This window comes from Excalfactoria chinensis, chromosome 15 (genome assembly GCF_039878825.1).
Source record: "Excalfactoria chinensis isolate bCotChi1 chromosome 15, bCotChi1.hap2, whole genome shotgun sequence".
NCBI classification, from domain to species: Eukaryota; Metazoa; Chordata; class Aves; order Galliformes; family Phasianidae; genus Excalfactoria; species Excalfactoria chinensis.
In genome coordinates, this window is record NC_092839.1 from 4453712 (window position 1) to 4697504 (window position 243793).

Here is a 243793-nt window from a genome sequence, read left to right on the forward strand (position 1 = left end):
TGCAGCTCCCCACAAACAGCAAACCCAGTGGGCAAATGGCATTTAGTTTGTGAGCTTTGCATGAAAGTTACATTTCCTTTTTCCCCTCTGTAGTTCAAACCTCCAGCAAACTTCCCCCTGCAGCTCTGGAAAATATAAACAATCCCTTTGCTGTTAGAAACCAGCATGTTCAGGCTTTGATTTGTGATATTCTAGGGAAGAAAAGTATCATCCTTCAGTGAGAAGATCTGCATGTCGGAGTCACAGAAGTAGGTCAGTCTCAAACAGCATCTAATTAGGCAGATTTCTATTGTTTAGCCAAGCAGATGCATCCATCACCAAACATTAGATGCTGCACCAGCCAGTAACAACAGCTACCAACTCCTTAAAATGCAGACATAAGAAATCTCCTTTGCTTATTGGCTGGGGCTTTGACCCATTCAGTAACAATTCTTCCAAGGTATCAATAAGAAAATGAACCAGGTAGCCGTGCTTGTTACGTCAGTGGTTCCCCACCTTCAAGATAACAACTCTCAGCAACAGAAAGAAAGAAATCAAAATGTTTGATTCTTTTCCTGGGCAGGCTTTAATTTTCTCTCACCCAGTTTAAGGTCAGCTTGACTTTTTCTCAAGGAATTTTAAAAATAATCAGGCATAAAGTGCATCTGATGGAACAGGGAGGTCTCTTCCAGTGGTGCTGTTTGAGTGCCTGATTTGTCAGACCCTGCACACAGTCCTGGCTGAAGGTGCCAGCTACAGTAACTCCAGCAGCAAAGGAAGACAGTTATCTGCCTCTACACAGACTTTTCCTCAGGCTGTGCTGCAGCCAAATATGTCTGGTGCCCCATCAGACTCCTCACAGCATACACCAATATTTAGCACCATGTCTATCTGAGTTAATGGATAAATGACTCATTTCCATGGTCCCACTGGTAAAAATAATACTTTCTATTTCAATTTGTTATTATTTCCCATCATTTTGAATGATTGGCTTCAGTTTTCAAGTCTTGTGAGTCCTTCTGAAGGTTGGCTATTTTATACTCAGAAATCCACGCAGTTAAATTAAGGATGATCCCCCGTGACCTATCTGTTTGTTATTAATCTGATCAGGGCTTTTGCAGGATGCAGCAGCTTGGCTAAAGAACAAGACACCACAGTGTGCCATGGGAAAGGTACTCTGAACAGAGTGGAGAGTTTAAGCCATAGAAAACTATTTGCTAACACACAACAGCCCCTTTTCAAATCAAATATTTCTTTTTTTCTCCAACCCAAATGCTTTATAATATTATTTTTTGCTGAAAAGTCTGATTCTTCTGTTCTCATAAAAACTAAAAGGCAAAGCTTTGCTTTTCTAATCGGCTCTCCTTTAAGGGTTCAATGGGACTGACTGAGCAGAGCGCCTGCAGTCACTGTCCTTATCGAAAGCTATCAGCATCAGCCCAATAACCTGTCTGAGAATAACCTGAACTCAGAGTATAAAGGGATATACAGGTATATAGATATACAGAAAACAGAGCGCTATGCATTACTAAGTTTTTACAAGGTTATGAAGATGTTTTTATTGAGAAACGTTTGCAAGTTTCAGATGGCTGGCAGATGTGTTAAAGAACATATGATTCAAATAGAAAACCTTTCTTTTTATTGCCGAAACACTAATAAGAGTGCACTTTAATATGCCTTAATGTGTTACTCCTTAATTGACAGCAGATGTTTCCTGAAGAGCGTTTTTAAAAGCCGTGCCGCACTTCAAAACAAGAAGAAATAAAGCCTTACTGTACGTACAAGAGCTTCCAAAAACAACGCCTCCCCTTGCCAATAATTGTTTATAAAAACAGCGTTCCAGATTATTTGAAAATCAATATTAAGTCCCATGGAACATGTCAGAGTAAATTTGATGTTATTTCAACAGAACCTTCACACAGTCAGTGTTCAAGGGCTCCTTTTGCTTTCCCTCCCGCCTCCAAAATGGGAAACATCACGCAGCCCTCGGTGCTTGATCAGATGGGAATGGGAAAGAAAGGTCATCTAAAAGAGAAACCAAGTGCTCGTGTGCTTGGCCAGACAGAGGCAGCTTGCAGCAGAACAAGCTACACCTCTGAAATCTTACCTGGGGTGCAGCGGTGTGATCTTTAGTGTGTACATGGACAGTACTGCAAGCTTTAGAACCTCCTCATCCCCCTTGTGCTGGAATGAGCTCACTGGAAATGAGAGTGGGCATTCCATGTGCTGATTTGATTTGAAATGTAATTCCTGTAATGGCATCAAATAAAAAAAAAAATACTCAGTAGCAGGAGTTACATGTGCAAATTAAGAAGAAAAACATAGAATTTCATTATCTACAGTAAAGGAGAGAGATAAATATCATCAAATTATTGACGGGTAAAGATCAGAGGAAGGTTATCTTTTGTAAGCACAGAAGACCTGCTGATGTCCAGGGAAAATCAGAGGTAGAGAATGCAGCCCTCTGCTCCCCACACTCACCCAGGAGCAGCCCCAGAACTCCCCATCTCTGCACACCACGATGTGTGCAGGGCCCCAGTGCGCCCCTTTGATGTGTTTGTAATTGTAACACACTGAGCTCCCCAAAGCATGCTGTGAGCTGCGACTTGTAGTAACAAATGACAGAATCCTTAAATACAGCCAAGCTGTGTCCAGTGTTTATTTATTTTTATTATGTAAACAGCCCATGCTTTGGGTTATTAGAGTTTAGCATTAAAAGCACTTGATCATTTAAAATGACTTGATGTTATCAGGCCTTTTTTTAATCCTTGTTAAAATATTAAGTAATTGACGGTGCTTTTTGTTATCCGGGTTATAAAATACAAATCATTAGGGCAATAAATATTATTCATTTAGAACTGATGCAAACCAAATGTTTTCTTCCTTAAAATACCCATAAAAGTGAAGTTTTATCTTCCATCTGGCAATGCCTCTTATGCCAAAATGTTCTGAGTGGAATTGCATTAATAAGAAGACATCAAGAGAAATATGTTACTTGTATCCTTTAATATGCCTTTGTAAACTGAGATACACGTTGGCCTTCTATCAATAAGCATCTCTACCTGTGGGTTTTGAGAAGGATTAATAGAGAAGAACCATTACAGGATGAAAGGACCGAGCATGCTGGGAGAAAAATGAAAATCAAACATCCACCAGTGCAAACACTTCCTTCCAGGATAATATTTAGGTTTTATTTTATTTTCTTAATTTAAATATATATATATATATATAAAAATAAAACGTTTAAGCTCATTTTAGATAGCGCACATCTGCACCGCAATAAGGCCGTTTTCAAAAGTACAGTTCTCAGTGGGATATTTATTTAATTCTTATTGGTTTTGGACTTCAGCCTATAATGAGAAAAGATACGGGCACATGCTAGAGGTGGTGGCTGCGACTTGGACTTTTTTGAACATTAAAGCAGAAAAAGCCTTTGCTTGTGGGAAGGGTTTAGTGAAAATTCAATAACTTTTGCTTCAGACCGTGTGCTTCAGAGCACTAATAAAGACAAGAGAGAACCGACACAGACACTGAATTCATGACAGAGCTCCTGGTAAATGCCAACCAATTCTGGCAGGAATTTTCCAACATTTCTCTCCTCGGATGCTTTTCACTTTTCTGTTCGACTCTGATTTCAAACCCAGCTCACATTATTCACATCCAGCATGTTCCAGCACAGTCTACGCAGATGCGTCCAGCTCCCCACCTCCATTTCTACATTGGTCAATGACCTCCCCAAACTGATCTAAAAGTAGCCCATCACATGCACACTGCAGGCTCTGCAGCAAAATCATCCATTTCGAGAGAGTTTTAGCACAGAGGAGAAAGCAGAAGGCTTTTCCCATGTGGCTGGGGGGCCAGTGGGCAATGCTGGAAGCAGCGGAAAGTTGCTGCATCAGTCCTGCACTCATATGGGTCAAAACCAGAAGTGAAATGGGGAAACGTTCCCTGGTCATGGGCTGTACATCCTCTGGCACTGTTGTGAATCTTACCCATTTATCACCACCTTAGAGCCCAATTCAATGACTAAAATTGATTTTTTGGTACTTCGGTGGCTTTGCGTGGAAACCATTCTTTATCAAACACAACCTTTAGAGCACTAGCTCACATGTTCTCTTCAATACACTCTAATAAAGTAATACCAATATTTCCCAGCTCTCCGTAACTTCATTACTCTGTGTCTCTTTGGGACGCTAGAATCTCTTACCCCAACTCTTTGATGGACGGTGGATTTCACATCCAATGCTCATTTGAGGGCTTCAAACGTGTGCGTGTGTACAAGCTCACACGTGCACTTTTTTACATATGCCCAGCATCATCTGTCAGACCCTGCAGATAAAATAGCACCTCCATGTGCCTGTCAGAAAAATGTGTTTGACTTTCAGGCATTGTTTGCATTAAATCAGGATCAGGACCTGGCCACAGACTCCAAAGTGTGAATGGAAACAATTTCCCTGTGCAGGAATCTCAGCTGACGTGCAGCTGCTGAGAGCTGCGTTCCTCTCGGTTATGTCTTCCCTGAAACCATAAATAGTCCCCAAAGCCAATGCAAAGCTCATCCTGCAGCACTGCGTGGAGCTGTGTCCTGCTTCCCTGGCTAACTTTGCATGTCTCACCTGTGTGATGTGGGGCAGAGTCTGGCCCTTATATACTTGTGCAGTATTGACTATGGTTTTACTTCGGGTTGTTGGCCTTGTAGGTGCTCCTGCACTCGGGACATTCAGTAACCATGAAGAGCAATGGCGAGAGCACACTCTACATGTCACTCCATGGTATGTATCCATGGTATATCCAATGTACTTTTCTCTCTTTAGGGATTTTACTTTTCCATCATGCTCAGCCCTTACTTCCCCTCCTGGCACTACTGAAATAAACAGGAATTTTTTTGAAAACTAAAGCTGGGTTAATGACTAAGGGTTTTTTTTTAAGGATGGAGCAGCTGAAGCAGTGATTACTGGGGCAGGAGGAAATCTCCTGCAGGTATTAGTCTTACAGGACGGCATGCCAAAGGTTACTATGGTGCTCGCGATGTGGAACGATGATGAAATACTATGGGAAAAGCAAGTCCCCCAGCTACAATGTATGCATTTGGTGGTCATGGCTATGCACCAGTTGTGATCAATGGGTGTAAAGGCAGGGTCAGGGCTGCAGCAGCCGGAGATGCTGGTGCTTTGCAATCTAGCTGGGCCCCAACCAAGGGGCTGAGTTTCCACAATTCATTTATCATAAACCAGCAATTTGCAAATGTTAGCACTTTTCCCACACATCATGAGCCCTGATGGACTTTAATAAAAGAGAGAGAGAGAAAGAAAGAGAAAAAGAGAGAGAGAATACCTACATAATTAACTAAACTTCTCAGAATGGCTTTAATTGGGAAAATGTTACCTTTCTGGAAATAATTGCTATAGAGATTTCCATTTGTTTTCTAGGTTCTGGGTTGTTGTTTTTTTTTTTTTTTACATTGGTTTCACATCTGCTAATTAACCAGTTGTCTCTGTTAGAGAGTTTTTGCACCTCTCTTTTACCCTCAAAACTGCACATTTTTCCAGTTTGCTTGACTCTGATGGTCACAGAAATTAGAATACTTGCATTAACTTGGTTTTCACACTGTTTTTAAGCTCAAGGCCTCTAAAAGGGAGGGATAACAAAGAAAAATAAAGGGTAAACAAATCTTGAAAACAGATGAGAGTGAGAGCTTAGGGAAAAAAAAAAAACAAAAACAAAAAAAAAAAACCAAAAAAAAAGAATAAAAAAGAATAAAAAAGAGCAGAGATTCTTGTTGTAGTCATGGGCAGATGTCACTCGTCTCATTGAGACACCTCTGAGCTCTGAGAAGTCCTGCTGTGGGGCTGGACTTTGTCCAGTCTGCAGATAGTGAGATGTGGATGAAAGAATGAAGCCCACAGATGGAGGGAGGAACAAGAGTTGAAACTTATAGATAATATCAGTGATAGCATCACTTTAATATGATCTTCTTTGTCTAGATGAGTATCCTTCTTCCCGAAGTGGGCAATAACAGAGATTTCAATGACAGGGATAAAATATTCAGTGCTGAATATTTGTGATTATCAGATTTTCTCACAGTGTTGTAGGACAGAGTTGTTCCTCTCACAGAGAGCAGAAATCAGAGGGTTTAGATCTCTTTGAGTCATTTATTCCATCCCATGCAGTTTTACCACCTTGTCTACCTGTCTGAATTCCTACACTGTTGTTTAATGCTAATTAACCGATCAACATAAACCTGTTCTGAGATCTCTCTGGTGCTTTCTCTCTTTTTAGCCAATCTACAATACTTTAGCAACTTTCCATTCCACATATAATACGTGTTCCAAAGAACACATCTACTGCTGATAAAAACAGCTATCATGTTCTAACTCATGGATGCAATGACAGCATCATCTATCAGAAACAAGAGGAGGGACTGGGGGTAAAAAAAAATGCCTTAAAACATCAGATCCACCTATTCATCTAATAAATTTATTCTTCTAAAAACCCCAAAGAACCAGGTTGGCCTAGTGATGATATCATAGCCTAACTCTGTCTTTACGGTTTGAGACATCACCAAAACCCCTTGATGATGTTATATGCTTGTACATCGATGCTACCCATCACTTTCTCCTTACATTACACATCAAACTGCTCAGAAGAGCCCAGGTTTAACCCTCTAGCCATTTCACAGGTGACAGGCAGCAGAAAGCTGCAAGAAAATGAACTCTGAGATGTATGAAAACAGAGTCCAAAAGAGAACTTGTCTTTAGACTATTGACAAAGCACCCAACACAGAGCATCCAACTGTCTAGATTTCCTCTATTGTGTCCACTGATTTCTTCTCTGAATCACCCTCTGGAAAAGCCCCCATCAGCACACAATTGCACCCCTGGAGACTTCATGGCCAGATTATGCAGCAGTCCCACATAATGGCATGGCCTTGCAGCAGATCTGCAGTAGTTAAGCATGAAATGAAGCAGTGGATCACTCTTGCTGGCTACAGCACACACTACAGACCCTGCCAGGAAATGATGTGGTGTGAAGCTGACAACTGTCACCTTCTTAACCCGCAGTTTAGTTCTAGTGTTAGTGATCTCAGAAAATGTCTGTTCAAGGCACAGAATATTATGTGTCTTGATGACGCATTCCTTCCCACATGTACAAACCTGGGCTTTGTTTGTTTTATTGCTTGCTCTCATTTCCAAGCCTGCAACATATGTGTTTCCCTGCAGTGGGAAGGGCTTAGAGGAAGTCCACCTTGCAAAAAACCCACAGTCCCTAAGTAGTTGCTTGATTCTAGAATCCACAGTTAGAAAACGATCCAAAACATGGAGGCAGCAGATGACACCTCAAAAATTAGTAATGCTGATGCTTCCTACGGAATTCTCCAAGCTGCAAGTGTCTCACAGTCAAATCCCTCTGACAAACTGGCGCATGAGTGGGTAATATCAGCAGTGCGCTCAAGCATCTTTCCTACCTTCTTTCCAGCTCAGGCAATGGCCTGAGGTGGTGCTGGCTGTGAGATGAGCCCCCATCACATAGTAGCTGAGCGATGCATATCTCTTAGTGCATTTCGTTCTCTTTAATGCATTTCTTCTTCTTTTTTTTTTTTCATGACCTGATGCCAAAATCTCTTTGCTAAGGTTTCTGCCACCATCGGCGCCACACGAGAAAAGTGTCTTTGTTAACACATTTAGGACCTGCTTTTAATTTCTACAGTATTCCCTTTAATAACAATGTCTAATTAAAACATCTGTTAAAAAGTCTGTAACATTAACTTTACAGGGAGAATTTAATAGAATTATATTTGAATTGCAGCCATTTAACGGTTTTCCTAATTAGGCTGCTGAGTTTTTATTTTTTTTAACAGAAACATTACGCAAATTAAAATCAGGCCCAGTTTTTTTTTATTATTATTATTATTACAACATAGACTGTGGTCAAAAAAAGGCTGGCAGTATGTGACGGTGTGTAAAGGGTGGAAAAATAACCACAGTAGCAGCCTGTGACTGAAACACTAAAATGCATAAAATTAAACAAATAAGATATCTGAAAAGGGGAGAAGAGAAAAGAAATTTCTTTGGCCTGTTATTTACATGCTTTCTTTGATCACAAATCCTTCCAAGCATCTCCCAATTGCTCTGTCTCCAGCCCCTGCCACCATTCACTTCTCCCAGCTCTCACCTGTTTGGATCCTGTCTCAATCTGGAAGCAAAAGACGCCGTAAAGAAGCCTCAGCAACCTGGGGAAAAAACAAAAGGTAAAAAAGGATGAGGTATTTCTCAACTGAGATTATTAATTTTACAGAGAATTCTGGTGACTTTTCTCTGATCTAGTGTCATCTTTGTGCTGAGAATGAGCTGCAAGACAATGCTACAGTTTCGCTCTTCAGCATAAATATTTCACGTAGCTCTCAGCAGATGCTGAAGTTAGTGCCTGTACAAACATCTCAGATGAAATCCTGGCCTCCAAGTTGTCAGTGACTAAACCCCTATTGACATCAGTAAAGCCAAAACTTCATCTTCGGTCTTTAAATTGAACTTAAATTTGTAGCGACCACTGGCAAGGGGAAACCCACTTCAAAGGAAAGCTCTGACAGTTGGATATTTATCTCCCACTGATCTAAACTGTAGTAATCTCTTTTTGTTTCCCAAGCTAGCTTGGAAATCACATTGAGAGAAGTTCATCAAAATAGTTCTTTTGTTCTACTGTTTTCCAGCAAATCCAATGAAGTAACTTCCCTCAAGGAATTTTCTGTACCACACAGGCCAACCTCAATAACAAAGAGCAAGTCTAGTAGGAAAAAAATAACAACAAAATGTTTATGCATAGAGATTAAGAAATACATTAGCATCCTTCAGAGACCCAGGGCACTCGTGAGTCTTTGATCTCTTCTTAGCTCTGCCATACTGTGTTGCATTTGTGGCTTTTGGACTCACAACACAAATCATAATTTCTTTAGGGCTCATGGCCTGTGGAGACCATGGAGAAGGGAAATATCTGGACAGTCCTGGACCAAACATCTATTCTTCCGTAGCTATGAGGGGCTTATCTTCGTTACCAAATACTCTATCTCAGGCCTGTGTTTCTTCATACCACCATTCTGCACATTGTTTCTTGGTAAGAGAATAAACTGAACCGAATCCAATTGCAAATTCCAAAGCCAGAGTTCAAGTGATGGACTCTGTTTTCTCCAATGACATAAAAAATCCAACCAGCTCTTACTGTGTCTTATAAAGTTCCTTGGAGTGAATCCTCCAGAACTGCCTTTCTTCACCAGGGAGGATCAAAAGGTGCTCGATGATTTTGCCTGGTGAATGTTTGTGGTCGCCAGAACTCTACAAATACTCTGTCCAAAAATGAGCTCCAAGGAGCTCTGCAGGGGGGAGCCGTACACCAGAATTACTGGAGAAGCATGGTCAACGTACTTTTTGTGTACTTTAAGCATCAAGGAATAAAGTTGTTATAGGAACAAATCCTCAAGAATCTGCTCGGTTCTTGGTGAAGAGAGGACATTTTGGTAGTTTCAAATGGCATTACACATTTGTGGAATGGAAATTACAGTTCAATGTGTGGGCATACTTGATTGGACAATCTCTCAGTTGATGGGTTTTTCTGTTCAATTACTATTAAAATTCATCAAATGGAACAGAGCGGTTTTAATGCCTGTAATTGTTGTACAAAATGCTCTGTAATTGGTCTTACAAATGAAGCTGAAGAGCAAGATCAAACTCCATTGAAAATGAATCTGTCTTTCCACTGAAGAGTTCAAGAGTCACTTCTAAAATCCATTTTGCAGGAAGGTATTTAGCCAGTTTCAACTCCAGTTCATTTTGTGTGGCAGTTTTTATTTGCTTATTTTGGCCTCTGATATGTAAATGAAATCACCAGCTCCTGAACTTGGCTCCACATTCTCCCCTGCCTCATAAATCCAAAGCAAGGCCAGCATTGCAGGCAATCAACAGCAGACCAACTTCAAAGGTATCTCAGGTGCATTTGGGGTGATTTGGGAAGTCTGGCAGTGGGATGAAGTGAAGAGACTGCAGGTTAGTGCCATGCTGCCGCTGGTGGAGGAGCCAGGTCATGAAGTTTTGCCCCTTTGGCAAATCCTACCAACCTCTGCCTCTTGCTTTTTGTGGGTGAGGTGGGGAGTGGGGGGGGGTGAGGAGTTATTTTTAGCCTTTTCAGATGAAACAGGAGGCAATTTGAGAGCAGGGATCAAGCAAACAGTGAGAAACTAAGATACTTTTGCCACCAAAACGCTGTCATCTGGAACTCCACTGTTAGTGTAGAAAGTGGGAAAGCAAACAGGACACTTAGTTAATTTTCAGAGCACCAGACTAATTCCACTATGAGTTCAGTGTACTCTTGAATCAAAAGTATCCTAAATTTTCACTTAAACATCTTCCTGCACATCAAATGTCCCTCAAAAAACATGTGTGCAAGTCTACTAGACTGCCATTCGGTTCCTTGGTATCCCCAGCCACAGGACCCATCATCTCAGAAACCAGTATTCTCCATTTCTTTCTCTCACCTCTTAAAGACTTCATACAACAAACTCTGTTCAGCAGCTTTTTACAACACCTTTCTCTCTGCCCCTACCCCTCGCCCCCCGCTTAAAACTTCCTGTTTGTCACCATCCATTCTGGAAAACACAGCTTTTTGTTCATACTGCTTCTGTCAGGTCTTTTCTGCTTTGTCTACTTTGAAAGAATTAAAAAAGAGGGCTCAGAGGGGATCATTCTCTTTGTACAGTGAGTCGAGAGCTTTCCATGGCACCTCCTCTCATGAAATGAAGTGATGGCTGTGGAAGAAGAGCAAAACAGTTCTTAAACTGAAAAAAAGCTATGTTAACACCCCCAAAGCAGTTTAAAATCCCTCTCCATGTTCCTGATTTGTTACCAGAACACGCTATTCATGAACATGCAGACTGACTGCCATCGTTAGTCTCCATGTGTGAAAGAAGTTCTGTGAGGAAAAGAAACTGTGCAAAAGCACCATAATTACGTATTATCCCCAGGCATGCCTACAAGCAGATAGCTGCAGAAAAATGACTGGTTCTAATTAAACTCCAAATGTAAAGACCAGAATTTCAAATAGCACCTAACAAAATTAAGAAAAGGTCACAGATATGGTAGTATTTTTTAAAACCTACCAGCTCTGTTTATAAAAACAGACTACTTGTGATTGTGATTACTTGGTATGCATTCAGTACTAGTTGACTCAAAGTTTTGTCATGTATTTATGTACTTTGTAAAGTGTATGAGAGGCATTAGGAAAGACCCTAAATCTGCCCACAGAGCCACAGGTGGCCAAGTCTTTTCCACCACAGACTTCTGCAGGGGATGAGCAACATGAGAAGTGGCAGAAGGTGCTGGGTTTGTTGGGCCCAGAGCAGGGGAGGCTGAGGGGAGGCCTCATGGCGGCCTGCAGCTCCATCATGGCGGCCTGCAGCTCCATCATGGCGGCCTGCAGCTCCATCATGGCGGCCTGCAGCTCCCATCTCTGCTCTCTGGGGACAACAAGAGAGCCTGAGGGAACAGCACAGGGCTGTATGCAGAAGGCTCACAGGAGTAGTTAAAGGTTCTGCCCTAGAGGGTGGTTTGCTTGGCACAGGATGCCCAACAGGTGTGTCAGCAGGGGTGATGAGAAGCACCTGTGTGCAATGAGGGTCACACAACTTTGCTCCTTCAGTCTTTCTGTGGGATGAGGGGATTTCTGTTTGTTTTCTGGCCAAAGGAAGGCCATCAGGAGGCATTCATGGCCCTCTTTGGTTTATATCTTTTCACCAGAAATCAAAAGAATTTTCTTCAATTTCAGTTGAAAGCAATTCCATATTTTGGTGGGGAAAACCACTTGTCTGTAGTAAAGATGCCTTGCTGTGAAAGATGTGATTTAACTAAAGTTTAATTATGTGTTTCAACAGCCCTTCTGATTGCAATGTTTAGGCTGTATTACTAATTTTTTCTAGTTTATGAGAATTATGCCTCTTTGTAGTCACAAGAAGCTTTAAATTCTATTCACTCATTCATTAAAAATAAACCTGAATTTCTTCAGCAATTAATAGTTACCAAGAAAAAAAAATACACATATATCAATGTTTATAGTCACCTGTGAATCAGCACCCAGAGAGCTTGGAGCAGGCAGCACTGCTGCTGTTTGCTGTTCTGCCTGTAGCTAATCAGCAAGCTGAGAATTGTTTTAGCTGAGCTCTGGAGGATATTGCAGCTTCCCTCATGCAGGCTGGTAGACAGAATGCTGGTATTACAAATGCGAAGATGAATAGATATCTTTGGATCGAAATGGGGCTTCAAAGTCAAACAAAAATTACAGACCTGTTTGAGTCTATTGTAATGACAATAATAACAGGAGGAGGAAGATAAAGGCCTTGAGCAGGGAGTTTTGGGGAAGCCGGAGATTGCTAGAAACAGTTTCTGAGATCGATTGATTTGAATAATACTCTTGGGCACAGAAAACATTGAGAGGCAATGCCTGAAAAGAATAAATCAAATATCCCACGGCATTTTATGCGTTCATTCCTCTCCTAGGCTCTGCTTTTAGTTTTCAAAAATATGAACAATTCCAGGCAAGCAGAGAACACCCTGTCTATTTCCCACCCTGTGATGAATAGTTGCATGTTAGCCTGTTCATTTAATGACAGCTATATATAGTTCCCACAATAAATCAGACTCCAGGACACAAATGCCTTCTGTTTACCTTTGAAACATTTCTTTTTTTTCCCTGAGAACTGTGATTGTTGCAAAAGTCTAATGTATTCACCCACACACAGCAGCTTCCAAACAGCTCGTTACCTGCAGGTTTCAGTCCTGCAAGGTCCTTAGTCCTCCCAGTGCCTCATGATGCCACAACATACCAGCGTCTTGCAGGACCTAAGCCTGCACAGGCTGCAGAAAATGGACTTAGCCCAATTAGCAGCTAAGGGGAAAGTTCAGTCTGCACTTTGCATGAAAAGTCTTGTTTTAATCTGACTCTCGGTCAATTAGTTTGATCATTACGCTATAAACACTTGTCATCTTTTGTTACACATGCCTTTGAAAAGCAATGCTTGAACTTATCAGCCCCCAAAATAGCATATTTTTAACCTGAAGTTACACTATGACTTCTCTATACAATAATTAACCAAGATATTTCTATACATGCATATACTGAAATTCTCTTTGATTTTAAAAATTAGACACATTGAAAGACGCACACATTAAGTCGCTCTATACCATCTTAAGTTACAACTGTGATGTCTGGATAGCTGGCTTAACACTATTCATCATCTAATAAGAACATTTGACTCGTACCTGCAGGATGAGAAGCATGTGAGATGGCTTCTTGCACTGCTCCAGCCCTGAAGCATTATTCTCATGAGAAAAGAGGGCAATTTCTATCTGTTTTAATTTATTTTGGGAAAACTTTTCACGCAAATAAATGTAGTACAAAGTATTGAGAACTGCCAAAAGACATACAGATTATGTATATTTTTATAGCCACGAAGTCACTCAAATGACTTTGCTTCCATTTCATTGTTTGGCATAGATCACTTATTGTGCATATGTTTTCAGATGGAAATGCTGAATTAGACTATGGCAAAATGGATAATGCAGCCCTAATGCTAGCATGAGCTAATAAGAAACCAGCAATGAATCTAGTGCTGCAGATTGAAGTACATGCATTTCATATTATTACTCAAGGCTTGTCTCTCCGATTAGATGATTGCATAACCTTAATATTATAAATCTTGCATGATGTGAATTGTTCAGCTGTAACCATAATCAGTTTTTACTAAGGTGGCATTTCTGTCATCTTGTTAAACACAAACATTATATATGTGCTAGTCATAATTTTATAACAGTTGCTTTTAGCAAGAGACCGTTTTGTCGGTCGGGAGCCACAGTTTAGCGCAGAGATGCAATGAAAGTGCTTAAGTTGCTCATAATATCAGTGTTTGCTTCAGAAAACATCGCTTTGTAGATTCTTTCATTTTCTGAGTGCAAATTTCTCTTCAAAAGAAATGGGAAAACTTGCAAGCTCTTAGACAGAACTCTCTGAAAACCACTTTTCAGATCTTCTGAGACCCAGGTTTGTTTAATCAAGTGGAAGCTTGCATGCTCTGCAGAAGCTGCAGCACCCTGTGGACTTTCTCCAGTGCTGCAACTCAGCTCGGAGAGCCCCAGTTATTTCAACCCCATTTTCCACAGAGGGAACACGGTTGATCTCATCTGTAAATTACCACTTGGCAGGGCTTTATGGGGATGCCATTGCCACCAGCATTTAAGGGTTTAAGACCCCCCCTATAAACCTCAGCAAGGTTCTCCTCTCCTATCAATTCGCCAGGGATTTGTGCAGTTAAATCTCGCAGCGGGTAATAAATTTACTGGCACATCATGGGATGAAGGGGACCCGACTGGCACTGATACACTGATCTTGGTGGGTTGAGTCCAACTTATCTCCTTGACAAATTTATTGCCTTTAGCACATGCTCTCAAGAGAAAAAGCCAAATCCTTGCCTTGTAATGGACACTTAGATCTTGTGTTGAGATTGGCCGTAACAAAGAAGAACACACTGAAGAGATAAGAACAATTCAGGCAGTTTCATGCGCTGTAATGTGCAGAGAGCCCAGAGACTGCATAACCAGGGCCATGGGATCACAAAAGAAGAGTTACAAGCTCTCCTCAGCTCCCTGACTTTACAATAAATCTAACCAAGGGAGATTTCTTATTGGTCTTAATGGCAGTGAAAACAGTCCTATACTCAATAATTTCATACTCAAATCACATCTTAGGTCTAAGCTAGTAGAAAATATAAGGCCAAATATCTTTTATCAGATGATCTGTTGACATAATTTCCTTATAGGAGTTATAAAACTATCAGTGCAGTGGCATGTTTGGAATAAAAGAGTTCTTTCTGTTTCGAGCATTTTTAGCATCACTGGAACACTTAACAGTGCAGAAATTGGTGTCTTCGGAGACAAATACCAGGCGTGAGGCAGAAGTAAGGGGGGAACAGCAGAAGTACAAGTCTTGAATGAACAGTGCCCCTGCACATCAGAACTGAAGTGAGCTAAAGTTATCCTGGGACTCCTCAGCTGCTCACAGCCCAACCAAAGCTGTGCCAGTAGAAGTTCAGCTATATTCACCAGCCATTCCCAAGCCACTTATGCAAATCAGAGGTTCTTCCGGCAGCTGCTTGCTCTCAGCCTGTAGCTCCTGCTACATTAAGAACTGTGGAGACTTGCTGGACGATTATTAGCTGCATGGTCCAGACAGGGACACGCAACAGCCTCCTGCTCCCAAAGCCTTTAAACACTGGGCAAGTCCAGACTTACAACTTCAATTCCATACCCAGGTTTTACTGGAGCTTTATTTCACAAGTCCATTCGGGGGAGGGAGGGGTGGCTTGTGTGGCCACTTGTCCTGCAGCAAACCCCAGCCAGCAGTTAGTCCACAAAGTTTGTTGTGCTGAAACCCTGACTGACGCTGGGGTGGATTTCTAACGTGGTTGAGAGGAAAAGATAGTTTTTAATATCAGTTTAAAAACAAAAAAGAATGTATGGCTCCTATAAACTGTTAAAACTTCACTTTATTGATCATAAATCTGTGTTTTGCTCAATGCAAAAGTTTTTCATCTTACACGGAAAAATGCTGAAACAGCTACAAATGCCAAAAACACAAAGTTTTCTCTCTTGGACAATTTATAGGGAAGTTATTGGATTTTGTTGTTGTTGTTGTTTAAAAGCATTCTTACCACACTGCACTTGTCCACTGGGTTTGGAGAAATTGCCTTTCATTGCCAAGCTTTGTCCCTGACCTTCTCTGATAGGAAGAGATCTGAAAATAAAGCTAGCCTCTTTTACATACAGCTGGAATTGAAAGGGTTGAATAGGATAAGAAGTACAAGCAATGGGTTCAGTAAAATCAGGGAAGGACGTTTGCTTTTGTACTGCTGAAGTAGTGCACCGGCAGCAAAACTACTGTAGATCTCAGAGCTCACTGCAGGCAGACCTGTTGTGCCCAGCTTTATCCCACAGTCCACCTCCAAAATCACCCCAAAACACAATGGATGCTATCGGTGTGGGACCACCAGGCACCCCATGGGGACTGTTCTGGGAGTGCATGTGGCCCTGGGATACATACCTATGTTCAGTGGCTCTGGGCATAGAGCCATCTGTGTCCCTGTCTCTCCTTCTACAAGTGGGGTAATGCACCTTGGGACAAAGAGATTAACAACCCTGTCTTGGTATTAATGATCTGCAAAGGCTGGGGAGGTGCAGAACAGGGCAAAGAAATCTTGATTTATGAATAGTTAAACACAAAACTGGAAGGAAAAAATAGAGCATTCTAGACCAACCAAGGATGGTGTTGAGACAGGGGAGTTTTACCCTCTGAAGCAGGTATTTAACATGGATAATCATTACAGAATTGTCGAATATCCTGAGTTGGAAAGGACCCACAGGATCACCAAGCCCAACCCTCAGCTCTATATAGAACCACTCAAACCCATATCCTATATCTAGGAGCGGTGTCCCAATGCTCCCTAAGCTCTGGCAGCTCAGGGCTGTGCCCACCACCCTGGGCAGCCCGTGCCATGCCCACCACAGGGCAGAACCTTTTCCTCATATCCAACCTGACCCTCCCCTGCTGCAGCTCCGTGCCATTCCCTCATGTCCCGTGTCAGCAGATTGAATACGCTCCTGGGATTTTTATCCCTGAAAGCCCATTGAGGGGGAGGAGCAATAGGATAAAATGTTCTATTTTTTCTTTTTTCTTTTACATCCAATTATTGCAAATCATATGAATTGTGGGGGGTTTTGTTTGTTTGTTTTTCCAGTTGTAACCTGGAAGCTCCCTTTTTTTCTGCTTGTTCTCCATCATGTTGTACATCAGCTCTGTGCGCTTCCCGACAATGGTCAGCACCTCCGTCGAGATAATGGACTGGATCATCACCTGGACAGCATTTCTCTTCAGTCATAAATCATGATGGGAATACTGTAAACAAAAGCCATGAAATATGAACCCACATAAATAAAGGAAGGGAAGGAGTGAATTGCCTGGGGAAATCTGTGCAAAGAAAGGGGGGGGGAGGGAATGAGGGGGGTTGACTTGCACAGTCAGAGGAACCTCAACAAATGCATATCCTGATTTTAAAGTTTAACTGTTACTATAATTATTAAGATTGGCCTGCTCATGTGTCTCACAGGAAGAGGCTTTGTTCTCCTTTCTGCTAATTTCATGTGTTTTCTGTTCCTCTTGGGCTTTACTTTTATTCCTGTGCTTTTCCCACTTCTAGTATTTCTGTCTACAAATACCTTTGTTATTTCATCATCCTTCCCAGCACACACGGCCACCAGCTCTTGGACAGTTTCTTCTTCCTTTGCTTCTGTTCTGTTAAATTCACGTACTTCTCAGTGCCAAGCTGAGACCTCCAGACAGCTCCTAAAGCTGTGGGTCACACAAGTCTTGAGCTTTAGTTCTCATTCTTGTTCAAAAACGGGGATACAAGCACACTGGCATGCTTCATTAAACCCAGAATGTCAAACCATCCTTCACAACCATCAAGCCCTCACGAATATGAGCAGCTCTCTGGTTCTGGAGAGTTTTGTGATAAAGGACACAGCATTTAGCAGATGGCGCTATTAGGAGGAAGAGTGAAAAAAGGAGGAGGGGAGAAGAATGTGAAAAATTGTGAAACAATGAATAACCTTGAAGTCTTAGAGGGTGCCGGGATTCCTTGATGTTAAAATTGTTGCTAATCTTGTAGATGAGATTTCACTCTTTATGTTTATTGAAACAGAGGTGAAGGGGAAGAGAGTGCATCACTGCTTAACACATGAAGCAAATCTGCATGTCCAGTCCATTGAGGAGACAGCTCTGTTTTCCTCAGCATCGCTGTGGACATAGCAGAGTCTAGAACACTTTTTTGAGCAGTTATTTGATACATGTCATATCCAGTGGTTGACCTTGCTGTCCTCAGGCCACTTTCATATGACAGCTAAACTGCTGAGCGCTTATTTAGCTTAATACTGGCTGCCACTGCTAATTCCCTAGCTTGTGGGATCCAATACTATGTGTTTCACAGAGCTGAAAGACCCTATTTTAGACAACAGAGGTTGTATGGAAAACTGATGCCAGTGCATCACCACTCCAGAGAAGGACTTGACGAACTCTCACTTTTAGTGTTTTACTGAATGTTTGGCTCCATTTCCTTCTCATGAGTAAGCTTTACTTTCTAAAATAACAAACATCTGTCTGTCCGGTGATGTGTGTGTATCAGAAGACAGGGTAAAACAAACAGACTGTGGGGCTTTGATTTGCAGCACGGTTAAGCAGTGCAGGTAGAGCTGTGTTTCTTTTGGATCAGCTGCTTTGCTTCGCCTCTGCAGCGCACTTAATAAATGCTGCAGACGGGTTTTTCAGAGCTTATAAACTTAGCAGAAATAAAAAGAACTAAGAGGCCTGACAACTGAGAGAACTTTATAAGTGCCACTGAAAGCCAGTGGGTCCCCAGCTCCTGGGGAGTATATCAGAGCCCTTGCAGGGTTTATAAATTCTGCTTATTTACTGGCAGGTTTCCATCCTGGTCATAAAAGCCATAGGTCAAAAAGCTCTGTTAGATGGGGAACATGAAACCCAGCTTTCATTTAACTCTGGCTACTTGCACAAGGCTGTGTAGCTCATCAGTGCAACTGCAGTGTACAGCCCTAAATGTCACTGGGAGCCCATCTCGGGACAAGTGTCCACATCTCCTGGCTTTGTGTAGAGCAGATCCCTGAAGGAGTGAGCTCCTGTTCAGGCTCTATGTACATCAGTCTTTGCTCTTTACAATAGGGGAAGCCCTAAAGGTTTGCTTAGGTGGGGCTTTGTCCCTGTTTGTCTTAACCCACTTGGGGTGGGTGTCTTAAGCTCCTGGAGTGTGAATCAATCTGCTGTTACTTTCCCCTTCATGCACCCATCACCATCTCAGGAAATCTGGGCTCATGAACAGACCAATTTGTCCAAAGGAACCCAAGCAGCTCCTCCCCTGTTCCACATCCCTCAGCATTGCTGTGGGCAGGAGGAGGAGGAATCACCAGATCACACTGGGCTCCTTCTAAGTATCTCAGTCCTGGCTCAGCTCCACCCCAGCTGACAAGCTGCTTTAATGGATAGGCAGTGGCCTTCAGTGGAGGGGCTAAATTTAAAACTTTCCTCTGCTTCTCTTGTCAAAGTTAAAAGCTTTTCATGCCTGTGTTAATGTTTTTTTCTTTTTTTTTATTTTTTTTCTTCCTCCTGTCTGCTGGCACCAATGACAAATACTACATCTTGCATTGAGTAACAGTATATTGAATGGCTGGCAGAGGCAGAATACGGCACCTGTAATTTATCTCCGGGAGTTTGGGTTGGATGACAGTGCTGGGAACAGACGGGGGCTCTGAGCTGTCACCTGATTACTAATTCTAGGATTTCTCCTCCGAGAGTGAGAAGGAGTGAGCTGGGATGAAGGGTACAAAAAGCAAATCAATAAACAGGTTAGTGTTTGCATCATTATTAACACTCGGGCTGTCAACACACCCATTGAAACTATCGCTCAGGGCAGCTTCAGATTTAATGGTCAGTGTAACAGATTTACTGTAAATGTTAGCTAAGGCACAGCAAGGAGTGGGGGGGGGGGAGGGGTCTCATTGACAAATAACAGAGATTTCAGTGGGATGCATGAAGCTGTTTATGTGTGTGCATAAATAACGCAGCGATCGGCACACACAAGCGGGTGGCTTTCTGCAGTATTTCTTCCTGCAGGGCTGTGGCTCATCCCTGCTCACTGCCTCCCCTCTGGCAGCCCAACACAGCCACACATCAATTAAATCACAGGGAGCTTTGATCCCAGGAACCCATCACAAACCCCGTAATTGCCTGGAGGAGGGAGAGGAGGGAAGGGTGATGCTGCCATCTGCACACTGAGTCAGCTCATGGAGTTGGGTTTTGTTGCCTTTTGCTCCCGTCTTCCCTTCTCCACAGACAAAGTCATCTTTGCAGAGGTTCCTTAGGAGAGCTCCTGGCATTTCCTCTTCCCTGACAATGGGTTATACCTCTGCGGGTAATGGACTGTGGGTCTTCATGCTTTCCACAAGTAACAAACAACCAAGCAGCTCCGAGCACTATAAATGAACATGTGATCAAGTGTTTCTGTTTAAATTACCAATGAAATGCTAAATCTGTGACAGAGTAAATTGGCTGAAGATGAATCCTCCTGACTCCTGTCCGTGCTGCTGCTTTTTCAAATGAAAAACCTCATCAGGAAATTAAGCTGGTTGAAAGGAAAAGCACCGAACTTCACACAGCTTGCATGGTGGAAGGTGTCCTGGATTGCTCTGTCATCTGGATCAGACCCTTCCTCAGGAATACTTTGCTGCTTCTTTTGTTCATTTGTTTTTAAAAGGTTCCCACAGATACACTTCTGATGGTGCTTCCATCTCCATAATTGTTTCTGCCCAGTGTTGCTGCAAGGAGAAGAGACCCAGAGGCTGAGGGCAGTACAGATGTGCTCAGACTAAGGGCTGCTCACTGCCCTGTAGGTGACCTGAGGCTGATGGCAAAATGCTGCCCACTGCTTTCATCTTTGTAGACTGCATCTTCATCACCTGTCCTCCAGGCAGACATCTGACATAGCCTAAGTCTCCTGGCCTCCAGAATGAAAGGCTCCATGCTGGGATCGCCTAAACCAATTGGACTCTGCCACCAGAGAATCACAGAATCAGAGAATCACGATGGTTGAAAAAGACTACTGAGATCATCAAGTCCAACTGTCAACTCATCACCACAATGCCCACTAAACCATATCCCTAGAACGGACTCAAACAGTGTCAGATGCTTGAAAGTTCCTAGGTATGTCCTAAAAATAACCCAGCAAAGATCTTTCAGATGCTTCTTGTAGGAATCTTCTATTCAGAGCAGCTAAAGAGAGAGACAGCAGAAACTTGGGGCATCATTTGAGGCTGTTTGGGCTCTGGGATGGGCTGTGAAGCACATGCAAGGGTTTTCCACACTTCATGGTTTCCATCACTTGCTGGCACCCTAACCCCTGCCCAGACTTAAAATACTCCAGCACTTGCTCATCCTCCATTAACATGACTCTCTGTTCTCATTACTTTGTTCTATGGTGTTATGTTGGGTTTAAAACCCACGTCAGATACTATAATGCTGCCCCAGCTGCTAGAACCAGTGCAAGAACTCAAGAGCTACCACTTAAGAGTGGTCAGTCATTGGAATGGGCTGCCCAGGGAGTCACTGTCCCTGAAGGTGTTCAGGAAATGAGGAAATGTGGCACCGAGAGGTATGGCTAGTGAGCACAGTGGGTAGGTTGGGTTGGACTTGATTATCTTTGAGGTCTTTTCCAACATTAACGACTCATTCTATGATTCTATTAATATATGAACTCAAAGATTCCAGAAGTTCCTGTGGGACAACCTGAGGCTGTGCCACCCACATATACCCCATTGCCATTCCCAAGTTCCCATCCATAGCATGTTTGTTTGTGCCATGGAGATGTCAGCTCAGCCTCCAGGATTTTGTGAGACTTTCAACATTAGAAGCTGAAAAAAATAGGAAAGAAAAAAATCAACAAAAAAACACCCTGAAAAACGAAGAAAGTAGCTGCTGCAAAGCCAGCTTTAACATGTTTAGGTTTGATTTTGATTTTTAAAGGGCTACTGACAAAGGAAAGCTCTGGCTCTGGAGTCTCTCTGCAGAGTTGAGGTCTAATGCTTCTAGAAGAGGGCAGCCCCATGAATTCAGAGCTGCTTGCTTCCTTTAATCTGCATCCTATTGACTAGGGCAAGAACACCCCCCTGGAAGCATTAATTGGAGCAAGCAGTGTCTGACAATCTTTGTTTAAAGTGTAGAAGACTCCTCCCTGGTGAGATGTTCAGCAATCAAAAAGCAACAAAACCTGCACATGGGATGGCTGTGCTGCAGATAACCCAGCGGAGAGCAGCCCTGGAGCTGCAGGTGTATTTGGACAAGGTGACCTCGCACCGAGCACATTAGTTGTATTATCAGCCTATAAACTGTCTCGCTGCTTTACGTACCCGTATGGCCCACATGCTGAAGGAGAAGATTAGCTTGATTATCAATGGGGGAATGAGCCAAACAATTACTTTCATTATTGAATATCCAATTAATTATTCAAGAGGCCAATCAATTATTCATATCTCATTTAAACTGGGCGGAGGGAGAAGCGTTGCCACTTGGCAGAGATGTTCACAGCCACTTCAGATCCAGCAACAATTCTGTTGCAACAGGGAGGAATGGTGTTGGGAGCAAAAGCCAGGCCCCCAGGTGATTTTCCCAATGGATGTCCATCATTGTTGCTTTGCAGCATGGTCCAGAGCCCCTTCCAGCTTAGCACTGATGAGCATTAATAAGATCATTAAGGTTGGAAAAGACCTCTAAGATCCCCAAGTCCCGTCCCACCCCATCCCTATGCCACTGCCCACGTCCCTCAGTGCCACATCCCATAGTTCTTGATCAGCTCCAGGGATGGTGACCCCACCACCTCTCTGGGCAGCTACATCCCCATGTATTCAGAGAAGTTTTTCCTGAAGCCCAAGGGAGCAAAGCCCATGCTGTGTGAGCACTGATGCATTGAGGACATGGAGGTATTTGCTTTTATTTCAAAGAAGGAAAAATGCTCCAGTTGAGAAAGCGAGGGGGAACCTTCTGAAGAAATCAGACTCAACTGCTTTTCAGTATCTTACAGATTGATGCACAACTTTTATCAGCAAAATATTGGCATCCGGCTTGCTTCATTTAAATAATTAACAGTAACCTTCTGCTTGCATTTGCTATGCTTCATTTTGCATATTGTGCCTGTGCAGGAGCACAACCAGGGTGCAAATGGCATAGAAAAGCCAAGGTCTGGGAGCTTTGCCCTTCCATCAAACCACCCGCACAGGCGGCCACAGCTGGCTGCAACTGCTCCGAAGGCCGGGAACCAGCATGAATCTCACTGTGTGTGCAAGACAAATGGGTCCCTGGGACATTTCATGCCTGGGAATGCTCCTTCTCCCTGCTCTCTCACACAGTCACCCGTCCTCTCTGCAGCCAGGGCCCAGCTAATCTCAATTTTATTTTATTTTTATTTGTTACACCAGCAGATGTGAGTGATACCATATTGGAAACAAATTGTCAATTACCAAACAATCAAGCCCTCCATTTGTTTGTTAGATTGGCTCTCAAATAGTCCGATTAATTATAACAGCACTAATTATTAAGATACACTGGTAGTCATCTCCTATTTCAGAGAGAAGGAGAAAGTCCTTCCTTCTGCATTTGCTGTCACACAGTAGCAGCCTCATCCAATAGAGCGATTTATCTCTGTCAAGCCAGTAAAATGATAATGCCAATTAAATCACACAAGTAATTGCTGCCTGGGTCTCAGTGGATTTCCCCCAGCAGCCCAGTGAATACGAATGCTGCTGTGCAAGGAGCCCCACGCCCTCCCCACCGTCACACTGGGAACCCCAGGACAAAACCATCCTCTGCAGCACATATCACAGCCAGCAGTGGAGAAAGTCACTTGGTCTCAGGTAGAGCTGCCCCTGAGGACTCATGGCTCTTGGTCTGCTCGGTCCTGAGCTGTGTCCTTATCTACTCCAACCAGAAACTCAGCTGAGTTTCCAGCCAGGGTCAAGTGGATGGATAAACTGTAAAAAACACATCTGTGTAACACATACACATGCAGCCTGGTCCAGAGAAGCCTGGTTAATCACACCCACAGCTGGGAAAGGATGCGTATCCCCACCTCCCACTTTGTGCCTTCCACTAGCTGCAAGGAATTGACATCTCTGCATCTGGGCAAACCCCACCTAAAAAGATCCCCACCTAAAGTGTGATCTAACCCAATTCTGCTTCTCATTCAATTAAAACCCCGTGAAAGCAGGCACGTAACCTTGTTAATACCACATTTATTAGAGGGAAGGGGGACAGAAAATTAAGATATACTTCATGTTGTTGCTAATTAGAAAAATAGAGACTTTGCATCTGTGCAAGGCAGAGCAACATGTGGCATTAACAGATGTGAACTCATTACACAGCTGCATGGCAGGAAATTGTGCCACCACGGTGACAAAAGCTCAAAATCAGATTTCTCCCAGTTCTCAGCTCCCCGTGGCCTCTTTTTCTCTTCTTCTCCAAAAGTTTGTTCTATTTTATTCTGCTGTTGCTTTTTCCCTCCCTTTTTCTCTGCTCGATGTTAGAAAGCAGGGGCAGTATATGGAAAGATTGGCTGCTCACCTCCTGGGAAGCTCAGAGCAGAACAAGCCAGGCTGCAGTGTGCCAGCATGGGCGCTGGTTCCTGGTAATGCACAAGAGGTGCTGCATAATAAGTTCCTCCTGCCTCCCCCCAGTGCAGCGATTCCTGTAGGGGGAGAGCAGGGAGATCACAGGCTGCCCTTTCCCTGGGGTCTTAAACTCTACAAAGTGAAGGAAAGTGGGAGTAATACCTTAAACGAGGTGTCACAGATAGAGTGCTTAGATCCTCCCTCTGGGAGCTGCCTAACACCACCAGTCCACTTGTCATCGACAGCCAAGAGCAGACAAACAGCACGGCAATAGGTTGCTTTTGTATGGATTCCTCTGTGCTTTCTGCTCAGCTTTTTGTCTCCGGTGCTGAAGCCAGTCCCCAGCGGCTGTTAGGAAAGAAAGCAGAGGTCAGCCTTGGGACTCCTCTGCTACAGGCTTGCCTCAGGGGGCTCATTTGCTCTCTGGCACAGTTGAGAGTAGCCCAGCAAAGCAGCTGCATAAAAATGCAACAACTTCGCAAGGTACCATCTCTGCCTCACTCAGCAGGGTTATCTGACAAAGCTTTTCCTCATTTGCACAGGTGAAGAAGCAGCCAGCGTGGATTTTAGCCTAGCTGCTCTGAGCAGCCGCTGTAGCAATGTTCCTCTCTTGTTCCTCATTTTCTCGGGGCCCTTTATCCTTCCTTTGTCCCATGCAAACACACTGCTTGCAGCACAGAAACCCGTCACCCCACACACTGCGGAGGCCTTCAGTCCCTTTGTGCAGGCTGTTTCATTTCATAGACTCAAGGGTCACTTTTATTGTGGTCTCTGCTAAATGAAATCACAAAAGCAATTTAAAATCGCTTAAGCAAATCATGAAAGATGCAATATGAGGAAAGGGCTGTGAATAATGGTTAGCCTAAAGCATTGCAACAAAGGGAGTGACTGTGCTCCTGTCGGGTCCTTTCTCTTGGTCTGTATCCTTCATGCTGAATTCCTCATCTCCTGCCTCAGATTTTGGGCAGGAACTCATCAAAGGAGAAAGAGACTCTTATCAGATTTCTAACATTGCCTGCTATTCTTCATGGGAAATGATCTCCGGGATGAGTACAGCATTTCAGATATGCAGTAGCCAGAAAAAAAAATAAGAAGAAAAACACGGGATTCCAATTTTATCTTACAGTGATTTTTCTGGGAGAAAAGCAATGCCATCATACTCTGCGCGCTTCATCGTTATCTGACCATCTGACTTTGCACGGTACCTGCTGGTTGCCGCCAAGCTTTGTCCTGGAGCTCAATAGTCCAATGAAGGCTACGAGATCGATTTTCTGCTTCCCACCTCTATTCCGTCCCATCATCAGGGATATGCATCATAGGATATTTTTGTTGTCACTTGCATGGCACTGTTCCCCCTGCTGCCATAACCTCCAAGCTGAGCTACCACGTTAGCTCAGAATTTCCAAGGTGCTCGGTACAGCCCAGAGAAGAAGACCTTTCTATCTCTTCCCCCAAGAAATAATTCAGTAAATGCTTTCAGCATCCATGCCAAAATAAACACCCTCCTTATAAGCATATGCTTGATAATAACATTTCTCACTTCTTCAATTAGCTCAGATAATCTTGCTAAAAGCTATTAATAAACCACCTTTAGCTGAGGGCACATGTGCACCTGTGCTTGCAGGAAGACAAGCCATCTCTGGTAGAGTGAGAGCGTCAATGAAAAATGAACTGCCTGAAATTAACTTTAAGCATCCAAGTGATTAAACCATTGTGCAGTGATTGTGTACGATACTCCCTTCCTTTAGCAATTAGGGCTGTATTGATCAGATACCATAAGGAAAGGGACTGGCAGAGTCATACTCATTCAGGCTGCCATAATTAAGAGTGATCATCTATTGTTGTGGAGCACACGCAGCCCAGCCCTGCAGCCGCAATGGACACGTGGATGGAGCATCTGCTCAAAGGCAGAGCAGGAGCTGGCTGAAGTTGCTCTGTAGCATCAGGATGAAATCTGTGTCTTTCCCCACCAAGAAAAAAACACCTCCTAGAAGAGTTCTTCTTGCTTTCATAACGAATAGTGGTTTATAGTGCTTTTTATTTTTCCCCAGTGTATGTTCAAGCCCGTCTCCTGCTTAGAGATGCCACTTGAATCTGGGTCCTTGAGCCTTTCTTTCCTAGGGAACTTGTTTCTTGCACCTTCTAATGAAACCTGGCTAAGCAGCAGTGTGACCAAACTGCTTTACCCTGGTGCATGGCTCCAGCCTGTGACAACTGGCATGGAGCAGCAGCTGTCAGACTGTATAGAGTCACAGAGATTCAGAATCATTAAGGTAGGAAAAGACCTCTAAGATCAGCTAGTCCAACCCACCCCACCATGCCCACTGACCACATCCCTCAGTTCCACATCTCCACAGTTCTTAACACCTGCAGGGACAGTGGGCAGTCTGTGCCACTGCATCACCACTCTTTCAGAGAAGAAAATTCCCCTAATATCCAACCTGAACCTCCCCTGGCAGAACTTCAGGCCATTCCCTCTCCTATCACTGTTACCTGGGAGAAGAGGCCAGTCCCCACCTAACACTACCTATTTTCAGGTCACTGTAGAGAGCAATAAGGTCTCCCCTGAGCCTCCTCCAGACTGAACCATCCCAGTTCCTTCAGCTGCTCCCCATAAGAATCCATTGTGCTCCAGACCCTCATTATTCCTACGAGAGCAGTCCTTCAGCATTTAAACTCTTGTGGTAAGAGATATTTCCTTGCTTACTTATGCTAGTTTCCCATATCATTTCTCATTGTATTGATGTTACTTTGAGCCTCAGAAGTATGACATGTATCAACAAAGGTGTGTTAACTGTTGGTTTGGGAAAGGATAAGGGTCATTTCCTTGTGAAGACCACAGAACACAGCATGTGGAAGTGATGCAGTGGTTTATTATTCATCCACAAGACCTTGCAAAATTTGATGCTGGCATCTGAAAAAGGAAAGAGTCAGTCACTGATATGTTCTCTTGCTGCTGTGGATATCGAATCTGAGACATAAAGAGAAAGCATCTGGGTTTGTGGGAGATATTTTGTGCCACAGAAACAAATCAAAAAAGACAGCCCAGAATTCAACCTGGTGCTTTAATACCAGGAGTCTCTGGTTGTTGTGTATGGGTATAGCAATGTCGTTTTCCTATTTTCAGTATCTGTCCTGCTTGATCTGAAAGGATAGACTGGCAAGTAGGGATGGTGTGGGAGACTCTGGTCATTCAGTCCATGTTCACATAGCACCTTCCTTTGATAAAGAAATAAAGGAAGGATACAGTCCTGCACTCTCATTTAGACAGGATCCATTCATTTCCAACACATCCCACTGCTTCATTCACAGTTTATGTTCTAGCAGATGTGGTATGGCTTCACTGCTGCCGCCCAGTTCTCTCTGCCCTGGCCCTCCCTGCTCATCTCCACATCAGCTGCTGTTCTCCACTGAAAGTGGGTCTCCTTTCCCCCTCTCATTGAGGAGCACTTGCATTCCCTTCTGTTTGACAAAGCCCATGCCCCAGGTAACTGGTATGCCCAGGTGCTGCTGATCTGAACCTTGCACCATGGCATTGTTTTGCAGCAGTTCTGTTTCCCTGTATACTTTGCACTGTGTGAGCTGCTACAGGAAGAGATGGAGATCTCTGCTTGCTCCTCTGTGTCTCACAGCTCTGTGTTACTCAACAGCTCATGCTCAGGCAGAGCAAAGGGTTAAGCACGAAGAACTGGAAGAGACTGTGCTGTCCTGACACAGCGCTGCCCTTTTGCCTCTTCCTTGCACACACACACTGTTCACATAGCCTGCATTCCTCTCCAGTTAACACCATTAAGCTTTGACCTGAACGAGAGATAGAGCTAAATATGTGTGCACCTGTCCTCTTATAATGACCTGCTATTATCATTTTCCACCCCTCTTTTTTGATTGATGGATATTATATGCATAATGACCCTCGGGATTTTTTTTTTTTTCCCTTCTTTTTGTTAGGCTTTGCTAAAGCAACCTGCAAATTAATTTAATATCCTCTTTTGGTTGGGAGCTATGAAACGAGGGCTCGAGGCTGATGATGCGTAAACCATTTGTGGCATGTATTTAATCTCCGGACAATGGATAGAGATGTTAGTGCATGCTACACTAAGTTCTATTTACGCTGGCTATTAAGTGCAGTCAAGCTGAAGGCAATTGGAGCACATTACAGGGCCTAATGGGAGAGGATGCTACACAACAGTACATTAAAGACTGAAAATGAATTAAGAAGGAAGCATGGCAGAGAAAGCAGACAAGGAAAGGGTTCTGTATACAGATAACTCTTATTGACAGCACAAATATTCATGTACTCTGAGTTCCCAAATCCAATTTTGGTATTGGATACCACTCTAGAGGGAACGTTTTGAACTCCATTTTCATGCACATACACAATGACTTGCAGTCTGCTCCCTCCCACCTTGCCCTCAGCAGCTTGCATAACCTGATGCTGGGAAGTAACATCCCTGGTGCAGACTGAGCTGGTTTGTTCCTAATGAACCAAACCAGACGCCCATTTTATTCCCACTCCTGAAAATGCAGCATGGCCCAGGAGCACAGAACACACCTTACTGCACTCAAACTTCTGGTCATTTTCTCAGTACGTTTTCCTCTGGTTGCTGCACAGTGAGAAAATTCATTCCCCCTGAGAAAGACGGGTTAAAAACACACCCTGGGAGAAGCAGATGAGTTGTGAACTCTGTGCCTTGGCTTCTGTTTTTTTCCCCTAATATAGTGGTGAGAAAAATGTAGAGATGACAAAACATCGACCTACGGTCTTTTCAAAACCAAGATCCGAGAATCTAAGATTACATGACTTTATCCACTCCTCTCCATGCACATAGAATTCTAGGAGTTTGTTTCTATGCAGAAAAATCTCCATTGTAAGAAACCAACTTTCTGTGTCCCCTTAAGTAAAGTCGGTTTGGTTTCACTGTTGGAAGAAAAACCCAGTTTATATTTTAGAGGTTATGCATGAGAAAGAGAAGCAAAGAGAGCCTCCTGAAGCACGTGCTGGTCCCCACAGCCCTGCTCTTCCACCATCAGGCTGTGGTTATCACTGTTCCCATGGCAGGGATTCACACCAGATCATAGAGTGTCTTGAGTTGGAAGGGTCTTTGAAGGTAATCTAATTCCAGCTCCCTGACACAAGTGGAGTTGCCAACCCCTAGATCAAGTGCTAGATTAAGTTCCCCAGGGTCCATCTAAATTGGCCTTGAACATCTCCAGGGATGGGGCAACCACAACCTCTCTGGGCATCCTGTGTCAGCAACTTAGCACCTTCTCAGTGAAAAGCTTCCCCTCCCACCTTTAGTTCAAATAATACCTTAAAACTATTCTCCCTTGTCCTATCACTATCTACCCATGTTAAAAGCTGATTTCCCTCCTGTTTATAATCTCCCTTTAAATACTGGAAGAACATAACCTGGTCTCACCACCGCCTTCTCTTCTCCAGACTGAAGAAACCCAGTTCCTTCAGCCAGTCTCCATAAGAGAGGTGCTCCAGCCCTCTGATCATCTTCTTGACCTTCCTCTGGAGCCTCTCCAAAAGTTTTACATCCCTCCTGTACTGGGGGCCCCTGGTCGGGATGCAGTTCTGCAGATGGGGCCTCACAAGGGCAGACATCTACTCTTTCCTTGACACCTCCAAGGATGGAGAGCCCACCACCTGCCTGAGCAGCCTGTGCCACTGCATCATCACTCTTTCCAAGAAGGTCTTTCCTAATATCCAACCTGAACCTCCCCTGGCACAACTTGAGGCCATAAATAGATGCACACTCAGCAAGGAACCAATCCTGAACTCAGACAGGACAAGGGACTTTTCCTTCAGAACAGGAATATGTTAGTGAACAGTTTTTCTTTTTATGGGTTCCAGAATCTTACCACCTCCTCCTCTTCCCATTCCTGGGAGCACCAGTACAGAGTAAGAGCATTATGGAATTGCTTTTCACATAGACAATTTATTCTAAAAGTGTGTCTGGCAATAGGAGAAGAATTATTTAGTAACCATCATGTTGTGGCTGAAAGGGAGAGCTTTAGGTCTCTTAAAATGATAACAGTTAAATACATGTATATCAATTTGTTGCTAACATAAACAGAAATATACCAAAACCAATACCTGAGCATAAAATGCTGTGCACTCAGGAAGTTAAGCTAGTCAAGCAAGGCACTGACTAACCACATGTACTACTGCCTGTGATGATTTTAGCACCACCTCCTTCACTATTCCATGTGTCCAGAGCCCAGCACACACAGCTACAGATCCATCCAGCCTTGATCCATCCAGCACCCTGCCTTGCTCACTGGTAAACCAGGAACATTGCTCTGAGGCCACATGGATGGGCCCGTGAGTAGCGCAAGGCAGGCAGCACTTTGTACTTTGCCTTCTTGGCAAGTTTTATACAGCTTAACAAGTTCTCCACAGTTCAGTGAGTGCTTAAAGGGTTCAAAGTTTCTGGGTGTTTATAAGAATGTCTGTGGTTTATCACCAATGCAATAAAATTGCTGGGGGAAAAAAAAAATAATAATAACCATAACCTATGGATCCAACCCAACAGCAATGTCACAGCGCAGCCCAGCAGTCTCCACAGCCAAGACACAACAGTCATTTGCATGTGGTTAAACTCCATGCTAAAGCCAAGATGAGAGCTCCATATGCAGCACCATAATCCCCCGTTAGGAGTTAGAAGCATCTCTTGGCGACATGGCACTGTGAAAATAGCCCAGGGAATAGCTGTGTGCTGGGACCAGCCTCACCTGGAAGCTGTCACACTATCACCATGGCACATGCACAGCTCTGTGTATCCCACACACCCTCAGACAATGGTTGAACCACACCTTGGGACTGGCTCACGTGTGCTTCCACGAGGGAAGGGAGCAGAGCAGTGTCACTGCTGACAATGTACCACCATTGGTGTAAGTGGGCTGCTCTAGAAAAATAAACACGTTTTTCTTTTATAAAAGAATATCACTCTTAAAACACAATTACCAGGCACAGCCTCTGATCCTGGTATTTATACTCAGGGGATTCTGCCATTGCTCACACAAGCACTGGGAAGTGCCCCTTTTGGGCATGTAATGCATTTGTAGGGTGTGTATAGAAGGAGAGAGCAGAACCAGCAGACTCAAAGAGAAGGTAAAGCCTTCCAGTGAAGGTACAGGTGGAAGAAAGAAAGATGGAAAAGTAACAGATCCTCCAAGTAAAGTACATAGATGCTCTATAAGGGCACCTCAAAGCTCTGACAGTGCTGACAAGCCCAACTGATGTTCTCCTGGGCCCAAGAGGTGCAAAACAGAATTAGAGGAGTCATTACATAACATTAACTCAAGATCACGAGCAACTGACCACCCACACCCCTCCATTTTGTCCTCCAGCTCTCAGGCTGACATGCCTATCAACCCAGCATCAGTGATCTGCAGCACCTGGCAGAGGGGTGGAAAGTTCACATCTCCCATACAAGTGACAGAACGCTGCTGCTTTATAAGTCAGTCCGTATTTTCAGTGTGTCCTGATGACTTTGTGATAGCTCTCCGGAGCACAGAGGCTGGGTATGCCCCAGATAACCTTGGGGAGCTGGGTTCATAGGGGTACTGAGGGTAGGAAAGCATTGTATTGTCCTGATACAGGAGCTTGATAGAAGGGCAGGAGGGACAGCACTTAGAGCAAGGTTGGCAAAGGAGGTGAGGAGGAGAGCCTGACTTTTGTAGAGAAAACAAAACATTGTCTGAACAAAGCTGCTGGAGAGGTAAGGCATGGTGTTGCATAAGCATATCAAGGGTAAGAACTATGTGTTTTTTTACCTGACTTAAAGTCAATGTAAAAGTCCACACAAAGGCTTCTGGATTCTGAAATGTCATCAGCAGCTCGCACAAAAAAGTGCTTAGGCACTGGATTGCTCTATTAAACAGGAAATTGTTCAGCTTTCCACTGAAAATCTCTTCCCCTGCTTCATTTTCCACCTTCTTTTGTCCTCTTCATCATTCTGGAAAGTCAATTTTTAGGATTTTGCTAAGCGACCACAGCAGACAGGCTTGGCAAGCACAGCTTTAAGGAGAAAGGCAGACCAAGGCTCTGCAGCCCTCACGTTACCCTTTCCTGCCATGGGAAAGTGGGTATTTTTGCTCTTCTGATGTCCCCAATGAATTTCCCATAAGTAACAGCCTTTGCCCTGTAGCCTGCAGGTCAGGCAATTGGATTAGTCAGAACCATCTACCAAAATGCAGCCTTCCCTTTTTACATTTTTAATATATTCTTTAATCAGAAATAACTGAAATAATAATAGCTCAACATTTTGATTTCGGAGAAGTTTTGGGGAAAGCACCTGAAAAGAAGCTTTTATTCCATAGACTGCCATTGGAAAGGTATAAAATCTGACTGTCCATCTCAGCTCTCCTACAGCTATTAGCAGCCCATAATGACAGCAGCTTCTCCAAGGGTCATTTTTACATGTTCTTCATGTATTTAAGCAGGTTCACCACGGTACTCCTCATCTTCCATAGCTCTACCCTGGGTATTTTATAACGTCTCTGGTACTCCAAAAAATAGCCCTCTGCCTCTCTCTCCTTCCCTTAACGCTTCATTTTGTGACACAGCAGTGATCATTTGAGCTGCCACATTCAGAGAATCATTAACCAAAATCTTTTCCTTGCCTCTCTCCATGACATGCTGAGCCTCTGGCCACAGCACTGCCTGGTATAAAGATGTCAGGGGTGTTTCGAGGTCTGTTGTACCAAACTGAACTCATCTCAGCCCCACTTTATAGGACCACACACTCTCATCACCTACAAATCCCAAGCAGCCCCTGCAATTAATACTTAATTAACAAACAAAAGCAAAGACACCAGGTGGAACAGCACAAAGCCATTCACAGCTCACAAAAGGGAGCAATTATCTCCTGCTAGTTAAGGACAGTGAGAAAAACATTTTGTTATAGAATGAGGCGATGATGCCAAGATTGTGTTTAAAAGAGTAAAATAGGCTCCAGCACAACTGCAAGATGTAGGCTTTGGTCTGGGTGTTGGAGGGCTGTAAGAAAGAAGGGGAAGGGCTCTTTAGAAGGGGCTGTTGTGACAGGACAAGGGGAAACGGTTTCACATTGAAATAGGGGAGATTTAGATTGGATAAAAGGATAATGTTTTTTATGGTAAGGGTGGTAAGGCACTGGCACAGGTTGTCCAGAGATGAGGTGGGTGCCCCATCCCTGGAGACAACCAAGATCATGCTGGATGGGGCTTTGAGCACCTGATGGAGATGTGTGTGTCTCTGTGAGCTGCAGGGGAGATGGGCCACCTGGCCTTTAAGATTCCCTTCCAACTCAAACGATTCTATGATTGCTTATGGAAGGCATCACCTGGACCAGAGGTCATTCTGAGCCCCTTCTGGAAACGAGACCTGGAAACCCACTGCTCCTCCAACAGCTTTTAAAACAGATTATTCATGTCTTTCCATGTAAGCCATGAAATCACTCCCACAGGAGTGAGACCTGCAGTGCCCACTCATCTCCGTTTGGGTTTTTGGGCCCCATGATGCCATTTGCTGTGTGCTACATGCCAAAGCCATCAGCAACCCCATTGCATGCACAGCTCCCCATCCTGCAGGGGCCAGCCAGTAAATCAGGCCTGTAAAAGTATTTTTGGCCTCCTGCCCAGTATGTGTACCTCTTAATCCCTAATTCCAATTGTGTAAACAAGTCATGACATAATGGGTGTGCCATGGAAATATGCTCTATAAAGTTGATTACCACGCTTCGTCCTACTAAAATAGCAGTCTCTGGAAAACTATAGATAAGGCTAAAGCAATTTATTTGCGTTTCCAAAGGAGATGGGCACATTTTGGCTTTCATAGCTTGATCAAACTTGACAGGCAGACCCTAGAGCAGCTTCAGAGCTCTTACAACAGCTCATTTCAACTTGCACTGGGCAGGAATTTTAAAATCAGATCTCTCAAAAGGTCAGATTGGCCATGGCTTTTGCTCAAGTATGCAAAGAGGGATAGTGCAAAAAGCATTGGATTGCTGGAGTGACCTCTTCTGCTATCTGCAGTTCCAGCTCCAGCCCCCAGCTCTTGGTTCTCATGTGGTTGTAGGGCTGGGAAAGGAAGAGCCAACACCATTCCTGCTGCAGCAGATCCTTATGCAGACAAGCTGGCTGTGCTGGGGAGGATTTGTGCCATGGTGGTCTGGAATAGCTGTGATCCATTGGTCCATCTAGGAACCTCCAAAAGCCTCATCCTGCGCAGAGATCCTTGTCAGTGACAAGCTGAAGCAGCCATCCTGATCCCATCGGCCTCCTGCCAAAGGGGTAGGACCTGTATCAAGACTTTCTGCTTTCCTACAAGCCCATCAGGCTAAATTTTCAGCATCCTTCAACAGGGCACAGTGTTGCCCTAAAACTCTTCTGGGATATGGGCTCACAGTGAAATAGCACCCTCCAGATCTGAGCTAAACTGCACCGAGCTTCTCCCTGCAGGAAGCAGACCCTTGAACTGAGGACCGCACACAGCATGAGGGCATGGGATGGGCTTTTCCAAGCCTGCACAAGATCCCAAATCTGCCCCAAGTGTCCAGCAAGGAGAACAGCTCCAGGGTTTCAAGTTTCATTTACAAATCAGTTCTGAGGAAAACAGCCCCACAGTTGAATGTCGGATATTGGGAAATCGGATTGGATTATGGATATCAGTGTGGATACTAGGGAAATTTTCTTCACTGAAGAGTGGTGATGCAGTGGCACAGCTTCCCAGGGAGTGTGGGGGGGTCACAGTCCCTGGAGGTGTTCAAGAAGAGGGCAGATGTCACAAGGAGTGACATGGTTTAGAGAGGTCACAGATATGGGATGGGGTTGGACTAGATGATCTTAGTGGTCTTTCCAACCTCAGTGTCTCTACGATTCTACGAGGGCATTAAAAATTGATCTAAATCACACAAATGGAGGAGATATATATATCCACTCACGCACGAGTTCAGATCTCTTTTTAAAGGTAGAGGAGCCCAGAAATTTTCCCATTATCACAAAAAGAGTGAGATAAAGTCCTCTGCTCGTAGGATTAAGGCTGTAGCAGCTGGTGGGGTTACTGAAGCAGCAACAGCGAGCCCTGCTCTGCGTTATGAAGACATCACTTTCGCTGGAGAGGAAATGTTAACGTGTGTTCACAGACGCATTTCTCCAACCTGATTCTTCAGGCACCCCCCACCTCCCGCCCTCTCTCCCTCTGTCACCTTTTGAAAAGGTTTTTTTGTTTTTTTTTTCAGGCTGGAACTGCACTCAAATTCCATCTAATTGGAAGGAAACGTGAGACCCAACTCTCGGTTCTCATTGGCATGGAGACGCTTGCGTACAATCACGGTATGCAAAGCAGCAGAAGTCTGAATTCATAATTGGACGTTCCAAAATGTAATTATGAAAGATGAAATGCTCCTTTCAATGAGAAGGCCGTAAATAGAATAATTAATTTTGTGTTTGCTTGAACAATTCTGTATTATGGACCTTACACTGGAACTGAAATTAATTAAGTGCACCAGGATTTATGGAGGAGGTGAAGAGAGAGGGAAAAAAAAGAATTAATCTGAAGTAAAAGATAGATGACTTTGTGAGTGTAATGATGCGTTAGTCTGGGGTATTCTTTAACAAATTTAGCAGGCATGTTCTGGGTACAAACAGCACTCACTGACAGAATTATCTCAACTAATGCAGCTGCTGGACTCTGAGCAAATTGAGATTGCAGATGAGTACTCCAGATTTAGAGCTGTTAACCCTCCCTGTGCTGGGAACTGCGCTTCAGTTCACTCTGAGCACTTGTCTGTCCTGAATGAATGAAGGATTTCAGATTTACCAGCCTGGCAGGGACCCCCACAGCACAGGGCTGTAAGCACTTACAGCATCCAGAACAGTCACTCAGAGACACCTCCTCTCCCATAAACGTGATGTCTCACCGTATCATTTGGAATAAAGAGATGGCTCTGGCTATAGATCGGTGGCTGATCGATGGGCTCAGCAGCAGCACTGAGGATGTAGGGATTCAGGGTGGCTCAGTGTGTTGTGTCTCTGCAGTGTCAGCTTTCTGGAGGCTGGGATGCACCGAGCAGCTGTAACCCTTGGGAATTCTTGGAGATTCCAGGAAGTGGATGGTGAGAAAGTGCTGGTGCAGCTCCGAAATGGACAGATAACCCCCAGGGGTTGAAGAGAGGATCCCTTATCTTTGATTTATTGCTGGGTTTTCTTTGCTGGGAAATGAACTTTCCTCAGGTCTGAATTTATCCCACTGTGGGATGACAGTGGGACAGCGGGCCAGTTCCCTCCCTCCCTCCCTCCCATCAGCATCTGCACAAATGGTACCAAGTGATGAACCACACTCATTATGGCAAACTTCACCCAGGTCCTTGCAGAAAGCCCAGTGGCTTTCTCTTCACCAGCTCTGAAGTCACCAGGATGTGAAAGATGGGAGGCTCATAGGTCGGTAATTACCATCAAAACAGGCAGGCTCACATCACACAGCAGGTTGAAGCCCGTGACCTGTCCCTGTCCTTATCAGGTCCTCAGCATCACCTCCTGGCCTGAGAAGACTCCACAGCAACAGGGTAACTTTGTCTCAAAAACAGAAGCGCAGCAGCAAGAGCTTCTTTCCCCACTGAAACACTTCTGAGAGCCACCAGCTGCCTGGGTGACGGCTACCCAACAGCATACATACGGCCCTGGGCAGCAGAATGCATTGGGGTACTATGCCTGTTTCCTTCCTGCTATTTATTCTTGTTTTCCACAATAAAATGCTAAATATGAACTATAGATACTCCGCTTTAAATTGCAACAAGAGCTGCATTTTCCACTTGCTTGGTTATAGCTCTTTAAGTGATACATTATATTGTTTGCCAGAATACTTCTACAAAGTCTTTGCTTCATTTAACTTGTAGAACAATTCAGCCAGATTGGTCCATAAAAGGTGTACTTAAAATCAGGATTACCCTGGGACTCAAAAGTGCTGGGTGCTAAAATGCAGCCTCTCGTTTCCCATGGCCTTCTGAGCATTCGAACATATTTATACCTTCTGCATTGCAGCAAACTTAATCAGAAGGACAGGCTTGCTAACATCTGTGCATTCCATTCACTTCTGGAGTCATCTCAATCTCTTCTGAAACCTGATTCTGGCTGTCATAACCCATAGCTCTCCATGCTGGGCATTATTTGGACATTTAGACATCTGTCATCAAGAAGCGTGATAGATGGTTTTATTAACCCACAAAGGCAAAGGCTGTGACAGTGAAGGACTCTGATGCAGGGAGAAAGTATTTTGCAAACCTTACAAGTGTGCCTGATGCTTTTCCCAGCCTACAGCTGCAGTAGGGACTGAGCATTGGAAGTGAAAGCTGTGTTATGCATTAGCTGGAGCTGAACAAATCCAGTAGTGGAGGTGTTACATTATCCCCAACAGCAGCAAAAGAGACTTTTCTGAACCACTCTCCAGCAGCACAAACTGCTCCAGGTGGGAGTTTTTGCAGCAAACTGCAGCCCAAGAGGAAGGCTGTGCTTCCCAGGGGCATTTGAGGAAAATGGAGTTTTGTTTTAGTAAAAATCATCACAAAGATTTCATTTATATTGTTCAGGAAGTGTATACAAATTCACCAATTAGTCCCTGCAGCAGTTACTTTATTTTAGTCCCATCCATGTGCCTTCTCCTTTTGGTTTCCCACTGAGTGGTCACCCATGGGCAGGGCTCTACCCACAAATACCTGTGGCAAAATAGGAGCCAAAGTGGAATTAGGGGGTGCTGAGTGTGGGGGTTCCTCTCTCACCCACAGGCAGCTTTAGCCCAGTCAGGGGCAGTACCTGCTGCCTCACTACTTTCCAAAGTCAAATGCAGTCTATCCTTGCTGGTTTTCCATCCCCTGTGATTCCAAGGTTCCTGTACCGAGGCCCTCAGAGAAATAAGAGCAGCCGGAGACAGAGGAGCATCCCACTGCTCTTTCTTTCCCAAAGGGCCTGCAGCCACCAATGGCCTCCTTCCTGCAGGCACAGCCTTGGGAGATCTGCAGGACAGTGAAATTACATCCTCTGTGGATCTGAGGCAGAGGGACCTGAGCAACCTGAAAATCCCAGCAGCGTGCTGTGTTATTTCTCACAAATGAGATGAGGAGGGTGCTTGCGTTTGGAAAAATGCAGTATTTGGACAAATAGGTTTTTACAAACAGCTTTTTCATCAAATTTCCTTCGTGATCCAGAGAAAATCTTCTGCACTGAGTCCTGGGAAGGACCTGAGCACTCAGCTTGCAAGGGCACAGAGCTACAGGGCTGGTGTGTGAGGTCCGTGCAGCTCTGATTTCCCCTCTCCTTGCTGTGATCAGACTGCTGGGAATGAGCCCCGACAAACACAGCAGAGTGTTGCTGTCACATACGTGTGTGTGCATGCACATCACGCACAGCACTGGTACAGAGAAAGGTGAGGTGCTGGTGAGCCTTATCTGTCTAAGAAAGATAGTTAGGATAAAATCAGTTGCTTCTGGTGTTTGGTTTTTTTTTTTTTTACAATAATGTGTGCAGTCTTGTTGGGAAAAGCTGAATGCAGAGCTTTACATCTGTAGGTTTGGGCTCATTATATAATGAACTCTTCAGGGGAACCTGTGTTGTTGGTGTGGTTAACTCGCATGGCACTGGTGCAGACTGCAAGAGGTGGGCATGCAGTTCTTGCTTCGAAGCCCCGATCTCTGGAAATGAACGACTGCCCAGAAACCTCAGCTTTCATTATGAAGCTGGAGAGAAAGAGAGTGGTAACATTTCTCTGCATGAGGAATTTCAGGACGTGATTTAAACAGAAATAACCAGCAAAGCAGGCGGGATCAAAGAGTTTGTACCCAGCAAAGGGAAAAGCAAACTCAGAACCATCTTACACTGATTTTTGTGCACTCGCTTTGACAATGATGCCACATGCAGCGTGCAGAGAGTAACGTGTTTTGTCTCATGCAGAAATGCAAAGGCTTATTTTTGGAAACATCCTTTCAATAGAAGTGGAAAAAAAAAACACAAGAAAGCAAATCTCTCTGGTCACTGTAACAACATAATTCAAACTAATAACAGAACAATGTTTTGCAGTTTTAGATTATCAGAAGGAAAGAGAAAACCTCCCCAGTTCCCCCGACGCTGATTCATCAAATAAATTAACTCCGTTCATCAGTTAACTCTCACTGGTCAAATAGGGTTAAAATTCTTGGATCTAATTCACATTGCTAATTTCGCAGAGGGGAAGAAAAGCACAGAGGGATAGCAAGAGCCAAGTACGTTATCTTGCTGTAACTGACTGAACCTCAGGGGCTGGCGTTTTATTCTTGCAATATTTCTTTTAATAAAAAAGAGCCTGATTAAGATACCCTTTTAGAAAACATTAAATCAGGGTCTTAAAAAAAAAAAAAAAAGAAAAAAAAAGAAAAAAAAAGAAAAAAAATTCAAATGAAGTCAAATAGATTTTCTCTGGTACGTTAGCATTGCATTTAGGATAATGGATAGGGAGAAGGATGGATTCTGTAGGTATAAATCAATAGGCAAGAGGGGTTGATGAAATTGCAACCTGTGAGAGCGAAGCCCTGGCGGTTTGTGATATCATCAGGAGCCCAAGATTAATTTGTTTGACAGCCCAGTCTCCTGCATTCATTACTTTAACAGCACACACATAGGACCAGGATGCATGTGTTAACCCATCAGCTAACCAATGTTCACCCACAGCCTCTCCCAGCTCCTGGATCACGGTGAGTTCAAATGAGCCAGCCAGGTGCTGGAAACCACACATTGTCATACATACTCTCCATTTGCCATGCAGATATCTCCCTGCTCATTTTTCTTGCAGGCACACGAGGAAGTCCCGCTCACCCCATGCTTAATCTAAAGGACAACGAAGCCAATCAAAGCGCCATTGGTTTTAATAGCTGTTGGATCAGACCTTTGTTCTTGGGTATAGCCCCATTCATTTCATACAGCCTGTTTATGTGAGTGAGCTGGGACTGATCTGGCCCAAAGTCAGTGACTTTCCCAGCCCTGGGAACAGGCAGCGATCCCTGCCATGTTCTGCTGTATGGTCTGCTCTGTCCAGCTGGAGCTAAGTGCACCTCATTACTCAGGGAAATTTGGATCTGGACAATTCTTCGCTGATAAACAACATATTGCCATAATTAGCAAGCATGGACTGGGAATCCTGGAAATGGAGCCTGTCCAATCTGTCAATTTAGGACCATATTGTTTAATTTACACAGCGCAGCGCATTGTGCAACCTGAGAAGGCTCACCCGGCCTGCCCGGAGCAGGGCTCTCTGCTGCATCCAATTTATAGAAACAGTTCTTAGTTTCAGACTCTAATTTTGACACTCTCCTTTTTCCTCTTGGCCTCTGCGTCCCAGTTGAAAACGAACATGTACGGCTGAAAGAGGCCATGCACAGTTCCTGTGCAAGCACAGCCAAATTATTTCTCGCAGCTAAGCCCTGAGGTTCCCCATTTTCCAGCAAGAAACTCTCTCAGCATAGAATCATAGAATTATTAGGATTGAAAATGACTCTCAGATCCTCAAGTCCAACCCCAACCCACCCCACCCCCCCATGCCCACTGCCCACATCCCTCAGTGCCACATCCCCATAGATCTGGGACAACTCCAGGGATGGTGACCCCACCACCTCCCTGGGCAGCTGTGTCACTGCATCAGCACTCGTCTGGAGAATAATTCTTTCCTAATATCCAAACTGACCCTCCCCAGGCACAACTTAAGGTCATTACCTCTTGTCCTATCACTGTTGGCTGGGAAAAGAGGTTGCTCCCCACCTTGCTGCATGGAAGTCTTGGTGTAAGAAGCATTGTGAAGGGGAACAGTAGGACTCAAACAGTAACAGATTCAACATTCAAGACCCCACTGACAATCCTAACCTGCATCCACAAGAGTGGACAACCAGCATGGAGGACAGTATGGAGTCCAAAGTGAGCAGCCAAAATCTGCTCCATGTGTGCAGCATGGCTGTTATAATAGAAATATGAGTCAGATTCCCACCCTGCTTGACCAGCCTGCTGGGGCACCGTGCCTCTTCTTGTGCTCTCCAGGCCAGATTCTTCTTCCTCTACCAAGCTTCCTCTTCTTCATTCTGTCTGTCTTCTAATCAATGCAAACCACTCCAACTTCTAAACGAAACTAATTTTCATATTGTCTAAATATACATACAGTTAAGAAATTACAGTGACAGTGATAAAAAATGTTAATTTTTCTTTCCAGATGCTTGTAAAACAGCCTTAACATATGTCCGCTGTTTAATTAACAGAGCAGCAGCGTGGTGGAGAGGAGCCAAACTAATAATTTAAAGAAGCATTCTCCCTCCCTTGATTTGAATCCCAAAACACATCCATCATGTGCATTTCTGAACCTGCAAAAGATTTAATTTTCTGAACTTTCAGCAAACATCATAAAACAAGTCAGAGAGAAACCTGGAGTCAGGAGTGATCGCCTTTGAGAGAGCTCAGCTTCAGAACTAGTGCAAGAAATTCATTTTGTTAAGTGACTAAAAAAAAAAAACAAAACCCAGCACTTTTTTGTTTGTTTGTTTTTAAATTAGCTTTCATTGTCATCTCCTGCTGGGTGGCCAAGAGATGCCACTTTGCTGCTCAGGTTCCTGAGCTGCCTCCGCTCGGATTGATGAGGATGTAATTTGTCCCCACAAACAGAGTCAAGATCACACACTCCAGCTGCTTTTCCTATAGTATCTGAGCACTGCAAAATCCCTGGACTATCTGTCCTTACCATCTAAGCAGGCTACTGAGGGTGTGAGCATGAGACGGAGCCATGGTAGCAATGAGAATAGCAATAGTATGGTCTAGGATATCTATGACCATAGGTCATAGAGGCAAGGTGAACTTACAGCCTTAAAAACTTATAACTTGCAGAACTGGCATGGAGATCATGGCTCTGAAACCAAGGTGAGGCTTGAAGCAGGAGGTCTGCTCTGCCTCTGAGGTCCCATTGCTGCCATTGGGGTGGTTGGGATGACCCTGGGTTACCTTGAGGTGATAAAAGCTCTCCCAGCCACATGTGGTGATTGTCAGCAAGTGGCTCCTTGTGAGAAAAGGGGATCAAACAAGAGGTGACTGCCTTCAGTTGCACCTGGGGAGGTTCAGGTTGGATGTTAGAAAACATTTCTTCTCTGAAAGAGCAGAGATGCACCACTGGCACAGCTGCCCAGGGAGGTGGGGGGGGGTCACCATGGGGATGCAGCAATGATGGACGTGGTCAGTGGGCATGGTGGGCTGAGATGGGGTTGGACTTGGGGATCTTAGAGGTCTTTCCCAACCTTAATGATTCCGTGATTCTATGAACCCCACCTGGAGATTTCTCCCACCCTCTGTTGGTCTGAAGGACCAACACCACTGGGGAAAGGAGGCTGTGTTGTACTGGTTGATGGAGATTATACTTACAAAGAAAGCATAGTGCAAAAGATAAAGCAGTGTGTTGTCCGTTGGGGAAATATGCCCTTTTCTTTGTGAAGAAAAAGAGATTTGTCAAAGAGGTTGCTATATTTTATTCCTGTATTAAATAGAAGAGCACATAAAAAGATTTCTGTTAAATATTAACCACAAAGTAGAAAGGCAGTGAGAGTGCCCCTTCCTTCTATGCTTCTTGTAGGTACCACTGTCCACCAAGTAACTCAGATATTAATCTGCTGAGTGTTAATTGACCCTTTTATCTCTCAGTTGTTATTTTGGGCTGCAGGGAAGGCTGATAATGAACCCAAAATTGTTGAATGAAGAGAACAGCGGAGCCTACACCAAAGCCTGAAGTGGGTTTGTTGCTACCATGGCCCTGCATTACGCTGGAACCACCATCAGGCATCATTCCTCAAAGGTGGACATCTTGGATGAAGATTCTTCTTAAACTATAAGCTGGAGACAACCATGAGGGGAAAATATCCCAGGCAATGAGTCAGTTAACATAGCAGTGACTGTCTGCGGAAAGCTGGCCAGCTCTTTCCATTAAGGAGCCAGTCTTTGGCTAGCTCTCCAAAGGAGGCTCAGTGACTGTGTACATTAAAAATGCTATCACCATTATGGTCTGTTCACTAAAGGTACAAGAGCATGACAAATATATGTAATTTGCAAATTGGCCGGTCTTTTGCAATAATTTAGAGACACTAGTTAGAGGCAATAGAAATCTAACAATTACTGATGTTTAAGGTTTGCATTGTTGCTCTGTGAATATTTCATGCATAAATGAACTTCCCCTGGACCAACTGCTGTTTCTGATGAGGCGCTCTGAGGCTTTATTGCCAAATACACAGCAGGGCTCCCCCAATGAGCCACATAACAGATGATGCATCGTCTTCACGGCTTAAATAATGCAGAGTATCTGCATTTTGTAGAGTGGTGGTACCGTTTATTTACATATCAATGGAGTGGCCGGAGTGAATATGAAGAAATATGTGAAGGAAAGGACATAGCACTTTTAATATTCCATATTCACCCTGCAGGAAGAGCCTCAGCCGACTGGGTGTGAATCAGTGTCTGCTTTGTGTGTGCAATGTGTCTCCTTAACAAAATCTCTTGCACACCTGACGAAACGCTTTCTCACATGCCTGTGAACTTTTTTCAGAGCTAGCGAAAACAAAAGGGGTGTTCTGCCAATCAGAGGTTGGATCTCCAAGTGCTGTTTGTTAGGAAGAGAAACAAGCCCACCCTCAGGTCTCCTCCTGTTCCGTCTGGGGCTGATGGGAGATGTAGTCTCATTCCGCACTGCACCAAAGAGGATTTCTGCTGCAGCTGTCAGGGCTGCAACAAGGCCCAAAGCCCACGAGGAAAGCATCACCCGAAGCACAGAACTATTGCAACAGCTGGTGATGGCTCCTGCATACACCGGTTTGGGTTCATGAAAGGGAAAAATAATCAACAAAAGTGGGTCTTTTACATCACCATGTATGTAGGGCTGGGAGCTCTGGTGTGGGTTCTCTCTCTCTCTGGAGGTATGCACCATTCAGGCATGACCCACTCATGGAATGTCCCTTCCTGACATATGGATGCATGTCAGAGCTCTGCCCGGATGCACAGGGTGCTGCTCTGAGTGCTGGCTGCTATCACTGCTCCTCCAGAGCAAAGATTTCCAGCCTCCACATGTCAGCATTGAGATCAAGTGAGTAAATCAGCAACCTGCTCCCTCACTGGAGTTAGTCACTCCATGGAGAGATGGGCACGATGGGGTGCAGATGCTGGTGGTCCACCTGCAGGGCTGGGGGTGTGCTCCTGACAGCAGCCCCCCACCTCCTGCCCTGCCCAGCATCTCCCTGCATTAAGCCACATGTGAAGGAGAACTGATGTGTGCCAGCCCTTTCTTGTACGATCCCATTAAAATTCCAATGCAAATGACCGGATTCATAATCCGAGCTTCATTGAGAAACACAGTTTCCTGCCTTTCCCCTCTAATGAAATTATTGGCTGTGCAGATGCTCCATTTCTGAACTAATTCAATCTCCGACTGTTTCTTTTCGGAGCGTATGTGTGAGGGCAGGGCTGTGCAGAGCAGGGCCGGGTGTGCGCACACCCCACATCTGCACTGCACGCTCCCCGTGCACAGATAGCCAATTACAATTATAAATGCAGTGGGAATACGAGCGGTGTATTCGATAGGCATGATTGAAAGTAAACTGGGAAAGCTAAAAGCAGCTTAGTCGCCAGAATGTAATACACTACAGGGGCAAGTTGTGGAAATGCCTGATTATTCTCTTTTGCTCACTGCATCCCTGGGGGATCTCCCTGAACTGCTCCTTTAACTGCTCAACTTGCCTGTTCCACCGTGATAGTCAGCAGATGAAGCCCTTCACATTTAAGTGTAATAGTGCCAGAGAGACCAACTGCTCCTCAGAGTTACGACCTATAAATGTCGCTTCTGTGTCAGAATGAGGATGTGGCACTGAAGATGCTGAAGTCTGCAGAGGGTTTGCTTGGCAATTCATGCAGGCCATTAAGCTCACTCCTCCCCTCGTCCCCCCAGCATTGTGTTCACTGGGATTTCTTGCTTGCTTTCGCAGCTTGCTGACTGCTACTTCCAAAGCTGGCAATAACCAAGCAGTACATCTCCAGGACAGGTTGCTCTTCCGCTGTGGCAAATGGGAGCTCTGGGATGCCTATGTTCCCCTGCACCCCCCTGTGGGCGGGGAGAGGGGGTAGCACAGGATGTGGCATCTTGCCTAGGGGGGTGACTATGAGCCAGGTGCAGTGCTGCCAGATGTTTGTGGCCAAGAGAACAACCATGTTAGGGGCATCTCCCACTTCTCTGCCTTGGTCAGGACTTGATCACTGCTCAGCCCGCAGGGTACAGCAAGAAGAGTGATAACTGAGGGAGACGGTGTTGGTATTTCCTGGCTCCTCTTAGCTGGAAACCCAAATAATCACTGCCATAAGCAACTTCTCAGAAGAAATGCAGCATTTACACCACAGCAGCACCTAGCCCAGCGCCCAGCTTTGCTTAGGCACAGGATAGATCTCAGATATGTAGTTTTTCCATCTGTGGATGGCTTTGGGGCTCAGTACAGAAAACACCAATCCGCGAGGGATTGCAGCAGTCACCCCAGGCTGGCATCAGCCTCTCCAAACTCCATCACCCCATGTGTGGGGCTCTGCACGGCTCAGCAAGCAGCTGATCCTGCAGCCACCTGACTGCAGCCACTGGTTGGAGTGGGGCTGGGATGGGGGGGCAGAGCTGAGGATCCTTTTGAGGCCACCACCTGGGACTGGCAGCACTTCTACTAATGCACAGTGAGCAGCTAAATCATACATTATTGATTTGTCAGACGTATTTGCATATAAATAAGCATGATCATTCATACAAACCTTAATGTTGTTGTTCTCCCTTTAGTGTTGTGATCACAGATGAATGACTCTAGTTAGACACAATTCAGGAGCGCTTGTACCACCGCAGCAAAGTAAGCCGCTGATTTAAAACTACATTTATTGGAGCATGTAAGTGTGACAGTCTATTGGTGAATTTGGGGATAATTAGTCTAAAAGACAAGATAAATGAATCCTGAAAGTGGTATTGTGATGAAGAAATGATCCCTCCATGCTAGTAAAGCTTTGATGCCAGAAATATTGTAAATGATAATTAACTGGGAAACACAGAGGAATTATATTTCAATTGTGTTTTCAAAAAGACTTAGGGTTTTACAGACAAATTGACTGGGTTCTCCCCCTCCCCCAGCCCTGTGATTATGAAAGATCGTCTAATTTACAACTTGAACTATGAAGCGTATGACAAATCACTGTCTTGCTTTTATGCCTCTTGTTTGTAGATTCTCCCTCCTAGATATCTGCTCATTGTTTTGCAGCAAACCAAGACGTGTATTTTTCAATTAGTCTTTCCCTAGGCCTAATCTAGACAGATCTGCAGGCCGGCACAACACGCTGACCCATGACAATTATATCTGCTGTATTAATTCATTAAGCGTCGCAGGATCGAGCTGTAAGATCTCGCTCCCTGATAACACCAGCAGCATGAGCTGGGTTAGTCTGCATCCCTCCCCTGAAAAGAAAATATTATAGATTGTGCAATGCAGGGGAAACATTGCTTGCTAACACTTCATTTTAATTGTCCTAAATTAGAGCTGAAGACTTACAGAACTGTGCGTGACAACCAATGAATACCAAATGAATTCATTAGGATCAGCACTGTTACAATGAATAACTAACAAATCTATAACGGCGTCTGTACCCTTTGTGCCTCATTGCTGGCTGCAGGACCCATCCTGGCATGGCTCCCGCTGAGTGCAGGGCTCACTTGCATGCTTGGGGTCAGGGGATGGGTGCTGCTGCATGGCATGGTCACAGTGACACAGCCCGAACCACCCCGTGCCTCCTCCCAAGGGGTGGATCCATCTCACTAGTACCATTGGGACAACAAGAGCCCATCAGCCACTGGTGTGCCTGGAGCAGCCCGTGCCGTTCCAGAGGCTGTGAAGGTCCTGGGGGCTTTGGGGAGGTGACAGTAAAGGGGGATAAAAAGGAGAAACAGCTTTGTCTGAATGAATCTTTGCCATGTATTTCTTCTGTAGGAGCCACCATAACTTGCATATCTCCACTGGGTTGGGACAGCAAATGAAGAGGAAGAATGAAGATTTTAGGATTATGCGTAGTTTTGGGTTTCACCAAAGCTGAAGGCCTTTTTTGGGGGGGAGGGGAAAAGGGTAGGGGTGAGTATTGAATGCGGAAATAGAAAAGACAATGGCTGCAGCTGTGTGGGGTCAGGGAGCCTCATGGCAGGAGGACATCCCACACACCCTCCTGGAGCATCTCAGGGTGCACCAAAGCAGGACTGGGTTCCTCCTTCCCAGGATAAGGCCAGTGCTGCCATAAAGGGTATCTGCTGATGGGATGTTCAGAGAGCCGCACACAGAGCTGGGAGAAGACCTCGCTCAGCACCAACACTGTTAGCTCCTACATGATGCTGACTTCTACTTCCCCTGCTAAAGTCTCCCATGTTCCGAGCATGTAAAGGAGGAGGGGATATTTCTGATTTCCAAGAAACCCAGAAATGTGCATGAGCTCTCAAGCTGTGCCATCTGTTGCTTTCAGAAAGGGATGCCCCACTCTATGGGGAGCTCACCACCTCTTGGTGCTGCCATGTTGGTGGTAGATAGCGAAGCTTTGTCTATCTGCTCCAGCCCCAAACAGTGGTCACTGGCCTCAAAAGGAATCCATTCTGAATGCTAACTCCAGCCCTTAACTTCCACATATCTGCACCAGCACCACCAGTGGAGAAGTGCTTTGGAGTGGACTAGGATAGACAGCAAGGGACGACTGCTTCTCAGCTTCCTTGCAGCAAAGCATTGCAAGCCAAAGCATCTTGGTCAACATTTTCAAGACATGTCAAGCTTTATGAACAGGATGCTTGGGTTTAGCATAAAAAAACCAACCCAGTCCTTCTCTGTAGGAGTCTCTGGGAAGGCTGAGGAAGGAGTGCAAGCCTGGAGATGAAGATAGCCAGAAAAGTGAGTCCAGGTGGTAATTTGCTCTGGAATGCTTTCCTGGGCTGCAATGCAGGAGCAGAGCCCTGCCCTTGTTGATGTGCTTTTGGGAAATGTGGTTCGTCCTGGAAAAAAGAAAGTACAAGTGGGAGCCTCTCTGGTGTGCAGCCTCTGCCTCCATGCAGGCTGTTTGCAAACTCTCTCCATGCTTATCATCATGTAATTGAAATAATGCGTATTGACAGAGACTTGAAAACAACTGCTCAATTTTCCTCAAAATTCAATTAAACTTCGTTTATTCTGGGGATCGATCCAATTAAAAGGGGGGAAATTTCAGATGGTCCGAGCCTTACAATCCATCTTAACACACTGTGTCTATCACCGTGATGTAATAATTCCCCCAATCAATGCTTTAAAAGCATTTAGCAGTCTTGATAATTAACTTTTGTCAAAATAGCCTTACAAAGCAATAAATGAGAGCAGATTAATATGTAGTCATAAAGCTATGAATGGTTTAACGCTTTGAAAGGGTTGCTTCATAAATTTGACTTTTTTTATTTTTTATTTTTATTATTTATTTCTCTACCATAATCTCTCCCTTCAATCCTATTGCTCACAGTTTTGGTAGATGAGAATAACCTGGGCCACTGGTGTGAGTTCTGAATGGGGTGATATAGAATCATAGAGTCATAGAACCATGAAGGTTGGAAAAGACCTCTAAGATCACCAAGTCCCCCCCAACGTGCCCACTGACCACGTCCCTCAGTGCCACATCTCAATGGTTCTTGAATACCTTCAGGGATGGTGACTGCACCACCTCCATGGGCAGCTGTGCCACTGCATCACTGCTCATTCTGAGAAGAAATGTTTCCTAATATCCAACCTGAACCTCTCCTGCCACAGCTTAAAGCCATCACCTCTCTCAGAGCTGCAGCAATGTCACTTCCCCCCATGGAACTGACCCTGTTATGGAGCCTCAGGCCTACCAGAAATGTCCATAGGGCCTTTCACAACCACAGCGTTGGGAAACATGCTCTGTTCTGATTCCACAGCGGGGTTGTGCAATGGCTGCTAATTGGGGCACTTCTCTAGGAAGTGCCCAGTTTAAATGTTTGTGTTCCCCGTGACTGATTTGAGACATTAAATCTCCCAAATACCACTGTGGTTTCAAGCTGATCCCAGCAACTCCCACCCCGCTTTGTAACATCTGTGCATACCATACATTGCTATTCTTAGAATGAATAGATGGGCTGAATAGTGTTCTTCCTACATATAACTGTGATGCTGCGCATTGTAGCCTTCATGCCAGCCCTCAGCCCCTGTGCCCCACCAGTGCCTGCAGATTGGGTGAGTGCTGGTTACAGTCATTGGGACAGGACTTAACGTGTGCAAAGCATGCTGACACTGTGCAAGAAATGCAATCTGTGCAAAACCTGCCCACTAAGCAGAGAGGTTGGGCAGCAGCAGCGTTCCCTTTCTGCAGACTTTCAGTGGAATCATGTCATTTGCACATGCCGTTATTTGCAGGAGAAGCAAGCACACACCTTCCCATCCAGCCCCAGTGGTCAGTGGTGGCACTTCCTGCAGGGTCAAGGGATGCAGGTGAGGGGTGCAAGGCACAGCAGGCAGCAGAAGCGACCTGCTCCAATTGCTGCTTTCTGAAAAGATGAGATGCTCAGATAAGCTCCTGCTGACCTGGATGGGTTTGAAAACCCAAGCGGGCAGCGGTCGCTGCAGCTGCACTGGGCTTCCCTAGGGGGGAACTGGGCCCTTCCTGCTTCTCTTCTAAGGGTTTCCATTTCATGTTTTCATTTCCAGCAGCTCAGTATTTTCGGGGGTGGGTAAGGGAGGACGAGCGCATGTTACAGAAGTAATCTGTTCCTCAGCTTTTGGTCCCTTGTGACTGTTTTGCCGTTCCTTTGAAATAAAGGAATATTCAAGCAAACCAGAGGGAAAATAAATAAAAAAATAAATGATTAAAGGATCCCACCCAATGCCAGATAAATGTATGCTAACAAACACCCAGGTGGAGTCACACAGGTTAAAATTAAACGTCTTTCTTCTGAGCATCTCCAAAAAATAAATAAATAAATAAAAACCCAAACCAAACCAAATTAAAGCCCTTCTCCTCCCTCCCCCATAAAACGCATCAGTTTGATACTGAACGTATCGCAGCGGCTTTAAGGGACCCGCAGATCAAACATCATTTGGGAAATTTCAAAGGGCTGTTTCAACAGTATCACTTTCTGCCATTCCCCGCTCCCCATCTCCCCTTCTCTTTTTTTTTTATGCTTCGGTTCCTGATGAAGTTTCAGCTGCTCCTGAAGTCAGTCCTTGTGTTCTTGGCTATCAAAGCGCATTGCAACATCAACGTCAGAGCTAAACTAAAAAATATATATATAATAAAATAAAATAAAATAGGGAAAAAAAAATAAAAAAGCATCCCTTTTCCTTTGGAGATCAGAAAGTCAAATAAAAAGGATGCTGATTTGCGGAATAAAGGGTGGGATTCCCTGCTGAGACGATAGGAATCTTCTGACTTAACTGAGTTAAGATTTGAATACATTTGGCCCAGACAAGGGGAGGAAAAAATCCATTAGTTTTGAGAAAAGCCTCACACCGTTTCAAAAGGAAATATGTTAATATAAAAAAATATTTCATATATATATATATATATATATAAGAAAAGAGAAGAGAAAAAAAACTACCACCAGGATTTGTATGTGTGTTTCAGAGGCCGCGAGTCTAACGCTATCAGCCAGAAGCAAGGAGAGAATTAAATGACATGACTAGCACCAAGTCCTGTTGCCCACTGCCGCAGTAAGGATGGGGGCCATGTGAGCCCAAAATGTTGCCTGCTGTACAACAGCAGTGACCCCAACCCACTGCGGGGTTTCATCCCACCTGGCATGTGGAGGTGTGATGCCAGCCAGCCCGTCCTGCGTGATGATGGGTCAAGTGAGGAGCCCATGCTGCTGGCTGCTGGAGCAACATTGCTGGTGGCCCAAACGCTGCTGCCATTGCTGTGGGCAGTGGGACAGAAGACTCTCCCAGCTGCCAACCTTGCCCACATCCAATCCAAAATGCCATTTTTGTCCCCACAGCTGCTTCAGTGAGTAGACAGTGACTCAGACAGCGACTCAGACAGCATGTGGCTTTCTGCCACTTAATGCGTCCACTGCGCATCACCACTCTGTGGGGCACAGGGTGTCCCTCCTTTCCCATGGAGATCCCTGGGTGATGCTGAGGTTTGTGCAAGGACTCACCCCCAGATAACACTAATAGTGAGAACTCGCCTCTCCTATCGAGCCAGGGAAGGGCTGAGCCCAGCTGTGGCACGGCTGCAGGCTGTAATGCAGGGTTGTCAAAGGAGCAGCTTGGTGTTAAATCCTTTTGATGGTTCTCCTGCTGAGGGAAGAGATGATATCTCATCATTAATGGAGTTGAATTAATATAAATTAGCTGAACATCTCCTCGCTGCTTCCGTTCAGGCAGAGAAAAGGGGTTTATTGGGGAGGCAAAAGCAACGATGCCTTTCACCTCACATTCACTCCGCCATCCATAAAGATGCTGCTGACCTCGCAGTCTTCCTTCTCCTCCTCCCTCCTCCAGCAGGACCGAGGCAATGTAAAATAAAATGATTATGTGACATCCCAGGAACATTGAGACTGTCCACAGCAAGGACCTCGGGTGACCTTTACCCAAGTGACAGGTGACACCCCTAAATCAGCCCCATGGGATGGGACATTGCCAGCAAGGCTGGAGCCTCCACAGCATTGCCATCTCTGGAGTGCTGGGCTGGGTGCCCATTGGGCCGCAAGGGCTGCTCCATCTCTTTCCCTGCTGCTTGGCTTCCTTCTCCTTCTACCTGCATGCTGAGCTCCATTCCTCCAGGCAGCAACAACACCAAGAAATGCACATAGCCAGTCCTGAATTTACACTTTGTATGGCCAGTGTTAAGCCCCATAGAAACCACCTGCATGGGAACTGCCTGGCTCCTGGGAAACTAAGACAGGTACTTCTTTACCAAGCAGATGTTAATTCTCTAAGCACAAATCTAAACCTTAAAGTATATTTCAGCAGTATTTGAAGGCGGCTGAGTGTCTGTGCATGATGGTGAAATAGTCCTGTACCCCGGAGCACACACCTGAATCGTTATTTAAAGCTATTCTAGGCAGGCAGGACATGCACTGTATATTATATCCTGCACTTATAAAAAGCTCCATTAAAAGAACATCATTAAGGCTGTCGAGCCCAGCACTCAGCAGCTGTGCTGTGCCCAGGGCTGCCTGCCCAGGGCCATTTGAATCCCTCCTGCCTGTGAATCATGGCCCAGCCTGACAGAGTGCTTTGGGTACCTGCAGCATCTCCCCATGCTGGTTACAGAATGGGTGCTTTGTGCCCTCTTACCAAGCATTTTCTACCCTGTAATTGTCATCTTGCCATAGCTGTGGGCCACATGCATGTACCAGGGTACCACTGTGGGGTACATGCACTGGGGGTGTGCTGTACCTTGAAGGAGGCAAAGAGGGAGAAGAGAATTCAAACGAACCAATTTCTTGTTCTAAGACCTTTCCGCCCCTTTGCTGCTGCTTCTGATACAAAGGCAGAACCTTATCTCCCCGCTGCACGGAGCCAGCACTACAAACAACCACCTTGTTGTAATGCACTGAACGCAGTATTTGGCGCAGCCCACACAGCATGGGACACTTTCCCTCCCGATCACTGCCAGCCTTTTCCCCCTTCTCTCTCCCTGCTTAACAGGGGGATGGACAAGATGAACTCCAAAGGTCCTTTCCACCCCATACAGTTCTGTGGTTCTGTGTTTGCCTTCAGCACTCCTCTGCTCCAAGCCCCAGCACTGTGGTATGTGAGTGAAGGGGAAGGCCATCAGGCTATGATCTATTCCAAAAATCAGATGCTTAGCAACAACTCGGCTTGTATTCTGGAGTCCCCTGATAGCAGCTCAGATGCCCAAGCTGTGGTACTATAAAGGGTCTCCAAGGCTCATCCAATGTCAAGTTATGACAGCATAACATCACAATCCTTTACAACTTTTAATATAAAATCACAGAATGGTTGGGTTGGAAGGGATCTTACAGCTCCCCTGGCTCCACTCGCTGCTGTAGGATGGTTGGTTGCTGCCCACCAGATCAGGCTGCCCAGGGACCCACTCATGATAAAGAGTAGTAGGAAATAAAAGACCAGGCAAATGTAGGAAGATAATTTGCTGATGACTTGCAATCTGTGCAGATCCCTAAAAGAGAAATGCTGAGGGTCCTTGAGAACTTGTGTAGAGAGATGTGAGGAGGTTGGTTTTGTTATCCAGGCCAACAAATTTCTGAGAGGCAAAAAGCTCCATGGGGTCTATGTGCTCTGGTAGGAAGGGAAATAGTTAAATCATAAGGGAAAGCTGGCAAAGGATCGGTTGTGCATAAACTGGATGTTAATACATTCAGATGCAAAACAGAGAGATGAAACACCTTTGAGGATCCTTCAGAAACAGTGGACAAGAGAAAGCAAGCTGTCCTCATTAGAGACTTCCAGTATCTTGGAGAAGGGGCTGGATATAGGCAAGGATTGGAGATTGTTCATCAGCTGGAGCTTGTCCAGCTCTGCTCTGTCCCTCATGAGCACTTTTTCCACTTCGATTGAAGCTAAAATCCTCTAACTGTGATATTCAGACAAAACATCAGCCTCTATGGGACCAACAGAACTTCAAGCCACAGTATGGGCTAAAAAACCCAATGACCTGACAGCAGGTGCTCCAGGAACATGGTGGGACTCAAGTAGGAAGCACACATCAGAAGGTGGCCAAGGAGACCCCCATGATGACCCCACTGTCCCTGCCATGAGAAGTCTTTGTGGAATTAAACAGGAGATGGTCTGCACCACGTCACCCAGCTTAGAGAAGATGGGGGGAGTTGCTCAGATCCTCTGCAAGAAGGAGTTTTTTCTGGAGTTCATGTATTCTAGTTAATATGATAAAGTTCCAGTCTCCTTGCCAGAGTCATGCAGCTACCACAAATACCTTTCATGCCACACTAAATTCCTTCTGAATGCCCCAGATCCAGAGAGCGGGAGGAGACCAAGAGACAGAAGGAGGCAATCATTGCCCCAGCCCACTCCTCCACACTGCAGAAACAGGAATTTGCTCGCCAACTGGAATGTGGCCTGCTTAATAGGGCCACAGAAGCAAAGAGGCTGCATCTGTAATGTTTCTGTCAAAGCAAATGAGGTCATTAGCAGACGAGTTCAGTGATGGAATTGTCTCTCGTAGTATTTATTATATGGTCCTTTTCCTGACACCTCCCACTGAGAGAATATTAAATATTTAATGCACACCAAGGCTTTGCTCATTTTTCATTCCCACTTCAGCATTTCAAGTCGGCTCCAATCTGCTGCTAGCTACAAAGTCGACTGGACAATGGACCGTAATGAATTAACTCTTTGGAAGCTGCCGTAGCATTTACAGGACTGCCATCAGGCTGGGTGCTTCATCATCTCTGTGCTCCGGAATTCAATCCGCAATTCATTAAAACAAAGTAGGGGGGAGGAAGGGAAGGGAGGAGAATTTGGGAAATAGCTTTCAGGAAACATAAATAAATAAATAATGAAGGGGGAGATGGAAATGTTGACTTGCCAAGGTGACAGGGCTTCATTTACTTGGTGCATCAAGGGCTGCTATCCCCTAAAATGAAGGATGCTCCTGTGAAACATAACAGCCCTTCAAATCTCAAGCATCACATCCAGAAAGAATGGATGAAAATGGAGACTGCAGGGTCAGAGCTTTTCTGTACAGTCTGTTCACCACTGCTTTAAACACTGATCCTGGTGTAAAGTGGAAGCAAAACCTCAAAGAGCTCAGAGCCCTGGCCATGGCCAGTAAGAAACAGGTCACCAAGAACTGCAGAGCAGGATGTTGTTCATGGCTTGACGCTTGCTACCCATGGCCAATGTCAGTGGAACGTCTGAACTTCTGCCTTTGACAATCTCTGTCAAAATGTGTGGTTGGATGGTGCTTAAAGAGAAGGCTTATTCGGTAAGGGCATCGTAGCAGGAATGTTAAGTCATGTTTTGAAGCAGTGATGGAGCACCTGGTGGGAAGGCAGGGCCAATCCAGGGGAGCTCAGCTGCATGCAATGTACCTGAGTGACTAGAAGGACTGGAGCCATGATCCACCCCTTCCCAGACCTCATTTAAGGGCAGGCAGTGAAGATGAGGATATCTTGTTGGAGATTCTTGCATACCTGAGATGTTCTGAAGGTAAGCAGCTTCTTTGCTTTGTTTCTGGACCCCTGGCTGTTGCATTTGAATAAATCTGTACTTGCTGAAGCCTAGGGCCTTGCTACTGTGCTATCCTTGCTGTACTTTCCATCTTGCTACAAGCGTGTTGCTCTCTGAGGCTTTCACTAGATTGCTTTGATTGTTGCAGTACCCGGAGCTCCTTCTTGCCACCTTTTCACCTAGGAAGGGAGAGTCTTTGTAGATAACAGTAAGGCTGCAATGTCTCCTGGCTGCTGGAGTTGTGGTTATTGTGTGACAGGACCCATCAGAATAGCATCTGTCAGGACTTCAGTTGTCCAACATCCTCTGTACTCTGCTGGAGGAAGGCATCTTCAAGCAGTGTTTTCCAGTGCCAATTACTCCTTTCATTTTCTGTTCCTCTCCCATCCCCCCATGGCATCATGAGTTCTACAGAAACTACCACATATGTGATCCCCTGACCACAGTGGGTAGAGGAAAGCACAGAAGAATGGTCAGGTTGCTTTCATCCACTAGGCAGGAACTTCAAGGAAATCGAATCCTTACACACTTTTACTTGAAAAGAGATCCACTGGCAAATTACTTCTGCTTTTAACTAGACTTACAAGCTCCTATTTGCTTATCTGGTTAACGCTGTTTGTCACTTATACTGAGACACCAGGCAATCCAACACCCACTCACACTGTGAGAGCAGCCTGTAGGTGCTTGACCTTTATAATGTTCTGTAATTTGATTGGGTGGCTGTTCCATATTTCCTTGTCACTGGCCCTAGTAATATGAGAGGGAGAAGTGGAAAAGGCAGCCAGTGAAGATACAAGCAGGAATTAGCTGAGGCCACAGGATTCCAAAATTACTCCAAGTGTGGATCCTCATGGAGAGCATGGATGAAGCATGGCTTGGCTCTACATCCTGGAGATGGCTCTGTCAGGAGCTCTTTGCTCACAGGGTAGCTGTTTGGCCAAGACTCAGTGCAAAGGCCAATGCACTGATCATTATTAATCATTGATCATCATTGTATCCTGGGAAATTCCAGATCAAAGGATTCTTGGGAACTGTAGGAGATGGGCTCCAAGGCAGGCTAAGACTTTGCATGCTTCCAGTGTCTCATTGTTATTTTGTTTTCCTGAAGGTGATGCTTCTTATTTCTGTTCACATGTAGACATGCAGCTGAACACCTGAATCCCTTTGACAGTTATGGGATGTTGGACAGTTTCAAATCTCCCAGCTTTGGATAACGACTGACCTGCCTCTAAATTAGTGCTGCTAGTGGAGAGTGTGGAAGTGACCTGTTCTCACTGAAATCAGTACTGTGTAATTTTTTGGAGCTGTGGCTCCAGTCCAAACTTCAGCTGGTGTTACAGGGGTTGAAGATCTGCTCCTACTCCTGTTCTCTGGTTGCTCTGCATCTGGAAAACATTTCATGGAAAAGTAAAGCAAAGTTCAGGACTTATCATATACAACAGAGCATTATATAGTGATCTCTGGATGCTTAGGAGTCCTTCCATTGACTTCAGGGCTGTGGCTCAAACCTTTGATCAGCACAGTGGGACTAGTGTAAAGATGGGGAAGTTCTCCTATGCTCTCAGCCCCGTGGATCCCCTTTCACCTTGTTTGAGTCAAACCTCCACTTCCATGGCTGTAAAAGAGTGATAAGACTATTTACTGTGAGATGCCTGACTACAGAAAGTGCCAAGGATCATCCTGACTAATGGCTAGGTGATGTCACAGGTGAAGAAGTTGTATATAATAAAACTTTTCTCACATGGGTTCACTTGGGTTGCAAGCTACAAGCACGAGTTTGGGGGGTTTACCCTTTGTGTGATTTTTATCAGACAAAAGAGATCACTGTGTTCTATAGTACAGGTGCTTAGGTTATCACAGAGATAAAAGGAAGCTTCGCAGAGGGATGGACATGCCAGATTCTCTTGGGTTCCTTCTAGAGTCAGATGGAAAGAGAGCATCTCTTGGTGACAAAGCTGCTGGCAGACAGTTACTCACTTGGCTTGGTCCTGTGGGGTAGATGTGGGGAGTGAGGAGAACAGGATTGCATGCCAGTGGGCAGCCCCAACATCCAAGATAAGTTTTCCTTTCTGCTAAGCCCCGTCAGTAATTCTCATGACTGGTGGTAACTTGGGTTTCAGGAAATGGTGCCACAAAGTTACGGGCCCTCTTGTAATGATAATGCACTCATCAACGAGCTGTTGCAGAGCACAGTTCATCCAGATTGCTCTGGCTTTGCCTTCTCTGCTGGCAAGCTCTTCTCCTCCAGGATTGGCTGCGGTTGTTCCTGTTGATATCAGGCACCAGACAGCAGCACGCAGCCATCAGCGTTCTGAGAAATCTCCCAATCTCCAGAACAAAATAATGCACTAATCCAGGCTGCAGAAACCAGGACAACCACTGTGTTTACTGAGAACAGCACAACTCTCTCAGCACAGGTCCATTAACTTGCCCTAAAGGTCTCCAATTCATGTGCTGTCTGTTTATTTTTGTTTGCCTTTGTTTCTAATTGTGGTGTGGCTTTTGGTGGTTGGGTTTCAGTTTGGGGATGGCTCTTTTTTTTCTTTGTTCTTTCATAATAGTTTGTTTTAGCTGCTATTTCTATAGGAACAACATCTGGAAACTGATTGCCAGCAAAGGCTGGGGTCTGGTTTAGTCAAGAAAACACATCCAAGGGTATTTGATTTGTCCTTCAAATTACAATGTGGCTGTCTGCATGCAGGAGGGACCACATACCTCCCTCAGAGATATCTTCTCACCCACTGGTGATGAGAAGGACTCCACTTCCCCTCTCTGCTGACTCAGCTCATACTGTGTAGCCTTGATCCAGGATGGAGCTCTTGATCATTCCAATAAAATGCAGTAAATGTGCCATTTATTCACCATAGATTAAGCACATCAGTGCTGTTGACCTGGCCAAATGGCAATCCTCAGTAATTGTATTCTATTAAAAGGGAGTCCTGAAAGCAGACTTGGAGCTCTCTTTGCAACCCACCTTGAGCCATGACTTACTGTTTTTTTTTCCTGTCCATAAACCAGTGAATTCTACTGGACCTGCACTGAAGTGAAGAGTAGGAGTGAGAAGAGAGATTCTCCAGTGTTTATAGATCCCCTGGAAGGCAGTATTTTCAAGTGTAAGTTCTCTAGTTGTAAATTCTCTAGTTAATATCTTTCTGTAGTGCTTCCATGGTGTTTGATATGCTGTGGAGGCTACTGAAACTAACCAGTTATGAAAACAGTTGTAGTGTCTTCTACCCAGGGAGGTGGTGGGGTCACTATCCATGGAGGTGTTCAAGACCTATGGGGATGTGGCACTGAGGGTTATTATTAGTAGGTATGGTGGGGGTGGGTTGGGGTTGGACTTGGTGATCTTTGAGGTCTTTTCCAGCCTTCATAATTCTATGATTCTGTGAAGAATATAAGGACGGAGCAGGCAGCTTATCCTTCATGAACTGAATGTTGGTAGGTCCTCCATCTTTTGCTCACCATCCTGATGGTGAGGCTGATAAAGGAGATGTGAAGAAAAGACTGTTTTCTGAGAAATGTGGTATGGCCTCAGCCCTAGGGGGTTCCACCATTGCCAGCACTTCAAGTGAGATTTACAACTAGCTGTAAGGCCCAGCAAAACAACATGAGTCCTTACCAGCTGCTCTTAGCTCATGTTACTGTTCACAGTCTGAGTGCTGTGGTTTCATAGGAGTCTGCTGTGGCTGCTGATGCTTTATACAACACAACTTGTGCAGTTTGTGCCAGTAGATGCCCATTCTGGTGAGAGCTGTGGATCAGCAACATGCCCGGAGGAAACGGATAAGGAAAAAGTTTTGCTTTTGAAAGACTTTATTTCTTCTGGATTTTTGCTGACTGAGATCACATGCAAGGCTTTCCTGAAGCCATTCTGAGGACTTTTATCAATATTCCACATGCAGTTCATGTGAGCAGAGATTTTCCTCATTGCATCATTGCTCTCCCCAGCTACATCTGCCTTCCCAACGTGTGCCAAAGCTCTCTGGAAATCAACTATATCTTCTAAATACATTGGAGGGGAGGATATCTGATAGATGTTATTGGAGAAAGCCTGGAGGAGCACAACCACTGCTTTTGTGTGTGAAGCAGAAGATGTGTGGCTTCGGGCTATGAATCAAGCCCTCTTATTAGGGCAGGACAGGCTGCAGAGCACCTCATAGCCCAGGCTGTTCTCAGATACACCCTATGGTTTCCTTGTTTCCCTCTGGGAATCCTGGTAACTATGGGAACCATTTTGTTTTGCTGATGGAGAAAGGAATCAAATAGTTGAACCCTTAGTCAACATGTAAACACAACTGGCAGCTTTTGATGATTTGTTGCCTTGGAGCTGAGCCACGAGACCTGGGGATTGCAGTCCAAGTTCCTGGAGCTCTGACGCCTGACACACAGAGCAGAAGATCAAAGTCAGGAGGAGTGTGGGTCGTTATCACTTGGAGAGGCAGCCAGAGGGATGGTCAGGTTGGGTCTCCTAAAATGTCTCCTGCCTGCTTTGAATCTGGCAATTCTGGCTGAACCTGGGTCACCTACTTAATAAAAATTCCATGTTCAGTCCGTAGAAATGCTTCCAGCACAATTAGATCAATTTCCTCTAAGTAGCAATAAATGTGTTTTCCTTTAAAAGGGCAACACAAGCACATTATCACAGCCTATAATCCCCATTCTCTCTATTAGCTCAAAGTACATCCCAAAGGCCAAGGGTCACAGCTAAAGACTAATCAGTCTCATTATCCTGTCTAATTTATCTTAACTAGGGGGACACAGACACACTAAAACTGTTGGTGAGACTTTTTGATCAGGATATGGCAGTCATTCATCAGGGCCCTTGGCAAGCTGAGACAGTGAGCAGAGAAGCTCCCTGAGGATGCTCCCACTCCATGCAGCAGCACAGGATGGGGTGAGCCCTTGAGGGGCTGCTGCTGTCCCTTCAGAGCCATCCCAGCAGCCAAACCTCTCACTTACACAGCACTTATTTGCTGTCCTGGTGCTGGGCTTTGGCACTCCAAAGCAGTGAAGCTGGACCCAAGGCTCCAACAAACATTCCTGTCCTGAAGGCTTCTGAGAGGAATTTCAGAATGTGTGCTGCCAGTAAGGCTTTGTTGGATATTAAAAGGTAGGGAAATGTGCTGCTGAGAGAAGGAGGAATCCGATTATTTAAGGAGTAGCAGCAGGAGGAGGCTGGCCAAACTCTAAATCAAAGCCACCTCACCATATTTCACCTCCTGAGAGAAAGGAAAAGGTTATCCATGAGATCCCTATTTATATCCCAGAAATATGTGGCTCTAGAGTAACTCCATTTCTAGGGACAATCAAGCACAGGAAAGAGCTCAGGAGGCTGCCGAAGTACTTGTGCCCAGGATCCCACCTGGGAAGTGAAGCTTGAGGTGCACAGCATCTGATAATGATGCTTCAGGAGTGATTCTCTGGCAAGATCTATGAGATTTCACAGCAGTTTGTGTCGTTCTATTTTTTAGTCATCCACTTTGATTTTCTCACTTTCAGGATACTCAGATAGGAATATTTTAGTGGAAATCATTTGCTACCTTTGCTGTGCCTTTCCATGAAAGAGGTATTTCTGCATTCATGCCATGCTGCCCAACTTAGACCAATTCAGGCAGATGAGAATGGAGTGGAATGCGGTGCAGAGGAGGTGAAGAACCCCTGTGCAGCTCAGGCAGCAGAGCTGTCTCACTCTGTGGTCCTCCTGGTGAGCTGCTGTAGGTGGGACACAAACCAGAGGAGGCCCACATGGATCTTTTTTCATGGGCAATGCAACTGATTGCAAACATGGCTTCAGGGATTCCACGCTAAACAAGACTTGAAGGTTTCTGGGGGGGAGAAACTGTGGCAAATGTAATTCCTGTGCATGAAACTTATGGAGATAACAGCCTGCTCAGACGGTGAAACATCTGAAATCAAAGCTGCCTTTAATCTTCTAATGTGGACATTTTAAGAGGGCTTCAACAATCTATAGCACATCTTCTCCACTAGGGAAGAGCCATCTTGCTAATCTCAGATGCTTATATGGCTACACACAGCTCTGAAGTTGGTGAGAAACGTTCCTATCCATCCCAGTTCATCAGAGCAATCCAACACATGCTTACTTTCAGTCACAAGCTTACACCTGGCTGAAGCTAAGCACAAACAACTAGGTGTGAACAGCTACATAAATCCAGGTTTCACAGGTGCTGTGGGCATCATGTCTGCTTTTCCTTTTCTTCACTTCTTGCTCTCTGCAGTCTGTTACAGGAAGCAGCCCATGAGTTTGTGGCAGGTCATGGTTCAGGTAGACTCATGTGGCTGAGATGTGAGCAGGAGGGCAGCTCAGAACCACAGCTCGCCCTGGCTGGGTGCCTGACCCAGGCTGGGAGCCAGTTGCTGTCATCCAGGGAGATGGTGGGAGGCTCTGAGGGGCGATTCACCCTTCTGTCTGGGTGAGCGTGTCAGGGCAGATGAGTTGGTTTGTGAGGATGCTGCCTTTTTCCCAGGACGGTTGAGGAAGTCTAGACCGTGTGCTTGGGTTAGTCAGCAAACTTCTAGGCAGCCCTGGGAAGCAAACAGCATTGCACCCCAGACACTTGTCAGGTCACGGAGGCAGTTGAGGTGAAACCAAGTCTCACTCCCAAAACTGCAGGAGCCTTTCTGGGCGATGACTTATTGCTGAGCTATTTCCTGAGATCCAGGGTGGGAAGTGCCTGCTCCTGTTCCCCAGCTCTGCTCACAGCAGCCTCCCACATCATCACAGAGAGCACAGGTGTGGAGCTGGAGGAGAAGAGCGGAAGATCACAGCCGAGGCTTTGCCCCATGTGCAGAACACTGCAGGGCCAGGTTCCTGCTGAAGATCTTATTTATTTCAGCATTAATCAGAAGGCATTTGTAATGCGCTGGCAATGAGGAGGAAGTAAAGGCATGGAGGAGGTGAGGGGGGAGGGAAGGAAATTCATTTGTTGAGATGATGGAGTGACTCCTTCAAAGGAATAATTAATAATGATTAAAACGATGCCGGAGTCTGTCCGTTTGAATCTCAAAGGTGCATCATCCCCACCAGAGGGGTCTGGTGCTCAGCACCTCTTCCTGCTGATTAACATCAGGCTTCCCTTTTTCATATAACCTTGAAATGCAATCATGTCAATGTATGCAAGAGGATTCTCTTTTTCTAATGGGCAGAGGGATGTCAATGGATCTTTTCTCCCTCCTTGCTTTCATCCAGTACCTAGAATCTATGTAGAAGTCCCATCCTTCAGCATTTCCTTTTTAGAGGACAGATGGGAATCTCTGCACCCTCTCAGTACGGTCTGTGTGCAGAGGTGAAACTACTGAGCATGAGAAAGCAAGTAAGAGGTTTCCTTTCTTTTCCTGAGATACCTGACTCAGTATTTAGGAAGACATTTTACAGCACTCAATTCCCATGGCAGTATCTGATGACTTTATTCTGCCTCCTCCTCTTCTCTGCTCCTCCTGCAGCGCTTCCTTTGCTGGAAATCCCACTGACTGGTTGTATTTCAATGCAGATAAACCCTCTTTGTATCATTTCCAGGGGAGAGAAATGGAACTGAAGGCTCCTTTTGGAAATCTGCTCCTTCTCTTTTGCATGCTGCCTTCCCCTGGCAGAGCACTGTATGCAGCATCCTTCCACTCTGGCTCTTGTCCCCAACAAGCTTTTGCTGACTGCATAACCTTCACTAACCTGAAATTCTTGAGTAGTCCCCAGAGCTCAATGCATCTCGGAATAAAATTTTTGTAATGTCATTTAAGGGTATTCCTAATCCAGAATTATTGAGGAGGGTTGGGTCATGGGAATTGAGTTTGACACTTGACAAATTCTTGGCTTTGTGTAAATGGACAGGCCACAGGAATAACTGCCTTAGGATGTCACATGAGGAGAAATTAATTCCTTATTAACTTCCGCAATGATAATCTAATAAACTCATTTGGTCTACTAGTTTCAGCACTTAAGGCGCTCAGTCGATGGGATGCAAATAGATTCTTTTTTCCTCCCTGCTGGAAAGGAGCCTCTGTGGCATGCGAGGGGTGTTAGTGAGAAGCCAGGCTGGGCAGCTGGGATGGGGTGGGCGCACTCAGAGAGACAAACAGAACAGCAAGATTAAAGCAGGGGCTAGAAAAAATATATTTGGCTTTTTTCTTTTTCTTCTTCTTTTTAATTAAATATTTGTATTTTAATTTTTCTTTGAGTTCAGATTCCTTCTCTTCGGTTGGGTATTGCAAGATAATAATATGCAAGAAACCAACATGTTAGCTGTTTCCCTTTAGTATGATAGCACAAGGCAGCAGTCGCAGCCACGTTAGGGCTCTGTTGGGAGCCGTACACAGATGGAGTTCATCTCCCAAAACGTTTGTGGCAAATGCTAAGTTGAATAATGGGTTTTAATGGGATGATATGGACTAAGCGAGGCTCTGGCTACAGAAGCCAAGGCTGTCCAGCAGGAAAATAAAGTGCAGTGTGTGACCTGGGTGTCAAATCAAAACCAGCCTTTGCCACCGAGAGGTTGGATTTCAAATGTCAGACCCTGAGCTGCTGCAGGCTGTCCAGGAACCACATTCCAAGCAAACAAACAAACAAAACGGCTGCAGAGGGCAGAATGAAAGGCGAGCTCACCCTGCCCATGGCAGGGCATGGAGCTGTGTCCCCAGCTCTGCTGTGCCCTGTGAGAAGCAGCAAGGCATCACAGCCCGGCACACAGCCACAATGTTTCCCACAGCCACACTTTGCTCCTGGTTTCTCCTGCAGGGACACCCAGATTTCAGGACTGAAGCTGATGGCAGAAGCATCTCTTCAGCTGGGAATCCTCTACACAGCAGGTTGAAGGATACCAAAGCCGCGCTAGCAACAAGGTGTGTGTGTGGAATCCTACCCAAGGTGCTGGGGAGGAGCAGGCTGCAGCATCGCCGTGGATGCACCCTCCTGTGCAGTCAGAGCAATTAGGGACTGAAATCACTGCACGGTGCTTTCCGGTTCAAGAGGCTTCAGCCCAGCCTGCTGCCCCCCATTCCTGGGCTGTGGGACAAACCCGCTTTGTTCCCGGGATGCTTGTTTGCTCAAAGAGGAAGAGAATCAGAACGGCATTGAAATGAAGAGCAGAAATCTCCTGCGTTAGAAAAACAAGCTGCTTCCTCACAGCTCGGATAACGGCTTTCAGGGAGGGAAGACAGACATTCATTACTGAGCTTTGTTTGAAAAGAAATGTTGAGCAATTGTTGATAATAACAAGAAATGATAGTCCTGCACGGCTTTCCTATTGCATTAGTTCAGATCCACTGGCACCACCTGTTTCATTTCACCCTTCTCCCATTGATACCCCCTGTAGATCTCAGGACTGCCTCCCTGCATTTGTATTTGGGTATAATTTGAGGGTAACTTGATTGGTAATTAGGGCAGGATAGAAGGCTGAGTATTTAACTACCCATATATCTCTCTCTAATTTAAATAATTCCTAATATATCTAACTGGTTTGCCTCATACCGCACTGATGCGTATTGAACTGGGGATAATGAAATAAAGAATGTGAGGGGGAAAAATGTTATTTCAGAGTCGGAAGATCACCAATTAATGACATGAAAAGCCTGGTGGGAATATCTGTGCGCTTAATGCCCCTTCTGCTTCCAATGTAATGCGGTCAGAGTCTCTGGCACCGGAGCTCTCAGAACAGCCTTCAGAACAAGGCATGTTTCTGTGCAGCTTCTGAACGTGTTCCAATGTCCCACGGCTTTGGGACAGGGCTCATACAGAAGGTAGGAGGGAGGAATGTGGCCCTCGGTACCTTCAGCTCACTACAAGTAGGACATCAGGACACTGGAGTGTGTCCAGAGATGGGATACAGTGCTGCCTGTGGTCTGGGACACAATGGGATGTTATGGAGAGCAGCTGAAGGAACTGGGATGGTTCAGCCTGGAGAAGAGGAAGCTCAGGGGAGACCTTATTACTGTCTGCAACTCCCTGAAGGGGGTTGTGTGAGGTGGGGATCAGCCTCTACTCCCAGCTAACAGTGATAGGATGAAAGGCGATGGCCTCACATTGTGCCAGCAGAGGTTCAGGTTGGACATCAGGAAACATTTCTTTAAGCCAGAATATGTATGAAATGGTTAAAGTTAGGTGAGATCAGCTCTGTGGTGTGTGATCACCCATCCTTAATGACGTACCAGGGCTATATTCTGGTGGAACTGGCTCTCATCATGCTACGTGGGCAATGCTGTGCAGCTAACAGTGGTCATCATCCCACAGTGCTGAGCAGGGCAGGTGCTGGTGGGCATCAGCACATCACAGCCAGGGGCAGGACAGGGCTCAGATGTGACTAGGGCTGAGATTTCAACCATTCACTCTATCTTCCTTATGGAAGGGGTGTGAAATTGGCAGCCCTGGAGAGTTAGAAGGGTTAAAAACAAACAAACAAACAAACAAACAGTTCCATTTTGATAAAGGTTTCAAATTTAAGTATGACGTTGTTTTGTTGCTTTTACAGGGTGTAAAATTCAGTGGAATAAAGCGTAGCATGCAAGGTGTGAACTATTGGAAGCACGGTACCGTGAGGCCGGATGCCAGCCGGTTATGGGAAAAAGCAGCAACTATTGAAGTTTTTACCATCCCATTGAAATTTTCAAAGACCTCCATCGCGTGCAGCGGAATGCTTTGATTTAGACAGACCATTAATTTCAGTAGAAAATGATTTTTAGTTATTTATTTATTTTTTCCCCAGAATATTTTCAATCCATTTGAATGTAGCAGAGCAGCACAGAAACCTCGGGATCCCACCTCTGTGAGCTGCTGCAGAGCCAGCATGAACCCCCGGGGTGAAAGATAGCTCAGCTTAATGCAATCAGCGTGAGTGCTTTAGTCTGGGCAGCCAAAAGGGTGGCAGTATCCTCAGCATCCCAGGGCATCCTCAGCATCACAGCCTGCTCCCATCCCATCACCCAGCTCCCACCCATGCTCTTCCCCCCACTCCGTGTCAGGGCTGTGCTTGTGCAGAACAGATGGGCACAAGCTGTCTGGCAGCCCTCCCCCAGACCCCACGGAGCGATGCATCACCAGAGCAGGGAGATCCCCACCCTTGGAGAGGGGCAGGTAAAAGTTTAACCAGGCTGCCTTTCAGCGCTGGAGGCAGAGCCGCCTTTCATCGCCGTGATAAATTGCTCCTGTCAAAACTACATGAATGCTCATATTGAAAAGCTCTTCTTTCTTTCTTTTTAGCTTGCCCCCTCTCTGCAGTCTCACGGCGTCTCTCGGTTGTTAGCCAACATTTAATGCCCACTTAGTCAAAGGGCACTTCCACTCCTTCTCTGCTCTGTCCTGTCCCCTGGGGCTCTGGGGCTGCATAGCCACAGAAACACTGTCAGGGAATGAAATCCAAAGGTGGAGAGACCCTCTAATGGTTTCAAGGCTATTTATTACATTTTGGTCCTCCTACATGTAGCCCCTACCCAAAGTGGGGTATGCATGATGGGGAGGTGGACAGAAAGATGTCAGGAAATATTTCTTCTCCAAAAGAGTGGTGATGCGGTGGCACAGCTGCCCATGGAGGTGGGGGGGTCGCCATCCCTGGAAGTGTTCAGGAACTATGGGGATGTGACACTGAGGGACGTGATCAGTGGGCATGGTGGGATAGGTTGGGCTTGGGCTTGGTGATCTTAGAGTCTTTCCATCCTAATAATTCTGTGATTCTGTGAATGTCTATTTTCTAAAGAAGCCTCCAGTTCATTCCTAGCAAATAAATCAGTTATATTTTGCAATATTTTGCAAAGTTAGTAATGGATGTGTGACACAAAACAATGCAGCACTCCTCTCCAGCCTCCAGAACAGAGGACTGGGTAAGGGGATGGCCAGGGTGTCACCATGAAGATGCTGGGAACAACTTGTCCATTCTCAGGCTTGGGATTGGTGGGGAGAGTGTAGAGCTCCTGCTTGGGAAGCACAGACCCAGCTCAGGTGTCTCAGGGCCACATCTCCACACCAGGCAGCAAAGTCCAGAGGGAGCAGAGCTGGCTTTGCAACTTGGTGCTGTGCTGTGTTTGCAGCTGGGGTGGCTACCAGCCCCTCTACTAATGTGAAGTAAGGATGGGATGCAGGAGGCAGTGCAGCTGTGCCCAGCTGTGCTGCACGGTGCCCACAGGCCGTCACTCATCCTCTCCTAAGGGGGATGTTAGACCCATTCCCACTCTCCTCCAATTCCTTCCCTTATGTTTTCTGTCCGGGCTGACATCCAGCCATCTCCCAGCATTCCCAACCATTCTCTGAAAGATAAATACAAATGTTACTGCTGTGCTACTGAGATCGGATGCTCAGCTGTTCAAAGTGCATCCCTATTGACAAATACTTCTGCTGTGGTCCTCCAGGCTGGTTATCTTTATCACTATGGGCCTCCGTAGTGCACAGTGTTGCCCATTTCTATGAATGCAGTTGTACCCATACAGGCACAGTATGTGTGCACACAGCTCTCACCCTGCTCTCTCAAACATGATTGAAACACCTGGGGTTTTCACCCCCTGCTTTGCCTCCCTCCCTTTCCTTTCCCTTCTTTCTCTTCTCCTGCCTCCATCACCCTGGAGGTTTTTAGATACGCTTCTGCACCACTACAACAAATTACACAGTGGGATCTGAAAGTATTACCCTCTTAAATGCAGTAAGCTGTTCATAAAGCAATTTGCAGTGTCGGTTACCAACACAATGTGCCTCCCATCCCAACACCTCCATAGCGCAGAAGGGCTTTTGGCAGCCATGCTGCAATGCTCTTGCTTGCTGGAGCCAATGCCTGAAACTTAGGAGAAATCAATGCAATTATAGATATGAAGGTCCAGTTACTGCGAAACGTGATCAGCCTTTATCTCTGAGTCCCTCCAAGAAAAGCAGGGAGGCCTTTTCCCCTTTGCCTTGTGAAGGGAGCACCAACACCATGCAAAAGCATCCATCAGTGGCAGAAGGCAGCAGGGGGACGGCTGTCACTGTGCACCAGTCCTGGTGCTTCCCATCCTGATTTCCTCTCAGCACTGATGGTGAGATGATTCCTGCCTCACACCTCCGGGCATCCCTTGTGCCCTGACACCACTCAGAGCACCATGGCCACCTCTAGCCCATATCCACAGCACGGCTTTGTCCATTTGGGGTTTCCCTGAAAAGCTCTTGCTTTCACCATCTGAGCAATTCTATGATATTGGCAGGTGTAGGATGGTTTGATTTTTCCCCCAAAAACAGGGGAAAAAAGGAGGTGCCCTCACCACATAGCCAGTATGGGCAGGTTCTGCCCAGTGTGAGATCGAGCTGTTTGACCTTTGACTGCAGTCAGAAGAATGACTCACTTGGAGGCTGAGATGTAAATAAACGTATGCATTGCTAAATAAATCAAACACTAATACATGTAGCCGAGCCTGATAGATATCCTTATTAAAATCGCACTGAAATAAATGGGGCAGATTATGAGGCAGTGGGCTTAAAAGCAACGATTTCAAGGCATAATTCAACACAGCACGTGGTAATAACAAAATCATTTTAACCTTTGGTTTTGCTGTGCTAAATGCTGTGCTAAATTCCTTCCTGCTACAGTTGTTAACTGAACGCTATGTATTATCACAAAGACTGAAAAAAAGAAATACAGTTGATTGATTGATTGATTGATTAATAATTCCCTAATTACTGGGAAACACTCAGAACATGTTAAACTTTCTGGTTCAGCTCAGAGAAAAGGACGGATATCTTTACTTTAATTATATCTCTTTGCCACATTCCTTCACATCAAGAGAGAAAAGTTCATTCCCAGCACAGGTACATTCCCTGCTGGCACTGAATCACCGAGCACTCCCCCAATTACAGCCTCCAAAACCATTAGCAGTTAAGAGAAAATAATCCCTGCAATTTGTGAAGCAATAAGTGTTATGTACAACCAAGGGATACACAGGAGCAGTGGCTGCAGGGAGTCCAACCTGGCTCAGGACTGCCCCCTCCCTGCTCCCTTGCAGCAATCCTGTATACATGTGAATGTTATGCATAGAGATGTCCCCTTGTGCCTTGCATGCACTGAGTTGTCCCACTGATCCCCTCCAGAGATGAGGCACCCACAGTTTACTGGGATCTCGTTGAACAAGCAACAGGTTTCCAAAACCTGTGCCAAGTTACACACGGTACAAACCCGTGAAGTCCTCAGATGTTTGGTTGAAGCTTGTTGGGTTTTCCTGGATTTTATCCTCTCCTGATCCATGAACAAAGGAAGATTCCTGAGCAGAACAATTAAGATAGCATGAGAATGGATTTATTTCCACCAGCACAGTTAGATAGAAATATTTGCATTCCTTTTTGAGGTTACTGAGCTAAAATAAGGAGGTTGTGGAGAATTGGGGATTGGCCTCTGTTTCTAGGTGACAGAGACTGGATAAGAGGTGGTGGCCTCATATTGGGCCAGGAGAGGTTCAGGATGGAGATGAGGAAGAACTTCTCAGGAAGAGCAGCAATGCAGTGGCACAGCTGCCCAGGGGGAGTCACCATCCCTGGAGGTGTTCATGAACCATGGCTCTGTGGCACTGATGGACGTGGTCAGTGGGCAGTATTGGTGGTAGATGGACGATTGGTCTTGATGGTCGTAACGGTCTTTTCCAACCTCAATGATTGCATGCTCCTATGCTTCACTGATTCTGCTGCCCCCCATCCCAGCCAGACACCCAGGTTCCCCCCAGAGCTGAAAACAAAGTTTCCTCCCTCCTGCTCAGCCTCCACACTTGGATCACGCTCCCAGCAGATGTGAAATGTTTGCGGCGAGATGTGCCAGTGCCGTCAGCTCGCCGCAGCAGCTCCCAGTCACAATGTTTGCATGCACACTTCAGGGTATCATTTATCTTGAGGGATGTCAGCTCTAAAAATGTTAGCGCGTGTCACTGTCATGGCAAATGCCAGAAATTAGCTTTCTTTCATCTGAAAGAAGAATAATTAACTTTGCGACTGTTTCCAAAAGTGCTAATTAATGGGTTTCACCAAGTTGGTTTGTCAGGATACGTCTTGATTGGAACAACAGCTTGTTCTTCCCCCCGAGGATTAGGGCTCTTCTTCTGGACTCCTTTCTTCATCCACCAGTGTGTTGTGAGTTGCAGAAAATGGATGTCACTTAGAGCACCAAAATAAACAAGCAAAAAAAAAAGGAAAGCCCCAGAGACACATTAACATTTATTAATTATTTGTGTACGTTATTAGCAATAATGTAGAAACACAGCATTCCACATCAACAGACCAGTCTTTAAAGAGAATGGGATTTTTCTGGCTGTTCAGTTCTCTGATAACCAAGAGAAGATCTCATCCCAAATATCTGTGTGTGGGGAAGTCTCCTCCTGGACCAAACTCCGGGAACATTTTCCCTATTTAAATTCCTCCAGCATTTTGCACATCATATTTCCTTTACCCTTTTCCTTTGTCCACAGCAATAAAGTTCCTTGTCTTTCAATACTGAGCACCTTCCCTGCTACACCAAGCCATAATATGAGTGCCCTCCACTGCTGTTACATTGAGGTGAAAAGCAAAATGCCCACGTGTGGCAGTGACCTGAGGGCTTCAGCCATCTCCATCGCACAGCCTGCTGGCAGGGTTGGCTCCCATTAGCAGCACAGTCATAAAATCATTAAGGATGGAAAAGCTCACTCCATTCCAACCATGGTGCATCTGTGTGGCCCTTTGAAAACCTGAATGCATCTCATGATTGAAGAGATCGTGGCCTGGAGAAACAACGAGGGTCGTGTTCAGACTTTACATAAACCGCCTGACAAAGGGTAAGCTCAGACCTTGTATGTGTTCCTGGAAATATAATGTAAATCAGGAAATCAAGTGGAAAATCCAGGAGGTTATTATTAAAAACCCACAGCTCAATTATCGTTATAATAAACCTTACACCAGAGGTCATTTACATTCACGGTAATTAGGGAGGCAGGTTATGAATGGAGAACAACGGTATATCAGCTAAAGAAGAATTTTATTGCAGAAATCTTCTCCCAGACACAGCTATCTATGCACACTGACCCAGCTGGGCTGGGCTGAGCATGCCCACCTGTGTGCAAAGCTCCTGGGGCACCTGAGCCCTTCCTGCCCTCCCCAGGTGGAGGAAGGGTGGTGTATAAAGTGCCTAATGGAGGCCTCAGGGCTGGGCTGAGCTGGAGAGGAGCTAAAGGGAAGATGGATCTTTGGAGAGGTATGGGTTTCTGCTTTGGGTGAAGTCTCTTCCTTGTGGTTCTGTTTGTGGTGGCTGTTCTAAATGCTTATTGTGGGAGCGTAGGAATTGCAACTGGATTTCCTAAAGAATAGGGTCTCTTGGCCACAGGCTGGTGGCCTCTGTGCTTTGGTTCTTGCTGAGCTGTACCCTATGCTCAGACTGACTATGAAAGGTTAATTAATTTCTAGCTGTGGTTATAAGCAAGTTAGGACATAAGGGGTGGGTGGTTATCTGTGTTCAAAGGTACCTCTAGAAGTGAATGAGGTGGTAGTAAGCTGTGTGTTTGTATCTTAAGTTCCTGTTGTGTGATGGGTGAAGTTCCAGGCAACTTCACGTTTTTGAGCTGTTCAAGAATTCTTTTGCTGCATCTCTAACCTGAGCAAAGTTCTACATGTTCTTGTCACAGTGGTGATCCCCAGTCCTCATTCCTTAGAGGGAGGCTGGAAGGGGAGGATTACTTTAGCAAGAGAGAGCAAACAGCACAATGAGGTGATGCTCACACCCAGCTTCTGCCATTGGCCACAGAGCAGCTTACAGCAGTTATGCTTCACTTCCAGGGGTGCTAATGTTGTTTACTGGATGCTGCTATTTAATTTGTTGCTATATTTACTCTTCCAGTAGAAGCTAAAATCCTGTGTCACTGCATTTTTAAGTGGAGTCTGTTTTTATCTCTGGTGAAAGAGATGAGTTCTGACCCTTACTGGAAGCTATGGGGCCCTCATAGCTCTGGAAGAATAAATATCCAGGAGTAAATCTCTCACCTACCTACTGTCACTGCTTGAATTTCACCTGTAGTGTCCACTCAATCCTTCAGGTTAAACTTGGGCCGGTAAAAAAATGTTTAGGTCATAAATTTGTATTGATTTCTTACTTTAAGCTTCTCTTCAGTATAAACTGTTAACATGAGCATGCTTTGCTGGCTTGCTGTTCATGTGGGACTGCACACACAAGGGTCTCAACAAGAGATGGCCAAAACACAAGGAGGAAGATTCGTTTCTATAAAGGAGGAAGGAAAACCCTTTCGCAAGTCTCAGTATTGTCTCCAGATGCACACCAGTGCTCTTCTGGGTGCTGTGGGATGCCCAGGAATTGGCATAGAGTTGGGTTTAAGTGCTGGATGAGCCTCTCTTGAGGCCAAAGGAGTCCTTAATAATCCTGCTATTGAGTGGCATGGTTCATTGAGAATGGTGGTTTATGGGTTGATGGTTGGACTAAATGATCTTAAAGGTCTTTTTCAAACTTAAGGTTTCCAGAACTTTATCACTTCTTTATAAACATAAGAAAATCTTGTCAAGTCCACAAATTGTCTGTAAGGAGTAGCACAACAGCACAACGCAAGTCACACTTTGGTTGTGCACAGAGAGGTGGTACCTAAAATCTCCAGCACTGCCTCAAAGGATGTTGTTGAGGGCTTCTATCTTCCACTTCAGTAACTCAGTGGAAAGGAGACGCCATCAAGATTTGGATGGATGAGAAGGGAATCCCGCTGTAGTGCTTCAGTTCTGGATGCTTTTAGCCAGGGAGTTAACACCATTCATGCAAGCACAGTCCTGGGCCCTTGGCTGTAAGGTGAATGTGCCCCCTGGGCAGGGGGAGGAATCCCACGTCTGCTGTAAATGCTGTGTGCTGAGATTCCTTAGGCTCTGCTTTATTTCACTTTCAGCCTTCTTCCCCAAATGGTTACAGGACTGACTAGCAAGAAATTGATGCTGCTTGCATGCAGAGGGCTGGTCCCTTTACGCAGTGCCAGCTGGTGGAGCTCCCTGTGCTGCACTGTGTTCCCAGCTCTGCTGTCCCCACCAGCATCCTCCTCAGCTCCTGGAGCACAGGGACCTGGTCCTGCTGGTGCAGCTGCCAGCAAGCTGGGCAGTGAGCGTGGGCTTTGCAGAGGGCTGTTATGCAGATAACAGCTTTTGTCTCTGTTTACTGGAGTGCGTCTTGTAACCAGATTCCTCCCCGGTGCATCTCCCCCTTCTCACCGCCCCTCTGGATTGGGCTCCTCTACTAAAAATTGGTTGGGAATGAAGGCGGGGGGAGAAACTTTATTAGTGTTATACATTATTTTCCTCTTCTCTGTTCTTCCTTTTCTCCCCCCCCCCCCCCCTCCTCTCCCTTCTGCATGATGAATTGCCTGGTACTGAGCTGGTAGCTCCAGCCCAGGCACTTAGCAATCTCCTCCTGGTCCCTTGCACAGACAGATGGGACGGCCCATGTCTTGACCGTGATTGATTAGCTGGAGAAAGCCTGTTGAGTGGAGTTCCATGAAGATTGATGCTTTCTCCTTCTAACAGCATTTCCAAAAAGTTTCTATTACATTTTGATTATGTTTATAGAATCTCACTGGTCTCCAGGAAGATTCAATCTTCTCTTTCCCCCTCTCCCCTCTGTGCAGTGTGTGTAACTTCCCTCCTGTGCATATGCTGTTCATCTCACTGTTATTCCTTTAGGAATGCTCCCAGAGGTCTCTCAGGACAGCTCTCCCCTTGTGTCCCCTGTCTTTGCCAGGGGGACACATCTGTTTGCTGCTTCAGCCTCACCTATAGAGGCCATAGACAAAGCAAGAACTGCCAGCCCATAGGTGACCTCTAACAGCCAGATGGCAAGAGGAGGAATGCTGTCTGTGATCCTCTGGTGGAGACCTGAAGGATGGGACCACCAGCACTGTGGCACCCAGATGAAGGACCTATGTTTTCCAGTACAAGAGGCTGAAACATACTTTGCTCAGCCCAAATCTGCTGTACTTAGAGTCTTGGTTCAACTACTCACAACTGGGTTGGGATGAACAAGATCTTAAAAGCCATGGGATCTTTGAGAGCTTGTGTGTTTCCCATGGAGTGGGCTAGGAGGATGGGATTCCAGCATCCAAGCACTGTGTTGCAGCTGTGTGTGGTGGGGTGGTAGTGTCCTCATGCTGGCTGTGTTTTGGCATCACTGTAAGGAGAAGATTTTTTTTTCACCGTCAACTCAGCCATCTTGGAATCAGAAAAGGGAAGTGCACCAAGACAGGATAAGGGCTTCTGGTCACTCAGCGTGGACCTTTCTGCTTCAGAGCTCAGTGCAAACAATGCAAAATGCAGCAAAAAGGCTGCTGCAGATGGATGGTGTGTGTGCCAGCAGAAAGAGCTGCAAGAGAGGCTTGAGTCCTGCACAGTGGTCTGCCTGGGGTGGCCTGCTTAGGAAGACTAATATTCCAGTAGTTCTATTAAATGTGTAGGTAGGGGATTCACAAATAATGACTCTGGTGTAGGCAGGGTGTGGAGCCAGCATGGGGACTAGTGATGGGTGTGTGGGGTGGCCTGTTGTAGTACTTCTGTGTGTGTGTATTCCTGGGTACCCCATCACCAGCAGGGAGAGCACTGAGCACAAGTCTTGGTGAGGGCACACACATGCAGCCCATTTTCCTGCTGGTAGGAATTGCTGTTGTCTCACCATTCACACAAGCCATGCAAGGAGACTTCTGTTTTCCTTCTTGTGCTTCTGGCGTATAAATGCAGCTGGGCAGGAAGCCCACAGTTTGTGTGATGTGACAAACAGAGACGTGTTGGGCTCCCCCTCCCTGGGACCCCACGGTGCTGCCCTCCCAGCTCTATCCCTGAGTGCTCATCCTGCTCCTGCACCATCTCAGGCTATTTATTTATTTTTAAATATAGGCCCCGTTTTTTTTATTTTTTTTTATCCCTGCATTTATTACAAATGCAAATTACAGATGAAAGCATCAACTACACAAACCATTACTCAGAGGAGCATCTTTCCAACTGCTGGACTTGGACTGAACAGCTTGTGGTTAATTTGCTATATAATCACTGCCTGCAACAGGAAAGCAAGCGCTTCAACTGTGCTAATATTATGAAAGGGGAAGTTAACCATAGAGATAAATTCTGAGGAGCTGCAGCTGGGATGAAAGAGGGAAATAAATGTAGCTGGAGTCCTGGCTTCATGCTTGCAAAAGTGGCCGCTTGGATATTTAAAGGGATAAAAGATAAGGGTTCAGGTTAAACATGTGTTTTTGAAGTTGCTTTTTGCCTGAATCTATTTCCCCCAGAAGCAGAGGATCCCTGTAGCTCACACTGACCTGCTCTGGTCTTGCATGCAAACATGTAAATGTGATGAACTGCATGCTGCCCCAATTGCTGGGTGCCTCTGTGGGGCCCTGCGCTGCAAAGGAGATGCATGTGGCATTGAGCATTTTGCTGTGGGTTCTTCCCCATCATTCAGTTCTTGTGTAAAACACAGGAAAAGTGTCCCAGAACTGTCAGAATTGTGTCCTTGCTGCACAGTGCTGCAAGGAAAGGCCCGTGGTATCTCCAGAACCAACCACCAGTGCTCAACAAGTGTGTGTCAGCCCCAGCTTGGAGGAACTGTGAAGGAATGAGGACTGTGCTGCCCTGTAGCACTGCTCTGTGTCCCTTCAATGTGCATTGCCAGGGCTGGCTTAACCCTTGTGTGTGAGACTGGGGTCATGCTTGGGCCTTCCATTCCTGCACCCACAGAGGTAACAGCAGGGCAGTACTTGTGCTGTGTTGCGAAGTGCTATGGGGATTTAAGAAATGTTCCTGAAGATTATCTCTCAGGTCAAATCTGAAGTTCAGTCTAACTCTGCTGTCCGGAGGCCCATGAGAGGTGGTAACTGCCAGATGAGCAGAGATAGGAGATGTGTCTAGGAGGGTGAATCAGCTTGAGAAGGATGAGCTGGTTCCTATGAAGCAAGAGAGCTCTGGGAACTGCAGATTCATGTCCACCACAGACACCTTCTGACTGCAGTGTTTGTGTCAGGCTGCTTTTCTCCCTGGTTCCCAGGTGCAGAAAGCTGGAGTGGGGAGAGGCTGGGAAGCACCAGGGGAGGGTTTGTTCCTGGGAGCTCGGCTCTGAGCAGTGGATGAGGGTGTTGCCTTGCTCCAGGCTGATGGAAGCTGCAGGATAAAAGATTTTCCTTGTGTGAGTTAATCATTGATTGGGCAGGATGGGGATGCCTGGGGTGCATGTGGATAGAGCAGCAGCTGGGGGGGGGGAATGCACACAATGGGGGACGGCTGTGTTAGTGCTGGCCTTGCAGTTTGCCTCCCCAGTCAAAACAGATGAGCCATGGAGCTGTGTGTGCAGCCAGGTGGGGATACTGGGAAGGCAGATCTCATAGGGATCATCAGGGCTTGGGCTAGAAAAGGCTGTCAGCTCCACAACGTGGATACATCATGTAAAGGATGAGAGGGAATGACCTTCTGTTACACATGGGGGAGGTTCAGGTTGGATGTTAGGAAACAATTCTTCTTTGAAAGGGTGATGATGCAGTGACACAACTGCCCAGGAAGATGGGGGAGTCGCCATCCGTGGAGATGTGGGCATGGTGGGATGTGTTGGGGTTGGACTTGGGGACCTCAGTGGTCTTTTCCAACCTGAATGATTCTGTGATTCTATGTAATGTGGTTTTGTGTTGGCAACTTTTGTCTCAGCCCTTCAGAGATACCACTGGGCCCTTTGGGGAAAGCATTGCAGTGTTCACACATAATGTGAGCAAACCACTGCCTTCCAGAAGGAATGGATTGGGGTTAGGAGCAACTGTCTGTGTACATATAGCAATGTCTAAAGCATTCCAGATTTCCTGGTGGTTTATTTTTGGGTACAAGTTACCTTTGCTGGTATGAGCAAGAGGCAGAGTTTATTCAGGCTATTAGCTGCTGAAGCAAAAGTCATGGATACAAAGTGAGGAGCTGCTTTGGTGCCTCTGCCCAAAGGATAGTGCTTCAGAGAAAAATCCCAATTAGTGATTTAGAGAATAATCAACATTAAAATCAACTGGCAAGGGAAAGACTGCATCTGTAATGGGCTTTTCTAGATATTATTAAATACATCCTGAGCAAACTCCTGAGTGATGATTTGGCAGCTGTTTGCAAGAGGCAATAAATCCAGGTCCTGTCCTTCCTCTGCTCTCCTCTCCAGGAGGGAACTGGCACAACTGCAGGAGCTTCTGGAAACTGATGGATAGGGAGAACCCAAAGATGCTCTGATGCCAAGGGCACACCTTGCAGGTGAGGCCGGGCTGTGGAGTCATGCTGACCACGAGTAATGCTCCTTCCAGCACTGCTCTGCTCCTGGAAGGCAGTTCAGAAACTTCATTAGGACTGGACAGCATGTTCTACTTGTCCCCAGGCACTGTGTGTTGGGGGTGGTGTGGGAGATGCTGCCTTCTTACAAGGACAGTTCTGGGATTGCTGGAGCTCATCCAGCTCCTTAATCATGGTGGCAGGTTAGGAGCTTCTGCATGCATTCAGCTACATAGAGGGAAATTCCAGTGATGTGCATTGAAGTGATCCTTTCTGGCTCTGGGCTGCAGAAGTGGTCTGGAAGGACTGCTGATGTCATGGTGCTCTATGAGCAGCTCCTGCTTGCTGCTGTTGGAAATCAGGTGCTGATGACATGGTGATGGGTTTGGTCTGCTCTTTGCCCTCTTACAGAGTTAGTGTTTGGAACCAACAACCGAGATGTGAAAGGCTGTGTGAGTTACCATGCATGACATCCAGCTTTTCTGAGCCTACAAAACATTTTCATTCCATCTTTGGATGAAGTGCATTAACAGAGCTCATGTAGCTGAAACCCAGCTGATGAGCTCACTCAGCCTTCCTTGAGAGGGCTCTGCAATGAGCTCCCTTTCCAGCACCTCTGGGGAGGGGTCAGCTGTGCAGGTGCTGGCAGAGGGGAGATGGAAGCTGTGCTGTTCTGAAAGGAAGATAACGTAAGGAGGGGAAGTTACACATCACCTTTCCTCTATTTGCTTAACAGTGGAAAGTACATGACTCTAATTAGTGCTTCCTGATGGGGTCCAGACGCTGCTGTTCTACCAAGAAATTATTATATGTGGTTTTAAGATTAATGGTTCGAAATATCCACCAAATGACTTATGGTATCATCAGTATCTTACCTGAATAATTGGCTGCTATGCCACACAGTCCTGTTGTGGCTGACAGCTGATATAAAACACCCTGGGTATATGCAGGCAGCAGTGAAAGCCCCACAGCTGCCTCAGTCTTTGCACTTGAGGGTACCACAGATCTGTTGTGTAGAAACTGCTCTTGTGTCAAGGCTGCCCTGAGAGCTGCTTTGTATGTGGTCACCTCCAGTTCTCTGATATTTGATGGAAAAGATGGTTGTGCAGCAGCAGCAGCTGGTGAGGGAGCAGATGGTGCCACCTGCATCGTCAGATGCTTTATCACTTCTTTTTTTTTTTTCCTCCCACAAAGTGGCTGGAAAGCAGAGGAGAGCGTGGGAGCTGGTGCAGGTTGTGAAGGTGTGAAAAATCACAGGTAGCGATGCTGCTTCCCTGACAGGCTGCTGCAGGCTGGGCTCTGAGCTGTGCCCGCTGCTGCCTGGGGCTGCAGTGCTGCCTACAGGATGTATGAGACTGTGGTGTAGCGTGGTTGGAGGCTGCAGGATTCCCTGTGCGCCTCTGGGCAGGTCCAGCTCTGCTGCTTCAATTGCTTGGGCTGAAAGGCTCCTCAAAGATCATCTAGTTCCAACCCTGCTCACCATGGCATTGCTGCCAGTCACTAGATTAGACTGTCTAGGAACCCATCCAGCTTGGCCCTGAGCACCTCTAGGGATGGGGCATCCACCACCTTGGTGGGCAGCTGTGCCAGTGCCTCACCACCCTCTGAGCGAGGAAAATGATGAGATGGGCTTCCCACGGCAATTCCATCCATCAGCTTCACTTCTGTTTGTGCTCTTGATGTTGTTCATCTCGGCGATCCCATCCGTTCTGTTGTTGAAGCCATCACTGGGCAGTGTTCCCGTTGGGATGTTAAGTGAGAAGGCTCCAGGCAGAGCTTTATGGGCAGTCAGCAAAGCCATTCAGTGCCCGGGTTAATGTTTGAGCAGGAGGATGCTTGGAGGTTGGCAGTCATCAAGTGCTGAGCCCAACAGGAAGAGGAACGTGTAGGACTACAAAGGGGGAGGAAGCCCATTGTGTCCAGAACAAGATGGAAGATGCCACCCGAGGCAGACAGCTGACTGGTGATTAATTAGAGGCACACTTGGAATTCCACACGGAGTTTAACATTAACAGCATTTTGTGTCATGTGTTGTCTTCCTGCTTGGCTTCATTGTCTGGCTGATCTGGAGCTGGGAGTTTATGCACAGAACTAGTGGGACTGAGCAGATGTGTGGGAATCTCATCCCTTGTCCTGGGGTGAAAAATAAAGGAAGGAAGAAACAGAATGTGGGAAGTTACCTGAGAATCTTATGAGCAGGAGAGAAGTTTAAAATCAATCTCAGGGGGTGATTATTCTGTTTGTTTGGTTTTTATGCCTAAGGAGCCATCTCCTGATCCGACATACCATCTACTGATCTTACCTGCCCTGCTGGTTTGGTGCATCTGCCTGCACTCGGGCTACCCGTGCTGTGTCTACAACACAGCTGTATTCCAGGCATGTCTGCAGGCCTGTGGCTCCGTATTAGTGTTTATAGGAAGTCAATGAGATGGAACTCAATAGAGAGAAGGAAGACTTAAGAGTCACTGGAAGACAAATGTGAAGGCTTGGCACTCAATAACTTCACTGAATCATATCTTCTGTTGCTGTATGTTTCTAGGTAGCAGGAGTATGAGGAGCATGGGTCTGATTCAACGGGCTGTGCACCTTCAGGGAGAAGGGGGAATGTTTTATTCTACTTCTGTGAAGGGGCTGAGAAGATGGAGCTGCCTATGGCAGTAGATAGTGGATTTGGTGACCAAGGAGAGTTGAGAGCAGGTGAAACTAAAAGCAAATGCAAAGCAGAAATGGTCAGGGAAGGGTCCCCAGCCCAGTTGGGGGTCTGGAGGTGGCAGCAGAGTGTGGTCACTGCTTCATTGAGTTTTCAAGGAGTTTAACTGGAGTTTCCATCTCCAGGTTTGGCTTTGGGAGTGTATGGAAATGGGGAATGGCAATACAGGAGAAAAAATAAAAAGCTTTGTTAATTGATAAACATAATTAAGGAAGGGCGCCACATTAGTATTAACTTAGACAGCTGATTAACTGAAGTCATTAATATGTATATTAATGCATAGTCTTGCTGTAACCCCTGGTAGCTTCACTTCCAGAACAGTGCCTTTTTGTACTCAACTGTATTAACCAAACACTTGAGCAGAAAGTAAATGTAACCTTAAGACTGAGTAGGTGCAGGATAATTGATGAACAGAACTCTGGTCCAGCTGTGTTCCCTCTTTTCCACTGAGCCATTTAACATGGGGGTATCTCACCTCTGGCTGTGGTTCTGATAAAGTAGATCTGGATCAACTCCCTGGGTCAGATACTGAACTTGTGAGCTCATGTGAGTGTTCAGATTCAGAGATCTCATCCCTCAGCCTCTCAGGGTGTGCTGTTTCTGCCCTGCTTGCACCAATGTGACTGGAGCCCCAGGGTATGAGGGCTGATCCTATAAAAAGACAGGCCATATCTGTTGCTAGAGCCTGAAGACTGCTGTATGTTCCAGCAGCCCAAAGGGATGCTTTGCTTATCCACCAGGTGCTGAGCTGGCACTAATTACAATTTTGCTAATTGCTCTAAACTCTGCTGTCTTGCTGCCTTCCATAGGCAATGCTTGGCTGTGGCTTTTGCTGAAGTGGAGGACTTCTTGGAAGCTGGGTAGAATCTGCAGGGAGACACCTGCCAATCTTCATACATAACATCTTTATTTTAATTTATTGGCAGCATTTAGAAAAATTGGCTTCTATGCAGCATCAGTTGGACTTCATTAAAATAATAAGAGAGCTAAGTTAGTAAAAACAAACCTGGCCAGTTGGCAAACTCAGGCTTTTGTCAGGACTGATCTATGCCGAAAGATATAGATTTAGTCCATCTACAGTAATAAAGTCCCATGATCCTGTGGTTAAAATGTCTTTTTTCCCCTGCTAGCTGATGCAATTCATTAATTATATGACATTTCCACAATGATTTCTCCAGAAGAAGGCCCTGGATGCCAAGGTTTACATTACATTTTCAATTACAACGCTATCCATATGGTGACTCTGCAGTATGTACAACTGCTTAACGTGCGTCCAAGCCCTGCTGCAATGCTCGTGGTGAGCTGGGAAATCATTTTCTGGATATGGGGTTCCAGGGTGATTCCCACACTGGTGATCCCTGCAGGAAGGTGTGCTGGTTGTGTTATGTCATTTGGAACCATCTGAATCCATTCCTTGAGCTGTGAGGATGAGCTCTATGTAGCCTGTCAGGGATCTGAGAAACCAACAGTGTTGCAAGCAGGATTTTAGACCCAAAGATAAATGGGGTCATTCCAGGCATGGGTCTTGCTGAGAGGCAAAAGGAAGCTAGCAAAGAGTCAGGGCCCATCTCCCTGCATCGCCATATCTTGTAATTGAATCAGTAAGGCTGGAAAAGACCTCTAAGTAGGATCTTCAAGTCCATCCACCTACCACCAATACTGGCCATGTCCATCAGTAGCACATCCCCATGGTTCTTGAGCATCTTCAGGATTAGTGACTCCCTCCCTGGGCAGCTGTGCCACTGCATCACAAACAACCCAGCTTCTGCCTATTCTCAGTGCAGAGCCACCAAATGGCCTTGCTGGTGGAAGCCGTGTCCTGGTGCTGGACTTCCTGCAGCACCACTCCCATGCACTGATGCTGTTTGCACAGTTGCACTCCCATTAGCTCTGCAGCGCTGTAACCTTAAAGTAGTAAAGCAGTGGCATATATATAGTTGAACAATTATATGTATTGTGACTAAATTTCCCCCTGAAGATCTCATTCACGATGTTAGAGTGAAAGGATCATAAAATGAATTAATAGCTGATTCACTGTATAATTTCCTAGTTCAATATACTTTAGTGTACCGGCTAAATGAGCCATACACAGCATTCAGCTTGGCCAGTTAACAGCTTTATCATTGAGATCTCAGGCTTAGAAATAAAAGCAATTCTTCTGAAGTAATTGCGTCTAATTAAAAGAAACATTTAAAAAGTGTAACCAAAAGGAATTCATTTCAAATGGAAAATTAATGCTGAAAAATAGCCCTGAGCTCTCTTGTCTTTGCTAATAGCTAAGCATTCTCAGAATAATTAAACTGTTTGGAAATGTTGATACCTTCCCCTGTTCGAAATGGTCACCAGGGCTCAAGAAACCAGCAGGTCCTCAGCCCAACCCTGGGCTGCAGAGACGCACAGCCTCGCACTCAGGCAGCTTCCCATTGGGAAGCAAACACCAACGAGGTTACTCTATTCTTGGTGTTAAAAAGACAAAATCCAAATGCTCGTGACCCGCGTGACTCTTCTCGGGGTGATCAGGATGTGAGAGCTCTGAGAATTCAACTTTGGGTTTGTTCTCTGAAATCCTTGTGGGGTGGGAGTGCAGTTTTCTCGCGCTGCTGGAAGCATTTGGGGTTGTTGGTTACAATTGCCTGCTGAGTTTCTTGGGTTGTGTTATTGATAAACACAACAGAACTGAGTGGATGGCACCCAAGGTGCTGTAAGTTCTCGCCTTAAGACAGAATGGTGCCTGGTGTATTGTGGCGTGGCTTTCTACCTTAAATCCTGCTGAAAACATCCCGGTTTCTAAGTGAAATAGCTAAAGTCAAACCCTGACCTCGTAGTGAGCGCCCTGTCCTGCTCAGCTGCTTAAGATTCAGCCTCTATTTTTTTGGATGATCCAGAACTTTCTTTTTTTTTTTTTTTTGGTGTTTCTTTTATTATTATTATTATTCCTGAGTGTTTCTAATTGAGCTAACGTTATTAGGAGACTCAAAAAAAAACCCTTTCCCAAATTCCCTTTGTGTTTCAGTAGCTCTTTAATATGCAAGGCAGCGAGAGATGAACTGGGTCTAATTACGAGTCCCTGGAGTAGCCAGTCAGAAAATGAATTGATGCCTTTTTCCTTATGAACAATGCATGTACCACAAATTAGAGGCGCCATCACCAGAGATTTAATTACAAAATATCATTACTTTCACACATCATTTCAGATTTGGCCTGATCAAATCAAAGTTAGGGGGAGAGGGAAGGGGGGGGGGGGGGGGGGGGGGGGAGGCGGGCGAAGGGAGAAAACTGCACCACTAGCAGGGTCATTCGTTCAGGGGTACGTGAGTGCAGGAGGGAGCTGGTGCTGCTGAGGGTCCTCAAAAGGCAGCTCTGCAGGGAGGCAGTGGGTGGGAATATGTTCCCTTCCCCACTTTGGCTCTGGGGAGTCGTGGGGTGGGCGCAGCCAGGGCTAGGTAGGCTTTACCCTGCTGTGCTGCCCAAAGGCTGTGTGTCCCTGTGGTGAATACAGCGCAGAGGGGATTGTTGTTAGATAGGAGAAGCATGATAAAGTAGCCTCTTGGCTGCTATTTCTTGTGCGGGCTGGGCTTCCTCTCCCTCCAGCAGCAAAAGCTGCTTATGGGGAAAAATAAAGGATAAATTCGAGATGTATCAGAGTGGAGTTCAGTGTGTTTTCCTGCGTTGTTCTCAACAAACCCCTCCCTCCCCCCCAAAAAAAAAGGAGAAAAAAAAAAAGGAAGCTGAAGCTATTTGTGCCAAAGTACATGATGAATTTCGTTAGGGAGTGCTTGCCAAGGGAGGCCTGAAAAGTCATCTGCTGTGGCATTCAGCCTGCTGTCATGGTTGTGGTGTTACCTGAAAAAGGGTCTGGAGCGTGTTGGAAAGAGGGCTCTCCCAAAGAACACAGAGTGAGCAGCTTGTGGTCCTGTTCCTAGGCAGGCAGTGTGTAGCAGTGCATCCAGAGAGGGGCAGTGGGGCTGTGAGGGGTCTGGGACACAGTGGGACCTTATGGGGAGTGGCTGGGGGAAATGGGATGGTTCAGCCTGGAGAAGAGGAGGCTCAGGGGAGACCTTATTGCTGTCTGCAACCCCCTGAAGGAGGTTGTATGAAATGGGGGTCGGCCTCTGCTCCCAGCTAACAGTGGTGGGATGATAGGTGATGGCCTCGAGTTGCACCAGGGAATGTTCAGGTTGGATGTCAGGAAACATTTCTTCTCCATAAGGGTGGTGATGCTGTGGCACAGCTGTCCAGGAAGGTGAGGAATCACCATCCTTGGAGGTGTTTAAGGATTGTGGAGATGCGGCACTGAGGGATGTGGTCAGTGGGCGATATTGGGTGAGTTGGACGTGGGGATCTTAGTGGTCTTTTCCAACCTGAATGGCTCTATGCCAGAATGGAAAGTCTGTTTGAGTATTCAGAGGTTGAATGGTTTATGTGCTGAGCGCTCACCCTACAGCAGGAGTGGAAATATCCTGGTGAAATGAAGAGGTGCAGCCCCATAGCACTGAACACATCCCCGAGCCATTATTCTGCTGTAGCGAGCCAACAGTACAGCACCAGAAATCCTCCTTTCCCACCCCAGGGGAGACGTGAGGCTGTTCTCTCTGCAGAGTGGCACCTGTTCAGGGCTGATATACAGGGCCGGCTGCTGAGCAAGGTTGTGGATGTGAGCTGAGGCCATAAATGCAGCTGTGGGCAGGGAGGGCTAGGGGCTGCCCAGCTGATTTACAGCCCTGCACTACGCCTGGGCCGGGGGCTGCGTTATTTCTCAGCTGGACTCACAAGCCAATGGCTTCCAGAAGCTAAAATGCTCCTCAAAATTTATGAGGAAAATGACGGCTTGTTGAATACATGATGTAGCGAGATGTAGTTTTACATTAACTTAAGAGGCATTTATGGGGCAATATTCATCTTCTCTGTATTATGGCAAGTATAACATGAGAGGATGCTATGTCACGGGGATATGAGACCTGACAGCTACGGTGTACACAGGGAGACCGTGATGGAGCAGAGAAAGGCAGAAGGAGGTTGGGTGTGAATGGGGACATGGGCTGCCCCCTATCCCTCCACCTGCAGGCTGTGTGCAGAGAGTGCTCCCTGAGCACAATGAGCTCCCAGTGGTGATGTCAGCAGAAAGAAACTGCACTGATAGCGGAGGGGCCTGAAGCAAACAGAAGCCTTTGTAAGCACAGAGTGAAGGGCCGAAGCTGGATAGTTGCCTGCTGAGGTCTCTGCTGGAAGACAGGTTGCAGAAGCCATGCTGGATGAGAAGGATGACATATCAGCCCCATTAGATAGAAGAGAAATTAAAAGGATGGATTGATATCAATTATCAGGTGCAATTTGTTGCTGCACAATTGACATGTTAATCACCTCCTTGCTGCATTTCAGCATGGCGAGAATTATTTTTTTTTGACCAATTTGAAAGGTTTACAGCAACAATATGATGCTGATTTATCTCTCCTTAATAAAAAAGTGATCAACTGAAACCTGCATCCATCATTCTGTTTATCACTCATGGTGATTTATTAACTAATTATACTTACAGTGGGTCTTTTTCTATAAGTATGGATAACAGAGTGATGCAGTGTCAGTGCGAGTCATAAATAATGCCACAGTGCAGTGTGTTTAGTTTAGTCCTCGCTCCCAGGACCAGCCCATAACAAGATGCCTTGATTAAGGTGAGCAGATGGCTCCGTTTGTCTGATTTCAGGGCCAGTCGTGAAACTGCACGTGGAGGAAACAAATCCATTGCTCACATTTCCAGCACTGGCAAAGCTCTGGTTACAAAGCGCATCACTGCAGTGGTGGCACTGCCAGAGCCCTGCATTGCATGGACTGTGATTTGGGGTCCTTCCTAGGAGACTTTGCAGAGCCCGGTGGCATTTTGGCATCTGGGTTGCAGCACAGTGTGAGACGCAGGGTGCTGCTCAGCTTTAGTGGCAGTTTTCCCTTCCTAAAGTCAGTTCTGCAGCATTTTGGTCTTATCCAGAACCAGTCTCTAAATTTCTCACCTTGGTGTTTGCCCACAGATGCTCGTGTAGAGGACAAATCCCATTGTTTTAAAGGGTTTTTTCTTTCTCATCCACCACTGGATGAGGTCCATGATGGACACTCTGGATCTGAGCTCCCTTGGCTTTCAGTTTGGCATAAATATGGATCATAGATCATGTGACTCTTTGGCATTGATTGATCCCAGTAATTAAGAAGCTCATGTAAATGTGGCATCAGTTGGCCATTTCCCATCACCACCGGGCCCTGCTCCCAGCCCTGCCAGCAACAGGCTCTGCTCTTGTCCAAATCTCACTGCTTTCTACCCTGAAAGGTAGATGCAGCACATACATTCTTTGGGACAGAGCATCTTATTTTATTTGGACCACTGTGTGATCTCAAACTAAGCCTCTGCTGATGGCTTGCTCTATTATTTCCCTGTGCCTGCACTGTGAGCAGAGCCTCCTTACCTGAGGGAATGCAGCCAGGTCAAGCAGAGAGCAGCAGCAGCCTGCAGCACAGAGCAGTAGCACATCACAGTGCATTGCAAGGAGGCCAAATCCTCTGTCACTCCATCCTGGAACACAAATGTAGAGGGGAGAGCAAGTGGGTGGATGGAGGGTGATCAGTGCATCATCAGCAGCATCTCTGACCAGTTTGTTTGTTTGTTTGTTTTAAGAGAAAGAAAAAAGTTGATTCTAAGAACCTTTCAGAGCCTCGATCAGCTCGGGGCTGCGGACCCACCGCTCGAGGGCTGCTCCGTGCGCGGAGCCGCAGTGCCATCTCCTGGGCTGCCGCAGCGCCGCTCCGAGCGAAGGGCTCTACCGCCATCGGGCCCGCGGGATTCCCGCATCCCTGTCCCGAGGGATGACGATATCAGAGCAAACCCTGTGCTTAAATCAAAGGGAATGAGGAATCTCGAGCAGCAGCTCTGAGGCTGAGGTGTTGGGTTATTTTTCCACCAGCTCGTTACAGGTTTGTGCCATGGTGTTACTTATGTGTATAGAAAGGGAAGTGAGAAGCTCTGCCTGCACCAGCCCTATCTGCAGCAGCATGGAGGCGTTGGGTGCTGCAGAGCTGTCCTGAAAAACCTTTCTGCCTTTGCAGATATGTTTGAATGCAGCAGGATGATTCCTGCAGCTACAGGCAGAACAGGCGCTTCCCTGGTGCCCAGAGCACGAGTGGAAAGAGGAGATGTGTCTGGATGATGGATGGGGCCTCAAAAAACAGTGCAGCCCATATTGCAGCGTGAGGTCCGGACCACAGAGCAGCGTGCAGTCAGCACAGCAGCGTGCCATACCTACAGCAGGCACGGCGATGTGCAGCGTGGTTCGTGCAGCACTGTGCGGCCCTCGGGGAAGCAGAAAGTGCGTGCAGCAACGCACACGGTGTGGCCATGCACTCTGCGCAGCAATGCGCGCTCCGTGCAGCAGTGCCAGCTCCGTGCACGCAGCATCGCAGCCCGGTGCCCGCAGTCTCAGCGCACGCCGCGAGGTGGAGCTCGGCGCTGCAGCCGCTCTCCTCCCGCTCGGGATGTCTCCCATCCAACACTCGGTTGGAGCCGAGGACGTTGTGCCTCCTTTATCAATCACATTTAGAGACTAGGGTCATTTAATGACTCCGTGTCATCAGAAAATTCGCATTTTATTTTTATATAGCATCTTTAACACACGCTTAAGGAGAATGATGTTGGTGTCCAGAGCCTGTGGTGATGGGGAGAGTTGTCTTATTTTTACCCAGAAGGGGTTGAAGCTGATAAGTCAGGAGTGGGATGATGGTGGGGCCACCAGAGGTAGATTTATGGCGTGGGACATGGTACATGGCACAGGGATCTTGTGTGTGCAGGAAGCAGGCAATATTAGTGGTGGGTGAGCTGCTGGACTAAACGGTCTTAGAAGTCTTTTCCAACCATAATGTTTCTATGGGAAAGCCATGGCCTCTGGAGGTGTGTCAGGTCCACATGCAGATCAGGTCAGCCCCTTTCGTGGTGTCCCACCTCTCCCTGCCCTGCCAATCCCCCTGCTATGGGCAGGGAGAGCTATGGGGCTGCGTGTTCAGGTGTGAGGCTGCTCTGCTATGGGGCTGTCACCTCCTGTCTCCTTGCAGGGCACTGGTATTCCATTTGCCACCATCCATTGTCCAAATCTCCCTGTGGCTCTGTGGGCTCTGAGCCTGCTCAAACAGCGCTGGGATAGATGAGGGCAGTGCCATGTGCTGACCATCATTAGGAGCTGGTGGGCTGAGCAGGAGCCCTTCAGTCCTGCTGGAGCCAAGAACGGGACAGCAGATGGTGCGTGACCTGACACAGCCCCCACTGAGCTGCTGTTTGTTATCCTCACACAAGAGCATTGCCCTGGGAAAAATCCAAGGGTTGGATTCCAGGAGGGAGGTCCTTCTTGCGCAATAACCACTGCACCTACACCGGCCACACGCGTTGCTCACATGGCAGCTGCTTGTTACTGTCATGAGTGTTTTGGGTGCAGGGAAGGTCTCCAAGGAAATCAGGCTCTAAGCTCAGCTTTCAGGGCTGCTGTCCCATTCCGTGTTCATTCAATACCCAACAGGAGAGAACCGGAACAGTGTTACTCCAAACTTACTAGGAACAAGGATATTTTGCAATAGGAACTTCTGTTCCAAGCTACTTAGCACTGATCATCATGAAATCACTGCACTCAGGAGGAACTTGAAAAGCTGATTTTAGAGCCCAAGTGGACAAACGGATGTGTGCAGGTGGAGGATGCCCAGCTCTCTGCTGCACCAGTGAATCCATGGGGCAGAGGAATGTGGATAGCAGTCCCTGAGAAGTGGGTGGATCAGCTCCAGCACCCACACGTGTTGCAGCAGGAAAAGATCACCGTGCGTGCTTACATTAATAGCAGTAATGCTGTCATCCTCTGGGTGACATTTCAAATGCAAGGAATAAAAATCTCGGTTCCCACTACAGGTTTCAGCGACTCAGCCACGCATTCAAAGGTGTTTTGCTGTCTTTGCACACGTGCACATCGAAGTATGTAACCACTGCAGGCCTATTTTTAACCAAAATGCTAATATCACTCAGCCATTGCGTTTTGGTTAGAAGCTTTGTGAGCTCTGCGTGCGCCCTTGGAATGGAGTGGGAAGCAGAGATTTGGGCTCTATGGCTGGGGGTGCTGCCCCATCCTGTACACAGGGCAGGCTCCCTTCATGCAGCCCAGGAGCTGAGTGCAAATCCTCTACTCATACATTCAGTGGTTGCAGGAATTAGCCCATTCCATTTATCGTGTTTTGGCAGACAGGGCACACGGGCAGGATCTGTGGTCACAGCACAGGAGTGTAACACATCTTTGGGCCATGCTCCTCCATAGCTGTTAAACCAAGGCAGAGCTCTTCAGCTAGAGGAACATCTATTTTCTGCAACAAAAAAAACACACACATCTGAGAGTGAAACCGATTCAGAAAATAAAACCAAAGATAAGAAAAAGAAAAGAGGGAACTGAAACTGTGTGGGCTATTTTCATCCACCAAGATGAATGAAATGTAAAATAAAATAAATAAAGGCTGCAGGTTTTGGATTCTAAATAGGACTGGGCTGAAAGCAAGAAAATCCAAACAGGTGCTCTCAGCTCCAAGCAAGGGAGATTTCAGTGATGGGATGCCACAGATCTGCTCTGCGGGGTTCTTTAGTAAGCAGAAAGGACCTGCGATGCTGCTCTGTGCCTGCTCCTTAATCCTGGCACTCTGTACACTCAGTGCTGTGCCCTGCACACATCCTGGCTCCTATTAGTCCTGGTGCCTTGGCTGCACCCATGGCAAGAAGAAGCTACTGCAGCCACGGATGGGCACTTGGGGCTCCCATCCCAAACCTGAACTTGGAGAGAGCTGAGCTGGCTGCGAGCTGAGGTCCCTGCAGACAGAGAACTGCTGATAGCTCAGGTCCCAAAGGCTTAGAGTTGAGCTACAGCTGCTTACCCCTCTGCACCATGCTCCTGAGCACATCTGGCACTGCAATCCAGATGTTTGCTGCTCCTATCCATCGGGCAGCAGCACTGGGACCCAGAAAGCCCCTTTCGGCACAAAGCCAATGCTAATGGCAGTCTGGAGGCCCCAGAGGTCAGGGCACAAGGGCTGCAGGTTTCCAGCCGGCTGCACTTGTATTGGGGCATCTCCGGCTTTTGTTGGTGACTGTGATTGTCACAGAGTAGCTGCAAGGATGAGACAGCAGCCTTGAGATGTGGAGCATGGGACGTGGCTGCAGCATGGAGGACAGCATGGTTGGACCATCCTATGGCTTCCACATCACTGTCCACTTCAGCCTTCCAGAGCCACAACCTCTGTGGGAAGCAGGGTTTGTGTCACAGGGAAATGGTGCCAGCCAGAAATATCTCCATCCTCTGCACTGCCTGGAAATGGGCTCAGCTCAACAGGAACTGCCCAGGCTCAGGGACACCAGGAACACCAGACTCTGAAAGCACACCCACGGGACAAGAAGCCGCGTGATTCATTCTGGAGGGAGCATCCTGTCTAAAATAGGAGCATACCAAAAGAAAAAGGGTAAAAACACCTTTCTGCCCTGGTATGGATTCAGGAGCCAGCAAATATCCTCCGCTGGCTGAAGCAGAAAACATCTCTGGAAACAGACCTGCCCCTCTGCTCCCTTGCTAGTGGCAATTTGGGCTGCTGCTATTCAAGCACATTATATTTAAATTACTGGCCAAGCAATTGCACTGCACAGTCGTAAGCAACACGAGCACATCCTGACTGCCCCCAGGGTGCCTGTACAGGCTGCACGTACTGACAGCACGGCTGCTTCTTGCCCCGGTGACTGCACAAAGGCACCAACAGAGCGACTGGAGGCATTCTGAAGTTTATTAGCTTTTATAATGGTCATGAAAATAATTGGATCTCAGGCATGTGGCTGCCATTTGGTACAAAGGAGCACAGAAATGAGGCCAGATGAGTGCAAATGAGAAGTAACTCCAGAGCTGCTGGTGCAGTTGGAGCAGAGCAGGGGGAGCCCAAGTGCTGCAGGACCTGGGGACACGATTGGCTTCGGGCAGTGGATGCAGTTGTGCAGGAAGGAGGAATGGAATGATCCCAAAATGCCAGGGCTGGGTGCTCTCTGCAGCCTCCTCATCATTAATCAGCTTAGATTAAATTAACAAACAATTCAGACAGCTGCTTACCCAAGGCTCTGTGCTATCTCCATAGCATCAGAGCTCCATACAGCCATGATGACTTGTATGTGTGTTGTGCTTCTGTATAAATGTACTTATGGACACAGATGACACAGATCCGAGGTGAGATCTCATGGATGATCCCACTGCTGAGTTGGTCCATGCCCTTCTGTGATGCTCTCTCTCTGGCTGGCAGTGCCCTGGGTCCAGAAGTCAGCATTGAAGTTTTTCTGACCTAACAGAGTAATTCCCAGTGGTTTGAGCCTCCCCTGGCATGATGGTGTGCTCACATAAGGTCTAATCACTGATCTAATTACACTGATTTGCTACTGTGTTAAATCAGAGCAGCTATATCGAGCAGATTGCCTCTGTGTTTCTATTCTGCCTCATCATAAAAATCATAATAAAGAGCACCTTCAGGACACTGGGATTCAAAAAGAAAGTTATGTTTATTATTTTCAATCCAGTCTCTCTTTGTGGGATGTGGATTTCTGGTAGGGGCTGTGTGTCAGCAACAGTTACCTTGCATTTCTCTTATGCAAACCTTTGTAGGACGTGCAAATACGTCTTGCTGCTCCAGCAGGGCCCGAGATTTATTGAATCTAAAGCCCACCAAAGGTGACAACTCATTTTTAAAATAATTCAAATACCACCAAATATTGGTCTGATAAAAAGCTCGTTATGTTTAAAAACCAGTTCCACGGTTATTTTTGTTCACCATGTGAGGTTTGTTATTGTGTCCTTACAATTAACTTCTTCACCTCTTCCCTAACACAGTCACTCGGAGGCAGTTGTTTCCACTTGTGGCCATGGAGGATTTCCTGATCGCTTTGGGGTTTGGTGGCTGTGTGACGTTAGCAATGCAAGCTGATCTAGGAAATAACTGCCTTCCAGCTAAAATCGAGTTAAGTAAACTTTGAAAGAGTGATGTAGGCACTCAGAGCTATCTGTTTTGATAAAATGTGTGCATTGGGCCACAATCACTCCAACTGCAGTCCTTAAACTCTGATTTAGAGTCAGTCAAAAGCTGCAATAGCAGCATGCTGGATTGCACAGCAGTTGCAGCCTCAGCCTGACAGCAGGGCAGTGCAAGGCTGCCCCAGCTCCTTTCAGCCCCAGGTGACAGCCTGCAGCCCCCATGTCTCTCTGTAATGTCACATCAGCAATCCTCAGCTGGGCAGCAAACTGGTGCTATTAATCAGGCTAATAGTGTTAAATGCCCTGGCTCCTTTAAATCACTCTAGCTGGTGTCCCACACCTGCATTTCTCACCCGATCACCCACCTGTGCTGCTAGGGAGGAGCTGTGAGTAGCAGCTGTGGGGTGAGGAGTTGAAGCACAGCAGGGTTTGCAGCTCTTAAGGATAAGGGGCAAGTGCCCTGTTTGCTGTTGTGATATGGCAAAGCAGAAACCCTCAAAGCTGCCGTGATGAGCACAGAGTGCTGAGGCATTCAAGGACTGAGGGATTAGGGCAGTCCTGCCATCTCACCCACAGCCACCATGGAGAAGCAGCAATTTGGTGAGTAGTGAGGCTAATAAAGCAATTAACAGGGCTGTACAAGAGAGGGCATCCTTTGGGATTTGGGGATGCTGATTTCTTTAGGCTAAGCTACTGGCTGGACTTGTGCTGTCCCAAAGAACATCTTTGGCACAAGCTGTGGGTTAAAAAGTCCATAGCATATCAGTGGGTTGTAAATGGCAGTGCATCCTGGAGCAGGAGTATCATGGATGCAGGGCAGAATAGTGCAGAAAGGAAATGCATCTGGGTATGAAGAAGGTGTGTCTGCAGTCATATCCACCTCAGCCTCTGTTTCTGGGATCCTTCCAGCATGCTCTGTGAACTTGCAGCTCTAAGCTGGCTGGAGCAAAGCTTTCCAAGGCCACGTTTCAAATCGCTCCTGGTGCAGCAGGGTGGGCTCTGGGGCACAGCTATGAGTATCAGCACTCCCACTAATTTTTTGGATGGGTTTTGGCTGCTCAGACCTCCTGGAGCTCAGCCCAGTGTTCTCCATGTGGCGTGGCTCCAGAAATGGAAGCACTCCAAGTGAGCAGTTTCTTTCCCGAAATGGGGATTCTTCCATCCTTTGGATGGAAAACACTACAGCCAGGGGAAATATTATCTCACTGTACCATGTTGGAGAACCATTTATTAACTGTGGGTACCAAATTTAGCTGGGAGTAGTTTTAATAGCAGTTCTGATATGAATAGAAATGTTTGGACTCTTTCCTTGCAGTGTCAGGAATCCGCATCACAGCACTGTGTCACTGTGTGAGAAACAGCAACAAAAAATAGCTGAGGGAGAAAAAGAAGTGAAACTGGCTAGTCTGAATTCGTGAGAAATCCATTGCAGGGATGGAGATTATATGAAATGGTTCCTTATCTTGGTTATGCTTGCAACACAGCACTGAAAAAGAGCCAACCCATTGCACCCCCCCCCCAGCTTGCCACGTTATGCCCTGGTGGCTTTTGTGGTGTGCTCTGGGGCTCCCCACGCTGCCAAGAGGAGAATGATGAAGAATGCTGCATATCCAAGGCATTGTTTTGGGAACTAACACCAGGACAGGTTGACGCAAGGCACTGCTTGTGGGTTTCTGATAGCCTTTATTTGCTGGGAGCAGGAAGGCAAAGGTGGCCCAGAGGAGGAAAGCGCTGTAAGCTCCTGTTTACAGCAGTATCTGCTGGCTCTGCTTAGTTTGGCCCCTTCTTACATCTTGAACTGTGAATAACTGCTGTGGTTTATTACAGTACAAAACAGAGAGCTTTCAAAGCATCAAGACGATTTCATTTCAAAGCGCTCAACGATATGAGTAGGTATGGATGTTTGGAGCAGGCTATCCCAATAAAGAGTGAGCAGGAAGCCATACATCTGACTGTTCCTATTTCAGATAAGTGTCGCTTTGTTCTAGTGACAACGGGTTTACAGGATACACCGAGCTGGAATACTGCACAGCACTCAGGTCTCTGACTGTGAAAAGTGGTAGGCTGGCAATGTGAGCGTCCAAACCACAGCTGTTATACAAATGAGCTAAAATCCCCCCCCCAAAAAAACATAAAATAAAACACAACAGACTCTAAATATAGGATTGCAGGGTTTAAGCCTCTTTTGTAATTGGTCACTTGTTATTTCTCTGTTGGCGGAGTGAACTTGTTTAATATCCAAAGCCTTTATAAAAGACATTGTCCCTAAATTATGAGTGCTGGGAAACTTGCTGCTGCTGCCTCTAACAAAAGCTGAGATTCCTATGAGGTAGCATCATAGAAAACAGAATAAGCAAACTCTGGTATCTTGGATCTGCTGAAAAATTGAAAGAGTTGGCAATGTTGTGTGCCTCCTCCTGTACCCTAGGAGAGGGTCAGAGACCTGAGCTATTGCAAGCAAAACACTGACTAAGAGACATATTCCCTTATGAAGTTTGCTTTGTTGTAAAGCTGAGCATAAAAGAGAGAAACTGAGTGAATGCTCTGCATGATGCTGAAAGCAAGGTAGTGGTGTGGAAAGAGGGCTATGGGGGGGCAGGGACTTGCATGTACAGGGTTTGTGTCCTGCGTAGGTCCTATAGTCTCTCATTTGTTTTTACCGTCCACTTTTTTCAGCATGAAACTTGAGCTGTTAGGACCTGCTGGAGCATTCCCTTGGCACCCATTCTCCCAGATAAGACATCAACAAGTGAAGAAGGTGACAGGGCTCAGCCCCTGCTTCCTCCTGTTCTGGTTGGTGCATCACAATGCTACGCTACAGAGCCCTGAGAAGGCAGGCATCCTGCTCTTGCTGTACACACCAGAGGCAGTTCCTAATGGGAATCAGTCCCCGCTCCTCACTGCAAGCCACAGCCCTGTGCACCCTTTGGGGTGACGTTTGGCAAAAACAGAAGTACAGTGTAGTTGTAGTTGCAAGCTTGGTCTGCCAAGGGGATTTCCTGCACTTACAGATCCCATCCTAGCACAGGAGAAAGCTGTGGCATCCCATTCTGATACAGAACCACGCTGTCTGTAAAGCTGCTCACCTACCTCTGCCAAAATGAGAATCCTGAGCCTAAGCACTGCAAGAAGCTCCAAGAATACAGAATAAATCCAAGCTCAGAATTCACTGGAATTAAGAAGTGGAGAGCTTCCTATAGGTTTTATGTCTGGTATGATTATTTAATTTAAACACATAATTTCCAGAGGCTTCATTTTGCAAGCAATCACTGAGGCTACGTTAGCCTGATAGTGATGTACTGCTGTCCTGGGGTGCCCTAGGAGAGACAGAGTGAGAACAGCACTTAGAGGTGTGATCTTCCCGTTTATGGGGTGCACACAATGTTGCCAGGGAAGTGGGTCCAAACAACTTAACTGTGTTGCTGCCAGATGCTGCAGGTGGAAGGACTGGTGGTACAGCAGTATGACCTATATGTGCCACATCCTTTCTCCACTCAGAGCCTCCCAGCACCAAGAGGTGCAAGTAGTAAAGCAAGGATTCGTGGTTATGCCTGCTAAAGACTCCCAGAACATCAGAGAACAGGTTACAGCCAACCCTGCAGGAGAGCAGAGACCACAGCCTTTACTGGGACATGAACTAGAAACTGGGCAGCTCCCTTTGTGTCCGGAGTCCATCTGGCTGGCTGTCAGCAGAGTCTTGCAGAGCACAGTACTGAGCTTCTTGTGCCAGTTTGGAGGCTCCCTTTCGCACCCAGAAGTGTGCTTGCAAAAGCCCCTGAAATGGCAGATGCTACGAGGCAGAGTGATCCTTTCCTCTGATCACAGCCTGCTGCAGTATGGTGGGTATTGCAGCAGCTCCTTTTCATGCAAGGCCACCTGAGCAAGGTTTCTTGGGACCCTGGAGATATTCAAGCTTCCATGCAAAACTGTTGTTTCTTAGGGCTATTAGGAATTTCTAATGCCTAAAGCGAGATGTGTGACAGCCTGAGCACGGCCTCACACATCACAAGATACAGCCCCTACACCTCTGTGTGGCAGTGAGGATAGGCTCAAACCTTTGGCTGTTCTGAGAGCAAAGCCTGCTATCAACTCATTCCTGTGAGCTAAGGGCAAAACCTCTTCCAACAGGAGAGGTGTCTGAAAAACAGCCTTTCCATTGTGTTTATATTTAAAAACCTAACAGCGACTAAAGCAGTTTGCATAATAAACACATCTAAATCAAGAAATATTTGCCTGCTCTCGGTGAAAAAGGAAGTCCTCAGATCCTCTTCTGAAGACTGCAAGAAAGTGACAGAGCTTTCCCTTTACAGGATATAAATATGCAGTGCAAATAGGTGGCTGCTGTCTCTGCTTACATGTTGATGCGTCTCTTCAGATAGCCTGGCAGCGCTGGATTATTTTAGCATCAAATCAAAGCTCAGGATGTGTAAAGAAGCTGAGGAAAGGTACAGTCTGTGTTGCAGCACAGGATGGTAGCTGCAAGAAGATTGGAAGCAGTCCTGTGAGACACATACCAGCCACGCATACTAAACCTGCCATTTAGTACATCGAAAGGATCTCAGTTCAGCAGGGCTGCTGCAGAACAGAAGCAAATGCCTTCAGATTGAAGCTGGGGCAGGGGATTGTTCTTGTAGGAAGGAACGTGATTCATCCTCGTGTTAGCTGAAAGAAGATATGGCTTTTGTTTCCTTTTTACTCTTGGTTTCCTTGCGAGAGAAAAATGAAAGGCCTGTTTACACTAGAAGAAGAATCACGATGGCTGATCCCCCTTTTTAAAGCAGAAGGCTCTCATTTGCAATGCAGCATTGCTGTCCTTGACTTTAATGTCAGCCCAGATCCGTCTGATCTGCATCCCGCTCAGCATCAGCCGTATGTGGATGCAGGGCATGTGTACAGCACTTTGCACAATGTAATCTCCGCAGGGTTACTGCAGCCTCTGCATTCCAGCCCGACACAATCGCACAGACAAACAGCGGAAGGTCGGTCACACGCTCGGGCTCCCTGCAGAACAGATGTGCACAGCGAGCACGGCTCATTTCCTGCCAAAGGGAACCGGCAGCAGCAGCATCGTCTTGAAATACTTACAATCCAACTGCGCCTCGGAGCATTTGTCGAGGCTTTGTAGGAGCGCGGCTCAGCGCCGCTCCGAGCTCCTCCTGCAGAGCCCGTGTAAGGGAGCAGCCGGTCAGAGCCCAGCAGCTTGCCCTGAGGGGAGGTGAAGGGGATGGCCCAGCCTGGCTGTGCCGGCACAAACACGGTCAGAACCCCTTCCCAGCACCACAGGGGACCTGAGGAGGCCGACTCGACCCCCAGCACCTGCACTGCTCTTGGTGTGCCCCTGCTCCATAGTTCAACCACGCTTGATCAAGCTGGGAAAGACCTGCTAGGCCCCAGCGGCACCCAAGGTACAGCAGGAGCTTCCCGTGAAGCCCCGCAGCGTGTTTGCGACCGCGCTGTGCCAGTTGCAAAGCGCTCTGACCAGAGGACACCCCGCCGCCTGGGCGCCGCCATACTCCCCTGACAGGCCGGGGGCGTGGCCTAAGGGCGGGGAGGCGGGGCTCGCCATGCAAATGTAGCGGACCGCCGGCAGGGTGTGGTTAGGCGCATGCGCACTCTGCTCACAGTAGGGGACGGCTTCTTACACAATGCGCCGGGCCCCTTCCGAGGCGGGGGGGGGGGGGGGAGCGCCGGGGCGGAGTTAGGTATGCAAATAAGGAGCAAGGTCGTTTCTCGCGATTGGAGGACAGGGAGGAAGGGGCGGGGCTGCGTGTGTTTTACGAGCGCGCGGGTGGGAGCGGGCCAGTCGGCTGCGTTCGGAGGAGTGGACGGATGGGGCGTGGTCTGTATGCAAATGAGCGTGCCGCCTGGGCGGGGCTTATTATGCAAATACTCCAACTGCCGTTGCCCAGTCGCCCGTCCCAGCGTTCTGCCTAACAGCGCCTTGGCTCCGCCCCGCGGGTAAAAGGCGCCGCGTCTGCGCAGTGCGCCGAAACCAGGACTTAGTGTCTGTTACACAACCGCTGAGGAGCCAGGGGCTGCGCTCTGCGTCGAGTCCCCGCTCCGCGCGTCCCCGGCGGCTTCAGCTCAGTTCTGCTCCTCTCCGCTTCGCTCTCCTCCCGCTTCGCTCTGCTCGGCTTCTCCCGCACCCTCCGGCATGAGCGGGGACCAGCTGCACAACGACTCCCAGGTGAGTCCCGAGGGAGTCCGGCGCGGGGCCCTTCGTTCCCGTCGCGGTGGGCCCTGAGGAGGCGCTTCACCTCAGCTCCCGCCGTGGGGGGGCACGTACCGCGGTGCTGCCCCACACGGCTGGGGATCCCCGTCAGCCCGGAACGGCCGCCCGGACCCGCTGGGACTCGCTGTCCCGGTCGGTGCCGCTCGGATGGGGGCTGAGATTCCCTGAGGGGGGGGGGGTGGTGTTACCGGTTCTTTCTGCTTTCCCCCCCCTCACCCCCCCGCCCGGCTCTATGGTGCCCGTAACACCCCACTCCCACCATCCCCCCCCTCAATGGGGCCGCGTTCCGCATCGTGCCGCTGTCTCCTCGTTTGGTATTTAATTTTCGGGGGGGGGTTGTTTAAAGCGAAGGGGGGATCCGTGCCCGCCGCCCCTCCTCCCCAATTCGTCGCTAAACGCACGCGGCCCCCCCTTCTCTCTCCGGCGTTTCTCACGGCCTTTCCCTGTCTCCTCTCCCCGCAGATCGAGGCGGATTTCCGAGCCAACGGTGAGTGGGCCCCGGCGCGCCCCGCGCCGCGCAGACATGGCGTCCCAGAGACTAAGTCCCGGCTCCGCGCTCACCGGCCCCATTGTTCCCATCGAGCCGCCCCCCGCGCCCCCTTCCCGCCCTCCCCGCTCCCCCCCGACCGCCTCTTCGTTTAGAGGGGGCATCGGAGGCCCCCGATCCGATCCCATCGGTCCCTCCGGGGTTCCCTTTAGGCCCCGATTCCTCGCTGGAAAGTCGCCGTGTCGGCGGTCGGGACTTAGTCTCTGCGCCATTTTCTTTTTCTCCTCTCTGTGGCTTTCTCTCCTCCTCCTCCCCGAGCTGCCGCCGAGCAGCCTTCCGCGGGGGGGGGGGGGGGGAAGGCGGGCGGCGATCCCCGGCCCCAGTCCTCTATTAACCGAGGGGAAAGCGAAGTTTTTAGCTAAAATAAAACCCAGGGCCGTTTTTATCGCAGCCTGCCCCCCCCCCCCTCCTCCCTTCCTCCACGCTTCCCCGCTCTGTTCCTTTCAGGGAATCCCTCCCTTCCCCTAAAATGAAAGGTGATTGCAACATGTTGCTCTTTTTCAAAGGATCTGCCGCATCCATTTTAAGATCCTTCATAGTTCTCACCTTCCCGTTTAATTGATGGAAGTTCACCTTCTTGGGTGGGGCTTTTTAATTAAAATTAGAATCCCACGTTAGGGAAAAACAGAACGACCAATAGAAGACAACACAGGCCGTGTAGGTAATTCAAGAAAGGTAGGCAGCATTGCTTCCAAAAGTTTGCGGCTGTAACTGTGCATTTTGTTTAGAAACACTGTAGGAGTCCTGATTATTATATTTTTTCATGCACGTGTTCATATATATTAATATACAGCTGTTGTTTATGTGAATATGTAAAAATTCCTTAGTGAGCCTGATAACAACTGCTGTTTTGATGGTTGATTTGGTGTTTGTTTAGGATGTTAACCCCCTCTCTGTGCTGTGAGGTGACATATCAAAGGGTTTGAGCCAGGTGGGGGAAATTGGCCAGGTGTCACCTAGCTGTGTGTTACTGTCCCACTGTTGGGGGTGGTAGAGCAGCCCCCCATACTGGAGTGGCAGAGGACGAACAAAAGTCAATTGAAGATATCTTTGCTTTACTCGCTGCTTTCTTATAGTGATTTCTGGACAATTCCCACGTGCCCTGATAGCTCTGAAAGCTGCTATCTGTAAATATTTACAAGTCTACCTTTGTGTGCACCTTTCTTCCTGTCCATGCGTTGGATTGTGATTGTGTGTGTGCAGGATTTAAACAGTTTTTGACCTTTATTTAAGTGGTGATCCTAGAGCAGAGCTCTGTGAATGTTTGGTTTTTTTTTAGCAGAGGAAAAAAGGCAAAGTGGGTTTTTCAAGAGCTGCAGTAGAAACTCCTGAAGCAACTTCAACACCAGTTTGTATTTGAATACTTGTAGCGTTCTTGTGCTGGGAAATATTTGCCTAAGGATCGTGTCTATTTAGGGGAAAGAGCTCCCTGGGAAGCTCAGTTGTGTGCTGCTTTACACAGGGGAAGTGATGCACATCGACCCTTTCCAGTGAAACTCTTTGGGGGATTTTCTCCTCCATTATGACCATGTACCCTTTTATTCTCACAGTGATCTTTGTCATTTGGTGCTTAAAACTCCTCCTGTTTTGATTTCTACCGTGTGTTGGAAGAATCTGCTGTGCAAATTTAAGAACACCTTGATATAAGAACTGAGTTCTGGTAGCTCAGCCACATGCAGTGAATTCCTACCACTGCATCAGCACTCTTTTCCTCATGTTGGAATTGTTTTTATTGCTGTCATGAAACATCTTTGTGGCTGATTAGAAGCCCCTAAAGTCCCAAATCCCCTTCAGTGCTGGGAGGTGCATGTAACGCTGTTAGTGTTGGTAGGGGAATAACACTGACTAGACATCGTCCTGTCTCACCTTGTGACCCATCACCTCTGCTCTCTTAAGGCTCCTGCGTTGGGAATTGCCACGCAGTCTGAGAATAGCAGGTCTCATTTGGGCACAGTGCTGGGGCTCTAGCTTTTATGTTCTTGTTCTGATCCTATCTAGTGGCAAACAACAGAAGTGGGTGGTGGGAATCTCAAGTACATTTCCCAGATGTTTAGAATTGGTTTGTACTTGAGTTATTGTCAGACAGCTCTTAGCAGCAGAGGCAAAGTCTCGTTTTAGGCTGCCTTATGCCTCTTATGTTTAGGGAGAAGGGAGGTTTTTCTGAGGGCTGACTAATTCTGAATGTTGAATGTAAGCATCGATCTGAAAGCACTAAACATTTTCATTAACAAGGACTGTTTTGGGTGACTTCTGATTAGTGTATCAGTAAAGGGCAACTTAGGCACTTCAGAGCTTCCTGTTGTTACAAATGTCTCATATTTAGGTCAGTGCCCATGCTGCTGTGATGGCACAAATTGTTGCAGCTGAAGGAGGGCGGGTGGAGGTGATGTGCTGGCTGATTGCAGGTCTCAGTAGGGTGCTGGCTGCAGTGAAGGGCTTGGATTGTGTTGCATACCGGTTTCATTGACAGAAGGGTGGTATCAGGGATGAGAGAGGATGTTGCTTGTAAATATGTGTTCTTGGCTATTTCTTAGCACTGAATAGCCAGGTCGCTTTGGCTACTCCAAGCAAGAGTGTCCTGGGCAAGTTCCAACCTGGGTAATTGCATTCCATCCCAATATCCAGATTCTCCCTCCTGTTTAATTTGGCCACAGAGGGTATTTTTTTTCACCTTAACTGTATTTTCAGTGGTGGAACAATCTGCAAAGAATTTTCCGTGTTCAGTCTAAGGGCGGCTGTTTGCAAACCATTCTGAGAACAGTGCTGTGCTGAAGCAGTGAGCTTTTTTTGCAAGTAACATCCTACAGTCTGAAGCTTGATAGAAGGGATACAGTAGCCTAAAACTGTCATTTCCAAGTACAGCTTGGTCACTGAAAATGACCCCTTCTTCACAGAAGTGAACGTTGAGTCATAACTCTGTACTCGAGTACAAGAAAAAATGGTGGGTTTTGTTGTTGTTTTTTCCTCACTCCGCAAGTTGTGCATCACTTCAGATGCAAAACCTGCTTGGGCTCTGTTTAGTTTTGCCTTTAAGAGCTTTCCTACTGAGTTCAAGTATAACAGTCTCTTCTCAGGGCAGTGTTGAGACCAAAAGGAATTTATCTTGACTTTCAGCTGTCGTATTGTGTTTGTGGTCTGCAGTAGATAAAAATTGTTTGCAAAATGATCAAATTCACACCAAAGCTCCGGAATGGCACTAAGTGCTGCTGTTGCTGTGGCTGTTGGTTTGCAGGCTGATCTTCTGTAACATCCAGCACTGCTCCAGTAGGAAGTGAAGACATCACCCTCGGCAGTATTGTGGTTGGCTTTTTTTTCCCCTTTCCTGTTGATTTGGCTAATGTTAACATAGAATTTGTAGCCATTAGTGTGTATTGACAGGAGCGAAGTGTGAATTTCATTGACTGGCGTTATAGAGGTTGCTTCTGGAAGTCAGGTGTGCTCGAATGAGAAGCTTGCTTCAATAGCAGTTTGGGGAGGGTGGGGGGAAAAAAAGCCTTTTCTGCTCCGGCTTCTGCACCTTATCAGAAGCAGGCAGGTTTTACATTGAATTGAATGCTTGGATGGCATCTCTGGATATCAGAGTGAAGGGATGAAATGGAGGGAGTAAGCAAGAAGGAAACTTAATCTGAATAGCAAGGGTGCCAAACAACTGCCTTAACAAGCTGTGGAATTTGTGTGCACTTTGTTTCACATTAAATTCATGTTTCCTTTCTGATGATAGAGCTGGGCACTTAGAACGTGGGGATGGCTTAAATGCTAACAAACTGAACAGCAGCATAGCAGAGATCCTGGGGATTTTTTCAGAGGCTGTGAAATGCTGCTGGGGACTTGATTTGTTTTTCCTTCCTTGTGTTTCATTGGTGCCTTCTGGATGGTTGAGAGTCTTTTGTGAAGGAGGGCAGAGCTGCTTCTGGCAGAGAGCGTGGTGCCTTAGTGCTGCTGTTAGAGCTGCAGAGCAAAACAAACCTCACCAAGTTAGGGAGCTGTGAGATAAGCTCCTGTGCTCTGTCCCTGTTGTACTTCAGGGCAAAAGTGGCTTTTAAGTTCCCTGGGAGCATGATGTCATTGGTGCTTTTAAATGTCAGATGTTTGGCCGGGGTTCCAATGTGCAAAGGTAGTTAGTGGTATTTAGAAGCAGATTGATATCTCCACTGCAAATTTCCTTTCCTTTTTTTTTTTTGTGATACGTGGAAACGTGAATCTTAAGGAATGTTGCCTGTTCCTTCCAGCACAAGCTTTGAATCGCTCTCTGCCTTCCTTTCCAAAGCGGGATGTTGGTGAGCCTGTGCTATAAGGAGTGCTGCCCACAGCCCCTGCTCAGAACAATGCTTGGGGTGGTTCTTAGTATGAAACCACTCAGCTTTTGGATTTTAAATGTACTTAAATGTCAGCCCTTGCAAAATTTCTTTTGGTTTCCAGCATCTCTAGCAGGATTGTAGAACATAAGAGAGTCTCTTTGCTAAAGGAGTCTTCACGATGCGGGAGGTAAGGTCATGCTGCCGTCACTTGGTTATTTCTGACACGTCTCAGAAATGCAGACTGTAGGGAGACCTTGTGAAATGTAAATAAAAATATCATTGGTAAGCCCTTCTTGTATATCATGTGCTCAATGCGTTGTTTGCATTTATTTTCCCAGCAATAGCTTGGGAAGGGCTTTACCAAAGACCCAGAGGTCTGTTGTGTTAATTGTTCTGACACGTTCAGCGTTCAGGTTAAAACTTAATGGGTGTCTTGTGGGAGTGGGGAGCTGAATGCTTTCCTGTTAGCTGCGGCCAACTTCTGTTTTTGTTCAAACTCAGCAGAATTACCTCAATGTGCTGGAAGATGTGTGCTGGGGGTTAATGGCCTGTGTGCTTCCTACCCTCAGATTTTCTTAAGATGTTTTTCATTTTGCTGCAGCATTAAGCAATATCTGTTCTAATATCCTATCAGGGCTTCTTTGTTTGCTTTGTAAAACGTGACAAGTTTTTAACTATGGAACCAATGTAGAAGTGTGGCTTTTTACATGGCTTTCCATAAAGTAGGCAGACAGCACATAAAGAAGATCGAACACAAATTCAGATCTGATTTCATTTTATGGTTGTGATTTCAGATATTTGGTGGATAAATCATTGAATTCCTACCTCCTGGGCCGCGCTGTCAGCAGAAACAGCAATAATATGTAATTATAGCAAGTGCTTAACATCTCATTGACTCAGATTCCTCTGTTAATGATTTCACTGGATTCCTGTTAAAGTAATACCTGCAGAAATAGCACCGGTCTCTGCCCTGGTAGGGCGAGACTCTGTGTCAGATTCATACTGACAGCATAAGTTGCTATAGTTCTGCTAAAATCAGTGGTGTCCTGACATGATATCTGCTGTTTTTGTAGTCGGACTGGAGGGATGAGCTTTATGATGCAGGGAGTTCTTTATGGAAAGTGTAATTTAGCATTAGAAATCAGTGCAGACTTTTTTGAGTTGGGTTTTCAAGATGGAGCAGTTTCTCTTTCAAGACTGCTTGTGCTAATAAAATTCCTGCTATCCTTGTAAGAGACATCAGTCGTTCAGAAGTATTTACTGGCTTATTAAATGGAATTGCTTTTGTGGCAGCTAGTTTTATAGAAACTGCCCCAAGTTCCATGTGAAACATCGCACTGAAACTGGAGAACAAAATACTATCTAGCGCTGTGTGTTCTGCTCCTGCTTGCATCTTTAAAGGTCTGTGTCTTAGGTTTCCAAATCTGAGAGAGGATACTGCTTGTAGGAACCGGTGTTTATCACCTGGCTTTTCTGGGGCTGTGTTTGAGTGAGGCGGCGTCAGGTGACAGCTCAGCCCAGCCATGCCTTCTCCCTGCATGACTATCAGTTCTGAGCTCGCTAGCACCGTCACTGCTTAAATATGTATCATCATTAGACTTTGAAATGCTTTCTCCCTTTAAAAGAACAGGGAAGGGAATGGGCTTGTTGTTTCAGCAGTGCGTGAGTAGCTGCTGACCTGTGCTTCAGATGAACAGCTGGAAAATTGCAAACAAACTTTCAGCTACAGTGGGGTGAATCCTTCTAAACAGCATTCCCAGTGGCTGCTGCCCTCACTCTGGTAACTAGGGAGCTCCTGCTGTCACTGGTGTAACACTGGGATAAATGCAGGGTTGATGTGCTCTTCTGGGCAGAGTAGTTGAGCGAATTGTGGGGGCTTTCCAGCATGTACAGGACGGTAATGTTTTTTTAACACAGAATTTGTTCAAAATGTTTTGGTTCATGTAAATGCTAAACATTTCCATTAATCAGACTTAGAGTTAGGAGTGGTCTCATCTTCGATGCTTGCTTTTTAATTAACAGTCCTGAGGAGTGAACTGCAGTAACATCTTCTGGTATCACAGTGAAAACTAGGGGTGCTCAGAAGGGGATGTGAAGAAGAAGGGGTGACATTACTATTGTATGCCTGTGCCATACAAGGTGTAAAGCATAGCTGAAAGTTGCTGTTGGCTTTGGAATGCGAACCTACAAGCATTCTTTCCAGTTGGAATGTGGCTCAAAACGTAGCTTCTGCAGCTGATCAACAGTGAGAGTTCCAGTCCTGAGAACGAAGAAGAGTGCCTGAGCTGCCATCAGCCCTCCTGAAAGTTGTTCTTCTCATACCCCTGCTTAACACTGATGGTTTTCAAACCTCTTTGGGATAAAAGCAGTATTTTGTTAAACCTTAGTCTGTTTTGCAGTATCAGCAGCGATGGTGCTGGGAAATAGTTCTGTGCCAGTCCTCGCAGTAACCAAAACTCTGGGAGGTCCTCTTGATGCTCTTGGGGAAGTGGGAGATCTCAGCAATTAGTTCCTCATAACTGTTAGTGATAGAGAGGAGTCTGTAGTGAGGGAAGCTGAGTAGAGGGCAGACTGTGTTTTGACTAAGAGCTGCCTGAGAAATTTGCTAGAGTTTTAATGCAGAGTTGTGGGGATGTTTTCCATGGTCTCAGGACTTTTTGCCTGCTAGGATAGCATATTTCTGTGTGGAAAAAAGAAGGAAGGGCCAGATGGTTCCCGTGAATGCTGCATTTCATAGTGTTGTTTCACCCAGTGGAAGTTCCCTTTGTTCCAAGCTGTTAGCTAGATCCCAGTAGCTTCACTTGGAGATGGTAGCTGTAGTAGCTGAGCTCAGACAATTAACTTGCACTGACAACCACTGTGCAATTGTACACTGCCAGCTCCCAGCGCAAAGGAGTCACAAGGATGGGCAGCACTGAGCTTGTCTGAGCACTGAGCTCCTCTTGACCTTAGGAGCTTTGGGGGCAGGGGCTGGAGAGCTCTGAAGTGTGTATCTTGATGGGATGCGGGCAGTGCTGGCTTGCAGGTGGATGGTAGAGCAGAGTTGGTTGGGGTGCTTGTCATCCAACCTCAGCAAACCATGCAGCACCAAGCAGCACATCTTGTCTTCACCCACAGTATGTAGATCCTCTCATAAGTTTGAAGGCTGTGTAGCCTCTGGAGCTGGGGCGATTGCAAGGCAGAGGCAGCATCAGGTCATTAAGAAGTCTGTTATCAGGGTACTGTCAGTCTCTTAAAACCAACAATTGCTTCTCACAAAGATTCTGATCAGTAGATACTTTGAATTCTCTATCGGTATTTTTGACATCAATGTATTTGTTCATCCTCACAAGCTTACCATATGCTTTGTGCAGCTGTGAGCTGTGTGGGAGTGCATGTGTGTATTTTTATCTCCTACCTTCGTCAGGGAAAAGGGCTTCTTTAGGGAACCTTATAAAGATGGTAGCTTCCTTCTGAGTATTGCAGAGCACTCAGCTTCGTGGAGCTCACCAGAAAACAGAGACAGGCTGCTGCCTGGTTCTGCCTGGTTGCCTATTAAAGACAGATGGGCATCTGTGGGACTCTGCACTGGAGCAGAGCAGTTCTGCAGCTGGTTGCATCTTTCTGACTGAAGAGAGATGGATTTCTGCCTCAAGACAGCTTGGAGGGTTTTTGTAGCTTCACTGACATATTTTGATCAGACTGTACAGCTCACCTCTGGCTGGGACACATCTGTGTCCTTTAATGACATGCTCTGCAATAAGGATGCTGGCTGTGTGCGCTAGGTGATATAATGTAGAGTCTTAGGCAGCCATAAAATACTCTAGCATGTAGTGCAACACTGGGAGAAAAACGATTTCGCATCTTCAATGTAACAGTAGCTCTGATTCTTCAGAATCTCTTTTTCTCCTCTAATGCCATTTTTCAAAGATTTCCTAAAAATAAGACTTGGCCACTTGCTGCTTAGTTTGAAATTGCTGTCATTGATTTGCAACTTCATAAGAATCTTTGCAGCAAGCACCTGGGATTTCAGGAGTACAGGATTCTGCAGTATGAGGAATAAATGATGGGCAGAAATGAAATATGAGCTCTTGCATTCAAAGCCCACGTGCAGCTCGTGCTGTCTGACAGCCACTGGGCTAATGCGTGAGTGCCGTTATCTGCACTGCAAGGAGCTTTTCCAGCACGTTTGGTCTCTGCAGCACTGAGCTGCCTCCCCTGCTCAGTGTGTGCTGCATGGGGTTGGATGTTGTCTCCATCCAACTCTGTCATGTTGGTGCAGCCAGAAGATTTGTGTGGCAGCATCTAAGTGGAACAGCATTAACATCTTCTTAAGGAATTATTTGTTTAGACCGTGAGCAGAGGTGTGGTTTGTGGTTTAAAAAAAGAAAAAGCAAGAAAAGAAGAATGGAGCAATGCCCAAGCACAGATAGCTTTTTAATTTCATCTGGCATTTGTCACTTCCTCTGATCTATTGCCTAACATTGCTCCTATCATAGGAGAATACACATTGGTAGAGTGCTATTCGGGGCCTGCGTTCTTCCTTTATTTGCCACCTTTTTGATTTGATTGACAACGTGGTGGTTCCTGTCTTTGTATGCAGCCTGGCGTAGATGATCAGTGTGTTAGGGGCAGGGCAGTGTACTTTAGTTGAACTTCTTATTGATGGCAATGTATTACTGCTCAAGGCTTGTATTGCAATATTTGAACAGGGGCCAGACCTGTCAAAACAGCTGCTTGTCTTCCTCTGAGGCTGCAGTTTCTTGTTTTGGAGAAGTGGTTTGAAGTGGCCTAAGAAGACCTTTCTGGGGAGAGGATGAGGAAAAAGTAGATGGTAAACATCTGTTTTCCTTTGACGTACAGTAAGTGTCTGTTGTGGATTTTGGAGTAACCGGAGATAGAGTTGAGAATCTCCTAACTTTGGTCTTCTAACCAAAACACAGGGATTTCTGGAGTCAGAATAGCGTAACTAGGAGACAGGCTTCTATTTTTGTGGTCTGTAAGCAGACTTCTATGACGAGAAAAGAAGAAATGATGGCAGGGGCCAGGCTGTCACATGGATTGCGGAAGGAGATGGTGTGGACATGCCATAGCCGGGTAGGAGAGTTGTCCTCATCCTCCTCTGTCTTCTTGCAGTGGGTATGCAGGGTATTTGGTGGCTGAATGAGCTGACAGGTCTTATTCCAGCTTTGGGTTCTGTGTGGTGCTGCTTTGCCAGCAGTGCATGCTTTGTGTCCGACTGTGTGAATTTGAAGGGCTGAATGCAGAAAAAGACCCTTCTGAAGCCGGAGGCAGGAAGCTCTGGGGAGGGACATTCTGTTACATGTGGACCCCGTGTCTGGGATTAATGTCTTTTGTGTTCTATACATTGTTATGCTGTCCTAAGGCCATAGTGCTTAAATAGACAGCGCAGTGGGTGGGGGGAGGACTGTGCTGAGCTGGGAGGTGGAGGAGCATGAACGGAGCGGGAGTGTCCCTAGGAATAGATACCGAGCTGCCTGGCTGGGACTAAGGTTCATTTCCAACCTGGGCTTCTGTTTTTTATGTTGAATTGTCTCCAGCTGAGGACTGAGGTGGTTGGGAATGGGCAGTCCAAAGAAAAAAAGCCTGCAGCTTATGTTGCAATATTTTTTTGAGATGCAGAATGCATCTCAGCAACTAAAGCCTCTATATACAGTACACACATACACATGTATATGTACTGAATTATTTCACAGGTACTAAAATGTTGCATGTTGGTTTCTTTAGTGACAGTGCTGGGGTTCTAGCAGTGAGATGAGTGGCTGGTGTGTGTGCAGGGTGCCGGCACTGAGTGCTTCTCAGGTTCGTTTATGCACCATGCATGCCAGCTGGTGTGAGTGTCTGCTAACTCTGCCTTGAGCAATAGGAAGAGCATCAACAAAGCATATTATGTCTCTTGCCAGTTTGCGAATCCTAGCAAGTGTGTGAGTAAGATCAATTACTGGAGAGATAAAACAGCAAGGATGGGCAGGTTCTGGTTTGAACTTGCCTAAGCAGGTACACTTACGGGTTAGACAAGCGCTCTCTATTTGAATCTGGCAGTTTGGGAAGCTGGGAGCAGGAGTGCTATAGAGGGATCTGGGAGTGTGATTCATTGCAACAGAGGCAGCATGTACAAAATGGAGGGATGAAGCAGCACTAATGACGTAGTCTGAGGTTTGTACTCCAGAGTTAATGACCACCAGATGGGGAATAAAAGCTGCCTGCTCCTCTTTGGAGGGCTGAGAATGTCATGAAGCTATTAAAATGTGCTGTGTCTGTTGTAACACTTCCACGTGCACACTGAACCCCTTCATGTGTGGATCAGAGTAAGCCTTCCTTCCTGGCATTTCCTCCTCAGTGCTTGATTGTTTTAGTGTTGTTTATGATTTAATTGTTAACAGTACATGTTCGAGGTGCACAGCAGAGAGCCATGAGTTCTTCCCCATGGTAGGAAAGCAATGTGTGAGCTGTGTTCCAGCACACAGGCAGAAATTGCCAGATCCAGAGGCAACGACAGCTTTTGTGTGATGGGAAATACAGTGTGGGAAATGAACTCTTAGCAGAACTGACACTGATCCTGTGCTATTGCCCAGGCCTGATGCAAGTGTCTTGAGCTGTATTTTTAGCAAGGAAACAGCGGCACAAATCAGTTGGGATATCAGTGCTGTTAACTCTGATTCCTGCCAGCCATCATCCTGGAGCTGCTGAGACATTTGGGTCACTTCATCTTCTTCCAGCAGATTGAAACAGCCTTTCAGCTGCCCAGCGCGTCTTTGCTTATGAATGTGGGTAATGTATTATTTTTTTTGAGAGCCTTTTCCTCTTTAGTTTTCTTACATCCTCTTGTGTTCTTCCTACTCCAGAAGCAGGAACCCTCCCTGAGGAGCTAACATCTTGTCTGAGTCACAGTATTATGGCTGGATATGTGGATATGGATATAAAGTCACCTGTACTTTATTAGGGGAAGTGTAAGAACTGTCCTTGAAATACTTGTTTTTATGAGTGGATGCAGTCTTCTAATTTAAAATGTGCTTCTCTCTGGAGTTTGATGGCTGTCATAAACAATTAAGCTTTTCTTTTATCATCAAGTGGGCTTGTTCAGCATCGCTTATATCTAAAACAAGCTTCCTTTTGGGTTTTAGACAGCTTTAATTATATAGATAAGAAGAGAAAACATGGCTTAGAACTCAATGCTTTCTTTAGCCTTCAGTGTCTGGTTTTAAGGGAGTCCAGCAGTGTGGCTGTATTTGCCCTGACCCCTATAGCGTGTCTTGCAGTGCATGGAGCAAAGCAGTCAGCAGGCAGTAAGCTGGTTGTCCCTAGTTGTTGTGCTGTGTTTTATGCAGAAGACAAGTACTTGGATTGATAGGTCCACCAGTTTCTTGTTTCATAAATGAAGGCGTGAAGCTATTGCTCCTAAGCTTTTTGAGCAGTGCCTCCCATGTCGTGCCCCTTCCCTCCTGCCCAGGTCTGTTGCAGATGTGTTTGACCATGCTGTGTAATCTCCAGCTTATGGCATCCCTGTGCATAGCTGTCAAAGCATCAGCTTGAGTGTGCAGAGGAAAAGGGAATGTGCTGTTGAACCATGGCCCCATTTTAAAATGTTTTCCTGCACATACTAACACACCTTACAGTATTCATCCTATGCAACACTTATTTGTTTTTTTTTCAGGAGTCTGATAGAGTTTTGTTTGAAGCTGCTGCTGTTGTCTTTGCAAGCCAGCTGAAACTGTCTGCATGCAGTTTCGCAAACAGGTGACGTTGTGTCTGGCAGCAGGGATAGCTGGTGGTTCAGAAGGTGGGCTGGGTCTGCCAGGAGCTGATCTGTGCTTAGGCTTGGCTCATTGTGTGCTGGCTTAGGATGAGAAACAACAATAACCCGAGGTCACGTTCCTGAAGGATCGACAAGTTTACAGGGGCTTGATGTGCTGCACTCAGAGTGTGTTTTAAAATCAAGTCCTTTATAGAGAATGAAGCTGTGAGTGTTGTTTTGTGAAATGAATCCCCTGTAGCTGTGTTGCCAGCAAACAGGCAGGGTTCAAAACAGATGTGATCCTTGTTTGTTCGTGTCAGAATTAGGTTGTTTTCAAGTTCTTATGTTTTTCTGCCTTTTTGTAAACACCCCACCCGTCTGTCTGCCAGGCACAGCAGCCTTATGCTCAGTCTCTAACCCAGACTATGAGACCTTAAATCCTTGGGGGAGCTTGTTAGCATGCAGTTCAAAGAGTCTTCTTTTATCACACCAGCAAGTTTGTTCTGAGAGGGCAGTTGAGCTGGAGTTTCATTCAGTTTCATTTTCATAGAGAAGTCCCAAGGAAGAAGTCTGCTAACTGGCACATGGCAAATATTAACTTTTTTGAATGGAACGATAATAAAAATGCTCTTAGACTTCTTCTGAGCTGAGTTTTTTGCAGTGCCTTATGGTGTGTATTGACAGTTTAATCTCAGCAGAGTTCTGGAATTAGTCTTTGGCAATTAGTTCAGTAGGAGAACGCAGTCAAAGTGCTCACTTCAATTGCTCTTCCCCAGCATCACAAAAAGTAGGAATATTTTTGTGGTCCATGCTCTACAGACAACTGTAGTGGCATTTTCTTCTGGTTGTTTCGTAGCTGAAAAGGTAAGTGTTCTGCTAGTTTTCACTTTGTCCGGTCTGATATTCAGAAGGGCTTTGCTCTGAGCCTCCACGAGGGCTTTAGGAAGAATGCAGATCTGTGGCATCGGATGTGGCACCAAGAAGGTGTCTCATGGACCTGACCTTTGTGTTCTGAATTCATTGTCACGTAGTCAGCATTGTCAGTGGTGTTTGCTCAGTTCTTAATCCCATGTATAATTTCTTAACTCTGTTCCACCTCCTTCCCATCATTCCCAAGGAACCAAGCAGTGTACCTGTTAGTAGTGCTTTGCTAACTATTGGTACATGATCTAGCAAGTCCTGTGCTCTGAGTGTTTCTAAGTATATAGAGAATGAAGTTGAAATCACATTGCCAGTAGAGATTGATACTCTTACAAAAGACATCAGCATGGAAGTAGATTGTCAGGTTATCTTAGTCTACCAGGAGTCTTATAGTTCTTCCCTGTTGGTTACAGCAAATGTATTCCTGCACTTTGTTAAACCAGAGTAAGTCTTGTATGCAGATGTGCTTAGAGCTTATAAAGCACCTTCTAACACACTCCATGATCAAGCAAATGCTGATGTAACTGCGCACTTACCTGTGGCGAAGTTAGATTTTTGGGCATGCGATGATTGAGCAAATTGCTTCCTTGTTTTACTTGTGTGGATTCTTTCTGCATTCACAGATGCAGTTTTTCTAACTGAATAGCTGTCTTACTGTGAAGTGCTACTAAGGTTCTAGTATTCCTTGCCTCTGTGGTCACTGTATCTTGGTTTTTGTTTTAATCACCAGGAAACTGTTGCGTGCTTTAAAGTCCCGCATGAAAACCTTTGAACAATTTCTCTGTTCACAGATACACTTGTAGTATTTGAGCAGTGACTACTGAACTGCTTTGCCTTTTGGAGTGCAAACCAATGTCCTTAAGAAACCAGGTTTGACTTAGCACTATCCTCAGCTGGTGCAGGGTGCTCAGTACATCATTACTAAAAGTGAGATGTTGCTGTTAATCCTGCTAATTTAATTTTCTATTTGATTACAGCTTTATCTCCAGGGATGTTTTGATATTTCCATGTGGTTTCGGGGATGGAATGTGTAGTTAAATATCTCTTGCCATTGGTGGATGTTTTCAGCATAGGTTTTTCATATTCATTCTTAGCTTATTAGGAGTACTCATCATGTAATTTTCTCACAGGCTTTACTTAATGCTACTGCTATGCATTAATAAAGGCTTAAGGCTCTGGTGTTGCAGTACCAGTGCCTTTTTACATCTGATAGTATCAAGCAAAGCTGATCACGGGTCACAGTTGTGATCACAGGAAAAACAGGGAGTTTTCTTCTGATCTGCTGGAGCCTAGAACACAGGAAGTAACATCACTGTGAATTGTGAAAGATCCAAGGTCAAAACTAAACTCATGTACCATAAAACTTGGGAATGGCATTGCCGGAGCACTTGTCAGCTCAGGCACATTGAAGTGTGTTTCAGAGCTGCAGGTGCGGCAGGCCCTGGGGCTGCTGTGCTCCTCTGGGGACAGCAGGACCTGCTGTAGGAGCGTGAGCCATGCTGCAGTGCCGTGTCTATGGGTACACACAGGCCTGAAGGCTGAGGAGGGCAGGGAAGGGCAGGAGGACAAAACCAGCTTCTTCTGTGCCTGCCTGGGAGTGACCTGCTGCATTCCTGCAGCCAGCAATGGCACCAGTCCTTAATGAAGCTGTACCAGGTGTGTGGGTTGAGCTCTAATAAGATTCATTATAAACCTTAAAAAAAATAAATCTGTGCCAACAGAAATAAGGTTGGCAATCAAGAAACATTTTAAAAATCTTTCCCCATACCTTCTAATTGATTCATTCAGGAATAAATGATTAGCTTGTAAATATGCTTTGCTCTTGTCCTTGCTTCCTGTGCCTATTTCTGCCAACAGAGCAGCAGGTGCAAAAAACAAATCTATTTTATTTCTTTAGGAACACTGCTGCAAATCAGCTGCACCATTTTGTGTTCTCATTTCAGATCACATTAACCAGGAATAACAAACTATCGGGTGCTTTGGTAGCTTAGGATTCCTCAAGCATCTTTCCAAGCCTCACCAACCGACTTAAAGTACTTAACTATGTTAGCATTAGTGTTCAGAAAACCTGAAGAGTGTGGTCTTGTTGCAGTGGTTGTGAAGCAGAACCTCTGTGTGATGCACGTCGTTAGATAAGCACACACATTTAAGAGCGGTGATGAACCAGCTTGTGATGGTTGCACCTGCAGCATGTTTCCTTCAGTTTAAACAGCTCATTTAGCCACTGTGGTAGTGGAAGCTGTTCAAGAGCTGAGAAAAGTAAGCTCAGTTTCACACCTAGTTATCTCTGCATAGGAAAAGGGAGGAATCAAGGTGAGAAGAAGCAGTTGGTTCTCCAGGGTTCCTGGGGATTATGCTTCTCTCCTTTTAATAGGCTTCACATGCAAAACAAATTAAGTAAATGTTTTTTTTCCTGTTCCTAAGTCATTCAAGGCAGATGTGAGTTTTGTGTGTAATGTAATGTGAAAATGTTAGTTCTGAATTCAGTAAAATTTTGATTTCCAGCCAGAAATGAAAACCATTCAGAAAAAGGGGAGGGGAGGGGGGAGTGAGGAGCTGCTTTAATCGAAGCCAGGAGTTCATTATGCATATTGAACTGCAATAAGAGGTTACATTCTGCATTCAGTTATCTGCATCCGTGTGACTTCACAGCTGCCAGCAGTGAGACTTGACCTGGATTTAGCAGAATAAACAGATTTACAGATGCATAACAAGATTAAAATCAGTGACTTAAAGTAACGTTTCTTATCTATTGACTTCAATTGAAGACTTCTAGAGGAGCTGGTGTGCTGCCTGTAGGAGCTGTATGGAGTGCTCATCAGGTACAGCCTTGTGCATTGTCAAACTTGTGGGTCTGTGGGCAGACCCAGGATGGGGAAAAGTGACTGAATGGGTGAACCAACACTGAGCCCCATCCTGCTGCTGTGCTGGGATATATGTAGGCTCTGCTCTTGCCAAGGAAGCGTCAGGATTTCAGGGAATCATTAAAAACATCATCATAGGGAACTCGAAACTACCAGTTATTTACACAGCAAGCAAGAGAAAATATTTTTCCTAGTTGACATCGCTTGCAGTGTAATTATTCCTGACAACGCAGCTATTTTCCTGCTGCCTAATGCAGTTTTTAGGGCTGACATTTTTCTTCTTCTGCTCCAAAATGGGATGAATCTCCTTATTTTTCAATATAGCCGAAGTTTCCATTATCCTCCCTAAGGACTAGGAATTTGTTTTCTCCTTTCTTTCTCCTGATTCACCTGCTCTGGATGTTTGGCTGCATTCTGCAGCTGTTTGCCTTTGCATTCCAAATAGTGTTTGCACCTTTCTGTTGGTGGCATGAGGAGCAGTTGCAGGCACAGAAGCCTTCTGCTGGGGGGGCACTGGCTTAGTCTGTGAATGCAGCACAGTACATCAAGTTCCTGACTGCACTGTGGGTTTGTCACAGATTGTACCAAATGGTTTGCTTTGCTCTTGACCCGGTCTCCTGAAGGAACACTTAAAGCTGTTCCCTGTGCTGTTCTGTCTGAAAAGTCTCAAGAATATGATTGAACCCACCTGCCTGTGCCAGCGAGGAAGGAGTAAGTTCTGTTCTCGATTCTCACCTGACAGCAGAGCACAGGCTGGACAAGGTTCTCTGAGCTCTGGCAGAACCAGAAGGGTTTGAGCCCCAGGGATGCTCCACCTTTTTGCCAAGGAGGCTGTGGACATGCAGTGCAGACAGCAGGTGTGTGGTGTGGCTGAGCAGCAGTGTGTCCTGACTTTGCACATCCTCCTGGAGAGGGGACTGCTGGAGCCACATGTCATCCCCAAAATTCTGCAGCTTCAATTGCAAGATGAGCATTCCTGCTCAAGAAGAGGAAAGGGTTAGCTAGCAGGAAAACAAGGATTAAGTGAGCCATTTTGCTCTGAATTGTATTGGAGCACAGGATGGGCTGGTTATCTTGTGCAGTCAATGATTACTCCACAGTCTAAACAGGGCTGTGTGTTGCAATCCCTGGAACAGTGCTGGGTGGTGTGTGGGGCTGGCCAGGCTCCCAGCACCCACTGACCTGAGCCTCTGGTCTGTGTGGTGCCATGAGGCTGCCTTTGTCTCCCCATGTCTCTTCTTTGTCTCCCCATGGGGGTGGCTGTGTGTGACAGCACCCTGCAGCCTGTACTGATGCGCTGAAGATTTCTTGCTTTCAAACCCAGGCAATGGGATTAGGCTCCCTCACATTATCCATTTGTATGGGCTGGAGTTTTACCTTCTGTCATTATCTTAAGCTAGTTCTGTGCTCCTGCTTGCTAGGCTGACCTGCATGCAATTGTCCAGGCTTTCTCCATGGCTGCTCTTCCTGCTGTGCCAGCAATGTTAACCACATTTTACACAATGGGGAGGAAAATGGATGTGAGTTAGAAGAAATGTGAGATTAGATGGTCTAGTGAAAAATATCCAGTGTTAGGGGACCTCAAGGAAGTCCATTGGGAACCTGCCTGCAGTTCTGTTTCTGATGCAAATCTTTCTCCTGATGCTGGTTCTCATTCAAGTGTTCCTCAGCAGTATTTACCCACCCCCCTCCAGAGCCTGTCTGGTATAGATGTCCGTGAGCTGACTGGAACACAGATTGGCTTGTAATGACAGTGAGCCTTCTGAAACTAGAAAGGAAATGAAGCTTGGGCCTGTATCTGCCCTCTGTTGACTCTTAACTTTTGGGGGTGGTGCTGATGTTTAGGATCTGGTTGGGATACTCAAATGCATGCAGAGCTGACAGAAATGGGTCGTTGGCTGCTACAGTTGGCTGGCTTTCCCCATTTGATCCCCTTCACTGATCCTGAAAAGTAACTCTGGGCTGGTCTGAGGTGGGAGGAGGAAGAATTAATGCTTTTGCAAGGTAAACTGGTCATGATAAGGGCTAGGAGCAAAGCCGCTGTATACTGTGTAACTCGCACATGCTTCCAATGTGGCTTTATTCCTGGTATCCTGGAGTGCTTGTGAGTCCCATTGTGCTCACTGGGTGGTTTTTCTCCTGTTCTTACCTGGCTGTATCCTTCTGCTGTGCATAGATGTGATGAGTGATGGCTTTGGAAGCTTGAGGTGAAAGCACATGTTCTGTTTTGCTGCTGCTTTAAAGATGTATGTGCAGTTCATAGGTTTATGCATGTGGCTACAGATGCATAAACCAACAGGAAAAACATGCTGAAAACATTTCTACCCCAGCAGGGTAGGACTGTGTTAATTTGCAAGGTACTCAAATTCTGAGTGCAATAGGCTATAGAAAGTACTTCTTGTCATAAATCAGTAGAGTCTTAAAGAGTAAAGTTCATTAGTGTGCTTCATACCTTGTTTTCATAAGAGACCATGCTTGACATTCATCTGTTCCATGCCAGGGGCTTTTAAAGCTGTACACTGATGCCGACAGTTTCCCAAAATCTTAACTTGCCTCTCTTGTTTTATTCTGCTTTGTTAATGGAAACGTACTAATGGCTTTTGTTCTCTGATTTATGCAATTACAGGAGAATGTTTTACATCTTGGGAATCCCTGGAAACACACGTTTCTGTTTACATTGATTCTATTTATTTATTTATTTTCCCAATGCAAATAATGGATTGGAACTTCATTGTTGCCTCTCAGTCGGGAGCCCTTTGGCATGTGTAAGAGACAGCTATTAATTTAGCCTTTCTGTACTGATCAAACGTATATTTTAATGCTTTTTAAGGCTTTCCCAGTCTTGTTCTCTGTGTAGTGTCTTCTAGTGCAGTTGTTCTTGCAGTGATTTTATGTGCTTATTAGCCAGAGAGTAAGATGTACAGCAGGATGGGGCTCTGTGGATGTACATTCTCTTTCAGAAGGAGGCTGTGGGGAAGCACTGGCTGTTACTGGGTTTGCTGCTGTTGGTTTGTCTGCTAAATGTTTTCAGTATAGTAGCATAAGGTCATCACACCACGCAGCTATCTCAATTACTTCAGCATTAAATACTGATACACTGCTGTCATGTTGTTTACCCTTCTCCCCTGGATTGATGTTGCCCTGGGGTTTCGGTGAAGCAGAAGCCGTGCTCATCTTGTTTTGCAAACTTGGTATTTTAGAAATCCACGTGAGATCCTTGCTTTGTGTAATAAAGCTTTGTTGGAGAGAAAGTGGAACTTCTCAGTCATTTTGTAATGTGAAGGACAGAGGAAGGCTAGAGACTTTTCTTCAGTAATTTATCTATTATTGGATTACAAGATTAACCAAGAATGCAGCAATTTAGGGGTCTGTCTTATGGGTAAGCCAAGTATCCCAACACAGCCCTTTTAAGGAAAAAGCTATAATATCTCCTGCCTGTATGGTATCTTTTGCCTTAAGTAACTGTTGAAGTATGGAGAGGTCACTGCCTTTACTCTTTCCATCAGATTTCCAAAGTCTTTTTGCTTTGGGAGAGCAGAACTAGTGCTGTGTGGTGTGGTTCTGGCCCAGCCCTGTTTGCTCATTGGACTCCTTCATGGGTGTGAGAGTTGGTGCAGCAGCTCTTTGTCTGGGAAATAGGTTGTCTCCAATCTATTCAGTGTTGATATATTCCTGCATTTGAATCCTTGGAAAAGAAGGAATGCACTATGTTGAAATCTTGCTTTATTGCTGAAGTTCCTGCCTAAGGATAAACTCTTTGCTTATTCTGTTCTACTATTCCAGGCTCCCTTCTCGTGAAGCTTTCATGCTTTTCTTCCTCTATTTCTTCCATTGCATGATTGGAAAATGAATTATGAGGATCTGAAGCTTCCTAACCATGTGCTGCTTTGTCTGCTCTTGTGCTCAGTCAAAACTGATTTAGATGCTTGGCAGCAAAATAGAAGACTTGGGATTTGCTCTGTTTTGTGGGGTGGGAAGTGAGATGGCATGGACAGGTTTGTTTCTTCAGTGTTAGTGGCAGCCTGGCTGGGCTGCTGCACTGGGCCCAGGGCTGTGCCTGAAGCCATAGCACAGCAATTGTACTTCATCTGAATTTGGCTTCAGGAGGGGTTAAGGATTTAGAAATAGCTTTCTGATATCTGCTTACAATTGGAACAGGCTGTCTCTGTCAGTAGTTGAGGTTCAGGTACTTTTGTGTTTAAGGAAAAAAAAAACCACCATCACAACAAAAGATAATCTCAGCGAGCTGCAGTCTGTAGTAATGCTGATAGTGGAAATGTCTTTCAACACACACGGCAAAGGGTTGGATGTGAAATTGCTTTGAAAGTTGTGCCTGTCCTATTAAGTGTAGCTCTTCATGAAGCAGAGGGCCAGCAGTCTGCTTGGGTATCCCTGCAGTTTCATCTTGGCACCAAGTCCTGCTTCTTTACAGAATGTCATGCTTAGGAAACATTGCTTCCCCAAGCACTGTTTCTGTTAGAGTTATCCTAATGGTTACAGAGACTCCAATCCTGACCTCCCCATGTTAATCACTTTCATTTCAGGACTTTTGCAGTCAGCTATAAGAGGAATTAGGCAGCACAGCAAACAGACCTGCAATACCTTTCCAGGATAAACATTTTATGTGTATTCTGTAGTTGCGTAAATAGGACCATTAGGCCAGTAAGCGACTTGTCCAGTTTCACCTGGGTAGTCTGTTAGATTATGGCTTTTTCTTCCAGAATATCATCATAATACTATTGGCTGTCTGTACAGTGCCTTCTGGCTGTGTGTTTCTTGCTTCTGAGACTTCTAGGTGCACATAGATGTTGTCCCTGAAACCTGGGTGCAGTTTTGTTTTCTGCCCAATAGGTTTTCCTATCGGGTTTTCCTACAACAATGGCAATCCATTTAAACAAACTCCACAGACAGTGTAATCAGTTACTGGAACAGCACGATCATACTGTGACTTCCTGCAACTGCAGTGCAAGTACTGTGGAATTTAAACCTCTTTCTCACCAGTCAGGAACAATTCCTGCATGTGCCTTTTCAAGCTGTTAAAACATGTAAAGTCAGATCACTTGTCCAAAGCCATAGCCTATCCAACAGTGAGGATCTCAGTCCTCTGTGCCTCAAACCAGAGCCTGACAGAGCAACCTTTACACATGTGGACTCACTGCTGCTTGTTTAGGTCACCTGCCAACTGCACTGCTGTTCATGCTAAAGATCTTGGGTACTGACTGTTCCAATCTTTCTACTTGCTAATGGAATCTCTTTATGGTAGAAAGTACTCCAGTACTAAACTCTTTGATCGGATGTCTGAGGCAAAAGTGTGTTCTTTGCCAGGGATACGAAGCGTGTTTTGGATACCTTGAGCTGCATTCACGTGTTTGAAGATTCACAGCTCTTCTAGGCATCGTTTCAGCACTAGAACCTTAACAAATTTAACAGTTTTTATTCCCCATATATAGGAAATAAAATCCCTAATAAGATTTGTCAAAATAAATGGTAGAACGTGACTGGAAATACTTGAAAGTGAAGAGGTCTTCTTCCGATCTGCACTTCTATGGTGGCTGCTTTCAAGAAGAGCATGTGAGGGAGGAGAAAAACCTGTGAAATTGTTTCACTGGACTCATGCAGGGTCTTTGTGCTTTGCTTTCATGTCCCAAGAGGTGAGAAGGAAATCAGCTTAAACTGTAAAAGTACTGTAGTTGTGTGGTCCAGGAGCGAGGTGTTTGAGCTGCACAGCGAGTACCATTGCTCAGATGACAGGACAGCTCAGGAGAAGGTTTGAACTCAACCAGTTCTTGAACCCAATCCAGCGTTACTGACTTATCTCCCCCTCAGCTGCATAATTTAGCAGCGGAACTGGAGAAGCCTTTGAGACTTAATTCTGCTTTCTAGAGGAGAGGCTGAAAAGATGCATGCATGCAGTCACCCTACTGGTTACACAAAACGTCCTCTGTTGGGATGGGGAAGGATTTCTTGCTGTTACTCAGGTTCAGGGTGGGTGAATGCAGCAGTAAGAGGAAGCACACAGCACTCAAACAGAGCAGTGATTCTGAAAAACTCTTCAAAGCTTGTATGCTTCTCTTGTAAGCAGTAGCTAATATTGGGGCAGCGGGCTTAGCACAGAAATGGAACCCCTTAGCTAAAGCAAAAGTGTTGTGGGTGTAACAAGTGATTAGAAACAGTTTTTAGATGGTATTACAATAATTTTCTTATCCTGTGTCTTCTGATTTGGATGCAGATTTCAGACCCAAGAATCAAGTAAGTTTAAATTGCCGTTCTGAACATCAGCAAAGGGACACGTTGAGGTGATGCTTAGGACAGACAGAATACAGCAGCTGGGGTATTTCTAGGCTGTCTAATAAGAGAAACAATTGGGGTATTGTTGGAACCAGAAAGTAAATTGCACAGAATCCTTATCCCTAAGACTTAGCAATATGCAGCAAAAGGGCAAAGACTTCTGGCAGAAACCTGCCTGTATGCTCGTAAATCACTGTGTTCAAGTTGTGCCTACAAAAGCATACAAGAATGTGAACCCAACTGCAGCAAATACAGAAGGCGAATAGATTTATCTGGAATAGCTCCTGGTGGTCAGGAATTGGGGTTATCAGGTGTTAATTTGCCTGCTATTTCACTTGATTTAGGAGAAATTAGGCGGACTGGGCTGTTGCTCATCCTTTTCTCAGTGCTTAAAAAGATGATTCTAAAGCAAACTGAGGAAGACGGGACAGAATGGGAGACGGGTGGGAGTGGGATCCAATGGTGTCTGCACAGCCTTGTGCTGTGTGCCTGCAGTGCTCTCCCAGATCCTATTGCTGGCTGCAGGGTTTGATTAGAAAAGTTGCCGTGCAAACTGAAATATTAATGGAGGGAGCAGACCTGCTCCCCTTGATCTGTAAGTAATCTTTACTGGGGGAGAGGGGTGCTCAAAAGGATTTTGAAAGCAAATGAATTTTTCATACGAGTTGTGTGTAATTCCATATAGCTGGGTTCTGGGAGCAGGGCACTGGGGCAGGCTCTGCCCGAAGGAGGAGGCTCAGGGAGTGTTTACTGTCCTTGTACTCGTCACAGGAACTGCTGAGCTTTTTACAGCGCCCTGATCCTGGATAAAGAGTGAAACTGCATCGTTGGAGTAATGCTGTGCATACAAGTATTGCAAATAGGGTTATGACTCAGCCTTTCCCTGGAGACCTCTGTGGGGAGAACAGGGCCACAGACCAAAAGTGCTTAAAATTTCCCATCCTTAACTCGGCTGTCCTTGTAATTAAACAGAGTCCGAAGATGAATCAGCGTACAAAAATGCAGAGCTGCTCGTGGTTGCTGGAGGTGCAGAGAGGAAGGCAGGAATAGGACAAGACTCTGGTAAGCTGTTGGAGACACACCAGGCTGTGCTGACTGCCAGACACAGTGCCAGAGACATCAGGCTCTGCGAACAGAGGAGATGCCAAACTCTGTTTGGGTTAGCAGATACTGAAGGGAGAGCCTTGAGGAGATGGAGCCTTGCCTGGCAAGTGTAACCCCTGTCCCTGCTGTAACCTTGGTGCTGGCAACATGCTCAGTTCTGCCATCCTCTGAATGTCACACAGGCCCATTGGGGTTTGAACTTTGCTCGCAGTGGATAGTGAAGTCTCCTAATGCTCCTGGAGAAATAGCAGTGTTTATCTCCTTGTTTAGCACTGGGAGGAGAAGGCATAAAAGGCAGGAAACAAATGTATGTGTGAGTGTCTGACCTCAGCAGCTCAAATAAGGCTGGATCTAGTCAGCTGAGTCAGCTGAAAGCTGGGAGTGTTACTGGAGGCTGAGAGGTCCTTCTAGGAATTCATATGTAAATACATAGATCAGAGAAGATAGGCCATGGGCAGCAGTTACAAATACTTCTGTTCCTTGTGTGCTGATGAGGTTTGGTGTGAGATTCCCTATGGTGTCTTAAAGTCATTCCAAATTCACTTTTCTGTTGCCTTTGTGACCGTGCAGAGGATGTTGTCCCACGGGCTGGGGGGAAATGACCAAACTCGTTTTGTCAGCCACCAGATCACCATCAATTTGGTCTGCTAGACAACATCAGCCTGAACAAAAATCTCCTGAGACATGCCAAAAAAAAAGTGCTGTCCCTCTGTTTAGCAGTTCATCTCCTGAGCTACATGTGGCTCAACACTAAAAAAGAGAAAAGAAAAAAAAAGGTTTGAGAGCTTTAATGCCTTCTGGTGACGATCATATGTCAGCTCGAGATTATTTAATGAAAGCTTTTGAAGTTCAGTCTTAACCTACCTGATGGCATTACGTCAGAAAGCAACACTGCTGAGTGAGTACCGAGCAAATCTTGCAGAGTAATTTAATTCTTAGGAGATGTGTCTGGGTGGCAGTGTGTGGAGTTTTGAAGTGTTCACTCTGCTGAGAGGCCAAGTCTGTGCCCAGTGCTGACTGTGTACAGACCAAAGCTCTCCTGCCAGCTTTTCCCTTCTGCTTTCCAGGCTATACACACACCCCCTCCTATTCCCTAAGCACTCTCCCTGCCCTTTATCCCCAGCACCCCCACCAGGGGCCTTTCTGCGGGGTATCAGCAGTGAGTGGTGGAAAGCTGGGCAGAGAAATGTCATCAGGCACCACTGGTGTAACTGGTGTGGTCTTCACTTCTGTACTGGGCTTCTGTTGCCTGCAAGTAGTGAGCTGTTGTGAGCAGAACAGAGGACTGAGATGTTGGGCTCCGGTGTTTCCAGGGTATGGCCTAGAAGTACTTCTTGATAGCAAATAGAAATTTCAGCTGGAAAGCAGCAGTCAGTCAGAAGGGTGACTGGAGGTGAAGGTTAAAGGCTTCCATTCTGCAGTGTTTTGCAAAAAAACCAAAAACCTCAACAACCAATAATGTCTAAAGCAAACAATAGCATTGAACAATTGCACATATTTTCCATCAGTTGGTTGGTAAGAAAAAAAGAAAATGACTCTGTTGGTGTGTGCTTCCTTAACAAGTGAGTGTGTTAAAAAATGCCTGTGTCTTTATATAGCATCATGATGGGTTTTGCTAGCAGTTATTCATCAAGCATCAATAGATGGCTGTTTGCTTCGGCCACTGCTTTAGGAACGGGTGAGTACCGTGTGGAATTAAACCCAGGCAAACAGCCTGAGCTCCCAGCTACTGCTGAACTGCAGAGTCCAAAGTGTGAAATACGCTGCAAAAACACTTGTGCCAGCAAAATGTGTGTTGTCCTGGTGGGAAGGAGAAGGCGACCAAGGAATTGCTTCCTGACAGCTCAGAGTGGGTGTCCAGTCCTGTGGTTTGTTGGAGGTGGCTGCAAAACTCCAGCCTGCTGTAAGAGATTCCCCTGTCTGGGGACTTGGGAAGCTCTTGAGTAGTTTGTGCTGTAATGCTGTTATGTTCCACAGATCTTGTATATCAAAATATAGAAAACTCAACCTTGAGATTCAAGTGTATGTACGGTATAAACTAAAGCACTAAGAAGTGTTGCCAGGTTCAGGAGGATCAAGGGAAGTTGCAGGAGGCTTCACCATCAGCACTGGTGTGTTGGTTTGTGCTGCAGGGCTGTAGGTGTCTGACAGCAATACCTGAAGTTAGGGAAACAGCTGGTTATATTGTGTGGCAGTGTGAACAGGGTTCTGTCTGTGCTAAAACCAGCTGAATGTATTGCAGTTATAAGAGCTGGTGTTGGTTAAGGAGGAAAAAAATGAATTGGTGGCAAAAAACTGAGAGGCGGGGGATGCTGTTCCCTTGTGGTGGTGGAATTTGCACAACCTTTGTCTTGCAGTTTCCTTCTATTGGTGTGAGGATGCAGCCTTTTTAGGAGCACGTTAACACCTTTCCAATTAATTAGTCTTCAGTACCTTACATCTGAGATCTGTGGTGGAAATGCTGCCACTGTTATCTGAAGGCAGTTGTCAAAATCAGTGCAGCCTATTGGGGTGGGTTTGAGGTGCTTGATCAACCTCAGCTCCTTCCTGATCTGCTTATAAAGAGCCTTTATGGGCCTGAAAAACGCTCGTAAACATTGAAAAATGTTAAAGTTAAAATTCAAACTCTGTTACTGTTTTGCTTTGGTGGATCTTCACTTTTTTTTGGTGCTATAAAAGGACTTTGTTGTTTACTGTACAGTGCAGTTGTTGCTGAGGGTGGAAAGCATTGCTCAGAGTAAAACTGACACTGCTAAAATTGCAGTGTTCGTGTACACTTGAGTGCCATCCTCCCCCTTCTGACGTGTCACTTAAATTGGAGCAGTCCTAACCTGCGTAGGGGGTTCCAGCAGCACCTGCTCATTACAGCTCTTGCATTGAACTGTCTTGAGTCTGTTGCTGGAGGGAGGTAAGTGTCCCTGCTAGAGGGGAGAACAAAGAGAGCATTCTTGGTCTGTTGTTCTTTCTCCCTTCTTTTCCTCTTCCTTCATTTCTCCCCCTCTCCCGTGCTGTGTGTCTGTCATGCCACATGGGTCTAAGAATAAGATTTTAATGGGAGGGAGTAGGGGGAGGGCTGAGGTTTTAATGGGAGGGTGCTTGATCTAGACTAGGTACTTATGGAAATGGTCTATGTTTTGGGATCCAACAAGCCTACGTTTCAGTTCCATGCTCTGTTTCTGTATCCTTATGTTATATTTGGGGTGAAGTACTGACTGTCATGCAAGCTAGGATTCCCACCTTCCATGCTTAACTATGTAACAAACTAGGTTGCTTTTCCTCAGGGTCTGTAAAGCATTTAAAGATCACTGAACTAAAGATGGTATAAATGCAACCATTGCCAAGGTAAATTAACTTGTCCTGCAGGAACAATGAATCCATTTAGGACCTCTGAAAGTGAAAATTTTTGTTAGAAATTTGGAATCTGACAGAACAGTGGAAGGGGGTGGGGGAAAACACAGAGGTTTGTGAGGGAGGCACGGAGTTTTCTCCCACCTTCATTCCTTAATTGATATTTTTTTTTGCCTCTCTGCTTGCAGATTCTCACAAACACAAAGATAAACACAAAGACCGAGAACACCGGCACAAAGAGCACAAGAAGGACAAGGAAAAAGACCGGGAAAAGTCCAAGCACAGTAATAGGTGAGGAAAAAACTGACCGAGTCCTCCCAGGCTAAAACACAGTTGCTCGTGCAGCTTTAGAATCGTTGTGATGAGTATGGAACTGCTACATTTTGAATGTGGTTTATGAGTGTAGGTGATTAAAGCCTGACATTTCATTGCACGCCTTTCTGTATGGGTGGCTGAAGTTTGTGCATCTTGCAAATTTTAGCCAATGCTTGTGTATGAAAGATTATTGTAGCTTAGTGTGACTGATGGTGTTGAAAGTTAGTTTAACCCCATCTTCAAGAAGATTGATGAATACTGCTTGTAATCCTTTGTGTGTTTCCAATTGTTTGTCAGAAATTTGGAGCTTTAACGAGTGTTGGTTTAAATAAACCCCATTGTTTTAGCTTGTGGAATCTGATGTGACTGTTCAGCTTCCCAATAGCTAGCAGTAGCTGGAAAGATGGTCCCCAGAGCGATGACATATCCCTTGGCCTTGTCCTGCAGTGGCTGAAGATGTCAGCACTATGAGGTGATGTTGTGGGGCAGCCTGTATGTTTGTCAGGCATTCTGAGCACGTCCCATCTGGGTTAGATGGTAGGTGTGCAAGGATTGCCGGCTGATTTGTCTGCTCTGAATGGTAGCTCCACCCCCACTGCCTGGGGAACCTGTTGTGTGAAAGTCAACAGCAATACCACCCACACTGAGTATCAACGTTTGTCACAGTGGTACGGTCCTGGAGGTGGATGCAGCAGGCCGGTTGGTAACAGTGTGTAGGTGCTGAACTGCAAGAACCAGGGCATGCAGCTCTGTCCTCAGTGAGCTGCTGTGACACAGCACGGGGTGAGCGTCACACACACAGTGTTACTCAGGAAAGCTTTCCTACTTGTACCTCCTGACACTCAAGTGCCACGAAGTCTGCATTGCGTATTTGCAGGTCAGTCACTGGAGGGTAATTTTCTGCTGTAACACTTTAACTGGCAGACGGTGTTTGTGTTATGGCCAGGCAGATGTTATTAGCTAATGGCTGTGCAACTGTGATAACAGTAAACTAAAATAAAAGACTGGATTAACCATTTCTGTTAAGAAAGGTGGGAAAAATGAGTCCTTACTGAGCAGTGGGTTTCTTTCATTGGGGTCGCACTTTGCTTTCTGTGACCTTGTAGAAACATTACACAACTTTGCTGTTCCAAAAGCAGTTTCGTTTTTTCTTTTCTTTTTCTTTTTTCAAATAAATAGTTGATTTGGGGGGGAGGAAGAGTCTAAGCAAATAATTCTCAGCATTTACTGATTTTCATGGCAAAGACTGCATGCTTTGGATGTGTTGTTTGCACTCTGCTGACGTATCTGTATTGCCTTATTTCTCATTTTTCTGATTTCTCAAGCATGCACCCCAGTACCGACTTTGCCTCGCTGTTCCAAGGCTTTATTGCTTTACTTGGAAACCATTCTCTTACAATCCTAGCAAAATACATTCTTTTGTAAGGAGTAGTGTAAGCACAGACTTTAAATTTCCAGAACTCATTAATGATTTGGCTTTATTTGTGTGGGAGGTAGAAAGATATTTTTAACTAGAAGAAATATTTTTTACTGAGTGCATATGGTTTGTAATTCAAAGCTGCCCAGTGTTCATTGTGTAAATAAGTATCAAAGCAATGAAAAGGCTAATCTTTTGTGTAAGTTGTAGCTTTGCCATGAGATATGTAAACGTTCTTTATCTTGAAGTAATTCCTTCCTCCCTACAGTGTTGCCTTGAAATCCCTGTAAGAAAGGGAGCACTTTTTCTAGATACTGTACATAAAGCTTCCAGATATTTTCATTTATCTTTTAAGTATTGATTTGTTCTTTGCGCACAACATAATGTATTTTTTTCCTTACATAAAAGCATGAAGCTATGTAGATCGCATGGCTGCTGCACTTATGTGCAGAGTTGTGCTTCAGGGCATGTTCTGGGGAGAGGCTATGACATTGCTCTGCTCTTCAGCCACCCTACATGAGGTGGGACAGTTCCCCATGCTGAGCGCAGAGCTTCCAAATATTTACTGTAGCATTTTACTGTAGTATTTTCTGCCTTTTAAACCAACACCTCAAAGGTGACTGTATCATACTGCTGAATCATGAAATATGCAGCCCTGAAGATGTCATTCAGGGAAGATAATGTACACAGCCATGTGTGCAGTGCTCGCATTGGATCCCTCCTTCAGGAGTCCTCTACAGTCTGCACTGCCCCATTCGTGCTCAGTCATGCACGAGGTATGTGGCTGCTTGCTGTGTAAACCCAGCTGACTTCTAACAAACCTGTCAGAAATAACTGACTCATAATTAAAATGTAAGCACTTCTTCCCCAAATCTTTTGATTCAGCTGTCATTCATGTAATTCTATAAATACCAAGGTGTGCCTGTAAGGTATAAGATTTAGGTAGCAATTGTCTTGAGAAGGAGATAGCCCAGCAGCTCACTGCATACTGGTGGAGGAGGAGGCAGGTCTGTCGTGAGCTGGGAATTAATTACATGGAGCAGAGTGGTGGGAAGGTTCTGAATGCAGTGTGTTCCTGTGGTCTGGCAGCTGCTGGGTGTTCATATGCAGGGTGAGACCCCAGGGATGGCATGGCACACTGCTGAGTGACTTGGCACAGTGGGAAAGGACTGAGGTGTGCTGAATGTGCACCAGCATGTGAACAGAGTTCCTGCCTTTGATAAAAATGAGGAGTTTCAACCTGATAAAAACTCCTGTGGTTAAACAGAATGTGAATTTGGAAGAGGCAAAAACCAGTGTCAGCCATCCTGAAACTCCTCCTGGGCTTACTTGTGCTATGAACTGCAGTTATGGGGCTGTCACTGCAGTCACTGTAACAGACCACTTGCCTGGATGCAGCTAAGACACAGTGAGAAGTCTGGGTTTTAGGAAAGCCTCCATGACAATGTAACTGGTGTGAAATGGTTATGAATCACTTGAGTGGCTGCCAAGCATCCATGACTCTTACTGCTAAGCAAACAGGTTGCACTGGGCACCTTAAGTGGATTCTCAATCACTTTGCTGTTTTTATCACTTTTAATTTTACCAGCAGTTGGAGTGGGGGTTATTTCTTTGTGGGGAAAGCAGCACAGAAGAAGAGCAGGTGAGCACACAGTGGTTGTTTGGCTCTGAGGCTTTGCCCTGCTGGTAAGAATCCTAAAAAGCTGCTTTGTTAGTGCAAGAAGCATTCTGTATGTCTTCTGGTTCTTAAAGAGGTTGAACTGTGATTTAGCAGAAATCCAAGCCATTTTTCAGGAGAAACCTGGGTTGGTACCTCTGATATGTTATGCAGGGTGTGAAGAGACTCCTCGCTGCATTCTAAGGAGCACAGCATTGCTCTGCATGTTGTATAAACCTGGAGCATGGCCTGGGTGTGCCTGGAGCAGAACATTTTTTATCCGTCTATAATAATTTGACAATTTAATCTGCTGCCCTGTACTTAAAGCTTCTAAAGTAAAGCCTGCGTCAGGAAGGCAGAAAGACTGCTCTGCAGGAGAACGAATGTTTCCTGTATACAGACTTGGAAGGAAGGATCTAAACTGCCAAGATAAGTCTCAGAAATATCTAAAATAGATAATCTTGATTTCATGTGGCAGGAATGTGTGGACTGGTATGTGGAGCTTCTTTATTTTCCTTCTTGCTTTCCTCCTCTCCCACTCACAAGATGACAGTTCTGTGTTTTAACTACTCTTTTGCAGCTGTAGTAAATGGGGAGAGAACATTCCTATGGCACAGCTCTTCTTGGTCACCCCTCAAAGAAAGAAAATGTAAAGTCTGTTTAAGAAAAATCCTTATCAAAGTGTAAATCCACATCAAACAAATAGTTTCCTTTCATTCCTTCTCTCAGCCCTTTATTTCCTGATCTCCAAAGGAAGATCTTATACACACTTATCAAATACAAATGTCAGTAGTTAAAAATGAAATAAAACAAACTAAGTGTGATGTGGCAGTAAGTTTCTGATCTCTGGGAGACGAGCCTTTCCAACAAGGAGGCTGTAAAATAATGAAGTAATGGGCCCTTTGAAACCAAGGCTTGTTAGAGATTGGCTTAGAAACATTGGCAGTAACGAGTGTCTTTCTGCTCTGTGTCTTGGGCTTTGTGCACAGTGTGGGCTGCCAGTGGGCTGCACGGTGCAGAAATGGCTGTGACAGTGAATGGGAGTGCAGCGGCTGCTCCTGCAGCACTGATCCCTCTTGTCAGTGTGACGGGCATCTCTGCTGCAGGAAAACACCCTCCGTCAGATTGCATATTCTCTCTGCTTACTAAATCTCTTGTGATCACAGCTTGAGGTGAACAGAAGCATGGAGCAGAAGGGATTTATAGACCTGATCTTCACTGGCATCTCTGTGTTTTATGGTTTTGCTAGGAAAAACAGATCCCAAATGCTTGCTAGGTGGAGAATGATGGTAAATTTCAGTTCTGACATCTTGCACCTCCTGATTGATTTATTACATGATCCCTATCTGCTAAGATCTGTGTATTCGGGGCATGGAGAGGCAGAGATATCTGACCTGAAAAAGCCATTTTAGAGAGGATCTCAGTACCCTGCCCCCGGTGTGTGTCTTTGTGTTTCTTCCACGTTGAAGCACTCAGTTGACCTTGATCAATTTTCTAATGCGCCTGCTAGAAATAAAAATCTTTGCTTGGTTTGATGGTCTGATTCCAGTGCGTGCCTCAGTGTGCTCATAGCGTTCTGTTTCCCAGTGTTATCAGCTAGTCGTTAACCCAGCTTTTTATCTTGTTCCCCTCGCTGAAGGCTTGATCTGTTATCTGTGAGCTCTGGAGGAAAGACCCTGTTTAACTCTGGGAGGAGCAGTTTCAGGGTGGTTTGTTTTTTTTTTAATTATATTGCTGAAACCCCATCAGAACCACTGAGGCTCATGTGTTCGTACCCTGTAATACTGTATGATAACCCACTAACAGCGAGCGTGAAATTCTGCAAGCCAGCTGAAACCTTGTCCTTCAGTGGGGTGCCTTCTGGTTCTGAAATGCTCCCTGCACGGTCAGCCCTTCCTCGGTATGCGTTTGTGGATGATCACGTTTTTTCCATTAGTGCCGTACTACGTCAAGGCAGACATGGGCTGCGTAACCTACGCTTTGTCCCTATTGTGTTCTTAGATTTAGCTAAAATCACAGCTTCCTTTTTATTTTACGCTTCAGTTGCGTTGTAGCAGTTAGCGGGTAGGCAAGCAGAGCTCAGCTTGCAGCCGGCTCTGATGCTCGCTTGTAGCAGATTCCCAGGCACAAGCTAATTACAGCTGAGAAAATGAGAGAGGGGAAATAAGAGACACTTCAGATAAAGCGTCCTTCCCAGCTTGTGATTTTGAAGCTGGAATGGAAAGGGCCTGGGAAGGGATTATTAACACGCATAAATGGCACCTGAAGAATGCACTGTTAAATTATGGCAAAGCTGTGGCGGTTTGAAGAAGGAAGCTGTGATCTGCACATCTGCAGCTCTTTCCACTTGTTACTTTCCAGTGTGAGAGGAGCCTGAGCAGCTGCTGCCAGGTGCCTGCTTTCCCCCCTCCCCTCCCCACATTCCCTCTCCTGCAGGCCCCCTTGCTGGGAAATACAGCTATGCTTCCAGGGGAAATGGTTGCTTCTGTTGCATTGATTGCCTTTGTGCTTCAGCCTGAGCCCTCCCCAAAGCCTTCAGATGCCCTTGGTTCACACTAAAGCACTCAATGGAAGGCAGTAAGCATGCAAAAGGGCTGCAGGGCCCTAGGAGAAGCGTTACTGCTTATCTGGCCTTTGTTTGAACTGAGCCAGCACCGGGAGATTGCTCTGGATGATGTAGTTCTGCCTGTATTGGTATGGTATCCTACTCAGCTGTGTCTTGTAATAAAAACAAATAAATGGTTGTCAGCATTAAGTACTGTCAGAGCTGTGCGTCTCGGAGCACTGTGGTTCAGCTGTAAAGGTCTGAGTGCAAAGGAAGTTCTTGTTTTCTCAGTGGGCCTGAATGTTTCTAAAGCAGGTTGGGGGCAGCTTTGTTAGGATCCACGTGTTCCCACGTGTTCTCTAGTCAAGCTGACTTGCAGTGAAGTTTGCCTCCATCTAGCAGGGGCTTTGCTGTCCTACTTCAGTGACTTCAGGCTGGGTTTTCAGCAGAGGGGCATGTGCATCAATGACAGTGAAGGATTCACAGAGCTTTCAAAAGTGGATTTGGGATAAAAATACCTGGGCACACGTGGTCTATGAGCCCTTTCTGTTTCGTTGTTCTGCTTCTTAAAGAAAAGCCTATTTTTCCTCCAATTTTGAATTTGCAAAGAAGTCGGACTTCTGATCATTGAACTGTTCCCAATGCCTCCTAATAATAGCATTGGGAATGTCTGGAAATAGCTTCTGATGGATGGCTGAAACCTCTTCCTCAGGTCAGGGATGATGGCATCCCGTTGCCCTCTGCTTTTCAGAGTAGTGTGGTGGTTAAATTGTGTTCTCCCGGAGGCTCGCCTGGGTGTCTCAGCCAACTGAAACATCACAACTGTTCAGCTGCTGGCTGAAGTTAATACGTGAGAAACTCGCCTTGCTTTTGGAGAGAAATAAGTACATTTTCTCAGGATTGCTTGTTGAGGTCTTTATTATCAGTGTTTCTAAATCAGATGTTTATGTGGGGAATTTCATCATCGCGTACCGGGACCAACAAGCCAAGACCTCGGGACAAGTCACCAGTACCAGCTGTTTTGAAAATGAACTGCAGAGTGAAATGAGAGACTGACTTATCTTGGGTTATCTGAGCCCATGGTGCTTCAGTGAGAAATGCTACTGCTGGCTGCCAAGGGAAGAGGAAGGATGATCTTGTGATTTCTTTTTTAATGAATATAAAGCTGCCTCAGGAATCCAAACTCATTGATTCTGACCCCAGTGCTGGCCAATGGTAGCTGTTCCAATAAGGAATATCGTCTGGGTTTCTATATAAGCAAGAAGCTTTTAGCAATTTTTCCTTCCAGCATATGTGTAAGCATTCAGCACATACAAAAGCTGTTGCCTCTTCTCTAGGCCAATGGGCTTTTCTGCCTTTTTCAGACTTAGCTTTGCAGATGTAGATTAATAAATGACAATCTGTTTCAGTAACTTTGTGTACCTCACAATGCTCATACTGAAAGCTATCTCTAAGAAAGAGTATGGTTGTAAAAGCTTAAGCTTTTTCTTCTTTTCTTGCTATTCTGAACTCCCAAGGAACAGGCACCATGATGAACCCTACCTTAGAGAGCCAACTCCATTGATGGCAGCGTATGCCGTGCTTTGGAGGTGCAAATTGTTGTCTCAGTAAAACATGTTATTGCAGGTAGAATTTAAATACCAAATAAGAACAAGAAAGCGTAGGAAAGCAGACACAGACAGACTTGCAGAGAATAAAATGGATCTCAGCTGTGTGTGTTTGTTCTTGGGGTTGCTGTGGTTTTTTTGTATGTGTATTATGTATATGTAATATATGTATATGATGAACTTTGTAACAGAAAAACTTCAGTCTTCAGCAGATGAGGTGCCTATCTTACATATGGATAACAGAACAAGGTAGCAACTTAGGATTTTTAGATTTCACTAAATATAAAAATGATTAATCACACACGTGGGGTTTCATGCTTTCAGGTGCCCAGTGAATCTAGCTGATGCAAAAGAAAATGAAATGGGTATTTTGAGCCTTGGAGATAGTGATGAACAGGATAGAGAAACTGGGATGTGAGATCTGAGCAAGAGCAGCAGGGGCATCCCCTGGGTGTCTGAGATCCAGTGTCGGGATGTTCTGTACGTACTCGCATGTGTTGATCACGCAGTGTGCATAACACGATCTGCTGGGTAAGAATAGTCTGCAGTTGTTGAATCTTCACTCACAGCCAACATGTGCTGTGTGCCTGCAAGGATTTCTAGAGTGCCACCGGCCTTTTCATGTTTGTGTAATTCAGTACAGTTTTATGTGTAGTATAAGGAGAAGTTGCTAGAGAGTTAAAAATGAAACTGGTTTCTCTTCCTACTGATCTCTCTTGATGCAACGCAGCAGATGAGTGGACTGAGTTCCTTTAGAGATGATTTGTTTTTAACTTCAGCTGCTTCGGCTTGGAAGGCCAAGTGTGCATTTATTGCATTGTGTGCTGCCCTCAGCATGAGTAATTTAGATGCTTAGTAGATCCTGAGCCATTCGTGTTAGTGTGACTTGGGGTGCTGAGACGCGCTGGACTTTGCAGCTGGGTGTGGACTGAAATATTTGTGATTAGTTGCCTTCCTCTTAATCACACAAGCTTCATGGGAGCTGGCTAATGTGCTGCTTGCTTTATGTAGCCATCAAACTGCCAGGTCTTTTGCAATCTTTTCTTTTTTCATTTTTTTTTTTTTCATTTTTTTTTAATAGAAACAAGACTTAAAGCCTTTCTTCTTCAAAAGCCCCTCTCTGACCTGACGTTCCAGGCTTGCTGTTCTCCAGGGTCGTGTTCTCCCAGATTGGTTAGGGCTTGCACTTGGGTGCTGAAATAACCAAAAGAAGGAAGCTGCCTATTTCTGGTACAGCTTTGCTTTATGCCGTGTTGTCTGAAGCAGCGTGTTGCACAGAGCAGCAGGGGTGGAGTGAGCCGAGGATGGAGGAATGGGAACCAGCAGCGTGAGCAAGGCAGCTCACTTGGTGCCTAACTATTCACCAATGAGAAGAGAGACTGATTTCCACTATGCCTTTGGCCTGCTTCAGCCTGGGGTGGGCTCAGGCAGTCCTCACAGCCTTCTCTGTTTAGTTCTGTATAAACACAAGGACATCACATATCCTGTTTGCACTATTTTCCCATCTGTTTGGGAATAATAAAGATCAGTGATTTTTCTCTTACTTTCAGAGATGAGACCTGTTAAAAAAATAAACTCATGTCTGAACAAAAGCTCATATGGGCATTAATGAGATGGACAGATCAATTTCATTGACCTTTTACGTGGATGTAAAGAAAAGCAGAAATAGTGGGAATCGAACCTAAAGCACTGAACTTAAAGTAGTGATTGTGGATCTCGTTTGTAGCACAGGCTGACAGGGTTTCCTGATGTGAAATGCTGGCCGGTTGTGGTTTTGTGGTATGTTCCCTTCCTGATCCTCTTCTTGAGGAAGATGGATGATGTGTTATGGGAGACTGCTGGATCTTCCTGCTACTGTGATCACCTTTGTTTTGGGGTTGGTAATGATCTTAACTGCTGGCTCTGTTTTTACCATTGGGATTGAACTGTGTTGCTCAGTTCTTCTAAGGCATCCCCAAACATGCTCTTGTCTTGCAGCGAGCACAAAGACTCCTCGGAAAAGAAACATAAAGACAAGGAGAAAACCAAACACAAAGATGGCAGCTCAGAGAAACACAAAGACAAACACAAAGACAAAGACAAGGAGAAGAGAAAGGAAGAAAAGGTAGGTGTCTTCTGCAGCAGAGGCAAGAAGATGAGCCTGTTTTGCATAGCTGAAAAAGAAAAAGTCAGCGGGTATGTGTTGCTTACACTTCCAAGTTTTCTGGATCTGGAGAGATGTATCGCAGCACTGAGGACCAGAGATGTGGTTTGTGGAGCACTAGATGAGAGATTACAAGGGCTTTATCTGCAGATACTGTAAGTGAAGACTGTTCCACAGCAGAGCTGTGTCCATTTATTTTACATTTTTCCATGTTAGTATTTTGACAAACTTAAGATTCAGAGACAAGAGGAAGAAAATCTGTTAATTGCATTGCTGTGTGAGGACAAACAGAGATGAGTAGTTAATGCTGCATGAATTACACACTTCAGTTCCTTCAGTGAATAGCTGAGGGCCAGAAAATACTGACTTGACTAACACTTGGCAAAAATTGTTGCCTTCTTTGGTGTGTCATGTAGCTCTGTCAGGTTTACAGGTAATAAAGGTGCTACTCACAGTGCCCTTTGGTTCCCTCAGTAAGTTAAATGCTCTGCTTGTGTAGGAAAAACAAGTTGCTCCGGGCAGTACTGATCAGCTGCTGCTTTTCATGTTTTTCAGATTAAATTATCTTCTGGTGATATAAAAATAAAGAAGGAAAAGGAAAATGGTTTCTCCAGGTAAGAAATGAGGCCTATGATCTGAAAAAAGTCACATTTTGACTTCTTATTGCTCAGAGTTTTGATTCTTCTCACTTGATTTGGGGGAAAAAAATGAATGTTTTTTACCTCTGCAGATGATACATATACATCTCAACTAAAAAAATCGGTAATTCATTCACTTGTGATGAAGCTGTTGAACACCTGATATCTGCTTGCATGTGCCAGGTTTATCCAAGTATCAAGTAGTAAAATTCTGCTGAGAACAGATTAAACGATGGAATAAAATATTAGCTGGAGTTGAAAGAACCTCTGTTGTAACTGTAAAATTGTTACCTGAACCCTGCAAGCTGTCTTTTGGAGATGGCTTTGTGAAGGCCTGTCTTTCTGTAGGACAGGGTAAGAAGGATGCTTATGTAAAATGAGAAGCATCTTCAAAGCTTGGACATCCTACTAAATTATTGCCAGTAATTAGAAATGAACTTAAGTATATACAAACTAAATGAACTTAAGTATAGCGCTACTCATTAGTTAATAGTCTTATTTTTAAAACCATGAAGTGAGTAAGCAATAGAAAAATATGAATATGTTTTAATGTTAGACCATCTGTCACTTGTGTAAATCCAGCCATTGGTTATTTTTAAGGCGGTACCTCTGGTCCATTGGCATTGGAGATGTCCATGGTTTGACAGATGTGGGTTCAATCATATGTCCAATTGCATGAGCCCACTTAAAAACAAAACAAAAATCCTTAGTCTCAACATGATGCAGAAGGAATGGAAGAAGGAACCTGTCTAGTCAGGGCCTGGTAGTGGTTCATTCCACATTTTGCATGTGCCCTTGTCAGTTTTATTTCCATACTCCTGTTTAAAAATGCAAGCTCTGTGGCTGTGTTTGGCACAGGAGAGAGGCGCCCTCTCCAGGTCCTTCTGGGAATGCTCTGGAAATAGAAAGCAATGATGTTGATGGTGTAACAGACACTTTCCAGCCCCAGCTATTTAACAGAATTGTCTGCATGTGCTGGTCCCACCTGAGATGCTGGATGTTCTCATGTTAAAGTAACTGGGTCCTCCTTTGGTCTAAGAGTGTCTTACAAAAGCGTTTATGAAAGAAACCCAGAGTAATCATTGCAGTTGTGCCTTCCTCAAGGCCAAAATCTGGTTAAGAGCCATCAATCTCCTGCTGAAACATTCATTTACAAGTTCAGATGGTTTTGATTTGATTCTATGAGACTTGGTTGAAGAAGCAATATTACGGTCTTGGGAACGATGCAAGTCAAGGTTTAGTTTGGTCATTAATTTGATCACACCTCATTTCCCACTATTACAAAATGTTGGGAAACATTTCAGTGTTAAAATTGATGAGAGAAAATCCCTAACAGCCTAATAAACAGTAGTACTAGATGTCTGCCTGGAAGGAAGAATGATTAAATGGGACAGATCTCTTTTTTCTATTGATGTTTTGTGACTGCGTAGCAATGCCACAGAAATGGCTTCTTACAGCAGCACTTACCTGTTTTCTTTGAGCTACATCTTCCTGCACTGCAGTGGCTTTACAGCTGTGAAAGAGCAAACTGTCATGTTCTGCTTCACGGACACATTATCAGCTAAAATAAGACTCCAGAATGTCTCTTGCTGGCTGCTTTTTTTTTCTCCCACTGTACCCAATTGCAGATTCTGCACGTTGACTTGGAAACTGAGTCAGTTTGAGATAGAAATTTGATGGAATATGAATAGGAAAGCCCATGACAGCACTGTAACTTTTTGTACCTGAGTGAAATAGTGCTGAGTGCTTCCAAATGTAATTTTGGACTCTTTGTGATGTCTTCTTATTCTTGAAGATAAGTGAAATGCTTCCATGAAATCTAGAAATAATGAGTGTGTTTAAAGAGATAGTCTCTGTACTCACTCATACTCTATTTTTCCTCTTACTTTTAGTGTTCAGGGGAATATTATGTCTGAAAGCACTAAGCTTAATTTAGTATTTGTGGTTTGAGAGGGACAGGATTGTTTGCTTCCCACAGTTTGGGTAGTAAAGAGAGACTGATCAGCTTAAGTTTGCCAGATCTTTGTTTCCTTCTCTGCTTTTTCATATACATCAGTATTTAGTCTGCAAAACATTTAGTAACGTAGCTTTCAAATCTCTGCGTGTTTGACAGTCTTTTACCAGACCCAATAAGGATATTGAACTGTAATGTTCCTATTTGACTACACACATACATGGTTTCAGTTCTGCTTTAAAAATACTGGAAGCTGTGGTTGTTTCTACTGAAAGTCTCAAAGAAACAGTGAAATCTATGTTGTTTGTAATTGATCTTAGTGTTGCTTGAAAAACAGCAAATATGTCAACACTAAAAGACTTCCTGCTTGTGCTGTCTGGGGAAGTTCAGTGAACTTTGGGTCTAGGATCTGAGGAAGAGGACACATTCCCAAACTAAAGACATGTTTGTTTGCGTCTGATCATTTCTTAAACAAAGGAACATGCACTCTGAATATTAGAATCACCTTTTGCTTCTTTTTGTAGTCCACCACGTATTAAAGATGAACCAGATGATGATGGGTTTTATGCTTCTCCAAAAGAGGACTCCAAACCCCTGAAGAGGCCTCGAGAAGATGATGAGTAAGTGACCTGGGTACTGGGGACTTGAATGCTTGCCTTTGGCTCTAGAAAGAGAATACCAAGGGAGCAAGTAGGGTAAAAGATATTCAGCCTGTACTGGGGGACTGGAGATCTGAGACTGAATTCCTTATGCTTTTAAAAGTTTTCTGAACAGGGTAAGGATAGCATTTGTGTTGTCCATGGAAAAAAACACCATTACCTGCTTCTTCAGAGTTCTGTGCAGAGCTGCAGTGTTAGTAAATGGGGGGGGGTGGGAAGAAAAAGTGAGAAGAGACCAATGAAGACTGTAAAACATAAGTCTGAGTAAGTGTGGTATTAATGTTAGCTAAGTGGCTACAGTGGTTTCTGATGGGTTAGCAAATGACTACACCAAAGGAAGAAAATACAGTCAGCCTGCTCAGTATAGGGGAGAGGTTCACATGCACTGCATGGCATGAGCCCCTTTTAAAAGTGTCTAAACGTGTTGTGGATTACAATGAGGATTTTTCTCTAAGTCAGAAGAAAGCTCAGTGTGATGTTTGCCTGATACGTAGCAGCCTGCCCAGTGAAATAAAACCCAGTTACATCATGCTGTGATCTGTCACCATCTATGCACGTCCAGTTTTTTAGATAGCGTGACCTATCTAAAAGACCTAGACTTAAAGGTTTGGAAGAGCTTACCCACATTGGCATTTTGTTCCAATGTCATGTTTCTCAGCATCCAAGAGACATGGGTGTGACATCTTCTCTTTTGTGTAATCATTTGCTGCCTTCTGTTAAGTTTTTGTGACCTCCCATCTCATGCCTGCAAAGGAAAGATTAAGATTTAGTCAGCAGTCAATTTTGTTCAAACAAGTGGGGGATGCAAAAAGTGGGTATTGGAGGCAGGTCCCAAACTGATGATTACAAAAGGGACAGCACATTGGGGGAAACATGCCACTGAGCTTTTGTTGATTTATTCTATCCCATGTAATCACTGGGTGGCTGCTAATACTCTTTAATTGGCTCTGCATCAAGTACAATTTTTGTTTCAGCAGTCTGAAAGTTCTTCTGAGCAAATGTACAGTTATAATTATACAGAGGTAAAGTAGATGGATAGCCAGAGGTTATATAGGAAAGACTCACCAACGTTGAGGTTCACAGTCAAGATGCTCACTGTAGAAACTCCACACAGGAGCAATCTCCAGAAAGAAATGTTGCCTTAACAGTGGTCAGCCCTTAAATGGGATCTAGGAGAGGTGGAGCCAAGCTCCACCCCTTCCGGGAGCACAACTGAATTACCTTCACCTGTGCTCCTGCAGCTGACCCATCACTTGCCTGAGATGGTTAATCAGAGGTTCAGGCTTTGATCAACAGTTTCCCATACAGTAACTATTTGCAGTTATAACCTATGGATTTTAGATACTATGAACGTGAATGCACAGATTTTGCACATGTATGACTTAATGTTTTTATACTGTAAAATGGATGATTTTCATCAGCTAGTCTTTGTTCTTATAGTGCTGACTACAAACCCAAGAAAATAAAAACAGAAGACATAAAGAAAGCAAAGAAAAGGAAACAAGAAGAAGAGGAGGTAATGTGAAAGATGTTTGTTTCCAGCAAGAAAAGCAAGACTGACAATTCAGTATTGAATTGTGTAAAGCAAGAGGAATGGAATTCAAAGGAAAAGGGGCAAGGATCAGTCCTGGGACAAAGCTGCATGTAACAGATACAGACTTGGAGTGCAAGTTAACTCGTCGGAGCCGTAATGTAAAGTCAGGGGAACATTGTCTCTTACACTTAAAATAAGGGGTAGAGGAGATATCTCCAGAATGTGAATTCTTAGTGTGTTCCTGGCAGTTCATTCTTTCTGCTAAGTAGGATAGTCTGCAGAGAGTATAAGAGCCTTACTGGCAACACCTGGTAACTGCACAGGTAATTTAGCACTGTTCAGAAACAGAGGAGATGAAGCTTGGATTAGTCGCTGGAAAGACATTTAAAGCTTTTAGATGAAGCCGAGGATGTAAATTTGGAAAGGGAGGTGGTGTTGAGGTTAACCATAATTGGAGGCTTGAGAACTATGCTGCTGTGTCTAGCAAAGGCTCCTTTGTGAAGCACATGTTGCAGGGAGCTCCTGGAAACTTGATTAATTCTCAAGTTTAATGAAAGTGTCTTTATAGAACGTATACCATACATTCCCAGAAGCCACCTCATAGTGATGTAATTTTTCTCTGTGGCATTTGCCAGAGTAGATGTAACTAATGCACACTGAGGAGGCTGTTCCTATAGTTGAGCAATCATGTTACTGTGGCCCAAACCTACTGCTTATCAGGTGAGGCAGCATAAGTGGCTGTTGTGTGCACTTAATATGTTCTACTTCTAAGGGAAATAATTTGGATTAAAACTTTGAAATGTGATTGTCAGCAGAGTTTGACTTAAACATGCACTTCGATCATTGTGTTCTGTATTTAGGCTTTCGTAATTCAGCTGCTTGTGGTCTAACTAGTGCATGCAAAATGATAGTTGTTTAGTTTTAAAACACCTTTTCCCGGAGGATAAGAGGGATGGAATGTGGTAGCTTTTTCTAATGTTTTACAGGACAACAAAGCAAAGAAAGCTAAGAACAAAGATAAGAAAAGCCCCGAAGCGGACAAAAGAAAGAAGCCGAAAAAAGAAGAGGAGCAGAAATGGAAATGGTAACTATATATTGATGATGTAGGCTACCCTGGGCACCTGCACTATCACTGTTACCTCCCATGCTGACTGAGTAAGCACGTCTGCCTCTTTTTTTTTTGGTTGATTCATGAGGGTTTGTTCTGAATAATTGGCTTACTTTCTTGTAAACTCCAAATGAACTTCTCATTCAGTATGTTCATCCTCTGAAATAGAAGTGAAAATCCTTTTTTTTCCTATGCGAATGATGAGAAATATTTCCCTCTGTAGAATGTAGAGGCTACCCACAAAAACTCGCTGCTGGTATTCTTGTGCTTACAACCTGGCCTTTACTTACACCCTTCAAAGCAATCTGAAAGCTTGTGAGCTTGAGGTACCAACAGGAATACATAAAGGTGTGTGGTTGTATTAACTGGTATACACAGCTGTATTCTAGTAGGTGTTCTGTGTTACGTAAAGGGTACAACGTGAGTGAGTACCCATTTTGCTCTTCTAGTTGGATGTCAGCTGTGCACCCCTCCAAACTGCTCTTGCCTCAGGCATGAGAGTGAGGGCTGCTCAAGTGAATGTTGAACCTGGGGCTGTTTGGAAAATAAGATTTGAAAATAAGTTTTAAATGGAAAGTATTTTCTTGCTAACGATCCTGAAGTACAATATCATTGAGTAACTACAATTGCATTATCAAAGACACTTAGAATTTTTAGAGCCTTTATAAAGTAGATCTGAACTTCATGGTTCGTGTGCAAGACAGGGGCCTGTGCTGTGTTGGTGGTGTCGGTACTGTTCTACATAAGAAACATGCTGGATTATTTTAACTATTTGCAGTAATGTAACCTGTTGTTATGGCTAGATTTGAGGAGATAATACTGGTGTGTTTTGAAGTTTGGACTTCCCTCAGTTTAATGCATATGTGTCTTTGAAAGGCCTGTGTGTTCTCTGCTCTCCTATAGTCTCCTGTAATGTGTTTTTATGACCTTTTATGAAGATGTTTCCCTGAGTATGTTCCCAGATCACGTGGCTGTTTTCTTATTTTTCTACGAGATGTGCAGCATTAGGGAGCATCTCTGTTCATTGCAGTCTCACATTCCTTCAGGCTCAGCCTTTTATACCCTTTTATTGGCACTGTTACTGATCCACCTTAAAAAAAAAAAAAGCCTTCTGCAGTGTTCACAGTCTTTGTGTATATCTTTGATTTCCACAGCTTCTTCCAATAGGACATCATCACATCATCACTTGAGTATTTGACATACCTGTGTTCTCACCCAGAAATCTGCTTTCCAGGCCTTTCCCAATAGCTGTCCTGACTTTTCTTTTTAATTTTGAGTCATTCACTTTTCCTTGGCTCCTCTGACAGCCTCTTTATAATGTACTTTGACATGAACCAACTGCGGGGACTTGAACGAATAGGAAGCCACAGAAAGTCTCTTTAAGCGTTGTGATCTTTGTCCTTTTCGCTTTGTCTCAGCTGTCCTCGCTGCTTCTGTCTAACTTTGCTATATTGTTGACCACAGCTCCTTTTTACTGTAGTCTGTATCCTTCAACAGCAAATCTTTACTGGAAAGCCATACACTTCTCCCCTCATCTGCCTCAGCAGCACAATCCCAGGTAGCTGCATTAAGCTCTGGAATTTGTGCTTGCTGCTGAAAGGAAAATTGCCTTTGAAAGCATGTTTTAGAAAATCTGGCAGTAGGTGACTGCGTTCTTTTGCTGATGGTTCCTGCCATCCATCTGCAGCTTTGTATAGCGTGGCTTTGCTGGACAGGGTTTCATCTGCACTTCAGTTGTGTTTCTTAAGGACATCTTATGTTCCATCTGAGTCAGTCTTCTGAAAATCTGATCTCTTTTCTTGGCTGGTTCCTGAAGTGCTTCCTGCCTGGAGTATTTCCATCCTCACCCACGTGGATGCTCAGTGCTGGACATTCCCAGGGCACTGGCATTGTGCATCACATGTGGAGATCTTTTTCAGAGATCATTTTTACACCCTTGTCAGTGTGAAGAATATGATCTAGGGTTATACCTTATAAGCATTCCTTCCACCTTGTATTCAATAGATTAATTACTGTGGAAATTACATATCCCCGAGGTATATGATGTTTTTTATAAGAATCTTCTCTATTTGCATTCCAAGTAAAAAGCCCTCCTCAACTCTTATCTTCCTGAGCCACCTTTGCGATCTTTGGATTTTGGATGAGACCTGATTATGGAACCTGGGTGACCAATTCACAGTTTCTGCTGACATTAGGAAAGTGTCATTCCTCATAAATACCACTGCTCCTGCTGAGCCATTTCTCGAATGTTGCTATGGGACTGTAAGCTGCTTCTGCAGTTTGGCTGTGAGTTGGTGTTTTGTGGTGGTGGAACTGCTGGTTTATTAATCTTTTGTCTTGGTGTTTATGTACGAGGTTTAGGAAGGTGGAAGTAGGTTTCAGAACTATTTGTGGTCTTTTGACAGCAAACTTTATGGTAGCTGTGGGCTCGGAAACCACCATATGGATCTCATGTTTCCTTGTAGCCCTCCCAACCGACATAGTGTGCTTCAGCTCTCTATTTAAGCAATTACTTTCTAGTACTTACTGCACGTGGGTCCTTAATAAGAAAACAGGAATAGGTAGAAGAACAGAATGTTCAGGAGTGACAAACCTGTTCTATAAAGTAGCAGTCACTGCACATGGTTCCTTTGTTACTTAGCAGAATAGAAATACTGTTGGAGAGAACATTTCCCCAGCCAGGAGAAGAAGCTGGTGGTTCAAATGCATTTTAATGAAAAGAGCTTCTGGGTAGAAGAGCATAGCTCTATCTCTGACAAAATATTTAGATCTCCAGTTTCTAATTAGTTTTAAAAACAATCATTAGGACTGTAAATATTCGGGATCTGGACCAAATGTCCATTATCAGTTTCTTGTCTCCACTGAAATGTGACGTGCAAGTTGTGTACTGACAGCTGGGCTCGTGTGCTTTGCTGTTTAAGATGTCACTGTGCTTCTCAAAAGGAAAATTCAAGTCTGGTGTTTCAGTCAAAAATGGCAGCTATCTAACTGTAGTAAAGTGCTATCCCATACAGTTGTTCTTCCTAAGCTATTGGCACCACTGGAACATTTTTGAGTGTTTTCTAGCAGAAGCTCTTTTCTCTGGACAATGCCCATCTTCTGTGCAATGGCCATGATCTCTCTTCAGGAATGAAGTATTTAATTTTGCATCACTTTTCCGGAGATATGTGTGCTGAGAAGGAAACTACTCCATAGGGCTGACACGAGAGGGAAGCTTACATTTATTTATTGTCATTGGCTGCTCAACAGAGTTGTCTGTGCAATTCAAAGACTGAATACTGTGACAGATTAATGGTCTTCCAGTTGATGAATCAGTATGGTAGAATAGCCTGTCTCAGCAGGGAGTCCTGTGCCAGCGGTATGTAACAGTAATATCCTAGTAATCAGAAAGAAGCGTAAGGGGAGGGAGCGTGCAATCATTGTCTTGGGCAATGGGTACTGGGAGTTTGGGGGAGGATGCAGTCCTGGGGTGACTCTGTAGATGAATTGCTGGCTCTGTGAGTTTGTTCAGCCGGAACCTGGGATTGGCGGCGCCTGCCTCGCTGTGTTGTGATGCCTAATGCATCACTCACAGAACATTTTTATAGAGCTGCTCTAAGGCAAGCTTCTTATCTTCTTTGCTACTCTGCTTTTCTTCAAGAACACTTTCTCATACCCAAAGAATTGGAATGAATTTAAAAAAGACAAAGCAGGTTTTATTCTTTCTTGTCCAAGCAGGTTTGCTCTCATTTAGGTTGTAAATGAACATCTGTTTCTTTATCTCTGTCCTTAATGGGACACTTGCCCACATCTGAAAGCAGCTGCATAATATACCACAATTGTTTGGCTTTGCTGAGCAGGCATTTTGCACCTAATGTTAGATCACAGCTGACTCTAATTTGGCATGATCCTCACTGCTTTACAGGACCGAATTCTTCGTGTGCTAGAGTTCTAAGCTTTTTCATCTGTGTGCTTTTGTGAAAAGAGCAGCAACTGGGAGGTGAGGGCTGACCATGAGATACCTGTGACCGAAGCTGTTCTGTCTGTGGATATTCCTGTGCTTGTTTGTTGTTTTGTCTTTTTAAATCCATGCTTGGTCGGTGTTTGGGAAAGCAGTCATTACTTTAGGAATTTCTGTAGCATACTCTTAACACCCACGTAGTAACAAAGCAAAACGTAGAAACTGAAGTATATTGCTGCATATTTTTATTTTGAAGGTGGGAAGAAGAGCGCTACCCTGAAGGAATTAAATGGAAGTTCCTCGAGCATAAAGGTCCTGTATTTGCTCCACCATATGAACCACTGCCTGAAAACGTCAAGTTTTACTACGATGGTGAGTTAATCTGCACTTCCAGAGGGTTGGGAAGGAAAATGAACATTCTTGGGGTATTCTTCTAGGGACTGAGGAGGTGACTTTGTTACAGTGACTGGCTTAGAAGAAGTTCCTCAACAGTTCAGAAAAGGATCTGTAGAGTTAAAGGAACAGTTTGCTGAATTCTGCTGACTTGACACAGGGGTGAATTTGTGCTCACTCTTAAAGTGGTAAATCTCTCAGCTTTCTTAACAGTGTGTGAGGGTCGTATGCCCTTTACCAACTGGTCATTTGTCTTCTTCAGCGTCACTGATTGAGATTTCCATAATTTGTGTTGAAATTCACAATCATTTGGTGATGTTAAATAAATGAGTCTATTTTTGATGAAGATGATGAGAACTTTGTACAAATGCATGAGATCATCCTGGCCTCAAAGATACACCCCTTCAGTGCATGTTGTGGTCCCAATTACCAATTACTGAGAGTAGTAGAACTAAGTGATGTGGGATTCTAGTGTGCTGGGCTTGCTGGTTGTTAGTCTCATGTGGAAGGGATTATATGATGTGATGCCTGCTGGAGACTGGACTTGATGACCCGTGTGTTTCCTCTTAGTCCTGTGATCATGTTAAATGAAGGATCAAATTAGCCCAGGATTGAATTAAGTGGGAGGCATTTGAAAGGATAGAAATGTAATTTTTGATGAAGGGGACATCTGTGCATGGAACAATTCCAGCAACAGTGTGGTATTTTCATGTGACATGATACGTTTTTAAATACTGAGAAATAGGTGGCATTCATTTACAGCAACAACATAGTGAAATAAACAGATTTCATCCTATAAAGATTATCTCTCAGCGAGTAGCACAATGATCAAGGATGTCTGTTTTCGTACAGCTGTCTGTCTGAGGGTTTGATAAGAACTCGTTACCATGTTGGAAACATTTTTTCCCCTCTACTGAAGGATGTGTGATCTCCTGTCTAGAGAAGGAGAAGGGCAAATTATGCTATAATTATCCCTTTGGCACAGGCAGCAGTAAGCTTCTATCCTGCCACCTATTTCACAAAGCCTCTAGGAAACGGGGGGGATTTTTGCAATCTCTGTCTTTGTCATGGTAAGAACTGATCAATAGGCACAGAAATTAGAGGCAGAGATGGATTCTGGCAAACAAAGCAATCACATAAGTCTTCCTTGAGAAGCTAGGGGGAAAAATAAAAATCAGATGTCTGATTTATGCAGCAGCTGCTGAGGGCTGCTCCCCATGCTTACAAGGCATTGTCTAATTTTGGGATTATCCTAGGATGATTTGTAGCATCCAATAACCACGCTATGGCTGGCCAGCCGGCTGCCAGGCTGACAGATCTCACTGGAGGAATCCATCCCTTGCCTAGTGATTGCACTGCGGCAAGACTGCTTGTTTTCATCTGACTAATGTCTACTGGAGCTATTGGTAGTGCTTACAACACCAGGTTTGGAGCTTGAAATGCTAAAAGCCATCATGTAGGACTTGGCTACATGTTTGAGTGACTGGGTTATGACTGGGTATCACAAAGGTGCTTTAAACTTGCACTGTTCCTTCTGCAGATGGGGCAAGGTAAGAATGTAGGTGCTGGCAGAGGTGTTCATCACAGCAGCGTGATCTCTTCTGCTGCTCATGTCCCTGGGTTGCTCTCTGGTTTTCAGTTTTTAAGTTCAGAGCTCACAGCTCCCTTGTTTGTTTGTTTGTTTTAAATATACATTAGTGCCGGTGGGAGCCTTCTCAAACTTTTACAAAAAGTGGAAATTCAGTAGAATGGAATCTGTTTTGAAGTGGTAAGAGAAGGATGACTGAGCCTGTACTACTCTCCAGCAATTTGGGAACAGCTTTGGTCATTTAAACCCCATAATGTGTTATTTACTCGACAGTTTCTTTCAAGCTAGATTTGTAGCCTAGAAAAAAACGGCTTCCCTTGCTGTCTCTCCCTTCCCCCATTTCCTGTTGTAGGAAAACAAATGCAGTATTTTAGGTTGCAGCCTACAAATTGGCAGAGTTTCTGTTGGTTTCATTTAATTGTGGGATATTCTTAGATCATTGGGAGGACCTTTAGCAGAGTCCCGTTTTACAAGTCTTCATAGATTTTAAGGCTTTATAGAAAACTCCTTTATTTTTGGAGATGTAACTTAAAAAAAAAAAGAAACAACACATCAAAAGTGTGGTATTTTTTTCCCAATAACTTAGAATCAACAGTGGTGCTTCTTGTATTGACTTTTGTGCAGTAAGAGTCATTACAAAATCCACAGGTGTTGACTGTCTGCCAGCCCACTGGGACTTCAAATATTCCTTGCAACTTGCTGGAGATGTGAGTTGCATGCAAAATCCTTCACAGGGATCACTGGCACCTCAGGAGTGCAATCTGGACCGAAAAGACTCGATAGGAATGTTAGATCCACGGCTTCGATACTGCAGCAGCCTCTTTTCCCTTGTGCCTTAGTCTTTTCTCCTTGCAGCAATTTCAGTTTGCACTGCAGTCTGGCAGATAAGCTGAAATGTGACCTCCTTGCTCACTGCAAACTCAGTCTGTCTTAAAAATGACTGTATTTGGAGCCTGATCTGGGGAGACAGGAACACGTTTCCACAGTAAAGGACTATTAGCAGAATCCTGACACGTTTCCCTGAAAAGGAGAGGAATTAAATATTTGGCATCACTATTCAGCCTATGTGTGGTGTGTATATATATATATATATATATAGGAAGAGCTCTTTCTGGCTAGAAATAGCTAAAGGCTAGAAGGGGTGTTCCAGAGTATGTCTGTCTGTGGGTTGAAAAGGATACAGAGACTGCATCTCCCATATGTCCAAGTGCCAGAATATGAATATTAATAAAATCCCTTGCCTTTTTCACTTCAAACAGCAGCATCTCCTCAGGAGTGTACGTACCACCAGGCTGTCACAGCAGAGGGTTTCCTGCAGGAGGCCTTTTCCCCTTCCTGCCCTGCGTCTCTGACTTATTTCACATCAAACTCTCTCGCTTTCTTTTTTAATGTTTAAATTCCAGAGGGAACCACATGCTTTAAAAATCTTTCTTTGTAGGTAAAGTCATGAAGCTGAGCACCAAAGCAGAAGAAGTTGCCACATTCTTTGCTAAAATGCTTGACCATGAGTACACTACAAAGGAGATCTTCAGGAAAAACTTTTTTAAGGACTGGAGAAAGGTATGCATGTAATCCTGGGCTGCGATGACTGCAGGCATGGCTGGTGTCCCCGCAGTGCTAGGCAATGGAAAGGGGCTGATGTTCCACACGCAGGAGAGTTAGCTGATGCCAACTGAAAGTGCAGTTTCCAAATTATCCTGTGGTTTCACCAGGAAGTGAATTTATATTTTATTTTATACCTTTCTGAACTGACAAAGTCAGACTTCTCCAAACCAAATTTGCCTGTTGCAGCTTGAAGGGTACAGCTGATCTCTTAGAGAGCGTTCTTTATAGCAGTTGGAAGCCCTTTCCAAAGACCTAGAAAGAAGAACCCCCTCAGTGAACTTGTCGGCTGAAAGGTAAACTTAGGGATGACCTGACGCAGTTCTCGTAGACAAGCTACTAGATTTTACTCTCAACAGCCACAGCAGCTGTTCAGTTGAGAGCACTTTGCAAGGTGGTGCAGCATTGCGCGGTGCTTGCACACATCAGACCACTGGAGGGCCAACGCTGCATGTGCTCTATTTCTTTTTCTTTTGTCTTTGTTTGACCTTAGCTGGAGTCAGCATGTGCGAGAATTTGAGGATTCCTGGGGGATTATTGTGAGAACCTATCTATAGTCCCTGTTGAAACTGTCAAGGGTAGGATAAGCTCTGTTATCTCATATGAAAATGTAAAGCGCTGCTTTCTTTCTGCTAGGAAATGACCTCTGAAGAGAAGAGCACAATCACCAGCCTCAGCAAGTGTGACTTCACCCACATGAGCCAGTATTTCAAAGCTCAGACGGAAGCTAGGAAACAGATGTCCAAGGAGGAGAAACAGGTACCAGAGGGGATTCTGGAATTGTTGATGCTGACTTGTCAGCATCTTTGTGTAATTGTTTCTCTACTCACTTTGCCTGTGTTTATTGGCTTTCAAAATATTAGCTTTCATATTAATTGTAGGAATATTGTCTCTGCAGCTCTGGTAGCACCAAGCACTATGTTTACAGCTGAACCTTCATCCTGACTCGAAATGATATTGATAGGGTTAAGGCTCTTGATCTTGCTTAAGTAAATGATGGGAATTAGAGGTGTTTTGTGAATGGGAGCCTTGGCCAGCAATGAGCAGTTGGCTGTTCAATTAAGGATTAATTTTTATTTTAGGACATCCTTAGAGGGACATCCCCCTTGGAGAGGAAGAATCGGGGATAGTGGAAGGGATGTAGCCATGACAGTAGTAAATAAAATACATTGAGAACAGGTCTCTTTTTCATGCAGTCTTCCAACTAAAAATGCAATTTTATTTTCAGTAGTATAGCAACTGCTACAGTACAGCTACAGCTATAGGTATGGCTACAGTAGCTTGTAAAGGGAAAACTAATGTTTTTCTTGTTTTATTTTGAATGACTGAGGCATACTGCAAATAAAAGTTGGAAACTCATCACCGAATTCTCAGTTGATCCTTTGCAGTGCTATAGTCATTCCTGAAGGGCCTGGTAGGTTGTAAAAGTATGGCCCTTGGAGTCAGAGGAGTCCTGCCAAATTAGAGAGTTTGTGTTATATTGCTCTTTCAGTTCAATAAACATTGAGTCTTTCCCAGTTCCCAGCCTTAGTAATTATTACTTAGAATGGAGCAGAAGGAGGATTTTACTGTTAAGTTTCAATAGCTGGCAGATCAGTGCTGTCTGTGGGTCAGATAGTTTATTTTGGGCTGCAGTGTTTGTATTTTTCCCAGCTTTTCCTTCCATGTTATTAGAGTTCAAGCAAAGAAATATGCAGTGAAATCTCAGCACATTCTTGGTTAGGAGACCATGTTCTGCCTTTGAGACCATTTGCTGACACAAGCTGAAGATGTTCCTCTGCTTGCCTTCTGATGCTGAGTTCAAACACAGAAGGCTGGACGTCTTCTACATTCACAACAAGATGTAACATCCAGTAGATGTCATATGTTTATTCTGGGGAATGAATATAAATCATCAGTACTGTAATGGGGCTGTTGCACTCAGACAAACTTTGTGGCTGTGTTTGTGGTGGTTTCTGTTGTGAAAAAATAGTCACCTTCACCAGCCCTAATCTGTTCATACAAGTTTTAAGCGTTTTTGTACATTCTTTCCCTTTTTGCTGCTTGTTTATTGTAAATACTTATCTGGGCAATCTGCTGCCCTGTGTGCGCAGCTTTGGCACAATGGGAATCTGGCTTTAAGTCGGTCTTCCACATTACTGTAGTGAAATATCAAAATGTTCCAAGTCTTGGAATGCAGGGATACGTGGTGCTGAGCATACTGTTTGATTTATGCTTTTGCTCTTTCTAGAAAATCAAAGAGGAGAATGAGCGGCTATTGAAGGAATATGGTTACTGTGTGATGGACAACCACAAAGAGAGGATTGCTAACTTTAAGATTGAACCTCCAGGTCTCTTTCGAGGCCGAGGGAACCATCCCAAAATGGGCATGTTGAAGAGGCGCATCATGCCAGAAGACATCATCATTAACTGCAGCAAGTGAGCGTTGGGTGTTTGGCACCTTTTGTAGATAGGATAAGCTACTTTTCTAAAATCCTGAATATACTGATATTTATCACATAGATGTACACGTGCTCCTTATCTTTGTGGGCCTTTCTTTAGTTCTGCCCTGATAAGCATCTGTTCTATTGCACTGTCAACAAATGAAAGTTCGTCCTAGGAATGTGTGTTCCACTGATAGCAATTACTTTTATCTTTGATTCTTTGATTGACTTGATTTCCTACTCGTGAACGTTTGTAGTTACTTTGCCTCGGTTCTTCTACTTGTGCTTTCTTTCTGTGATGGTATCCATTGCTTAAAGCATTTTGATGTCTAAAACATCTTTGAATATTGAATTTACTAACTTATTTACTCTAATTCTGTGCAGGGATTCTAAGGTCCCTCCCCCTCCGCCAGGACACAAATGGAAGGAGGTCCGGCATGATAACAAGGTTACCTGGCTAGTGTCATGGACAGAGAACATCCAGGGCTCTATCAAATACATAATGTTGAACCCTAGCTCAAGAATTAAGGTAAAAAATTAGTTGAAAAAATAATTAAAAATAAATAAATTACTGGTTGTGTCTTCATGATAAAAATATTGGCTAGGAGAGAAGTAAGAAGTACATTTATTTGTGTTCTCCCTTGGAAAAATAAGTGGGAGAATGCAACCGCAGCAAACGAAATCTAAAAAATACATCTTTTGAAAAGCTTTGTGCCATTCCTGATAGGAACCCCTTACTTTTTATAAGCTGAAAAGGAAATAATTTAGTCAAGAATTTCCTGGATTGGAAAAATGCATGTCCTACAAGTATGGAGGAAATCTTTGTTCCTTGTGAATTCATGCCCTCTTTTTGCCATGGCTTGAATGTATAATAACACTGATGAACAAGTGATATTGCCTTTACATTTGATGGATGATTAATTACGCAGCGGAAAGAACATGTTATCTGAGTAAAGCAGAGGAAACCATTTATATATTGAGAAGCATGGAAGACATAATGTCTCTGGTGTCTTTATGGTTGCTTCCGTACAAGCATTTAATATCCTGGAAATCTGAATTGCTTACAGCTGCCTGGCAGCACAGTTTGGAGCTGAGCTGCTTTAGCAGTGAAATCTCAGTGTTTTTGTAAAGTGAAACTATTTGCTCCTCGTACTTGTAATGCCATGAGAAGCAGATTGGAGTCGGTTCTCTGCCTGCTTTCTGATGCTGACGGTATTTCAATTTCTCAGGGTGAGAAGGACTGGCAAAAGTATGAGACAGCTCGGAGGTTGAAGAAGTGCGTAGATAAAATCCGAAATCAATACAGAGAAGATTGGAAATCCAAAGAGATGAAAGTACGGCAGAGAGCTGTGGCTCTGTACTTCATTGATAAAGTAAGGTTCTCCTCCAGCACATTGCTACCCTTCTTGCCCTGTTGGGGATACTCAGGACTGCTGTGTGTCTGTTCTAAGGCAGAATTGTGCCCAGTTACTAAGGTATCCTGAGACTTCCTGGTGCTCAGGCCTCCATCTCCTTTTCCTTTCCCATTACCTTGAAATCAAGAGCAATGAACTATTGTGTACTGACCATGGTTATTTCAGGCAGCATTGTTTTAGCTCAGGCAAAATTCACAGCTGGGTCCCAGAATCTCCCAGTTGAATTACTGGGAGCTTTGCAGACCTTTTGTCTCCAGCTGTTTCGGTTTTTTCCTGCTGGGAATTTCTGCTACTTTGTCAACTCTTCAGCTGACCTCATAGTCATGAGGTTTCATAATTATGCTAAATTTCTCACCACAGCATAAAGAAAACTGAAGTGATATTGAATCACTTGGTGCTATTTAAAGCCTGCTCTCATAGAGCTGTTGCCTGCTACTATATGATATTTTGACCAGTCAAATTAACGGTTCCTGTTCAGAATAGTTTGATGCAAATCAGGGAACTTTTGTTTGAATAGTTGTGTTTTCATATGGCTATTTAGGGTTTTTCTTAAACAATCATAAATTGGATTAGCCGAGACAGCTAAAATGCATTTTAATGCAGCCAATTGTAGCCTTTAGATTACTTTAATAACCTAAAGTATCATATATGTTGTTTGAAGTTTGTTTCTTTAGCATGCAGGGAAAAGGTAGAAGATGAACTTCTTGATTCTGTGTCAGATTGAGTTCATGCAGATCTCAGCTTGTTTGTTTTTTTTAATGTTGATCATTTTGAAATTAACACACACACACACATATATATATACATATATATTTTAAGAGATTTTGGTAGATTGGTAGAAGATTTTTGGCTTTAGAATTACTTAAAACAGATTTCAGGAAAACCTAGGGAGTTGTTGAAAGTTCTCTACGTTTTGGGTTTTTTCCATTTAAAATGAATTTTCTCCTCCTTCTACCACGGACACATTATAGCCCCGTTATAGTCTGAAAGCTTCTTGCGTCTGTCCTTTAGTGGGATGGTTTGAAATGCTTCCCTCTCTTGTCTTGTTATAAATGTAGCTTGCCCTGAGAGCTGGTAATGAAAAGGAAGAAGGGGAGACAGCTGACACCGTGGGCTGCTGCTCTCTGAGAGTAGAACATATCAAGCTGCATCCTGAACTGGATGGCCAGGAATACGTGGTTGAGTTTGACTTCCTCGGAAAAGACTCCATCCGATACTACAACAAAGTCCCTGTTGAGAAGAGGGTAAGATATCTCCTCCAACGTGCTCACAGACTGAAGTGCAGAGAAATGTGCTCAGTGCACAGTCTTATTGGTGATAAAAGGGTGCTTTGTCCTTGGCCAGATACAGCGAGCCAGAAAACAAATCAATGAATGTTCTTCCCTTCTTACTGGTAGCACCTTTGTTTGGTACCTACCAGCCAAAACTTTCCTGGGCAGTGTTTCTTCCTTTATTTCTTTGTTGTCTACCAGTTTCACATCTGTGGTGGTCTTGGCCTTATTCCACAGTAAATTCCCATCCAGCACTTTGAGCTGTCCAGAAAGACGTTGGTTTTGTAGATGTAATCAAACCTTGCAGCTGGCCCACACCTCTGCAGTCAGCACAGTCTGTTGGATAGCACACATACAGTACTAGATTCATTGTAATGACAAAATGCATTGAGTATTGACCTCTTGGCAAAAAAATAGGAGAAAAAGAACCACAAACTATGGCTGCTATAGAAATCAGCATATGCTAAAGTTCTTACTCCCTTGTTTAAAGAAGAGACCATTTTTCAGTTTAAATGTACTGGTGTTGGTCTCCCTTCATGTCTCTTCTTCAGAGATTACAATGGGGAACTGATTATTGTGGAACTAGAAATCTCTCAGTATAAGGTGTCTATACAGGAAAAATGTGTGTTGATGAGAAGCTGGAAACTGGGGATTTGGAGTACACAGAGCTGGGATTAGTGGTCTCTGTATAATCAAAAAGGCTTCAATTATTTTCCCATCCCAATGAGACTTGTTTAAGATGGAATTGGATGAATCATCTATTGCTGCAGTGCGAAGGGATGGGGTTTTGGTAGCTTTACTCTGTGGGAAATGGCTCAGAGGTCTCTCAGGTTGGAATAATTACTGAGAGAAAGGGGAGCAGGTGGTAGCTTTGAGGTCTCCTCAGTTAAGCAACTAAGCAGAGCAGAATCAAGTCTCCTGCAATCTGGATCAAAAGGAAAAAGGATAAAGAGCATTAAATGCCCAAGACTCCTGTTGCTGGGGCAGAACTTTAAACACAAGCATTGTCTTAAGAGAAGGATCTTTGCCTATTGGAAGTTGTGCCCAGTATTGTCACCGTTACCTGAGAACAGTTTAAATGGCATCTCAGCAGTGTTACTTTCTCACATATTACTGCTGTCCAGCCATGTCCAGTCCTGGTGCCTTAAGGTGTGGGTTTTCTTTTCTTACAGGTTTTTAAGAATCTTCAGCTGTTCATGGAGAATAAGCAGCCTGAGGATGACCTTTTTGACCGCCTCAATGTAAGCACATGGTTATCTGGGAGGGAATGGTGGTAGAGGATCATAAACAGGCTCACTCTGCACTAGGCAATAACAGCTGCTCTGCTCCAAAAACAGTTTCAGTGGCAGGTTGTCTGTTCTTTTTTTCCAGAGCTGGCCTCAGAGACCTGAGTGAGAGTCTCAGTTTGTCTGTATTGTTCACTTTGGCTGCAGGTTCCTGAAGTGATGGGCTTTTACAATGGAGAGCCTGGCTGGCTCTGACTTGGATAGGTTTTTTCACAGTTTGGAAAAGATGACTGTGAGTTGACAAGACTTTCAGAAGCCATCCCTAACACACTTGGCTCTGTGGGAGCACTGTGGTGATTTAAGCACACTCTGTAGGATGGGATAGGCATGTTTCTACCTGCTGGGAACCAAAACCTCCACAGTGAAGAAAAGTTCTTTGACCATTCGTGGTGCTTGATGCTAGTCTAATACTGGTTCACTTTTCTTGTGGCTTCAGTGATGTTTTGGCCATTGGGTATCAGGTCCAAGTACGTGAGCTATGCTTCTGCAGTGAGCTGTATCATCACCATCAATGCGTCCAGAGATGTCAGTACTGTAGTAAATACTAATTCTGTTTTCTCCTTTCTGCTTCCTTAGACCAGTATCTTAAATAAACATCTTCAAGACCTTATGGAGGGACTGACAGCCAAGGTATTCCGTACTTACAATGCCTCCATCACGCTACAGCAGCAGCTCAAGGAGCTCACTAACCGTAAGTCCTGTCCTTGCAGCTTTGAAGGGGACACTTCCCACCCTGCACAACAGGCATGACTTAACCTTCCAGCTGCCTGCCACTCGCTGGTTGCTGCTCTCCTAGCATGGGAATGGTTGAACAGCCCAGTGCTGGGGCAGTGCAGAGCTCATCTGTGAGCACACTACAGTTTGCCTGCTAGGTTATGCCTGGCCTTTACCAAATCTCCACTTGTTTCCTGTTAACTGTAAAATGCCATAGGTGACAGGCAATCTCTATAAACAGCCCCATGGTTCTAGGCTGCTCACTCAGACACATGAGAGCTGCAAGCTTACACTTCAGCAACTTTACAAAGTGGACATGTTGGAGGAAACTGAAGCCCAACAGTGCCTCGAGCAGTACTCTGCTGTTGAGCCATGGTTGTGCTTCCCTTATCTCTTGAGAGACAAATGTTGTCTTTGTTGCTGTTGAAAGAGTTGAGGTTTGGAATGGAAGTGGTCAGGCTCTTAGCACTTTGATTAGAGTGCAGTGTTGAGACTGTCCCATCAGAGGGCAAGGTCATTCCTGCAGTGATTTTGAGCTTGTGGAGTTGTTGGGCAGTGCTGATAGGGGCTGCTCAGTCCTGTAGAACAAGAGTTGCTCACCACTTCCTTTTACTTTGCAGCGGATGATAACATCCCAGCGAAGATCCTTTCCTATAACCGTGCCAACAGAGCGGTTGCCATTTTGTGTAACCACCAGAGGGCTCCACCGAAGACCTTTGAGAAGTCCATGATGAACCTGCAGAGCAAGGTACCCCCCAACCCTTGGGTTGGGGCAGGGCTCCGAGTGTTGCATCCCAGGAGTTATGTTTCCTTTCACTTGAGGTGAAATGGAAGCAGAGCCTGCGTTTCCCTATCAGGAATTGGTTAGTGCTGCATCAGGTGGGCCTGCTTGGAGAGGCAGACTCCAGAAGCACGGTGTTGTGCTGAAAGGGCCACCTTTTAGCTGTAGTACCCTTACATTTGTAAAGACCATGACCAGACCCTTTTATTCTGTTGCTGATCTGACACTGAATTCTGCTGCCATCAAAATTTCAGAGCAGCAGCCTAGCTCTGATTTGTATCCCCTGAAGAACCCAGAGTGGGCACCTACTCCAGTTGTGTGAATCCTAGGCCACAGTCAGTGCAGGCTGCATATGTGACACGGTGTGCCTGACTTGACCTATTCTGTTGCAAATTGATTCTGGTGGAGGTGGTGAGGTCCAAAGGGGACAGGTCTGCTTCTGGTCTGTCTTTAGAGTAACCTTCACAGTCAGGACTTCTGGTTTGCACTGCAGTGACCCCTGCTTCTGTAACACCTAACATGGCTGCCTTCACCCTAGATCGTAGAGCCGGGGGATTGTTTAAGGGGACTGGCTGAAGGGGCTGCATAATGCTCAATCTCCCCGAATCCTAATTTTACCAGTGGAGAACTGCTTGAAGCCATAATACTTTTCAGCCTGAAAGATTTGGGGGCAACAACAGATCCCTGTGGAGGGAAAAGGGATCATTCTTCAATGGTACTTTCAGAACTGGTACTGGTGGATACATTAAAGATAGACAAGCTGCCTAGATGGGCTGTTGACAGGTCCCTTTGCCTGCTTCATTGTAGCTTCCAGGAGCTTTCTGCCAGCACGCCACCTTGTCTTTGGCAATGACTGGAACCCTGTTTTCCAAGGGGAACTTCTCACGACTATAGGATTTGCAGTAAACTGAAAAGCTAGTGGCCTTGTTGTTCTGCAGAAGTGCACCTGAGTGCTGATAAATTCTCAACTTGGTCACAAACTCACTCCTTTGGTCCTGCTGCCCAGGGGTGACTGCCACAGTTGTCTGCAGCTTGTTGACAGTGCCGCCCTCTGGTTTTGCCTCTCCTAGATCGATGCCAAGAAGGAGCAGTTAGCTGATGCCAGGAGGGAACTGAAAAGCGCCAAAGCTGATGCCAAGGTCCGGAGGGATGAGAAGTCTAAAAAGTAAGGCTGGTACTACTAGGCTGTGCAATGCTCCCAGTACCTCGAGCTCAAATTGGGTGCTTCAGCCCTCTGTTCTGTTTCCCCAGCCTGTGATCCAATTGATTTGGGAAGACTTTCTCAAGCTTTCTTATCCCCTCTTTCTTCTGTGCATGAAGAAATGGCCTTCAAGCCGTCTGTGCTCTGCAGAGTAGTCACAGGGCTGCTGGGTTAAGGGAGCTCTGAAGGCAGAATCACAACATGACTATTACAGAGGGATAGGTGGGTTGGTTTTAAAGTGGGGTGTAGCATAAGTGTAGTTAAGGCTGTTGCTTCCAACCCTTTAAAACAAAACTACTGCTTAGGATTTCTGTGCTGCATCTTTCAGAATGTCAGTTCTTAATTGCATGTGCTGAGTGTTTTGTGTCACCGTCTCTGCTGACACAACTGCCTTTTGAGGCTGGTGGCATTGCTTACATGGAGCAGAGTCCCTTTGCCTTCCCACAGCACTGCTGTCTGAAGCCCAGCAGGGCATTAGGCATTAACTATTTTTTCCCCCCCTCACCCCCAGGGCAGTGGAGAGCAAGAAGAAAGCAGTACAGAGGATTGAGGAGCAGCTGATGAAGCTGGAGGTTCAGGCTACAGATAGGGAGGAGAACAAGCAGATCGCCTTGAGCACCTCCAAACTCAACTATCTGGATCCTAGGATCTCTGTTGCTTGGTAGGTCTCTGCCCTGGGCTGTGCAGAACTGCTCCTTCACGTGTGTGTAATCCCAGTCTGTAGGCAAGGGCTGTGGCTGAGAGCAGTGCCCCTGTGCTGCTGGGGAGGTCTGCCTCTTTATGGCCTTCCCTTCTATCTTCATGTGGTTTCAGTGGATCTCTTGGGCCAGGTTCCACGTGCCAGTCATAGCCAGCACTGTGCTGGGAGGGATGGGTCAGAACGTGCGGGGTGCAGCAATGGGAGGCTGGTCCTGCCCAGTGGCTGCATGTCCCATAGTGGAGCTGCACCACGAGGGTCTGAGAGCCCGTGCTGGGCTGACACTTAACAGCATCTCTTTTTCTGCAGGTGTAAGAAGTGGGGAATTCCTATAGAGAAGATATATAACAAAACCCAGCGAGAGAAATTTGCCTGGGCTATCGACATGGCAGAGGAAGACTATGAGTTTTAACCTGTTTTTAATGAGATGAATGTTATGGGTATAAAAGGGGGAGTTAGCCTGGTTTTTAGGAAGATTGATAAACTGTGAGCCTTACTTGTCCTTGGATGCTGGGGAGGGGGGAGAAAAGGGGGCAAGTGAGCATGGGATAAAACAGCCAACATCTTGTAGAAAGCATAACCTGGAAATATCCTAAAGGAGCTGAGCCAGTTGTCCTATGGACAACTTATTTAAAGTGTTTCAGAGATCCAAATTCTAGCTGTCTGGTTTGTGTGGTGTTTGTTTTTTTTCTCTTGAGGCAGAGCAAGTGGGATGGAGGATTTGTCAACCTTCCGCCAGGCAAATTCACCGTCACACTGCGAGCGTGGGAATCTTTAGCTACTGTATACAAAATCCAATTATATTGGTGCGTTTTTACAGTTAGGGTTTTGCAATAACTTCTATATTTTAATAGAAAATGGACTCCTTAACCCCTGCCCCCTTCCCCCCCCCCCCCGCCCCATTTCAGAATCTTAACAAATACGATGTAAGAAACCCAACGCACCTGTTACAGCCGTCACTTACAGTCATGGGATTTATCCTACCTTACTTTTTGTTACCTGTCACTTGACCCGGCCGTGGCATTTGGGACATAAACAACAAACATCCACCGCGTTCGTTGGGAGCAAAGCGTGACGGGAAATGGAAACGGGGCCCTCCCGACTGCTGCGCGTCCCTTTGAGTTTTGTTTTTAAATGTGAATTTGTATTGCTTTTAATTATTTTTAAGCTATTTAAAAACCGTTTTTCTTTCCTCTTGATCTTAAAGATCACATCGATGTTTTTTCTTTGGGGGGGGGGGTGGGGGGAGGTTTGCGATGGGATCCCAGCACCAATGCAATGAATGGGCAGGGAGTGCCATCCCGTCACGCTTTGCTGTGAGCGCTCTGTACGCTTCAGGAATATTTCCTTTTAGGTTTGTCAGACTTTTTCCTTCCCCTCCCCCCCCCTTTGATTTTCAATAAGCCCCCCCTCCCCCCCCCCCCTCCCTTCTCTCTTTTACTTGAAAGATTTTATCGTGTAAAAAAAAAAAGAAGTTTCACAGGTCAATAATTTCGAGGGAAACGAGCATCGATCCCTAAAGGCAAATCAGCACCATTGGAGGGCTTTTATTTCTGGGGGAGGGTTTGGGGGTTGTTTTTTTGTTTTGTTTGTTTTATTTCTTTCCTTTTTGTAATTGTGTAAAAAAAAAAAAAAAAAAAAAAAAAAAAAAAGACAAAAAAAAACCTTTTAAAAAAAAATGACAAAGCAGAATTTTAATGTGAAACCTTTTTTTGTTTGTTTTTTTTTGTTGTTTTTTGTTTTTTTTTTGCTATAATCATTAGTTTTAGAGGCGTTGTTAGCGTTAGTGTGTGTGCGAAGACCATTTTCCTGCAGCCTTTTTCCTCCAACAAGTATCTTCTATTTTTATCATGAATTCCCCTTTTAATCAACTGTAGGTTATTTAAAATAAATTCCTACAACTTAACGGAGCGTCGCTGTCCGTGTGCTCTTTCACACAGGGCCCCAACCTAACCCTCACCCTGCCCCATAACCAGCAGAGGGGCTCAGCCACCCCACCAGCCACGCAGAGCCGGATGGCAGGGCTGGGATGGAGCCGGCAGGGCTGGGATGGAGCCGGCAGGCCCCAGCTGAGGTTTGCATCCATGGAACAATACAGCACGTGAGAAATCTCTCTTACTACAGCCCATCCCAACCAACCTCCCATCCCACACTGCTGAGTGCTGGGGGCTGAGCCCACACCTCTCCCCTGGGGGAAACTGAGGCAGCAAACACCAATGGGAGCAGAAAGGGCAGAACAGCTTGGAACTGGATCTGCTCGGGCAGCCCAGGGAAGGCTGCAAACCCTGCTGGCTGCAGCCCCATCCCCCCCTGTGGCCTCACAGGCTGCAAATTGAAACCAGGTGAGCCAGGAGGCAAAAGCAGCCTGTGTTCTTGCAGGGGGCTGCAGTAACCCTGCAGGGTTTTGGAGGGCCCACTGCTTCCAGCCTGGGCTACAACAGCCCCAGTGCTGCTGTTCACTGGAGACTGGGGAGGGCTTCCCAGTGCTGGTCCCTGCCATGGTGCACAGCAATTCCTGGGCGCTCATGTAGGAGGGATGCTGAGCTCAGGCACACAGGGGTGGCTGCAGGGTTTTGCTTCCCCTGCCCTGGAGCCTTCTCTGCACTGTGCCTGCTAGGAGAGCTCACCCTGCTGCTCCGGGAGCATGGAGCAGGGATTCCTTCAGAACCCAGGGAGGAGAGAGGGCTGTGCTGGGGTAAATCAATGCACAGCCGAGGGAGAGTGGCAGGCAGCAAGGCAAACAAAATTAGGCTGAAGTTCCTCAGCACCGAGCACTGAAGATGCTGAAGTGCAAGTCTAAAAAGTGGTTCCTCCAACTTGGAGAAGGCCCAACATTAAAACCTTCCTGCATACCTCCACCTCCTTCAAGCAGATGGGGGGGGGGAGGGTGCTCAGGCTCTCCAGCTGTCACTCTCTGACAGCACAGCCTGATGGGGCTGGGAGCACAGCAGTCACCACCTCTGTTTCTCACACCACCACGCTACTGCGCTGATAACAATGGTGTGCCCGCAGCACTCGGCTATTTGAGGAGCCCTGGGAGCGGGCTGCTTCCTGCCAGTCCCCAGCAGGGATAAATGGGGAGCAGCTTCCCTACGGGACCTGGCATGAAGCTCACCTGGCACTGCCCGTCCATGGAGCACGGGTGGCTCAGGTTTGCATCTCACTCTGTTCATCCTCTCCCGTCCCAAAAGTGGGTGAGATGCTGAACTGTGAAACTTGTAGGGCTGCTCCGTGTGCTGCTCATACGTGTGTCCCTTTGGAGGCTGGTGGAGCACAAAGGCAGCAGCTCACTTTGGAGTGTGCCGGCAGCCGCCCACCCCCATGGCCGCCCCACGCTCTGCTCCACACACCAGAGAACACTGCAAGCTATAAGCCCCTCCGCTGACCCCACCGCCGTGCCCTCTGCCCCGACGGCCCCCACACGGCGCGGCTCCGCAGCCCGGGGCAGCAGTTTGGCAGCGCACATCTGGCGGCCAGCTGAGCGCGGCTGGGGGGCCGGGCTGGGGGGCCCGGGGGGTTCTGTGCCCGCAGCTCCGGGCCGCCGCCACCGCCACCACCTGCTGTTCCGTGCCCACAGCCACCTCGACCCGGCTCTGTGCGTGCCCCAAAAGCGGCCCCCCACTCGGGGCACCCCCATTCCCGGCCGCGTCCGACCCACGGAGCCGAGCGCAGAGCCGCGCACTGAAAGCACCCCGGCCCCCCTGGGGCGCTCAGCGCCCCGCAGCCGCCCAACCCGCGACCCCTCAGCCGGAGCGGTCGCACAGACCCTCCCCCCCCCCCGCACTCCATCGCGGACCCCCGGCGGCCCCAACCCACCCACCCACGAGCCGCTCCCCGCCTCCTCCGCACTCCCTTCGCTCGGCGCGGGCCCCACGCGTGGAGGCGCCGTCCGTCGGCCGCGCTCCGCCCCTTGGCTGCTCCTCCTCCTCCTCCCGCAGCTCCCGGCCGCGGGGCGGGCGGGTCGGGGCGCGGCGGCGGCGCTGCGGGCGCTCCGCTCCCCTTTGTTCGCGGCGCGGCGCGGTGCGGGCGGCGGGCGCTGATGGCGGCGGGGTCGGGGGCGCCCAGCGAGGCGGAGGCGGCGCATCTGTGCCGCAGCCTGGAGGTGGGCACCGTCATGACCCTCTTCTACTCCAAAAAGTCGCAGCGGCCCGAGAGGAAAACTTTCCAGGTGAAGCTGGAAACGCGGCAGGTCACCTGGAGCCGCGGCTCCGAGAAGACCGAGGGAGCCGGTGAGTGAGAGCCGAGCCCACCACCCCACCCCCCTCCGACCAGCACCTCCCCGGCCTGGGAACGCGGCACCGGGCAGGAAAAGCAGGACGAGGTGTTCCTGCTTCCTGCGGGCTGGGGGCGGTGGGAACCTCCCCGCACCCTCCCGCCCCCACTCGCCCACCCACCCGCACACACACCCGGCGCGGAGGGGGAGGGGAGGAAAAGCAAAAAGGTGGTGGGGGGGAAGAAAGACAAAAGGAGCCAAAAGGAGCCAAAAGGAGCTAAAAGGAGCCCTGCCCCCCATCCGCCCCCAGCCATCCCCCGGGCAGCTCCGTGCGCATCCCGCGGCGCGGCCGCACGTGACGGTGTCCGGTTTCGGTGCCCCCCCCCCGCCCCCCTTGGGGCAGCCCGAGCCCCTCCGCGCCGTGCGGTTCGGTTCGGATCCGACCCGGCCCCGTGCGGGATTCGGCGCCGAAAGGCTGCGCGAGCGCCCTGCGTGCTGCGACCGAGCGCAACAGATGGGATGGAAGGAGCGCAAACCGGGGCCGAGCCGAGGATGGGGCACCGCCGGGTTCGGCACCGCCGGGTTCGGCACCGCCGGGTTCGCTGCAGACCCCGCAGGGCTGCGGTGGGACGCGGTTGGCGGCAGCTCCTTCCCGCACACGGTGCTCTGCGGGGGCAGAGATTTGTCAGAGCTGCGGGAGACCACAGGGAGAGGTGGAAAGGGGCGGGGGGAGGCCCCGCGCTGGGAAACTTACTAGCCTAGTGCTGCTGTCCTGGGCTCTGTGCTCTCCATCCCCAGTGCTGTGTCTCCCCGCTGGCCGCCCCATACAGGGATGGTGTGATACAACATCTCTCCCATCACTCCACGGAGCTCTCAGGCTCCCTCCTCCCCACGGGCAGATCCCCACGAGTCTCTGTTGGCTGGGGCTGTACCTTCCAAGGGATGGATCCATCCCCCAAACCTCAGCTGTGCTGGCGATGTGGTTGTGGGGTTCTGCTGCTGTGCCAGCAGCCAGGAGCGGGCAGAAAAAAGCAGAGGGTTCGTCCCAGGGACAGAGATGATGAAATAAGCGTAATTGTAAAAATCCATAGGTTCTGAGCTAAAGAAAAATGGGGGTTGATGAACTCCAACCTGAGGTTCCCTCCCATGCGGTGCACTCTGCTGGGAGCAGCGGTCCTGTGCTCAGTGGCACAGCATGGATGGAGCAGCACCTCCAACCCAGTGCCTGGAGTCCTGCTGCCATTGTTGTGGCTTGGGAATGGGTGTTTGCTGGGGGATGGAGAGCAGGAGGGAGCCTTGGGTGCATGAATTGGCTGGGTAGGAATCGTCCTGGTTTTCGGTTGGTTGGGTATTAGGAAAATCTGCTTCTCATAAAGAGCAGTGATGCAGTGGCACAGCTGCATGGGGAGTGCTGGGGTCACCAGCCCTGGAGGTGTTCAGGAGCCGTGGGGATGTGGGCACAGTGGGATGAGTTGGGGATCTTAGTGACCTTTTCAAACCTTACTGATCCTTTGGCCCATTTCAGAGTGAGGGAGCATCTACAGGTAACCCAGAGGTCTCAGATTTGGGTCACGTCCCTGTGTGGGAGAGTTTCATTCTCCACGAGTGTTCGGTGCAGCAGCACAGCTCTGTGTGCGGGACGTCCTGCCATCAGCAGCAGTGAGGTCGGGCTGGAGGTGCTCACATTGGGATGGGCAGCATCAGTGCTGGTGCTTGATACGCACATGGAGGCTCAGGCAGGTCACTGTTAGCATGACCCTGGTTGGGGTGTCAGAGTGCGATACCTCGGTGCCAGGAGGAGGGGGGACCTGGCTGGGTGACCCTTGTGTAGAGCCTTGTGCGTGTCACATAAAGAGTGACCTTGTGTGATGGGCAGCACTCAGTGCCAGCGGGCGGCCCCTGCCCTCCCAGCAGCAGCAGCAGCTCTGACTCAGCAGCGGGCATCGCCAGCTGGGCCGGGATGAAGAACCTCCTCTGTGTGCACGGGCCCATCTCTGCTCCTCGTTGGGCTGCTCCACTGCTGGGGCTGGAGGAGGGGCTGGGTCAGGCTGGGGGGGGATCATCTCTCCTGGAAAGCTGTGAGCTCCATCTCTGTGCCTTTCCAAAACCAACATCGAGTACGAAAAGAGCAGTCTGTGCACACACACACACACACACACACACACACACACACACAGAGCCATTTCTCCATCAATATTTGTCTCTACGCCGAATGTTTTCAGCCAGCTCTCATTATCAGCGCATCGCCTTCTTGCTAATAACCCCGCTGAGGGCTGGGCTGGTTCGGTGGGCAGAGCTCTGCTAATTTTCTGTTCTTTTAGTTAATCACCCCAAGCGCAGCACAGCTGATCCCAGGAGCCTTTTGTCTTTTATGCACTTTTTTTCCCCCCCCCCACTTCCTGTGTTATGTAATTCTTTTTTAATGTAAGAAGGTCCTGCCTTCATAACTCTGCATCCTGGGGGGGTTGCGGGCCGGCTCCTAATTGATCTGTTTTCCTTGAACCGAGTCTGAAAACTCGGAGAGTTTGCTCAGAGCACGAGCTGCAAATTTGGAGCAGATGTTTGTTTTATAGGAGAGAGAGAAAGGGGGGGTGGAGGGGGGTAAACACCTCGAGAAAGCCCTGGGTGCCTTCTGGCTCTCGGTGCAATGAGCTCAGTCTGGTGGAGGTGGAGAGAAACGGTTGTGGCAGTGCAGAAAGAAGGCAGGACTGTGAAACACCGAGTGACCCCACGAGGCAGCCCGCTGCGTCTCCAAGGGATGGCAGCGATGCTGTGAGCCTCCCTGCCAGCTGCTGCACGGCTTGGGGGGCATCGGGACTGGCAATGTGTGCACCCCACTAGCACAGCAGCCCCCCCTTGGCCGCTGACCTCCGCTGCCCTTTGCACCGCCGTGCGCACTGCGGGGTGGTCTCTGCTATCAGTGCCAGCACAGCACTCGCTCAGCCCCGTTATCTTATCAGGGCACCGCGTGCGGCCACCACCAATGGCCATCGGCGTCCCATGGCCCCAGCAGAGCGGGAGGGCGGCCTGCTGCCTATCTGGCAGATTGCAGATGGAGGCCAAAAGGCTCCACTGGGTGCTTTGCAGGAGTCGGCGCTCAGGTCTGCACGTGGTTACTGCCCTGAAGGAAAGGGAGCAGCCTTCCTTGGTGTTCAGCAGCCCTGGGAATGCAGGCGCTGCTCTTGGGCTGAGATCTGCTCCTCCAGAGAGCTCTGTGTCCCCTGGGAGGGGACTGAAGCGATGCTGCTGTGATGTGATGAGGACACAGAGTGAGGACGTGGCCCATCAGGATCGTCCACGGGACGGACTTTGCTTCCTTGACAACCATAAGCATCTCCCTGCTGAGGGGGGCTCAACAGGAGTGAGGGAGGAGGGCCCATGGTCCAGGGCTCCCCTGTGAGCCCAGGCACGGGCTGTGTGTGTCAGTATGTGTCCTTGGGCTGCTACAGGCAGTGAGGCCGGGAGTGAAGCAGGCGATGGAGCTGGGCGTGATGGGGAGAATGCTCTTGGGAGGCGCTGAGTGCTTTCAGAAAGTTACATCCACTCATACCTCTTCCCCTTGGCCTGTTCAATTTGGAGAGCTGACAGTGTGGGGATGCTGTGACAGAGCAGGATAAGGGTGCCTGCCCAGCACAGGGTGAAAGCTGTGTGAGCCAGAGGAGGGTTTGTGTGTTGAACAGAACTGAGGTGACGCCAGGAGAATCACTCACTGCCTGCAGGCTCAGAGACCTGTTAGCTCTGAGCAAGCTTGCTGGGAGGCTGCTGGCTCGTTTCCGCATCTGCTGCTGGGTCTCTCATCCTGGTATCTCTTGTGGGATCACCTGAATATCTCACATGTGCCCTGTGGGGTCAGAGCACTGCCGGGCTCACAGCTGCTCATTGCTTCACCCAGCACATCGTGTTGTTGAGGTGTTGGGTCGGGCAGTGCAGGGCAGTTCCCTGCCCACAGCTGTCAGAAGGGGAGCAAACACCACCATGCTTTTGGGCTTGGAGGAGTTTGATGCTGTGCAAAGCGCTGTGCGTCGTGCAGACTGTGTTCTTCGTCTTTGAGCTTTCTGATGCTGGTTTGCCTTAGAAACTTTGATTTCTTCTTGCACGGCAAGGGGCAGGGGAGAGCGCAGGTCAGCTTGCAGTGTGAAACGGGGCTGTGGGGGGGGATAAGTCATTGCTGTCCCCAGAAAGCAAGAAGGATGATGGAGCACCAAATGGAGGCTGGCAATGTGAGTGTGCAGGAGCCAGCAGAGCTTTGCGAAGCTGACAGCCTGCACAGCCTGCACTCTGCAAAGGCTCACCAAAACCAGGGTTGTTAATGTTGCTTTTTCATGCTGAGTGTGTGGTCGGGTGGCTGTTCAGCTCCATTTGGAGCTGCGGATTCTGGGTTCAGCTGGCTGGAAAGCCACATAAAACCGCCCAGACTCACAAATGGACCTTTCTCCTGCTTTCCCCTGCAGCTTGTACCTTCTATTTACAAAAACTTGTGGTTCTGAGATGTCAGTCAATAATCCCTTCTCTTGTTGCTAATGCGGTGCCGGGTGTCGTGCCTGGCACTCTGCAGGCAAACCAACCCACATTGTTTTTCTAAAGATTACCCAGACAAAGGTCGCAATCCAGCAGTGAGCTCCCGCACGTGGGATGTGCTGAGCTGACTGCATGCAGCCTTGAGGAGCAGTGGAGGCTGAGGGCCTCCCCAAACCATGACAAAAGCATTCATTTTCCTTTCACTAGGAGCGTGACTTTTTTTTTTGCCTGGACACACGAGATGGTCGCACATGATCATTGCAGGCTGCTGCATTCAATGTGGCATCGCTTTGCTGTCTCCTGCTGCCAGCTTTGCCTTGTGGCCGTGCCCCCTGCTGCAGCGTGGCAGTGCCCACTTGCTGTCCACACTGTGGGTCCTCAGCTCTCCCCGAGGTCACCTGCTGTCCCACCCTGGGATGTGGAAAGGCTCCATTGAGCTGCTGCTCCAGCTGCCTGCTGCCTGAGCTGATGCTCCAGGGGTGAGTGGTGGATTTCCCTTTTATTCTGTGTCTCATGCAAGCACCCATCAGCACTATGGTCACATCAGACCGGGCTTGAAACTACAGTCACTCATCTTCCCCTCACCACATCTGTGGGTCCTGCCTGCTGGCCCTGCTCAATGTGAGGACGTGCCTGCCAGGTATAGATCTGCATCTCTGTGTGGGACTCTCCTGGCCCAGAGCAGCAGCAGCAGCCTGTTTGGTTTTGGATGGAATGATGCTGGCAGGTCGGCTCTGCATGCCATGATGAGTGCTATCCCTGTTGTGATGAGTGCTATCCCTGTTGTGATGAGTGCTATCCCTGTTGTGATGAGTGCTATCCCTGCCTTCCCTGTCCCTGAGAAGACTTCACAAATGCAAGGGCGCTGGAGAGACATCAAGGCAGGCTGCTCCCCGCGGGGATGCTGGGTAGAGCAGCTGCTCGAGAGGCTTTTTCCTGTTTACTCGCTCCAAGAAGAGCTGGGTAACTAAGTGCTGATTAAAAGCCATCTCTCCCGGCTGTGCCTGTTGTCCCTCCTCCTCCCAGCCCCGTCTACAGGGTCACACTGATGCTGGATAGGTGGAGAACTGTGAAGATGATGCAGGTTATTTGATTGCTTCTCTGGATCACTCCTTGTTGTTTTTTTCCCCTCTGCTTTCCAGCTACGGTCTCCTGACTTCATTGCTCTCCCAGCCCCAGCTGCTGCCCAGAGCCATCCAGCTGTGCATCAGCTCCTGGGATGGACTGGGTGGAGATGTGGGACTGTAAGAGTGCAGGTTATCCCAGGGGACTTTCACCCCCCTCAGCACCCACCCCGTACATCTGCACCCCATAAATCTGCCTTCCAGCTGGCAGAGGGGTGGGGGTGGCTGTGTTTGTTTGCCCAGCTCTCAGTCACCCACTGGCAGCGTGATCTTTCTCAGCACCAGCTGCTGATAGCCCAGCCCGTATCAGATCAGCAGCAGAGAGCCAAGGGGGGGCATCTGCTCCCTTACTGGGGCCAGCTGCCATCCTGCAGGCTTCCTACATCCACCTCTGGTTGTTCTGGCTGGGACGTAGCTCGGTTCTTTCTCATCAGAAAGTGTTTTTTCTTCTTATTTTCATTCCTCTTCAGTGTCTCATCAGTCATTTTTAATGCCTTATGACAGCCTGTTGGAGAGGCCTTGCTGCTTGCTGGAGCGTGGTCAGGGAAAGCACCGAGAGACAAGAGCAAGAGCCTTGGCATGCCAGCTTTGGTGTGAGCCTTGGAGCAGGTCATCTCCAGTGCTGGGAACCAAATAAGTCCCAGGTGAGGCTGTTAAGACAAGACGAAGCCAAGCAGTAGCACAGCCTGGATGCAATGACATGAAGGCCGTCGCCAAGAGCTCCTGCATCTTTCACCTGAACTTAGCTGCTGCCTGCTCAGTGCTTGGAGCTCCTCGGCTGCACGCTGCCGTACCAGGGCAGGATGCTGCTGTGGTGTGTGGCTGTGCAGCAGATGGGATCTCTGCACTCTCCTTCTCAACTCTACCCTGGCAATGAAGAACGCAGGTGCTCACGAAGGCAGAAATAAGGCATCTCCTTGGTGCTCGCTGGCACTTCTGGGTAGCAGTCATCCTTGCTGGTAAATTACTGTCACGGAAGCTCAACTGCGTCGATGGGTGGGATGGGTGAAAACTGAGTCACAGCATCTGAGTACCGCTGGCATTTGCTGTGAGCACGACAGGTCTTTTTCTGGCCTCTGGTTTTCACTCCTCACCTCTGTGCCCTCCTTATATCCTCATCCCAAGCACAGCTTCATGGTAGCCATGGCTGCCTGGGCTCAATTCAGGAATACAGAAGTCCCCATGGAGCTCCCCAGGCCCACCCCCACCATGGCTTCCCATGGATGGCATCCTGTCTGCTGTGCTGCTGGCTGACCCCTCTTTGAGGGCAGTGTGGTGCCTGCCGTTGTTCCCTTACTCTTGGTCCCGTCCCTTCTCAGCTGGTCCTAAGGGCTATGGCTGGGAGGGCACCTGTGTGTCTCAGCATCCTACTGGGCACAAGGAGAGAGCTGCTGCCTGCTGTGTTCATTTGCAGAAGCCTGGCCTGGCAGCTCTGCTCTGCTTCTTGCTGTGTCAGATGCCTCCATCGATCGGTCCGTGTCCTCTGCAGTACCTTTCAGATCTGGTTACCGCTGCACGTCCTCTCTGGAGGAAAGCAGGGAGGCGGGCTGCAGGAGCTCCCCATCCTCCCACCCCTTACTGCATCCCCTTGAGGCCATGGTGCTACTGGCCGAGGCAGGGCTGAGGGAACAAAGTCCTCCACGCCGTGCAGAAGGTCACCTTGGGGTGGCTCATGGAGCCATCCGCATCCCGCCATCCATCCAGCAGCACTGCTGCAGACCTTCCTCTTTCCATTTGAGTCAGTGGAAGCTTTTGCCTCTCAAACAGGCCGGGCTGGTGACTGACGGGCAGCCCAGGGCCGTGTTTGGTCTGCAGAGGGGATGCATTGCTTTAAGGGTGGCGGTGCTGAGGAGAGGCAGCAGCCAAGTATGAAGTTTTGGCCTTGGAGGCTGAGGCCATACAGTGGAAACTGCCAGCCTTCACATGCCTGCTGCTTGCTGGGCTGTGGGCAGAGATGGTGCGATAGCAGCATCCTGCTTTGCTCGCTTGGGGGACCAGCTCTGGGTTGTTGTTTTTTTTTTTAACGTGTGCTTTCTTGCATTTGAGGGTAATCTGGAGAGATGTGCTGATGATGCAGGATAGGCAGCCGTCAGCCCCCAGCCTGTTCCTGGTACTGGGAGGATGCTCGTGAGATCTTGAAGGTCACCCACACGAGGCCAGGGCTGGTGGAGCAGTGAGGCAGGGGCTGCCTGGGAGGGGTCCGTGCTGCCCTGTAGGAGCAGGGCAGTGTTTGGGCAGAGCCTTCACCTCTCTGCTCCAGACTGTAAGGATGCGCAGCTGTGAATCTGCCCTCGCTGAGGGTTTCTGGGGGTACAGGGAGGAGTTGGGGCTCAGAAGCTGCAAGACACGTGATTCAGGGGTGCAGCAGCAGCTTGAGGCGAGGCAGGAAGCTCTGTGCCCACGGAGCTCCTGTGGTTGTGCACCTGGGGATACTGGGGCTCCCGCAGAGCAGAGCGCTCGGTCCCATCCCGCTGCTGGTGGTCAGTCAGGATCAGGCTGCTCCCATCCATCCTGGCTAACTGGGAGCTCCCTGCTGCCTCCAGCCCATTGGCCTGTTTTGAGCATCTTCCCTGCCCAGGCGCTCGCTGTGGATGCAGCTGCCTCTGCTGTTCAGCTAACACAGACGTCACTTCATAGCAAAATGCAGCAGCTGAGAGCAAAGGTTGCAGTTTTGCTGCTGTGAGTAGTGAGTGAGATGAAGCAGCTTGCCAGAGCTAGCCATGGCACAACCGAGTCAAGGCTGGGAGGAAAAAGAGCCTGACCTGTGTGCTTTCCTGAGGCAGGAGAGGTTCCTGTGCATGACAGCGATGAGAGCAGTGGATCAGTGTGCAGCCAAGCACCAGGGCTGCTGTGTTACCCCAGTGCAGCCATGGCAGGGAGTGAGCTTTTTGCAAGGGTTTGGGTGCCTTACTAACATGGTAGAACATCTATTTCCAGGCTGTAGAAGGACAAGGAACTTGTTGGGCTGCGAGGTTGTGCTGTGTGGCCTCTGAGGATGCCCAAGCCATCAAATAGGATGAGAGGCCTCAGCAGGTTCATTGCTGCTCTGGCCAGATCAGCAACCTGCTGATGCTGTGGGATCGCCTTCCTCCAGAAACCTGAGTGCTGATGGCTGTGTGTGTGGCCAGGGAGAAGGAGCAGAAACCCGGCACCACATCTCTGTGCACAGGCAGTTAATTACCATCGCGGTATCCCATTTAGTCTCATCTATTGAGGAAAGTGTGTAGGGCTGAGAGGCTGAGCTATTGTCACTGTGAAAACCTATCCTGATGAGAGATGGCTCTTCCCTCTGAAATAAGCTACTGTTGTGTCAAGGTTACTGCCTCCTTTGAGATAGGATATAAGATGTTAGTCTCCACTTCTCGTGCGCCCCATGTCCAAGCTCAGATCCTCACTGTACAGCTGCCACCTCCCAGATGTGGGTGCAGCACAGCCCAGTGCTGCCAGGAGCGGTGCGTGGTGCAGGCGGTGCTGCAGCACAGTGCATGGCTGCAGTGTGTGCTGCAGGAGGCTCTGGCCCTGCTCCAGCAGAGCACTCAGCACTCACTGAACCCATCTTCCAAAGCCCTTCCCTGGCGGTCAGTGCTGGCCCCAGCAACACATTCGGTGGCCACCTACTGAAATACTGAGAGGGAGGTCCTGTTGTTATTCCCTGTGGTGCTACATAGATGGATACTACTCAGTTTTGATGCAGGAGAAAAGTGGGGTTTGTTGCTGTAGCAGAGCCAGAGCTGCCCTCCCACTGCTCCCCTGCATGCAGGTCCTGTGCTGCTGCTGGGGCTTTGCTGCCCGATGGGGACATGGGACGCTGTAGGGATGCAGTATTGCAGTGCTGCACGGTTGGGACGGTGGCATTTGTGCTCACAGTGCTTCCTGCTGAGAGCTCATTTCCTTCCACAGTGTGAGGGGGCTGGGGAGGCTGAGGGCTGCTGCGCGGTGAGGTGCGGGCTGCAGAAACCAAACCCTCATGCGCCCAGTGCACATGGGTATGTTTGGGAGGATGAGAGATGAGCAAGCAGCTGCAGGCAGGCGTGGGCCGGAGCTTGTTAACAGCTCGGTGTGCAGGGTGCTCATAGCAGCAGCCGTGAGCCCCAGCTGCACCCTGCACCACGTTCCTTTGCCGGGCACCCCTCTGGGGGCTCTCCTTGGTGTGCATTTTGGGGATGCAGTTTGCAAGGATAGCTCAGCCTCCTCTGCCCCATGGGCATGCTTTGCAGCAAGGTCTTATTGCCTGGTAAACTGCCATGAAATCCATTAGTTCCCGCTGCTTTTGTCAGGTCCTGGGACAGGAATAGCCTTTGCTGTGCACATCATGGATGCAAAGGTTGCAGCTGTGATGCGTTTTTATTTCAGTGGTAAGATGACATGCCGTGTCATTAAGGATGTGACACACAGACAGATGACAATGGGACACGATGAACCTCCTGGCCACTGGTTTCCAGAGGGTAGGTGGTGCCTTACAAAGGCATCTGCTGGCTTTAGGGAGCTGGTCCAGCTGTCTGTACACCTGGCGAGCTGGGTCTGCGTGTGGCCTTGGCTGCTGAGCTTTGAGTTACTGCAGCACCAACCAGGATATGGCTGTGCCAGGCCATCCCATGTTCCCTATGCAAGGTTTGTTACGAGCACCAGGCTGCATCCCAGCCTGCTATTGGGTTTGCTGGGAGCAAGTATCTCACAACCCAACCCAGTGCTGTCAGCCTCTGCAGGCTGATGGGCAGCTCACACTTCTGTCTGCTCTCAAACTGCAGCAAATGGAAGCATGAGGTGAATCGGTGCACAGTGACTGTGGTAAGTGGAGCTTAATTGGGATGAATTAGACTCCAGGTTTGCAGTAATCACCATCCCACATTGCTCAGAAGCATCGTCTGCTTCGAAAACGTGACTCAGAAATGTTGTTATTTGATTCCCTCGGGTGTTTCAGAAACTATTTTTTCCAGGAAGCAAAGATTCTTGGGTTTGGGGTTGTCGGGGTTTTTTTTTGCTGTTGTTGCTGCTGTTGTGTTCTGTCTGATGGCAATGAGTGTCCTTTCCCAGAACTTCCTCTGGGGAGGAGGCTGTGGCCGCCCTCTCCAGCATCTCTCCAGCTCCCTCTTCTCTCCCATGCGTAGCATCCTGGCACACTGTGTCCTGCCATGCTGCAGCTTCCCCGTGCTTCGGTGGCTGTGTGAGCGCTGCACTGCCCTCCGTTCTCCCCTAAGGAACCACAGACCTTCATCTTCTCAGGGATTTCAAGCTCTTTGCTGATATCCCCTGTGGTTTTTTTCCCTATGTTGTCTCTTAGTGGATATTCGTGAAATCAAAGAGATTCGTCCTGGAAAGAATTCACGTGATTTTGACCGGTACCAGGAGGATCCCTGCTTCCGACCGGACCAGTCCCACTGCTTCGTGGTCCTCTATGGCACGGAGTTCAGGCTGAAGACCCTCAGCTTGCAAGGTAAAGGGTGGGGGGCAGGTCCCACAGACCCCACATTTCTCAGTCATCCTTTCGAGGGGTACTGGGACACATCCTGGCCAGATGCTCTTTTTGCCACGCAGAGGGCATGGCTTTGGAAGCAGGTGGCAGCAGCTCCGTGACAGGCACTGCTTAAGTCAGTAGCTGATCTGGTAAAGCCAGAAGTTGGGTAACAGAACCCCTTGTTTCAGAGCTCTTGAAGTAGTGCTTTATCTCAGCTGGGCACATCACCTGTCAGCTGAGTGCCCCCAGACACACACGGAGTGCTCAGAGCTCACTGGTTCCTGCTTTGCAGCTCAGAGTGGGAGAACAGTGCCAGCTGGTGGCACGGGGTGACTCCGTGTGTCGCTCTCAGCTTTCCTAAACATCCTGTCCATTGACTTAAGCTGCACTCAGAGTTCCCAGCGTTGCACCCTGCTAACACATGGGAGGGAAATGTCCGAACAGGGTGAACGAAGAAGGAAGGGATTCGAGGCACTGGGGTCAGCCTCAGGAGGTTGGTGACAGGCTTCTGTGTCCTTTTCTCTCATCTGTTCTCTTCTTTCTGCAGCCACATCCGAGGATGAGGTCAACATGTGGATCAAGGGACTGAACTGGCTGGTGGCAGATACTCTGAGGGCTGCCACCCCTCTGCAGATTGAAAGGTGGGAGCTCGGCCCTGTCCTGGGCTTGTGTTGTTTTCCCTCTCCATCACCTGTTGTGCTGCCACCCCCCAGAGCACTGTGCTGGGCTGTACAGCAGCACGTGGCCATGAATGTACTCAGTGCTGGGGTGGGCTGTGCAGTGACATCTCCTCCCCCTCTGAGCCATGGTGACCCCGTGTCCTGTCTGTGTGAGCATGTCCCATTGACTGCCATGTCACAGCATCCATGGCCAGATACCATCTGTGTTCCTTTCCTTCCAGGTGGCTCCGGAAGCAGTTCTACTCACTGGACCGCAACCGGGAGGACAGGTATGAAGGGGAGCAAGCACCAGCTGCACAGACACACATGTTCCCAGGAGCACGGCTTATGTCCTCCGTGCCTGAATCCCAGTGTTAAACAGGGCCCTATTTCCCAGCCACTCACACCCAGGAAGACCTTTAAGACCCTATCACCCCAACCAGCATCGCCAGAGGGGCAGACTGCAAAGAACTGTCAGTGCTTTGCCTGGCTGAAATCCCAAAGCAGAGGATATTTTCAGCTATTAATTCCCCCTGGGTCTCAGGGCACCCTCCCTCCCACCTCCCCCTGCTGAGGGCAGCCCAGGGGGGGCTCAGAGGGTGGGATTCTGCCTGAACCTTTCCAGATTTGAGCCCCTTCTGTCCTGGATAGCCGTTACAAAGAGCTGACTTGGCCAAAATTAGGATCTGATATCTGCATCATTGAGGGGCAGCCTGCTGGAGGCTGTCTCCCTCCTGCTGCTTACAGAGGGATCGGTGGCTGGGAGCCATGCTCAGAGCAACCTGGGGGAGATGTGCACTGCCATGAGCAGGAATTTGGGACCAGCAACTCGCCCGGCCCTTCCTGCCATTGCTTTGCAAGGCTTTGTGTCATGGAGTAGTTTGGAGCCTTGGGATGCTGCAGAGGAGGAATAAATCACCTTTAATCTGCTGCAGCTGCTCTGCATATGCCACACAGCTTTCAACTCAAGGCTGAGGTTTTGCATGCAGTGATGGGGCATGGGGAAGGTGGCAGGAATGCAGTACTGCTCCCTTGGGCAGAGGCCTGCAGGAGAGCCGTCCTGCAGCCACGTGCATCACTGAGCCTTTTGTTTGAAAGCTCCTTTAATTTGGTGATGGAGAACGCATGTGGGAGCAGCTGTGTGGGGGTTTGGAGTGTGAGTGCAGGAGAGACGGAAAAAATGGACCTTTTTCTCATCCAGTTACACGGTGAGACTGCTGAGATGGCCCCAGGACAGAGGGGATGAGTGTGTAGCTTGCTCTCCCTGAGGTGTGTTCAGCGGGGTGAAAGCTGCGCTCCTGCATCTCTCCCTGTTTTTGCAATACCATCTTTGTGTTAGAATTAAGTTGGGAAAATGCTAAATGTTCTTTACCTGTCAGTCAGGGGAAGCGAGTTACATGCAAAGCAGAAAGTGTTCCAGCCCAGACTGAGCAGGGAGCGGAACAGAAATGCTGCAGTATAGAGGGGGAATGCAGAAAGGTTCTGGCCTCCCTGTTCTACAGGCACCCACGTGTTCTCCATACAGCAGAGCCAGCAGTTACAGGTCCCATACAGACTCTTGGCTGAAGTCTCTGTGTTGTCTCTGGGCTTTTGGCTTTTGCTTCTGGGCCTGGGAGCTGGCTCTGAATACGGATCAAGAAGCTGTGCTCTGCACACCGGGCAGGTCTGGGGAGGCTGAGGACCCACTGCCCAACGCAGACCCCTGTGGGGTTCCAGCAGTGTTGGAAGTGCCGTGCTCACCCAGCAGAGCCCATCCTGCCCTGTTCCCTGGCAGCACAGATGCTGTGTGTTGGTGCTGGCTGCCAGCTGTTTGTTTTTCCAAGGGAAGTTCGGTTGAAAGAGGAGGATAACAGGATGCTGGTTTTTTTTCCTAGCTCCAGAGGAGGCGGTTTCACCTCTGGCCAGGAAAGCTGCCCATGGAGCAGAGTTACAGCACCAGGAGCAGGGAATGTTGCCATGCCCTTGGAGAGGGCTGGATCTGGCTTAGCTGTGAAGAGGCCTTAAAAAAACTTCCCTAGGAGAAGTTGGTTGGTTTATTTATTTATTTGTTTTGCTTTCCAGACTCAAAATAACACCAAACTGTTTATCCGAGATCATCCAACGCTTTAACAGCTGGTGCCGCTGCGTGCGTGCATCGCCTCAGTCCCTGGGTGAGACCCCTCACTCTCACAGCTCCTCAACGTGTTTCCCCTCTGTCCCACACCAGGATCTCTGCCAAGGACCTGAAGAACATGCTGTCCCAGGTCAACTACCGTGTGCCCAACATGAGGTTCCTGCGGGAGCGCCTGACGGTGAGCTGTGGCCCTGTTGCTCTTCCTCCTCACTGGGGACCCTCAGCAGAGGGCGTCCTTTCTTGGAGTGAAACCTGGTGGTGCTGAGGCTCCCACCCCTGCTTGGTGGGGTCCCTGTTTTTATGTGGGTGATCTTGGGAAGCACACAGTGGGTGCTTAGTGGCTGGGCACTGTTGTCGTCCCATTAGCCCCAATGGAGACATCCAAGTTTTGGGCCTTCCCTCCTCCTCCAACCCCTGGCCACAGGGATGCGGACCTCTCGCTTACAGCCCCTGCAATACCCCTGGTGTTGTTTTTTCTTCTTTTTGGCTGTAGGACATGGAGCAGAGGAATGGGGATATCACGTACGGGCAGTTTGCACAGCTCTACCGCAGCCTGATGTTCAGTGCCCAGAAAACGGTAAGAGCTCAATTCTCCAGGGCAGAAAAGAGGAAGCAGAGACCATATTTGTTACTGGGCATTCCCTCTTAATTGCCTTTTTAACCTTGCCTCCCTTGGCTAATGGCTCCCATTTCCTACCTCTGGGGCAGGGAGTAAATCAGTTATTGCTCTCACCTGAGCACAATCCTAATGCTCCTAATGTTTTTTTTGCAGATGGATGTCCCATTCCTAGATAGGTGGGTACCTCTTTTTGTTGGCAGGGGGAGGGGCTGCTTCCTTTTGCTCTGTGCTGTGCTTGGATGCCTGCAGCAGCTCGGCTGGGATGTGGCACACTGTGTGCTTCTTGTCATGGCACTGCTTGTGTTTCTGTGCTCCGTGCATCTTTGCTGTAGACACTCAGCCTGGGTCATCAGGGCTGTTCCTCCCAGTCATCCCAGTGAGATCCAGCTCAGATCAGCTGTTGTGATTAAAAAAGAAAGCTTTGATGTAGACGTGGAAGCTAAAAATGTGTTGACTTGCCCAGGTAACATCCCATGGTTCCCTCTCCTTTTTCCCATAATCACAGACAAAAAAAGAGTCGGTCAGGTTTGTCCCTCTGCCCAGGGCAGTCAGCACTGCCAGCTCCATTTCTGCTTTCTTGCCTTAGTCCCAGGCATGGCCCCTGCTGCCCATTATGGCTCAGTACTTCTGGATGTCTGCTAAGATAGTCAGCTGCAAATGGTCCCCCCTTCTTCCATTCTGCACCCTCTGCCATCCCTTGCTGCTTGCTCTGTGCATCCTGCCCTGCTGTCACTTGCTGATGCCTTATGGCCCAAGGTGGCCTTTTGCACGATGCTGGCAGCAGAAGGTGCAGCAGTGACTGAAGTTTCTCTCTCTGTGCTCTCAGGGGTGGAGAAAGGTCCGAGCACTTCAGGGTGTCGCTGATGGAGTTCCAGAAGTTCCTGCTCGAGTACCAGAGGGTGAGCTCAGCACCAGCTGTGGGGCTGGGCAATGGGCTGTGGGGCTGCGGGGCTGCGCTTCTCCCAGGGCTGGAGCTTCATACACCCCCTGTGCTCTTGGCTGATGGCACAGAAGGCTGGTGGTCCCCCCTGAGCAGCAGCTGATTGATCTGCTTGCTGCCTGTGCTGTTAAAAGCCATCTTCCTCTGACAAGCAGCAGCACAGCGTGCGCATTCTGACCCATGCTTGGATGCGCTCAGTGTATTTGCAGAGCATGCAGACTCTTTCTGTACACTCTTGCAATGCCACGCTCCATGTGAGAGCACGGGGCCTCCTGCTTTGCACCCTTCTCCCTACCTGCAGCTGCTGGGAGCAGAAAATTAAGCAGCAGCCGTTTGGATGACCTCATGAAAGACAGACAGGGAGAGGGAGACAAAAGGAAGCTGTGCTGGCTTCTGCTGCAGGGGGAGCTGGGAAGGCAGATACGTGCAGAGGAGCTCTCAGAGAGAAAATGTGCAATGCTGAGAAAGTGAGGACTACTTAAAAATGGTTGGGATTGCTGCTGTCTGTCTGGTGTTCTTGCTAATAGCTGAATTCCCAGGCAGGGGTGGTTAAAGCTTCTAGCTGGATGAGCTGCCTGCGGTTTTGAATAACTCTTCCCTAAATGCTCTCTTGTTTATGTCTCTTTGGGGATTTGCAGGAGCTCTGGGCTGCAGACAGCCTTCAGGTACAGGAATTCATGTTCAACTTTCTGAGAGACCCTTTGAGAGAGATCGACGAGCCTTATTTCTCCCTGGATGAGGTGAGGCACCTCCAGTACCAATGTGTCTGCAGTGGGGTGGGACGTCCCCCGTGGGAGGTGGGAGTAAGAGGTAAAAGAGGTTGAGTGTCCCTTTGCAGCACGTGTCTTTCTTTTCAAAGCAAGGAAATGGGTGACCAGCCATACTGGAAGCAATAAAACCATCTCCGTGTCACTGGCACTTTGGCCCAAGTCCCACCCAAAAGTCCCTCGATCTATGTGTGAAATGAAAGGCAGAGCTGTTTATTTATCTGCAGCTGGGTCAGCTGGAGGGTTTATAAGCATTTACGTGGCAGGGCACAGGGATAGGTGCTATAGCCCAGAGCTGTGTCTGCTTGAGCATGCTGGGCAGGGAGCTGTGTGCCCTCTGCGTTGCCCTGGGCAGGGTTTGGTCAGATCCTTGTGTCCTGGTGGGGCTGGCTGGCACTCCCATTTCAGGATGCAGTCTGCATCAGCTTAGGTTGAGTTCATTCACATGCTCAGGGCACATGTGAAGCTGAACCAAGTCACCCAGACCTTCCCCACCAGTAACACACTTCTGTTTCTTCCTGAGCAGTTTCTCACCTTCCTGTTTTCCAAAGAGAACAGCATCTGGAACTCACAGCTGGACATGGTGTGTCCCGAGAACATGAACAACCCCCTGTCCCATTACTGGATCTCCTCCTCACACAACACGTAAGGACCCTGGGGAGGGGGCGGCTCCCTGTACCCTGTGCTGAGGGACTTCCTGCCCCAGCAGCAGACAGACGTGGTGCTGCAGGGCCTTTAAAAAGAGATGTGCTAAAAGCCAGGCAAGGTGAAACTGCCCATTTGCTTCTCTGCTGGTTGGAGCAGCTTGCATCCTTTGCCAGAGGGCACACGTGCTGTCTGTGCTCTGTCCATCCAAGGCAGCATGTTAGCTCAAGTGCAAGGACTCTTCAGGGCTTGTCTCAGGAGCCAGCCTGAGCTGTGCCTGCTGCCCTCATAGTAGGGATGGGGCTGCACGGTGCTGCTGTGTCTCAGCACACATCCCTGTCCTGCTGCTCTGGCTGACACGTTCTCTCACCTCGAGGTACCTGACGGGGGATCAGTTCTCGAGTGAGTCCTCGCTGGAGGCATACGCCCGCTGCCTGCGCATGGGGTGCCGCTGTATTGAGTGTGAGTACCCAGCACAGCCAGCAGCTTTGTCAGCATCGTTGTGATGGCTTTTGGACTCACCTTCCCTCGTGGGTCTCTTTTCAGTGGATTGCTGGGATGGTCCCGATGGAATGCCAGTCATCTACCATGGGCACACCTTAACCACCAAGATCAAGTTCTCTGATGTCTTGGTCACCATCAAGGAGCACGCCTTTGTCACCTCTGAGTGAGTACAGTGAGCATCTGGACTTCCAGGAGAGGCAGTGAGTGGGCAGGACCCTGCTGCTGCAAGGTGGTGCCCACCTTTACCGTGGCACAACAGGGAAGAAAACATGCTGGTGTGGTCCCAGCCAAGGGGAGATTTCATTCAGAAAAGTGTGGTAGGAAGAGAGGCCCTGAGCAGATCTCAGCAATGGGCTGGTTCATGCTTGCTCAGTGCCAGCAGTGGCAGGGACACCGCTGTATAATGGTTCCATTGAAGGCTCAAGACAGCACATCTGCAGCACAGATGGGTGCTGGGACAAACTGCTCTCAGAGGGCCCAGGAGTCAGGTTTTGAATGGAGTTCCCCTTCCAAACACCACCATGGTTCTGACAGCTCTTTCCTCCCCGCAGTTTCCCCGTCATTCTGTCCATTGAGGACCACTGCAGCATTGCTCAGCAGAGGAACATGGCTCAGAATTTCAAGAAGGTCTTTGGGGACATGCTACTGACCAAACCTGTCGATATTTCTGCTGACGGGCTTCCCTCCCCAAACCAACTCAAGAGGAAGATTCTCATCAAGGTGAGCTCCCTTCCCTAGCAGCAGCCCTAAATGGAGAGACTAGGGGCACACTGAGATCAAGGACCCTGGGGAACAGACTGCCTTGGGAAGGAGTTTGCTGTGGCTGTGTTAATGTCCCTGGTTAATTTTACCTTGTAAAAAAGGGTTGGATCTGAATGCAAATAGGAATTCCTCCAAGTTTTGGGGCAGTTTGGCTCCAGGCCTCATCCATAGCTCCATCCTCCCACACTGGTTGCTTACTTCTTCACTGTCTGAATTCCTCAGTGTGGGGATGCACATCCCAGCCACAAGAGAATGCCTTCTGCTTGGCTCGTGGTGTCAGGGGTAGAAGAGCAGACCTGCAGCTGGAGACAAGGGGAGGGCTTCTTTTGCTTCAGGGGAGCTGCTGGGCAGTTTGCTTAGTAGCTGAATGCTGCCTTTCTAGGGAGGCTGCTGGTATTTCTGCTGCAGAAATCTGGGGAGGAAGGGTGGTGGGACGTCAGTGCCATCCGATGATCATCTCAGTGGCATGGGTTGGATGCTGGTCCCTGCAGGCGGGAGGAACTCTCTTAAACCTGGAGGCTTAAGGTTATTTAGCATGAAACCCATGCTGCTGTTGGCTGCCTGCTACTCTCAGGGAGCCTGACCCACTCTCCTGTCCCACAGCACAAAAAGCTGGCAGAGGGCAGTGCTTACGAGGAGCTGCCCACTTCTGTTATGTATTCAGAGAACGACATCAGCAACTCCATCAAGAACGGGATCCTCTACTTGGAAGACCCCATCAATCACGTAGGTGCCACTGCCTTGTCCCATGCGTTAACCCCAGCTCTGCAAATGCCTCCACACCGTGCAACCACCACAGGGGCCCGTGGCCATCCTGCTGCTTGGACAGCTAAGCACTGGGGCTTTTTTGTGCTGTCTCCTGTGCTCTGCCCTAGGCATTTCCTGCTGGGCCTTGCTAGAGGCAGAACGCTGAGATAGAGGGAGCTGCTGCGCTGTAGCCTCTGTGCTGCTCTGTAGTCCCTTTAACTGCTGGCTGCTCCTGCTAGCTACTGGGGCCAGGCTCAGTTTCCAGGCCTGGCTGCTTCCTGTCAATGTGTGACCACTTACTGCAGCTGAGGATGCTCTCATCCTGTTTTGCAACGCTCCCAGCGTGTGCCCTTGCTTGTCTATAGTCTGCTTCTTCAGCTGCTTTGCGTTGATGAGGATCTCATCAAAAACCCCTCCAAAAGGACCAGGATTTTGGAAAATCGCAGTGGGCTCATGGCTGTATCTCTGATAGCTCACCTCTGGTCACCCCTCTGCCAAATCCATGCCAATCGTTTTCTTTTTGCATTGCTTTGCTCTTCTTTCGATCATCTTTTAACTCCTACTGGGGTGTCTTTCAGCTTGATCTGCAGTCAGTTTGTGTGTCAGATCTACCACGTGCAGGTTTGTTTGTGGCACAGATGAATCCATGCTTTGGATCATGGAGGTGCCATAGAAGCTCCCACTGAAATCAGTGCTGCCATTGCCTCTCCTGCACAAACAGATCATCCTTCACTGCTTGTGCTCATCAGGGAGAGAAGGTCCCAGCAATGGGTGCTGCCTCAGGGGGAGCCTCACCTGGCATGTGTTTCCTTGCAGGAATGGAACCCACATTATTTTGTCCTGACCAGCAGCAAGATCTATTACTCGGGGGAGACAACCAGTGACCAGGGAAACGAAGATGAGGAGGAGCAGAAGGAGGTGAGGGCTGCCTTGTGCAGTGCTAAGCTGATCCCTTGAGATAGGGTCTCGTTGCCCAAGGGCTGAGCATCTTTGTTGCCAGCTTCAGTGGGAGATGCTGTGGGAGGCACTTCAGGAGGTCCTGGTGAACACCCCCTGAGCTCAGCATCCTCAGCACCCCCTGCAGTGACCCCAACCCCTGTGCCTGTCCCCTCCTAGGTGAGCAACAGCACCGAGCTGCACTCCACAGAGAAGTGGTTCCACGGAAAGCTGGGAGCAGGGCGCGATGGGCGGCACATTGCTGAGCGGCTGCTCACAGAGTACTGCATCGAGACGGGGGCCCCTGATGGCTCCTTCCTCGTCAGGGAGAGCGAGACCTTCGTTGGGGACTACACGCTGTCCTTCTGGTGAGGGCCCTGCCTGCCGCTGCTCCATGCAGCACTGCGTCTCTGCAGCGGTGTGCAGCGGGTGTGCGGTGGGGCAGAGCACCGCAGCTCCCTGCGCTGTGTCTGGGAGGTGCCATCTCCCCACAGACAGCCCTTCTCTATCGCATCCCGCAGGCGCAATGGGAAGGTGCAGCACTGCCGCATCCACTCGCGGCAGGACGCCGGCAGCCCCAAGTTCTTCCTGACAGACAACCTGGTGTTTGACAGCCTCTACGACCTCATCACCCACTACCAGGAGGTGCCGCTGAGGTGCAACGAGTTTGAGATGAGGCTGACAGAGCCAGTGCCTCAAACCAACGCCCATGAGAGCAAAGAGTAAGTGTGGCCGTGATGAGATGTGCTGTGGCAGCGGGACCCCATAGGAAGCCATCCCAGCTCTCTCTGCAGTCCCTAGTGGGGCATGGTGGTCCCCACTGGTTCCCCATGGGTCTGTGTTGGGTGAGCTGCAGTGGCTGTGTGGAGAATGATGCCCGTCTGTGTGTCTCTCCCAAAAGGTGGTACCACGCCAACCTCACCCGTGCCCAAGCTGAGCACATGCTGATGCGGGTGCCAAGGGATGGAGCCTTCCTGGTGCGCAAGAGGAGCGAGCCCAGCTCCTATGCCATCTCCTTCAGGTGCGTCCCGGTGGAACACGGTGGGACAGGCACAGGGGAGGGGGTGCTGGGGAGGAAGGAGCAGAGCGATGGGGGCGAGAGATGCTGTGACTTGGGGGTTGTGGCACGTTGCTGCTGGAGTGTTTAGCTTCGTGTGGCCCTTCAAGGACCCTGTTGCTCCTTGACTGTGTTATTTTCTACCTCTGTCCCTGCCCACTATACCTGATTGCACGTCCCCATTGCCCTGCACGCTGTGGGGCATGTCTGCTCCAGTGCTAGTGGTTCATGGCATGCAGGTACACCCCTGTGGTGACACACCTGTACTGGGAGATGGCTGCACGCAGCAGCCAGCCTGGGTGCCTTGATTTTGGGTCAGACCCTCAGCCACATGCCAAGTAGCCCCTCTCTCTCCCCACATACCAGGGCAGAAGGGAAGATCAAGCACTGCCGTGTGCAGCAGGAGGGCCAGACCGTGCTGCTGGGCAACTCTGAGTTCGAGAGCCTGGTGGACTTGATCAGCTACTATGAGAAGCACCCGCTGTACCGCAAGATGAAGCTGAGGTACCCCATCAATGAGGAGACGCTGGAGAAGATAGGAACAGCGGTGAGTGTGTGCAGCTTTCAGAAGGGCTAAGCCAAGGGGTGCTGGATGGGTGGCTTGTGAGCTGATGCCTTGAGCAGCATTGTGTACCCATCTCTCATTGCCCCACTGCTACCTGTTGCTTGAGCAAGGCTCCAGGGAGCGTGGGCCATGCCTGTTTGCTCCATACAGTATCACGGCAGTGCAGTGTACCCTCCCTGGGGTGTTTTCCCCCTCTCCCCCAAGGCACGGCCCCATCGTCCTACCAAGCTGCAGCTCTCATTGCTGGCCCCTTTGCTTTCACAGGAGCCAGACTACGGAGCGCTCTATGAGGGACGCCATCCTGGCTTCTACGTGGAGGCCAACCCCATGCCGACCTTCAAGGTATGTCCCACTGCATCGTGCTGTAAGCTGCAGTGCCGGCTGCTCCCCACAGCCTCTCCCACTCCCTTCAGCCCCCCACCCCATCTCCTGGCCGCTGCAGGGGTCGGTGAGGATGAGGGAGGACCTTCCATAGGGTAGATAAGACCCAGTGCCTTCTGCTGCCATCTGCTCTTCTCTCAAAGCTGCCGAGTTTCATCCCCAAACAAATGTTCTTACTGAGAACTCCATGGAGGATGAAGACTGGGTTTCTTTCCAGCTCAGCCATGCTAGGCTGAGTATCTGGACCAGTCTGGGTTTGTTATTTGGTTAAAAATCAGAATATCTTGATGATTCAGAGTTTTTCCACGTGCTTTTCCATGCCAAGCTAGGTGGCACTGTGCCTGCCCTGCTCTGCAGGCTTCCTGGAGTAATTCATGGTACAACAGTTTCTTTCTGAGAGCTTCCTGGTGCTGCAGCCTTCATCCTCTGTGGCTCAGGGAGGACACCTGAGCCTCCAGCTCTGAATTTTGCTCTGTTGATCCAGTCAGCCTGCAGAGCTTGCCCCAGCTCCCCCAGCCCCTTGTAGGGTTCAGCCTGAGCATTCAGCAAGCATCTGTTTCCTAAAAGCTTTGTTATTTTGCACATCATACCCCCACGTCATGGGAGGTGACCTCCTTGTCCCTGTGCCGTGCCCAGCCCTACCGAACCTCCCTCTCCTCTATGCAGTGTGCAGTCAAAGCTCTGTTTGACTACAAGGCACAGAGGGAGGATGAGCTCACCTTCACCAAAAATGCCATCATCCAGAATGTGGAGAAGCAGGAAGGAGGCTGGTGAGTCAGTCCTGACCCTCCTTTTTTCCCTAGAGAATGCGATCAAAGCACGGTGTCACCTTGTGTGTCCCCTTTGGGGTGGGTATTACCCACAAGCTGTGCAGCCCCAGATCTCCTGAGCTCTGGATCAGGCACAGCATCCACCTGTCACCTGGGATGCTGAGTCTGCATCACCTGGGGTCCCCCATTGGGCACTGATGTGTCTCCTTCCCTCTCCCCCAGGTGGAGAGGAGATTACGGTGGCAAGAAGCAACTGTGGTTCCCTTCCAACTACGTGGAGGAGATCAGCAGCCCCAGCAGCCTGGAGGTGGAGCGGGAGGTGAGCTGGGGGCAGGTGGTGTGGAGCAGCGTGTGCACACGGTGCCTGGTGTGACAGTGCTGTGCTTTGCTCCCAGCAGCAGCTGGATGAGAACAGCCCCTTGGGAGACCTGCTGGGAGGTGTCCTGGATGTGCCGTCTTGCCAGATCGGTGAGCACTGGGAGTCACAGCATCACAGGGCTCAGAGGGGACCTCTGGAGATCATCTGGTTCAGGCCCAAGGAAGGGGTGGAGGAGATGCTTTGCTCTGTTAGGGGGGTGTTTAGTGGGCTGCAGGGCTTCAGCCTCCAGGTAGCCTGGCACCCTGGGTGTTGGGCATCTCCCCAGAGCCCAGACATTTGGTGGCAGGGGGCAGCCCTCTGTGTTGTGCTGTGGAGCTGTTCCAGCACACTCTGAATCTGCTCTACTATGTCTCTCTGCTCCCACAAGCCCAGAAGGCATTGTATATACCAGGGGGCTGCGAGAGGGCAGAAACAGGAGCTTCTCCTCTTAGTTCCCAGACTTGGGCTGGTCATGGGGGTCCTTCATTGCCTGCCCCCTCCCTCTGTGCTGTGACCATTCTGCTCATGACCATTCATCTGCTCCCTCTCCCACGCAGCCATCCGCCCCGAGGGAAAGAACAACCGCCTGTTCGTCTTCTCCATTAGCATGGCCTCAGTGTCACGCTTGTCCCTTGATGTGGCGGCTGATACACATGAGGACTTGCTGGACTGGGTGAAGAAGATCCGGGAGGCGGCCCAGACCGCTGATGCACGGGTGAGTCTGGAGAGCCCTTGGCAGTGGAGCCAGATTCAAGGATTCCCAGGTTGCACAAAGAGAGGTTTGGTTGATGGGGATGGCAGTGAGGTGGCTGCCAGCACCTCCATGCAGGGCTGACTGTGGCTGGTGAGCTGGATTGGCCCACGTTGCTACCCTGATAGGAGGTAAAGGTCTTCAATTGTGCAAGGTTCAATAAGAACCGTGGGGATGTGGCACTGAGGGACGTGGTGAGTGGGCATGGGGGGTGGGGTTGAACTTGGTGATCTTATAGGTCTTTTCCAACCTTTATGATTTTGTGAGACCTCTGTGTTCTCCTGGCAGCTCTCTGAAGGGAAGATGATGGAGAGGAGGAAGAAGATCGCCTTGGAGCTTTCAGAGCTAGTGGTCTATTGCCGACCCGTGCCCTTCGATGAAGAGAGTGAGCACCTGCTGGGCCCGTGGCCAGCACAGGCGGCCACTATGGTGGTACAGACCCTGCTGTAGAGGTTCCCATTGCACTGCTGCTGAGATGTGGCACCATCCGAAGTAGCCCCAGGGAGGGGGGCAGGGGAACATTCGGTGTTTATCACCTATCAAATGCTTTTAAGGGCAGAGGAGGGGCTACATGTGCCTCATAGTGTCTGACCCAGCACTGAGACGGGCTTGGTGGGGGGGTGGAGGTACCTGGAACAGGAATGTGCTCTTGTCCAGGAGCTGGATCACTCTGCAGTGACTGCTTCCCATCACTGATCCTGACTGACACTGTGCTCTGCCTCCTCCCAGAGATCGGCACGGAGAGGGCCTGTTACCGAGACATGTCCTCCTTCCCTGAGACCAAGGCAGAGAAGTACGTCAACAAGATCAAAGGCAAGAAGTTCCTGCAGTACAACCGCCTGCAGCTCTCCCGTATCTACCCCAAGGGCCAGCGCCTCGACTCCTCCAACTACGACCCCCTGCCCATGTGGATCTGTGGCAGCCAGCTGGTGGCCCTCAACTTCCAGACCCCTGGTGAGAGCAGCGGGCAGGGGAGGGGGTCCCCTACAAGCACCCTGTGGCAAATACAGGGATGAGGAGGGTCCTGCAGCCCCCGCTCTGTGTGCCAGGTCCTGCTGGGAGCCTGCTCACAGACTCACCAGGAAAAAATGACTGTTATATTTCTTTCTGTTGGGTTTTCCATTGCTTTTGTGAGTTGAGGCGTCTTGCAGGTTGGTTTGACAAGCTGAAAGGAGAGGGAATGGGGGGGAAAAGCAAATGACTTGTGGAGCACAGGTCCCCTGGGCAGAATGCATGTGATGTGTGCCTGGGCTGAGCAAGGCCGTGCTGCACAAGGGGCCTGGGGGCTTGAGCCTCATGCAAGGCACAAAGAACACAGGTGGAAAGGGCCTAGGACCTTGGTGATCATTGAAGACCCTTCCAGCTCAAGGCATTCTGTGATCCCATGACCTCCTCCACCCAACCCCCCTCCTTCCCTGTGCTCCCCAGACAAACCCATGCAGATGAACCAGGCCTTGTTCCTGTCCAGCGGGCAGTGCGGGTACGTCCTGCAGCCGGCCAACATGCGGGATGACATCTTTGACCCCTTTGACAAGAGCACGCTGCGGGGCGTCGAGCCGCTCTCCATCTCCATTGAGGTGAGTCCCAGCCTGAAGCCAGCCCATGGCTGCTGCTCTGCAGTGGGACACCCTGAGCCCTGTGGGTGCTGCACTGCACCCCACTACCTCCGTGCCCAGGATCCCAGTGCCAGTAGGTGGCAATCATGCACTGTGCTGTGCCACATCCCTGCCAGGGCAGTGACACAGCCATGCCTTGTCTCCTGTGCTGCTAAGGGCTCGAGGTGGCTGCCTTGCTGTGTGCTCAGCCCCCTCAGGGTGGGCCTTTCAGCCCCATTCCTACTCATACAGGGTTAGACTGCAGATGTTGGCCAAGGCTGGGGCACCCAAGAGAGTAACTGATCTGCTTGGGGCAATGGGGGGGAGGCACGGCATTGGCACCATCCATTTCATAACTCCCTAGAACTCCCTAACACCATTTCTCTGTGACTTCCATTTACCAAAGCACTGCCCGTCAAACTCTTCCTGCATCTTGGGGTGAAGCTGCAGCCTCCAGGCATCAAGGGACCCCATGTCACAGCCGTCTCTTTGAAGAGACGAGCTCAAAGCTGCCCGCTGTCCCCAGCCAACACCAGCTTTCATGCATGGAGAAGCTGCCTGGAGCACAGCATGACTCAAAGCATGTGATGCAGTGCTGGCAGTGCCTCCTTTCCCTGCTCCAGTGACATACGGCCCTTGGCAGGAGCGGGGAGCTGTGCTGTGAGGAAGCAGGTTGTCCTTTGTGCTGAGCACCCACTGCTGCAGGCAGAGAGGAGAAACAGCTTCCTCCAGCCAAAGTGATGGAAGGGAGAAGTTCTGATGAAGCCATGGGTGCCCAGTGCCAAGGTCCAGCTTAGTGAGTGATGCCATGGTCACAGCTGGGCTGTGCAGCTGCAGCAGGACTGCAGGCAGCTGAGCTGCTGGCTTCAGGATGAACTACAGACTGGTGACAGGCAGCAGTTCTATATCTGAGAGCTGCTTCCCTCCAGGTGTCAGCATCTCTCCTGCCTCTGCTTAGTGCAGCCCAGGGGGGAGTTATTCAGACAGCAAGTTTCTGTGTATGCAAACAAGTCTTTTCCTTGGCTCCCACCCTTCACTTGGTCTCTGTTCCCCAGGTCCTGGGGGCCCGGCACCTCCCCAAAAATGGCAGAGGAATCGTTTGTCCCTTTGTGGAGGTGGAGGTGTCTGGGGCTGAGTACGACAACGCGAAGCAGAAAACAGAGATTGTGGGTGAGTGTGGAAGGAGAAGTGACACGGGTGGGTTGGTTTCCCTCCAGATGCAGCCTTTGTGCTGGCTGCAGTGCTTAGCAGGGGCTTGGCAGCAGAGTGGGGAGGGCTGCCCGTGGTGCTCAGACACCTCACACCAAAGGAGAGGGTTGGGGGCTCTGTTCCCACCCTTAAGGGTGGAAGGAGCAAAGCGGTGCTGGGGCTGCCCTCTCACTGCGGTGTTCTGTGCACAGCGGACAACGGCCTGAACCCCCTCTGGAGCCCAAAGCAGTTCCACTTCCAGGTCAGCAACCCCGAGTTCGCCTTCCTCCGCTTCGTGGTGTATGAGGAGGACATGTTCAGTGACGAGAACTTCCTGGCACAGGCGACTTTCCTGGTGAAAGGCTTGAAGACCGGTAAGGACTCAGGGCTGCTGTGTGCGCCGTGTTGGTGCTCATCCATTTACTGAGCACGGGGCAGTCGAGGAGCTGTGCTGCAAATAGCGCGGGGCTGTGTGTGCTGCAGGGTTCCGAGCTGTACCCTTGAAGAACAACTACAGTGAGAACCTGGAGCTGGCTTCCCTGCTTGTCAAGATTGACATCTTCCCCAGCAAGGTGAGGCATTGCTGTACCCATCCTCCAGCACGCAGCTCTGCTGTCCTGGCTCCTGCTCCCATCCAGTCCCCAGGCTCAGGGCCATGCAGAAGGGCTCTTGGAGATTGATTTCTTCACCTAAAATCATGCACTGGAATGGGTTGCCCTGGGTGTCCCTGCAGATAGTTCAGGGGGTGCAGTTGTGGCAGTAGGAGATGTGGCTTTGAAGCAGGGAGGTCCAGTTGGTGGTTGGACTTAGTCATCTCAGGGGTGTTTTCCAACCTATGAGTCCATTTTGGTGGGAGCTCTATGAAGGAGCTTCCAGTATCCGGAAGCCTGGGACACCATAGTTTAGCTGTATGGCCCAGGGCAGCCCTGCCTATAGCACTGCACCATCCCAACCCCTTCACTGCTCTGTGCTCTGACCCAAGCAGGAGAATGGTGACATCAGCCTCTTTGGTGGCTCCGTGCTGCGGGAGCGAGGTGGGGACATGGCCAGCCAGCTGCTGGCCAGCAGAGCCAGGGAGGGCTCCTTCGAGGTGAGGTACCAGCAGCCCTTTGAAGACTTCCGAGTGTCACAGGAGCAGCTGGCAGAGCACTTCGAGAGCCGGGAGCGAAGGTGGGCAATGGGGGGGAACTTTGGGAGGTAGGCTATGAAACACAGTGTCCTGTTAGAGCTGAGTCGTAGCCTTGTCTGCCTTCTGGAAACCCTACATTAAGCTGGGAAGTGAAGGCAAGGCTCGGGGGGTGGGGGGGTTCACTGCTACTGGGTTGGGGTGGGGGTGATGAGATGCACAGTGTGGGATGCGTGGGGGGAGCTGTGAGCTCCTCCATCCCGCTGTGCCTCCATGCTGCTCAGGCATGGGTGTAGGAGCTGGAAATAGAAATCTCAGAGTGGTGGGAGCTCAGAGTGGGGCACACAGAGAACTGGAGCGGGGATGCAGCACAGGACCTGGAAGCACTACACCAACACCGTGTCCCCTCTGTTGTCCCCATAGGGTGCTGCGAAGGACCAGAGTCAACGGGGACAACCGGCTGTAGGGCCGGCAGGAAGCACCTCCCGTGCCTGTGGATCTCACAGCACGCTGCGAACTGGTTTCTATGGAAACGGCACTGCTATGGCCTACTTTCAGGCAGCTTTTCCAGTTTCTCCACTGAAGTGTGTTTGAGCGGAGAACTAAAAAAAAAAATTGGAAAAAAAAATAATAATAAACAACCAAAAATCCACCCAAAAAACACCCACCCACCTTCACCGACAAGCCCTTAATGAAGTGCAGGGATGTGCACAACCCGCCACCCCTCCGCTGTCTCGGTGTGCACTGGGCTGGGGGCTGCAGGCCCCACTCGTAGCACTGCCTGCAGGGCAGCAGCAGCCCCACGGCTCCATGGCCACTAGCTTAAACTCCAATAAACGTGTCAGTATTACGTGCATGCTGTCTCATTTTGTTGCCCTTGCCTTTCTCCTTGCCGGGAGGAGTGAGCAGGAGCCAGCCCCAGGGTTACAGCTGGGGTGGGGGGGTGAGAAGTGGCAGTGGGGTACGGCTGCAATGTGGGGAGGGCTGGTGGGGATGCAGCCCCGCAATCACCAGCTGACTCTCATTTGTATTTTACACTCTTTATTTAGGAACAACCAAAAATGTCTGGTTTCATTTCAACAAACTGTACAAGCAAGCTCTTTCCCTCTCCCACCCTCACATTCACATATACAAAAGGAAGGGAAACTTGCCGTTCACTTCTCAGAAGTGGCATTGTTGCTACAGGGAGTTCGTGCCCTCGGAATGAGAGCAGTAAAGTCCATAGCAGTGCAAGCTACCCCAGCCCAAGTCACAGCCACAGCCCACAGTCACAGGCAGCTTCGCTTTTTGTTTTGTTTTCTTCTTTAAAACCTTTACCAAAAGTACAAACTATTTCCTGCCTCACCCGGCTGCCAAGGTGACCAACTCAAATCGTGGTCTTAAAAAACAGTAAGAACCCACTGGAACCCCCCCCTGGTACAAAGACACAGCAGAGCTGCTGCTCTGCCCCCAGCTGCATGGCCACCCTTATGAAAGGTCCCTGTGCAGCTACAATTACATTTTCCTTTGGATAAATCCAAGCAAAACAAAACAAAAAAAGAAAAAAAAAAAAAAAGAAAAAAAAATTCCAGGTCATTCAGCACCAGCGTGATTTCTAAATAATAATAATTAAAATTAAAAACAAAACAAAAAAAAAGAGACCCCCATTAGGCTGACTTTGTGGTCTGCTGTGATCAACACGCCGTTCCCAAAGTCTCTCTTTAGTGCAATGTTAGTATGTGCAAGGGGAGTCACAGCCACGTACCCAGGAGCTCCGCCAGCCAGATGGGGCAGACAGAAAGTGCAATGTTTAGCAAGAAGTTTTCTATGCCACGGATTCCTAAGCCCAACCTTCGCTAGCACCAGTGAGCAAGAGCCCTCCTGACCCACCCTCCGTCCATGGCTTCGGCCACACCATCCACATCTGGCCGAGGGCAGCCAGCAGAGCGCTCTGCTGAAATAGGCAATGAGAAAAAAAAGGGAAAACTGCTGCTGCTGCACTAACAGCGCTCACCTGCTCTGCTCTAACACGGCTTGTGATGCCCGTGCAGCAATCCTGGCACGCAGTGCTGCCAGCAGGACACACAGCACAAACTAAACTTGCAAGGAAAAAAACAACAGGAAAGCACAGCTTGCATGGCCGTCCCCGTTGCCGAATCTTTCCCCTCGGATCAACTGAGCAATTAAAATGGAGGTTATGCAGTGAGCTGAATCAGATGGATTTGAAAAGAGTGAAGCCAGGGTTATCTGGGAAGCAAGACAAAGAAATCAGCGTTCCCATCTGTGCCTGAGTGCTGAACTCATCCTTCCCTTCCCCAGTGACACCAGCGGCTTCCAAACATCTTCTGGTCACATCTCTGAGCTGTCTCAGAGAGCGGGACTGCAGGGAAGGAGGAGCACAAAACTTCCAGCCCCCCATGGCCAAAAACCATTCCTTTTCATTAAGAAACAAACACAGCGGCCCAAACACGGAATGCAAAACCAGCCCAGCAAACATCAGCCAAGCAGATGCCCTGCAGCTCCTGCTCTGTGTGAGCACTGCTCGGCCAGGCACTGAGCTGCAGGGGGGGTTCAGATCACATCTGCCAGCAGTGCCCAAGAGGATTCCCCGGCAGGAGGGGACGCAGCCACCTTAAATACCTGCACTGGAGCTCTGCATGCTGACTGACTGCTGCAGGACTTGTGGCTGTGTTCAGTCCTCCTGCCAGGGCTGTGAGCCTGATGGGCAGCAATGCTCAGCTCGCAGACAGATGGAAACGGGAGCCTGTCAATCATGGTTTAGTGTCCTGTTTTAAAAAAATAATCATTTAAAAAAAGGAATGATCTCCAGGATGCTAGTTAGGGAACAGCAGAATTAGCAACCCACGTAGAGAACAAAGCAAACGGAGAGATGAAACAGCTTGGCTGCTGATATGGATTAATCTTGCACTGGGAAAACCAGGGCCCTGTAGGTGAGCGAGTCAGGCACAGCACAGATCAGAGCCTCGGATTATTAAGCAATTGGATTGTGACCTGAATCTAAGCAGCCTCAGAGACAGAAGTAACAAGATTCACATGGATTACAAAGGATGCTCATTGCTGTGCTTACCGAGCCCAGGCTCACACACAGCTGATGGAGGTGAAGAAAGTAATTTCCCTTCCCTACTAATGCTGGCTACATGACCTCTGTCCTACGTTCCTCCCTTCAAGACATCATCTTTGATTTGGTGATGATAAATATTCACGCTAAGAGCAGGACTGCAGTGACACCTCACCACTAGGAGAGCTGTGCTGGGACTGCTCAGCCACCTCCACTATTTAAGCTCCAGCTGCAAACACCCAATTTCTAATGTCCTGCCCCTAACCTCGGTCCGCTTGGAGATGGCACCTGCTTCTCTTTAGCTTCAAAACTGATGTGACAGGGAAACAGAAGAGCACAGAGCTTAAACCCTCTCCCCTTCAGCTTATACTTCCACGGAGATTTCAAGTCAACTAAAAATGCAGCTAACGAGGAACGTGTGGGAGTCAGAAAGCAAACTCGGTTTACTTTTTATGTTGGTTTTTGTCCTTCCATCTCCCCTCCCCGCACAGCTCAGTCCTGCGGATGGGGGGAGCCTGCATGGAACCACTTCTTAGAATTCCTCTGCCCCAAAAGAAAGAAAACTCCTGCTGTGCTTGTATGAATGCATGCAGACAAAGCTCAAAACCCTCAGCAGCTTCCAACCCTCAAGGCTGTTTTTCTGCGTACACCGGGAAATTCTCCCTTTAGCTCTCAAGGCTTCTCATCATTTTGCTGGAAAACTGGCCAAAAAAACAAGCCGAGTGCAAAACGTTTCAGCTCGTGCATGGGAAAACAGTCTGGAGGGCCCACTCCACACCACCATCCTTAAGCACTTCTGTAGATGAGGATCACTCTTCCAATCAGCCGCAGGCCTTTAAGTGCACACACCAAAATCCCACAGAAAACCGCCCTGAATGGGCCAACTACATTTCCAACACATTTATATAGCGAGTAGTTAGTAGAAGTGTACATTTTTAATGTACCTCTTAACGCAATAAAGAATCAATGGCATATCTGAACTGTATATATGTGTACTTAAATAAACCTGCACGTACATAGACAATAGTAAATTACCTACCTGCATTTGTTCTCTGAAGGCAGCACTGGACATGCACCCACACTCCATTCTGGCAGCCTTGTCTCTGGCAGCACCCCCACTGTCCCCCATCACCTGGGCTATGTGGGGTGGAGGTGGCACCGCTGCTGTGCCTCCAACCAAGGCATGCAGGCAGCAGTGCTGCTGCAGAGAGGAATTAGAGCCTGCTCTAGCTCATGGCATCCTGGGGAGGAGTTGCGACTGCTAAGGGGGGTTACGACAATGTGTCTGCATCTGAGCGCCCACCAGGCAGGCATGTACCATGAGAACCCCCTGCAGCAGAGAGAGCAGCCTCATGGAGAGGGGAGGAAGAACAAAGTAGAAAAGCAAAAGCAATTAAAGGTAGAAATCAGACACCATCTTTGGAAGAGGTCCTGAAAGAGCTTTTTGTTTTTAAAACAGATTTTTGTTTTTTGTAAACCTCTGGATCTGATCCTTTGAGGTTTGCTACCCACCCTTCTAATAAATATCATTTACCACCAACAATAAAGTCTCCCACATTAAAAAGCTCTCACTAAATAAAACCCTTCTACAGAAAAAGCTTGGCAAAAATAAGGAGCTGTGACTACTCTCCATAAATACATCAGCGGGTAAACACCAAAAACTATTTAAGTTAAGGGACAATGTTGGCTCCAAAACAAACCAGGAACGAACCGGCCACGAATTAACTCAAACTAGAAATCTAAAGGAAGTTTCTAACCATTCAAAGGCAGCAGAGCTCTGGAGCAGCCTTCCAAGAGCAAAAGTGAAGGCAAGATATGGAACCAATTTGGAGCTGAGAAGTGATTAGTTTATGACAGGACGGTCTGACACAGCACTCGGCTGGGCTGTAGCTCAGTCCTCCTCCAGGCCTCGTGTTCTGTTAGGGAGGGATATTAAAAAATGCTTCATGCAGCCGCATCACACAGCAACCACTGAGACAACGGGAGCACGACAAAAAGGAGCAGGGTTTGGAAGCAGAGAGGTTGACAGGGAAACCTGCTTGGTTCTGTCACATGAAGGCAGAACTGCTGTGCATGGAAAAAATAAAGAATAAAAATGGAAAAAGCAAATAGTTGAAGTTATCAGCACCGCTGCTGGAGGATCCTCATAGTCACAGAGGGCTGAAAGTGGGAAACTTCCTGACTGCTGCTGCCTTGCAGAGCCCTTGGAGACAACAATGGCTTGAACCACTCTCAGCAGCTCTGTGCTTCTCCGTATTTGTCCTCTGAAGAACAGCTTGTTCTCTCCGAACAATGAAAAGGATTCCAGGTCAGGATGGAAAAATTACGATGTGCTAGTTCTCAGTGATTAAAGGGAGACTTGGAGATTGAACAGCCTGCTGCAGTCAGTCTCCAGCTGCAAAAGGGAACGCATTTTTGGCCAATAAGGGACAAACAACACCAAACTCCCTCTCCTGGGTTTGCTGCTGCTTAATGGAGAGCATGCAATGCTAAATTTGACCTCACCCCTAAGGATGAACAATGAGCTCCACCTGACCTCAATGCAAGACTGGCAGCTTCGTTCTCAGGTACCTTTTCTGACATGCACCCACACACACACACACACGTGTGCATCCTGCAGAACTCTTCAATGCCAGAGCTCAGGGACTGAAAAAGGCAGAGAGGTTATATGCAGCCATGCCAGCCTTTAGAGAACAAACACCTTAATGGACAGATGAAAAAAAAATGTATTGTGCCATAATAGTCCATATCTAAGCAATGACCTTGTTTACACAATGTCTGAGATTCGTTATGCTTGTATAGGCAGCTGTAGGCATCGGTATATGAATATGAAATCTGAAAGTTTGTCCACTGAAAAGCAAACAAGAGCATCCTATTTCCTGGGTGTGAGCCAAGCCCACGGCCCCAATCTCTGCCAGCCCTCAGCCATCTCCTGGGCTGGACCAGAGCTCTGCACTCAGTGCCCAGGTTGCGCTCGCACTCTCTCTCGTGCTGCACTCAAAGGTCTCATTTATGGCAGTGCTTTATCACCACGTCCTGCTCCTGACGTCTGTTCTCAGACCGGCCCATCGACTTCTGTAAAGACCAAAAACTTCTCAAAAGTAAGAGTGGATCCTCTGGGACAAGTGGTTTGAGTTCAGTCTGTTTCTAGGAGAAAACACAACACAGGTGTCAGAGATGCTCCAACATGCTGCAGGTGCCTACAGCTGGGGAACAGAGGGTGCAGGTGCACCTCCTGATAGCAAAGCCAGGAGCCCTGGTGGAGCAGCTGCAGAGAAAAGCTGGCCCCAGCATAAAGTTGGGATGGAGCAGGATGCCTGACGTGCCTTGCCAGGCCATAAGACCTCACAGTATGGCAGAATGCCATGTTGGAGGGTGCCAGCAGGGACATAGTGTGGAAACCTCCTCTCTTCTGCACACGCCATTCAAAAGTAAGTTCTAGAGAAGGGCCAGACCCAGCAGATGTACGTGCCACGCTGGCCCTGCATGTTCCCTCCTTCTTCTTAGTCTCCACCAATGCCCAGGCCTTGCCCTGCTCCAGATAATGCTCATATCACGTGATCCAGCAGAGGTCCAAAACAGGAGTAGGACAGGGCAGGGAAGAGGCTCTGCTCAGCACAGGCATGGAATGTGGGGACACAAGAGCACATGTGCTGTCCAGGGCCATGGGAGAAGATGCTGTCAGTACTGGCAAACAGCAGCCAGACTCCTTTCTTCTCAAACAGCCACCGCTTGAGAAATAAACCTAAAGGCCACTTTCCCCCAGGGGAAGGTACATGCACAAGGCACACTGCTGGTTTTACCCCTAAAGCCAGGATGTGGCTTTGGAGCTGGGTGCTTCTTACTGCCTTGCCACGATCCCCTTATCCAGGGAAGGGTTTCCTCAGTTTAAACCCAAATAGCCTCAGCTTCCAGTGGGAAGCAGAGCGCCCAGCATGCATCCCCCTGCCCTCAGGCCCTTACCGAGCTGTGTGACGGGTGGCTGGACGGGGGCTCCGGGGGGCTCAGCTGCCCCCTCCGGACCTCCCGGCTCCCAGGGCTCACTGTTCTCCGACACCTCCGAGCCAGCATCAGGCGGCCCTTTCTGGCTCCCCGCCTGCTCGCTGCTGGAGAAAGCATCCTCAGAGCTGCTCCGGGTCTCCTCCTCCACCTTCGCTGCAAACCACACCTTCACCTGCTGGGCGCTGAGCTGGGTGCGCTCACAGAGCCCAGGCAGATCATCCTCACGCAGCGCCTTGTGCTTCTTGTAGTGCTCTTCCAGCACCTCCCGCCCCGCCGCGCTCACCTCCAGCAGGCCTGGGGGGAAGATGCCGCGCCGGTAGTTCTCATACCATTTGAGCTGCCCGTTCTTGTAGCCGTACCGACTGTCACCGAACCAGCGGATGACCTCGGCCCGTGGCAGGCCGGTCTGCGACACGATGGCATCGTACTCCTGGTTCGTCGGCCGCTGCGTCTGCACAAACATTTGCTTCAGTAAGTGCCGCTGCTGGGCTGTTTTCTTAAAGTTCAGTTTGGGTTTGGGTGGGCTGGGGGGCAGGTTGCCGCCGCTGTCCCCCTTCTCACCTGCAGCGGTGCCGGGGGCCTCTCCCTTGCCATTGGATTCTGTCACACGGAGGTTCTTCAGGTTGATTTTGATGGGACTCACCTTGCGCTCGGCTGAGTTGGGGTTGCTGGCAGAGGTGTCGAGCGAGCCGTTCTCACCCAGGGCCCTCAGGTCATCCAGAGAGTCTTCTCCTTCCCCACGGCCGTTCTCAGCCTCTCCTTCCTCCTGCTGCTGCCCCGCTTCCTCCGCTTTCTTACTCTCCTCCGCCACCTTCTTCTTCCTCCTCTCTGTGAACCAGCTGTCAATCTCCCTCCGCGTCATCTTTGTTTCCCCCCTCAAGCGATTCACCTCTTCCTCCGGCGGCTGAGGATTTTGGGCAAAGCTGTTCTCCAGAGCCTTCAGCTGCTCCGGCGCGCGCTCCTTGTACTTGGTGGCCGTGAAGTCGGGTGCCTGGTGCCAGGACTGCCGCCTGCCTGGGTGCTGCAGGACCGGTGCAGCTGCAGCCGCAGGCGTCAGCTCCGCTCCCTTAGGAGGCACTTCGAAGGGAATTTCAGGCAGAGAGTCGAGAGTGCTGTCTCCAGGGAAGATGGCCCTGCCGCCTCGCACGTTCCTGTAGTGGTATCTCCTGTCGCTGAACCACTTCCGAATCTCCTTTGTGGACAAGCCAGTTATTTTTGTCAGCCGCTCGACCTCAGCCTGCCCAGGGAATTGATTCCTGCAGAAGCTGCCCTTCAAGGCAGAGAGCTGCTCGTGGGACTTCTTGTTCTTGAAGACGTTGGGATCCAGGAAAGTCTGTGAGGAGATGGCTGGGCAGGCGGTGAGCACCGACGGGGTGGCTGTGACCACCTTCAGTGCTGAGGCGCTGCCGGAGCTCACTGTGCTGTGCTGTGCTGCAGGTGGGGGCTTGGGGACGGAGCTCACTGCCAAGGTGAAGGAGGAACTGGTGCCCTTCAGCCCATTGGCCATGATGGGCTGTGTGACCAGCAGCCCACCCGTGCCCTCGGGCTGCCCCACCACGTGGCCCGGCAGAGTCGCCTGGATGAGGTGCGGGACGCTGCCAGGGTTGGCAACTAACGGCGTGTTCAGCACCGTGATGGTGGGCTGCGGCACGGACTGGATGACCGTGTTAAACATCTTCTTCCTGGCATCTTCTATCTCCTCTGGGGACCAGCTGATGCCCTGCTTCAGCCTCTGAGCAGTGAACCAGATCTTCAGCTGCTCTTCAGGGTATTTTGTCACCACGGTCAGGTAGCAGAGCTCAGCTTTTGTGGGGTAGGGGAACTTGTGGAAAGAGTTTTTCAGGAAGCTGTTGGAGTCCATGGCTGCATTGTACGTGGGAATGCTGCTCAGGGGAATCATCACCTTGGGAAGGGACTTGGACGTAGGTAGCTGCTGATGCAGGGGAGGCTGCTGCTGCAGTGAAACGAGCTGCGCAACACCCGCCGGCAGAACAGGCACATTTCCAATGATGGAGCCATTAACTACGTGAGATGATTTTGTGGCACTCGCAGTGGCCTGGCTGACCGGCACCGAGCTGCTGGTGAACGAAGCCTCTCCGTCCTTTGCCTCTGACTCAGCACCCAGCTGACTGGGCACACTCTCCTTCAGCGTGTGGATCTTTTTGGCCTCAGGTTTGCCTTTCATTATCTTCATGATGGGGGTTTTGGTGATGATGATTTCAGACTGACCATCCACCACTTCCTCAGGGACCTCTCCTGGAGGGTCGTGGCTGCCAGCAGCATCCGAGAGGCTCTGCTCCACGACTGTACGACTGTCCTGCTTAGCCACCCTCCAGACAAAGCTCGTTTCGCTGCTGTGAGACTCTGCATTGTGCTGTGAGAGCCCTTCGTGGCTCTTCACCAGAAAGTTGCACGCAACGCACACAAAAGTGGGCTCTTTGCTGAAGTCGGAGTGCTCAGAGTCCAGGTGCCTGAAGAAATGCTGAACATCTTGAGACCCAAAGTCACAACCTTTGCAGATGTAAGTGTCCCCATCAGTGATGCTGCGGTACCCATTGGACAATGCTTCGCTGCTGCTGCTGGTGGCACCGGCATTGCTCTGGGCCAGCCCTTCAGTGGGAGCATCTTGCTGTGCTCCTTCAGGTTCCTCTTCAACAGTCTCCAGTTCGGTCTCCTGAAGCACCAGTGTTTTTACTGGGATCATGCAAGGAGTTGTGGATTTCCTTTTGCTAGCCATCACTACGATTAATCCAGATGATACTATTTCTCTTTAACTTAAATTAAATTAACATTTAAAAAGCGCTATTGCAAGTGCCCTGTCTTCTAGATTCCAGCAAATTCATGATGTCCCAAGGAGCTGATGTCAAATGTTGACAAATGTTCATATTTGCCACTGAACCTGAGGACAAGGAAAGGGAGGTGGGGTTATTTCCCTTGGCATCACACAAAGCACAACTGTATTTAACCGTTTCACTCAATAAATCACCTTCAGTGCCTTTGGCTGGAAAAATAAATAAATTAATTAACTTGACCTTGGATTTCCCATATTTTTAGACTCGCAGACTATGAATTACCTGTTTGAAAAACAAACACGCCAGCAGGAGCCAGCCATGCTGTGGCAGCAGAGCCAACCTGCTGCTCAAACCGCACCTCCCTTCCAGTTCAGCTCACAACCCCAACCTCCTCCAGCTCCATCCTTTTATAAAGCTCCCAGCTCCACGCACAGCAGTGCTGTAAGCACCCATGGGTGCTGTAAGGCAGAGCTGAATACTTTTTCTCCCCATAATCTCTTGTGAAGGAATGCAAGGCATTTAGAATCATAGAATCATAGAATCATAGAATTACTCAGGTTGGAAAAGACCTTGAAGATCATCAAGTCCAACCGCAGCCTAACCAGTAGCCTATCTCTTAAAAAACAACCACAAAACAATACCACAACAACAAACCTCTGCTAAATCATATCCCTGAGTACCACATCCAAGCGGCTCTTAAACACATCCAGGGATGGCGATTCAACCACCTCCTTGGGGAGCCCATTCCAGTACCTAACCACCCTTTCTGTAAAGAAGTTCTTTCTAATATCCAACCTAAACTTGCCCTGGCGCAACTTGAGGCCATTTCCCCTTGTCCTGTCACAAGTCAGTAGTGAGAAGAGACCTGCCCCACTCTCACTGTAAGAACCTTTCAGGTACTGGAAGACAGCAATAAGGTCTCCCCTCAGCCTCCTCTTCCTCAGACTAAACAGCCCCAGCTTCCTTAGTCTCTCCTCATAGGGCTGATTCTCCAAGCCCTTAACAAGCCTCGTTGCCCTTCTCTGGACCTGCTCCAGTACCTCCATGTCCTTCTTGTGCTGAGGTGCCCAAAACTGGACACAGTACTCGACACAGTACTGGACACAGTACTTTGTGGTGCTGCGCATGCTCAGCTCCATTCCACTGCTCAGCTCTGCACCAGCACTGTGCAGGGAGAGCCTGCTGGGCTCCTGCCTGCTTCCCATCACAACACATGATGGAAATCAGTTTTACTCTTGTAAAAAAAACCCAAACTTAATAAAAACAACAACTTACCATCCTGCCTGATGAGCCCAGAGACACCTCCCACCCTTCAGAGCAGCTGGGATCCCAGAGCTCCTCTCCCACATACGCTCTGCCCCGTGCACGGAGAAACACAGCTAGGAAAGGACTCTGTGATGCATGCGCAATGCAACTCTGCTGTATTTTAATGGCAGCTTTTAGGACAGAGATCCTAATGCTAAAATCAGACCGGGGGAGTACAGTCTGACCTCCATCACTGCTTCTTTAAAAGTTTTTGAAATACCATTATGGAAAAAAATAATGATGTCAGCTTACAAACAGGAGAGCCCTGATGGGCAATTCTGGGCTCAGCAACTCTTGGGCATGATTTAAAAGACTGATGGGAAAACGTAACTTCCCGTTAATGTGGGCTGATCTGAGATTACAAAACAGTCCTGTAAATAGCGTTAGTCATCACTGGACTTGGCACTGGGAAACGCTGTTTGCTGTGATAGAGCTTCACAAAAAGCAAGAAGTTATAACTTTGACAAACCTATAAATGAAACAGCCTTCAAGCAGTGCGCTGCATTGGGATGGTGCGAGCTGCGTGTTCTCAATACCTGCTTTATGCTGCTCCTCTCCCACCTCCCCGCAGCCAGCCTTCCCTTACAGAGGGCCAGAAAGCTATTCATGAGCATTTGCAAGTGGAATACTTGGATGACTATGAATGGGTTCTGCTATTCAGCAGGGAACAGCATCCATTTGACACCAATCCCAAGATCCTCATTTTTGATGCTAAGTTCAATATTACACAATCTAGCTGGATACGGTGACCTTTCCAAGTTGAGTCAATTAGGAAAAAAAAACAATAAGAGCAGCCTGAGGGTGACAAAATACACCTTTCCAAGCTGGAGTTTGGTGGCGTGGCAGCCTCACCCTGCAGCCCTGATACACAGCAAGAAGGAATTGCTGGGCCCTTCCAGAAAGCTGCCAGCTCCAGCATCCACCCCCAGTACTGGAGGCAGCTCAAGTCCCATACGGAGCTCATGTTGTGGTTACGGAGTTTCCACAAAAAGGTTCTATTTTAGCTGTCAACAGAGTGAATTTGATACAGAGCAACCCAGATACACAAAGACCCCCATTGTGCCCTGTTAGCGGAGTGCCTCTTCAGAACATGCAGTCAGTATTAGGTTGGGTAAACGTGCACCATCTGACCCACCTGTGGAGAACCTAAAAGCTCTCAGTTTCATTTACCAGCACGTTTGCATCGTGCTCAAGTGCTCTCTCCAATGAGTTTTGTTAAAAATGCAATCAGGGCAACACAGCCAACGCAGCTCTCCTGCTGGGGATCCAATATTAATGCCACCTGAGAACACAGATTGCAAATCTGGCTGGAAGTGCATCACAGCGCCAATTTACTGGTAAAAGAAATTAATGGAGTGTACTGTTTGTCCGCTTCATTTCCATGGAACAGTTGCATAACCACATGTTAAGAACATGTTTTATTCACTGCTCACCTTCTGGAATGTACTAACTTCTTTAATACAGCAATAATATAGAACAGGATGCACGATTCGCTGATCTCTGCCACTGAAATAAGCAAGGCTGTTTTAATGGACAGGTTAAATTAACAGCAGAAAAATTGTGCAATTAGAAAGCAGCCTTACAGTGGAGCTCAGCTTGCCACCACTGTGAATGCCTCAGACCCATCTGCACAGCCATGTGAGAAGAACTTGATTTTCCTATGTATTATGATTAACTGGAAGAAAGATGAGCTGAATGCAACATCCACCCTGCAGACAGGAAGAAAAAAGGGATCGTCCTCTCTAATCCGCACCTGCCAATTCAACAGCGAGGCAGCACAGCAAGCAGCAGCCACCACCCCATGACCCCGTGGACTTAAACCTGTCTCGGATGTTGGAAATGTGAAGGCAAACTGACCTCAAGCGGAGGAATTTGGTACCAGAGATGCTCAGAGAGAGCTCACAGCAGACGGGCAGGCAGCCAGGAGCCTCGGGCCAGGTCTGGTTGCTCAGAAAGGAGGAACGGAGGAGGAAGATGGAAACTGTTAAACTCAGGATCTCAGTCCCAGAACACAGCGCAGAGTTTCTGCTCCAGGCAGCCCCCAACACAACCGGGCCAGGAAGCACCACCAGCCCCGCAGCCGCCCTGCATCGCCCAGGAGAACAATGCCCAGAGAGCAGTCAGAGGGAGCTCAGAGCTTCAGAAACTGCGCTTCTGCAGAGATTAACAAAGGGAGGTTTCGAAATCGGCACTGCTGAGTATGAACTTTCAGCTTTTTCCAGCTTGGCTGGATACAACTGGTTTGGTTTTAAATGTTTCAGTGAATTAATGAGTTTGGTCGTTAATGCAAAACACTCATTCTGCGCGGTGCCAAGGTCCCCAGTTAGAAGATTAATTCGGTGACCTTTTGCAAACCTCCCCTAGAAACAACGAGGAGAAAACCAGCCCGCAGCACCAGCAGCCATCCGCACCAGGGACACGTCGGATGGTGCAGTCCTGCTGCAGGCAGCTCTGCCAGAGGGTAAATGCTCACTTAAAGGGGGGGGGGGGAAAGATCAGCACCAAAATAGAAGTAAAATAACAGTTTTCTCAATGCTTTCTGTGCCTGCTAGGCAGGCAGACGTGCTCCCCAGGTCAGGGACAAAGTTGATGTTTCTGTCTCATGCGGAGCCAAGCACAATATTGGCAATTCAAACAACAGCGGCTTGTTTTTCAGCTGAAACACTGCGGGCCCCACTTGATATCATAAGGAAAAAGGATATTAAAGAAGAATAGTTGACACTTGAGAGCTCCCCCTTTACTACCTGCAGCACGGTGTGGAAGATGCAGTCCTTCCGTTGGGAAGTCATTGATGCTCTCCAGCAGCAGCCAAAGCCCAGCAAAGAGGACATCCCTGTGCCCTGCAGCCCAGCGCCAGTGCCTCCCCCTGCCATCTTCTGCACCACAAAGGGTGGTCCCGACCCCAGCTTGGGGTGCAGTTATACCTGAGTGCTGGCAGGGGAGGGAGCACCTGGTGCCCACAGCCCTGAGGACGCAGCCCCTACTGCTGCCACTGGCCCTGCAGTGCCAGGGCTCTTCCTCTTGGGTTAGTCATTAACATTTGTTTTTCATTTTAGTCCTTTCATGAGAAATGATGTAGGAGTTTACCAGTTACACTAATTATCCAGATTACTGCCAAAACATGCCCTGTTGGGGCTGGCAGGAGGCAGGAAGGCCGCAGGCTCCTGAAGTTTCTAGACTAAGACGGGAGAGGTGAGGTCTGTCCCCAGCATCTCTGAGCAGCCATGGGCCTCAAGTCACAGGCACTGGGTACCATACAACGTGGGGTGAGGGTGTGCAGCACACCACACCCCAACAGGGAGCTGTGAGCAAGGCGACTGCTGCTCCTTAGCATGGGGACAGCAATGCCACCGACCTGCCACCCGCAGCCTGGTCTCAGCACACAGCAAGGCCAGCACACAACATTCAGCTGGGTTTAACCCCACAGGGAACTGCAAGTTCCCACGAACAAACAGTTCAGGACACCTCCTCCTCCACTGCAGATCACTGGGGCTCTGCCACTGCTGGTGCTCTCAGCCAGCCATAAAGCACCAGCAGCCCCAGACAAGCCCCGCGGGCAGTAACAGCCTCCCCATGTCTTATTGTCTCACACCACACCAATGTACAAACACACGCACCGGTTGCAGCAGTTTTGAGCTCCGAGCTGCGTCGCACAGCCAACATTTGTGCTAAGGAACAATTTCTCTTTATGCCAACTGCCGGGGCATGCTGCAGCCCAAGCCTGGCTTTGCACTGCATGGCTGGGCTGCAGGCAGCAGACCCCACGGCCCAAACAATTGCCTGTATTCTCCATTTCTTGGCAGGCCTCAAACAGACGGGCGTCATTTTCATTCAGAGCAGTGCAAGAGAGCTATTCATTAGGAGCTCACCCTTCTACAGGCTGCTGCACCTCTCCATTTCAAATGCGCCTTTAAGAGGAGACCTCTCCTCCACCCTGCACGTATTTCATTGACCTGTTTCAAGCCATTTCCAATCTGGGAGATAAGTCTGTGGGTTGAGCTGTACTTCCAGAATAGCAGCACTGCGCCTTCATCTCTGTTACCTGGGCAGAGGCTGCCTTTGTGTGCTGGCACCCGGGGACCGATGGTAATTATCTCCACTCTTTTTCAGCCGAGCACAAACCCGAGCGAGATGGGAGCTGGAGAGGGGTGCCTGAAACAGAATGCGATTAGAGTATAAAAATAGGTCACTGGGATAATATAACCTTTAGACTACTGGCAACGCGCCCCCCTCAGAGACAAGGCTGCGTGCTATATTTCAGCAGAAAGTCGGGAATAAAAAGCACAACACACATCAAACCCAAACCACCGATCATCCCTCCGAGCTCTGCCTGCTTCTGTTTGAACATCACCAACACTCATTCGCTCGCTCTTTTTCCTCTGCTCTCATCCATTTGATCAGGGACCAAACGAGCATTATGCAATCACACCCCTGTGACATCTCCAAACAAAACCCTCTTTCAGGGCTGCGTTACAGATCTGCTCTGAGCTCTGCTACCTTTGCAGGGCTCCCACCTCCACGCACAGCTTCCAACCTCACATTCTGCCCACGTTGCTGAACATCCCTGGCCATTCCCCAAAGGAAACAGGCAGACAGACAGCACAGCACCCACCTGCACAGCCCTAAGGACTGGCAGAGCACACTCTGCTCATCAGAACTAGGTCTCCCATCGCTGGCACCCAACTAATGAGCTCCAGTGTGTGGGTCTGTGCCCAGCCAGGGCAGCAGAGCACCAGTGCCACTTATAGACACAGAGGGGCTCTGACTCCAGCCCCTCATGCTTTTTCTAGCAGGTTTGCTTTTGCTTGCATTGTCATTCCCTGATCACAGATGCCTAAAATGGCCACGCATGGTCTAAAGGGTTATATTCTGCAACACCACGTCCGTTTGCAAAGCACCCCTTGATTCTACACGTACAGCTCACAGTCGAGTGCTGCTATTTAGACAGAGCAACGTCAGCTTTGGCAGAAATCAGCTCTTTGGAATGCATGTGAAAATGGAAAGCTTACACCTAAAATATACCTCTCGGTGTTTTCATAGCTGAAGTTGCTCAGTGAACTCCAAGCCAAAAAGCCAGCAGGGAGCACAGGAGGAAGGCTCCATGGTCCCAAGGCAAGATAAGAACCATTATTAGGTGTTGGCCAATCTTACATAAAAATACTCGAGTCTTTTAAAGCAGCACCACAGAAAGGCATTTTGTAGGATACATCCAAGCTGCATTTCCCACACCGTTCTCCTCCCAGCCCCATTCCAGGCGCACACCCATTCCCATAGGGGTGACCCAGCTTGAGGCCATCACTCCACACTCAGAACCTCAGCTCTAGCTGTTACAACACGCATTGTGAAAAGAAACCCGGCCATCAGCTTTTATATCATGAGTTTTAAAACAAGATGTGGGCCATGTGTGGGAAGGCCCAATCTGAGCTATTAACCAGTACCAGACACCAAACGTGGGGTGCTGGAGCCCATCATCTACAGCACAGCCAGCACTGCATCCTTCCTAGCAGAGCCTTCCTGCATTACTTCACTCACCGTGCCCTTTTGCAATATGCTAGTTCTGAACACTGCCTCGCGTTCTGGCTCGCCGGCAGCTCCCATTCCCCCACTTGCAGTTGCTATCGCCAAGCAGACAGCTGCAAAACACGTCAGCTGAAAGCAAGGAAACGGGGCTGGCAGGTTGGGTTCATGGATTTTCTTCCCATGGGTGCTGCTCAGAGCCCTCCTTTCAGACCCTGAGCGCAGCCGATGGCTTTTGCAGCTTATTGAGTGCGCCGGTTTATGGCAATGTTTTTCTGCTCACTGAACTGGCTCATTCTTTCAGCAGAACAAACTGTTCCACGTTGAGGCAGGAGTTGGCTGTGTTTTAACAAAGGATTTTTCCCTTCTGACAGTGTTTTGCAAAAGACCCAAAAAAAAGAGTTTGGAGCCAAGTTACAAAAGGTCAGGAGAGGCTAGGCAAGCAATGGGTGTAGTTCCTGTATGTCACAGCCAGTAAAGGAAATGGGTGGGGAGAAGAGGAATGGCATTTTGAGCAGAAATAATACGTATAAAGTGATCTTAATGAGGATGGCAAGTATGCAGGCACTACGATTTTTGCTTTACCGAGGTAGGCTGAGGTCTCCGCAATGATTTATCCACATGGAGTGTGTACATGATACAGTCCAAGCAGCAACGGCAGCAAGAAAAAATCTGCCCTGCTTGCTTCTCCTCTCCTGGCTGATTGATTGCAGGGAGCTACCAGCCTCTCACCTCCCTCAGCCCAATGAATATTCAGAAGGCTTCTGCTGAGAAAACAGCAGTAAATCACCAGCACAATGCTGGGGGAAGGAAATACTACAGTGAGAAACCCAAGTGAGGCTGCTCTGCTCCAGCATCCCTACCATTTCTAACGTGGGGTGAGATGTTCCCACAGAGGTTGGTCCTGGGCAGGTCTGCTCTACCTTTGTCCTCCATCTGCACACCCAAGCAAGGTCGGGAGCTGACTGCAGACCTTCCTCTTCTCTTGAGCAAGCTGGGATCAAAATGCTTTGTGTTGGACGGCTGCAGTTCTGCTTGGCCCCGCTCTGCAGCAGCTGGCAGGGACAGGTCTGCCTGTGCTATGTATGGTGCATAGGCAAAGCAAGATGGCCCAGCAGATGTTGAGAGGAAGGGAGCCCAGGGGATCCGCAGCAGCTGACAGTATGTAATGCCTGATACTGAAGCTTCTCCAGGCCCCAGAGGATCCCTGAATAGAAAGAAAGCACCCGCCACTGGAACACAGCCACTTTTGTGGCTGGAAGGGGCAGATGTTCAACCCCATACAACGATGCAACCCAACAGTTGAGACTGTGAGCGAAGAATGCTGCATCCACTTAAAACTGAAGAGGGAAATTAGGGACACCGTCTCATTCTCAAGTCACCATTTGGTCCTAAAGCTTTGAGTTCACATACCTGCACTGCAAGAGAGGCACGGGGTTTTCTTCCATTGCCTTCAACAGACAACACCCTGACCTAAAGCACTGGACCACAAGGACTTCAGCAGCATGCAGTCAGACCAGCAAGTTTTCAGCTCCTTCAGCTGGAACACAATTTTCCATAAGAGCCCTTTTTAGAACCCATATAAGAGATGGACTCCGTTCTAGATCTCCCTGGGCAAAGTACAGGAGAGTCACAGCTGAGCACCTGCCAGCCAGAAGCAATCCTTGTCACCTGCTCTTTGCTTTGAACACCATTTGTGAAGCCGTTCTGGACAGTACGCAGAGAAACTGAGCAAAGTTCAAGGGTTCTTTGTGGTATGAACCATTCTTGTCAGGGCTCTCCGCTTCCTCCGGCTGTTCAGTGGGACTTGGAATGGATTAGCTACGGAGAGGCAATTATTTTTGCGTTGAAAGCTCACCATCCTCTGTAGGTCAGCTGTGAGCTAAAAGCATCCCAGTTATTTACTGCTGAAAGCTGGAGGAATTTCCTTACTCTCAAAAGACTGACATTTAAAATTAGTTTCAAGTACAGTTGTGATAAACAAATCACGTCCTCCTCCCCTCCCCCTTCTGTTATTTGGGGTGGGGTGGTTTTCTGTTGGATTTTTAAGCGGCGCCTGCTCCTCTCAACAGCAGCATTCACCAGGATGCAGGAGAACCATGCAGAATAACAGACAGCAGACCGAAAGCAGCAAAGCCAGAAGAGCTCTCTCCTTTCCAAGCTCTCCCTTAGACTTTTGATTCCCCAGACCCTTAATTTTTGTACTCCTCATACCATATAAACAACAACAGGAAGCATTAGGCTGCTTTCACCACGCTCTTCCCACAAAGAGCAGAAGGTGAGAGGTTGATTTGTTACCTTACCGCAGGGAACAGAGGACGATCAGGTGCTGAGGCTCATCCAGGACATGTTTCTCATAGGGTGGAACACAAGCTGGCTCCCAAATAGCTGCGGGGGAGAAGCAGCCCTTGGCAGGCACATGGGGGAAGACGGCAGCTATTTTAAAGCAGCGTGACAGCCTACGGAAAGGGGCTTGGGTTTTGGGTTGAGGTTTCCTGTGATCCTTTATTCCAAATAATGATGCATTCATTAATTTGCAGATCACAAGGCCTTAATATGAGGAAATTTGTTAAAGAAATTCAGGCGTGCTGGGAGAATTGCTTCCTTGCCATGCATTAGCGAGCATATCCGCAAAGTGCCAGCAATCACTAAAGCCTCCCCTCAGCATTCAGAGCTCTGTACAATAGAGTTTATTATTTTTAAGCTTTTCAGACATCAGTGTGGCAAATTTAAGAGCACTATTTGGAAGATTAAGACACGAACACCACCGTATTATTCAATTTAGCTCCAACACTAAGCATTTTATTTCTGTAGACAGTCGCGTCTAAACCTCCATTTCCAACTGCCAACAGACAGAAATACTTACAGCTTTAAGTCACATTTCAGCACGGTCTTGCAAACCAAATTAAGGAAACGAGAACAAGGAAATTACTGTCATTATGCAAATAGTGCCCAATTACTGCCAAGCCATACAGAACCAACCTTCAGGTCGCTGCCATAGGTTTTAAAACCGTACATGTACGAACTGCAGCAAGTGGAAAACTGTTGTGGGTGCAGGCAGGTGTGAGGTCATCAGCACATCTCCAACAGCTGTATTCTCTAAGCACTTGCTGCTTTCTGTGTTCACACAGGCACAGAGGCACACGGCTCCTGCTAGCCAGCTTCCTCAGCTTGCTGCCCCTAGCAGCAGCCACACTACCATGAGTTCTGGCAGCCAACCCACTGACCCCACCACACGTGGCAATGGTTCCTGTGTTCTCAGCCCATAAGAGTGCCAGGAGCACCAGCAATCTCACTCTCAGCCCTGTGGACAGGTACTGGCTCACCGTGAACAGGTGATGCTTTTGGCAAAGCATGCCACAGAATTAAGGTGGTCACTGAGCCGCATCACTCGCTCCTCTCTTGAGCTCCTACGTGGGGCCTTTGTGGATGTCTACACCACCAAAAAACACACTAAGCCCATGTTATACCCTCAGAGGCACAGAAGCCAAAAGCCTTTCTTCTTCTTCAGACACAAAGGGCAGCCACATTGCAGCAGTCTGAAACACTCACCATCATCATTAGGGTGAATGGCACAGGATACATTTCTTTACTCTGTTCAACATAACTCAGAGAACAGCGTGAGACACTGAACTGCAGGAGGGGGCCGCACAGAAGACCAACATAACAATAATGTTAGTGCTGTGTCAGCAGGCTGCCTGCGAGCCCAGGGCTGCCTCCAGGCTCAGGAGCTGCAATACAGAGCTTTTCATTTCCAGGTCAGCAGCTCAAACCAGAGGCACATTCACAGAGTTAAGGCAAGCATCGAGATAAGGTGAATGACATACCAGTTTCCTGGAACAGGAGCATCTCATGGAGGGGAGGTGCCAGCAGGAGCCAAGCTGTTGTTCACATCAGCAGGAGAACAGGCACAGAAAGGTACCATGAACAAATGCAGCCTCCATTTTCCAATGGGCCACTTTCTCAGTGACTGGCCCAAATCAGGTCAATGTTACTTTACTTTAATTCTGCTTAGCATTGGAAAACCCAGAGATGAAGTTATTCAGCTACTGCCAATGGTACAAAAAAAACCTACCAAAACAGACACTGCAGACAAAGGAGGGAAACAACAACCCAGAACTGTTTCTCCAGGCAGTTGCTTTCTTCCTTGTGCTAGGAGAGAAGCAGACTTAGAAGCATCTCAATGATACTACTGCAAACGGACTGCATGGCAAGCTGGGTAAGACTCAGGACAGCAGGAATTCCCCCAATACAAAGCCCCATAATCACCTGTGGATGAGAGATGAAGTGGGTGGATGTGTGAAGCAACAGGGAAACAAGGAGAAGAAACACTGCAGCCTGTGGGATGCAGCTCCCATCAGCTCACAAGGCAGCTCCACAGTCAGATCCCTTCAGATCAATCGCACAAATCCTCATGCTGAGCTGCTTACTTGAGCGGCCAGCACTGGGGAAAATAACTAAGTGAGAGGTTCAGTAATTGAGCTCCTTGGATGAATGCTGCAAAACTATATGCACCTTCCAGCAACAGCCAGGAAAATGGCATGCAATGCTATCCCAAATGCTACCCAGCCATAACGCCCCAGTTTTTGAGCCTCTTCTAAACAATCTGCTTTGACATCCAAAGGGCTTAGCAATCCTCTCGGCTCTTCTAAATCAGGCCCAAGTCTCACTGTACTTGGCAAGTGCTGCTGAGTGATGAAAAGCTGCTAGAGGGATGATACCCTCACTTTCCAGTTTAAACAAGTTGCCATCTTTGGCAACGATCCCACAGGATTTCAGCCCTCCATTGGCCAAGGACACTTCTCCATTGTTCCAGGGTAAGAATCACAGAACCCAGCACTAGCCTAGAGAAGTTGTATGCAGTGCATCTCCTACACTGGAGATTTGCTTTACCTCCTGGCAACAGACCTGCCTGAAATCTCCACACCACCTAGAAAACAACTTCCTCAAGAGCCTTAACCCAGCACCTCTGCACCAAGGGCAGCAAGCTACTGAGCAATAATTATGATTCTTTGATTCTATGATAATTCAGGCGATGATACTCAAAGAGGAAAGGGCTTGGGGTTTTGGGAAGGGCTGCCACAGACAAGAAGCAGCACAGACTTCATGCTGATCAGGTGAAAGCTTATTTGCAAGAGGGACAGGTTTCCCCACCACTGGGCCATGCCTCCTCCACAGCCAATAAGAACTTCATGTAATAAATACCCCAAAGATGAAAGAGCTGGCCCCAGCTTACACCCCTAGAAGATCACCAATTAAGGTGCTTTAGTTGGTTCCTCAGCAGGGTACACAAGGCACTGTACCCAGCTACAGGTATACAATAGGCAAAAGCAGGAGAATATAAAGGAAAAAGTTAGAGAGCACTGGAAACCTGCTCCACCAAAGCTGGCCATTGACTTCAAGCTAATGGAAACAAATGAACATGATGCTAAGGATGCCCAGCTCAAGGAGCAGCTGCCTCCCAGGAACATCTGTGCTATGTAGGGAGCTCAAAGTGACAGCATGGTCCCTGGATACTGGTACAACCACCCAAGTGGATGCTACTCTCTTCTCCAGGAGAGCAGAGGAAAGGCCCAGGCCTTCTGCTCTGGGCTTCTCATTCACTGTCTACAGAGGAGGCTCTGACTGCCTTCACTGCCACAGCACTACTGGGCTGGAAGTGAAACACCATCTCAGAAAAGGACTTGCAGCACTGAGCAATGTTCAATAACTCACTCAAGGTCCCAGGAAGTGATTGAACTCAGCACACGTGCGTCACCATATACATTTATCAGAGATCACCTTTCTCACGGGTCACCTTTTCAGAAACCCTCCCAGTCTGTGTACAAGAACACTGCTAAGAGATTATACTGAATTACATTCAGACACAGATTTATCAGTGAGCTTCCCTTCCAGCCCAACAAGCTTGAAGTGCTGCTTTGGAAATAAAACCCAAACTGTACCACGTTGAAGCAGAAAACTGCCCAATCAGCAGCATTTGTCAGACCTTAAACCCAGTTGGAGATATGAGGGTGAGTCTGGCTCACATTTAATCACTTTGTTTTGAAAGGTGACCTCCAGCTATTCAGAACACACCTATACGAGAGTTACGTTTGCAACTTCAATCACAAATGCTGCTGCACATCTCCAGAGGAAGCAGAGTACCACAGCTTTATTGCTGCTCTGAATGCCAAAAAGCCTTTTTCCTTTGCATGATGCCTCACCTTGAACCTGGCCTAGACAACGCTCTGATATATGGTCTGATTTTCAGGCAATATTCCATGATGCCTCAGCCCCAAGGCTCTAAGCATGTGCTCATCCATCCACAGACACCAGAAGTGGAAAACCCTTTGGCAGCACCTCCCAGAGCCTCTGGGCACCCTGGCTGATCAGAGTGGCAATAACAAAATTGCACATCCCCAAGGAAGCAGGGCTGGGGCCAACACAAGGCAGGCAGCCACACTGCCCTCAGCCCAAACCCTGCTCAGCTACAGCACAGAAACAGCAGCAGGTGCAAAACTTTCCAGTAAGGAGATGTGTTCCCAATCCAACAGTCAGTCAAACCAAGCTGTGGATATCTACAGCACTCAGATCATTTTCAGATGATGGCAACAGTAAAGTATGAGGCAATAGGTCTGGAAAGGGCCCCACAGGGTGGGATTTGCTTTTCGTGCAATACAATGCAGCGTGGGTTAAGCCAACAACTTTATGCACTATCTAAGCATCTAGTGGCTTCAGTCTCCATATACCAGCAATTGAACTTGTCAGGGATGTTTTATACATACCCTGAGCAGACGTGTCAGTAAGAAAGAGCACAGCTCTTCTGGGTGGAGCAGGAAGGGAAGGACGGGGGGAAGGGATGTGAGCACATCAGGAAAGCACCAGCTGGGAAAACTTCACAGCTACACATCCTGAATGGGCCGATATGAAAATGAAAGCAGAGCTCAGTTTCCACATCAGCTTCACAGCTGCACGGCCCTGCATGGAAACCACGAGCTGTATTCTGCAGCTGTCCCTGCCCCTACCTGCAGCTGTCTGACCCAAGCCAGTGGAGCTTCCCAGGAAGGAGGGAGCCCTGAACAACCTGCAGCACAGCTCAGTGCAGCTCAGAGTTTGCCACACCATCCGAGTGCTGCAAGTGGGAAACTCCAAAGATTTCACTTCTGAATGCACTGAATGACCATTTTCTTCTTTCAAAGTTGTCTACTTGCTTCAGCATCACGAAATGCACTTTCCAAACGTACTGCTAGGAATAGGGTGTTGTAAACAAAGTTTTACAAAAAAGGAAGGTTAGCACACAACATATTTTTCTCATTACTTCAATAGATCCTGGTAGAGAAGGAGTCTATTTAAAAATGTAGGGTGGGGGAGAATTAGCTCACCAAAACCATAAACAGATTTGCTTTGCAATTTTAGGCCAAGAGAAAAACAAGACGGGGTATGTGCATATCGATGAACACAATAGCACAATCATTTTAAAAACAAATGAACTGGGAGACATCAGAGGAGGGTGGGGGAAAAGGAAGAGCTGAGGAAAAGGGGCCAAGTCCAAAGAGAAGAGATTCTGAGAGTTGGGCTCTCAAAGCTCCTCCAGAAGATACGGGATGCCCTGCATGTGCCAGAGCAGAGCTGGGAGCACGCAGAGAGGATGACACAAGCTGCTCTAACACCACAGTCTGCCTCTGTGTGCAAAGCCTCGAGTAACAAACTACATAATTTTCTGCAGATGTAACACAGAGGAATCCTTTCCGTTCACCCAGTGACCTTCCACACAAATAGTCCAAATTCACTATTACTGGCAAATACTGAGGATCTAAAACTTGATCCTTTTCTCCCTACTCCCTCTCCCAAGAGGCCCTGACTCTGTTTACCAAGCCAGGCTGGCAGGGTCCAAAGCTTCCCCCTCTTGGCCTCACCAAATTCTCTAACACTAATGGGAAGGCAATGCCAAGTTGTGAGAGAGCACCAACATTCACTGCACTGGCAAGGTGACTGACAGGTGGTATTTGAGGACCCACCTAGCACGCAATTAATCAACTACCAAGGTAACTTCAAAACAGGACACTCCTCAGGAGACCCCAGCATACCACGTGCTACAGCAGGCCCCATCAGCTCACTGCCATGAGCCGAGCAGACTGGATTTAGCCTGCAGACCTGGAAACGTGACAGGAAAGTGACAGTTACGGTGACAGCATCAGTCCTGTCCTGCTCCCCACAGGGTCAAGGAATGCTGAAACCCAGCAGCAAGCAGATCGGAGGTAAGGCACAGCTGGGGTAGAAATCTTTCTAGGGTTGGAAAATCTCCCCTTCTAGAGGGATGCTGTCATACAGCCACAAACCAGGGGAATTAATTCCCCACCAGCTACTGTCTGCCCACCAAGGCTTAGCCACAGAACTTTGTTTCTCAAACAGGAGATGGCTTTGCTCTGGTATGAGATGCAGTTTTTTCTTCAAAGCTGTCCAAAAATATAATGGAAAAAGGGAGTGCTATTTCCAAGAGTACATCTACCCACAGAAGCCAAGAGGGAAACGCATCACCTTCCTCACCCCCTCACCCACAGTACAGGGCAGATACACACTTACCAAGTTACACGTATTCTTTAGATTGCGAGGGGAAAAAAAACTTATCAGTGGTCCAGCACAAACACAAGTGAGCACCAGCCAGGAGATAAGTACAACTGCATGGGACATTTAAACTCCATCCTGTCCAAGGCACAACATAGAGGTGAAAGAAACACCAGTTCCATTCTCAGAATGCTGGAGCACAACCCAAGGGCTACACCAGGCGCAGGGCAGGACATGGCTCAAAGGTTAGCAGAACAAACCATCACGAGATCATTCATTTCATCCATGGGGCAAGGAAGCCATTCACAGGACGATCATTTTAACCACATTAAAGGATGAATTTCTATTCATCCCCTTTCTCATCTTTCCCCTTTCCCAGTGCCTCACACTTACTGCTCACGGTCAGCCACTGAAATCAGTCATGATCCCACAGTTATAACACAAACAGTCCCAGCTGGGTAAGTCAGAACCACGCACTGAGCACATCCTGGCTGTGACCTACCTGCAGAATGGAGCACGTCCTTAACCCTTCATTTTCCAGTTCTTCTTCTTTGCTTGCACACATCTTTAAAGTGCCAGTAGTCAACTCAGGGCTGGAACAGATCACATCGGACCAAAAGTTACCACTACAGCTGGGGAGGAGAAGGTGACCCTTGGTTAGTAAACACCAAAAGTACTAACGTAACTCCAATCAGCTTCACCCCAGCCCTTAGCCGTGCCACCCACCCCACCTGCCACAGCAAGTCTTCCATCCCAAAAGGTGCTTTTTCCCCTGGGTCAGTGAAGCTGTAGCTCACCAACAGGTAGCCAAGCCCTCTGCCCACACTGCCCAGCACTCAGCTAGGACGTATTTAGAGAAGCAATCCCAACCTGAGCAGCACTGCCACAGCAGACATCTATTTATAACCTGCAGCTTCACTTTTAGCTATGCGCTTCCTCTCTGCCCTCCATTTCCCTCAGCTGCTGCCCAGTCCCCATTCCCTCATTCCTGGACAAGCAGCAAAGCCAGCTCAATGAGTTTCATAATTTCTACATTTAACTGTATAAAGGGATGAGCGGGATCTCTGAGTCTGACTTCAGGCAGAGGGAGAAAACAAAGTATTTAAAAACAAAAGAGTCACCTTGGAAAAAAGCCTTGCAGCAAGGATGGAAAACAGGAAAGCTACGCTGCGACTCCAAAGTAAAGCAAAGTGTTTACGTGTTGACTCTCCTGCTACAGCACGGCCAGCGACCACAGAGAAAACTGAAAGCCAACGAGGTTTCAACATGCTTGGAAAGATCCCAGTGCTAAATGAAGGGACCTTGACAAAACAGGTGACAACCTCTCAGACGCCAGCAAAAGTTGAACATATAATAAGAAACAAATATTAGACTGCTGAGGGAGCGTTTTTTTATCCCAGCAGTGTGTGTAATTGTCCTGCAACTACTTGCACAATGCTGCAGCCTCCAAAACGATGTGATAGCAGATCAGCCACAGCTGCTTATCTGTCACTGCTGCTCCACAGCAGCACAGGGAGCACAGCCAGCTGCTGAGCTGTGCCACGGGTTGCTGCTGCTCCCAGTGCACAAGCTCGCCTGGCTACGGCAGGTTTAATAGCATCTGCATGCTCCTTTAGGGATGGAACACACATCTTAGGCTCTAATAGATAAGATTTCTGGATCCTTGGGGTATCTGATTTAAGAAGAGTGACCTTGCTTGTAACAATTTGAGTGCCTTTCAATTCCTGCAATTAAAGGTGTTTTAAATAGAAACTCGAGCTGGAGGCAGAGCAAATCGTGTGTTCCTAAAACCTAGTTCTGGAAACAGAGCAAAAAGAGACTGCACATTTGGCAGCACGAGCTGCTATACCACCCTCTGCAGCTCCTGCCTGAATTGCCTGAGGCTGCTGCCTCCAGTAAGACAATGAATGGGAGAGGTGGGGGTAAGGGGCATGAGCTGGGGCTCCTTTGAGCAGTGCATGCCAATAGCTCGGCTGCCTGTCATGGAAACTATGGGCAGCCAAAGGCAACCAAGGAATGCTTTTTTCCCCCAAACTTCTTTAATATACAAAAATCCCAGGCACGTCTGATAGCTATGACACACTCAGAGAGCTGCTCAGGTCCCTCTGCATTAGGGATTTCCACCCTGTGCCAGAGCTATTCATTATAGAACTTAACCTCCCTCCCGAGCATTACAGCTTCCTTGGGACTGGATAAATGGCTCAAAAGCTGCAATTCAAGAATGAATACAAATTTATTCCTAAAATGTAAGGCCTGACATAGAGGATCAGTCACTCCAATGTACCCGTGGTTTGCAATCTGCAGTGCCTGAGCCACCTGGGACAGCAGGTTTGTAAAAAGCAAGGGAGAACAGCAGGTCCCACATCAGCATTCCCCAATTCCTGGGCAGGACCCACTGCTGCGTTGGAGCACACACGGGGTCTCGGTGCTGAGAACTCAAAGCCCCAAGAGCTGATATTGTTCTGGTTTGCTTTCATTTGGCAATCTCAGCTCCGAGTTTTTAACAACCTTCCTCCTGCTCTGGGTTCTTTTTGACTTTACTGGAAACTGCACAGTGCTGGCCCAGAACAAAGCTTCCTTCCAGACCTGCAGAAGCAACTCACAGCCCAGTTGGGTAGGAAGGGCAGTGGAGGAGGCAGCCTGAACCCAGCTCCCGTCAGTCTGCTCTGCATGGGGCAAGCTATCGAAGTGCAAAACCATCCTCAAATGACAGAAACGAGTCCACTCTGATCCCCAGAGCAGCACCATGATGGCTCACCTCTCTCTTACAGGCTTTCCTTCCTTCCATTTCCAGGCAGGGAAGCAGCTCAGACATGCACATACTTCACACAGTTGCTGCTTTGACAGAGACCAGCCACGTCCCTGTGGCAGCACAGGACCTTCTGTCCTATAGCAGAGATCCATGCCATGCAGCTGTGAGTCCTGGATCCCACAGCATAACTGAAGAGCTCACCCACACTATGAAACCCAAAATGATGTACTGCTACTCACATCTGCAGCCCAGAAAAGCTCCTTCCTGGGACTGCACACCTTGCTCACCCATCAACAGCACAGATCCCTTGGCTGAGAAATACTTTAATCTCAACTCTTCTCTCCACAAATCAGACCAGACCTGTTTTCCTATCCACTGTGAGCATGGAAAAAGAGAGACCACCTTCCCTACCATGCACTTCTAGCTACCTACAGACTCCCTCCCTCCTCTCTTAGCTGGAGCCTTACAACCCAGGCTCCAGCTCCAAGCCACGCTGACAGCTCTTACACTGCACACAAAGATCTTTTCAAGGTGATTTGTCATTTAAACTGTCAGCTTGAAACCTAATCGCTTCTTTTAAATGAATAAAATATCATACATTGCATTCGCGGGCTGCAACCACCGCCAAATTCCTCCGTCATTTTCTTTCTTACGGGATTACAATCACATTCCTCTTTTAATGTTGTATTCACTTGCCTCAGTGCCAGCAAGATGAGCGGCTACACAGCGAGCTGGGGACTTCAGAGCAGTGCATAGCAACCCAAAACCAAGCTGAAAACGGAGCAGAACATCGCTCCATCCCACTGCAGAGAGGTCCTTCAGGAAAAGCACAGCTAGGTGCTGGTCAGAAAGCAGCAGCCAAACCATTTCCAGACATCAAGCGTAATTTCTTTTTAAAGCAGGATTACCATTAAAAATCCTTAATTGCGTGGCAGTCACCGGGGAGGACAAGGTTGGAGCTCCTGCCATCCAGAAGCTCACAGCATGTGCACAGATGGGAAACAGCTCAACAGCCAACACAACAGAGGTCACCTGGCTCTGTCACTGCGGGACACACAGCCGCTCCCAGCTCTCCTTCTCCTTATGCTCTCCTTCTCCTTATGCTCTCCTCCTGCTCCAGGTGGAAGCCATGCACTGAGCCAGCTCAGGTCCCCAGCAGTAGCACAAAGAGACACAAAAACTGTCAAGAAACTGAAGCAAAAACTCACCCACATTATCGGGTAACTTTTACAGCACTAACACAAGAAAAATGGTGGGCTTGGTGTTTCTTTTCCCTCCCTTGCAAAGCATTTCTTTGCAGGACAGCGTTCCTTTACAAAAGCATTCTTCTGAAAGCACTCCTCCTGGAAGCTCCCTCTCCGACAGCTACTGTTACAAATGTGTGATAAAAGACTCATTCAGCAGTTCTGGCACACAAACGGCACCAAAATGGCACTGCCAAGCCACGCAACTTTATCACAATCTTCATTACGCCTGTAGAAAGAAAAGATGCCGGTGCTGAGAGCATCAGGCAGGGAAAAGCTTCAGCCTTCAGGGCTGTGAGGATGTGGGGTTTCACTGAGGCAGTGGCACAACCAGCATTTAGCTCCAAGCAAGGACAGAGGCATTCTGCCTGCCTGGACAGGCTGCTGAGCTGATCTCCCCATTTAAACCTGCCAAAACACTCAAGATCTTGCTTACATTTCAGCCCATGCAGGACCTTCTGCACATCAGCTTTCACTCTGGACACACGAGCAGCTGCCTCACCGACTCTTAACTTCAGTTTGACAGTGCAAAGGGAACACAAATGTCCACGCACGCAGCCAGCCCCAAGCACAGCTCTCCTCCCATTGCTCTCCTCTTTTCCTCCTCTGCCAGGAACAAACCACACAATCGAACCGGACTGGGCATCCGCAATGTGAGGGAAAAGAAATATTTCAGCAATGAATACATTTCAACTGGAATCTCCCAGGAGACTGGATTAAAATGAAGGAGGGGGGAGAGAAGAAATAAATAAATGGAAAAGAATCAGCTCATCAGGATCAGCATCGCCAGCTCCTACAGCCATAACTCAAGGCCCAAACAGCACAGGATCAGCTCCAGTGCAGAACCCAGGCTGGTGCAAGGCAGTGGGAGGAGGGTATCTCTGCAATGAGAGCAGTGCTGCACCGGGTGCTGGAGATGCTTGCCCAGCTCTGAAGGAGGTTTTTGGTCATTCCTAAGAAAGCCTGCTTGTTTATTCACCTCAGCCGACCCTTCCCAGCCCGTTTGGTGAGGGCATTTTCTGCCTCTGACTGGATTAAAGGCATTTCATAAAGGAAAAGAAAAAATTAAATCAACCATACAGACGTGCTGGTTTAAAAGACCCATTTTTATGCCCATCTTATAACATGATTACGAGCTGAATCTTGCTTTTTCCCCCCCCAAATAAAGCAAACAGGGGTGCAAAACGTGCAGATTCACCCGCTTGAGTAGGGCTGTTGGCACCAGCTTTTATTTGTATTAGCTTTTATTTTTAGAAGAATATGAAACGTCGAGGGGGAAAATGAAACAATGCAATACTTCTTTGGGACGGTTACTAACATCAGGAAAATATGCAAAGCAAACAGCGCGGCCATCCACTCGCATACCTTCCCACCGAACGCAGGGCCCGCTTTTATAAAATAATAAATAGTGTTTCAAAGCATTTGGACGTTTGTTAAAAACAACATCTGACATTTTGGACGTCATCACATCCTGAGGCTCCGGGAAGGAACCGGGGACCTGCTCTGTGTGTTGGCTGAGCCCTGCATACAGCCCTGGGGGCACACGGGGACAACTGCAACCCCTGTCCTGCAAGCACCTCATAGCAAAGCTCTGCTTGCATGGATTGCTCCATTCAACCCATGGATTCCTTGCCTTTGCTCCAGCAGTCCCCAGGTGTATCATCACAGATTCCCTTCCATGCAGCCATCACACAGCAAAGAGTTCAGCAGCTGCTGGCTGCACGCTAAGCAAGGAAACAAACCTAAGTACTCATCAACACCGCTGGACTTATGTTTGTATATAGCAACAAAGCACCTCCGCAGGGGAACGCTTTCTCCTCCCAATACACCACCACTCACACACGATTACACACGCAATTATTTTACTCACAGTTGCTATTTTCTATTTAAAACAAATAACAACAGAAACGGAGCCTCTCGGTTGCAAGACTGGCAACGCTCCGTCTCCACAACGTATAGAAAGAACCTCCCTCATTTCCTTTCTATAGGAAGCAGCCCCAGTGCACATACCGTGCTTCACCATTACAGCTTAGGGAAAATTAACACTTCCTCCCCACCCTGTTTTCTTATTAACATAAGATGTGATTATTGAAATTGATTCAGAAAATAGCATGTATCCACGGCATCATCATGGCACCATGAGCCCAGCAGTCCGGGCCTTCCGCATTGCAATGGTTACATGCTAATTATCGGAGCGGTGGGATTATTTCCCATTTGGAATTTAAAACACCACGGGGAATTGATTAAATTAGCAGGAAAATAGAAAAAAACTAAAGAAAAGGAATCAAGGACATTTTAAATTCAGCACAATTTCCTTTGACTTTTCTTTTTAACTTAATGCCTACATGGAACCCCAGTACCAACCCCAGCACCAGGCAGCATTTCCGAGCATTAAGAGGCAGAACAACAACCACATCTCTGGCACAGATACTTTGGGAAGGCAATGCAAGCCTCCCTTGTTTACCAGCTTCTCTGGTGTTCACAACAGCATCTCTCTTGCCTCCTGATAATCGCACCCTTTTCCACTCAGCTACAATCTTTAAAGTGAAAACCTCCTCATATATGGCTAACAAGCCTTCATTTCCAAGCCCAGGAGCTCTGCTGTGTTAGGAGCCCGCTGCTGAGCTTGTGGCACACACCTACACAGGAGCAGCAGGATGAAGGCAGGCACGTCCCACTGCTCCAGCAGCATCCTGGCTCCTAAGGGCTTCAGTTCTCACCCCAGAGGATGGCTGGGAGGTCAAAGAGCCCACAGCTGCCACCTGCAAGAGCTGCTGTCTCAAGCTGTTGGATCTACCAGCTGTGTGCTGGTTGCTGCTGGGGATCCTGGAGGCATTGCCACAGGAGATTTGCAATCTTCACCCCAAGTCTGACTTGCTGCCTCTCTACACCTCGCTGAGCAGCAGGACCACAAGCACACAGGGACACTGCATCTGCCTGCAGTGCCACTTGCTGCCCCCAGGCAGCAGCTCCTTCTGCCCTCACCCACTGAGCTCCAACTGCTCTGACAGCAAGCTGCAAACTACAACAGGGGAAAAAATAAAGAAGAAAGAGACCTATCCCAGACACCAGAGAAGATCAAAGCAGGAACATGAAAACTTTGAAGTCCCTTTAAACAACTGAGGCTCTTCTTCTGAAGTTGTGGTTTTGCTCCTGCACCCAACACACTGCTGGGGATCCACAGGCTGTTCCACAAATGGTGACGGAGAAAAGCAGAGGTACTGCTGTGTAACCTGCAGATGGGAGATTCCTGTGGGAAATAACAGCGCCCTGGAGAACACATACGTGTCCCCAGATCACAGGGTAAGATGGAAAACTACAGCCCAAGAGCAGACACAAGTAAGCAGCAGCATGGACTTGAAGCAAGGTCAGGCGGGATGCCAGCCAAGCCTATTTTGCCAAAGTCCTTTGCAACCCCTCGCTTCGAAGGCCTTTCCAGGCACACAGCCAAGCTCAGGTCACTCCTCATCAAGTGAGCAGAAATGCTCCAAAGAATCATCGAATCATTAAGGTTGGAAAAGACCTCTAAGAACCCAAAGTCCAACCCCACCCTACCATCCCCACCAACCACATCCCCACAGCTCTTGAACACCTCCTGGGACAGTGATTCCCACCTCCCTGGGCAGCTGTGCCAGTGCTGGACCAAAGGAAAGGACCAAAGCAAACAAACCCTACCTGACATCTCATGATAACAGCCAGGCACCTCCAGCTCTCCTTGAGCCTGCAGGAGGGATCTGCAAATCCCCTGTGGCTGCTGCACCACCCCCAGCCCTTCCTGCCTGTAATGTACCATTAAAGCACCAAATCCTTGGCGTTTCCCTAAAACACTTGGCTGTTCCTTACAACATCCGCTGCACTCAGAGCACAAGCAGCAGAAGCACAGAGCATCCAGGGACAGGTGGGCTGCAGCCCCAGCAGAACATTCCCATCGCCCGGCTGGCTCTGAACCCAGCCCACACGCCTGTCCCTGCTCTGCTCACACAGCTGGGGCTTTCTCCCAGATTGCTCTCTAAATTAGCTCTGCCCCTATTCGAAAGGCTCTCCTTTTCCTAAACATTTTCCAACACAGAAACGATTCTTAACAAAGAAAAGGAAGACAAGACCCGTTTCAGGAGGAGACTGTGTTTCCATCCTGCCTCACAAACACAACAGCAGCCCCACGCAATGCCCTGCATGTCCCAGAGGATGACACCTTTCCAGCACTCACACCCACATGATTATATAGCACCACAAGTACACCAGGGGGCAATTAACCTGCACGCTCCAAGCACACAGACTCACCTCACCAAGACTGGGAATAAACCAAGCTCCAAGCAGCCCCATTTGTGCCACCTGCAGCCTGCATGGTCTCCCCAAGCTGGAGCAGCACAGTGGTGGTGTGCTGTTCATCTCCAAAATACCACCTGGAGCCCCAGGAGTGATGTGGTTGGAGCCTTAAAGCAGAGATCTCAGCTCATTAAATATACCACTGGTTCCAAACAACCATCAACAGGTGTTGTTTGTCAAAGAGCACCAAACAGGCACAAAAAGAAACAAAGCGGCAAAAAACCAGAGTGACTCCCCATTGGAGTATTTGTACAATGCTGGCATGACACCTTAGGCAAATAAATATTTGTTTGACCCATTTCCAAGAGAAGTTATTATAAGCCTCGTGCAAACCTCTTTACGTATCAAAGCACTGGAGCAGAGCACGCACCTGGCTGAAGGCAGATCAAGCTAAGCCGTGGGGCCACACTCCTCATCTTCCTACAGGAACAAACTGACCCTTCTGTAGCAGCAGTCTGAGAACTGCCCCAAGATGCCATTCAAGGGGAGGAGGAGCTGAGGATGCCCACACAAAACCCAGCACTGGATACCCTCTCCTCTGCGAGTCGCCAAGGGCTCATGATATAAACCTGTCCCACCCAGGCACTGCTCTGTGTTAAGGACACTGCAGACCACATTCCAAAGCACTCTCCCCACCCTGTTCCTGACGTGGCCCTCTCAAGCATCCTTGTATTATGGAGGGGATGGGGGGAAGGCTGAAAGGCTCTTCTTCTTCATCCAGAACAAACCCCTTTCAAAGCTCCTTCCCTAACTCAAGACAGCATCGGGACACGGTCCTGCTCCGAAAGGAGACAGAAAAGGGAAACGACGGCATTTCTGACAAGTCTGGGAACACCCTCTGCACGAAAATGGCTGCAGTGCCTGCGAGTGCCCCCGGTGACAAACGGAGCGCCCCGGCTCTGCCCTGTGCCGTGCTGTCATCGCTGTGCTCCAGCCCCACCGCAGCCCTGCCCTGGGATTTCACTTCGCTCCATTTGCACTTGAAGCATTGTTATTTAGAACGCCGGCCCAGAGAAAAAGAGAGGGAAAACAAACAAACAATGAAGGGGAGAAGTACAAGACTGTTTTTCTCCTTCTTAATTAGAAACATCACCCCTCTCCTACTCAACAAAGCCATCGCAGCTGGGAAAGGAAAGAGATGCTGCAAGCTTCCCCACGCTCACAATGGGTCCTGCAGCACCACTGAGAAGGATGATCTCCTCCAAATCAGCCCCTATAGTGGGACCTGCATTTGTCTGACCTGGAACAGTTGCCTAAATCACAGGCACCTCCATCCCAGCCTCCAGTGCATGCAAAGAATCACCTCCGGGAGGAAGATCAGAGTCTGGACGTGGTGATCGCCCTCCGAAGCACAGACCTGTGCCTGGGTGAAGGTGGGAAGGCCCTGTCCCTGGTGCGAGGCTGTTCCCATCCTCTGCCTTTTGTTTGCACAGACTTCCACAGTGCCTGCATTAGTACTTTCCATTCCCAGCAGTTTTCCAAGCGAACCACAGCCCTGCTTGTTCTGCTGCTTTATGGAAAGCTCAGCAAAGGCCCCAGAGCAGCTGCCCAAGCGGCCCCCAGGCAAAGAGACTGGGAAGGGGCAATAAGGGGTGACTGCAGCACTGCGTCTCACCAGCAAGGCAGATCCAAGTTTTGGCTGTTTTACTTGCTGTGAGAGGAGCCGGGGAGCTGCTTTCACACAACAGCACCATAGTAACCAAGGGAGATAAAGAAAACAGCACAGCTCGCATACACGGAGGCACCAAGTATTTGGAAGGGAGGAAGAGGAGGTCAGAACAGGAAAGGGACAATCTTTTTGCTGAGAAGAACAGCAGAGAGGTGAGGACGGGGCGGGAAGGACCCACAGCGCTGCTCACATCCCCCGCCCCATGGGGCAGCCCACTACGGACTGCTCTGGCTCGGCAGCGATTCCATCCATCGCCGTGTGTCACCCGGAGTGACTTCAGGGCTACAAACCAGCCCGGCTCCCTTATGGCAGCCGGAACCGTGACAGCCGAGCCCTGCCAGAAAAACCACCGCTAAACTCCGGCCGTTCCCAATATAATCAGCTCCAGCCCCATCTGGCCGCGCCGGGAACCAAACGCAGCCCAGCAGCCACGTCTCTCCCACCATCACAGCCGACTCGGGGCAGTGCGGGCGGGCAGCGCTGCGCCGCGTTCCGGCCGGGAAGCAGAGAGCAGCCGGGAAGCAGACAGCAGCCGGGCCGTGTTGGGCCACGGCCCCGAAGTTGCAGAGCACATCCAGGTGACAGACCTCAGCCGGCCCACAGCAGTTACCATTCAACGGCAGCTTTCTCCGACAGTAAACAGAACGCCATCTCCGACCCGTTCGCTTCTGATCGCACACGGGGCTTTTTCCTCCCCTCTTCCTTCCTCGCCCCTTAAAGAGATCCCGTTCGGATGAGCTGCCCCAAAACCACCGACGCCCCGCGAGCCGCACGCAGGGCCGCTCCGCGCTCCCCACGCCCGGACCCCCCGCTGACAGCTCCCGAACCTCCGGCCGGCCAAGGCTCCGAGGGATGAGGGAAGATCCCGGGAGGCGGAGAGCTGAGGGAGCTGAGGCGGCCGCCCGCCCGGCACTCACCTGCCGCAGGTTCACCCGCCGCCGCAGCGGCTCGGCTCGGCGGAGGCCCCGGCCCCGGCGGCGAGCGCGGGGCGGGGCGGGGCGGGCGGGCGGCGCCGAGCGCGGGGCGGGCGGGCGCGGCACACAGCGCCATTAGCCGAGCTCCGGGCCGGGAGGGGAGGTGACGTCATCAGAGCTGGGGGGTGCGTGTGCGCATGCGCTGGTGGAGGGGGGCGCGGAGGGTGCGAGGGGTTTGGGGTCGTGCAGAGCCGTGCAGTGCTGCCAAGATAGACGTGCTTGTGAGCATCGTTTTCCATTGGAATGCAAGGGGCTGAGAATGCTGTGTCTCGGTTGAGTAATAAAGAAACAGCAGTTTTGTTTGAAAAAGGCTTGTTGAGTTGTGGAGGTCCTGAACGGAGCTCTGCCTGCTGCACCTCTCTTGGTGAGAGGATGCAGGGAGCTTGGGGTGCACAGAGACCAATGGACCTGCAGGGCTCACCTGGTCCATAAGCTCAGGGACCCCTGAGCCCTGCGTGGCTCAGGGACGGCTGGTGAGGACTCAGCAGAGCCTGGGCAAAGTGGAGGTTGGGGTATGATCTGAAAGCATGGGGTTACCCAGCACTGCATCCACTGCTGTGTCTCAGGTGCTCACCCCAGTGTGAATGGGGTGTGCAGGTAGAGCAAGGCTGTGCTGCTCATGTGCTCCTTTGCGCTCTGCTTTACTGCATCGTGCTCAGCCGAGGATGTGTCCAACTAGCAAAGGAATGCTGCCCTCTTCTGAAAAGGTGCTCCTGTGCTGCTGCAGGGCTGCCAGCTCCTTGCCCTGCTATCAGTGCGTCTCCTGAGGGCACTGAGCACCGAGGGCTTCTCACTCGCTGGCAGCACGGGGTGCATGGGACTTTTCCAGGTGTGCTGGCAGCAGAGCAGGCAGCTGCCCTATGTGCAAGGCCAGGACCTGCCCGTGTCTTGCAGCAAACAAGGTCTGTGCAGGGTGCTGCTGGCCTGCTGCATGCTTCTATCCCCTCTGCTACCTACAGCTGGCACAGCTGGAGCACATCTTGGTCCTGCTTTGGCTCCTCCATGAGGGAATGTAATAACATTTAAATAGCTTAGAAAAGTCACCCTCTCTGCTTTTTCTGCAGAGGACAGGGCAGAGCAGGATGGGAAGCTTGGGATAGAGGACATGCCTGCATCCTGCCAGACCCCGGTGGGTTGTGCTGGGTGTTCTCCAGTTCTCCCTTGGTATTCACAAGGAGAACTCTAGGCTGCAGAATGAAGCCAACATGCCCTGTGTAGGCTGGAGGAGGTGTGATGATGAGTCCCTGCATCAAGGAGATGCAGTAGCAATAGATACCTGTGGAGCTGAGATGGCAAGGTGATGATCTCTGACATCAGTGGCACCATCAGCAAGTAAAGGGCCCTTCTCCTCTGGGTCTTTGCTTCACCCATTAGGAGTAAAGTATTCTTTCAAGGCAGCCAGGAAGGATGTCATACTCCACGACCTTCTGGATGCCCACAAGGTTGGATCAGCCTAACTTGGTCTCCTTTCCTTTTAGGTCTGATGCTCTTGGGCACATCTTACCACATCTGGGAAAAGACTGGACTCATGGTGGCATTGCTAAGCTCTTCCACAAAATCCACCTGTAAGCGTCAGCTCAGCTAGGACCCCAAAGGGAAGTGGGAAGGTGATGAAGAGGCTGAGCAGGAGCTGGCATGAGGGCTCCTGACTCCCATGTGCTGGATAACATAGCCTTAACTTTGTGCTGTCAGTGATGGCTGAGTCTTGCTGTGCTGTCTGGGATGCTGGAGGCACATGGCAGGGGTTTTTCACTGCAAGCACTTGACATGCAGCACTGTTGCAAACGCTGGCATGAGTAGTTCAAGTGACGCTCGGTCCTCTTGTTGCAGAAGCAGGATGAGTCGTTTCCCCCTGGCTGTGTGATGCTCCCATCCTCTCCGGCCGCTGAGAGGCACTGTGGGCCCGCAGATGGCTCATCCCCACCTCAGCTGGCTCTCTGCAGCTCCTGTCTTGTCAGAGCTCTGTGCATCCCAGCCTGAGCCGGGGGCTGAGCAGGGAGCTGTGCCCAGGTCGCCTTGTACTGGTGGGTGTGCTGCTCCCTGGGTCTCAGCAAGGCAGGACGAGCAGGAATGCTTCCCTATGTTCTCAGGCACGGCGCACATCACCGAGGGCTACCCCAAGTGGATCAACCAGAAGGGCTGTGCCCTGCCCAGGTGCCCCAGCCTCTTCTCCTGTCCCATCACCAGTCCTGCACCCGGGGGATGGCATTCCCCTCCCTGTTGCTACACTGGGGGATGCTGCAGCCTTAACTTTGGCTTTCTTGGTGCAGGATGCCTTTCCTGGGAGGTAACAGAGTGCAGCTCACCTTCATGGTGAAGCTTTTGCGGTGCACAGAATCTCTTCTGCTTTCCAGGTATCTACTCTGAGCTGCCAGACTGCCTGGCTGCGTGTAGTCCAGCCTGCATTCTGACCTCTCATCTCTCACAGCCTTGGGCTGCGTGGTGGTGATACCTCCCTGCAGCTCTCATGCCTTCTGGCCCTCCCTGGTCAGGATGTCAGCAGGTGGGCCTGCCTGAGAGATGCATCTTCACACAGTCAGCCCCAAGGGAGAGCTGATCCAGGAGCTGATGAAGAATCTCAGGTCAACGTAAGTGATGTGCTGGTTCTTCACACCACTGGGTTAACGTGGATTTAACTATGAGAAGTGTGTTGCAGGAACAAAAGAAGAACTAAATCCCTGTTGGGTTAGGGTGGACAAATGTCCATTTGCAAAGCTTCAGTTTTTTAGGTTGCTTCAAGCCCCATCACGTTACCTCTTATTGCTGCAGCTTCTCCCAACACCCTGTAGGTACAAGCAGCTGGTGGAGGTGATGAAGCTGATCTTCCCTCCCCATGGGCAAGAGGGGAGCATGGCTCTGCGGTGCCCTGAGTGCAGCTACTTGGTCTATTGGAGACCCCCCTGCCTGCCATTGACTTGAAAGCCTCCTCCTGGTCCCATCACCTGTAAGGACCTGCCCCAGGGCTCTCTGCAAGTCCTGCCAGGACCGAGTGCTCCTCATTTGGTGCTCAGCCATTTTGTACTTCTAACACACACCACGTTCTGCACTAAGGCAGCTCTTCTCATGGCACAAAGGGAGCGGTAAAGAGAGCTCTGACTACAGAAAACTTACTGCACTTCTGTGCGTCTTAATGTTCTTCATCTTTAAACCTGGCTATCTTTTAAAGGTGATGATGGGTCACCCTTATTTGTAGGTGAGCCTCTGGCACATCCAGCACTGCTGTGTGGTGTAGCTGCTGGAGTGAAGTGGTCACATGGCTTAACTTGTAAAGCTGGATGGAAGCTGCTGGGCTTTGAGCATTTTTCACTCGCAGCAATAATTAACAGACAGTGTTTTAGGCCACGCTGCCTCTTGTCCACCGCAGCCCCATGCAGAACAAGGCAGGAGCACTGCTGGGCTCCTTCCTCTACTCTGCATCCAGCTTTTCCTTCTCTGATGCTGTGTGAGTGTGAACCACTTCCTGCTACTCTGATTCCCTCTCTTCCCGTCTAAATAGCCTCAGTGTTTAACTTGAGCTCCCTGTCTGAACACAAGCCGGGTGTTATGCTTCTCTCTTTTTTTTTTCCTAAAGCCACAGAAGTCATTTTGATACTGGAAACCTCAGCAAGAAATATTTTATTTTTCCTTTCCAGTACAAACAGCCTTTCAGCTTTTAACATCTGAACAATGTACAAGGTTTCAAAAACAATAAAACACAGCCTTTTACCAGTACCTATTGCCAGCTGCCTCGGAAAGCTGCCCAGCACAAAACAACTGCATGGGCACCATCTCCTTCCCTCTCTGCAAGCAAATAAAAATATAAAGGAAAAAAAAAATGCCCTATTTTACACCAAGTTCCTTTCATTTTTAAACACTGATAGCTGAGAACTGAAATACTCTTCAAGTGACTAGTCAGGAATAGTCCAAACATAGCACCACGTTCAGGAAGGTCAAACTTCTTCCTTGTCCTGGTTCGGTCAGTGCCAGTGCTGGCTCTGTGCTGCAGGAAGCTGTTCTGCTGCTTTCTGCCCCAGCCCTGGCTGCTCAGCTTGGCAGAGGTGAGCCTAGGGCTGGGTTTTCTCTTTGGTTGCTGCAGCCCTTTGGGGGTCTGGGGCAGGGTGCTTCTGCAGGGCAAGGACCCAGCCCATGATGAAGGGCTGCTTTGACCTCCCTGCCCTCTTCTGGGGGGCAGAAAGGAGTTTGTGCTGTTTAAGAGCAGGTTTCTTGGGATACCCCAAAGCGGCTGGAAGTTGCTCCTCAGCTGGAGCAGGTTTTCATTCAGCAAAACTGCAGCTGGGTGCAACACTCACCATTCCCATTGTGCAGAGCATTGGGGGTGACCTGCAGAGGAGCAGAGTGGGAGCCAGGCTGGAAGGGTCCATGAGCTGCAACAGTGAGCCGAGACAAGAAAGTACCTCTGCTATAAAGTGCCAGAGCTGGTGAGGTGGAGGCTCTTAAATCTCTTCATCGCTCCTGAAAACAACATCCCTAGTGGCCAAGCAGCAGAGTGTACCCATGAAACCCCAGGAAAGGTGGGCATATGCTCCATGGGGCCAAGCTGGCACTGCTTGGCACACACTGACCTTCCCCAACCTTTGCGGAAAGCAGGACAACATTGGATACATCACTTTGGTTTTCATACCACCTCCAACCCCACACTGACCCAGAAGCACCGCTCAGCCCATCCCCAGACCTGAGCACAGAAGTTGTCTTCTCAAGGTGCCCCCACTCTCTGGGGTCCCTGGATCCTCAGCATCCCCACAGACCCAGGGGATCCCAAAGCAGAAGCAGGCTCTGCTCCAAGATGGGAAAACCCATGAGCAGGTGTGCCTTCATGCTCATGTCCTGGAGCAGCTGCACCTTGCCTGCCCTGGGATGAGATGAGGAAATCACGTTCACAGTTTAAGCAATAAAACAGGAGAGAACCAGAGCTGGAGGGCAGGAGGCTGCTCCACGCCTGGCTTTGTCTCTTCAGAGATCTACGCACACGTGTCTCTGGGAAAGACACAAGTTTTTCCATAACCCTTTGCATCAGTGCCAAGGTGGAATGAGACAGAAAAGTACATTAGGACTGCAAACCACAGCAGCACTAAGGGAGCACGTGGGCTCATGCAAATGCTGCTGGGACTGGTGAGAGGTGCTCCATGTGGCTCTTCAGAGTACAGCAAGGGAAACTGGGGCAGCAAGAGAAAGTTTTGCAAGGAGATGAGCACCATGACAGAGGATTGTTCAAAAATATATACACATACCATATATATATATATGTATATGCATGTGTTTTCCTAATGCACACACTCATATGCTCCATAAGGCATGTGCATTTGCATGGAGAAGGCAGCAGTAGAAATGGATTTACCTTCTGCAGGGAGGGCTGCCGGCCCAAGGAGGGGAGTGCAGCTCCCCAGGGCTGTGCGAGTACGTGTTGGCTTTGAAATCCACAGTTCCTCCTGCAGTGAGTTGTTCCCTGGAAGGAGCCCTGGCTCTATTCAGTCCCTGGATGAAGATGCAGGTGGTCTTTAGGTCAGAGAATTTCTGTTCCTCAACTGACGACTACAGGGTTTTATTCTTTGAGAAGCAACCAATCCACACACACACAAATATATATATATAAAATTAAAAAAAAATAAACAAAATAAACCTTCCCACCTCCAGCTTCCTCCTGAATTGTCCTTCTGGGGTCATCAGCCCCTCAGCCCTCGCACCGCCCCCGGCCCTGTGCCGGTACCTGCTGCTGCAGGGGCTGCACAGCTGCTACACAGCAAGGCGAGCACCAAAAACAACTGAATTAAAAATATCAATAAAAAAATGTAAAAGGAGGGGATGAAGGAGAGGGTATAGCAGCTTTTAATTTATCTTTCCATTTAAAAAAAATATTTAAAAAAAAAAGAAAAAAAGTTGTCACATTGGAGTCTGTGTGAGATAAGTTAAAGGAGGAAGCAGCACACTTTGGCAGGGCTAATGCTTCCCACCCGCCCGCTCCTCCAGGTGGCCGAGCTGCTCCGCCAGCTCCAAGACCTTGGCTTGGCAGTCGAGCAGGTTGTCCTTCAGCCCCGTTATTTCCTGAGAGTGGGCAGCCAGCGTCCCGTTGAGGCGGTCCATGCGGTCCCACAGGCCGCCCGTGTGTTTCTCCAGCTCTCCCCTCACCCCATCCAGGCTCCCCAGCACAGCCCCCAGCCGGCTGCAGGCTCCCTCCACCCGCGCCACGCGCTCGTCAAAGTGCTCGACGTCGCGCTGCAGGCTGCGGGCAGCGCTGCGGCAGGAGCTGAGGTCACCGGCAATGCGAGCCTTGAGGCGCTCCAGGTCGCCCTTCAGGTTGAGCACGCGGCGGTTGCTGAAGAAGAGCTGCGAGCCGTGGTCGCTGACTCTCTCCTGGATGGAGTGAACCTCATCCTCAATCTTCCGCTCGTGCTCGTCCAGCGAGGAGTTGACGTGCGTCACGGTGTCCGAGTACTGCGAGACGGAGTCCTTGAGCCCCGTCAGGGATTTGCTGACGGTGTTCAGGTTGATCTTCAGCAAGGTGATCTCCCCCTGCAGAGCCCCCGCCGCCTCCTCCTCGATGCGCCGCTGGATCTCCAGGATGGTGGCATTCAGCTTGCGCAGCAGCTCCGAGGTGCTGTCCATGCGGAGCAGCAGGTCCTGGTTCTTGCTCTGGCAGTCCTCAATCTCTGTCCGGAACGTCTCCACGTCTTTGGAGGCAGAGCTGCAGCCCAAGGAACAGGTGCTCTCTAGCGTGACCAGGCGGTTCTGCAGCACCTCCAGCTTCTCATCTGTGCGTTTCCTCATGCTGGCGAGCTCCCCTTCCAGCACGGGTACCACCGCCCCATCCATACCCATGGGAGCACTGATGTTGTTCAGCTCCCCAACGATGCTCATGAACCTGTCCTCCAGGGTCTGCATTTTGTCTTCGAAGGCTGTCCTCATGCCATCCACTTCTGCCACCACTGTGCCTCTCATGCTGTCCTCCATGCTGGAGCAGCAGCTCCCTGTTTCTCTCTCGGTAGCGTTCAGCCTGGCCTCCAGGTCCTCAAAGCGCCCTTCAAAGAGGTTCCCAAGGGTGATGGCAGAGATCTCTCCATCCATCCGCGAGTGCAAGTTCTTCTGTGACTCAGAGATGCTGTGCAGGCCCTTCTCCAGGATGTTCATGCGGTCAGTGAGGTAGTCCAGGCTGCTGCAGCAGCTCTCCACCACCGTCAGGCCTTGAATCTGGGTCTCCAGCTGGGAGATCTCTTTCTTGATCTCCAGCTCCTTCCCATCCAGTGTCTGCTGCAGCCGCAGGTTGGCAGCTTTCTCCTGCTCGCACTGCTGCTGCACCTCCTGGATGCGGAAGTCACAGGCGGTCTGGATCTTGCCCAGCTGCTTCTCAAAGCCATCGAGCAGCTCCCCACGCAGGCTGCCCAGCCGTGCGGCCACATACTCCTCCAGCAGCTCCATGGAGGTGAGGGGTGATGGCCGGGCTGCCTCCAGCAGGTGCTTGAGCTGCCCGTCGTGCTCCAGCACCATGCCGTGAACCTCGTGGAGCAGATCCGCCTTGGATTTCAGCACGTCGCTCACCTCCGCCACTTTGGTCAGGATCTCCCCAACAGGTGGATATGAAGCAACATCAGCCTTGTCTGCCACATCCACCAGGCCGTCAGGAATGATGCCAAAGCCCACAGAGGAGTCTGGCGTGCTGGGGCTGTTCATCAGCGAGCCGATCATCTTGGTGGTGTCCTCCTGGATGGCCAGGCGCAGGCGGTCCCCCAGCCCACTCACCAACACGTGCAGGCTGTCGTAGGCCTGGGCCAGGCGTCGCACCTCCTCTTCCAGCCGCTCCAGGCGGTCCCCAACCAGGCCAGGTAGCTTCCTGCCTGCGGGAGACAGAGGAGACAGTCAGGGCTGTGTCTTTAACCTCTCTCCTGAGCTTCTAATTGGTTCACGTCCTTTTCATCACCTCATAGAACAGCTTAGGTTGGAAGGGGTCATCTAGTCCCAACCCTTCTTCTTACTGATATCAACTCCTCCCTGCCTCTTCTTGTCTCAGCCAAACATTGCCTCAGCCTCCCTCCTTTCACCTAGTATCTCTACTCAGTTTGATGGGGAAAACCTGCTTTCTTCCAGGGATGGTAACTCCACCACCTCCCTGGGCAGCCTGTGTCAATGCATCATCAATAATATCCAACCTGAACCACCCCAGCACAACTTGAGGCTGTTCCCTCTCGTCCTATCATAACCTTTAAAACAATGAGGTACAGCAATTTTGAAGACACGCATTTTGAAACGTAGCAAATAGGAAAGGTGATCCTCGAAGCAATGAGAGATCAGGCATCTGGACAAAAGGTCACCCACACAAAGTCTGCCAGGCTCATACCCTGTGCTGGAACACAAAGTTGGGACCTCAGTGACCAAGGCCAGTGGTGCTATAACATGGGAACATAGAACAAAATCAAGGTCTCACCATATTGATTCTTCTTTGGTCCTGCAAACAGGTCAGGGTGGCTCTTTGGATGGGGAGGCACTCTGGGGAGTGGGAACATCTTTGGCCCAGGGGGCATTTTGGGGCCGGGATGCTGGGGCATTAGGCCAGGCTGGTCAGTGGGGCTGTCATGGCAGCCTTCTCCCATGAAGCCTGGGCAGCATCTCCAGGCCAGCTCAGTCACCGTCTTGTAGCCAATCTTGTACCTGGGTCTGAAGAAGGTGCGGTACCTTTCCAGGAGAGGGGAGGGAAAGGGAAGGCAGGTTAGAGATGCAACCTCAGCTCTGAGTAAGAGAGAAGAGTGGGGCCACAGGTCCTGGTGGGTGTAAGCAGAGCCTGGCTGAGACCCAGAGAGTACAGCTCACCCACTCCCACTCACTGCATCAATGCTCAGTGCAGCACCAGCAGCACCTCCTCAAGAACACAGTTCATTAACCAGCACTGTAAAAGCATCATCCAGCTTTCCCAGGGCTGGACCATGAGGCACAATAGCCAGGTGCCTCATGCAGGGAGCTTGGAGGTCCCTGCAACAGGAGCCACTCACAGCAAAGGGAGAAGGAGAAAGAAAACCCAAATCCCCCACTATGTGAATCACTTTAACATTTCCCAGCATCAGTTTCCCAAAGACAGAGGACAGCTTCAAACATCTTTGGAAAACAAGCTCTTCTCACTTTTCCTCTTCCTGTAGGCTGCCAAGTTGTGATCTTTTCTTCCTCCTGCCCACAAGTTCCAGGGCCAGCAGCAGAGCAGAATGCTGCTGTGACAGCCACCACCAGTGGCATGAAACAAGGACACCAGCAAGCAGGCAGTTTCCCCATGCAATCCCTTCCAGCCCTGTTTTCCTTATGCCCTTACTCCCAGCAGGGGCAGGGAAGACACAGGAGCATAACATCCCCACAGCACAGCATCTCTGCCCAGGGTGAGCACAAAGCCCCCAGTCTGCTCTGCCCCAGCACAGGGTTTAGGAGGTAGCAGAGAGTTTTGCAGATATTTTCCCACAGCAGCAGCCCTCAGCCTGCCCTGCTTCCCCCTCCCCTCAGGGAAGAGCAGCCCTGCAGCCCCTTTGTGTCCCCATACTCACAGCACTTTCCCTGGGCACTTGGGGCCCCAGCTGCACTTGTGGTATTCAGCTTTGACGTAGCTCTCAGCGCCATCCTGCAGCACACAGGTGACATTGCGCTGCACCACATAGGCACAGTAGCTCCTAGGGGGGGGAAGCACAGCAATGCAGTGTCACCTCCTACCCCAGGGGCACAGCATGGCAGCCTGCAGTCACCTGGAGCTGTGCTCAGCAAGACAAGCTATGGGAACAAGCAGAATCCCTCCCCATCTCCCACCAGAAATGGCTATTCTGGAAATCATCAGCCCTAAAGAAACCTCTTCAGGTCCCTCAGAGCAGCATTGCAAGGAGCAGAGCCTCCTCCCTTCTGCCACCATGACCACAGCTGAGCACCACCAAGTAGCACCAGCTCTGGAGCAAGGAAGAGACAGCTGGAAGGAAGGATGCAGGAGTCCTGCTGGACAGATGGAGGCCAAGGCTGCTCTGCTGGAGGCATGCTGCCGGCCGGAGCAGATGGATGCAGTCTATGGGGGCGGACAGTGGGGACGTGTGGTGAGGCAGGAGCTGAGGGTGGGGACACAGCAGATGGCAGAGCGGGAAGAGAAGAGGGCAGAGGCAGCTATGGAGGGTCAGCAGGACAGAGCAGATGGGCCAGAGCAAGCTGCGGGATCAGGGGGGTATTTGGCAAGGCAGGAGGACACAGTGCAACTCCCTCTTCCCAGTCCCTCTCCAAGGGCTCTCCATGCATATCTCCTGGGATAACCACTGCAATTCCCATCATTCCCAGTCCCAGTGAGAGGCTGCCAGGCCCTGGGCATGTGCAGGGCTCAGCACTGCAGATTGTTGCTTTGGGGTGAGTCATTTATCCATTTGCAGGGCTACTTGAGAACTAAGGCCAGCAACTTTTCTTAGCTGGATGGAAGGGAGATCATGTGTGCATGTGGAAATTTAGAATCACCCTCATCCCATAAATCCAGGATCTGCTTTTAAACACCTCTCCAGCCTCCTCTTTAAGTAAGCTACTAGCCAACACGGGCAGATCTGCTAGCCACTATTGATGAACTGTGCACACTTGTGGCTGCTTGGATTGGGATGGCTCTGGCTCACTTCCCTGTGCAGAAACCCCTTTCCTTCTCACCCACCTGTGGCTAGAAGCTTTATAGCTGCAGCCTGATGTTTTAAGGGTGAGCAGCTGGAAAATGTTACAGACTTTGGAAAGCTCTCACTGGCACTGCCAGTATTGTTCATTTCAAATGTTACTTTATTTATTTCAAAATGTTTGTAACATCACCCCCCTCCCCTCCCATTTTCAGAGGGGCCAGATACAAAACTGCTCAATCAGACAAGTACAGAGAGCCCCCCAGCAGCATATAACAGCCTTTTTGCTGGGGAATGGAAAAGCGTATCGAACACACAAAGTCTGCATTCCTCTCTTGCGTGAGCTTTCCAGGTTACTTAACAGCACATCTCAGCCCCAGCAAGCCCCATACACAGACGCACACAACCCCGTCCGCATCTCCTCCCCGCCCCATCTCACCCGACACCACAGCTCTCACGTCCCTAAGGGTCCCTTTCAGGACACAACCGCCTCCCCCCAGCCCAGCACAGCCGGTGCCCGTTCCGCGATGTCCGACGACCGCGCACAGGGTCGCTTACTTGTGCTTGCCCACGGGCTTGCCGAGCTGCGGGCTGGAGCCGGTCGTGTAGAGATTGTACCTGCCACCGTAGGGCAGTGGGGCGGCGGGGGGATAGAAGGTACCTTTGGCATCGGCGAGGACCAGCAGCGTCCCCAGAGAGAAGCAGGCGAGCAAAACTCCGCGGCGCAGCGCCCGCCGCATGGTGCCGAGCCCGGCGGAACGGGGGGCGGAACGGGGGGCGGAACGGGGACGGGGTGGCCGCGAGCTCCGCTGCGGAGGGGCCGGAGCTCCGCCCTGCCCTGCCCTGCCCTGCCCTGCCCTGCCCTGCCCTGCCCTGCCCTGCCCTGCCCTGCCCTGCCCTGCCCGCCGGCACACGCTGCTCCGCCGCCCGCCCGACCCCTTTTGTAGGGCGGCGGCAGGGGCGGACCGCGCTCCTCCCCCGGCCCTCCCCCGGCCCCCGACCCCCGGCCCCGCGGGCGGGGAGACAAAGCCGAGCCCCCCGCCCCCAGGAGCCCCGCGCTGCCGGGCGGACGGAGCCGCGTGTCCCTGCGGGTGGGGGGTGAGAGTCTGAGCCCCTGCGGCCGCCCCTTCTGCCCCCACCGCCCCGCTGCCGTCTGCGGGCGTTTGCCCCCGCGGGCAGCAGGTGCAGCAGCGCGGAGCCGGGCAGGGTGCGGAGCTGCGGGGTGCCGTCCGGAGCTCTCGGGGAGGCTACGGGAACCTCTTGGCCCGAAGCAGCTTTTGCTGTCCCGGTCGCACCGGCATCCAGTTCACTCAGGACCGGTGAACCTAGCACGTGGGTTCTTCAGAAAGAGAAGGAGAGTTCTGGAGCCAGAATCGCCCCCCCCAGCGAAGTTTCATCTTTGGTTCCAGGCTCCCCATTTGTTGCACCAGGTACCCAGATGTGCAGCCCAGTGATGCAGCTGCATAGCAGGGCTGCACTGGGACCCTTTGCCCATGCCTGCAGAGCCACAGCTTCACTCGGTGGTTTATGAATGCCAGCCCTGCTCTTCTACCCCTCCTGAGATCCTCATTATCCCATACCACATACCCCACACTCAAGTACCCCACAGCAGCAGATGCCCACAGTGTCCTGACACCACACACTAACCATGGGGCTGTTGAAGCCAGCATATCCCTGACCTCAGGGTGAGCCTTTGCCATTGGGTGGGGGAAATGAGGGGATACCCATCGTCCCAGCTGGCAGGAATATGCAGGAGGGACAGTCTATGCACTGCTCTGTAATAACAAACCAGTCCTACCAAGCCTGCATGGCTTAATACTGGATGCCAAAGCCGAGAAGGAAACTTGCATACAGCCTTAATTTTTTCTCCCTGTGTGCAGGGAGCACAATCCACTTTTAATAACATTGTGCTGCACGTGCGAGTCTGAGGCCTCAGGAAGAAAACATCTGCTGCCACTTCACGGCTTCTGCAGCCCCTGGCTCTGCTGCTGGAGCCCGAGCTGGGCACAGTAAGGCAGCCAAGAGGCTGCTTGGTGCTCAGCAGTCTGCTCCCATGGGAAGGAGGTGTGAGCCATCGTGCTTGTAGGCACCTATTGGTCTGCCTGTCCCTGCTGTCCATCTCCATTACTGACATGTTGGGTCACTTTCTGCTGCATTTCATAGCATGGTCCTCAGAGGGAATAAATTCCTGTATGTTGTTCCATTCTCTAATTGTTTTGTGGGGGAAAAAATAAAAGCATCTGGGTAGACCTGAGAGAGCCAAGCTTTGGTCCCAACTGAGGAAATGGATTCAGCCTCCAACTCTATTATAAGACATAAAAGAATCCACACAGGAGAGAGCCCATACAGATGCCTCAAACCATGGGAAAAGCTCTCCTGTGCCTGGTTAGCCATGTCAGAACTGCTGCTGGGGGTGAAATTTAGCTGCTGGGCAAACCAAGTCCACACCAGGGGATGTGCAGTGGGGCCTGGCTTTGGGAGCTGTGCCCATTGGTGCCACTGTGAACATCCCTGCATCCAGAGCTGCCCATCGCTGCACATAGATGTACCCATCCCTGCACACAGAGGTGCCCAGCAATAGGAGCTCAGACAGGAGCAGGAGCACACATCCCATGGGCAGCAGTTGCCCGCTCTGCCCCCAGGGCAGGTAGGGTGGCAGGGCCAATTTCACAAGCGGATGACACGGAACAGTGACTCATTCTGCTCCATGTGGTTTTTAATTAACACTTGCATGGCCCCATCAGCCAAATAATCACCTCCCTTCATGGCTCAGCAAGCTGACAGCTCCGACCCCCATTCCCACCTGGGTACGATGTTTGGTGGCTGCACCTCACACTCCCCTGCAGACCCAAGTTGAGGTTGAAGGGTTCCAGGCTTCTCCAGGGCTACTTCAGAACTGCTCCCATCCCCATCCTTTGGCTCTGTTCATCCTCAGCCACCATGGTGTGGAGAGGTGCAGTGGTGGAACACAGCTGCCCTCTGTGCAGCCAAGGGACAGGAGCATGTCCTCAGCAAGAGGAATTTAAGCTGGGTATTAATAAAAGAGATATTCTGGTAGTAAAATTAATATAGCCCCGGAGGAGACCATATTGAGCCATCTGGAGATCTTAAAGGAAAAGATAGATTAAAAAAAATGCCTGTCCGGACCAATTTGGAGTAGAGAAGTGGACTGGATGTCTTCCCAAGAGCTCTCCCAGGCTGAGTTTTTCAGAGTACAAATTCATTTCCCAAAGTGGCAAGGCCGGAGAGCAGCCTGATTTAGAGGCTAAGCGGGGCGTGATTCCCATGGATCAGAAGTTCTCTTTGCCATGGTGCTGGCCAAGGCCTTTTCCCCTGGCTGTGGGTCTGTGTCTGTGGGAGAGGCAGACTTCTGAACCCAGCTTTCCCAGAGGCACATCCATCAGGATCTGGGGCAGCAATGCAGCAGGATCTGGGGCAGCAATGCAGCCATCCTGCAGCACTGTCCCCCAGCTGGGGATGCTGGGAGCTCCCGCTGCTCTCAGAACACACTTCTGCCACACCACGGCTCCTAGTGCACGGGCTGAGGATGGGGATGGACCAGGCATGAGCCACCGCTCCTGTTGTTCGGTTCGGGAGGGTCTCATGGATGCAGGGGCTGGGCTGGTGCTCACTGCAGGAGCCCCTCCTTGGGGTGAGGGCAACGGGGGCTGCAGAGGACGTTGTGCTCTGAGAACAGGCACCCTTTCTTCGTGGGAAAGTGCAGGGACACGAAGCACTCGGACGGCCTTATCTCTGGTTTTGAAAGCCACACGCTGATCATTTGTCAAGATTAGCGCGTGCGGTAGAAGGGATGGAGCTGTTCCAAATCCACGCTCAAATCTCTTCCCCGGGCTCGCGGCCATTCATAAAAATGCCAGAGCAGCAGCGACGGCAGCACACGCTGGGGCTGGGGAGGGGTCAGCCATGGGTTACCAGCACTCTGCTGGGGGCACACAGGTCGCTCTGTTGGTGTCCTTCTTCCCATGGCTGGCAGGGCAGACTTAGCAAGAGTGAGAGGCAGGCAGAAGGTCCCATGGGTGGGACAGGGGTGATGAGTTTAGAAAAGACTTTCCCAGCTTCTTCCATCCCAACACATTACCCTGAGGTCTGGAGCAACCGAGGAGCTCTGACTTTGGGAAACTGCGTGGCTGTGGGGCTGTAGGGTGTGCTCAGGAAGGCTCTGCCAGAGCGGCTCTGCCATATCCTAGATGAGGTCTGCAGCAAAAGGTGGCCTTGTGTGCCAGCCAAATAATTCCATCCCTTCCGTCCTGCTGCAGGGGTTCAGAGGACAGCAGGTGGCCCCTTCCATCTGTCCCGCACAATGCATTTGCTTAAGGACTGTCCCCAGTGTGAGAAATGTTTAACTAGAAGTGGAAGGAGTGGCAGCCTGGTGTTTTGGTTTAAGGAAACGCTGCAAACCAATGAATCTGATCACTTCTGCAGGGCTTGGCTGGGTCCTGTGCCGAGAGCGGATGCGCTTTGCGAAGCTGTGCCTCCGGCTCTCAGGAAGGTCCACGTTCCTCCCTGGCCGCACGCTCAGCTGGGCCTTCTCCTGCCTTTCCTTTAGCTGATGGCAGCAGCCCAGGGACTTTGCCATAAAGCCCTGCTCGATGACCTCACTGCTGCACACGGTGAAAGAAAAATACCACAGGAGCGGAAAGAAAATACTTTTCCTTTGGGACCTGGGGAATAATAAAGGACACTTAGTATGAATTGACCTTTTTGCTGTCTTTTAGGAGCCGGTGCCAAGGCACAGCTGAGCTAATTATGACCCTCAAGCAAGCCCTGTCTCCGACCATCCTGCAGAGCCCAGGGGCTGCCCGGCATCCCACCCACAGGAGCCCCCAGCCCTGCCCCATCCTCTGAGCTGACCCCGCATCAGGCTTGCAGCAGGAACAGCCATAAATAACAGGCAGTGCTTTCTGCACGCGCGAAGGAGCGAGGAAGAGTGTAACCAATACCTGCTGGGTTGCCTCCAGCCCTGCTCGGCGCTGGGACCGCACGGCCGAGCCTTGGCTGCTCCTCTTCCCTTTGCAAGCAGCTGTTCCTGCAGCCCTGTGTCTGCCCTTGGCCTTCCACACTGTTTTGCTGCTCTTATTCTCACGCGCTCGCCAAAGTCCCACTGACCCACCACCAAAAAAACAAAAGAGGAGGAGAACTCGATATCTGCTGCAAGTGAAATAGCTCGGGTTCGGGCTTGGAGGGCTTCCCGAACTCTCAAGGAATTTCCTGATCTGAGGAATCTGCCAAACATTGGGATCTGCCTCAATGGGCTGCGGATATTTTCAGAGCACACACTGCGGAGCTGTGCTGTGGGGCATTGCTCTGTCTGAGCGGGTCAGGAAGGGCAGGAGGAAAGCCCCTCTGCCCATGGGAACACGAGGGTGTATTCCATGTCCTCACGCCTTTATTTTGGGATAGAGGAGAGGTTTGGTTCTCAAATCCCCCACGGCTTCTCTGTGCCAGACCCAGGCCATGCTACAGCCTTCGTGCCAACATGGAAACTTTGGTGTAGCTGCATGTCAGCGGTTCACACACTGACCTGAAAGCACACACTGACCCCAGACTGACCAAAACCCTCTGCTTTCACCAAAAGCAACGCGGTGACATCTGCAGCAGAAGGCAGCCCAACGCTTGCAGTGGGAGCTCGACACGTGTGTGTTTATTGCACAGATTTTGAGAGCAAACAAACTTCTGGGTGGGAAGAGCACAGCCCTTCCCCTCAGAGCGAGCTCAAATGAAATTCCTCCACTTTTCTTTTCTCTTTTTTTTTTTTCCCTTCCCCAAATTAATGCTGGCTGGATTTCCACCAGGACCTTTTCAACCAGCTTTAATCTGTGAAATCAACACTGAGTCAGGAAATGCTGACGCTGGCTCTGAGAGCAGCTCAGCCAAAGCTGTTCTCCTATTTTTGGGGGCAGCTGGCAAGAGAAGAAACCTCCTGGAGGAGACCTGTCCTGACCTCCCCTGCTGCTCAGAGGGGCTTTGTCATCTTCTGATGCTTGATCTCAGCCCCAGGAGATCAGTGGACCCACTGGGTTGTGTGTGATGCTGGAGTCTGGGGCAGCTTTTCCATGGCTCTCAGCAGGATTTGGGCCAGTCCAGTGAGACCAGATCCCCTTAGCACTGGGGAAGATGTCATTCCCAAGACAGTGGGTCAGGATGGAGCCTTTTGGACCAGGGCTGGCACCAACCACCCCGGAGTATCTCTGCTCCTGAAGGTCTCTCACCCATGAGATCTCCAGGCCTGACAGTGGGGCTGGAGCTGAGCCTGGTCCAGAATGACCCACGGTGCCCCCCAACCCTCCACATGTCACCTCTCCCTCAGCACCTCTCTGTAGCACAGTGAAAGTGCTGCCCACGAGCGGAAGGAAAAGAAAACCCTGCGAGCACACAGGGGGAAACTGCCTCTGCAAAGCAAGCAGCACGTTTAAAGGAGTGTTTGTCTGGGGTTTGTTTAGTTATCCTCTAGGTAATTTTACAGCTGAGAGGCTGGGGC

General features: G+C 48.3%; 4 protein-coding genes and 2 long non-coding RNA genes across 14 annotated transcripts; 3 read left to right on the forward strand and 3 right to left on the reverse strand.

Annotated features, from left to right (window-relative positions):
• The first annotated feature begins 55462 nt into the window (after positions 1 to 55462).
• LOC140259266 (uncharacterized) lies at positions 55463 to 60689 on the forward strand. 2 transcript variants are annotated; one of them, XR_011905377.1, is made up of 4 exons: positions 55463 to 55492; positions 56652 to 57220; positions 58532 to 58626; positions 58881 to 60689. It is a non-coding gene; the product is annotated as an uncharacterized lncRNA (long non-coding RNA). The 2 variants fall into 2 exon arrangements; XR_011905376.1 differs by lacking the exon at positions 56652 to 57220 and having other exon boundaries at positions 55468 to 55492; positions 59190 to 60689.
• A 37737-nt stretch (positions 60690 to 98426) lies between these two features.
• On the forward strand, positions 98427 to 160639 carry TOP1 (DNA topoisomerase I). The gene is made up of 21 exons (XM_072350196.1): positions 98427 to 98691; positions 99199 to 99223; positions 126030 to 126132; positions 135360 to 135486; positions 136081 to 136139; positions 138642 to 138737; positions 140217 to 140292; positions 141297 to 141394; positions 145615 to 145730; positions 148778 to 148899; positions 149578 to 149700; positions 151172 to 151359; positions 151749 to 151893; positions 152594 to 152737; positions 153838 to 154023; positions 155223 to 155291; positions 155913 to 156027; positions 156671 to 156798; positions 157902 to 157996; positions 158544 to 158693; positions 159039 to 160639. Exons 1-21 carry the CDS (start codon positions 98659 to 98661, stop codon positions 159139 to 159141), a joined length of 2301 nt encoding a protein of 766 aa, XP_072206297.1. The 5' UTR covers positions 98427 to 98658; the 3' UTR covers positions 159142 to 160639.
• LOC140259151 (uncharacterized) lies at positions 136786 to 139899 on the reverse strand. 2 transcript variants are annotated; one of them, XR_011905361.1, is made up of 6 exons: positions 139842 to 139899; positions 139398 to 139521; positions 138623 to 138781; positions 137888 to 137982; positions 137631 to 137676; positions 136786 to 137058 (listed from the first exon to the last, which is right to left on the reverse strand). It is a non-coding gene; the product is annotated as an uncharacterized lncRNA (long non-coding RNA). The 2 variants fall into 2 exon arrangements; XR_011905360.1 differs by lacking the exon at positions 137888 to 137982 and having other exon boundaries at positions 136787 to 137058.
• A 2061-nt stretch (positions 160640 to 162700) lies between the features above and the next one.
• Positions 162701 to 191377, forward strand: PLCG1 (phospholipase C gamma 1). 4 transcript variants are annotated; one of them, XM_072350554.1, is made up of 32 exons: positions 162701 to 162958; positions 173866 to 174018; positions 174587 to 174680; positions 174941 to 174988; positions 176905 to 176989; positions 177305 to 177388; positions 177584 to 177606; positions 178257 to 178329; positions 179009 to 179110; positions 179664 to 179782; positions 180159 to 180244; positions 180329 to 180449; positions 180838 to 181006; positions 181652 to 181774; positions 182612 to 182713; positions 182912 to 183099; positions 183253 to 183453; positions 183633 to 183752; positions 184155 to 184335; positions 184618 to 184695; positions 185401 to 185504; positions 185727 to 185823; positions 185900 to 185972; positions 186420 to 186577; positions 186902 to 186998; positions 187343 to 187567; positions 188042 to 188190; positions 189264 to 189378; positions 189609 to 189770; positions 189880 to 189968; positions 190382 to 190566; positions 190946 to 191377. In XM_072350554.1, exons 1-32 carry the CDS (start codon positions 162769 to 162771, stop codon positions 190986 to 190988), a joined length of 3837 nt encoding a protein of 1278 aa, XP_072206655.1. In that variant the 5' UTR covers positions 162701 to 162768; the 3' UTR covers positions 190989 to 191377. The 4 variants fall into 4 exon arrangements, with proteins under 4 accessions (XP_072206655.1, XP_072206656.1, XP_072206654.1 ...); XM_072350555.1 differs by having other exon boundaries at positions 185903 to 185972; XM_072350553.1 differs by having other exon boundaries at positions 185903 to 185972; positions 190379 to 190566; positions 190946 to 191376.
• Positions 191378 to 191552: 175 nt separating this feature from the next.
• On the reverse strand, positions 191553 to 226728 carry ZHX3 (zinc fingers and homeoboxes 3). Of its 4 annotated transcripts, XM_072350559.1 has the most exons (5): positions 226649 to 226728; positions 216243 to 216372; positions 205722 to 205831; positions 197544 to 200481; positions 191553 to 196727 (listed from the first exon to the last, which is right to left on the reverse strand). In XM_072350559.1, exons 4-5 carry the CDS (start codon positions 200317 to 200319, stop codon positions 196717 to 196719), a joined length of 2787 nt encoding a protein of 928 aa, XP_072206660.1. In that variant the 5' UTR covers positions 200320 to 200481; positions 205722 to 205831; positions 216243 to 216372; positions 226649 to 226728; the 3' UTR covers positions 191553 to 196716. The 4 variants fall into 4 exon arrangements, with proteins under 4 accessions (XP_072206660.1, XP_072206657.1, XP_072206659.1 ...); XM_072350556.1 differs by lacking the exon at positions 205722 to 205831; XM_072350558.1 differs by lacking the exon at positions 205722 to 205831 and having other exon boundaries at positions 216243 to 216333; positions 226649 to 226707.
• A 5792-nt stretch (positions 226729 to 232520) lies between these two features.
• On the reverse strand, positions 232521 to 238112 carry EMILIN3 (elastin microfibril interfacer 3). Its single transcript, XM_072350322.1, has 4 exons — positions 237853 to 238112; positions 236218 to 236340; positions 235119 to 235366; positions 232521 to 234531 (listed from the first exon to the last, which is right to left on the reverse strand). The coding sequence occupies exons 1-4, from the start codon at positions 238032 to 238034 to the stop codon at positions 232640 to 232642; spliced, it is 2445 nt and encodes an 814-aa protein (XP_072206423.1). The 5' UTR covers positions 238035 to 238112; the 3' UTR covers positions 232521 to 232639.
• Between the last annotated feature and the right edge of the window lie 5681 nt (positions 238113 to 243793).

What these genes read in the sequence shown, in the direction of transcription:
- PLCG1 (XM_072350551.1), top strand. Translation starts at nt 162,769, where the DNA reads ATGGCGGCGGGGTCGGGGGCGCCCAGCGAGGCGGAGGCGGCGCATCTG. An exon ending in GAAGACCCTCAGCTTGCAAG is followed by an intron (nt 174,019 to 174,586) that starts GTAAAGGGTGGG and finishes TTCTTTCTGCAG; the next exon opens with CCACATCCGAGGATGAGGTC. An exon ending in TGGAAGACCCCATCAATCAC is followed by an intron (nt 181,775 to 182,611) that starts GTAGGTGCCACT and finishes GTTTCCTTGCAG; the next exon opens with GAATGGAACCCACATTATTT.
- EMILIN3 (XM_072350322.1), bottom strand. Translation starts at nt 238,034, where the DNA reads ATGCGGCGGGCGCTGCGCCGCGGAGTTTTGCTCGCCTGCTTCTCTCTG. An exon ending in AAGCCCGTGGGCAAGCACAA is followed by an intron (nt 236,341 to 237,852) that starts GTAAGCGACCCT and finishes TCCCCCCCCTAG; the next exon opens with GAGCTACTGTGCCTATGTGG. An exon ending in AAGTGCCCAGGGAAAGTGCT is followed by an intron (nt 235,367 to 236,217) that starts GTGAGTATGGGG and finishes TCTCCTGGAAAG; the next exon opens with GTACCGCACCTTCTTCAGAC.
- TOP1 (XM_072350196.1), top strand. Translation starts at nt 98,659, where the DNA reads ATGAGCGGGGACCAGCTGCACAACGACTCCCAG. An exon ending in AGGCCTCGAGAAGATGATGA is followed by an intron (nt 138,738 to 140,216) that starts GTAAGTGACCTG and finishes TTGTTCTTATAG; the next exon opens with TGCTGACTACAAACCCAAGA. An exon ending in TGTCCAAGGAGGAGAAACAG is followed by an intron (nt 149,701 to 151,171) that starts GTACCAGAGGGG and finishes TGCTCTTTCTAG; the next exon opens with AAAATCAAAGAGGAGAATGA.
- ZHX3 (XM_072350556.1), bottom strand. Translation starts at nt 200,319, where the DNA reads ATGGCTAGCAAAAGGAAATCCACAACTCCTTGCATGATCCCAGTAAAA.